We start from the raw sequence: 288,358 nt of genomic DNA, 5'->3' as shown, positions 1-288,358 counted from the left end.
TATTTCATTAACTGATAGTGGAAACAATACTATAGAAATGAAGTTTTTGTTTTTTGTTTTTTTTTAATAAAGAAAATGATATATAGTTTTCATATATTTTGTACATTTGCAGGTAATGTAGTTGAAAATGTCCTAAACTATTAAGGGTAGGACCCCCTAGACCAGGGATGTCGAACTCCAGGTCTCGAGGGCCGGTGTCCTGCAGGTTTTAGATCTCACCCTGGGTCTACACACCTGAATCACATGATTAGTTCATTACCAGGCCTCTGGAGAACTTCAAGACATGTTGAGGAGGTAATTTAGACATTTAAATCAGCTGTGTTGCATCAAGGACACATCTAAAACCTGCAGGACACCGGCCCTCGAGGCCTGGAGTTTGACACCTGTGCCCTAGACACTCTGTCAAATTAATGTTCCCACTCCTATCCAAATTAAACATGAACTTTTGCACCTGTTGACTGTTTGATGTTGTTTTTGTAATTTCTCTGCTTTTTTTTCTATGGATGACATAATTAATAAACTGTTTAAATTATTTTTTTATTTTAAAATTAATTTATAAACCGCTTCGTTACTATTTCATGTCATAGGTTGTGAGATTTTTTTTTCTTTACATAAGAAATAATTAAGGTTCAAGGCAGGCAGGTAGAAATATATGGAGGAACATAAGTGCTAAAATGAAATAAATACTAAATTAGTAATTAAACGTGTCATTAACTAATTACAATTGGAAATTATTATCTAAATATTCCATATTTAAATAAAATTCCATACATTTTTCATGCACAACATTCAAAAAATTATGTATTCATTCCTTTTTTTTTAATCAGACATTTAATTAAATATTTAATCATGTATTTAATGTTGGCACTCGTGGCCCTCCAGTTTCCTGCATGAAGGAATTGAAGTAAAATTTGTGGCAGCTCATGTAGTGAACACCAGGGGGCGGTAAATCCCAGCAGGGGGATTTAAAGCTGCTGAAAACGGTTAGAAGAAGAACAAAGATCGGCTGTGGTGTCCACATGTTCCTGAGCTGTTTCTGTTTATTACACATGACATCTGATGTTAGAGGAATAAAACAAGAAGAGGAACAAAAAGAAGTATAAAGCGACATGAAAGCCTCCTCTTTAGACAGTTAAAGGTAAGATAAGAGCAAGAGGAGACACGCTGAGGTTTCACAGCATCTGACAAGGCTGTGCTGAAAGGCTCCTGTGTGTACAAAAGACAGTAGACTTTCTAAAGTGTTTAGCGCTGTACTACTCGAAATGTGTCTTATTACTAAGTAATTCCTAACAAATCCATTACCGGAATAATTTTAACTGTTCTAAATGTAAATAAAACAGTGTGCAGTAATTTCCAGAGTTTCAGAAACCCAGATTTAATTCAGCTTTGAACCCAGAGAACAGATCTTTAAACTGGAAAAATGTCCATTTTAAATAAAACTATTATCTCGTTTTGTCGCTGCTGGACTTTCTAGAGAGGATTTTCCTCCCATTGTTGCCTGATTCTAGCTGTTCAATCATCCTGGGTCTGCTTGTCATCATTTTGTGTTTCATGATATGCCATGATTTCATGATAAGCATTGTCTTTGTGAGATGTACAAGCTCTTCTCTGAAAAACATGCCTGTGGTTTTTAAATGTGTATATACCTTTTAGCATTGATGGTGCCTTTCCAGATGTGTCAGCTGCTGGAACTAATGCACTTCCACAGTTTCCTTAGTATTTTGGATGCAGTGTCCATGTTTTTCAAAAAGAAATTTCAAATTTTGATTTGTCTGGCCACAGTTTTCCACTTCTCTTCAGTCACTTTTAAGCTCAGAGAGGACGGCAGTGTTTCTGGATCATGTTCACATATGGTTTCTTCTTTGCATGATGGAGCTTTAACCTACATTTGTGTCTGAAACAATGAGCTGTGTTCACAGATAATAATTTGGAAGTGAACTGGAAGTGTTCCTGAGTCCATGCAGCAATTTTTATGGCAGAATCAGGTCTGTTTTTAATGCAGTGCAGCCTCAGGGCCTGAAGATCACAGTGTTGTGCACAGAGCCTTCTCCAGATTCCTTGAATAGTTGAAAAGATATTATGTGCTGCAGATGATGAGATATTCACAGTCCTTTCAATGTCATACTTAAGAACATTATTTTTGAAATTGAGCCACAGTTAGTAGATGCAGTTTTTGCAGACTGATGATCATCTTTAGTTCTGAGAAACTCTGTCTCTTTAACGTGCTCATTTTTATACCCAATCATGTTACTGACCTGAGTTTAGAGCTGTATGTGTGGTTAAGGTTTTGTTTCTGTTGATCAGACACTGTTTGAAGATGCTGAGTGATTCTGAGGTTGCAGAGCTGCTTTCCTTCCTGACTCCCAGCACACGTCCAGATGTCAAAGGTCAGGCCACTGAGTACATCCTGGGACTGTCTGGAAACAGGTGGGAGGATTATTTAAAGTGACTTCTGCCATAAATGTAGTAAATATGTACATATTTCCATCTTTTTACTTTCTTTTTCCCCTGTGTTTGATGTCAGGGATGGCTGCCGCTTTCTCCACTCTAAACCTGATCTAATTGCTGCCCTGTTTGCCCTGACCTCTGACCCTTCCATTGCCATAGTGAAGGACTGCTACCACATCTTTATCAACCTGTCAGCCGATGAGACTCTTCATCAGGTAGTGGACTCGAGCGCAGCCCTTGAAAACTTTGTGTGTTCACTTTATTTCCTTTTCTAAAACAAACATGTAACGGGCGTTTGCTGGTTGTTGTGTGTCCCTCAGGTTTTGGTGAAAGATGTCAAAGTTGTCCCCGTGTTGTTTAAGAACCTTCTGGACCCCGAGTACCTGTTCTCCGATCAGATCTGCACCATCCTGTCAAATCTGACGCGACACGAGAAAACCTGCAAGATTTTATTCAAGGTGCGTCCAGTCAGAGCGCTTCATTTTAGGACTGAATTCATAATCATTCTAGCTTTACCGTCATGTTAATCTCCTCCTCATGGATAATGAGAGACAAACTGTTTCTGTTTCAGGTGCTGCAGGAGGACGTCGGTATGGCACAGCTTGTTCAGATCTTCTGTACTGAAGGTTACAATAAGAACGCTAAACTGCACTACCTGGGTCCTCTGCTGTCCAACCTGACGCAGCTGCCTGAGGCCAGAAACTACTTGATGGACAAGGACAGGTGACTGACTTCACTGCTGGTCAAGAGCTCAGAGACAGAGTTGGGGAGACTCGATCATACACAGCTTTTTCTCTGAATATTAGCCTTTTAGGTCACTGAAATATCACCCTTTGGAAAACAGTTGACTCGGCTGATATCCTCGTCTCCTCTTTCCTCCATCCTCCTGCCTGTGACACACAAATTGCTCTTGCTGCGTCATCTTGTTTGTATTGACATTCGACTGATTCGACTGGGACATATTGTTAAAATTACACTTTTGTTTCTAAACACGTCTGAGGATGCTTCTCATCAGTTTTATAAATTGATGGTCAGGAAAATGTGCTTAAATATCTTTACATTAAAAGAAAGGAGAACACTTTTTACCAGGTCATTGGGCGTTAGTTGTAGTTCTCTGGCCTGCTTGAGAGACTTCTTTTGCCCATGAGCTAAAATGAGATAGGCACCCTGCTTTATAACACTGACATGCTCTGTTTTTGGAGAACAAAGCAGGATAATCTGGTTTAAAAGAATAGGTGTGTATGTGTAGATAAGGACCCAGTTTTATTAAAACTGTAAGTACAATTTTTCCACCTACATGTCCAAAAGTAAAATGAAGTCAAGGAGAGCTTCAAGAACCTCCTGCATTGCCCCACAGGGGACTAAATGTTTACAGAAGAGGCGTTCTGACCCGAGAATAACGCTGACCTGGGACAAGCTTTGCTTTCTGATTTGCACTTGTTATACCGACAACATCTTAGATCTTTGAGAGGAGCTTTCACATGCTGAGGCTTGTTGGAAGTTAAATTACTGGCAAAATGTGGTTCATGACTGGAGGTGCATGTTCACAGTCAATTCTCTTAAAATTACACACTGCCATGCTTTGACCCTGCAGCATGCACTAATGATGTTTGGGTGTGTTTCAGGTGTGTAGTCCAGAGGTTGCTGCCCTTCACTCAGTACCAGTCATCTGTAGTGAGGAGGGGCGGAGTCATAGGCACCCTGCGCAACTGTTGCTTTGACCACGGTGAGACACACATTATTGAAGTTTAGGCTAAAGTCACCGTAGATAAAAAGAGTTAATTGGAGCCTCGGCCACATTTTTTACAGTGGAGGTTCAGATTTCTGGTTTAGGGTTAGAGTTTAACCTCAGTGATGTCGCCTCCACAACACCAGATTTGTTATACCTCAAACCTCTGTTCACTCTGCAGCTCATCACGAGTGGTTGCTAAGCGATGCTGTGGATATCCTGCCTTTCCTCCTGCTGCCGCTGGCCGGTCCAGAGGAGCTGACAGAGGAGGAAAATGAAGGTGTGTGTTTATATCAGTAATATCACTTTATATCAGTAATATTTCATATTTCAGTCTGATCTACCTTGTTTCCTCGTTGGCATCAAACTCCAGTTTTATCCAAAATAAATTAACACTGCATAAGAAAGCCACTCTGTCAAACTTGGTTGCATGTTCCATTTCTGTAAACACACAATTTGCAGATTATTTTGACTCAATTACACAACCTGCTATATGAATAAGAATAATACAATTTTTAATTAAGTTTATTTATATAGTTTTTATTAAAACCAGGGATACGGAAAGGTTTTAAATAATAAATGTAAACTTCCTGGGTAAATTATATAGAAAAAGAACAATTAAAAGAAGATACTGACATGCAGGGCAGTGATCCTCTCCACTTTTAGTTTAAAAAATGAGAAGTAACTGGAACATTCACTACTGAAAAAGAGACGCTACCAAAAACATGACGTGAGATTGATATGTGACAAGATGTTTAATTAATTTAATAGCCAAAATGTGAAAATCACTCACTCATGAAGTTGCCAATGTTGTTTATCTGCTAGTGGCACAGGTTTGATATTTTTGTTGCCGTTATTGTTATAACCTGATTACTGGGTTTGAGCTTCTGCTGCAGCTCAACACTCAACACAGTGCTAACACACTGGTGCAAAATACCACACAGCAGCTTCACAGGTGGTTTCTGGTCTGAAACCAGCTCCACACATGCTGATGAAAAAAATACTCTTTCCTTGCAAAAAGCTAACATCCAGATGGCTCTAAATAAATTGGACTTCACCATGCAGTGCTTAGACTTGACTAAAATGATAAATAAGTGTTGGAAGGATGACCCAGAGACATGAAAGGTAAAAGTTTTACAGTTTACATACTGTGAGTATTCTAGGGTCCCCTTGGGTCCATGGGATGTGAATCTTTTTTTTTGTGTGGGCATCTGCTGTGTGCCATCCTGTGAAGAGACATAACAATGCACCGTGTATCTTGAAGTGGACTTTAATAAATAGCACTACTTATCCTTGGTGTCTGCAACTTTCTGCATTCTCAGCCGTGCATAATCCCTGCATCAGTGAGATTGTCATGATGGTTTAACCCCTCAAGTATGATTAGAGTCTGGGAATATAATGAGCTGAGAGCCACAGACAGCATCATATAATATTGAGAAAGAAGGACTAAGAGACTATTATTTTATTAAATCCATTTACTGCTAGTTGAGACTCTAACAGAACCTAATTTACGGTCCAGGCCTGCCTGTCGACCTGCAGTACCTCCCCGAGGACAAGAAGCGAGAGGAAGACCCAGACATCCGAAAGATGCTCCTGGAAACGCTCTTACTGGTACAAAACCACAAACATTCGGAAACAAACACACGCACACAGATTAGGTAATTATGTTTTTATGTCAAGCTCCTCACTGCTTGTCTCTCTATGTAGCTGACTGCAACTAAAGCCGGCCGGCAGATGCTGAAAGAGAAGAATGTTTATCCAATCATGAGAGAGTTCCACCGCTGGGAGAAGGACGCCCACGTTACAGCGGCCTGTGAGAAACTGGTCCAGGTAGGAAAAATCTAGATGTTTGGTTATTGTCTAAACTGGAAAACTAACACCTGAGGGGCACACTGTGAAGCAAGATTAAAGTGGGCTTAAAGTTGGGGTGTCCTATGTCACAGAGGTGGCTCTCTTTTTACCTAAATAACCACGGTAACTTGTGCTGAACCAAACCCTGTTGGGAGCAGTTTATGATCAGGGTTTTAGTACCTTACTAAATACTGAATGTGTGTGTGTGTGTGTGTGTGTGTGTGTGTGTGTGTGTGTGTGTGTGTGTGTGTGTGTGTGTGTGTGTGTGTGTGTGTGACAGGAATTTGCATTTATTAATGCAGAAAATGTATAAATGTTGTCATTCGTGATTCTAGTCTGCTGCGACTAACACACCAAGAATAGCTGTCCAGTCAACACAACTGATATGCTTTGATCTTTATTAGCCTACGAGACGGTAACCTTTTGTCTCTTTTGTGAGAGTGCTGATTTTACTTATATTATTTATGTTCTTTATAGACTTTTAATCTGCATTTTATCATCATCTGATTGGAGTAGATGACACTCATAGGGATCATTTTGTGTGGAAGGATGAGCTGTGAATTGCCCATTTTTATTTCAACATGCTCGGAGCCTGAAATGGAAAATTTGGCTTAATAAATACAGCTAATAGTCACATTCGTGATACATGTCAACCCTGGCTGTGTTGAACTTTATAGCTCTCAGAATAACTAAAAGTCAGTAAAAATGTAATAGTAAACATTTATTAATTATAGTTTTGGACTTATGAATAAAAACCAAACCTATTCTATTCTTGTTCCTGTGTTGTTTCAAAGCAGGAAGTCAGTGATGTGCTTTTCTTTATTCATGTCATGTAAGTAAAGGGGGGCCTCGAATGTGAAGGTGTAATGCGATTGTATCTTAACTCACCCAGGTGCTGATAGGAGATGAGCCGGAGGAGGGCATGGAGAACCTGATGGAGGTAGAAATCCCTCAGGATGTGGAGGAGAAACTAAAGGAGGCCGATGCCAAAGAGCAGGAAGAGCTGGAGAAAGAGGAGGAGAAGAGGAAACAAGCAGAAGAGGAGGCCGAGAAAAAGAAGAAGAGTGATTCTGAGCAGACAGACAGAGAACAGGAGAGTGGACTGATAAAGTGAAATCTATTTTAGGCTTTTTGTCATTCAGATAGAAGCACTGCTTTAATGTGGCTGACTCAGGTGTAACAGGAAAGAGATGCTGCGCAGTCACGTGGAGTCGGTGCTGAGGACAGTGGAAGAGAAATTACTCTTTTACCGCATCAGTGAAGCTGATCAGCTTATTTTGCTGATTAAACCACAAAGAACATGAGGGGAAAAAGCTTGAATCTGATCTGACGACAGTACAAGAATCTCTTTAAACATCGAGTCATTTTCATGTGTTTCATGTGTATTAAACTTGATTTATTTTCTCTCTGCTTTATAAAAAGTGATGAAAAGATTGAAAAGAGTGCTCCAAGAAAGGAGACGTGTTCAAATAAATGTACGCCATCATAACTTTTACACTAGAGTGGCTGTTGGTTTTATTGCTAACACTTTGTAAAATTTCTCACAACCACACTATGACATCAAAGACGTTCATCAGTATTTATGAGAAAATTACAGGCTTTGTTTGAAATGACCAGACTTTGAAACAAAGTTCAGTAGGTAGGACCTGGACAGTGAATTTGTTTATAAGGATGGAGTTCCTGTGGCCCCATCCAGCCCCAAAGAACCACATGGGCCTGCCTTCCTGTGTGGCCTGCACCAGCAGGCAAGGCCAAAGGGACTTGGGCCATCATTGATTGACCGGTGGTCAGAGGTGGAGGCCCTGGCAGTCCAATCCTGTGCTGCCAAAACTGGCAATTTAAACGCTTTAACAAAATGATTTTATTGCTTTTATTTGCACATAAAGTCACACCGTTAAAGTAAATGACAGTCTGTTGAAATGCGGCTGCTTCACTTCCTGTTGTAATACAAATCCAACAGACATGTTTATAACCTTTTTATTCTGGTTTCCTCTTTATTTATTCATAAGAAAAAGTCTTTATAAAAAGATCTATTCATCCTCACTAGCTTGAGATAAACAGCCATTTCCCCTCAGAGGCTTTTCTTTTTTTTAATGTTAATGAATGACCAGCAGAGGGTGTCAGAACACGTACAGCAGGGGTGTCAAACTCAAATGCACAGTGGGCCAAAATTCAAATCTGGAACAAAGTCGCGGGCTAACATTAATATTTATTGAAAAAAAAATCTTCCTCCAGATTTAAGAATGAATCTTTTCTTATAGACTCGAACACGTTTTGCTGAAAAACTGAATATGGAACAAGCAAAGCTTAATACTAAACAATATATATATTAGCTGTATAATACCAGTAGGCCAGCTCTAATAGTCATTTGGTATGGCTTCGCGGGCCAAATGTAATTAGGCTGCGGGCCAAATTTGGCCCGCGGGCCAGAGTTTGACACCTATGACGTACAGCTTCTGTCATTCCTCCACAGTGACTTGGATCCAAAACCACTAAAATCCCTCCGTGTGCTTCTGCAGAAGTTTATTTTTACCTTGAAAATAAACAGACAGAAATTTAAGCAATGTCCAACTTAAGAAAGAAAAACACTCAAAGTAAGAACCAGCAGAAGATGGATGGATGGGTGTAAAATCACGTCCTAACTCTTGTATTTTGTAGCCTCTATTTATTTATTAGTTTGATATATTCGGTCTCTCGATAGTGTATTGGCTTCTTGTGAAAACATAAAGAGGATATAGCCGCAGTAATTTCAATAGTAACGGGAATTTGGTTGAGACACATCAGATAAAAAACAGGAAGAAAAACAGCATAAACTGTGGGTGAGTGCGTATACTCTGACCTGTTTCTGTTTGGGTTAAAACCCTTTGAAGGGATCAGAGTGGATCTCAGTAACATTTTATGAGCCTGAGAGATAAACCATCCACGATTCATGTCACGCTACGTGTAAAACAGCACAAAACAAGAACAAAGGGGCTGTTCTTAGCTGTAATCAACATCATAGCTCCTTAGTGTTAACACATAGAGCTGGAGTTAAGAGATTCCACCTCACCAACTGTTAAAAACTACAGGAAAATGAAGCCATACGCTGAACCTGAACATGCTTTAATGTGTGGTTTTTCACATATGACCAGGTCATTTAAACTTTAATGGGAACATCTTTGATGGTCTCAAAATGAGTTTTGTTTCAGTTTAGGGCCACAGATTAATGTCAAGATTAGATTAATGTTTGCCAACAGAGATCCTGTGAATGTGTTTAAGTTAGAATGAGCGGAAATTACAAGATGCTCGCGAGGTTAAACAGTATGTGCCTGTGTGTGATCTGACCATGTGTTCCTTCATCAGCGTCTGTGTTAGTTTTTCCACCTTGACAAGCTTGAGGCCAAACAGCACATACATAACTGTTTCACACAGAAAGGAGTCATTTATTAACTCACAGAGAGAAGAAACATTCAGTAACCTCAGGAGGAAGTCACCCATCCTTCCTTTCTTAACCTTATGTTTAAAAAAAAAAAAAAAAAAAAAAAGAGAACAGAAACAAAAATCTGTCACTTCCCCAGCTAAGTCTTCAAAACATGACTGTGTCTCATGCTGCAGTGATTATTTATTCAGGAAAAAGTAAGAAAAGATTTCCAGAGACAACAAAAACAAAGAGAACGGATCCTCAGAGCTTTCCGTTTCACATGCTTCAAAAACACTTCAAACGAAGCCACCGCGTCGGATCAGAGGATAAAACCAACTAAATGCAGAATATTCTGACTGAACGGCAAAATCCAAATCTTTTACAAAGTTTTCCGTTTGTCCCTTAGGATATATGTTATTCCTTCCAGTATGAGGCTTCTTGTCATCTGCTTTAACCAGCGTATCCATTTATTTTGCAATGAAATGCAGCTTGTTGGCATCTAAAAAAAATGAGATTCAATGTTTTTTCACCTTATTAGAATGTGATTCTTATTGTGATAGGACAGCGGAGAGAAGACAGGAATCCTGGGAGAAAAACTGGTGTAAGACAGGCAGTAAATAGACTCGGGGCAGATTCAAACCCAGCTCTCTGCAATATCTTTGAGGCATACGGATCATCTTCTTAACCCAAACTTCTCAAATCTCACAATGACCTCTTCTTATTCTGTTTTCTAATCTTCTTGCACTGACTGACACAGCGAACTATTTAAACTGCCAGGAGTTACACACCGTTTTCAAACGGGTGACTTGATTAACACAAATAGTTTTCTTTGGGGTGTGACACGCTCTGTCCACATGCCTGTAACTTTATCTTCCTGTCCTCAGGGACTACGTCAGTTCCTACCCTGTTGATATCAGATGAACTATTTGTATCCTGAAACCAACACCCAGCCCAGAGGAGTCGTGAGGTAAAGACCAAACCCAGTGAGTCCCTTCCACTCATCTGGATGTTTTGTGTCACATAGACTAGAAATTAAGAACTTATCCTTAAAAACATGATATAGTTGGTGAATGAGTGTAATATAGCCTACTACTGTGAGGAGTTCTGCAGGCTGAGATTAATGACACTGCTGCGTACTGTTTATGGTAGGTTGCTGCTGAATTGGGACAGAGGGTCAGAGTTTCTGCCCCTCTGCTCCTTCATTAAGGGAGAGTAGGTTTGGAAAAACACAAACAAGCTGGGGAGACCCCGACTTTTTTCTAATGGAAAATCCCATCCGTGGTGGTTTTTACTGACATCATGATGATGAATAAAATACACAGGAATAAGGAACGTAACATTCTTTAGTTCTTTCTCTTAATCTGTAACACAGTCATTACTGGATAATCAAACATGCTGTGATTTAAAGTGTCACTAAAGGTCCTCAATTCTAATGTGTTTTTATTAGTAATTATAATGTTTGACTTTTAATAAGTAACATGGGTATGTGTTTACTTTACATGTGTTTGTCTTTTAATCATGCTCACATGTCTCTGAATGTTTGGTGTTGTTGATTAATTTAATTTATGCCATTAACCTGCCAGTGACGACAGATGAAAATTAGCCTGTGCGGCTCAATCTGGCATATTTACATGATGACTTAAAGCGCTCATGTTAATTAATGATGAATATACATTTTCCCTTTTAAATAAGATGGCGAGAATTATCCTAGCAAACCTAAACGTGGATTATAAAGTGTGTTAGAGTCAGATGAGTTAAAAATGTTGAGAAGAAAACATGCAACCTTAAAAACCCTTCAGATTAAATCAGTCATCAAAGGACAAATATATTTTACACTTTATTTGATTGAAATTTCATCATATAAACATAAACACAACACAACTTTAAGAATAGTGAGATTGCTTTCTTTGCATTGAATAGGAAAGCATATAATTTTTATCCCCTTTCGGCATAGTGCCCAATAAAAAATACATAAATGGAAGCTGAAGAATGTTTTATAGTCTTATGCATATATGCACATTTCCATAATTTATTTTCCAACAAACTGTAACTAATAAAACTTATATTTCAGCCGCTTTTCTGTCTGATAATCATCGTTTATCTCTTTCTGAGTGACAATTCCAGTGATCATAAATTCCGTGTGGCCTGCCTTCCACACCCATCATTTCTCATTTCAGTTCTCACCGAATCTGACCATTAAATAACTTTTTAAAGTCGTGTCTGTCCTCCATTAAAACACATCGATTCACAGGTATCTTCACTCACTGCAACCAAACGTTACTCTACAAATTCTGCCATTATGCACGCACCACTGCGCGTTCCTCGGTTTAGCATTATGGCAAGCCATTAGCGCCAAATATCGCCCCTTTTCTAACCCGTTTGGTTAATAAATGGCGTAAAAAACGCTGTTTAATTATTTAAAACGCCAAAAAAACCCCGGTGTTTGTCTCGACAGAACGCCGTTTTTTTCCGCCACTCACATGGCGCCTTGAACGCACCATCCGAGTGGCGGAAAAAAAGGCGTTTTTATTTGTCTTTGAAAGCCGCTTTTTACGTCACTGGCAGAAAACGCCATTCAAAGACACATAAAAACTGCGTTTTTAATGACGTTCTCTGCCAGCTGTAACGGCGTTTAAAACGGCGTTTTATTGAAATTATGCAGGGCACTCCCCATGGTTCCCTCATCCAATTACTTTCAACTCATTTCACCCAATCAAAGAAGAGGAAGTGCAGACCACACTAATGCATCACCGATTCACCTTGCTGCTAAGTGATTGCCTATTCAGTACCAGTGCTTGTCACAGTATTCACTTATAACCCCACTATGCATATTGATGTGTTTAAAGCATGATCAAGCAAACAAACGACAGAATACTTTTTCTGAAACGTTAACTGTGTTACCTGTTATGGCAGCTCTGCTCATTTCTGAGCTTCTTTCTTATTTTCCTCTTTACTTCTCTTAACCTTTAACTTATGTCTTAGCAATCAGATTCTGCCATCATGCATTACCGCTTCGTGCTAGTTATGTTGACTTTTCTCTTCTTTTGTCTCCTCTTTTTTCACCCGTATTTGGACACTCGACACATGGCTCCTTTGTTTACGTTAGGGATCAGCTGTTAGCGCTAGGCCCTGCAGCTGCGCTACCGGCAGACAGACCCTACATCCCCAGTGAGAGGGGGGTGATGTCTCCCGAGAAGGACACCTTACACACCATCTCTCCTTCCTGTAATCACTGTAAATGTGAGATTGCTCCCTGATATGATTGAAGAGCTAATGACGCTAACCCGGTCACAGTGGCAGTACTCCCTCTGTGAGTAGGCTGCCCGGGTTCCAGCTGCAGGCGGACAAGACAAGAGACAGCGGTGAAAGGAAAGGAGGGGGACTGGCAGTGTTTGTTAAAGACAGTTGTGGTACCCCTGGGCACATCGCTGTGAAAGAACAACTCTGCAGCAGAGACATTGAGCTATTAGCCGTTAGCATCCGTGGAGGCAGCCTGTGACTCTCTGTGGTCCGCAGACTCCAAATGCAATCTCAGAGAGCTCTTCTTCTGATATCAGGGGACTTTAATCATGTCTCGCTGGACTCCACACTGCCCACCTTCACCCAGTATGTGACCTGCCCCACCGTGGGCAATAAAACATTGTACTTAATGTATGCCAATGAAAAAGTGGCATACAGTTCATGACCTCTCTCTGCCCAGGGAAGATCTGATTGTAACCTAGTGCGCCTTGTCCCTGTGTGCAGCCCTTAGTGTGCAGGGAGCCACTAATCAGTCATCGCAGTGCAGAGATGGTCCGCGGAGGGCATGTAAATAAATAAATAATAAAAGCAGCTTTTTCTGAAACAAACAGAGACCTTAACTTTTATCAAAATACCGTTTTACTCAGTTTAAAGTAATACCACTGTATAATAGCCTTCAATTTTAATAATGTTAACAGTATCTCGGGAATATTTTTGCCCTTTCAACATGCATTAAAAAAAATAGATATGCAGTTTTGAATCAGACCTGTATGTACGTTTTCTGAAAAGTGATGTAAATAAGTAATCTCAAGAACATGAAATAATTGTTTCCCATGTAAACTGGAGATGTCCTTGTCAATGTCATCAGAGTACTCTGGATGTCTTACACGAATTTGAAACATAAAACCAGAGAGTGGCACATGACAGCGTTGCACATAACATAACTAGTTTACCTGTATGACATGAAGTTATAAAAAAAGAATCCATGTAACTTGGTTATGGCTTCTTTCTGATAACTGTAGATACAAATCGGCTGCAGTGTGCATTATCTTGACAAAAGTATAAGATACTGAACTCGCTGATACGATGTGGTGGAGGAGTACAAATACCTGGACACCCACATATATACATTTGCTGAACTGGAAGATCAAAACAGAGGCTGTACACAAGAAGTGGATGGGCAGGCTGTTTTTGTGAGCAAGCTTGTGTGTGCACCATAAGGTTAATGACAGATGTTCTGTCAGTTCAGGTGAGTGCAGTGCACTTTGATGTGTTCTTCTTGGATCAGGAGAGCAAGCTCTGTGATTGGCTGCGCTTGGGAAGCTGTGGTGGAGAGGAAGTGTGAGTGAACAAACTGCCATGCATCATGGATATTCCTCTCAATCCACCTCACCAGGTACTTCTCTAAAAGTGTGACTAAGGTCTGTTGCCCCAAAGGATACAGGAAGGAAAGGATACTACATTACTCATAAACCAAAACAGGACAGAATAAACAATAAGATAAGCCTTTATTAGTCCCGCACGTGAGAGATTTTTAGGTCATGGCAAAAAGTACAAGTTTAACAGCAGTAAACATTAGGAAAAACACAATAGGCTCAGGTAAATATAATACAATACTATACAACAAGAATAAAATACTCTGTTATAGCAGACCGTGTTATCCACACAGAAGTTAATGTAGCCCGCAACACAGGTCACAACGCTGTCAACGTCCTCCCCCACAATAGAATCAAAAGAATCTTTAAGAGCCTCCCCGCTTTCCTCCGACCATCTGTGTGGGCCAGGTCACATACTGGGTGAAGGTGGGCCGTGTCGAGTCCACTGATGTGTGATTAAAGTCCCCTGATATTAAAAAAGGGCTCTCGGAGATTGCGTTTGCAGTCTGCTGACCAGAGTGGAAAAAGTCACAGGATGCCTCGACACACGCTAACGGCTTGCAGCCCAATGTATCTGCTGCAGAGTTATTCTTTCACAGCGGTGTGCCCAGGGTTACACTATCTGTTGTTCACAAACACTGCCATTGCTTGTTTGATCATGCTTTAAACATATCAAAATGCATAGTGGGTAACAAGCACTGGGACCGAATAGGCAATCACTTAGCTGCAAGGTGAATCTGTGATGAATTAGCGTGGTCTGCACTTCTTCTTTGATTGGGTGAAATGAGTTAAAAGAAATTGGATAAGGGAACAATGCATAATTTCAATAAAACACAGTTTTAAACGCTGTTACAGCTGACACAGAACGCCGTTAAAAACGCCGTTTTTATGCATCTTTGAACAGCGTTTTCTGTCGTGTGACGTAAAAAGCGGCGTTCAGAGACAAATAAAAACGCCTTTTTTTCTGCCACTCGGATGGTGCGTTCTTGCGCCATGTGAGTTCTGTCGGGACAAACGCCGTTTTTTTCGGCGTTTTGAATAATTAAACGGGTTAGAAAAGGGGCGATATTTGGCGCTAATGGCTTGCCATATAGCAGCAGCGTGGATCTCCTTCGGTCCACACTGAGCGCGAGCTCTCGTTGGCCGTCAAACGGCATGATTGTGTGACGACGTGAAAGTGGGCGGCTCCGCCAGCACCAGTCAGCCAATGACAGGCTTCTTTTTCACTGCATGTACTACGTGCCAGACTTGTCGCTAAATGCTCGTTGGTGCTTTTGTTGTTGTTGAGCTCGTCAGCTGGGACGTGACACCCTTTCATCACAGCTGGACATTAGCTGCGCATTGTCACTACGCGCAGGTCTCAGAGTTACCGTATGTTTATTATATACTTTACATGCGGAATGTGATGTTTTAGTATGAACTGTTTCTGTCCTCTTAGCTGCTGCAGCATCTTTATTACGCTGTCCGCAGGCCTAAAGCAAATTAAAGGTGACTGGGTCACGTTTTCTTTGCTATTAATTGAAGAAATTAAGCCAACACATCACGCATACCTAAAACAGCAACCCAGTTGGGATGTCTCTGGTGACCTTTTGTAAATATTAACTGGATTTAACTACTAAAATGTGTGATTTGGGGTTATTTTTTTAGTATGTGTGTTACTTCGTTGTGCATCCTCTTGAGTGCATATGAGCACAACGTGCTTATTTATTACTTAAAATAAAACTAACAGCTCGACATCACTGACTCCTAGCTACACCCCTGTGTTCCACTCTGATATATGGCCATTTAGGACTCTGTGAGACATAAGTATGGTCCTGAATTTGGATTTTGCCTTAAATTAGAATTAATAACCTCATAACTGCAATTTGACCTGTGATTTTGGAGCATTTAGACTTGTTCTGAACTTGTTTGCTTAACTGCACTGTGGACTTGTTGGGCTTGATTGTGGAGACTGTGGACCTGTAGTTCCTGACCAGGGACTCTAAGTCAGACGTGTGACTTGAAAAGCAGATATGAGCATCAACCAGTTTTTTTGAATCTTTTGTCATATTTAATTTTGCTGATGTTATTCTGGACTTTTTTCTTTGGAGAAGAAGTTTAGATTTCCCAGCTAGGATGTTCAGCTTGTATCTCTTTCACTCTTCACTGATCACAGTATTATTATCTTATAATAATTTTAGAAACTCTGCTCTTCAGACAGAAGCTGTGTGTTGTTATAAGATCTTCATGAAGCTCATGAAAATCATTAAAGGTCCAACCAGCAGGGGGTGCTGTGTCCTTTATCTGCTGAAACAAGCCACATCCACATACCAGGGTTCATTTAGAAAATGGATGAAATAACAACACAGCAGCACAGCAACCAGCCAATCAGCACCAATTATTCTCACTACCACAGAAGCTCTCTTCTCTTCCTGTCTACCCAACATTGATCTTACTCTCTCAGTTTAATCTGTGTGTTTGTCTTACTCACGCTGGGAAGATAAAAAGCACATCCCCACAAAATGAATCATTAGTTTTAACTGTGAATATCTGGCTTAAGGTGGTTAGACTCAAAGAAATTAACATTAACAGCCTGAAATGACTGGGACAACTTTGTGTCTGCGTTTTTCTCTGTGAGTTTGAGAGGATTGTCAGCCCTGTGACACATTCACCATAGGCTAAAGAGAAGAAGCTTGAGCTCATGCTTCCAGAATAACAACTCACCCCTCCTCCCTCTAGCTCTCCTTCATCTGAGCTCTTCTGTGTGAGTGTGTTTGTACTTGCACAGCTATCTGTGTGAGGACCAAGCTGAGGTTTTAGGCTACGGGAGCCAGGACATTTTGAAAAGCAAAGACAAACTAGTAAGGGTTTGGCATTTAGTTAGGAGGGTGAGGTTATGTAGCATGAAGACTGGAACGAGGAGGAGCAGGTAGCCCAACTCTCCAACGTAAAATGAACACTTGAAGACATCTCTACACATTTGTTTCATCTTTACACATGCACAAATGTAGCAACAGTTGGTTTTAGGGAAGTAACTGTGCAGTGGTACTATTTAAATCAGTGTACAATGTTTCCCTAGAGCACCTCCTCTGTGGCAACCTCATAATGAGACTTCAAGAAGTTGCAGTAAACTTGTAACTCCCTGTAAAACCGCAATGCTGTTTTGAAATCTCTTGTTTATACACATGTTAAACCCATGAATGCCAGCAGTAAAACCTCTCAGTGCACCAAAATGACATATATACAACATACCTTATGTGTAGAACTCAAAGCCTGGGGGTCAAATCTCACCTTGCTCACATTTAAATTGTATTCTCCAATGTAATTTGGGATTTGGATGATTTTATGTGTATTTAGAAAAACTTCTGGGGTTTCTATGTGAATATCCGTTATCAGCTTTTTTTAAACATTTCAAGTCACTGCAACCCTATTGACTACAGCTCGTCACTTTGATGAGCAACACAGTGAAAAATCACAATTTATAATTGCAATGATAGCAGTTTTACCTGACTTTTTAATATGGATTAATATCTTAACATTCACCAGGTCACTGGAAACTTGTTAGGATTAGTGTTGGATTGATTGTTGTTTGTTGCAGCCATCTGTGAAATAGACACGTTTTCAGAAACTAGGAGATGTGACCTTTCATAGGAAGTCTCATACACAAGTTTTTTCATTTGGGTGCTCCAAACATGGGTGGAGTCTAACCGTCTAAACTCTAACCCTACATGGGCTGCCGGTGATTTGACAATTACAGAGGTTAATGCTTAACAATAACTTTTCCCACCTCTCGGTGATTCTGCATAGACAAGTCATATCAATATGCATAATGTATTATTTCAGTTCATATCAAGTCAGTTTGATTTATATATCACCTCTAAAAAAAGGTGAGTGAAGAAGAAGTGTTATATAAGAAGCCCCCAGCAGCCTAAGCCTATTGCAGCATAACTAAGGGGGGGGGGGGGGTTCCGGGTCACCTGATCCAGCCCTAACTATATGCTTTATAAAAAAGGAAAGTCTTAAGCCTAATCTTAAAAGTAGAGATAGTGTCTGTCCCCCGAATCCAAACTGGAAGCTGGTTCCACAGAAGAGGGGCCTGAAAACTGAAGGCTCTCCCTCCCATTCTACTTTTAAATACTCCAGGAACAACAAGTAAGCCTGCTGTGTGAGAGCGAAGTGCTCTAATAGGGTGATATGGTACTACAAGGCCATTAAGATACGATGGGGCCTGATTATCTAAGACCTTATATGTGAGGATAAGGATTTTAAATTCAATTACAACCATATTAATCAAAACTTTACTACTATGGTAAATGGCCTGTATTTATATAGCGCTTTACTAGTCCCTAAGGACCCCAAAGCGCTTTACACATCCAGTCACCCACCCATTCATACACACTGGTGATGGCAAGCTACATTGCAGCCACAGTCACCCTGGGGCGCACTGACAGAGGCGAGGCTGCCGGACACTGGCGCCACCAGGCCCTCTGACCACCACCAGTAGACAACGGGTGAAGTGTCTTGCCCAAGGACACAACAACCGAGACTGTCCAAGCCGGGGCTCGAACCGGCAACCTTCCGATTACAAGGCGAACTCCCAACTCTTGAGCCACGATCGCCGATACTATTATTCAGACATTTACTTTTGCGCACGATGGTTATGCACATTCAGCAGGCCATGCACCAAAAATTTCCCTTTCTGCTGTCTGAGTTGTTGAAACTTGATTTGGCATTCACGTGAATGATCTTGTTTGGGAATTCCTTTTGTTCCAATTATTCCTGCCACCCAAGGAAAGCACCATTCCTTGAATCAACATCTTCATGACTGTTTCCATGAATATATAACTTTTTTCCCAGTATATACCATTTCACTTTGCAGTTCAAATTTGGAAACTAAAGCTTCTCTTTAAAAACACAAACTCACAACCTCGCTGGTAGTTTGGCATTGCTGTCAGGCAGTGTCTTTTTCTGTGTGCCGATTGGCTCTTGTGTGTGCACTCAGCAGGAAAGTCTCCACCTCCACAGCAGACAGCTGTACTTTTCCACTCCAAACTAAGGTTAACATCCAGCTCCATCCACTCCTCCTTCTTCTCCTCCCTCCTGAGATCCATCTATTCACAACACATACACCCCCTCCTCAACCACCCCCCACACAAACACATACACTGAGCTAATGGAGGTTTCTTCCAGGGCGTTTGGTATGAAAACCAACCGCAATGACTGAGGTTATTTTCTGATTGGTTAAAAGTTTTGGTAGAGGAAAAAAAAGACAGCTCATTTTGTTTTTCTGGCAGAGGTTGTGAAACGTGACAGTGATTTCATCTTCAGCATTAGTATCAGTTTAAACCTCAGAGAAAAAACCTACAAAGATCACATTTTCCATCTGGATTTACCCTTTACCCTGTTTTTTTCAGAAAGTTTCAAAACAGCATTAGAGATCCTTGTTTTCTCTAATAGAGTGGTTTTAAATGTTGGCTATCAATCTTAGATTAGAAGGAGCTGAGAAAGCTGGACAAGAGCTAAACAACACAAAAGAAGTCCCAAAGAATAAACACGTCCTGTTGTATTACTGCAGGTTTTAGACTGTGTGTGAGTAAACCATGGTTGTGATAACATGGTGCCTTTTATAACAAGAGACTGATAATTATTATAAGTTCTGTTTTTTAAATTTGATAGTAGAGAGAGAGAAAAGAAACAAAAGGAAGCGAGAACGTGATGAATGCTTGTTTTTTTTTTTTTTTAGTCTTTCTGTCCATGCAGTCAGAGGTGTCTCCAGGATTTTTTCAATAGGATGACATCAGGGAAACAATGACAAGGTGCTACCCCACATACAGCTTAGAAAGGAAGTGAGAAGACATTATTAACTAAGTGAAGTGCTTAGACCCTTCACTTACTGAAAGTCAGACGTTTTGGCATCAAAAGGTTCTGGATGCACATAAAGTAAGTAGGTAGTCATAATGCAGACAAGCATAAAGTACATTAGTATCATATTAGATCCTAATTATTGATTCATTAGTATCAATTTCATATTACAACTGGAGATGATTTTAATTACTTTTACACTGCTGAGTAGCTTTATTGAAGTAACTAAAGCTTTAAAAATATGACGTAAGGAGTACAAAGTACAATATTTGGATCCAGAACATAGTGGAGAAGCAGGAGAAAGTAGAATAGCATACAAAGACCTAAATAAAGGACACTGAAGACTCTATTTTAACTTCTCTGGTTCTACTCATGGCGTTAAAAGAAAAATGATATTTTGGGGAAATCGTTAAGACTAAGACAGAGGGAAAAAAATACAACCTTGACACAGACAAAATGGTAAGAAAAGTTGCGGCGAAAAATGGTGTCCACTCTATTAATGTAATCAAGAGGACCAAAATGCAGTAAAGCCAGCCCAACGTTCTTTTAGGATAAGCTGTGTTTATTCTCAAGAATTGTTTTATATATTTTACATATGTGTACAAAATGTTGAGGAATGATATTCAGTGGCTTGCTGTTTTCTGGCTGTGACTTCTTACCATTTATGGTATGATACACTATTATAGTTATTATGAATTGTACTTTATACTTTATACACTTCATATATTTAGTATATATGTTTAGATGGGTGATTGTTCATTGTCACATGGACTGAAATATTGTGGTATGTTTACCTCTAAATCCTTATGGTTCAATTAAAAACTGCATCCACGTGACCCGACATGAACTGGCTCCAAACTTATTTTTGCACCAAACTTCACGTCTTAACTTTTACTTTAAAAAATTTCAGAAAACTGGACAATTTGAAGACAAAAGAAGTGTCAGGCCAAAAGAAACCAACGTATGTACAGAGGACGTCAGAGAGAGGTACAACACTGTCTACAGCCCTGTGAAACGCGGTTTGGAGCTGCATTTCAGCCACGGTTGTTGGGGATCATGTTGGAAAGCATGTTTTTGGCAACAGCTTCATTTTCCAGCATAAACTATTCCTGAAAAATACTTAAAGAAATTCCAAAAAAGGCTGTTTTTCCTTTTCCATTTATGTTTGTAGATGTTTCAACAAATCTGTTTCAATAAATGAGGGGTAGCCCAAGACTTTTACCCAGTACTGCACATGTACTACCCATGTAGCTCTCACATTAATACACTCAACAAAAATATAAACGCAACACCTTTGTTACTGCTCCCATTCCCCATGGGATGGACGTAGAGACCTAAAATTCATTCCAGATACACAATATAACCATCCCTCCCAAACAGTGGTCACAAATCAGTCCAAATGTGTGGTAGTGGGCACATCTGCCATATTGAGATAATCCATCCCACCTCACAGGTGTGCCACATCAGGATGCTGATCTGACATCATGAGTAGTGCACAGGTGTACCTCAGACTGCCCACAACAAAAGGCCACCCTGGAATGTGCAGTTTTTTGCGCTAATGGGGGTCTGGGGACCCAGTACCGGTCAGTATCTGGTGTGACCACCATTTGCCTCATGCAGTGCAATACATCGTCGCATGGAGTCTATCAGATTGTCAATTGTGGCCTGTGGAATGTTGGTCCACTCCACTTCAATGGCTGTGCGAGGTTGTTGGATATTCGTGGGAACTGGTACACGCTGTCGTATACGCCGGTCAAGCACATCCCGAACATGCTCAATGGGTGACATGTCCGGTGAGTATGCTGGCCATGCAAGAACTGGGACATTCTCAGCTGCCATCTGCCCTGAACAATGTGAACCATGATTCATCCGTGAAGCGCACACCTCTCCAACGTGCCAGACGCCATCGAATGTGAGCATTTGCCCACACAAGTCTGTTACGGCGATGAGCTGGAGTCAGGTCAAGACCCCGATGAGGACGACGGGCATGCAGTTGAGCGTCCCTGAGATGGTTTCTGACAGTTTGTGCAGAAGTTGTTTGGTTGTGCAAACCAATTGTTCCAGCAGCTGTCTGGGTGGCTGGTCTCAGACGATCTTGGAGGTGAACCTGCTGGATGTGGAGGTCCTGGGCTGGTGTGGTTACACGAGGTCTGCGGTTGTGAGGCCGGTTGGATGTGCTGCCATATTCTCTGAAACGCCTGTGGAGACGGCTTATGGTTGAGAAATGAACATTCAATGCACGGGCGACAGATCTGGTTGACATTTCTGCTGTCAGCATGCCAATTGCACGCTCCCTCATTGCTTGTGGCATCTGTGGCATTTTGCTGTGAGACAAAACTGCACATTCCAGGGTGGCCTTTTGTTGTGGGCAGTCTGAGGTACACCTGTGCACTACTCATGATGTCAGATCAGCATCCTGATGTGGCACACCTGTGAGGTGGGATGGATTATCTCAATATGGCAGATGTGCCCACTACCACACATTTGGACTGATTTGTGACCACTGTTTGGGAGGGATGGTTATATTGTGTATCTGGAATGAATTTTAGGTCTCTACGTCCATCCCATGGGGAATGGGAGCAGTAACAAAGGTGTTGCATTTATATTTTTGTTGAGTGTACAACAGGGTGTAAAAGTAGAATTTATGGCAGAGCTGCTGCACTGTATTGCATTAGTCTGGAGTGCTGTTGTTAAATAACTATTTCATAAGGGACTGTTGTAATTGTCTGTGTAGATTCTCAGTCATCCAGATTGTGTTAGTCTTGACAGCTTGAAAAAAAGCAACTGGACTTCTAAGTATATGGCAGCATTAGGTACATTATAGAGTAGAAATATATCCTGAACTACAACTTTAACCTCTCATTTCCTTTTATTTCTACATTATACAGTAATTGCTTAGTACCAAAAGGCTCTAGATAATACTGAGTGAAAGAGTTTTAACATGTAGTCATTTAGGAAGCCGAAAATGTGGAAACAGCAGATTAATCCCAGTGGTTTTAAGGTGGATACTCTTACATGGTTTTGTATACCTCATCTAGTTCTGCTCTATTCAAATGCTTCATTTGCAGATTTGTTATATGATCATCACTGAGTCACTTGAACAATTGAGCACTATCCCCGACTCTTGTACAAATCTTCTTCATTCACACACAATGACATGATTCAGGACTATAAAAGAGAGAAGGGGATCATTCACAGTGTTAAACTTTATCCAGACACACAGCATGTAGCCTCTGCTATTTCAGGAATACCTGCAGGGCATGTGTGTTTATGTATGTAGGAGTGTCAGTGATCTTTCCAACCGTCGTTCATACTCTAACTCTGTCTGTACTTGTTGTTGGATGACTGCCCTTTCACCACAACAGTTCATGCTTCTCAATATCTGACAAGTGTTGTTGTCTGTTAAGTTCCACTATGAAACTTAAAACTGAGAACATTTTCAAACACGGTGTTCGCTTTTCTCAGCTAAAGAGCTGGTGCAGTTTGGCAGTAAAGCCCTGGCATTAGTGTCAAAGCAAGATAAGGTTTAATGAAAATTTGAGTTGAGAAATGAAGTGCGTCAGCAAGCGTTCTTACAAGTGTCGACAGATCCATGTGTTTGTACGTGTCAGCAGATTAGCATCGGTACAGCTAGCAGTAGAAGTGTTTGCAGCGTAATGATCTACTTTTTGTAATTTGCCACAGCACAACTTTCTGTGGCCTGTGTGTGTGTTTGTGTATGTGTGCGTTGGTGTGTAACTGTTCACATTTGCTTCCTGTTTGGCTATGTAAGCCAACCAGTCAGAGTAAGCATTGCACAACAAGAAGTCATGTTAGGGTAAAAGTTGCTGCTGGCTGATAGCAACAGGAGCTGAAGGTACAATAGAGACATTACATTCAAAGCAGGCTGTGACCTTCCACTGTAACCCTGAGCAAGGCACTGAACAACCTGTGTGCGATAAGATAAGCATGGTGCAAACACACATGCAAGTCGATTTGACTGCGTTTGTGCTCTTGGTTAACACAATCCCCAGTGTCAATTCTGTGCATGTCAGCTGATCTGCAGGTCAAAGGTCAGACTGAGATGGTTAAACTAAAAAAACTTCTAAATACTCGAAAACTTCCACTCTGTACATTTCAGGGAGCTTTTTAGTGACAGATGAGTCCTTCTGGAGCTGCAGAACAAAAATGGATTTCTCAGGGTAAATATGTCTTCATGTTAAATAATCTCGTCTTAAAACAAGTTCCTTTTTTTGTGTTTTGTTTATAGTTTTTAGAATCACGTGCGAACTGGAGCCTTTCCCAGCTGACACAGGGTGAGAGGTTGGATACACACTGGACACCCGCCAGTGTCTGTCTTTCATTAATCCATATTATGAAATCTGCAGCAAAACTCAAAAAGCTTTACGCAAAAGCCTCATTAAAATGGAACGATTCTACATTGGAAAAGTCAAGAAGATAAAATATACCATACAAAACATAACAGACTGAAAAAAATATCAACAAAAAAGGGCTTGGGGAGCCCTTTTTTTCAGGATGCAGAGGCTATTGCATATGTAAGCTTTAAGAACAATAATAAAAAGCCCTTGACCCCTCTCATAGCTCTGTTCTAGTCTGGCTGGGAATGGAAAGTTTGGTACTTTACAGTCTACAGCTTATAATGTTTTGTAATCTCTTGTGTTTCATCTTGAGGATCTGTCTCATAGGTCCTCAGATTGGAAATGTAGCAGCTTTACTATTAAATGCATTTATAATATAGCTTTATGTTGCTTATTCATTGCATATTTCTGAATCATCATCCTTTATGTATTTTTATGCACTCCTTTTCATCTTCAGTCAGAATGAATCCACGTTAGAGGAGGTTGAAAGTGGAGCTAATATAACTATTTGTCTTAAAAGACCCAAAGAAAAATAACTACATACTGAATAAGTTAAACAGGGGCCACAATTAGCCTTAAGTAGTCTTCACTATTCAGTTTAATAACTAATTAAATCCAGTTATGACACAGAAAAGGTAAGCACACAGCTAGGTTATCCCAGCTGGCACCTGATCTGCAGACATCACTGCATTCCCAAGTTCTCCAAACCATTGACGTAGGGAAGGTGACAAGTGACGAGACACCTGACATTTCAGAAGATAAGTATAGGTTCCAGAAAGCTGCATGCGTAAACCAGGAGGTCATTTAATGTAGGAGAAAAGTCTTGTTCACGCAATCTGTGCCTCTATTCTTGAAATGAACACCATAATAACATCCGTAATGTAATACATGTTAATGAGTGATTACTCATTAACATGTATTACATTACAGATGTTAATTTCAAGAATCACATTTTTAAGGATAAGACTCTTAAATGGAAATACTTGGTTGTAGATTCTGTCTCTTCCTGCTTCTCACTGAAAAACTTCAATATAATATCTGCCTACTCTCTATCTCATTTAAAATAAATAGACAAAAAAAACAAGAAGTTGAAGCATTTGGACCTTTCTATTTTTATATGCTGTCTAGTGTATCGTGTTCACCTTTTCTGTAGTTGCTTCTCACTCTCTTTGAAGAGCAGAATATTGCTCTGTACAAATAAGAGTGAAGAATCTGCCTGCTCCTCGCAGTTTGACCTGTTACCATTATTAGTTTATGGCACAGAAAGAGGCTTATACTTTCCTGGCTGTGCTGTGTGGGTGTGACCAGCTCCCTTCACTTCAAATAATCCACTTTAACGGATCTATAAACAGGAACACGCCGATTCTCCCTCCTTCCCGCTTCATTCCTGGTCTGTAAAATTCAAAAGTGGCCTTTATATGGGAAATGTGAAAAGTAAATTTTGGTATGGACTTAAACAGCAATGTGCACACACGCTTTTAAAATCAGGATCTTTAATTTGGTTCCTATACACATCAGATCATTATGAAGACTAACTCTTGATAGAAAGAACCAGTTGAACTGACTCTACCAGCTGAGGTGGGGTCTGGTCAAAAAGGGACCTGATCTACAATTCTCTCAGGTCTGGGAGCAGCCTAACCCTAACCCCGAGGCAGGAGAGAGCAAAAAAGGTGAAGTAAAATTCAATAAATAAAGAATGCTGTGATCCAGGACCCGACACGTTCTGTGATGCCCCTCCCACTTCGATGTCCCCGGGGCCCCGTCTGTGTGTGCTTTCTTACTTTTAGTTGCGTCTCTCTCCAACAAACACAACACCCACCCAAACACACCCACCCAAATCAACATTCACCCTCACAGTGGAAGAAAACATGAATATAGTAATGTTGCTGTTTTCTTTTTCTCTTTTCCTGTGTCATCTACAAATTTCTGAGCATTATTGAAAAAATGTGCTGTCATTTAGTGACTTACTTTTCCTTTTGTATGGGGGTAAAAATAATCTGCAGAACTTAGATGTCCTGTTGCTCTGTGAACATTCAGAAAGTGCAATTGTTTGTTAGACAACATCTCTAAATGTGATTCTATCTACTGACTTCTGTCAACGTGGCAGATTTTATCTTCAACTCTTACATGCTGTCAAACTTTGGTTAGAAATTCATGTGTAATGCAATGAAAACGCATTTGAACTCTTGAAAACAAATGCTGGAGAGATGTGTGTGCATTTAGCACCTTGTTTTATGATGTGTTAATAAATTTGCCTGCAGCTGTATGTCACTGTTGCACTAAGAACTTGATTTTGGGGTATTTATACGGGATTTTATAATGTTTTCTTTAATTTGTGACAAATGTGTCTCATGTCCTGTTTAAATGGTTTGAATGCTTGTGATGCAGATTTCATGAATTTATTTCATTCACCAATCTCTCTTCCTCGCTCACACAGTCTCATGTGAACTCTTACAACAAATCTGACCATTTATTTTACAGGGTCTTATTCGAGCTGTCCTAATGACACAGTGACACACTGCCTCTACAGGCTCTTAGCATTCATAAAAACAATCAGCCCGCTTTATATTATTCAGATATTTATTGGGTTTTTGTTTTATTCTTTACAGCCAAATGCTTTTGTCACAGACAATGTTCATCAGCCAATCACCTCAAACCTAATCCAGTCAGCTCGAAGCCGATTGGCTGTTTGGGTTCACTCCCACCATCCAGCCCATTTCCTTTTGTGTATAACAACAATAACAGAAAGGAAGCACTTTACAGCACCCAGACACACGGTACATAACCACACATTAACCAGTCAACAACAGGAAAAAATAAACCGTCTTAACTCAATTTAAGACAGGAATCCGCAAAAGTTACGTTTTAAACCTGGAAGAATACCAGCGGAGTGAGACAATTTAACCTATTGTGAGTGCGGTTCTCAAAAATACAAAGAGGCAGTGCTTTGCAGGAATGATTGAAAAAAAATTACACTCAGTTTAAAAAAAAAAAAAAAGTTAATTTCTGCTGGAAACCAGTTGAATCATTCCATCCTGCAAGCAAATTCTCCAGATGTTAAGGCTGCCTGTCGTTAAAAAAGAAGAAGAAAGGAGACTTTTCTTTCTGTGAACATAAAGCAGGACAAACCTGAGCAGGTTCAGTCTTGGTGAAAACAAAATGTCCGCCTGAAAGTTTCCCTTCAGGGTGTCAGGATGTCATAGAACTCAACAAAGTCCTTCTGCATGAAATTCTGGCTCTGCATAAGGTCGTCTTCAGAGGGGAAATATTGCATGCTCTCCTCTTGGAGACGCAGACTGCTTTCATGCAGAAGCAAGCTGCCCTCGTGCATGCACAGAGGGTCCTCGTGCAGTACCACAAACGGTCCCGGAGGCGATGTTGAGCCGTATGGGTTGGGACTGTCCAAGAGGGCTCCTCTGGCATTCTCCAGGACGCCCAGGTATGAGTCCATGTCCGTCAGCTCCATGTCGCTGTCGGAGCTGCAGCCGCTATCGCTCCCCACTGAGTCACAGCGCATGTGCAGCATCTCGTACTTCTCATGCATCAAAAACTGGTTGGTGTTCTTGGGGGCCTGCATCCCCCTCACCCTCTTCCCCTTCACGTTGACGGGACGAAGGGACAGCGCCGGCTTCTGGTGGTGTCGGGGATGATGATGGTGGTGGTGATGTTGATGATGGTGATAGTGGTGGTGGTTGCGCCCTTTCGGCCACCCTCCTCTGCTCATCCTCCGCCCCTGCAGGCGCCCCCTGCAGCTCTTGGACCAGCCGTGCTTCTTGCGGCCGTCCCTCTGCAGAGCCTCGTTCCCGTCCTGCAGCAGCTTGGGGTGTTCGCAGATACTCCTGCACATCTTCTCTGAGAGCATTTCCTTGTTTCCTTTCTTGATGTCGCCTCTCAGCTACACCTCCTTCACATCCTCCTCCTCACTCGGTTGCTCACTCAACAACAACAATGCGAGGATCGTTTCTCGATGTGTGGCTCAGATCACAAATGACCCTAGTCTACCTTTTGACTATTTTTTCACTTTTTTTCTTGACCTCTGGCTTCGGCTGGTGCATAGCCTCCTCTGCCTCCCCTTGCAGCAGCAGCTTGTCTGCTCGCTTGGCTCTCTGTAACGCCCTTCTCTGTCTCTCTAATGTCTCTTTTTTTCACCCCTTTCTGAAAGTGAAATCAGCTCCTTGCAGCTCTGATTAGTGAACTGAAGTGAGCGGGGTAATAGTTTTGAGAGTCGTCTCGCTGATTTTAAGGTGTTTTTTCTCTGAGTTAAGTCTGTAGCAACATCAAACTGAGCGCTTACCATCACTGACTGTGGAGCTGCCGTCTTCTCGGTGTTGTTATAAGGAGCTGGAAGATTTCATTTGCGTAGAAGGAGGCGGGGGGAGATGTCATTTCACGCGTCTCCGTTTCCCATTTGAAACATTGTAATATGACATATGTTGTCGGTCATTTATTCTAAACCTCAATGTAAAGTACCTAAATACCGATATGAAGCTACTGTAGCTATGTTAAAAAGATGTGGTGTGACACACAGAAAGCATCCTCCCCGCCGAGTGATGGTTCAGTCCGCCTTAGTTTTGGCAGTTGAAATCTGATGCCCAGCTGCTGCTGTTCCTTCTCCCCCGCCCCCTCCCCATGGAAAGACAGTGGTCACGTACAGCAACAACAATCGGAGCGGACTGGAGTAGTCACCGTAGCAGTCTGACAGCCGTTATTTACGGCCTTGTACATGGACCATGCCCACAACAGTTCAGAGTATCACAGCATTACCGAAAGATCCGTCCGAGGACAGCAGTTTTCTATATAAACCACTGTAATTAATGGTAGCGAATAACTTTGTACGTATTCATTTGTGCTCTAAAATGGCTTCCTCGAAGAGAGCACACCAGTCTCACCACTTCGGTTCAAACCAGAGGTGTCAAACTTGGGGCCGACTGGGCCAACTGGGTTTCATTAATTCCCACAAATTTTCAATAAAGTTCATTTATTATTTAATTCTAGATCTAGGGTAGAACTTGTCTGTCCTTTCTTTTCCTGGGATCTGAAAATGATTGTGGAATAACTGAGGAACAGGCTTGTTTTTCTTAACATGCTCCAAGGTACTCATTATCAGTCTTGTAAATGGGTAACTTATTCAAAATAATTAAGGATAATCTATGCAAGCTAGTTAGACAGCCTGGTTTAGATTGACAGCTTTGAAGAGGTTAAATAACAACTTTTAAGGTGGTCATATACTCCAAGTGTTGCTTTGCTCTGCACTTCTAAAGTAGATAAAGTTATGCCATAAACCCCTGCTTAACTTTAAAGGCTTTGACTAGATTAAAATAAAATGCACTGAGTAGGAGATGCTCTGTATCTCTTTGTACATGTGTATAGTTACAATGAAAAGGCATTCGTCTTCTTTTTCTTCAAATTCTGCACAGACTTTTACTTGCTTTTTTCGATCAACTCACCTTTTTAAAATATTTAGCGTCAACATGAGGTTGAGGTTGAAATCTGTTATTTTATCGTAATATGTCAACAACTACTGCAGGATAGGGTTGAAGAGACATTTTAAAACACTTTTTAAACACAGGATATACTGTTCGAACTGCAAGAACCTTGGTAATAATTTGATATCCAGCGCCATCATCTGGTCCAACATGTTCAAACACAAGCAAAAGTAACGGGTGCAAATACACGTGCAAACGGAGCGTACAACGTGTACTCCCTCTACCAGTGTGTTTCTAGTACAGCAGTTTAGGCCTTTATTTAAATTTAGTGAAATGTCTAGTAAGAATAAAAAATATACATATCCTTATCTGAAGTCTTGCTCAAAAACAAAACAAAACTTCAAAACTGTATGTTTTTTGTTTTTAAATTAGTTTTCCTGGTTATTGTTACTTTTGGTGTCTTTGAGTGTGTGTATGTCCTTCTTCTGTTAATTGTCTTAAACAGATCATGTAACAGTGTAATTGCTAGCACTGCTGAATGAACACTTGTGTATTGTATATATTCCACATCTTGGGAATATTTGTGCAAATAATTAATAACAGATTGTGTTAAAATGCTGTTCCGGAAATGATGGCCTGTCTTCCTAGAAAATGAAGAAGGTAAGCAAGGTAAAGATTACTGTCATTGTGAGCATGCCAACCTGTGAAAGGGCTGCTAAGTGACGTTTTAGATTTGTCATCTAATCAGAAGAAGAAAGGATGGATTTCATCTTTAGTGTTGACTGAAAAAAATAAGGAGCCCTTTAGAGTTGAATTCCTTTTTCATTCATTTTTTCACCACAGGCTCTCCAGTTCAAAATATGTGTATTTAATTCAATTTTAGTCAACAAATCAAACACAATGGAGGACCACATCAAGCCTGCAAATATGCTACAGCACAGTGACCCCTTGTGACCGTTAAATGGAGTGGCTTAAAACCAACTAAGGAAATTAGGCTTATCTTTAATGTAAGCTGTAGCTTTAATGTAACCCATCCAAGAAAATAAATGGAGATGTGTAGCAGAGAGTGTAGCAGACTTTTTTTTTAACAAGATTGTTTAACACACCCCAGAGCCGTAGAAACTACACAGGGATAAAGCTGCTGAGCCATACCATGAATACGTGGGGACGAGCTGTTTAAGCTAGGTTAGGTTAGAGTGACTAGAATGGACAGGATTAGAAATGAGTACCACAGAGGGACAGCTCAGGTTGAGCAGTTTGGAGATAAAGTTAGAGAGACGAGGCTGAGATTATGTGCAGAGGAGGGATAGTGAATATACTGGACAAAGGATGTCGAAGATGGAGCTGCAGGCATGTGGAAAACAGAAAGACTACAGAGGAGATTCATGTGAAGGAGCCCATGCCGACGGCTGGTGTGGCAGAGGAGGGTGATGGGGATAGGGTGTGTCAAATAATTCGCTGTGGGGAAACCTGAAGGGAGCAGCTGAAACACGAATCGGGGTGATCAGTTCACCAAACAAGGCGTGGCTATAGTAATGACACATGCTCATCTCCATATTTTAATATAACATCATTTATTTATTTATTTATTTATTTATTTATTTATTTATTTATTTATTTATTTTCAAGAATCAAGAAAAGAAAAAAGCAAACTTTTTTTTAAAGGTGACTGTAACTAAACAACTTTTAAATAAAGTTTTTTTTGTCAGCCAGTCACCTGCTTCGTTCAGCATCATAACAAACATGGCGGCAGGAGGCGGCTGACTGAAAAGGAACGCTATGCATCTTTAGCAACCGTTTTCCTCAGTAATAGATAATCTGCTCTCGTTGATCACAGCATGGAGCCTGTCCCGTTTACGGAGGAGGTTTCGGAGAGAAAAGTATCTGTTGTCGGCTCAGAGTTGGTGGAAAACTACACTGTAAGCTCTGCTCCGCTCTTTTTAGCTTAATACCAGTTAGCTTAGCTTGTAGCTCTCCCGGCTTCCAGGTCTATCGGAAAAACAGCGAGTAATATTTCTGAGTTCCCCAGACAGTGGGTGTGTTGTACTGGACTTAACATGGAGATGGATTCGGGCTTTATGTCTTTATTCTTCAGAGCATGGTAAAAGCAGCCGAAAGAGCAGCTCACAGGCTAACTGCTAACTGCTGCCTTAATTTTCACACACGGTTTCGGTTGGGTTACAGTGTTTCCTCTTGAATGTGTAAATCTGATAGTCTTTTACGGATTCAGTCATTTTCTGTTCCTTTCTTGTATGACAGTGTGCTGTGTGTTGTAACACTCTGTGCTATTTAATGTGGCTGATAACCCGATTTGCTCCTGTTGCCTCTTGTAAGTTAAATCCTTTCTCAAGACAGCAGGACAGAGAAAAAACATCAGATTTTGAATTGATTATTAATATAGGTCACTCAGCTTTAAAAACAAGTAATGTCACCACACGTTTTCATCTGAATGGAGCTTAATATGGGAGAGTGATTTGTTCACATAATATTTTTTTGCCATGTTTTTCTGAATTGAAGAGATGCTTTTAATCCACAAAGAGCCTGAATGCTTGAATTAAGTGTCAACTGTCCCCCTAGTTCAATACATTTTTATTTATTTTAGGTGTGATACATTTGACGATTTCTGGCATTTTTGTCTAGTGAGTCACCACATAGCCACCCTGACTGCATTTTAAATACAACAGCTGTACGTTGAAGTTCTTCCTTCAGGAAACATTTGGGTTCATCTGATCCTGGAAACAAGCAAACACGTATAAGTGTGCTGTGAATTTTCTGTTATTTGGTAAAATGTTTTAACGATTTCATGAATTTAAACCCACTTAAAATGTAATTGGTCAAGAATATTTTATTATAGTCTTGGTGATTTTCCTTTGGCAGAAATTCCAAACCTCTTTGGTGGAGATTAAAAATTTTTATATGCAGGAATCCTCTGCTGGGTCACAGATTTTAATATATGCTTCTCTGATGTTTCAGGTCTACATCATTGATGTGACGGATGGACAGCACAGGTGGACTGTGAAGCACCGCTATAGTGATTTCTACGACCTCCATGAGAAGGTAATAAAGTGGGCCAGTGAGCAGCCTTATGCCACCATCAACAGTTCAGTTTTTTAGTCTGAATTCTCTAGTAAACTACAGTCACAGGGCTAACACAGAGAGATGGACACATTCACACTTATGAGCAATTTAGAATCACCAGTTAACCTAACCCCTGATGGTGGATTAGATTCCAGGCTCTTCTTGCTGTGAGACAACAATGCTAACTACCTTTAGCACTTGTTGTAGTTTTTTTCTCTCCTTTTAATAGGACAATTTACTGTCTATAAATTGTGTTCATAAAAATATCTCTAACAATTTCCTCAAATTTTTTTATGCCAATTTCTCTCTTGTTTGAATGGCATTCTGATAAGTCTTATCAAATTACAATGATATAAAATGGAGAATAGCTACAACTTTTTATGCTCTCTGCACCTAGGAAACATTTGTTTCTTGGCTGCAGGATTGTTTTATTATGAAAATCAAACCTGGTTTTACTCCTGATGTTTGTTTCCGCTTAAGCTTACGGCAGAGAAAAAGGTTGATAGACGACTGCTTCCTCCTAAGAAGATCTTGGGAAAGAACTCAAAGAGTCTGGTGGAGCGGCGGCAGAAGGAGCTGGAGCTCTACCTGCAGACTCTTCTCCAGCAGTTTCCTCAAGCCACGCCCACACCGCTCACCAACTTCCTACATTTTCATCTCTATGTGAGTACAACCTATAAACAAGTGTGCAGTTCATGATTTAGAATAACCTCAGTTTGGAGTGGAGGTCTGTTAGGTCTTCACTACAGCAAAGAAAACAAGGTCAGAGAGTCATGCTGGTTGATAAGATCTAGATGTTCCCATTCATTTTAAATCTGTTAGACACTTTTGAGATAAAGACTTTGTGCAGACTAGTCAGGTTCTTCAGACAAAACCAGTCAAACACTTTTTTTCTTCCTATTTCAACATACGACTTCGTGTTGAAACAAAACGTTAACTGTTGACACAGCAAGACTGAACTATTGAACTATTTAGTTTTGTCCTGCTGTCTTGATTAATTGACCTTATTTTGTGTTAAATGTTTTGCACTTAAGTTTTCCAGCTTAGAGTTTTTTTCTTAAACAGAGAATCTACAAGCAGTAGCAGTAATATCTCATTTTTATTTTTAACCATAACATATTTACATCAGTTCATCTCTCAAATATGCTCCTGATTTTGAGAATTTCAAATTTATAGAGCCAAAGAATTACAGTATAATACCACAGTAAAACAGTTTTTTATCTCTCTTGAATGTAAAAGCATTCCCTTCGAACAATCAGCACAATTACAGCTATCGGTACGTATAAGCTTCAGTATAACATTATAGAAACAGGTTTCAAAACACTATCCTGAAGTGACATAAGCCCAAACACATGGCACCCACTCCTGAGAAAAAGTCTCTTCATTTAAGATTAACGTCAAAGCAGTTCATCACAGTAAACACAAGACACCATCCATCAGTTATAGGCCTGATTAAACAATCTACAACATCGTATTTAAAAAAGACTCATAATAACAGTATGTGAGGATGTAAATCATGTATAAAATATATATAAAGTTTAAAACATTATTAACAATTTAACCTCAATCGCAATAAATTACAGACAATGTTTCAAATAAAAAATACTGAGCCCTTTTGATGAACTTGAACTGAGTGTATTTTATTGGACTCTCCTAAATAATACAAAGAAATTATTTAGTAGCTTTTATGAAGGAAAGTCATGGTGAAGTGGACTATTCTTCCATTTAAGGGCTGCAAAACGTGCTGATAAAGTCTAAAAAATACATCATGTTTGTACGTGTCACAGTGTTTTGCACAATGAATGCTGTGTTTGTAAGAATTGATCACGTCATGAGTTTGGCTGCAACTTTCATCCCGAGCTCTGAGTCACTGTCAGTTTTACAGCCTTCTTACGGATGAAGACATTACCCTCGGTAATGTTCTAATCCCACAGCGTCATCCCAGCAAACAATACTGAATAACCATCTTTAACTGGTCTTTTCTCAACATCTAGGCTTGGTTGAAAACTAATCCCAAAGTTCACTGTCACCTTGTTAGATTTGATAGCTAGCCTGTTTTATATTAGCCTTATACAGAGTTCAGCAAAACAAAGCCCTTAATTTAGCCAAGAGTGAAAACATCTAAAAAAAACTGATCATGGATTTCTCACTCTGTGGCTCATTTCTCATCATACTGAGCTGACTGATTATACAGGTTAACATCAGGAGGCAGAGAGCTGATGGTTTTGTTAGGTTTGTCACAGTTTCACCCGAGTTCATCATGCAACAAATTTAGATGTAGATAAAATCTCAATGCTACACGAATGGCCCAGTTGCCTATTGAAAGAAACCACTGGGGTCTCTGTAAGTGAGCTGGGCTGAACAGTTGATAAAACTGAATCCATGTATCAAGAATAACTATTATATTCTGTTTCTTTGTATTATATAATTTCTGTGACTTAATTTTCTTTGATAGATCAGTCTTGTATAACACACACAGTGGTTTGAGGCTTTGTGATGACAGAGACAGTGATCACATTATGGCGATAATGGATTAACAAAAAGAGGCCACTGTTTGAGAAGCCTGCACGGCAAAGCACACACAGGAAAACCTCTCATGTGACTTGAAGTGAACAGCATGTGACTGTAGCGGATAACTTTGTTTGGAATGATAGTGGGAATCTGTATCTTCTGTTTAATGTTCGGTTACATCAAAGTGTAATGTGTTTGAAAGGAAGACAGCTGACAGATCCAGGTGTCTGCAGGCAAACTTTTTTAAAACATGGTTGCAGGTTGATTTGTGTTAATGTTATTTGAAGTTTTTAAAAAAACTTTTGTGAAAGCATCAGTAAAGAAATGATGATCAGCCATAGTGATGGGAATCATAAACCGGTTGCATTTGCATGGCTCCAAGCTTTTTTTGTTTATAGATCATTGCTGGTGTATCTTTCTGTCATTTTGCATTGTTTAACAGTGACGTAAAACTCATATCAGTGGAGTTTTTGCATACCTCAGTCACATGCAAGCGTTTCACTTTGTGTTCAGACTCAGAAACTTCAAAGACCTTTTTTTCCCCACATAGAAAATAGATCAGGAATCAATATAGAGTGTGACCTATGATCTGCATCTGTGTCAACATTAGTATCAAGTCAATTTACAGTAGAAGAAACAGAATTAAAGAAATATTAGTAAAATACAAGGATGGTAGGGGAGAAGTTACAATAAAGACGGACTTTTAAGAAACTGAAAAACGTTGAAAGGTGATTAAAAGTGATTCAGTAATTCAGAATCTAAATGTAATATAATAAAAAGCTTGAATGTAAAATGGGCGTAGAAATATTTTCTATTTTCTGTTACTCACAGACGACGTCTAACAGATGTTAGAGAACCTGAGGAGTAGCAGCTCTACTCTGAGCCCTTCCCAAATGACTGGACTCCTCACCCTATGCTAAAAAAGAGCCGAGCCACCCTTCGGAGAAAGCCTGTTTCCACCGCTTGTATCCGTAATCTCATTCTTTCCCCTTAAAAAGAGCTAACAATGAAAGTGTTAACAAAAAGATCGGGCCTAGATTAACAGATTTAAGGTATTTGTCAACAAAAATGCTCCATCTGGTGGCAGATGGTGGCTAACATTTACAGTGCAACAATTTACCAGCACTGTGCATCAGTGACAGTGTTAACAATTAGAATAAACAACTACTATGTCTGGTAACAGACTAATGAAAATAGCGACGATTATATAAAATCTTATCTCAGGTGTTTCTTATTGTGTCATCGTCCAAACACGACCTAATGTTGTTAATTCAGTTAATTTGTAGGTGATGGCTCCATGTTCAAGTAATGACAACTGTTAGTTATTTTAAAGTTAATATAATTTGTTTTGCTCTTCCAGGAAATCAATGGCATCACTGCAGCACTGGCAGAGGAGTTGTTCCATAAAGGTAGGATAGCAGACACAGTGGACCTGCTTTAGAGGTCTTGTTAACATCTGATTTGTAAATAACCGTTTGAAGCTTCCTGCAAAGAAAATAACAAGTGTGTAGACCAAGGGTGTCTTACATGTGACATGTTAGGGTCCAAATAGGCAGACAGTGTATTTGCAGTGTGTGAAAATTGTATTGACCTCATTCATAATTCTATTTTTTTTTATTGAAAATGTTTGAATCATAAATATTGACTCCTGTGTGAGGATGCCACTGCAGGATTCCACTCAGCATTTATCGAAAGTTAAAACGATTTCTAGATTTCAATACGTAGTAAAGAGTAAAGTACAACTGTGTGTAGCTCCATAATACTCTAAAATTGTAATATACATGTAATAACTGTATACTCAAGCAAAATAAGATAATATATAAGATTTTTTTCTAAATGTTTAAAAAGATGGTTCATGTTGTTTATTATACATTTAAGTAATTGTGGAGCTCTTTTTTGTTATTGTTTGTTTTAAAATGAAAAGAATGAAAAGATGAATTTGACACACCTGGTTTGTACAGTGAGCAGTGTCACACTGTCTGTCTGTAGGTGAGCAGCTGCTGCAGGCCGGCGAGGTGTTTTCTCTCCGTCCTCTGCAGCTCTTCTCCGTCTCCCAGCAACTGCGGATGGCCAAACCAACCTGCTGCAATGGCGATGCCAAAACAGACCTGGGACACATCCTCGACTTCACCTGCAGGCTGCGATACCTCAAGGTTATACACCACTTATACACCAGAAATCCCTGTCATGTCGTTTCCCTCTGAGCATCAGAGGTGGTGAAGGCTCTCACTGGTTTTTGCCTTTGTTTCTCAGATTTCTGGTACCAGAGGTCCAGTAGGAACCAGTAATATTCAGGAGGCGAGTCTCCCCTTTGACCTGTCTGTTTTCAAATCCCTGCTGCAAATAGAGGTAACTGTCTCTCTGTCCATGAAATATGTTTTGTCTGTTTTTATGTACCGTATTTACCGCACTATAAGGCGCACGTAAAATCCTTAAATCTTCACAAAAATTGACAGTGCGCCTTATAATCTGGTACGCCTTATGTATGAATTTTGGTTTGTGCTTACTGACCTCGAACCGGTTTTATGTGGCACACTATGCTCAAAAATCTGTCAAAAAAAGATTTTTAGTGCCACTTTTTGGAGCATTACGGTTACCATTGCCAGGAGCCTCGCGGAGTAATACATACTGTGCTTCAACACAACATTACCGTGTTGTGTGTGTATAACGACTCCAAAATGGCACCCGCGAAGAGACACGCTTACGAAGCTGATTTTAAACTTCGAGCAATTAGTTATGCAGAAGAGAATGGAAATAGAGCAGCTGCCAGACAATTCGGCATTAATGAGTCCATGGTGCGCAAGTGGAGGAAGCAAAAAGATGACCTAAAACAAGCAAAGAAGACCAAAAGGAGTTTCCGAGGGAACAAGGCACGATGGCCGCAGTTAGAGGACAAAATTGAACAGTGGGTTATTGAACAGAGAACAGCAGGTAGAAGTGTCTCTACAGTCTCTATTCGACTCAAGGCAACAGCGGTAGCACGTGACATGCAGATCAACGACTTTCGAGGGGGACATTCTTGGTGCTTCCGTTTTATGAAAAGGCATAATCTCTCAATCCGCACAAGAACTACTGTCTCACAGCAACTGCCAAACGATTACAAAGAAAAGTTGGCCATTTTCCGCACGTACTGCCAGAATAAGATCACTGAAAAGAAGATCCGGCCAGAACACATCACTAACATGGACGAGGTCCCCCTCACCTTTGACATCCCCGTGAACCGTACTGTCGAGAAAACAGGGACCAGTACGGTATCTATACACACCACAGGGAACGAGAAGTCATCCTTCACTGTAGGTCTGGGCTGCCAAGCTAATGGCCAGAAACTACCACCCATGGTCATTTTCAAGAGGAAGACTTTGCCAAAAGAAAAGTTTCCGGCCGGCGTCATCGTCAAAGCTAACTCAGAGGGCTGGATGGACGAAGAGAAAATGAGCGAGTGGCTGAGGGAAGTTTATGTCAAGAGACCGGATGGCTTTTTCCACAAATCTCCGTCTCCGCCATTCACAGACACTGTAAGCAACAGATGAATAAAACTTGAATTTTATTCACTAAAATTGAAGCATACACTTCTTGGATAGACTCTATCTCACAACAAGCCATAGGGAATTTTGGGAATTTTGTTAAATTGATTCCAAAGGCACCAGCAGCAGAAACATTATTGTGAGGTCCAGTACGGGGACTCCAGTTAATGAAGACGAGGCTGGCAGAGCCTACGGCTGCCTATGAGTGGAGCTGATGCCTATAAATACCTGTTATTAGAGTCATTTGATGTCGAACTAAATTGTACTTTTTTACTTGGAAGATAAAAACTCATAAAAAGATAACAAACAAAATAATAACTTGTTTATTTGTTTCTTTGTGTCCACTGTGGAAAAAAAGCTCAGCTGTTGATCTGAATAATTTTATTTTAATCTGAATTTCACTTCAGAGTTCAAACAGAAAAAAGAATAGGAGATGCTGACGCAGTATCCCTTATCACTCTTTGAAGTTTATCCAAATGTAAATGATCAGTGGTAAGATAAGTCCTTCAGCTTTTAACAATGTTAAAAGCTGTGTCTGTCTTCAGATCACCGAGTGCAGCTCTCAGCAGATTCTTGGTTTGTCCTCTCTGAGGTCGAGCTTGGTGACGATGAGCATCCATCGCTCCACCGAATCTATGATGGTACATTTTAGATCAAATACAGTACATGAACAGTATTACTGTTGTGTGTTGCACTATACTGATACTGACGTGTTTCATTTATGTGACGCCTCAGTCTGTCCTCGTCCCAGAGGCGAGTGAGTTCTCGCAGTGGGAGCCTGAGGGGGTGGAGTCTGGGTGTCCGGTCACCGCTGTCATCCCCGTGTGGAGAAATCTCACCACGCTGGACATGAGTCACAACTGCATCAGTAGCATCGACAGCTCAGTGGTGAGACACACACCCGCCAAAACCTGCAACATCAGCAGCTTCACCCAGAGTTCAGTCAGTAATTATGTTTAAAAGCAGTTTTTGTTTGTTTTCCTCACAGTGAAATAATGGAAAAATACACCACATAACAGATAAAATGTTACATAATAACATTACCAGATGATACACATTGTAAGTTTTTGTCTGTTTAATTAAACAACATAATAATGTGAGATTTCTGCTGTAAGAAAAAATAGTTTTTTAAAAAACAAACAGAAAATTTCCACCCAGATATCGTAACACACTGATGGACAAAACCTAACACCAAACTACATAATGATGATTTTTTTTTTCACAGCTCTCCTCTGTTATTTTCAGTCACAGAAACAAGCTGTTGCAGTTACAGCTCCTGAGAATCAGCCTATTCATTTACGTCCCCCGTAATGGACATGACGTATTAAATAGAGAACATCTTGAGCTTTCCATTGATATCTGATGTGTTCGGGTGGCCTCTTTTAGCCCCAAAGAGACAGGAAATCACAAAAGGTTCAATGGGAAGATTGTATATTCCTCGGTTTTGCGTGTAAATTATTAAAGGGGACATATCATGCTTATTTCACCATCATATTTTTTCATTATTTAAAACAATCCTTGTTTATTTTGTAATGGGGAAGTTTTTCCCAGTTTTTTAATGCCGTTCCTTTCAAACCAACTTTCTGCTTATTAGCTGTCACTTGCAAACAGAAGGTTTAAGCAGCAGCTCTGTGATGCTTCTGTGCTCACAGCCAGAGCCCCGTATCCCCACACTGAGTTTATTTCTCTTGTAGAAACTGATGCCTAAGGTGGAGTTTCTGGATCTGAGCTACAACCAGCTGTCCTCAGTGGAAAACCTCCAGGTATGTGACAGAATGAAGAATGAGGACAGGTCATGCCTCATATGACCGTCTGCATAATTCTTGAAACATCCAAAAATATTTTTATAGTTGATAAAATGAACAACGTTGTTATTTTCAGGATGATTGGACAATTTCTATAGTCTTAAATGTCACTGCAGCAATGTAGTGGTGTTAAATGTGTGTTATTTTAAAAAAATGTGTAAACAAAAATGACCTCCTTGTGTTCACAGCACCTGTACAATCTGGTCCACGTGGATCTGTCCTATAACAACCTCCGGGTTCTGGAAGCAGCTCACACTCGTCTGGGGAACATTAAAACCTTGAACCTGGCTGGCAACCAGCTGGACCGACTGACCGGTCTCACCAAGCTCTATTCTCTGGTCAGCCTGGACTTAAGCCACAACCAACTGGCACAGGTAAGTACACCAAGGACACCCTGATGGCCATGTGGGAGAATACAAAAACATTTCTCTTTTCATGGTTTGTTGCAAGACGGCATATCTAACATTTCCTCCTCAGTTTTTTTTTTTAACATTGCTGTGTAAAAATTGTATTAAAAAACTAGAGAAAACAAAAAACATGTATATAAAAGATGTAAACGAGTATTGAAATGATTAAACCTGACATTTTATTCTACTTTACATAATATATAGGGCTTCTTCCTTCTCAGTTGGTATCCTTTTCTTGAAGAATTGCCTTAAGAAGTATAAACCTGCTGTACTTCCGAACAATAAGTCTGATCATAGCTTTAAAAAATAAATAAATAAAAAATCTTGATATTTACAAGAGTTCGTTAACACCTTGGTTTGTAAACGCCTCCAAAGATTTTATATGATTCCACTGTTTCACCCTTTTCTTAGCAACATTACTTATAAATTATAAAATACTATTTCATGCTTCAGTGTATAGAAATATTAATGGATAGATTTGCGGATAGATCATTTTACCAGAGCTGGATATGGGTTCAACTAAGAGGATTAAAAGTTCTGGAACTAGATCCAGGAATTAATGTAACGTAGAAATAATAAAAACTGAAAGACGTCCTCTTAATATTAAAAAACCCCCAAAAACATCATAAACGAAGTTCTGTCTGGACCAAAGATTTTGATTCAGGTGGGGTGTGCAGCCTTGGCTGAGGTTTGCAGCGTCATGTTTTCACCGTGTGTTTGTATTTTTCTAGTTGGAGGAAATCAGGAACATCGGCTCTCTGCCCTGTCTGGAGAAACTCAACCTGTCCAGTAACCCCATATGCATCATCCCAGACTACAGAACCAAAGTCCTGGCCCAGTTTGGGGATCGTGCAGCAGAGGTGTGCAACCAAAACCTACCACACAATATTATTCCTCCTATGCTATTACTGTTTCGGCAAACACAACTTTTTTTTTCTCGAGTCCTTTCTGACTGCTCTTACAGTCAGAAAGGACACTTGCATCATCCACTTCACCACAGTGCTTGTCTTTCTGTTCTCCACGTTTGTATCTTTGTGTTAATCCTTTATTTCTTTCTATGTTTTTAGGTTTGCCTGGACTGTAATGCGACGACGGAAAAGGAGCTGGACACTGTGGAAGTGTTGAAAGCCATTCAGAAAGCCAAAGAAGCCAAAGATCGCATGAGCGGCAACGACAAGAAGGTAGACTCTGTCACCCTAAGGCCCACCGAAGGGCTTAGTGTCAGTTTGTGTAGTTAAACTAGCAGCATTCATGTAAGTTTGTGGTGAAACATGATAAAATTTTCACAGTACATATTATTATTGTCTAAAATTATTGAGTCTAAAACAATGAACAAATCTATGTTAGAAAGCTGAAAGCAGTTGCACACTGATCAGCCACAACATTAAAACTACCTGCTTATAATCATGTAGGTCCCTCCCACGCCCCCAAAACAATTCTGAGAAGTAATATCTGTATTTTTATTGATTTTGTGTTTATTAGTATTTTACATAACTGTATAAATCATGGGAAAAAGTAATATCATCACATGGGCATTACTGACATTTCCCTCATCATTACGAGGTTATTGTGACACTTGTTGTTCTGTCTGTATATGGGACCTCTGGGTTTGTCCTGTAGTGTCTGGCAGCAGATCCTTTGGGTCCGATGCATTGAGGGGTTGGGACCTGTGAGTCAGGCTTGCTCTTCCCCTTCCCTTTGACGGGGCGGTCACTTTACCTTAGGGGGTCGTGCCTGGACTGCAACAACATTTGAGTGTATCTCTGATTGTTATGAATGACTCAGAATTTCATTGTAACAAGGTAATTATCTTTACCTGTGGGTTTAATGTATGGCTGATTGGTGTACTTGAACACTGTGAGAGGAACCAAACTGATGTTGTGCACTGATGTCAGTCATATGTGACAGATTCTTGAAGTTATTATTGTAGGGTCTGCCTTACAATACAAAGCGCCTTGAGGCGACTGCTGTTGTGATTTGGTGCTGTATAAATAAAAAAAAATTGAAATTGAAGTCAGACTGTGCCTTTGTTAGTTGAACTGTGTCATCCTATCTTTTAGATAAATTAACCCCGAAACCTGCTGTAGTTGTTTCATAACTTTAACCTGATTGTAGCTCAATCAATAATCATGACGTGTACAAACCCACCAGTTAGATGTAACTAACATAGTTTTTCTGACATCGTATTATTTACTAACGGCTGAAGCCTTGAAAGTTTAGCAGAGGTTTTATTAGGTATTAATGCTAATTATTCAGTGTAAGGCGCTGTGTAGTTTTCTTGGTAAATAAGGAATTGCAGTTGGACACCACCTTCATGCTAACATTTTCTGATTGAACACATATTGCACATCAGCAGCAGAATTATTCAAAATGCATCAAATATAAATAAATCGTTCAGTGTGGAGATAAAAACTAACACACTGCAACATAACTGATTTATGAGCTAAATCTGTGTTTAAGCAGCTTTTGCGTAGTGCATCAGGACATGTATGTATCACAGGAAGGAAGGTAACAAGTTTAACAAATTCAGGTCAGGTAAGGACTTTCTGAATGACTTAGGGTTGCTGTTTGGATATTTAGCCTCCAAAGTAGTCTTTACTCATAACGGCCTGCAAAGCTTCAAAGGTTTCTCACACAGGCTACAAACACTGACCAAACTTTAGCCAAATTACAGCTCGTTTATTATTCATGAAATACATGTAATAATAATAATAATGCATCTCGTCTCATTTAAACAAAGCCATAATAGAGTCCGGAGTATTTTACTAACACTAATTCTAAAACATGCAGTAGGCTTAGCAAAGGGTCATAACTGACTCTGTGTGCATGACTTGATATATGCCCTAAGTCCTCATACATGTATCTTGACACCACTTAAGAAATTTTAAAAATATTAAGCTGATTCCTGTTTAAATGACAATGTTTAAAAGTCATTGACTGGGAACCCAGATATTTTAATATCTCTTCACATTTACAAAGCCTGTCTATAGGAACAAAATAGCAAAAAAAAGAGAGGCACACAGAATATTCACTGTAGTTTGTTAACTGTTGAACCCTTGGAAGCCTAATAGGAATAACCCTTAAAACTCTTTATAGAAGAAAGAGTTAAAGCTACAAAACCTGTCAGTTGTTTAAACTATAGGCACACAGATTTAGCTCATTAACTTCACTGTTATACAGTGGCACCAGACTGCTACAGATAGTTTGGTTTTTATGTTTTTTGTTTATATATCATCAGAGATTGTCTTTAGATCTTTAAAAAAAAAAAAAAAAGGTCATTTGTTGCTCTGCAGCTGAAGGAGCTGCTGGTCGTAGAGTTGTGATGTGATATGTAGATGACTGCTGATCTCTGAAGGCTTCCCCCCTCTCTGTCCTCCCGTCAGATCAGTGAGGAGACCAGGCTTTCTGCTGCTGTACCTCCTCTCCTCTCCTCCTCCTCCCCCTCCCCTCTCCCGGCCTCCTCTCCTCTCCCATCCACCTGCTCTCCCTCTTCTGTCGCTCCTCCCGCTGCTGTCACATCCTCCTCCTCTTCCTCTTCTACCTCTTCGGCCCAGCAGGCTGCCTGCCCCAGCAAAGGTAATCATGTATGTATCAGGCTGTGCCATGCTGAGGGAGGGGATGTTTGTTTTTGTTTCTAATAAAGGACAACAGCCAGATGGTTCAATACTACTTCTAAATCATTTATAAATTGGGCGTTGATCAACAAACTAGTTAAGTTATTGTGAAATGAATACGTTTGAGTAGAGTTTTAGAAATTTCTTTTTACGGCATCCTTGAGTTTCCTACAAAGCAGATATGATGTTGAATCCATGCCTAAAAGCAATTGTTGCATTTTATTACAGTGTGTAAAATCTCACTGCTAGATCACTAGCAGATATCAGATTGCAGTCAACTGAATTCTGATTTAATGCCCCTCCTAATTAAAGTGCATAATCCTAGCTACGGTGGCTGTGATAGGACAAACATGCTTCAGTCAGTAAAGAGTTAAAAAATATAAAATGTAAAATGTACCTCATAATTGCCACGGCCGGTCAACCTTCTGCTGCTACCGTTTGTGTAAAAAATAAATAAATAAATAATTGAATATAAGTACAGTGGTCCCTCGCTATAACACGGTTCACCTTTCGCGGCCTCGCTGTTTCGCAGACTTTTTTGTGTGCAATTTTGCATGTTGTTTTTTTTTTTTGTTTGTTTGTTTTTTTACAGCGCATTGTGTTCTCCGTCCTGATTGGCTGTAGACCATTGTCAATCAATCTCGTGCCGTGTCTCCTGTCAATACAGGATGCGTCCAGCTTGTCAAATTTACACAAATCTTCGATCGCTAGCAGTGTGACTCTGAAGTGCTGTACTGTATGTTTGTAAGTTTTCTCCCCAACAAACACAACAATGTTGACGAAACGTCGTCACCTGCGGGTGCTTTTGGTTTCACTCTATAATACTGGACTTATTTTTCTACGAAGGTTTGAACTTTGAGAGTTTTTAAACAAGAGAGAATAGTGTGAAAATGTTGATGCCTGTCTGAGAAAAGTGTTTAAAGTGTGTAGTGAGGGGTTTTACAGCCTTAAAACATCTATAATAATTGAAAAAAATTAAACTTGGCTACTTTGCGGATTTCACCTATCGCGGGTTATTTTTAGAATGTAACTCCCGTGATAAACGAGGGACCACATACTAAATAAATCAGGAATAATAAAAAGACATGGGTGTGCAAAAATGTTTTCTGGTATTTTATGTTTTTACCCCTGAGTCACTTCAAAACTCAGGCTGCAGTTCACCTGTAGTGAGTGTAGGCTGTCCATCTGCTGTTTACCTCAGCTGACAATATGCCGGGTCTCCGCTACTTTTTACTCTTTAAGCTAAGTCAGATATAAGTGGATGAGTCAGTAAAGCTCATTTCTGTTGAGGATATCCTGAACTTTTCTGTCAGTCATGCGTCTCTAGCCACATACATAAAACGCGGCTAAGTGGAACAGTGATGAAACTGCACACAATGTAAAGCTCATAAACTGCTCTAACAGCTTTCTGTCCTCTGGTTTGGAGACGCTTTCTAAATAAAGACAAGTCTCTCTGAACCAAACTGTAAAGCCTTTCCTCCAGCTCAGACTTGGAAATTAACAGCTCTCATAACACTTAATTTTCACTCTTTTTAATTCTTAAATAAAATCTTGCTATATCTCACAACAAAAACCATTAAAAAAAGCCTGATTCCAGACCTCTGAATTACTGCTGGTATCATCTGTTTCCATGTTACATCAGGAATGGAGGCATCATCTTCATTGAAGGGACAAATAAACAGCTGGTGGACATTATATGCATACATGCATACATATGTGTGTATATGTGTATATCTATCGATATCGATATAGATCAATAGATAGATAATATAGTGGTTATGAAGGAGGTGGAGTTCAATAGAATTTGACCATTATAACATGGGAGTCTATAAGGATTGACTCAGTTATGGAGCCAGCCTCATGTGGCTGTTAGAGAAACTGCAGTTTTTACAGTTTCTGGATTGGCTTCATTTTTCAGCCCCAGAGGTTATAGCTTGATAATACCACTGCTGACATTAATGTTTTGCTGTAGTTCCCGTGACACCTGTTCATTAACCACCTTTTTACAAGATGTGGACACTAATCTTTTAAAACTAAACATTTAAGCATGTTTGCTGATCCTTATTTATGGCTATTATTTTGTGGAACGTAATTCCATTTGTTACTAGAAGTTTATGTACTTAAATTTAAATGATTTATCTTTTAACCAAGATGTGATACCCTCAAACCAAGGGTATCACACCTGCCAATGATTTCACCCCCAGCATCGCTGATGTGTTTGCTGTCCTGTTTCAGATATGACGAACAGAGAAGAAGCCCCAGTTCCCCCCAGTGTTCCCCCTCCTGTGGATCCTACACCTCCCTCTGCAAGCTTTAGCACCAACACACACCTCCCGTCTGCTGACTCTGCACAGGTTAAACACACACAAGCATCGGAAATGGGAGGGGTCTGTTACCATCACACCAATAGGATATTAGTTAGAAGGGGAAGTGTTTGGTTAGATGGGAGGGGTAGTATTGGTTACTTAATTATAAATGATCTTAAATTACATGTATTACTTTAAAATCTTCCTGATATGTTTGAGGGTTGCTGCTAATTTTAAAGAATGCAAACACATCAAAGGAACACAGTAAAATTCTTATGATATTATCACTTTGGACAGGTGAAAGCACAAGACTGCACGTGAGGTGTTCAGGTGGAGGTAGATCTTGTTTAGAGTCAGCTGATCTTTATTGTTGTGTGTCTTTGTGTTTTCAGATGCAACAGCCGGTTGTCAGTTTGTCTGAACACACTCACTCTGGGGCTTCTACAAGCATTACTACTGTTACTACTTCTACTTCTGCTACTGTATGGTCAGTATCAGATAATAGTGCTGTTACCATAACATTTAAAATTAAAATTGGCTTTTAACATCTAATATATACGGAGGTTATTGAGTTTCAGTGACAATAATTCAACAGCAGAAATGTGAGTGAATAAGTCTTTGTAAAAGTCTCACTATTCAACGACAGCAGTCTTGCCAATCTTGGTTTTCTGTTCATATTTGGATGTTCCTGTGTAAATGAGTTGGGATAGAAGCAAAGCTTTACATTAAAAAACAAACCAACAAAAATGTGCATCTATATATTCATTCACCAGTCAGGCCTGATTAAAATAATAAACTGAGAGGGGAAATAAGGCTATCCTCCAGTCTTACTTGTATAGTGCTTGAGATGACATTATTGGCTCAGTCCAGGGTGAGTGTCTCTGGCTCCTCCAATCAGAGCCGTGGACAAAGTGCCACGCTGATTACACATCCAATAAGAAAACGTAAAAAGCACACTTACCTACATTTTTACTATGATGATAATTACTTGAAATATGATTAGAGATATGTGGTTTTAAAGTGCTTTGAGTTCTCAAGGAGAGTAGAACCAGTCCATTCACCATTTAGATAGACCTGCCAACACACTCCTGAAGCCGTTGGGAATTGGGGATTGTAAATATGCTCCCTGAATTCATATTTCAGCAACAGCACAGTATTAAACAGGTTTGTGACCCGTGACTTGTGGGTAAGGGGCGTAACCATCATCCTCTTTTTGGTGATAAGAGTATTTTCAGTGAGCTTGTATTTATCTCACAGTTAACACATAAGCAGGATGAGCTAAACCAAGCTGTGGTAACAGTATTTATGAGCTGACATTTTTATCTTATATTAAACAAAAGCAATAAAAACACATCTGTTTCTCCTCTCTCCCCCCTCCAGTTGTGTCTGCTCCTCTTCCTCATCCAGACCCGTTGAGGCCAGTTGCTCCTCGTGCAGTGCTGCCTGGTGTCCTCTGCTTCCTTCTCACCTGCTTTCCCTTTCCTCCTCCAACAAGGACTTCATCACCCAGCTTACGCAGCATCTCAGCTCCACCCTAAGGCAGCAGAAGTTGAAGAAGGAGGGGGAAGAGAAGGAGCAGGAGAGGGAGGAAGAGAAGAGCTCTGAATCCAGAGAAGTTCAGTCTCATGTAGAGGGCACTGAAGTGGGCAGCCCCAGGTATTTAAACCAGATATATTCTGTTACTGAATTTGAGGATTCCAGAGATTCCCACTGAATCTGCAGAGTCAAGGGGTTTCTGAGATTCTAAAATTTCTTTACTGTGTGTGAAATCCTCTATAATTCATCAGATCAGTGTTATATTCCAGCTGTTTTTAAAAGTTATTAGAGAAATGATCCTTTGGATGCATATTTATAACAACAGACAGATCATTTTAGATAATCAACTTATAAACAAGACCTGAAGATGACTTTTAGCTCATTCTGTGTTTATCACTCCAGTCTAGGGTCCACTGATGGCTACTTTGAGATGAGTCTGGATGATTCTGTGGAGGAGCTGGTCGGCCCCTCCTTCATGTCGCTCCCTGCTCCTACTGCAAAGGAGCCTGGTGGCCATCAGGAGGAGCAGAGTGAGGAGAAACAGGAAGAGGTCCAAGTCCGCCGGGTTCTGTGGTGCTACTGTGTTCAGGTGGAGGAGGAGGAGGTGAAGCAGAAGGTGGCATGCCTGGTGCTTGCGGACCAACTGTTGGGCCTGCTGTGCTCATCACATGATTTCACAAGGGCCAATCAGAACATGGGTAAGCACACAGTCTACATGCAGACTGGAGCAAACTTGGAAGCTGTTTTGCCATTTTTATCTCCATCTGAAGCACAAATTCGATTTAGAAGAAATCTAGTTAACTTCTACAACACTTCTGTTATAAATTAACTGAGACTAACTAGATTTTGATGTCACTGTTGGTTTCCAACCCGATCTGATGAGAAAGATATTAAAAAAAATCTCACAAGGTTTAATTTGCAAATTGTAAACACTGGATGGTTTGGCTTCTTAAATATAAGGATTTTTATTTTTTTATTATATGGCATATCTTTATGTGTTAAACCTTTGAGAGAACACTGCAAATGCATGATGTGTAGTGCTGTAATATTGAGTAAAATATTAAGATGTGTGTTTTGTTTTTCTGTCTGTAGACCAAGATCTGACTCTGCCTTTGGAGGAAGTGCTGTTCAGCCTCCAGGTGGACCTCCTGCTCCCGTACCCTCAGCTGTCACTCTCTTCCCAAGCTGAGCTCCCAGACTCCTGTCTTGCTTTTGGACTGCAAGAAAAACCAGCCCGTTGGTTCTACATCTTCTCTGAGGTTGAGGAGCTTCAGCATATTAGATCTGAGCTCACGGTGCTGCTTCAGGTCAGAGAGCGACACATAAGCCGCCTCAGTTTAATATTCAGATGCAGTCAGTGGTTTTGAATATTTGTATTTGTATTGCATTTTATCCATTTCAGATTCTTTGATTGCATTTTTAAAGATAAAAATAGAGCTGTGAGTTTATTTTATTAACTTACCATAAGTCATATTTAGAAACAGGAACATGCCTTCTTTCTTCCAGGTTGACCCAGAGCTCTCCAACACTTGTCAACTCCTTCCTCGCTCACTCATCAACTCCTGGGAGCTGGAGGAAAGTCAAGGGGCGCAGGGAGGCTATCCCGTCCTCTTCATGCCCTCCTCTTCGTCATCTGCCCTCAACACTAATCTCCTCCTTTCAGACATCTTATCTGAGGAGCCCAGCCTTCCCTCTCTGCTCTTCCTCACCCACCGACAACTGTGGGTGCTGAAGATGGACTTCAGAGAGCTGTCAGAAATAGAGAAGCCCAGTGCTGGCCTTCGTCATCTCTCCTCCTCCTTTTGTAGGCTAGTCCGTGTAGCCCTCGGCTCTGTGGTGCTTCACCCCAGAGAGAGAGATGCTCAGGTGGGGGACAAAGTCAGCAATACATCCTGCTCAGACCCACAACATCCCCAGAGGTAAAGATGGTGCGAGAGGATGGTGTAACTCTAGACTTGAACTCTGACATGTATGTTTATGTTCTAAATCGATAATTTCATTAGTTTATATAAAATTATTAGAACAAAGCAAAGAAATCTGAATATATTTCAGCACCTGAGGAAAAAAAGATGATGTGAAGTTCAGGGACAAGAAAAAGCTGTTATTATTAACCATTATGCCTGTTGGAGCGTTTACATAAATGTATAAATGTATATAACTGGAATGTGTTGTTTTTAGTGTCATAAAACCACAACACAGCAATGATTTATTTAATAGAGTTTCTTTAAGCCAACTCTGACCTTATCTACAAAAAATATCTTTGTATTTGAAATGATGGCTACATTGATGGTTTTTATATTATGATTAATTGTGGTTATGCCGTGTCTAATCAGTAGATTGCTTTACAAATTAATCATATTCAACTTAGTGTGATTCCTCCAGATTTAAAATCATGAATCTCTACTATTTATTTATTCCATAACCTAATTTGAAACTCTTTAAGTTGAATCTTTTGTATAAATACTATAAATAAAAATAAACAGCAATAAACAAAACATTTTTTTCCTTGATTTTCTTTCTTTAAATCTGTGTGAATCTCTTTTTTTCCATTATCGTATTGTGTCCACTAGGAGGAGTCACACTGTGGAGCTGCTGCTGGGTGATCACAGGCTGCTGGTGTGCTTTCCTCTGGTCCAGAACAAGAGCTCCTTTCTGGGGTTGCTGAGCCAACGAAGGTCTGCTCTGGAGGGGCTGAAGGTGGTGGCCCTGCCCCGGCCCTCCAGGCTCTGTTCACAGCAAGGTGAGTTCTCACAAGGTGAAGACCAGACTCTATTTTTTTTCATTTTGTTTGACCTCTTCTGGTTTCTTTTCCAAGTATTACAGCTCTGTTGTTGTGTCCTCAGGTCGTTATAGATCCAGAGACCAGTGCTGTTGTACCAATACCAAGCAGTCACATGGCTCCAGCAGGTATAGCCTTTAAATATTAGCATCAAGCCTAGAGTAATAAAATTGTATTAAAGCGGAAAGTCTGCATTTCAACCACACCTTGATGTGGTTGACAGAGGAAAACCACAAAGAGCTGTGTCATTGTCCAGATATTTATGGACTGAAATGTTTTTCTTTTTGTTTTTTCCTTTTCTTTCACAGCTGGGACTCTTCCCGTCTTCACATGGAGGAGAACCAACCCTCTCCCCACCTCATTCCTGGTCTGTCACCGGGTCTGAAGCTCATGGCTGGACTGGGAGAGCAGCAGCTGCTCACCTACTTCCACAGATATATAGCACAGGTAAGAAACCCTTTTTTGAAGCATGTGCATTACAAGAAATCACTCTGAGTGATCACTTTGCTTGTAAACAGAGCTCAAATCAGAACACAGTAATTTTCTAATAACTCTAATAACTACTGTTTGCAGTGACTGTGTTAGATAAATAAACTTTAGGACAGGTCTTAAATCTTTATTCTATATTCTATGAATCATTTTTAAAATATATATATCACTTATATCAGTCTGAGGCGGAGGAGGTGAGACAGGTGCTGTGGCTGTCTGTGATTCTCTACAAATCTCCTGAGACTGAACTCACCTGCTGTCTGCTACTCTCCACTGATTCAATCTACTTCCTGTTGGAGGATTCGGCCACTACATTGGGTCATCACTCAGGTAAAATTTACTCATGTGACTGGTCCCCGGTCAACGGGACGTTTATCCATCATTGTGTCGAGTCATTCCTGAAATTTCTTTTCTGAATTATTGCGCTTTTTGCAATTGTTTGAGTTATAAAATATGTCTCTGAGTGGTGTCCCTGAGATCATTTTTGTTAAATCTCGATTCCTTTTTTCTTTCTGTCTGTTTCTGTCAGTGTTGGACATATCAGACTCTGGAGATCCAGACACATGTCTGTGCTGCTGTATGTCCATCAGACTCTCTGATCTGCTTGCCGTCAACGTTGGGCTGTTTGATCAGTACTTCAGAGTCGTAGGTGGGTGCTTTTACCCCTGTTCTCTCATGACATTCCAACATTATATTTTTATTCTTGGACTCAACTAGATTAGCTTTGCTTTTTTACTCGTACTGTGAGCTGTGTGCCTGTCCTATTAGATTTATCTCCTCTTACTGAACGCGCAGCACTTTCTCATAAAATAGAAATTTATTTGTGGTGATAAGGCAAGAGGCGTGTGTGCACGTAAAGACAGGAAACTGCAATTTTTTTTAAAGGAAAATAATAAATAATACCATTTATTAAAACAAAAAGAACTGCCTAAAATACATTAACACCCACTTTGTTACAAGCAAACCTGAGTCACACATCCAGCAGCTGCACATCAGCTCCACCATCTGGGAGAGCGTCAGTAGTGCTTGTTCTGTTTTTGTATGTGTAGGGACACATTCCTATAGTCAACCTGCTGCAGAGTGATTAGGGCCAGCTGGTCAGTGGCGCCCAAACTTTGAAAATGATAGTGATGGGTTTTCCACCTATAAATAGGCGATTTATTACCGGTAGATTAAAATTAAATAATTGTGAAAAAAAAAAAAAAGTGTTATGAGTTTCCAGGAATGAACTGCGATTTAACTTGGAAATTCTTGAGTATTTTCTTTTTTTTCAAAGAGTGATGAGGAAATAGTGGGGGGAAAAAGCAGTTTGAAGCCTGAACTTTTACATTTTGGGCCATATTTAATATGCACATCCATCTATGTATGTATATTTGTATGACAGAAAGTAAGGAAAGATGTGATGAGCCCCCTTTAAGAGTGAATTGCTTTTAAATAAATAAATAATGTCTGTATGATTTTCTTAGCTTTCCATCGATTCTCCCTCCTGTAGGTCACTCAGCAGATCATGTGGTGTGCTGTCTGAGCAGGGACAGCTATGGCACGAGCGTTTTCCTGCAGGAGCTGATGTCAGCTCTCAGTCTGCAGCAGCAGCTTCCTCCTCCAGAGCCATCCGATCAGGACTTCTACTCGCAGTTCACCAACACAAGCACGGGTAACTCGGGCAACGGTGCCATCTGTTGTCCTAGTAAGAGTGAATATATAATATTAAAGTATAAAACCCACATCTTCTTAACAGACAGCACTTCCTCTCTGTATGGATCTTGATTTTCTCTGACTTCTTAGACTTTTATATATCATGACACTGTGAAGGTACTTATTCTTGGTTGCTTCATAGATAACATCATAGTTCAATATATTCAGTAAAGATTACTCTTTATTGTACAAAATGAAGAACTCAAGAATGTTGAAAAACATCTATTTAAGTGTTTTTTTTTGTAATGTATTATTTTTGACCAAATATAAAATCTGTACAGACCACCAGTAAGCAATGATCATCGTAACAAATGTAAATATGTCTCCCCCTGCAGGTAAGATGCAGAACTACGAGCTGGTCCACAGCAGCAAGGTGAAGTTCATTTATCCCAGTGAGGAGGAGATGGGAGATTTGACCTTCATTGTAGCAGAGAGGAAGACTCCAGCAAGCGTGGCGTCCTCCTCCCCATGCTCCTTTAACGTCCTGCTGTACCTGCTGGTCTTCCAGGTAAGAACTTCTTCTTAGAGAAACGTTGCACACAGGAGCGGAAGCAGGATCTTCTCAGGCTAACTCAGTGTGCACATAATTGCAGCCACAATGAGCTTGTGAATATAAAAGGATCTATAAAAGAGAAGCAACGTTGGATGTTCATGTCGATAGAAACGTGACTTCCAGTTAATGTTCACACTCCTCTGTATCTGCTAAATGTGTGAATGGGCTACTGTGGTAATAATGACACTGTGAGCATTTTGGATGACAGTAATTTGGCCTCCAGTAACATTGTGATAAACTCTTAAAGCTGTTTGACTGTTGCTGAAAACTGATGTTCTAGATAAAGAATCAAATCCAGTCTTGTTTTTCTGGTTTTATAATTCCTGTTTTCAATTTCTGAGCTTCTTGGTTTTCTCTATTTTGATTATGATTATTTTCCACCAGGTCCAGATCCCCAGCAGTCCACCCAGCCAAGGCTCTGCACTCTCAGGCACCTCCTCTTCTGATTTAGGCTCTGCCCGGTCTCCAGTTCTCCAGCCCAGGACTCTGATCCTAACCAGCACCGATGTGTTCCTGCTGGATGAAGACTATGTCAGCTATCCACTGCCAGACTTCGCTAAAGAACCTCCATCCAGGTGAGAACAAAGAAATAAAACCTTTTCAAACAGCCTGTATACAGGGGTGTTATGATAGAGCAGAATTATGCACGACAACGACCTTAAAGTGGGGAGGAAAGTCCAACAGGTATTAGAAAATTAAAATCAATTCTGTGTTCTGTGTCGCCCCTAAACTTGGTCTGAGTCACAAGTTTGCCGCAAGAAAAAAAATCGTTGTTTGTCCTCGTCTGCAACAGAAAAAGAGGAAGAAGAGGAGACAGAGACCAGCTGAGATTGTACTGTGCAGACAGCTTAGTCTGAAATACTGAAGGAAAACACACAGCTCAAGTCTGTGCTCAATGAAGCCAAAGAGGAGAAGCATCAATTCAGAAACTGTCAAGAGGAACAGGAAACTGTAACATACTGGCTCTTTTTGATTGTTTAGGTTTCAGTCCGACAGTTCCTGCTGATCCCGATCCCACATTTTACTGGCCCTTTGTTGTTTTGGTTCTCTTTATTCTCACATATTCTTTTAAATATGTTTTACAGTCTGCACGCTCCATTTTAAGTTGTAAGTCCACCACCAGCATCACATTCCTGTTGTGTTCTCCACACCGTGGATAGAAGCCTCTTAGTTTCAGTAACCTCACATGTTTACTTTGATGTGAAAATAGACTATTCCCAGGCTCAGTACAGGGAGTGCAGAATTATTAGGCAAATGAGTATTTTGTCCACATCATCCTCTTCATGCATGTTGTCTTACTCCAAGCTGTATAGGCTCGAAAGCCTACTACCAATTAAGCATATTAGGTGATGTGCATCTCTGTAATGAGAAGGGGTGTGGTCTAATGACATCAACACCTTATATCAGGTGTGCATAATTATTAGGCAACTTCCTTTCCTTTGGCAAAATGGGTCAAAAGAAGGACTTGACAGGCTCAGAAAAGTCAAAAATAGTGAGATATCTTGCAGAGGGATGCAGCAGTCTCAAAATTGCAAAGCTTCTGAAGCGTGATCATCGAACAATCAAGCGTTTCATTCAAAATAGTCAACAGGGTCGCAAGAAGCGTGTGGAAAAACCAAGGCGCCAAATAACTGCCCATGAACTGAGAAAAGTCAAGCGTGCAGCTGCCAAGATGCCACTTGCCACCAGTTTGGCCATATTTCAGAGCTGCAACATCACTGGAGTGCCCAAAAGCACAAGGTGTGCAATACTCAGAGACATGGCCAAGGTAAGAAAGGCTGAAAGACGACCACCACTGAACAAGACACACAAGCTGAAACGTCAAGACTGGGCCAAGAAATGTCTCAAGACTGGTTTTTCTAAGGTTTTATGGACTGATGAAATGAGAGTGAGTCTTGATGGGCCAGATGGATGGGCCCGTGGCTGGATTGGTAAAGGGCAGAGAGCTCCAGTCCGACTCAGACGCCAGCAAGGTGGAGGTGGAGTACTGGTTTGGGCTGGTATCATCAAAGATGAGCTTGTGGGGCCTTTTCGAGTTGAGGATGGAGTCAAGCTCAACTCCCAGTCCTACTGCCAGTTTCTGGAAGACACCTTCTTCAAGCAGTGGTACAGGAAGAAGTCTGCATCCTTCAAGAAAAACATGATTTTCATGCAGGACAATGCTCCATCACACGCGTCCAAGTACTCCACAGCGTGGCTGGCAAGAAAGGGTATAAAAGAAGAAAAACTAATGACATGGCCACCTTGTTCACCTGATCTGAACCCCATTGAGAACCTGTGGTCCATCATCAAATGTGAGATTTACAAGGAGGGAAAACAGTACACCTCTCTGAACAGTGTCTGGGAGGCTGTGGTTGCTGCTGCACGCAATGTTGATGGTGAACAGATCAAAACACTGACAGAAGCCATGGATGGCAGGCTTTTGAGTGTCCTTGCAAAGAAAGGTGGCTATATTGGTCGCTGATTTGTTTTTGAATGTCAGAAATGTATATTTGTGAATGTGGAGATGTTATATTGGTTTCACTGGTAAAAATAAATAATTGAAATGGGTATATATTTGTTTTTTGTTAAGTTGCCTAATAATTATGCACAGTAATAGTCACCTGCACACACAGATATCCCCCTAAAATAGCTAAAACTAAAAACAAACTAAAAACTACTTCCAAAAACATTCAGCTTTGATATTAATGAGTTTATGGGGTTCATTGAGAACATGGTTGTTGTTCAATAATAACATTATTCCTCAAAAATACAACTTGCCTAATAATTCTGCACTCCCTGTATACATTGGAAATGCATGTTTAAAGCACTAGTTAATGAGTTGTTTTTTTTCCTTAATAGAAATAAGTATAACTGGATGTTACTGACAGTTGCAATCTCTGCAGGGAGCGGTACCAGCTGCGTGAGGCCCGGAGGATCCGCGACCTGGACCGGGTGCTGCTGGGCTACCAGACGTACCCCCAGGCTCTGACTCTCGTGTTTGACGACCTGCCCGGCCCCGACCTCCTCTGCCACCTCACCATGGACCACTTTGCTGTCAGCTGCAATGAAGCTAATCCCAGAGGAGGTGTGGCCAGCAGGGGTGCAGAGGGCGAGGTGCAGTGGTGCATTTTTGTCCCGGGAGCCGACAGCAGAGAGAGGCTGATCTCGCTCCTCGCTCGACAGTGGGAGGTGCTGTGCAGCCGAGAGCTTCCTGTTGAGCTCACGGGCTGATTGGTTGACAGCGATGACAGACAAATAGGTGACTGCTCAGCTGCTGGTTGGTGGGTGGAGTCATCATGTGATTGGGTTCATTTACACATGGACTCAGGGTTTGATTGGTTTAATCTCAGTGTTGGGCCATGCGGAGGATGAACACAAAATGAAATTTCCTCCCTTTTTTGGTTAATAATTGACAGAAATTAATAATAACTGGGGTGGAGTCGTGGGTAAAAATATTGAGACTCACTGCACTAGATGACGAAAGCATTTCTGTGCTTTTGGGGGGGGGGGGGGGGGGGGGGGTTTCCTCAGCATTTCGGTTCTTTGAAGATGGAGGAACAGGCCACCAATCAAACACAGCTTAGTGAGACTTTATCCTGAGCTTAGACTTCTCACTATCAGTACAATTGCGGCCCAGTCAGATGACGGAGGGTGTCGACTCTGGTCAGAACACAAAAAGGGTACGTCATAATGGGCGAAAACCAGTGCTGTGACTTTGGTCCTTCCACTTCTTTGATGTTGACCAGTAGAAGCGCAGAATGCCACTAAGCTGTTTATAACTAAACATGATAGTGATGTTATCAGAGTTGTTTGGATTATTTTGGAGGACCCACGGCCTGAATCTGCTTTGCTCTCAACAGGTGTTTATACAGAAAGAGAGTAGAAGTAGTGACCAGAGACTGTGAAGCATCAGTGAAATTCAGCGACCTGTAGTGATGGGGTGCCAAATAGAAAAGGGTTATCAAGGCTAATGGAGAGCTATGTGAAGCAGAGCGGGGGGACAGAGTCACGCATAACACTTTGGTTGCTGTTGTCTGTTTACATTCTTTTCCAGGAAGTTTCTATATGGCGCCGCCTTCCTGTTGTTGTGAGAGATTAACATGATTGGTCATAGAGCAAAATGTCGACCGTTATGTCTCTCAGGCAAGAAAATGCAGGATTTTATGACCCTGCAATCGCCTAATCTGAGACGGTGACCACCGTAATTTGAAAAATCTGAGCCCAGCAATCATTCTTCTTACAGATTGGTGGGAATCTGGCTCCTTCCCCCTCAGTAGTGTCTGCACATCACTGGATTACAGTGACAGGAGACAGGAGAAGAGGCCCGTGACCTTGTACGAAGCCAAAATCCTGAGACTTTTTTTCTTTTCTTTTTTTGGCACAACTTCTCCTTCTTGTAAAGTATCTAACCATGCATTGTATATTCTTTTTAAATTTTTTTAATTTTATATATATTTTTTTCTTTTTGGGGGGGTGGGACGGAGGGTTGTAGATGTTGCACACACAGACTGGATTTGCACAGCATTGGGCGCTGCAGAGGGTCCACGGGAGCTCCAATACTCCTAATTCAATATTATGTTCTGGTTCATCTTCTAAGACTCCGTCTTATCCAGACTCGGATCTGAAGGTGGATCACCTCCATTTGCTGGACATGTTTAGCCTAGCTTAGCACAAATACTGGAAGCAGAGGGAAAAGGCTAGCGTAGCTTTATCAAAACAGGAAAGAAAACATTTAAATAACTCCAAAGTTATTTGATTTACTTGCTTTTATTTACTGGCTTAAAAACCAAAAATAGCTTTTGTGTGTGTGTGTTCCTATTCCTTTGTGTGTTCAGCCTGACTGATGATAAGATCGGGGGGGTTTCATTTGAAATAGCACAAACACACAGCTGCTCGGCACAATCTTCTCTCTGAACATTTTATTTCTTGCACATTATAACTGATGAAGCAGTATTACTGAACTGTATAATGAAGCTTTTTAATAATATGATATTAATATAATTGTTGCTTTTGGACAGACGGATGTTTCCCATCCTGAAGCTTATTTTGTAAAAAGACACAAGGGTCCTGATATTATTATCATCATGAACTCTGAAATGTAGTATTATCATCGAGTGTTATTTTTAATATATTTTGCTTTGTGTTTTATGTAATTTGTTTTTCTTACAATACAAATGACACATAGGATGCTCTCCCACCCGTCACCACTGTTGTTTAACATTATTGGGCATTGTAAACGGGAAATACCACTGAATTAAAATGAAACTGAAAGCTTTCCCATGAAATATTAATTCCCATTTTGGCGGTTTGGTTCTTTGAAAAAATCAGCAGGATTTAACCACAGTCTGCAAACTTTTCAGCTGATGCAGCAATCTGACCGAAACCAAAGGAGGTCTGTTCACTCTGCGCTTCTGTGGAAAATGACTGACAAATGTCCGGCTCACCGGCAGCAAAAGAAATAAAAAGAACTGCGAGTGATGTGCTGATTACACTAGAAGTCAGTTACTCATTCTGTTAGCTCAGCAGAAGTAAAACTCATAAAGACTGAAAATTGCATGTTTTCCTTCACACCTCAGTCACCATGAGGACTCCACTGTGCTTTTGTTCTTTACCTTTATATTGTGGTGACAGAAGATAAATAATTTGTTGTTGCAAAGTAGAAATATCCTTTTTTGTATTTGTGATATTCTAGTAGCCGATGAGCAGGTTGTCTGACAAGCCTTAAAACTCAGACTGCAAAATTTGATAAGCTGGCTTTAGTTAAATTAAAAATCTATTTGAGAAGGACAAGTTAGAGTTGATTAGGAGTTCTCTTTCATTTTAAGTTAAATGCCCTTTATCCATCCATCCATTCGCTTATCCTTTTCAGGGTCGCGGGGGGCGCTGGAGCCTATCCCAGCTGTCATAGGGCGAGAGGCAGGGTACACCCTGGACAGGTCGCCAGTCTGTCGCAGGGCTAACACATAGGGACTGACAACCATTCACACTCACATTCACACCTAGTGGCAATTTGGATTATCCAATTAACCTATCCCCACAAGCTGCATGTCTTTGGACGGTGGGAGGAAGCCGGAGTACCCGGAGAGAACCCACGCAAACACGGGGAGAACATGCAAACTCCACACAGAAAGACCCCGGCCTGATGGTGGGATTGAACTCAGGACCTTCTTGCTGTGCGGCAACAGTGCTAACCACCGTGCCACCGTGCTGCCCTAAATGCCCTTTATTTAAAAAAAAAAAAAAGAGCTAAAAAACAATAAAATAATGTCTCCATAAATTGCTTTTTTGTCAGTATTTAAAATGTTAAAAGAAGCATTCCCCAACTCTGTGAATGGTATTCATGGCCGTTGATCAATTGTCAGTGATCAATGGTTGTTAATCAAGGGTCATAACAATTTGCATACCGGTATTAATGATCAAGAAACTGACCTCTCAGCCCACCAGTGGTGCTACTTTCAGTAATTATGCAAATTTATTGGTTGGGAAAACCTGCAGTCGGCTGAGACTGAAGAAGTCACTTGGATGTTTCTCCCACTGAAAACACTGCGTCCAGATAGAACTCTGGTACCAGCCCTGAGCGATCAGTGCAGCGACTCATTGATCTCTACTGAAGCGTCGGTCATGGTGGCCAAATTGTAACCACATGCACACTCGAAACCTCATCACACATCCACAACAATTAAAATCTAAACACAGCAGAACTGAAGTAATAACCACAACATGATTACAGATTAGAAGCTAAATGTTTACAGTCCCGTGAGTCTTTGTGCTTAGTATCAATGTTTGTATTTTTGGCCATGTACTCCTCAATATGTGTGAAAAATCCAAATAGCTTAGTATCAGAAAGTTACATTTGAAAAGCAGAATATATATTGGGTTAAATGCACCAGTTTATGCTCAGTAAGAACATTGCTTGTATTTATAGTGTACAGGAAGTGAATACACCAGGGTGTGTCCAGGATTTTTTACAGTAAGTTTGCACAACAGTTCCGTTAAACTGCTGCTTTAACGGATTGTCACATCCCTTTACGAAATCAGTATGCCATCGCCTGATGGAGCGACTTTTCTTCTGGTTCTAGTGAGAAATGGAAAGATATATTTTTTAGCGTTACTTATGTTCCCAGCTCACTTGTAACCCCTTTACCACCAACCTGGGACCAACCTGGCATCTTGACACTGATGACACCAAAGCTGAACTGAGTTTGCACTAGTGCTGGGCTGGATCAATCTAACTATCGATAACAATGCTGGTATTGGTATCCGATCGATACTATTGCAACAGGATCGCTGCTTTATTTTTATCCTCTAAGTTCAGTATTTAGCTGAGCATAATGACCCTGAATTCTGTTAAATAACATGCACTATGAAAAATGTCTGAACCCTTTGCTCTTAGTCTTACGACTAAAATAAGACAAAAGTTGTAATTAAGCACCAGATTATTTCTTTTTTCTGGCTTAAATTAAAAAAGCAGTGTGGGGGTGGTGCTGCTGCATTTCCTCTACAGCTCAGTGGAAATGCACACCAGAACTCATCTGCATCATCAAGGGAATCCAAACATATTTGGGCCCCGTGGGATTATATATGATTTTCCTCTTGGCTCCAGACCGCTTATGCTCAGATCGAGCCTCCACAGCTCTGAGGCGATACGGATCATTTAGCGAGGGGGGGGACTGCAGCCTTCGGGGCAGAGGAGGTCGCATAATCGGCCTAAAAACGTTTATTTTTTTGATTGATCTGAAGTTCATCCTCTTATGCCAAAAAGAAATTCTAAAATATTCAGAATTTCTATATCAGATAGTGTCCCTGGCTGTGTGACGGAGGCTTTCAAACAGGATTTATACCTTTATGTCTGGATATAACAGAGTGGTTTGGAATTTTACGGAAGCTAAACAAAAAACCCCTCAAAAACGTCTGCACGACTTCTGAGAATTTTCAAATGCAGGTTGTTGGTTGACTTTGATTCATGACCTCAGTATTTCTAATCTCCTGGTACCCGTCAGCAGTAAATCACTGTCACCACGTAGTGAGATTTTGATGACTTGGTGGTTTAGTGGCACGAAAAATACTGCCGACTTTCAACTCATTCAACTTCCTCTATTTCCTGTCTGTTGACGCTGCTCATCATGAAGATTGGCTGATTTCCTTTCTAGGGACACTTTAACAGGCCAAGGCCAGCGATACTGTACCAGGAAGTGCCTGATCAGCAAAGCTTGTTATCTGACCCATGCCTGTGCCTTCCAGCAGGTCAAAAGACCAATAGGAAAGAATTTAGACCCAATATTCTGCTTTCATGTAAAGAAATAAAACTAAAAAGAGCCATCATGACTTAATAAATGATTTTGGGGGAACAAAGGGTTAGTTGGGCAAGCACAGGAGAACTGTGCTATTACCTCTGCTGTTTGGAGCACCCTCTTTTAGTTATAATTTTAACGTTTTACATATCAGGACATAAAGAAATCATTTGTTCCTTTCCAAGTCTTAAAGTTAGATAAAATCAGATAATAACAACAGTGTTTCATCATTTATTTAACAGAAATTACCCAAAATAACCCGAATGAAGAAACAGTGTGTGAAAAACTAAGTAACCCTTAGTTTTGCTTAATAGAATTAAGTAGAAGTAGTTTTAACAGTTTGCTGGTCTGGAGCATTCAGGTGTGTCTTAACCCAACACCAAGGAGGGAAGACATCATTCATTCTTCAGTGAGAAACATTATTCACAAGAAAAAAGACATTCAAGACAGCCACCAGGAATAGATGTCCCAGAAAATTCATCTCAAGGTCAGACTGCGCAACACTCAGAGAAAGCAAAAAGCTCAGGAGCTACATATCAGGCTCTACAGGCCTCAGTTAGCATGCTAAACATTAAAGTTAATGACAGCACAGTTAGAAAGAGACTGGACAAGTGTGGCTTGTTTGGAAGGGTTGGCAGGAGAAAGCCTCTACTCTTTAAAAAACAGAACCATCACTCCCAAGCTTAGGTTTACAAAACTGCATCTGAATAAACCACAAAGACTTCTGGATCAGTGTCCTTTGTACACATGAGACCAAAGCAGAGATGTTTGGACGCCTGTCAGCATGGTGATGGAGGCGTGATGATTTCAGTTTATGAGTGTGGACCCTGAACTCTATTGTATACCAAAGTAGCGTCAAAAGTTAGGTCATCTGTTAGTACAGAGAGTCCTGTGAAAGCTTTCTTTAAAGTTAGCTAACATTAATAGCTGAGCAACTAAAACCATGAACATTAAACATGAAATGTGGCAATTAAGACTTCTTGCTATGCGGCAGATGTACTGCTAACATTACCATTATCTGTTTACAGTTTGATTTGACTGAGTTCACAGTTTAGTTTGGTTTTGCATCCAAAACCAGCTGAGTCAACTCCTTTTTGTACATAATGGCACAGTGCCCCAATTTGACTTTGTGGCCAACATTTAACAGAATAAAGGCTGTTTTATGCTCCCACCAAAGGGAGGGAGCCTGTAACAATGTTGGTCTGTCTGTTAGCAAGCTAGCATCCAGTTTTCAAGATATCATGTTGAAAATTTTCCATGACGGTGGACACCAATAACAGCTCAAGCTGATTTAATTTTGGTGAAATTCAAAGTCAAGTTCACATCAAATCTGAAAATCAGTAAAAACTTTATATTACCCACCATTTTTATGGATCGTCTTCAAACTTCACAACAACATACTAGGCCTTGAGGGACATGAGTACCTTGGTTGGCTAAGCATTTGAACTTGAGCAACTAAGTTCAAATGCTAAAGTTCACCATGAGTACAATGATGCCATAATAGGCTGACGTCATCATACTGTAATAAAAATATCATGAAACGATGCTCTCTGCATCGATGCGTTCTTGTTTAAGAAAACAGGTGAATTTTCTCAGATCAGACAAAGATGATAATAACATGTGTAGAACGTCTCAAATCGTGAGCTCAGAAGCAAAGAATCAAACCTTCTCACATCAGCTGCACATTTTAAACTCGCATGAACTTGTGAACCACTTTTAACCTGGTACATGGAGCGCTGCGAGGTGTTCTGGATATTGCTGAATGCAGTTAAAGGCTTCTTTGACAAACAGCTGGAACAGAGAGGCATCAGGGAACACCAGAGGGATGTGACACTGATAGTAAATCCATTCTCGTTTCCTCTTATCTGTCATGCTTTTCTCATCTGCTTGGCTGTTTTCCGGCTGACTCAAGGCATTTTTCGTCTCAGGCCACTCTCCTTTTCTGTCTGATTCATGTTCGGATCACTGAAGAGTCCGCAGTGAATGGTGCTGTTAGCAGTAACTGTTCCCGATCTTTCTCATGTCTTTCATTGTTTTTTGTGTGCCTGTGTTTTTTTTTTTGCTCGTCTCTCATTTCCAGCTCACAGTGCTGATCGGAGGCATTTACTGAGGTTGAGGTCACTGGGACACAGGGACATCCGAGCCCCCCCCCATAAATTGTGCCAAAGGTTTTGAAACAGTGAAAGTGCATTACTATTGCAGCTAGTGGGGCTATCAATCAAAAGGTGTCACAAGATCAACTTTTTTTTTTTTTTTTACCTATTGTTGGCCCCTCATGAAATGCTTGTGCTCAGCTAATTTAGTTTAAACAATCTGTTTTGTAGCATCCCATTTTAATGTTATTAAGAACCTATTTAAATTTAAAAACATATTAAAAATAAACCAAATCTTGTAAAAGACTGTAAATTGATTCACTCCACTGACTCCCCCTGTTTCCTAACATGGACATTTTCAACCTTAATTCATTTTTTAATTAGTAAACATGAACATGGACCCAAGTCAGTACATATGAGACAGAACAGATGAAAGACTTCATTGTTACAAACACAAAGGTTGGACATTCATGCCCAAAAACATGAATCAGTCGATTAGAGGCTGAATATTTCTTGAACTCCCCAATAAAAGTGTTAATGTGATGCATTAAGACACATAAACAAATTTGGAGTAAATAATATATAAATCTATGCATGCAATGAAAACAGAATAACTCATAAAACCAGAAATCATATAACTATTGAACTCATTCAACTTCATTAGTGCCTAAATTTAAATTTCATTTAATATTTACTGTCCCTAATCATGGAGTTTTGAGTTTCCCGTTAATAAAATCTCTGACATTTAATTGTTAAAAGTTTACATTTTTTACACTAAGATGGAGTTTTCACCCTGCTTTCTTTCGAATGACCAACAGGCTGCAAACAAAGACTGTACGTGAAAAATGCTCATGGCCACCATGACATCACCCACAGTCTCAGCATTTTGTTTTCGTCTTAGCTTTTCAAATCCAGGTTTCAGGAGTGATCCGACCGTGACACTGTGGGTAAATCTTTAAGGCGACTCAGCCTTGCTTCCCTTCTTTATCCTTCTGATTGCTAATGGGAATCGCTGCACTGTACATGCTGCAAGCCGAGAACTCCGTGTCATATACAGTACGACGATGACCAAAATGCTCAGCTTGAAACTTTAATGGTAGACTAATGGGTACTGCCAAAGCGGCTGCGTTCATCTTTTATATACAGTCTATGGTTTTTACCAGGATACCAGATGAAACAGCAAAATAGTGCAACTTGTAAACATGAGGGAAACTTAAAAAGCTTCTGACTCGTGGTTAGATTCTTTTAGCCGTTTGGAACATCTGTCAGAATAAAGTCTGCCGCTGGAAAGTCAGTGAGCAAGGCAGTAAACTGTGGTAAAGCACTCGCTTCCTGCTATTGTTCTGTCTGACCCTTGACCCTGTCTCCAGTGACAGTCACCTTGCTGTGTCTGTTTATCGAGCCTGGCTGGATTAAAACAGGAAAGAAACACCGCTTTTGCATTTGTTCACGGTTGTCATTCGAAGCAGACGGGGAATTGTGTCAGCTCACGAGGAAATCCGTCCAAATCACACCGCTGCACTGGAACGAGCAGGAGGGGAAATCCGCTTGAAGCTCTGGGCTGGGAGAGGAGACGAATTCTCACAATCTCACTGCTGCTCTTCTGAGACACACCTCGTAGGATGAATATCATTAATCACCATCTATTACAAATATTTAGTAGCATTAGTTAGAGGTCATTCAAAACATTCTGCTTTAGAGAATTAAAAACAATATAACTGCATTTTAACACTGCAAGAGCACATATTTTAATGGAGAAAAGTCATTTTTGAGAGATCCCAGTGTGTCAGAGTAAATGAAGCACTGTCATATCCCATCTGAGATCTCAAACTATCAAAATATTTAGCCGATAACTTCAGGAGTACAGTAGTCAGTAGATACATCTGTGACTTTGCGCCCTAGTTCTGTTCTGTCCTTTGTACAACTTCAAATTACAACAGGAACAATTAGTCTACTCAGGGGCTTTTATTTTGAAATACAACTGCACTCTCTTTGCCGTTCCTCTGTCAGACTTCCTGACCGCAATGCAAATTTTGATTGGCCACCAGGGGGCGGTTGCTCTGGCTGCAAAAAGACTTCCGGTTGTATAGAAATCTATGGGAAAACGCCTCTTATCTCCCTCACTCTTTGACATCAGGAAACACGTTTGGGCTTGGTCACTTGGGTTCAGGTCATAGTAAATAAAACATCTCATTAATTTTTTTCTTTCCAGTTTAAGAGTCATAGAAGAGGATCTGCTCCAGGATATGCTTTCTTATTAATAATTTGTCTGTCACAGGTGGTCAGCCAATGAGCAGAGAGTTTACAGAGTCAGATCCACTCCTCGCTTGTCACATCTGATTGGTAAATAGAAAGATGGCAATGGTGAACACGCTCAGACTGAGGCATTATTAAGTGTCTGTGGAAGAGGTATTGATTCATGAAGCTTAAACACACCTGTCTTCACTCCAGTAAATAAACACACACTCACCACACAGAGAGTGCAGAGGAGAGAGAGCACAGGTCAGGTTGACCCAGAGTGTGAGTCACAGGCTGGCATGGCTGAAGATACAGAAAATAAGTAAAAATGCAGTTACTCTGCTGGTTAGTGCTGCATGGTCTGAGATGCAACATCAGGGTTTGTCCTGGGTCAAAACAGGCTTTTAGGGGCGACTACACAAGATGAGCCTGTGTTACCTGGAGTAACACAAGTCAGTGAATTTCCTTTTGCTGTGCTTGTCTGAAATCTGTTTTTTTAAATATAGTTTTATACATATTGCCACTAATATTGTTTTTATTTCATTGTTAATGATATGAATCTTAATTTCAGTTTAGTTTTAGTTATTTTACAGCGTGAATTAGATTTTTTTTAATTTGTGGTTGTTTTTTTTTATATGTTTTTTAGGTTCTATTGATTTTTTTTTTTTAAGGTTCATTGAAAGTTTTAGTTTTTGTGTTTTTAACAGGTGTGTTTGTGGTATTTTTAGGGACAAGATTAAAGAAGTTTTGAGCAGACGTTACTACACTTCCTGTTACATATCCAAGTGAACAAATGAGCCAAAGTTTTATAAGCATTGCCGTGTTGACAAATCTGACCTCACTGACTGAAACTGAATACATTTCCTGCTTATTTTTATTATTTCCTTAGTTATTTGTCTAAGCTGATAGTATCATTTCAGTTACTTTATAGAGTACTTTGTATGTTTATAAACAAGTTATTTTTAACACCTACTTTTAGTTTGTAGTTTCGTTTTAGTTAATGATAATAATAACCTTGGATAAGAGTATATTAGGATTTTACTATTTCAGTTTCAGTAACCGGAGATCAGACCACCAAGGCCTCACTGCAACCTACAACCCCTCCTGTGGGTGGAGGGTCCACAGACCTGGCTCCTAGGTGGGACCCCTGTCAGTGCAAAGTTATCTCTGCCATTAGGGTCTTATGAATCACACTTGGTCTCCCATATGGAAAAGAAATAGTAAAAACTTACAAAAGACTTGCATAAGATGTGGCCTACTTCATATAGTGAATCATGTAAGGCTTATATGAAAGTGGCCACTTTCTCATTACTTTCATATATTGTTTTAGTAAGTATCCAAAACATACAAGTTTCATTATATAATTTTTCAAGGGATCTTATATCTGTTTTCACTCTTGTATGCTTTTCATACAAGTTTCACACAAGACAGATACAAACTTTCTAAGATTTATATATATCTTTTCCACATGGTCTGGCTCGTCACTAAGAGCCATTTTGCCTTGGGAAAGGCAAATCCTCCGTAAAAACATACCCCCAGAGGATCTAGGGCACACAGTGGCAATTCACTTCCTCCAGCTCTTCCTGGGGAGAGGGGGTGACCAGGGAGAGGGATGTCTGGGTATGTCTGTGCAGACAGAAAATGGAAAAATGGAAAACTTCACTGCATACTGTCCAGCTTTTTGATATCTTTAACTAAAGTAAAGTTCTGTTTTGATGTTTATCTCATGGCTGTTTGTGAATCTGTGGTCTGAAGTCATCACAGTTGATTTCCATGGGTGTGTTTGTGTGCGACTATATTGCTCATTCTTTTGTGAATAAAACAAGTGTCTCTGCTGTTACTGGGGGAGTGGTAGGAGGTGATGACCTTCCTACTGGGAGGTTCCTATTCTACCACTTTGTGTGCTTTTTCCTCTTTCTTTCTCTTCCTAGATTAGGGAGGAAAGACGTGACACAAGTAGTTGCTGCAGCCTCTCTGCCTCGCTGCACGCTGAGCTCAGAGTTCATTCGTTTGCTGTTGTTTGTTGGTCATTTCCCACATAACAGCGTCCCAAGTGAGCCTGCTGTTAATTGTTGGTTGGATCAACCCTGTGTATTTTTTTGGATTTTTTTTTCACTAAGTGCTTACATTTTTCCAGCGTTTCCACGTCTTTAAGCAGCAGGTTACTTCAGCTTTCCCAATCATTATCTGAGGAATACTTGGCTATTGTGTTCTAATCGTTTTGTTTTTCCTGCACAGAGGATGTTGCTATCTGTATTTTTTCCTGTAGTTAGTAGTTCAGGTTTTATTTGAAGTTCAGCGCTGACACGGGAGCGAGGAAACGAGTTTAGTTACAACTCTCTGGACATATTCTTATATTATTTTTAACTGATTTTTGTTTTGCTTACTGAGGAGGATTAGTAGGTTTGTTTTTGTATCTGGATGTGAGACTTTGAGCCATGCTGCTGCTGCTGCTGCTGCCACTGCTCTGCTTGCTACCTTCAGTGAAACAACAGGTAACACACCTCCAACTACACCACCACGCTGAGGTCATGTACCACCTACTGTCTTTGAATCATGGATGCAAATGTCAAAAATGTAACTGTATGGTTAACACCTCCCTCCATTACCCCTTTTTAAGATGTTTTTTAAAATTTATTTTAAAAACCTTTAATGAATCAGCACCACTGCACATATCTGAGCTTCTGACTCCATACACTCTCTCAAGGCCACTGAGGTCAGCTGAAAACCAGTGGAGATCGACTTTTTTTTAGCTATTCGCCCCCAAACTGTGGGGTGATCTCCCTCCCCATGTTAGGATGGCCCCTCATTGCCTGTTTTAAAATCACATTTTAAAACTGATTTTTATTCCCTGGCTTTGAATTTAGAATGAGAGTGGTGTGTCCTTACCTTCTTGTTTATTTTTTTATTGATTTGTTGTGGCGTGTTTTGGCGCTTTGTACAGCACTCTTGTTTTTAAAGAGTGCTCTGTGAATAAAATTAGGTTGGATTGAATAAGTCTGAAGAAGCTTGAGCAAAATTTATGATGGAAACAATGAATAATTTTGAATCTGAAAATTGCAGAACACAGAAAAATGAACATTATGGATCACTGTAACAGTGAAATGTTTCCATGATGTAAATACTATGATTACATGCTTACTGCACTATTTGATCACAAATAAAACTCAATACAACTGTTTTGAAATTTAGTATCAGTTAGCATTCAATGCGTAATTGTTTTTTAATGACAATAAAGCAGTATATTAGTGTATTTCTATTACTTTATGCAGGCATGAGTAACTATACTTTCTCTAATTCAGTGTCACCACTGATGAACTTAACCTGCGACTGTCAGAGGTGTTAAAGCTTTGTTGTTGTGATATGAAGGTGAATTAAAAAAACAACCCAAACAGCTTAGCTGTAAACATAAACGACAAACATTAAACAGCTCAGTGTGACAAACTACGCATGGGACTGTGTATACAGTAAAGTCAATCATTTGCTACTGCAAACCTGGAACTTCCACATCATAGACATCTCTGCATGATACAAATGAGTAAAGCTGCAAATGAGACCCAGAGTTTTTTTTAAAACAGAGTTGCATCAGCTTAACAGGGCTAAACAATTTCAGAAACTCAAAATATTTAACCTTGAAGTTACAAAGTGAGGCCATTTGTCAGGTTGTGCTCTCCTACAACTTTTCTCAGATTTTTATAAGCACATGTTTTCTTAATATCACAGCCTTTGATTTTGTGGTAATTTTCCTTTAATAATCTCTACTTTGTAATGTTTTTGCTGAAAGATCTGGAGCAGCGAGTCGGGTTGATTCTTTATTGCGTAAAAGTGATTGCAAACAATAATTAATCACATTAAAAACAGTTTGGTATATCTGTCTGTACATAGAAACGGCTTTCCAACACAAACAAAGCTGTTAAAAAGGTATTATATATTTAGGTCCTAAACCAGCTTAGTAAGAAGTAATAGCGCTTTGGAAAGTTGGAAAGTTCATTATAATTAGATATTCCAAATATTAAAGGCATTGTATTTTCAAGTAGTTCATGAACTCAGACAAGATATCCTGAGTTTAAAGCTGCATGAGGCATAAATCTACAGACAAACAAACAAATAAAAACTGCAATTTGAACACGGAAAACTGCCCTCCAGCTCTCATCACTCTGTTTTAAGCCCTTAACAGCAGACAAGCATCTGCACCTGCTTCAGAAGCCAGGCTCTTTTCTGGCCTCATACAGGACTTAAACCCCATTCTGTTAAGTGTAGGCAGCTGCTTCATCCCTTGCAACGCCATTTTTTACTTCTGGTCTGGTCTGAAAAGCCTGTGATTGGTCAAAGTCTTCCATCACCAAACTAAATGTAAACAAAGAACAAAAAGCAGATACGAGGAAAACTGTGTTTTCTTACTACACACTGCAGAGTGTCTCTGCAGAAAGACCTGAGGAACATGCTGAAGGAGACGTATTTCTCTTGTTCTGGACATCTATGTTTTGTGCAAAATGTATCACTGCCACCGTGAAAAATACGTTTGATGTTAGTGGAACTTCATGCTTCTATTGCCACTGCTTCTTGCCACCACCAGACCACCTGAAAAGTGATAATGTAAATGATCACTGAATTCTATATAACTACCCCTATCTCATGTTGCCCAGCCAACATTATCAAATTTATTACTAAACCTCTAAAACCTCTAAACCTTTAAAATAAACATGTTGGGCAAGTGTAATTTAAACTGAGTCACTAGTTTTGCATTCATGCCAATAATGTTGTTGGATAAAACATCAGAGGGATTTTTACAGTTACTACAGTTCATTATGAGATTGTAAATAATACTGTGGCACTGTGTGCAGTTGTTGAAATATTTCATTTACACTTACACTTTTACATTTTTAAGATCCATTCCCAAGTCTCTCAGTTGTTTGTTTATAGAACGGATCCATTGAGCAATATCTGGCCGGTATTGAAGCAACAAAGGATGCATTGGTCTGACTTTTGGTTCCTCCTATGGGTTAAACACCCAAAAAAATGTCTCTGTGTTAAAGAGCCACATCCTGCAGACTCCATAACATTTAGTCCACTGTCTGTAAGTAAGAAAACTCTGCTGACGTTGCTGTATCATCACCAGGGCTGTTTTAATAACGTTCACAGTGCAGGCCATCAAACAGCAGACTGAATTTGTTGTGTGAAAATGATGAAGTGCTCCAGAACTTAACCAAACAGCAATTATGAGTTGGAGTCATACACAGTTTCAGTAATCGGAGGCAGAATGTACTTTCAAGTTTTTACTTCACTTAGATAAGTTAAAACATCCATTCACCACTACACGGTCTCCGCTTTTATCATGAATGTGCTGCAGAACAGGTCAGCTTCTGATCAGTAGGTTGGTGATTCAATTCCTGGTTGCTACAGTCTACTAAGGCATCCAAAATACTGAGATGCTTGTGCGTTCATTGCGTTGTTGGTCCCTCTGTGTTAGCCCTGTGTCAGATTGGTGACGGTAGCTGGGTTAGGTTCCAGCCCCCCCGCGACCCTGACATGGATAAGCAGAGATGGATGTATCAGTATAGAGAATAATCCCAGCTGTAGAGTTTGAGAGCCTTTGTCTAAATAAGTTTTAAAAAATTGGCAACCTTCTGCAACTTTAAAACATAGTTTTCTAAAAGAACTGCTGTTAATGTGAAAACTCTTATATATGTATGTAAGGGTTTGAGGTTATTGTAATTTGCTGGTATTTATTCCTTATTCTTTTTCTTTGCAGTCGTCATTGTCAGTTATTTCAGTAAAAACAAGATTAAATGATACCAGCACTCTATAATTTAATCAAACACACATCAAATCTTAAAATGCATTTAAAGAATGCAGTTTGGTTTGCACTTCTTTTTTTTTGCTGCTTTTTGTGTAAAAACGGGTTCTGTAATTACTACTGTTGTATTATTACTACTGTGATGATACAACTACTCTTACCATCGATCTTACCAACAGCTGTGGCACACCTGTTATTATCTTTATGCTACCTGTAGTAGTGATTGTTAGTTATAAATATCAGTTGTGGGAATATCAGAAGATGTCTTATCACAAATTGTTGCTCATTAAAAACAGAGATGTATTAGAATGCAATCTGCAGGGGTCTGTCCATATTAACAGTGATGTTGTGAAATGTGGACAGAGAGTGGTATAAGACTGTAAACAGCTCCTCTCCTTCCTCAGACTCCTCCTCCTGGTCGATGTGATATCCTGCAGAGGTTGGAGGTACAAACAGACTGCACTTCCTGTGCTGCTGCCATCACTGCGAGCTGCCCCCGCGGCTTCAGCAGCACTGGCATCACCAACTGCAGGTACAGGTCAAGCTTCATACCCACAGTTAACATGAAGTGAAGACTGGAACAGCTTACCTATAGCAATGCCTTTATGTGTGTTATGTTGTACACCTGTATGTCTTTTGCATATTGTATATTGTTTCATGTGACCCTCCTCTAGGATCACTGTTGTAAATGAACATTTCTGCCAAAATCTGACATGTTTACATCATTTTTATGCCAGTGTACCTTAACATGCACCTTCCCTGTTAAATAAATAATAACAGCAACATAATTCCACCTTTATTAATCATGCAAAGCTTAGATTCAAGGATAACTCATGAATGCTAACTGTGAGATTTGCAGTAGTAATTAGTAGCGCTGGCAGCAGTGGTATGATTAAGGCAGTTTGTTTACCTCGAGTCTCGCTGTGCTGCAGTTATGTGGTGAACATCGGCAGCAGGGAGCTGCAGCTGGAGGGATGTCAGCACATCTGTGTGAAGAACGTCATGCAGCCAAAGTGCTGCCAACAGCACTGGGGACCGCTGTGTCTCTGTAAGACACACACACACACACACACACACACACACACACACACACACACACACACACACACACACACACACACACACACACACACACACACACACACAAAGTACATATGATGAACTATCATTTGTGCCATAATTTTGATCACATTTAAACCCAGACTTCCTGCTTTAGTCTGCAGCAGTGTTTAATGGATCGTACAACTTCTCCACAAAATGGATCAAATGAGCACCACCTACCTCAGTCAGAGACATTATCAGATGTGTAGGTGATCAAGATCTACAAATAATGTGCTGCAAATAAGAAAAAAGATGTTTTGAGTTTGTATGGCTGCTGCCTTGGCGAGGTTTCCTTGTAAAATAGATTTGATCTTTGTGGGACTTCCTGATTCAATAAAAGTAATAATAATAAAATTAAAGAGAGTAATGCAGAAAATTATTACTCTTATGAATTCATAACTTTGCACAAGTCTAAAAAGGAAACATCTAAACATTAAAGGTTATCCTGTGAACTGAACTCTGATACTGGTGAAGAACAGGTAGAAATAACTTTAATAACCAGCTTTAAATGATGCATTTAAACATAAATGATTTCAAAATACTGATTCATTTTCTAATCTGCGTTCTGGTTTATAGAGTCCAACAAAGACTGAGCAGCTGACTGATTGGTCGTTTGACTGATTGTTACTCTCCACCAATCACATAACGCTATGGTCCCAGTGTGTAATTTATCTGTTACAGGTAGAAAAAGATAAAGTCGTGAATGTGTTTTTCTGGAAAATTGAGTTGTATGTAAGCTGTACTGTGTTTGTACGAGAAGAACTAAGTGATAACGTCTGTTGTTTAGGACAATGTTTAACGGTCATCAACATAAAGGCACTTTTAGCTAGTTTTGAGATCTTCTGAGCAAAGCTAGCGTTAGTCCAGCTAATTAATGTGGGTTTGCCGTTTACTGCCCATATTTTACTGTGAAGCTGTTACCAGTGCACCATTAATGACAACGTATGTATCGCATTTCATTGTCTAGTAAGTAAACGTCATATATATTTATACTTGACAAAAATCTTAATCATCATAGAAGACAATGCCACAGATTATTTCGATTGTTATATTTGGCTCCCAAAAAATCAGCATGACTCTGTTGACACTGTTTCATATGCTTATATTTTGGTTTAAAGGATAAACTTATAGTTTTCCTCGTTATCTACCTCCTCATTAATTTAGACTGCTCTTAACACTCCATTCCCGGAAATCTTTATTGATCGTTGGCTCTGTGTGATGTCAGGAAGAGCAGCTATAACTAATATAGTCAAGCCAGGTATGCACAGTGTTGCCAACTCCTCAGTATTGAAAAGTGATATTGGTTGTCCTAAAAGTCGCTAGAAGTCGCTAAATGACGTCATCTCCTAATTTGCATAATGTAATTGTAACCTACGTTGTTGAAGAGAGAAACAACATCGTGGAAGAGACATAAAGTGAGGAAAAAACGTCCTAAATGCATTTAGAGTTTATTTGGAACTACAAATTAAATTTCTTTTAGCAATTATTGGTTTTTTTTAATGTCACAATTCCAACCCTGCTCCTTTACCGGCAAAAGTGACCGGCAAATGTGTCGTCATAAATAAGTCTCCAATAACACCAGAAAAAGTTGCCAGATTTCTCGCTAGTCGCTTTTTAGAAAAAAAAGTCGCTAAGAGGGTCTGAAAACTCGCTAAATATAGTTGGCAACACTGGGTATGCACAGTTCTGTTTGTGAGCACAGAAGCTCCACCCACCTGTCAGTAAAAACATCTGTTTACGAAGAATTAAGTTTAATGGAGGAGGAGCTAAAACAGCTTGTGCATTAAGACCAATAGCTGTGAGTCATGCAAATGTGCTCCTGAGCCCGTAGGTGCACTTTATGGAAGGACTAGGGCTGCACATGCACCCAATTTTGTTAACACCATGGACGGATAACTGATGTTATCCCACCATAACCTGAGAGTGCTCCAAAGAGCTTCTTGTAATGTCAGCCGTGTTTGGCTTTCACAGTCTTTAAGTGCCCCCTTGAATGTTCATTGGGTTTGAGGTCAGGCGACTGTGGGGTGAAGGCCACGGCTGTCAGCAGTCCTTGGATTTCTTTGTCCTGGGAAAGCTTTGAGGTGGTTTTGTGCTCATTATCCTGCTCCAGTAAAAAACAAAAAAACAAAACCCAACAACAAACAAACCCCCAGAAAGTTTCAACCAGAGAGTGGACTGTGTCTCTGAAGGAACATGTCTCTGTTGCTTCTCTTTGGGTCAGTTGATTTGCTGGAGGTCATCTGCATATGTACAAGTAATCACTGTGAGTTAAACACTCAGGCTTCAGATACCTTATGGTCATCTCATGAACATATCAGTCCCACCCACTCACCTGCTGTGTTTATAAGGAAAACCCAATCCTAAGAAGGATTTTTGTAAATGGGGAGGAGCTAAGACATCATGTTTTAGACAGAGAATGAATCCATTAATAAAAAGATAACATATGCTTTATTCACCCCAAGAGTTGGGAAATGATGCTGTCACAGCAGCCATATCATCATATCACTTACATAACTTAACTAACTTACATAAACACATCACCTGTTTGCTTGTTTATTGCAAATAATCAAAGTGCAGAAAGGTAAAAAACTTCAAAAAATACAAAAATAAATAGCCTAATAAATAAACGTAAATTTGGAGCTGGAAACAAGTGGATTTAGGATTACTCGGTGGAAGGGTAGAAGATGAAAATTCATACATTTATTATTTTTTATAGACATAATTAAAACATCCAGCAGAAATAAAAAAGGCCTTTCTCTTCTGCTCTATTAACTATCAGGTTTTTCTAAGCCTACTTCAACTGGTGATCAGATGATCAACAGAGATGAAGCATTTCCATCACGTCACCTGCTTGCTTGTTTAAATGTGGTTATGTCCTGTTGGCATTCCTAATTGAATAATAAGTTTGATTGTAGTAACACTTGGTGTGTAAGTTCACACAAGTAAGTACAACTCATCCACTTCTTGCACCGCCTTAATTCCCTCTTTGCTGAGGATAACAGTGTGTCTTCTGACATTTTCCATCTTTCACAGAGCTACTTAGTTATAAAGTTCTGCTGGAAACTTTTAAATATTCAGATACATTTTCAACTCATGAAAGCAGGACATTAGCTGGTGATGCATGGCTGTGTTATGTTTTTTTTTTAATCTCTGTGTAATTTGTGATTAAACACATTACTTTTCTCGCAGTCTGGCATGCCTGAAACCCACACTGCGCATAGTGCACAGCTTAGTCACAGATTACCTCTAAGATAGACATCATCAGGTTATCTTACACAGTTTGCCAAATGTTTATATGAATTCAAACTGGATAAATGTTCAATGCACAAATTGAATAAACAGCTCTGATTTTTTCTAATCACACATTCTCACTTGTTGTGTGTCTGCAGCCTGCCCCAGCTGGTCTGGGAAGACCTGCAACAATAATGGGGTCTGTCAGGATGGAGACCTGGGCAACGGAACCTGCATCTGTAATGTTGGTATCCCTTCTCTCTTTTTTATGTATTTATAGAGATGCTATTCATTATTAACTTTTATGTGAAAACCTGTCCTGGTTTCTTCTTTCTTTTCTTTTCTTTCCTGGTTTCAAGGAAGAAAAAAGTACTCATTATCTGTGTTTCCATCCCCAAAGTACCAAAAACTATTTCAGACCAAAGAACCATTGTCAGTGAGATAAACACTTGTTTCCACTGTAGTGAAACATCAGGCTACTGTTGTTTTTGCATGCATAACTTTATAAAAAATGTAGCAATCAAGTTACATCTGAGCATTGCATGTTGGCTGGTTCACATGCACTGTGACTGGGTGATTAATCCAGTTGGAATTTAAATTTAATTTCAGTTACAACTGATACTGATTACCTTGACTGACTGAAGTCAAGGTAATATGTATCACTGGAAGCCAAAATTGCATCGAATCACAGGAACAATTTTGCAGCAAAATAATTTCAGGACTACTTTCAAAGGGGGAGAGGAGAGTTCTGTGAATTCTGTGAATTTAAACGGTAAGGCAGGCAGGTAGACAATCCGAATTTAAATCAAAGTCACAGGGAGAATGCAGCTGAGCCGCAGGAAAGACATCACATAGAGAGGTTCCTGGAAAAGGAGACAAGAGGAAGAGGGAGAGAGAGAAGAGGCTGTGCTAGAAGCATGGCATCATGCCAATGATTACTTTTTTGCATTCATTTTGGTATGAAGTTCTTGCTTTTTACTTTTTATGAATCTACTCCTCAGATTGTTTAAACTCGGAGAAGACAAGCATGTAGACTTCAGTTTTAAAACTCAACATCCTAGCAGAATCAAGATGAAGAGCAGAAGAACAAATTCAAAAGACATGAAGAAAAATGAAAGTCTGAAATACATCAAAGTTGCAGTGTATTCGGCCGGTTAAGTCCAGAGAAATTTCATATCAGAGAAAGAGAGACAGAGAGATACATATGAAGAGAGGGAGAGAAAACAACATGACTGATTAATCGGAGAAGTGTTGCCTTCTGATTATTGTACAGTTACTTTCTAATAAAGATCTTCGCACCTTTGTAAAGCATTTTCAGCTATAGAGCAGGCTGTGCTGTTTTGTTTGCACCATTTGTCACAAACACATGCAGCTCAGACGCACTGAAAGCTTAAAGTAAACTCGTTCTCTTAAATAGATTCCCACATGTAACTGTCTGTATAACTAATTTGAACCATCTTTGCAGTTGGTTATCATAGTGGAAATGCAAACAGTAACATGAAGGAACCTTTTAGCTCCATGACAATGGTTTCATCTTAATGTCCATTTACGTTTCTGATTCAGAGACAGTGGCTTTGGATGGTTATTGTTTGGTCAGCAAAAGGAAATTTGACTGTATTTAGGTTTATTCTTACAAATATCGCATTTTTTGTGTTACATTGAGGAAGAAATGCTGGGGAAGTCCAGAGATTTCAAGTAATTGGTTGTTCTTGTTTTTTCTTGGTAATATTTCGAAATTAAAAAAAAAAAAAACTTCTTCCTTCTCAGGATGGTTTCACTGGCTTTGCCTGTCAGGAGTGTAAGAATCCAAATGCTTATGGAGAAAGGTGTGATAAAGGTTGGTACCCTCTTTACTTTCTGAGGCATAGTTTGCCCCAAATCATATTTACATAATTTTCCCCTGTACTGTTATACGTTTTATCTGCCTAGATCGTCTCAGTGTGACCTGTCTGGTGTTATGGTAAATGGCCTGTATTTGTATACCGCTTTACTTAGTCACTATGGACCCCAAAGCGCTTTACACTACATTCAGTCATCCACCCATTCACACACATTCACACACTGGTGATGGCAAGCTACATTGTAGCCACAGCTGCCTTGTCTTGCCCAAGGACACAACGACCGAGATTGTCCGAGCCGGGGCTTGACCGGCAACCGGCTTTTGATTACAAGAAGAACTCTTGAGCCACAATCAATGAGATTGTTGTTTTTTCTTCAATATAATGGAATTAAGTTGCACTCGCCTTGTGTTGGTCAAAATGCATAAAAACATTTAGAAAAACTTATCAGCAACTTTTCATCTGCATCCACCAACTGTGGACTCTGTATACTTCATCACCCATTGGTTCATATCACCCATTGGTTTGTCCTGTTCTAAAGCCTCAAGCTGAACATTTATATGTTTTGATGTAGATGTGGTAGAGAAGGGGTCACTCTGACACTAAAACAAAGGGATGCAGCATCCTCATGGCAGCAGCTTACCAGTCACAGTGTATGTCAAAAGTATCTCCTGCGTTTATCCTCCTTTATTACTGCAGTGAGGAGCATCCGTTAGAAAATGACAGCCATCTTGAGTTCAACAAGACTTGAAAGTAGGAGGTCCTTTCACATGCAAAGCGGCATGTGCTGCACTGACTGCTAGGCTAACTAAAATTAGCATTGCATCTGCTGCTGTCTGCATGCACTACACTTTTTGCAAATACTCATGTCTTTATGTGTACTTGTTACATCAAGTACGAGTAACAATTTTATAACTGGAAAAAGAAAAGGCCAAAAAAACATACTGAAAAGAGAAAAGGAGATGGTTAACAAAGTCAAAGAAAAACACTTCCGCTGTCAGTAGAACTAACTACTCCCTAGTAGCTCAAAAACAACACTAATCTCAGTCAGCACTCAATGCTGGTCACAACACCTGCTTCAGAGGAAAGCGGTGTCATTGTCATGTTGTATCTAACAGGCCCTAGAGAGCATAAAATCATCATTTTTCTTCACCTGGAAGCTAACATTGTGCCTCAACCAAAAGAAACGCATACTGACATCGAAGCCCAGCTGAGGGGGACATATATACATTGTCATCCAATCATGCTGTCTCAAGCATGTTTCTTGTGCATAGTGACACAGCTGGTGGAAGGAATGTGCATCCAACATGAAAGTGCTCATAATGAGTTTTTAATTTTATTAGATAAACAGGTCAGCTCAGTGAAATGTTTCTTCACATTAAAAGGAAATAAAGCAGAAAGTCAAACCTTCAAAGACTACTATGAAACTGTAAGAACATCTGAAATCTGCTTAAAAACTGCCTCTCTGTGTGCAGTGTGTGACTGTAAAAATGGAGTGTGTAATAAAGGTCCTGAAGGTGATGGAGAGTGTTTGTGTCAGCCACCATACACTGGGAAGAACTGTGACCAAGGTAAGATCATACCACAAAGAAATATACTGTATTAAATTAGCAGAAACATCACTCATTATTAATGTATATTACTGGGTTTCATTAGATGATACAGTTCATTTATTTTAGTTTCATCATCTCCATAGAATTAGACAAGCTGCGGAGCATGCTGTAGCTGTCTGCTGATAGATAGATATTTATCCCACAAGGGTAATTTTTTGTTACAGCAGCACAATAAAGAGCAACAATAGCACAGACAACAATAAACAACACATAACACAGATAAAATAAAAGTGCCACTGATGCCTGGTAAGGGCTTTATGAGATGGTGTAGGAATTTATATCTAAACAAAATTGATAAAAAAGAAAGCAAACTAAACATTAAAGTGGTATTTGTTAAAAACAGTAAAAGCAAGACTGGCATCGTGTAAGAGAGAAGTGTAAATTGCATTAATAAATAATTTGTACAGTATAAATCTAAGAAAAAAAAGTTTCATTAGCAGATTGAAAATAACTTCTGTAACTGAAACAGATCTGCCTCAACCCAGACTGGTATTTAATATTTACTGCTAAGAGATAAAACAAAGAGATTGTTGCTGTGTTGTGAGCTCAAAGTAATAAACTGCATTAACTAACCCAACTTTATTTTGATCAAAGAATAAGAAAGATTTTAGAAACACAATAACGGATACATTTTCTGCAATTAAAAATACAAGTAGACTGAAAAGGACTTCTCAAATGTGGTTTGATACTCAGGTAATGATGTTTCCCTGCACTACCTGTTTGTTTTGTGTTAAACTGCTGCCTGCAGTGAGCTGCTGCCATGTTTGTGTTGTTGACAGAGAATCGGAGGTGCAACAATTGCAGCCCGTATTCATACTGTAAAGGAGAGGGAGACGCCGCCGTATGTGAATGTTTGCCTGGATACAGGAAGACGCCACAGAACAAATGCGCAAGTAAAAAATTATAATAATTTATTTTGTGAAAATTTTGAGTTTATGCTGCTGTTGTTACCAGAAGTGAGCGTGTGTATGGCCAAGTGAACATGTTAACTGTTTAAAGCCTTAACCATGAAATTATTGCCAGAAAATTCTCATTTCAACTGGAGTCTTCAATAAACCTTCTGGCAAATTAAAAGAAAAGAAAAAAAATATTAATTTGCATACAAGAGTTTTAATTGGTATATTGTCTTTGCTACGTCCAACCTTTTTATACAAAAAGAGAAAAAAACACACTGGGCTTTGCAAACTGGTGATGTCACACAGCCTATTTTAATCTTACATTGCAATGTACATATACAGTACATTGCTGATAACATGAGTTGTTCAATTAAACTAAAATAAAAATGGACTAAAAATCTCTCCTGTTCCCCTCAAAATCAGCAAATTATTAAATACAATAACTTCAGTGTTTTAAATGGAGCTGTTAAAATTTTCATGGCCCTGTTCCTAGTTGTAGACAATGAGGAGCATTTGAGGATTTTACAAATCCTCAAAGTAGGGCTTGAAGATGAGCCATGTATCAGCATGTAGGTACAAAAAAATTAGAATTTCATGTGTTTTAATTTGTTTTGACCGACCACCCATCTCACATGATAGGATCTTGTAAACTTAACCCAAAATGGACTTTCTGCTGTTTTAACCAAAAATCAGATCAAACATCTGGGTTGCCAGTGCTCGTTTCTGCTACTGCCGCAGTCTTACTGTTGAAACTATGATATTTCACATGACATTGATATTCAAAGTCATTTACAGAAATTAAAACTTCTGAAAATTGAAGTGTGTGCGACTTGAAGTGTGTGCAAAATTGACTGTCAACACGTGGCTATCGCCCATGTTTAAGATGTTAATAGGACTCAAAAAATGCTAAAAAATAGACTTAAGACTTAAAAAGCACAAAATGTTGACTCACACATTCACTCATACAAAATGTAATTTCTCATGGAATAATTACATATACTGAAGGTATTGCACAAAAGCCCCAGCTCATTCTGAGGGGGTCAGGTGGGGGGAGTGCACTGATTGTTTAAATGGAGTGACCCAGATAACATTATGAATTTAATCTGAAGGTTATTTATTCGTTTTCTGCTCAGGTGTTTGTTCACAGAGGGATTGTGACGTTAATGCCCAGTGCTCCTCTCGGGGGTTAAAGGTCAGCTGCGCATGTAAGCCCGGCTACCTGGGCGATGGCAAAATCTGTATACCTCAGAACCCTTGCTTAGATAACAACGGGGGCTGTCCCTTGAACTCCACAGTTTGTGTCTTCAAAGGAGCCAACAAGGTGAGGAGACCTGCCAAGAGTCAGGAAAAAGCTGTTTGCAACAAAATCCTGACATTTTGTTTAACTCCTCTCTCTCTCTCCATCTCTTTCTCTCTCTGGCTCTCAGTCCAGCTGTGCATGTATGTCCGGCATGTCGCCTATAGGTGGCAGCCCTGAGTCTGGCTGTCAGCTCGTCTCCGCCTGCTCGGTGGACACCTGTGACCCCACAGCTCGCTGTCAGACTGAACTGAATGGCGAACCCAGGTCAGACACACAAACTTTTCTCTACCATTATCTACAACTGGGAGGAGGACCAAAAATGTAGAGCCCAGTCTAAAATGTGACCACAGCCAGAAGAATCGGCTCCTTTTGACTTTGTTGTGACTAAAACCAGAACACCAACCAGAAAAAGATCCATTTCACTCCATGATGAAAGTAGAATAACAAAGTTATCCCAACGCATAAGTCCTGTAACACAATTTTAGGCAGAAAAAAAATAACACAGTCTAAATATTTATGTAATACATCTGGGAGATTTGTAGATCGTGCCAGATGTAATGACACCACAGTCGATACAAGCTGGTCTGTTACTGTCAGGATCCTAAAGTGGTGTGGCAGAATTTTGGATTTCGGTCCCCAACCTTTTTTTGCACCACAGACCGGTTTAATGTCAGACAATATTTTCACGGACCAGGCTTTAGGGTGTCAAGGATAAATATAACAAAAGAAAATCATACGACCAAGACAAAAACTGTGCTATTTGGTAAATATGATAATAAACGGAAATTCACTATGTATTTGTGTAACTTAATTAGCAGTGTCCTCCTGAAATGTGCCAATAACATTGAGAGTAACATCCTCCTCTCTGCCCTTTAATGCTCTCTGGTCGCTATGGTAAGCGTAAATATTTCTTTCAAAATAAGACACACAACTACAACATGGGAAAAGACTCAGGGAAACCGAGTTAACAATAAAAACCCTGAAAACCATAAATTTCACACCGAACCTCGACTCTTGCGGCCCGGTAACAAACGACTCACAGACCAGTCCTGGTCTGTGAGTCGTGGTCTTAGACTCTGGTCTAAGCCACGTTAAGCTTAGACCAGAGATTGAAGCCAGTCAAGACATGTTCAAATCCAACTTTTCCAGTTACCATATAACACTAGTACCTCGGCTTCAGATGTCTGCTACTACTGAGTTAAGATCCCGTAACAGTGTTAAATTAATAAACTGTAATCCTCACTGTGAGGATGAGGCATGGACCCATTGTTTTATGTTAGAGTTAAACTTTGCTTTCCTGACTTCTCTGCCTTCATGCCATCTTCTTTCTGGCTGGCTGCCCCTAAGAAACACAAAGTTTAAACTAGAGATGGACCGATCCGATATTACGTATCGGTATCGGTCTGACGTAAATTACTGGATCGGATATCGGAGAGAAATAAAAAATGTAATCCGATCCATTAAATATCAAAAAAGCACCTCACAAAACTTGCGACATGGCGTAACTCGGCCCATAACGAGTAGCACGTTGGAGCAGTGTGCTCACCTGATAGAGCGGCTGTGTGTTTGTGGCCTCGCTACCAAACTGGCATTTCATCTCCGAGGAAGTGATCCCAGAGAGAAGTAAAGCAAGTGTGTAAGTTCATCTTTGAACGTTTGTAAAGCATTCCCACGTTAAGCTTAACAACCGATATATGGAGCGACTGCCTCTTCTCTCTCCCTCCCTCTCCTGCTGGTACTTCAGTTGTGAAATTGCTTAGTGATCAGCTGATCGGCTTTTCTGTCGCGAGTCCGTCTCTCTTCTTTGTTTTTGGCCCACTTTGCGCCAGAAAGAGGAAATTAGCGGGTGAACAACAGCAGCAGGTTTAACCTTGATAAGCTGTTGTTAGAATTTATTTATTTATAGTCTGCAGTTCTGTTGAAGAAAGATGTTGAATCTATTTAATTATTCTTGAAAAATAATTTATTTCTGTGCAATTTTTTTCCAACCTGCATCAAATTAAAGTTGATTACGTCGATTAAGAATCATGAGGTGGGGGGTGGTTCCCTATTTTTTTTTTGCTGGGAATTTGCAACCCTATTAGTTAGGTTGCTTAATATTTCTGCTAAGTACACTTTAAAATACCAGAATAGGAAGAATGGAGTAGGTTTAAGTTTATTAGATTGATCAGTTTTGCTGAACTATGAAATATTTTGGGCGCAGTGTATTTTTTACATACAGGTATAACAGAATAGCTTTTGTGTTGTTGTTTATTTAAACTTGAGTATGAACTTATACAAAATGCAGCAAGATATAAAAAAACAGTTTTATTGATTAAAACACACTATATCGGATTCATATCGGTATCGGCAGATATCCAAATTTATGATATCAGTATCGGTATCGGACATAAAAAAGTGGGATCGTGCCATCTCTAGTTTAAACAACAAGTGCGCTGGGCTTCTGCGCTGAGCCGGAGGTGTGTGCCTGAGATGACCAAATAAATGACCAAAACCCTCTCAGAAAAAAACAACCTGAAACTGAACATTTAGCTGATAAGGATTACTTGTCTACACACTGACCTCTTTATTTGAAATTGTGGTTATGTTTAATATGAATATTTAACATAAAGACAAAAGAAATACAAATTTAGTAGGTCCGTGTTTATATAAAGATAAAGATAAAGCTGTCCGAAACACTGCTTTGAGTCTTGAGTTAAAATCCGTCAAATGGGCAAACACAAAGCATCTCGATCATGTGTGCTGAACTTGATTAGATGTGATTTTAAACTGGAGCGTTACTTTCACTGAGAATGATTCGCTTCCTAAAAGTAACGATGGGAAAACCTGGAAAGATCAGATAGGTCAGGTCACAGTGTCAGTTGCGTCAGTTGGCTAAAGTGGCGCTCTCTTCCTGCCCCCTTCTCTCAGATGTGTTTGTGAAGTGGATCAGATCAGTGATGGTCGGCGTTGTTATGGTAACCTGATGGAGCGCGCCATGGAGCTGGACCGGAGCGGCAGCTGGAGAGGAAACTTTACTGGAGCCATTTCCATGTTTGGTAAAACTAACCAGCAAAAATACGCTCTGAGAAATACCCGCAGTACTTTATTGAACTATGGCGGGGTTTCCTGTTAAAACAAGAGATCATCACCTCAGAGTGTTTCAAGCTAACTGACAGGATATGACTTAAAGTGAGGCGTGGTGGTGATATCAGCTTTTTTTAAAAATAATAAAAACATGAGTCTGTGTCCCGATTATCCTGCAAGGTAATTTATATGAGACATGCTGTTTTTTGTACGTTCTTTGGTGTTGCTATTCTTTTACCGCACCTTTCCTTTGACCTTTGGGGTGTGTGTGTGTGTGTGTGTTTCAGAGGCAGGCTGTCCACGTCTGCTGAATCATAACGGACCCTTCACAGCTTTCATTCCCCTGCTGAAATCACCTCTGCCTGTAGGTCACCTGCTTGTCTGAATTTTATTTTAATGATCTCCTCCAGCACAGGAAGCTCCTGAGGGATGAAGCCATAGATTTGAAAAGCTTAATCCGCAACTTAAACAAATCTCTGGTGCTGCCTTCTTAGATCTGTGCAAAATTAGGAAAAAAAAATAGTTCATGCATTTATTACTTCTAAGAAGAGATTAAATTTCTGCCATGTTAGCATCTCTTCATTGACTCAGTGATAAATGCAGTATAAATCCTTTTCCTCACACACAGTTACAAATTATCAGGCCCTTTCATATATTAAGGACCTCAGTACCATATTATCCCAGTAGAGCACTTTTCTCTGAGACTGCGGGCTTACTTGTTGTTGAGTTTCCAAAAGTAGAATGGGAGGTAGAGCCTTCATCTATCAGGCTCCCCTTCTGAGACTCACTCAGAGGCTGCTCACAGACTCACATGATCTCAAATTACATCTAGCATACCTAATAATTAGAAACTAACTGATCGATAAATACAAAAACCTGGTCTTCTAAACCAAAATATCTCTGCAGGACTTAAATCAGGAGACAGTATGTAAAAACCACCTGATCCTGGGTCAGTACCTCTACAGGGATCTGACTGGTCGAGACTTCAACCTGTACGGAGGATCCAAGCTGAGGACCAAAGAAAACAAGGTAACACTGCTTCTCCAGACTCCAGCTGCTGTTCAAGCTAGATAGTAAAGAAAAAATGAAAGGTGTAAGCCTGGTTCTTGCCTTTGGAAATTATTTTTGGTGGAGACATTTGTCAAAGCCAAGGAAGCAGCCACTGTTATTCACAAGCATAAGGTCAAAATTTCCTGGAGCTTTTAGTTCAGGTCCAGCGTGCTGTTGTCTGGAAACTCAACAGTCACGACAAGACTTTTTCCTAAAAATCAATCATTGCCTCCCACCTTACACAAACCCACACTGTATCAGAAAATTATTTTTGAAGGTTTGACATCACCTGGTGATGTGACCTTTGAAAGTTTACCCAAAATGCACCCAAATTAAGTTTTTCTGTTTTTTTCTGTTGCTCTCATAATCACATAGACATTAAAGTCCTGCAGATTTTCTGTTGAAACTATTTTATATCCATTAATGAGATTTTTTCTTTAAATTGGGACAAGTGGAGTGATGTTGCAGTGCTCAAATTTCTGTCCGTATAATATAACTAAGCAGGAGTACAGACTTTGACACACAATTCCAGTGATTTGAAGTAGGTGTGATTTTCACTTCAACTACAAAGTGAAACTATTAAGAATCTCTTTCATGGGTCAAGACAGGAGCCCAGCATATTCTTTATTTAACTGAAGTTTAATGCAGATTTCACACATAAGAGCCCCCGGCTCTCTTCTCTGGGACACAGCACAACCACCAGACTGCCAATGTCCAGTCTACATTAGTAAGTTAAAGTTGGTTACAAGGATACACCAGAAACAAAAAAGTTCTTTCAGCATGATTTTTATTCTTGCCACAATTAGAAAAAGCAATATGACAAAGAACTGGAACAAAGCAAAGTGCATGCTACAGAAAATCATTTCCCCTTGCATTAGTTTTGTTTGCATCCATGTGGTTAATATTACACAAACATTTAAGTGATGCAACTCTTCACTACCTCTATCAGCGGTTTTCATCACACAGACTCAAGATAGTGTGATAGTATCTACAAAACCATCACACACCATTGTGTTTAAAATCAGCACTTCTAACAGTGTTATCATCATCGTCTTCTGTCACCCGCCGCCTCAACAATTCTCTATCGTAACATGCTGGCATAACTCGCTGGTGATGGAGACTGGTTATTGAATGAAATTAGTTTTATTTACCAACTGAGTGTGTCCATTACACTCAGTTATATACAATTCATATATCTTCAAATCACAACCCACACAGTTTATTAGATTTTTTTCATTATTAAACGTCTTGTTAAACCAAACAAAACAGTCTGTTAAGTAACACATCATTAAATCACAGCAGAAATTATTTGACAGAAATTATGTTAGGTGAGATGTATAAGGATATTATCTTCAGAATTATGTGACACGTTCTTTTTTTCCAATAATTCTCTCATTTTGTGTCTCTTAATTATTCAACGTCTGAGTAATGGTGTTAAATAACTATATAAACAGATTATGTGGTTACAAGAAAAGCAGACTGGTTACCATGACCCGTTTCCATGAGACTGTTGTGAAGACAACATTAATGGTTCCATAAATTAGATGAACATTTATAAGGCAGAAATAAATATTTGCTGTCCAGAGAGCACTACAGAACCAGAAGTTCTGTCTTCTGTGTTCTAGTACTTATGAAGCAGACAAACACACACTCCCACACACCTCAGACAAATTTAAAAGGTTAATCTCATGAGCATGTCTTTGGGCTGGCTGGGCACAAAGAGAAAACCCACACAGGGAAACGAGAACATGACAACTCCACATAGAAAGTTCTCAACCAACCAGCTGGTTCAAACCCAGAAACCTTGCTGTGAAGTGACAGCAAGGTTGTGGATTTAAACACAAACATTTAAAAACATTGTGAATTTAAAAATAAAAGCATTGTGTAACGCTGTAACTCAGGGTTTTCCCTTCACATTTTAAGTTTCTTTCCCAAGGCCAAAGTGAAGTCACGAGCATTGTGAAACATTATTTTGAGGACTGTATTTCATATACTCAAGCATCTTAGACATTCTTGTTCATGAAGTAGCCAGAAAAATACCCCACACGTTTCTGTCACAGGCAGCGGGAGGTGACAGTGTGTAGAGCAGGGGTAGGCAACTCCAGGCCTCGAGTGCCGGTGTCCTGCAGGTTTTAGATCCCACCCTGGGTTAACACACCTGAATCAAATGATTAGTTCATTACCAGGCTTCTGGAGAACTTCAAGACATGCTGAGGAGTCATTTAGCCCTTTAAATCAGCTGTGATGGATCATGGACGCATCTAAAACCTCCAGGACACCGGCACTCGAGGCCTGGAGTTGCCTACCCCTGGTGTAGAGTGAATACTGGACCCAAATGCAGATCAAAAAATGGAGCGTAAAAAGGTAACTCGAATAATAAAAAAGCGAGCATGAGTAACATGTACATGAGTACAAAAAACACAGAAAAGCAGCGGTGTCCAAACCCAGGCCTTAAGGGCTGGTGTCCTACAGGTTTTAGATGTGTCCTTGATCCAAGACAGCTGATTTAAATGGCTAAATGACCTCCTCAACATGCTCTCCAGAGGCCTGGTTATGAACTAATCATTTGATTCAGGTGTGCAGACCCAGGATGACATCTAAAACCTGAGGGACACCGGCCCTCGAGGCCTGGAGTTGGCCAAGCCTGCGGTAAAGTGAACAGGAACGAAAACTAAACTAAAACCTAAACTGGAAGAAACTAAACTACGACAACTGCAACGAAAGACATGAACACGATTCAGGGCAGGAGCATACAAAAAGCGAGGAAAAAACAGGAACGTGAGCATGACCTGAGCTGAATCATGAAATACCTTGGCGTGACATGACATCGTGAAAGTAACACAGACAACCCGACAAAGACTGAATGAAGGCACAGAGGAGGCTAATGAGGGAAGTGGGGAAACAGCTGACACAAAGGAACATAATGACACCACAGGGGAAGTAAAACAAAACACATTGAACATGGAGACAGCTGACTCTTCAAAATAAAACAGGAAACACTGAAAGACGTAAACATGAGACACAGGGTTGAAGACAAAAGGGGAATCTAATGAACAACGAACTATAACAGGGCAACTTAGGCGAAATAGAAATGAGACCATATTTCTACAAAACAACCATAAATCCTGACCTAAATGTTCCATTGTAGACTATCGAGTAGCTTTTGATTTTATGTATATTGAGGTACAAATAAAACCAATAAATATATGAGAGTACTTCATCACCATTGCAGCAGTCTTTTATATTCACCAGCTTGTACACTTGTCTAATATTTGCGCCGTTAATATTAAAGTTGCTCTACGTTCCTAAACAATTAACAAATTTTGTCTCACAGTTTTGTCATATTTCCCAACTTTATGATGATATGCATCACTCTAAGTGTTCTTTTCCACTGTCACAGTGACCTTCACTGGTAAAATCTTCACTGGCTGAGGATTCTCAGTGTAAATGTAAGGAAACAGGGTGTCAGAGAAGCTGTGTGTGAAGGTGTGCATGTGGGCATTAGTGTCGAGATCAGAGAACGACAACTTTCCTCTGTCAAAGTCCAGATGGACTCTGATCCTCCGCACTTCCTTCTTCACTGGTAGATCCTTCTCAGTGTCTGGTGATGAAAATGCTGAGAATTTACCATTAGAGAACAAAATTCTCCACAGTCCTGACTGAAGACGCCCACTGACCTGGGAGTACTCGCTCAACACGCCCAGTTCCCAGTCCTTGTTGTTTCCAACATCAACATCCCACTCATGTGTCCCTGAGTTGAAGCCTTTAGAGCCGAGAACAGAGCAGGAGAACTTGGTTCTCTCCGGGTTTTTGGGAAGTGGTTTCCGCTCTCCTGATTTCACGCTGCTCAGATTATCGAATACAACAAGTTCTGGGTCGGCAGTGTTTGGATCAAGAATCACAGGACTGTAGAAGACCTTCTCTTTCATTTTGTTCCAGACGTTGAAGGTCAGGTTGCCCAGGTGTTTGGCCACATCTATGAGCACTCCTGAAGCCAGCTCTGGATCTTGCAGCAGGGGGTGCTGCTGGGCTTTTTTAACTGCAGCCTTGTAGTTTTGCAGGAATGAGATGTCTTCAGCTTTGAGCTCCCTCTCTGTGGCTCTGATTGTGCTAGAAAGAGCTGCTATTTCTCTGCTCAGACTCTCAACCTTCTCCTTCATTATCTTAGACTTCTGCACCTCATCCTCCTTCAGGTTAGCAATCCTCACCTTCTCTTCATCGTGCAAAAACTGGTGAAGATTCTTAAACTGCTCCTTAATCTCCCTCTCTGTGCTTTGGGCTTGGACTTTGATGTGTTTCACTATTTGATCATAGCTTCCTTTAACATCTTCAAAGACCTGCAGTTTCTCCTTTAAGGGCTTCAGGGATTTCTGGAGCTCCTCTTTAAGATCCTGTGCAGCCTCATCGATGGGTCTGAATCTGTGGTTGCTATGCATTTTCGAGTCTCGACAGATCACACATATTGGCTGCTGGTGGTCCAGACAGAAGATTTTGAATTTCTCAGAGTGCAGACTGCAGAGTGACTCGGACCCTTCTGAAACTCTTCGGCCTCTCTCGCCTCTCTCGCCTCTCTCCGCTAAAAAGGCCTCGCACAGGTTCTTTAATGCCAAATTACGAGGGGGATCACTCTTTGAGGATCTTCTCTTGCAGCACGGACAATCGCATGTTTTCTTCCCCCTCCACCATTTTTGGAGGCAGTCTTTGCAGAAGCTGTGGCTGCATGACAGAACAACAGGGTCTGTGAAGACTTCATGGCAGACAGGACATAAGAAATCCTCTTCTGATCTGAGCGACATTTTGCCTGTGAATGAAGCTGAAAACACAGCAAAAAATAAAAGTGAAGTCAGTCAGTCCGGAAGATTCTCTGACAGTTGCTTTCACTTTCTGTCGCAGCTCTTTCAGATCATAAAGCAGAGCAAACTGCAGCAGTTGACAGGAATTGCAAGTATTCCTATTTTCCAGTTATCCCAGTGTTCACAGTGTTCCCTCACGGAGCTGTCTTCATTAGTTGGAAGTGATATTTTACGGTGTGATTAGAATCCTTACCGTCTGTCTCTGTTTCTCCTTTCAGGAAGACAAAAACAATAAGCTGCATTTCCTGCTTGACTGCATGGCTTCACACAGTGGGCGGAGCTTTCTCAAGACATGTCATGCATGTCTATAACACTAGTTGTATGTTTGCTCAACAGTATTTCATGTATGGTATCAGAACAGATCGTTAACATGGTGAATTAAATGATAACTAGTCAGGAGTCACAAAATAGATTCAGAGACAGTTCTGTCACAGATCACCAGTTCTGCAGCATATAACACGAGCACTTATCTCTGGCAGTCAGATACAGAAGAGCTCAGGGCTCCTGCTTTATCTGCACGTCTGGGCTGTCTGTCCTTGGAAAGTGTGCCAAAGGTTGCAATGCTCTTAAAGGTGCACAAAGTATCCTAAGAGTCAAGTAAAGGTCTCATTCCTTCATTCATTCAATTTATAATGATGCAAGGTTAGAGTCGCTCATTTTTACATCTGTAACTCTGGGAAAAAACACTAAACCTTGAGAATCGATTTCCTCCAATTTACAAAGTGCTTTAACAGTACTCACGCCTGTTTTTTCCCCCATCACAGGCCCCCTAGATCCACAGGTCAAAGCTTTACTGGACTCTTGTTTATGAGTGGGCCGCTATCAGTCTGAAGCAACATACACAATAAATCTGTCAATTTAAAGATTGACAAACTAAGCTACCAGTTTATCTTGTCAATTTTTCTTTATTAAGCATCTTTGTAACTCCAGACAGAAGTGGATAGACGCAGGTGAACAGACTAATTTTCTCAGTGTTTAAGTCTGTTGAGCCAGTGATCTGATAATGGGATCTCATTGGCTTTTAACCTGCAAAGGGTTTCTTTCTGATTACAGCAGTAAAGAGTTGCAGCTGTCAAGTCTAGAACAGTGTTTCTTTCACTCCACCTGTGTTCAGGCTGTACAGCCTCATTTTCACTGCCGTTGCAGTATGAAGCTTTACACACAAAAGACACACCAGATAATTGGGCTAATTCTTACAATAGGTTTCTTTTTTGCACACATTCTCCCAGCTTTGTTTCACAGTGAGCACACATGTATTTTTAGCTGCAAAAACGGTCATGTTGTCCACCACTGTTGTCATGTCCCCCCCCAACAATACTAGTAATTGTGTCATTGTTGCACCAATCTTAAAGGCTTCCTGTAATGTGTACAGGATGTGACTGGTGGAAACAGTTTACCAGAATGTATTTTTAATGCTTTATGCTGGCTACATTTAGCATCCTTTGTGCTACAATGACAGATGAAGCTGTGAAAAAAGTGTTAACTTTTTAAAAATATGGGATGTTGTATGTTTGTTGAGGGATAAATGTGTAGTCCATGTAAACCTGCTTGAACCTTGATTCTTGTTTCATAACATGCACAGGTTCTTTAAAGAAAGTCTTTTTTTTTTGGTTGTCTTACTCTTGTTTTAGAGGTTCATCTTGCTGGACAACCCCAGAAAACTGTACTCTGTCATCCAGCAAGACCTGCCAGCATCCAATGGGATCATTCACATCATAGACCAGCCCATCACACCCACCGACTCCTCCCCTCGTGATGAACAGGTAAGTAAATACACAAATGATGTAAAACTCCCTGAAAACACCAAAAAAAGAAACAGAAAAAAGCTTAAACAACAGCTGAGTGAAAAACATTAAAACACTGCAGTTATTTTTTTCCTTTACAGTACAGCACAATATGAAACTTAATGTCTTCTTCTTCTTGTGTTAAGTTTGCTGATTTGACAGTTGGAGAGATTCTGACTAAGGACGACAAGTACAACCGCTTCCTGTCTTTGGTTGATGTAAGTATTTGTGTGACTATGCACCCTCACGTTTGTCTCCTTCCTTTATTTGACCGCATGCTGAAATTGTTTTACTACAATAAAACAAATAACACTTACAATTTAAACATTTTAAACCACTTAAATGTATCATACAAACTGGATTTGCTGGGAGTTTATTCACAATTGTGCCACATTTAATGCCAAATCGTTTTATTTTATGCCTGTTGTGGGGATAAGTTCTAATTTCTTTGGATTTCCGGGTGGAAATATTAACAGAGTGAGCATGTATACACATGGTCTGCAAGTTTTTGATGTGTTTCTTTGAGCTGTTTATGTATTTAAAGTAAACATCTGCCATACTACCCTAAAGTAAATACTAGTGAGCTGCACTCTCAGAGTGCTTTTGTTTCTTTTTTCACTGTGTGAATTTTTTTCTTTTCCTTCCTCTCTGCCCTTAATTCCCTTTTAAGGGTTTTTAATGACATTCGTTTAACTCTGGACTCTGGCAGCCCTGCTGCACTCTTGTTGTTGGACAGCAGCCTTTGACACGGCTGATACCATGATATCCTGCTATCAAGGCTGAAATCACATGCTGGCCTAAAAGAGTCTGCCCTCCAGTGGTTTTGGTTTATCTTTCTGGAAGGACTTTTTATGACAACATAAATAGCCCCTCTTAATTATAGTGTACCTCAAGGCTCTCTTTTGGGTCCTGCCTTGTTTGCACTGTATATGTTGCCACTGGGGTCTATTTTCTCACGCTACAATCTTTCATTTCACTGTTTTGCTGATGACTTGCAGATCTATCTGCCTTTAAAAGCAGGGTCAGACTGACTTCAGCTATTATTACGCTGTCTTGATGACTCTAAATAGTGGATGTCTTTAAAAAATTTTAATTAAACGAAAACAAAACATACATTGTCATTTTTGGTAACTTCATTAATAATCACACTGAGCCTTCAGACCTGTGGCAGGTCACAGGCTTTGGAATAGTCTTCCTCTTAATATTAGATATGCACAAACATCTCCAAAAGTTGATTCTGTTCACCTGGACGTAGCGTTTTCAGTGGGAGATACGTTTTGTCACTCTTCCAAGTGACTTCTTCAGTCTCAGCTGACTGTAGAAAGACCATCTCTGAATCGAGGAGGGGGCCTAAGGGTACATCTTAAAATGCTGTGATTGCAGCCATTCCACAACTCTCTGTGACTGGTACTCATGGCCATTGATCAGTGGGCTTTGATCAGTGGTTGTTGATCAATGGTCATTAGAATTTGCTTAATTATGATGAAGAAACTGACCTCCCAGCCCATTGTTCCTTCAGTGGGCTGGGAGGTCATTATGCAAATGTACTGTTTATAAGATTGGAGAAACCTGCAGTCAGCTGAGACTGAAGAAGTCACTCGGATGAGTGACGAAACGTTTCTCCCACAAAATGCTACGTCCAGATGAACAGAATCAACTTTTAGAGATTTACTTACCTGGATGAATGAGTCTGCATCAAGATCTGCACAAACACTTGAACATTTTAAATCGCTACTGAAGACACAATTTTATGGTCTGGCATTAAACACACTTTGACCTAAACATTTTGGTTTTAACACCCTTAGTTGTTATTGTTGTTTGAGTTGTTTTTATGATGTATTTCATCTGCTTATTTGTTTTTTCTATATTTTACTGCATCATTGTTTTTGCATTTTATTTATTTTAGTGGCATTTTACATTGTTAAGCACTTTGTGCAGCATGGACTGTTTGGAGATGTGCTTTATAAATAAAGCTGACCTTGACCTTGACTTTGATTGCTTCCACCTGTTGTAAATGGTATTTCTCATTAGTAGTCAGTTTTCTGTTTATATAGTCCTGTGTTTCATTTACTTGGAGAGGGTCCTTTTGCTTTTGTTTTAGATGATCTCTTTATGTTTTTTTTGTTCATTTCAGGTTGTTCTTTTTGTTTACATTAGGTCCTCCACACCACAGTTATGACACTTCTTTTCCTCATTCTTTAAAAAAAACACCAAGGTCACAGAAAGATTAGTAGTGGAAGTCCTTATGACACTGTTTATAAGAGGTTTAATTTCATTTAAACCCAATTTACAGTGCAGCCTAATACCACCAGCTTCATTCTTTTTTAACTTCTACTCCAGCAGCTCTGGCTTAACTCATAGCATCACATTTGATGTAAATGTCAACTTCCCTCAAGCTTTCCTCATTTTGTGGAAGATATTTTTAATTTCATGAGGTGTCAGATATCATTGTGTAAGTGAGTGATAGGTCTTTTATTACAGAGCCATGCTGTAACTACCTGCAGAATCTGGTCTGGCATTCCTGCTGAAGAATGCATGACCTCGCTAAAAAGGATTCTGTGAAGTCCCCAGATTCTATTTTTTTTATTGCACTTTGGCGATTCCTTAATTTAAAGGCGCATTTAAGTAAAAAAAAAAAAAGATCATTTCATCATTTGACATGTTGTCCGTGCGCTCCTTAAATGTGTGGATTAAATTATTTTCAAATTTGTTATGTTTACACAGCTTCCCCACTTTAAGAAACGCAATTTTAAAATAACACATCAATTTTTTTATGTGTAGCATATCTAACACTGGCTATTGAGCAGTGCACTACAATTTATATTATGTAATGTATTCTACACAGACTATAAACTGATGAGAATTCAGATCATTTAGTTAGACATTTTCAGCTTCAGACTTTTGGGCTGTATGATGCACATACATATTCTATAACATAAGCATATTGAACCACTGTAATAAGGTTTTTGTTTCAAATCAGCCCACCTCTTAGTTTGAATCTCCAAGCATCTATTTTTGTATTTCCATAAAATGATGGTAAATGCCTGTAAAAACAACTTGTTTTGTTTGTGTGAAATCAAGGGTTTTCCCCCCAAAACATTTATATAACAATTTAAATGAAACTTCTCTGACTTGAACTCAGGGAGGCATGGCTTTGCAAGTGTTTAATTCTGTATTCTGTCTGGCACTGAGGCTTAAAGGAAATCTGTGCTAAATCCTCATTTGTTAATCAGATATGTGTTTTTCTGCAGAACTGTGGGGCGCCGCCACCGTTGCGGGGGCCAGGACCCCTCACTGTGTTCGTCCCCACCAACCAGGCTGTGGACCGAGCCCGAGATGGCAGCATCCTGTACATGCTGAATGATGTAAGACCTCAGGGAGTCACTTCTTATGACACTTTTCATCTCTTTATGATTAGTGCAGATAACACATGCTGAGTTTTTTTAATTATCAACAAATCAAATAAGAAGACCAAAGACTTTGTGACTCTGTCCCAAACTTAATTCTTACTGATAATATTCATCTTGAAGTAACCCAGATATGTTCAGTTTTGTTATTTTCTAAAGCACATTTGGTTCCTTCCATATTAGAGATTGTGCTTTTAATATTTTTTTTTTCCAGGCCAAATATAAACTTCAGGAACTCCTCAGACACCACGTGTTTTCCCAGGCTGCGGTGAGCTCTTACCCTAACTCCCCAATCCTTCTGTCAGAGTCATTTATTTCACTTTCACTTGTTGCTTTTTCCTTTCTTTTTTCCTTTTACCCATTGGCGAACACAGATGAAAAAAGACTTAGCTCCACACTTTTATTCTTAGCTTTGCATTGCTCACGGTTCAAAATAGTCCTTATTTATCTTGTTCTGGGCCTTGGTGCCACCAAGACACATGCATTTTTTTATTGGCCACCAGGCAGTGACACTTTCAGGTCACATCAGTAAAAACATGAAGCTAATTTTGCAAATTATATTTATTATTAGAGTCAGAAAGGAGGATTATCCAGGATAATCTCACTGATTGACAATGTGTCAGTCAAGCCAGTGTGGTGTAATTGACCAGTATTTCTGGAGCAGTAACACTTAAATGTCTGTTAAATTAGTTGCACACATCGTTAATGACTACGTCCCTCCATTCATACTGTCTGTTTGTAACAAAGACTCATTTCCTTAAATATATGGAAGCATAGGCCCTGTTAGCTCTCCCCCAGCAGATTGTCCGAGCAGCTGAGAAAACAGGCAGCAATTTTTCACACCAGCTTGTTAATCAACCAAAGACTTAGAGTTTTAATTAATTTGAAAGCCTGATTCTCAGCCTTGTACAACCTAACTGGAAAACTCAAAAACCTGTTTTATTTGATATCATCTATCATCCTGGGCCTTATTAGAGTTTCTGTCTGATTTCTGAGAGTGTTTATCTGACTCAGTTCTCAGCTCAGATAAAATAATTATTGGGGGTGATTTTATCATCCATGTAGATACTAAAAATGACAGCCTCAACATGGCATTTAATCTATTATTAGACTCAAATGGGTTCTTCCAAAACCCACCTACCACTTTCTACACACTCTAGACTATCACTGTAGCCAGATAACACACACCAATTAGTTAAACTTTAAATTTCTCAAAGACATAAAGACCTTGATGACTTAAAAATTTCTGCTTCTAAATCAGATAAAAGTGAGGTTATTGTATACAGTGTTACGGCCCTAGCAGGGCCTCCTCCTGAAGGCGCCTGTGTGGACGTGTCCCACTACCTCTTTTGCCTGAGGTGCCACCTTTCCCTTTTGTGCAGCTGACTCTCGTCAGTAATTAAGGAGATTTAAGTCCAGGGAAAGGTGAGCTCTGGGCGAGAGTGCCATTAGTGTGGTTACAGCTGGTGAGCTGAGTGTTTTGCGGTGTTTGCAGCTAGTGAGCTGTGTTTTTGTGGTTTTCAGCTAGTGGGCTGCATGTCCGTGTTTGCAGCTGGTGAGCCGCACTCTTTTTGACTTACTTTGTACTTTATTGACTAACGTTTGAGTTTTGTTTGTTTCTTTAAATGGTGATAGCGGCTTGACCGTCTCTTTTAGTTAGTTTTAATAGAAACTTTAATAAAACTCTTTGATTTAACCATTTTGCCTCTATCTCCTTTTCCTGACCCGGACACTTTTTGTTACCCCCCCCCCCCCATCGCCTGGACCCTTTTAGGGGAACGTAACAACAGTCCAAAAAATTGTAGAAATCCGGTAGCCTATCTAGCCAGATGCTTACTCTGGATGGCATTACCATTATCTGTGAGGTATCTTGGAGTTGTTTTTGACCAAGATATTTTCCTGAATGCAAACAAATATATAGGACTACTTTCTCCCTTTTGTGCAATATCTCCAAAATTAGAAACATCATGTCTCAGAGTGATGCTGAAAAGCTAGCTTATGCCTTTATTGCTTCTAGGCTGGACTACTGTCATTTGTTATTATTGGGATGTCCTAAAAATTCCCAGAAAAACCTTCAGTTGATTCAAAATGCTGCAGCAAGAGTACTGACGGGGATTAGACAGAGAGAGAGCGTATTTCTCCTATATTGGCTTCTCTTCATTGGCTTCCTGTTAAATGTAGAATCAAATTCAAAATCCTGCTCCTCACATACAAGTTCTTGAATAATCAGGCTCCATCTTATCTTAATGACCTCGTAGTATCGTGTCACCCCATTAGACCTCTTCACTCTCAGACTGCGGGCTTGTGATCCCAGGGTATTTAAAAATAGAATAGGAGGCAGCTTTCAGGCCCCTCTTCTGTGGGACCAGCTTCCAGTTTGGATTCGGGTAACAGGTGGAAGAAGTGGCTTGGGTGAGGGAACTCTGAATAAGCGGTAGAAAATGGATGGGTGGATGTTCAATATGAGCGTCAACCACTGCAACAGAATAAGAATGAAAGGAAATAGAAAGGAAATAAAGAAAAGTCAGACATGTAACCTTTTAATTTTATCAGATGAGTTATTCAGATATTTTTTTAATCACATTTCTGCTTCTAAAAGTGTAAACTCCTCACATTTATTGACCCATTCCTCAAGCACCACAAGTTTAGCCACACTACTGATCAGGGCACTAAAAATATAAACGTCATTAGATATTCTTTGTTCACGGTTGAAAAATCACGGTTATGATTTTTTTCTGTCTCTAGCTGACAGTTGATGATCTGAGCACACTCTCTCGGATTCAGACGATGGCAAATCAGATGGTCAAAATCGCTGCATCTGAGGACGTAAGTATAGTTCATTGGTACTTAAAAATGCATGTCACAGTTTAATTTTTACCATATGTAGGACACACATTAGCAGATGACTTAAACACTAGCTGTCCTCTACTTCTCTGTCCTGCAGGGCGGGATCGTATTGGGTGAGAAGAGCATCCGTTTGATGAGCACCAACATCGTGGCATCCAATGGAATCATACATATGATTGACGGGCTGCTGTACCCGCCCTCCATCCTTCCCATCATGCCTCACCGCTGTGATGTTGTTGACAGCAAGATCACTGTGGTGAGAAAAGACACGCACGCACGCACGCACGCACACACACACACACACACACACAGTCTGAATCAGTTTAGTTCTGGGGGCGAGGGGTAATTAAAAAGGGTGTCAGTAGATTCTAAAGATGTTAGCACATGTGTTACAGCAACGCTTTCACTATCCATCAGTTTTTCTATATTGGTTCTTTCTTTCACACAGTGTAACTCCTAACCTTTTGCCTTGAGTCTGGTTGACAGTTTGCAGATGTAAATGAATATCAGAACTGAAATAGTTGGGGTCACTACTGCTGCATGTCATTGTTTTTTAAACTGCGATGAAGGAGAAACAACAATGGTCCTGACTTTGAAGAGCATTTTTGCCTGTTTTTTGGAGATGAAGCCATAATTGAAAAGATTCTCTCAATGACATTTTTGTCTGTTTATAATACTTTACATTAAATTTTTAATGGCAGGTCATCTCCTGTAGAAATGGAAATATCATAGAGCTGGGCGATATGACCTCAAACCAAAATCACAATTAACATTTGACCTTAATTTTGGTTAAAGAATAATCATGATTACACACTTGAATAAAGGAAGGCACACACATATACAATGAGGGAAAAAGTTATTCGATCCTCTGCTGAATTTGTAAGTTTGATCAAGTTCAAAGAAATGAACAGTCTCAGGCTGGAGAGAGACAGTATATCAGCCAAAAGACATACAAAATACATAAAATAAAACCTATAAATAGATTTTTGTGTCACTTACTGGAGTAAGTATTTGATCCCCAAACAAAACATGACTTAGTGCTTGGTGGAGAAACCTTTGCAGTAAGACGTTTATTGTAGTTAATCACCAGGTTTGCACACCTCTCAGGAGAGTTTTTTATTATGTTGATTACAGTTTCTAAATGTGGGCTTTTATTCATTTCCTATTAATTTCCCAGCTCTAATCATAGCCTTTCTTTCAGCAGGTTTGCCGTTTTCAGTAGAGCAGGATTAACTCTTTTAGTGCATGTTTATGTGTTTGAATCAATGGATTAAAAAAAACAACAGGCAACAACAAAAAAATCCAATCATGACACGTATTACCACCTCCCTCAAAAATTAAAGTTTAATTTTTGTGTGTTTTCAGGGTCCTTGTGTTCACTGCAGTTACCTCTCTGCGACCCAGTGTCCAGAAGGCAGCACCGAGCTGGTAAAATGCATTCTGTTCTCTTCTACTTTATATATTGTTATTACTCTACATCAAAGATAACCCTAGCTTTCAGGGGTCTGAAAAGTAAAGCGGATATCTATCTGCCTTAAACCTGCATTCTTCCTAGTCTACTGCAGGGGGTGACTCATGCAGGGGTGACTCCTCTTGTTAAAAGAATGAAGTCTGGTTGTATAAAGTCTAAGGTGGTGGTTCTCAGTCTTTTTGTGGTGTGTCTCACATCCTGTAGTCATTGGTTATTTAATCATCTACAGTGAAAAGTGTCATATTGACACCTCTTGTTCATCATATCTGGCTTGATGTGTCAAAAACAGTGACGCTTTACACTACATTCAGTCATTCACCCATTCACACACACATTCACACACTGGCAATGGCAAGCTACTTTGTAGCCACAGCTGCTCTGGGGCGCACTGACAGAGCGAGGCTGCCAGCGCTAGCGGGCCCTCTGACCACCACCAGTAGGCAAACATGGGGTTAGTATCTTGCCCAAGGATATTTGGCATGTAGCCAGGAGGCAGCCTGGGATCGAACCACTGACCTTCTGAGTAGTGGCTGACCTGCTCTGCCACCTGAGCTACAGCCACTTTAAGTATGACTCAAGTGCTATTAAACAGAGCAAGGGATTTTTAACGCAGCTTTTTCCAAACATCCTAGTTTTATTTTAGATGCTTACATTATTTTACTTCACACAAGGAAAAAATTATTTCACAAAAACTACCAGGTTGAAAGTTATTACCCCCCTCCAATGCTAGTAGTCAGTTTTTGCTCAATAACAGTCTGCAGTTGCTGGTTTCATTCTTCTTTGGTGAATCGCTCAAGCTCCTCTTGATTTGATGGTCTTCTGGCATAGAGCTTCAGTTACCCCCCACAGATTTCAGTGGATTCAAGTCAAGGCTTTAACCCTTTAAAGCCTATCGTTTTGCGTAACTATGTTTAAATCCCTGTAGAACCGGAACCACGTAAGCTAGCGCAATAATCTTTATTTTTGCATATGAAACCGGAGTTGTACTTACATCTTATGCCATCAGCTTGTCCACACATAGCTTTGCAAAAGCTGCATAAAAAGCGCTTGCAGGAACAAAAACATAATATTCCAGAAATATACTTTGCTGATCTGATCAGCTGTTCATAACACTTCCCACACTGAAATCGATGTCAGCGCGAACGATGGCATGTCCGCCATTACCTGCCCGAAACCGAAAGTGACGTCATTTTCGCGGAAAATATAGTTTTTTACTTGTAGCCCTTAGAAGCTGGTGTTTTTATAAGTCATGTTTGACTTTATGCTTTTCTGAATAGTTTCTGTGATGCTTAGAACTCAAATTGCACTGCCGAAAATAGTTTATTTTGATGCACATGCTGTTTTCTTTGCAAATTTGCATCATAAGATTGTTTTTTGTTTTTTCTGCAGTATATAAAAATTGCTGTATCTCAAAAATAAAACTATGAAGACACTCAAAATAAATCCTATTGTTGGAAACTATTTTTTGCAACTTTTTTGTATTTAAAGTTTTGAGTGATAAACCTCTTAAATTTCTCCAAGTAGAAATATATGTATAGAAAACCAAAAATGATTTTCAATTTTTTTGTAGTTTATTGCACTTTTTTTCAATTTATGTTGTTACTATGGACTTAATGCATACATATTATTAAAATTTGGGCTATAACAGTTGTATTGATGTATAGTAACTTGAAATGCTCCCTAAAATGGCACTACAGCATGTAAAAATATAAAGTAAGCTCTAGCGGCCTTGGTTCTATGGTAGGTCTTAAAGGGTTAATGCTTGTCAATAACATTCACTGTGGTCATCTGGAGGTAAGCGACGATCCAGACCCAGTTTTGCTCGTGACTGCTTGAGATTTCACATATCCTTCTTTCTTCATGGTTTCTTCCACCTTGACAAGATTCCCAGTTCAAGACACTCTGAAGTGTCCCCCCAGCATAACACTCCCACCACTGTGTTTCACTGTGGGGATGGTGTTCTTTGTTTTGTACGCCTGTTCCTTCTTTCTCCAAACATAAGCAGCATCTCTGTGGCCAAAGAGTCCTAATTTTATCTCATCTGATCAAAGGACGCACTTTCAGCATGTATGCTTTTTCTCTAGGTTGTCCTTAGCATACTTCAGGCTGGTTTGAAGGTGTCTTTCCTGCAGGAGTGGAGTTTTTCTTAGTCTGCAACTTCACAGTCCATTCCTGTGCAGGGTCCAAGTGATCATCTTTTTTGAGACTACACTTCCTGACTTGACTAAGTCATTAATTTGTGTCTTGGCAGTTGTTTTGAATGTTAGGTTTATATTGTTGGATTGTCATTTATGCTTAGAAATGTATATATGCTTAGAGTTATATAATCAATTGCATATTGATAGGATGTCTGATCCTTAGCAATCTGCTAAGACTCTGTGTGCCTTCCAGAGTGTTCTGGCATACACACACATCCTAAGGTCACGAGAGAGGTCGTACCTTCTCTAACTGATTTATGGTATAGGAGGACACCTACTCTGTATCTGTTTTAGTATAAGAGCCTTTGTTTAGGTGGACTGCTGGACTCCTGGCACCAGCAGGTCTGGGGAGTCTTCAAAGGGTCACATTTTGTGCGCGCACACACACACACACACACACACACACACACACACACACACACACACACACACACACACACACACACACACGTATACCTACACATACACACAGGCAGTACTCTTTGTTCACATGCATGCCTATGTAAGACGTCATATGTTAATGAATCTATACATATTCATGTAACTATGGCATTATTTTTGTGCCACTATTCTGAGTGCACGTAAAAAAACTTTGAGCACACGTAAAAAAAACGTGCAGGTGCAAGTGTTGCATTTTGAGGAGAAATTTATTTTGAGCGAAGAAAAGCTACATTTAAGTGAACAAAATTCATTGCTGCTGTAACAGCAGTCTGCCGAGGAAGGAGCGGCTAGCAGGTCCTGCGGGCATGTGGTGTGGAGGTTAGCCGGATAACTCGAAGCCAGTCAGTTAAATTAAACAGCAGACCTTTATTCCTTGTCAGCAACATAAGACCATACAAGCCAGGTCTCCACGGCTCTACACTGTCCGTACATACATGTGCAGGGATTGGTAGTCGCTGCCGCCAGGCCGTTGCAATGGTGAGGTCTGTCTTGAGAGCAGAACACGAGCAGCATGTAATGGCTGCCACGCTATACTCACACACCCCCTAGGAGACTCCCCCCCTAGTGGTGCTATAAAACAATAAGGGTTGTTACATCGCGTGCAAAAAATGGAGTTTGAAATATCACTCTTTCTGGGTCACAAAATAAACTTTTAAGATATTTTCATGCGAGAATGGTGCTGTGTAAACTTCTAATATCTGCTCGATTCATCAAGACATCACATATTTGCATAAGTGCTCTAACGTTTTCGGAGATGCCTGTTACCCACCAGCTGACCGGGTGGTCACTCGGGTTAAACATAATATATAAGGCTGAACTGACACCACCAGGTATTATAGGAAAAACCATAAAGCCTTTGAACTAAAACAAACGCTGTTGTGACAGTGATGTACACTGTCTTGTTGGTATATATGCATGATTTGTATCACCTTAATGTTTCCCTCTCACCACATAACCAAACCGATATCATGACCAGCAGCTTTTACAGCTGTGGCTCCAGCAAACATCAGCTGATACTAGAAAGTAATATTAAATAAATTATAACAACAGCTTATCAAGCTTGAACATGCTGCTGTTGTTTAGCGCAACATCCGCTGGTTTCCTCTTTCTGGCGCAAAGTGGGCGATAAACAAACAAGGGAGACGATCAACTGATCATTGATCAGTTTCATGATTGAAGTAGAAACGGGAGAGGGAGGGAGAGAGAGAATGAGAGAAGAAGAGGCAGCTGTGCAGCAACGTAAAGACAGAATAACTCCAGCTTTGTGTCTTTTTTTCATTCTAGCTGAAGTACGGGATGAATCGCGTTCCTTTTCCCCTCAATACGGATGTATTGTAATTGGTCCAGCCCAGAGTTGATCATGACCAATTGGCTAATCCACCACCTTTCATTGTTTATACCATTACAAAAACAAACAAACAAACATAAAAGTGAAAAATCATCATTGCCCCACGGGGCAAATACCTGGTACGCCCAATGGCCAGTCCAGCTACGCGGTCAGCTGGTGGGTAACGGGCATCTCCGAAAACGTTAGAGCACTTATGCAAATATGTGATGTCTTGATAAATCAAGCAGATATTTGAAGTTTACACAGCACCATTCTTGCATGAAAATATCTTAAAAATTTATTTTGTAACCCAGAAAGAGTAATATTTCAAACTCCGCCACTCTGTGTTGGGGCTCAAGAGTTGGGAGTTCGTCTTGTAATCGGAAGGTTGCCGGTTCGGAGCTGATTGGAGACCAAAACAGCCAATCAGATTTTTTTGCATCCAAGTCTGTGATTGGCTGGTTTTGTGGCACGGTGAACAGAAAGAGTTGAACGCGCACGGGCAGAAATATTGAGAGCGCAAGCAACACATTGCGAGCGAGCCCAAATGCAAAAACTGAGCGAGAGGGGCTGCTTTTGTGTGTGTATATGGATAATAGCAAACACTAAAATACATTTTTGCTCGCAGCAATGAATTTTGTTCACTCAAATTTAGCTTTTCTTCGCTCAAAATAAATTCCTCCTCAAAATGCAACACTTGCACCTGTCCAATTTTTGCGCGCGCTCAGAATAGTGGCACAAAAATAACGCCATATGTAACCACAATAAAGAGCAGTGCTACGGGGGAGCTAACTGAGAGTGACTGGGGTTTGAGCGGAAGGAACGGCGCTCGTTAGAGTTCTCTCCCTCGTGCACGAGCAACACAAAGAGCTCTGGTGACTTGCGTCTTGCTTTTCCCATTGTAGTAGAATTGTCTTGGCGTTCCAGCAATAGGCCTGTGCTACACAGGCCTATTGTAGCACAGGCCTATTGCCTATTATGTGGCAGTCTTTGAATTTGTTTAAGATTTATTATTGCAGTTCTTGACACTTGGAAAAATCTTTTGCATGATGCTTTCTAGATGAGAATCCTCAGTTTTAACTGGATTTTAAAAGCTTTGAGCACCACAAAGTTATAGCACAGCAGGGGCTTGTAAAAGAGCACTGGAGAAAACTTTGACAAAAACTTTAAAATTTCATATTGGGATTAATAATTTTATCCTCCGCAATAATTACTTTGTCTGGTTGCTTTTCTGCCTTGCAGTTTGCAGAGCTTATTGATTCGCTCTTCTGCTTTTGTGTTCACCTGATTCTGCCTAAAAAAATCAACCTGGTTTCAAGTGTTTGAAGTTCACAGAAACCATCAGTCGTGCCATGATTTGATGTTGAGAAACCCCTCTTTTCTTAGTTCTGATGCCATGCTTTTCACAGGGACACAATTTCGAATGCTCTGGGAATCTTTCCCAGCATCACTTTGGTCATTTTGCCAGCCAGTGCGGGTTTTTTTTATGTGAACTAGTAGCAAAAAATCTATGCTTCTGTCTATTCAGGGTAGTCATCTGAGCGACTGCGAGTACGTCACATCTCCTCTCAGGCCATCGCTCAGCAAAGGCTGCGCCAAATACTGCAACACCACCAAACAGGTGAAAGAGGAACTGGTGCTTTATTTTTAACTTGATGCAGCTGAGTTATTATAGGCAATCATTTTTACATTTGCTTTTGTTTTATGTAATTTGTGATTTTTGTTTTGTCCGATCAGTTTAATTCTGCTTAGTTTCCTGTGTTTTATTAGTTTTTCATTTTAATTATGTGTGATATTTATCAGGATGTTCACAGTTGCTGAGCTGGATTGTCGTCTTTTGTCACTTCCAATTCCCCAGTGGTGGATTAGTCCTTATTGAAACATATATTTAATACATTTGAAAACATTTATTGGTTTTGTTCTGTTGTGTGTGTGTGTGTGTGTGTGTGTGTGTGTGTGTGTGTGTGTTTCACAGGTAGCAAAGTGTTGTAAAGGTTTCTATGGTCCGGACTGTAAGCCCTGCATCGGAGGATTTCAGCATCCATGCTACGACAAAGGAACTGTAAGGAGGAACATTCAGGCAGCCTCGTCCCTCGGCTGATGTGTTTTAATTTTTAATTTTTTGCTTTGATTGCACACAGTGCTCTGATGGTATCCATGGTAATGGCTCATGTAGCTGTCAGGCAGGCTGGACGGGTATTGCCTGCCACATCTGCTCAGATCCAAACAAACATGGTGTGAACTGTGATGAAGGTAACGCCTCCTCTTAGCTGACAGCTTTTCACTATGTTCAATGAAATGTCCATTTCCAATTTGATGTATTTACATACAGAAATTATGTTTTTTAAATTTCGTTTTAGTTTTTTCTTTTAAGTTCAGTTTTGGTTCTGTTGGTTTTCAGAACGACTTTGCTTGTTTCATTTTGAGTTTATTGTTTATTTAATGTTTATTTTTTTCTGTAGTTCTTGTAAGTTTCTATATTGATTCTGGGTTTTTACCCCTCAGCCGTAAAAGGCTTATGGGGCATTATTGTCACCCTGCTGGGCGGGTGGATAGCATGGTCATGCACGTTTGGGAATGTGAGTTATTGTAAATGCTGTAAGTCGAGAACAAGGCAATGTAGGATTTTGAAATTTATACTGTAGGTCTGTCTACTAAAAATCTCAGATGTGTTCAAATTGCAGTGACCTCGAGTTCATGGGACCTTGAGGTCAAATTTTCTGAAAATCTTGTGATTCTCAATGAGGCAATGAAGGATTGTAAAATTTATACCATAGGTGTGTCTAATAGGAGGCTGAGGGATAACACTGGCAGCAGCCATTATTTTTATTTCCTAAAATCAGCATGAATTATGTATTATCCTGAGAATAAAATGGCCTTTGGTATTCTGAATTTTTTTATTGGTATTCAGAAAAGGTACTGCAATATCTTTCTTTTCTGAATACTAAGGGTCATTGAGTTGCAGACATGGCATCCTGTCTCAATAAATAAATTAAGCCTCCTGATGCTTGTTGAGTTGATAAATTTGAAGAAAGTAACAAAAGAACGAAGTATGAGCTCTACACAAGAGTGACTGAGCTCCTCAGCCTGTATATAAGCCCACAGACACCCTATGAAGGAAGCTCATTTCCTCTGCTTCTATCCTCAGTCCTATTCTTTTGGTGAGGTTAGGAATGTAGAACAACCAGTAAACTGGCCTTCATGCTGAGCCCTTTGTTCACCACAGCAGACCAGTACAAGGTCCACATCACTGCACCAATCCTGACATGAATGGCCTTCTTAGAATTTTATTGTCGATCCATCCAACAGTGGTTGAGGCCCTTTACCCAGAACCACATAAATCACACTAATTTATGGACCTGCTAGAAGAAATGAGGCCAAAAATATGATTAATCTTTGGAAATCATATTTACAAATGCTTCATTTTTACCCTTATATCAACATCCAGTGTCCTGTTTTCTGAGGCTTAACTGGATTAATATTATTATAATAACTATTTAGTGTGAAAAACCTCTGTATATGGAAATAAAGTACTGTACAGAGGGTAATGGAGGTGCATTTTGTTTAAAATTTCAAACTAACTGACTGAAAATTATGACATAATGTGTATGTGCTTGTCTTTAGATTGCCGCTGTGTTCACGGAACGTGCGATAACCGACCAGGCAGCGCTGGTGTGTGTCGGAGAGGTTCTTGTTTGGAGGGATTCTCCGGGGACCTGTGTGACAAGACGGCCATGCCGTGCAACGCAGACGGACTGCTGCAGCATTGTCACATCCACGCATACTGTAATCAGACAGGACTGGCTATTACGTAAGAAAATACTAATCATAAAACCATTACTATAACTTGATGCTGAGAGATCGTTTTGTGTTGAGTCACTTTTTAGGTGTTGTAAATTTTTAGACAGCAAAAACTTTCTTGTTCTTGCTGTGGCTCCTGAGGTCTGTTTTTGGACATTTAATTAGCATTCTGGAGCCATCCCCGCTCGCTTACTCCTCAATGTCTGAAACAAACTGCACAAAACTCTCTGTAATCGGATGTATCCTCAGTTCTTCTTTGGACTACGTTTTCGGATTAAGGTACTTGTGATAATCAAGGATTAAAGACTTTGTACAATACCTGCAATTTTTATGTTTCACTACTGGCCTGAAAAGGAGGATGCTCGATCAGATCTGGGGTTTTTTGTGAAGTAGGCCAAGTTTTCATCAGAAATGCTATTCTAGCTTGCTTGGCACTTGCGTTAGCATGACTGATCTTCTCGTGACAGATGGCATACTGTTGGCAGATGAAGCTATCAGACAGATAGACATTTGTGACAGTTTATTCATTGATACAGCTTTGTTGTGTTTGGCCCAGCATGAGAAAATTATCCTTTTTTTTTACCCCAGATCTCTCCATCCATCCATCTATCCACCAGCCCACCCTGTTGAGTCCTTTGTATCCACCTGCTCCCAGGACACCAAGTGTTCTTGTGCCAGCCAACAGACATAAACTCTTCCACATGTCCTGCATGTGGAGGAGTTATGGCTCTACTCTGAGCGCCCCCTGAATAACTTAGGGCCTCATCCTATCTCTAAGTGGAGGCTTATTTTTCTCAAAAATGAATGAATGAAAAAATGAAGTTTGAACAACTGCACACCCTGGGTTTTGTGATGAGGAAACGTATAGCATTTCTTGTTGTTTTTTTATGTATATATAAAAGCTAAGTTTTACTTTGAGTTTTATAATTAAAAAAAACAAACAATCTAATGGGCGTTTAAGAAACTGCCCTGAAATTCATGTGGAAACGTTTAATCAAAAGCCATAATCAAGCCAAAATGTCTCTTCATCCATCATCTTATGATCAAATAACTGCCAAAGGTTTAAATGCTGGCGTGGTTAAAATGTTCTGGTTGTCCTGTACTGTTGTTTAAATAGATTTTTAGTAATTCCTTCAGCGATGTTCTGTGAAGAAATAAACAACAGGGATTTGTCACCTCTGTTATTGCATCACCTGTTGAGTTTGTTTAACTGTGTGTGTGTGTGTGTGTGTGTGTGTGTCTTACATAAGGTGTGTATGTAAGGATGGATATGAGGGTGACGGTCACTCCTGTACTGCCATCAACCCCTGTCTGAAGAGTAACCGAGGAGACTGCGACACCAATGTAAGATTATTTCTTTGTGTGTGTGTGTCTTCAAAGCAGTGATAGGATTTAGGACAGAACCCCCCCGGAGTCTAGACGCTGATGGTGGTGAAGGAAGAAGCCTGAGGCTGTGAAACGGGGCTCTGACTGAGGTGTCTGTGGGGTGGGGATTGGGAGGAGGAGGGTTGAACGAATGAGGGTCTGTAAGGGAGTACGACGGAGATTTGACACAAAAATGGAAGCTGATTGGCTCAAAGAATGTGGGCAAGAAGATAATTGGACTAGAGTAATGATGTCAATATTGAGATTGACAGTGTGGGAAATCTTTAGTGATGTAAAGAACAGAAAAGCAGCCGAACACCCAGGAAAGCAGACAGATGAGTGACTATAGAGCTTTCAAATTGAGTTTCATTTCAATAAAGCACACAAACCGATTTACTAATGTTTGCAACATTTCAACTTACTGCTTGTATATTTAATGAAGAAGAAAGAAAGAAGAAGAAAAAAGCATGTTTTATATTTCTTGATCGATACTGAAATGAACTGACTGAGCCTGTGTTTAAAAAATAGCTATTAACTAACTAACAACAACTATGAAAGCTTTTTGGGGATTATGCTCACATACTGTTTTGTCACATTTTTTTTTTTGTAAATCTGGCTTTATGTGTTGTTGTTCTGCTATATTTATTTAATGTGTGTGATTTTATTTAACTTTTCACCTTCAGTAATCATAAAGATAAGCTCATTCAGTGCAGTGTTCTTGTCTTTGTGACACATCCTCTTTCTCTGCAGGCTGAGTGTGTATATGCGGGTCCAGGTAATGCTTCATGTGTGTGTGCTGAGGGCTGGACGGGTGATGGCAGAGTGTGTGTGGAGATCAACAACTGTCTGCTGGAGAGTCGAGGAAGCTGCAGCACCAACGCGGACTGTAAACACATCGGACCCGGACAGGTCCGTGCTTAAAATTTGTGATAGGATAAACTTTGAACTATGTTCATTGTGAATTTTCAGCTCCATATTTTGATTCTTGTACTCCGGTATAGAAGCCCAGTATAAATCCTGGGCCAAAACTAACCAGAGATCACTTGTATATGGGGGGGATATATGGGGCAGGGATAGCTCAGTAGGTAAAGTGGTCGCCCCATGATCGGAAGGTCGGCGGTTCGAATCCACTTAACGGCTACCCTGAGGTACCCCTGAGCAAGGTACCGTCCCTACACACTGCTCCCCGGGCGCCTGCTTAGTGGGCTGCCCACTGCTTCACTGAGTGAATGGGTCAAATGCAGAGAAAAACAAGTAATTTCCCCATGGGGATCAATAAAGTATCCATTATTATTATTATTATTATTATATATGCTGACCACATTATGTAAAAGTTGCAAATATGAGAATTCACCATTGTATATGCAAAAATAACTGGTTATTAACCAGCTGTCAGGCTGTTCTGTTTCTCATCTGACTGTTTCTCCATCTGCAGAGTGACTGTGTTTGTAAAACTGGATACATGGGCAATGGAAAGGTGTGTGTCCTCATCAACCCCTGCCTAAAAAAGAACGGAGGCTGCCATGAGCTGGTATACACACACACACACACACACACACACACACATGAACACATATGCCAAGTAAGAATGACTAATAATAACCATAGATCACAATTTCCCAACTTTTGGGTTAAATAAAGCATGTTGGTTTCGAATGAGATTGTAGTGTTATGTGATCAGCAGCACAAACACCATGTAGAGTGTAGCTCCAGTTCAGTGAGTCAGGAGGTGAAGCCTAGCAGACACTTACAGCTACAGTTGTCCAAGTCAGCACACCTGTTAGTCAGAACCTCTAACTTTTAAGCCAAATATATAAGATGTATAGTTATTATTAATGGGGAAAATTAGTTATAGAGCCTGGTACCATTGTAACAGGCATTAAATAGTTTTAATGCTGTAAAGTTGGGTATTTTAACATAGGAGTCTGACGGGACTGGCTTTGTTTTGGAGCCAGCCTCAAGCTTCAATTTAAGCCTTGGAGGTTAGCACTCAATAATGATAATTGTAGCTTTTCTCATTGATGTGTTACACTAACTCTGCATTCAGAAAAATGTATCAACAGTGTAAATCCATTAAGTTTAAAGGTAAAGATTCAGTCCCATCAATTAGCATTTGTATATAACTACAGAGGAACTCTACTTGCAGGGCAAATAAGGTGCAATTAGGAAAAATATCTTAATGATGATCATTAAAACAAATTAGTTTGAAAAAATTAGGTAAAATAGCTAAAAGATTGTGAAACTTTTTTTATTAGCATAATGAGATTTGATCAGACATCAAGAAAGTATTTGAAGTCTTTGTCTGTTGGATGAATTTTATTAAATCTTTAGAGCTTGTGATTCTTTTCCCAACATGAAATTTTTTCCTTGTTTGGCATTTTGTATTGGGGATATGATGAGAGCAACCTTAGTGAGACCCATAGTCAGATCAGCCACTTTCACCAGATGAATCAAATAATTACAGTTGATTCGAGGTCCTGATCTGTGTATGCTAACAAAGAAAGCATCCCTCTGTGTGTAGAAAAGCTGTTTATGGTCACACTTTGTAGAAAATAGTTCATACTTCTAGTCATTGAAGAGACCATAGTATTATTGCTTTTCTATTTTTAAAGTTTAAATCTTTATCCCTTGAGAGCATAGTAGGCATAAACCTTGTTTCTCTTTTCTGCCCTGCTCGTAGAACAGAATTACTGGGTCTGCATCACAAGTTAGTGAGGGTGGTCTCTGCCTACGCTAGCAGCTGCTCTTGGAAAACCTGAAAACTATTCTAATGCTTGTCAAACCTCATCTTTATTGATGTCGGAACTTTTCATTATGTTTGGTACAGGCGATGTCATCGACTGTTATCTCAAAGGAAATTCTTGCATGTAAAACAAAAAATTAGTTTGTGAGTACTTTGTGATGCCACAGTATTAATGATTTAGATTAGCATCCTATAATTCTCTCTCTCTGTTTCTGTGTGTGTGTGTGTGTTTTGTTTTTTGTATGTCAGGCAAAGTGTGAGAAGACAGATGGTGGAGGTCACACCTGTACCTGTCCTGACGGCTACGCTGGAGACGGAAACATTTGCTACGGATCATTACTTGACGTAAATACTTAGCTCATTATGATTCATTGTGGTTATATAAGTTGAACTCATTCACTTTCATGGTGAGCCAAATCAGTTTCACTATGTTAAGTGAAAATAAAATGAAAGACAGTCAAAGTGAGGAACGAATATCTTTTTCATAATCTGGATTGAAGGCCGTTTATATTTATTTACTGCAGGTGCTTTAATTTCATTTCAACCATACAACATTTTTCAGGTTACACTCAGTTTTTATGCTTTAGAAAAAAAAAGCATACATGTGGCCAATATGTAGCCGGTCCTTAGGCTGCAAAAGAAAAGGAAAAAAATGTAAATTATTTATTAGTTTATTTATTGCAGAAAAAATAAATTTAACATGAGCACTCAGAGAACACGAGCAAGGATATAATAAAACTGTTTTATGATGTTTCTATTATAACAGGCTGGCATTAACCTGCTTATAAAACAAGCACTGATGTCTGACTTTTGACCTTTGACCTTGAAACCTTACATACTAAAATGTTGTATTTTATGATTTTTACTCATATGATTGTAGCACAATTGGCTGAGATCTTTAGCCTCTATATAAAAAAAATAAGATTTTAAGATGCATTCATGAGTTTTGCAAAGTTTATTGCATCATTGTGACATCATAGGGCATCTAATTGAAAAAACGTGTGTTGGATCGCCCTCTCCATGCTCTTTCATATGATATATGTTTTATATAAGTTTATATAGACTTATATGACTTATATAAGTCATATAAGTCAAATGTCTGGGCATGGGTTTAGTTCTTTTTTTTTAAATTAAGATGCCAGATTGCAGTTATTTTTTTGCATTTCTGAACAGAAAAAAATGTTTTACTGGTTGAATGTTACGCTTGATAAATTTCTGACTCCTTAGAGAAGTCCAGTGTGTATATTTGGCTTCAGTTTGTTATTTGTCTCATAAATATCAATCTAGTTCTTACTTTTTAAAATGTTTTTAGACAAGATTTCTAAAATATTTCTGTTATTGTTTGTATTAATCAGACTTGATTCATTAACTGTAATTCATTACACAGTTATGTTTCTGTGGGTGTGTTTGCAGGAGCTGGAGATGAATGTAAAGATGTACAGTTTCTACCGGCTGACTCAGGTAAGTAAGAGGAAGACAAACTACTCTATAGTTATTGAACTTCGTCAGTTTTCTCGGTTCAAAGTTAAACTACATTAAAGCCTTGATAGCTGGCGAGTTTCCTAATTTAGTGACTGATGTTGAAAATAGGTAGAAATCTGGGATTTTCACCCCTTCTACAGCTGTTCTCCTGCAGCTCCCTCCTTTCTGTTTTGAGCCTCTCAGAAGACTGGTGTAGAGACTGACACATAAGCTAAAGACATTTACTGCTGTGCATTTTGGCCTGTTAAAAGAATATGTGTCAACTTAAACGCACACTGATTTTATAAAATATTCTACATTTCCACCTTCTGTAAAAATATGTTTTTGACAGAAAAGGGAAGCCTTTACAGAAATCGCTGTTTTGTCAACTGTGTGATGGTTTTCTCATCTATTGTTGTACATGGCACTGTAGTGGCAAAAGTGTTGTTAAAAGTTAAAAAATATGAATAAATTTACCAGCCAATGGAGTCAAGGCAGCCAAAACAATTAGACACCTACCCAGAATGAGTGTTACCTTTGACACAGGTGAAGCTTCTGTAGTTCCACCTGCTCATTGTTTTCATAAACTACTCTGCTCCAATGATAACTAAGCTGTATACGGTGTCATGTGATCAGCGTTTCAGTCATGCCTTTGAGGACCTGAATGGGAACTTAACTGTGTTGGTGCCTACTGGAGACGCTCTCAGGAACATGAGTACAGCTGACATCTTATTCTGGAACACCCGACACCACCTGCCTTACTTTCTGCGGTTAGTAAAGTCACACACACATTAAAACTGATCCTTGAGCTCAGACAAAGCATGCCAGTGCATGAAGTTTGTGTGACAGAATCAGTGTTTCTAACACAAAATAAAAATGGAGCCAGCTTAGCACAAAGTCTAACTAAGAAATTTAGTTTACTTTTCTGTTTGTAGACTTTTTAAAATATTGATTTTATATTGAATTTTAATCTTCTTTGTCCTTTTGTTTGGTTGTTATGTTTTATTTTTTTCTGTATTATATAGTAATATGCTTGTCTTTAAACTCTGTTATGTTTTAGTGCAATATAAAAATTAAAGTGATTTTTAAACCAGCTCACAGGAGTCTGCGGGGGTATTATGATAAGTTACAGAGAATCTCTGTGTATGATAAGATAAGATAAGATAACCTTTATTAGTCCCACACGTGGGAAATTTGTTTTGTCACAGCAGGAAGTGGACAGTGCAAAAGTTATGAGGCAAAAATTAGAATACAATAAGAATAAATACAGTACACAACTGTACAGAATAGAATAAAATAAAATACTATATACAGTAGAATAAAATAAAATAAATATACAATAAGATAAAAATAGAATACAAATGCTATATACAACTGAGTAAAAATACAACGATGACAGAAAGGATTATTGCACTTAGTATTATTGCATATGTATGGATGTGTGTGCTTGATCAGTTAAAGTCTTTATTATGGAGTCTGACAGCAGTGGGGAGGAAAGACCTGCGAAATCTCTCCGTCCCACACCGTGGGTGCCGCAGTCTCCCACTGAAGGAGCTGCTCAGTGCTGTCACAGTCTGCTGCATGGGGTGGGAGATGTTGTCCATCAGGGATGACAGCTTAGCCGCCATTCTCCTGTCACTCACCACCTCCACTGGGTCCAGAGGGCATCCTAGAACAGAGCTGGCCCTTCGGATCACCCTGTTCAGTCTCTTCCTGTCCCCAGCAGAGATGCTGCCGCCCCAGCAGACCACGCCATAAAAGATAGCAGAAGCCACAACAGAGTCATAGAAGGTCTTCAGGAGTGGGCCCTCCACTCCAAACGACCTGAGACTCCTCATGGAAATGAGTATTTCCAGAGTTTTCTCCAGGCCATTGTAAATTTGATGAGACAGCTATAGACAGTGACTCATTTATCTAACACCACAATCTAGTTTAAGGTCTGTATGATCGTTTTCTTAATGAATCACAGAGATAGAATGATTTAAAGGGATACAGTATAATTCGCTTGAGATTTGGCAGATATGGGCAGCATGTGGCCAGAGGAAATCTTACTTTGCTTAAAAGGCGTCTCCTCTCCACATTAGCCTGGAGAATAAGAAGCCTGAGCTGTATTCTGCTTGTGCCCACATTTACATATTACCTGAATTGCTGACTATCACGCCTTAGGCATGTGCGATGTGCTTTTACCTTACCTTATCTTTTCACACTGCTTACAGCTGTTTGAGTTTATTAAATACTTGAATCCTCATATGATCCATAGGTGTGTCTCCAAAGACAGAGATCCATTTATGCATAAGACACAGCAGCAGTGACTGATAATTATTTAGTTATACCCAACACATACAGATAATCAGTCAGTAGCCAATAGTATTTCACAACAGGTGAGGCAGGTGAGCTGCCACAGAGAAGCACAGTTTAATGTTAATCTCTTGTTCTACAGATCGGTATGTAAAGTATTTGGGTATTATATCAGTATAGTGTTCATGGATATTTGCTATCTGATCTTTGTATTTAAATGTATAGCATAATATTTATTAATTATATGAACCCCCAGCCCATCGCCCTCTTCCCCATTGTCCAACTGATATTGAAAGGTCAGTTGCCCAGATTAAGTGGTGCTGCATTTCACCTATAGCATTTCACCTATATTCATACCTAACTAAATGCAATCCTCCATAACCCAGCCAAAATTCTGGCTCCCACAGATTGGCTCTATGCCCATGTGGCAAAAATATTACAATCAATCAATTACAGAGATTCCTGATTTTAACTCCTTATCTGCCAAAGGAAGACAATATTGTAGACCTGCACAAGGCTGGAATGGACTACAAGGCCATCAGCAAGAAGCTTGGTGTGAAGACGACAACTGAAAAATTATTCAGATATGATAGAAAATAGAAGAAAAATAGAAATGTGATTAGGAATCACCCTCAGTCTGGAGCTCCATGTAATATTTTGCCTAATGGGGTGAAGATGATCTTTAGGTGGATTAGCCTAAAACTATGTGGGAGGGGCTTGTTAATGATCTGAAGGCAGTAGCAACCACAGACACCAAGAACAGCAATGGTTACTCACTGTGCCATAACTGAGATCTTGCAGCACCCACAAGGTCACCCTGCTCAAAAAGGCACACGTACACGTCAGTCTTAAGTTTGTCAATGAACCTTTAAATGATTCAGAGAAGGTTTGAGACAAAGAGCTGTGGTCAGATTAAACCAAAATCAAATCAACCCGCTGTGTTTGAGGAAGAGAAATACTGAGGGTCACTCAAAGAATACCATCCCCACAGTTAAGCACATAAGTGGTAACATCATGCTTTGGGGCTGTTTTTCTGGTCAGGAGGGAGCTGAAGCTTTGTGTTGGCAAGCAGCATCCAAGAAACAAAAAGGATTTAGAATGTTTCTGTAATGAGGGGTGGGCCAAAGTCCTTGCTGAGATCTGTGCAAACCTGGTGACCAACTACAAGTTACCATTTGGCTTGCCAACAAAGGTTTCTTCGCCAAGTACTAAGTCATATTTTGCTTGGTGATGAATTACTTATTCCATTCAGTGACATGCGAGTTTCATGTACTCTGTGTTTTTTTCTTTTATATTTCTGGATTCTCTCTCTGTCTCAATTAAAATGAAACTACCAGGTCTTCTGTAATTGAGCAAACTTACAAATTCAGCAGGAGTTCAAATAAGCATTTCCCTCACTGATAGTTGTGTCAGTAAAGATGTTGGTGGTGCATCTGAAAGACTGTAAAAATTAAACATTTCTGTACTGTTTAAATTAGGAACTGCTGATCTGATAGATCACATGTCCTTTGCTGACAGGATCCTGGAGCGTGTTGTGTGTTTTAGAAAACTTTTCATTTATTTACTGCTCCCTTTGGTTGCAGGGCCCACGTGTTGAAGGGGATCTACTCTGTGGAAGATCTGGGCAGTATGGTGGGCAAAAGACTGCCAACCCTAAACCTACCCACTCAGTGGGAGATCAGCAACAGCAGTGGGGTAAGAGTGGGTCAGTTGTGTCTCACCACATAACTACACATTCTGGTGGGTTTACTCAGATTTTTTGTGTTCACAAGGTTTGCCTGATGTAGAAACTGCAGGTGTACAAGGGTATTCATGTCACTACATTCATGTTAGATATAACTAGTTTCTATGGAAATGATTTGCATTTTATCCTCTTTAAACTGGCGCTTACAGACAAATGTGGTATACTTTAACAAAATTAGAGAGAAAAATCATTTCAATCATTCAATCAATTCAGTCAATCTTTCAATCAAAATCATTCTGTCATTTTAATTCTTTAATAGGAAAATCTATAAGAATAACTTTTCAGTCAGTACCATTATTGTTTTGGATCCATTTTATTGTACCTTACCTTTTGGGCTGTGTGTGTGTGTGTGTGTGTGTGTGTGTGTGTGCACACGTGTTTCAGGTCATCCAAATTGGAAAAGCATCCATCCTCACCCCCAACCTACCTGCGATCAATGGCTATCTCCACTTCATAGACAAGGTACACGTGAATCTTTACAGTGAAATGAAAAGAAATAAATACAGATTTTTTTCATGCAGAGCAAATAATGATGTGAATAAATAACATTATTAGCATATTAGTTTACTCTCTCCCCATCTACACATACAGAGCACCTTTCTCTCTGTCTGTCTGTTGTCAGACTCTGGCTCCGCCTCTCTCAGACTGCCCACCTGAGCCTCCCACACTTATGGCTTTCCTAAACTCCTCTTCCAACTTCACGCTTTTCAGAGAGTATGTTCTGGTAAGTCTGTCTGATCTCAGCATCATGTGATAAGATGTAATCCTTTTTTATTTTTAATCTTGTTTTATTCTTCTTCTTATTATTATTATTACATTTAATTAACTTCCTGTGTGTTTTCTCTCAGATGTACAACCTGTCTTCAAATCTTACTGAGTCATTTACACTTCTGCTGCCAACAGATGAGGCTATAAGGCAGCATCTTAGCAGGACTAACACCTCCATCCTGGTAGGTCAATAATATAATTCAGTGGACAGCTGCTATTCTGCAAAACCTCCAAACACTTGTCAAGAAAATGGATACTTTAAAGGTTGTTTTATACAACCTTTAAAGTATTTATACATTTCCCATTTTTAAAAATGGGAGCTAAATCTATTAACAAAATGTGAAGGAGCAACCACTCTTAGTTTATGTCCAAAAACATTTATGTAACGATCATTAGGTGTTAGAATATCAGCTGAGTTTAAAACATCTGGGCTGTATATTTGTGTAACACCAGTTGCACAAAAGCCATTAACTGGTACAGCGGGTCAGTATAACTATTATTTAATTTCTTATTTACAAAAAAAGGCAAACCTTCTTGAGAAACTGAGGGAGGGTGAAAAAAAAATATTACAAATTAAATGGCAGCATAAGTGCAAAAATATTTCAATGCATCCACTGGTAAAACAGCACCTCCTGGTGGTGAACATTAACCCAAAATCTGCAGAGGGAAATTACAAAAAGTACCTTTAATATTATTTACGTATGTGAACTATGTGAAAACATTTATTGGCATCACAACATGTGGATTGTGCAACCTAAACGAATAAAGTGGTGAAATTCAGACTGACACACATTACGAACATCCACATCAAATAATAATTGAGCTGTTTCATATAACGCAAAATGAAGTGAGCATTCCCAGCAAACAATGGTACTAAGGTGGTTTGTTTGTACTGACCAAAATAATGAATCACCTTTTTGTGTCAGATATCTCCCTGTCAGGAGAGGAAGGAAATATCTGAAAGAGAATTGATGTCTATAAACCAGGCTATGTATTAATTTGGCACAGGATGTTTTTATGTTGGTCTGCTGTGTTTGAACTACAGTATCTTAAAGATGGGCTACTAAGAGCTTATCTTAGATACTTACATACTGTTTATAACAAAACTCTAATTTGTGTATAAAGTGAAATGTTTGTTGCATTAACAATTTTTTTGTAGTTGACCATCATGTCCACTCCTATTTTCTCTTCCTGCTGGTGAGATGATCCACTGCAACTCTTGTCTTTGGCTATAAATAAATCCTCTGTCTTCCATCTGTCCAGGACTCTGATGTGTTCAAGTACCATGTGATTCTTAATGAGCTGCTCTTCCCTGACCGCTTGCCTGATGGCACACTGAAAAGCACTCTGCTTGGAACTGAGTACCAGGTCCAGTTCCACTTGGACAACAACAACCAGGTAACAATAACTGCACTGACACCAGCCATGAAACTAGTGGTGGGTCATACAGCCTCACAATTATATCATTATATTCAAAGAAAATTTACAATAATGATATTTCTGACAACATAGAAGAAATACTGAGTAAGATCTTCTTAATACCTGCAGCTTCCAGGCAGCAGGATTTATAAGAGCTACTGTCATTTTTAAGAGACTTCTTAATTTGTAGAAACAGCAGCATGACACTGCAGTGGTAGTAACACAATAAACCAACTGTAAGGACAAAAGTAGTCTAGGTCGTGTTTTTCCCAGAAGTTCTCAGTAAAAGTATAAAATGATTTTATACTTTAGTTTAACGACAACTAAGGTAATGTAACCTTGTAATTTGCCAGGAGCTGCACAATAATGTCATGTAATAAAAACTGAAATAATTTTCTGCCTGGGTTGTTGTGTTGAGCTTTTTATCCAGCTCCATATAAAGCCCCATTTTTCTACCATTACCTCACAATTAATGAGTGCTAAAACGTAAACATCCAGAAGGCAAACTAGCAGATTTAAAAAAGGTAAGACGAGACATACAGTGACATAGGAAGAAAAGGCAGCAGGGAATGAGTGGCTCCGTAACCACGGGGAGAAAGACTCTGCTGATGTTGAAATTTGTGAAAATTGGAAAATGGAAATATAATAGAATGGAAAATAGAAAATATTCACCATAAAAATGGACATTCTCGCTAGTGAGGGCATCAGAGGGCATCGCTTGGTTGTAAAACTAAGTCCAATTGCATTGAGTTCTGTGGGAAAATGTACCTGCTGCTTTTTTGATCTGTTCAGTTAGTAAGTGTTTTCCTCATTAGTTTTTGGTCTCAGGTGTTAGTTTTAAGTCAAATTTAGTGCAGCATTATTTTCATTTTCTAAATTACGATCAAATTTAGAATAAAATAGACAGTATGGCGGAGTTTTCCTTCAGAATGTGCTGACCTTTTAATTGACAAGTAAAAAGTCAGTGTAATGATGGATTACACTGACTTTGAACTCCTGCTCAATAGTGATGTGCGATACCACTGATTTCCTTTCCGATCCGATACCAAGTAAAATTCAGGGTGGTATCGGCGATACTGATCCGATACCGATACTCTGTACAAAAACTTGTTTCATTGTATTTCATAATACAATATATAATTGTATTATGTAATTGTAATAATAACATAACCATATTGCTTCATAATGATTAGAGGACATCAGACAACTTGTTTTTATTGTTTAATCATGCAGAATAATCATATAGAAATAAAAAAAAAAAACCTGACGTTGTGAGCTATTTGAGCATGTTGCCTGCCTGCAGCACTAAAGGACTCTGCGAGAGACGTCTGTCTCGCCCTAGCAGCACCTGCCCCTCTCCTCCTCTTCAGTTCGCCTCAACATAAGCTCATCATATTCTGTGATATGATTTACTCCAAGGTGTTTGACGAGGTCAGTGGTGTTGCCACAACACCTCACTGTCTTGCCACATATATCACAAACCGCGTCTTGGCTGTTTGTGGAGGTAAAACAGGTCCACACACGTCCTGTTTGCTCTTAGCCATTGTTGTGAGTGTGCACGCCAGGGGCTGGGACACATTTATACAGCCGTATTTCACATATGACTATGAAAGGCGTAAGAGGAAGTAGTTCCTTCCAAATTAGACGATCCAAATTATATAGTTTCTTTCCACTGCGTTCATTTTAATGGAAAAACTACAAATTTACCCCAGAGCACTAAAATATCGATATTATAATATGAGAATCGATTCTAGAACATAAATTGCTGGTATCGGAAGAATAGATATTTCAGTATCAATCCGCACACCACTACTGCTCAACAACAGTATTTCCTGTAGTGCAGAAGCAGACCAAAGAACCACTGTCAACTGACTCCCTAAGCTAAGATGATCGTTATTTTTGTTTTGTGTAAAAGATTCATTGTAAAAAAAAAGATTGGTGTGTTTCTTCTTCTCTTGAACTCCAGACAGTTGTGAATGACATTCCTCTTGACGGGAGCGTCACAGTAACCCAGAACGGAGTCATCATAACGCTCCCTCAGGTCCTCAAAGTCCGCCGCAACAGATGCAGCAAAATGACCTACCTGCAGGTCGAGGTAAGGATAGAGAGAAGGGATGGGATAGATGGATGTTTGTTTGTCAGAGTTACTCCAGCCTCTCTGTTCTCCTTTCTGTCTCCAGGGAAGATGTACAGACTGTGATGGACCACCCCGATGCATTTTCTATCACAAACCAGTAAGAAAACTGTTATAGTTCGTGGGGTGGACATAATAACTGAAACTCAAGCTTTTCCAAAAGTAATTTTAACAGCTTTAAAAATGACCCCAAAATTAACGCATTCAGACTTTACAAAAGGGACCTGAAAGGGAGCAGGGTTGTAATTGTATGACGCGTGTCGCTGTTCTTAAAGTCATCGGGTTTTTCTGTTTAGTGTTTTTCAGCATTTCAGGCTCTTTTATTCACTTCTGCCTGTTTATGTTGATGATTCCTGATGTTGGTGTAATCTTTATGCTGCAGATCAAAAAACAGTTTCCAGCCAACATGCAACCCAACTGTAGGTACAGGAAGCGGGTCGGATCCAGGAGGAAGTCTGTGCTGGGCTGTGTCATCAAATGTCTCCGGACCACTATGGTCTGCTCAAACTTATTTCCATAAACATTATGGCTCTTTTCATAAGGGTCTGATGAAACCTGATAAATGCATAATAATCAGCTAGAAACACCCGTCATCACTGACACAACATTGTGTACATGTTTTAAATTCAATAATAATAATAATAATAATAATCATCAGCATCATCATCATCATCATCATAATAATAATGATGATGTCATGGATTTGTCTGCCCTGCAGGATCACTCCTGTTGCCCCGGTTACTATGGCCACGAGTGCTTCAAATGCCCCGGAGACGTCGGCAGCTGGTGCTCCAATCACGGGGAGTGTCATGATGGTAACCATGGCAATGGCGAGTGCCAGTGCTACGAGGGTTTCCATGGAACTGCGTGTGAGGACTGTGAGCCGGGGAGATACGGAGTTAACTGCTCCTCCAGTGAGCAACATGCAGACACACACACGCACAAACACAGAGACACACACACACACACACACACACACAGAGTGAAGCATTTCCTGTCTGCCATATTTTATATTTGTCACAAGGGGGCGTTACCCGGTGACGGTGGAAAAACAGCTAAATAAATATTTAGGTGTATTGACTGTAGATGTGGAGAAGAGACAAACGAGACTCGACATGTCAAAATCAATGCTGTTTAACTATGTTTGCTAGATTTTCTACATCATCATTTTAGGGCTGTTTATAAAATCATTCAAGTGCTAACGGCATTCCTAGTCCCCAGCTTCTGATTATAACAAAAACTGAGCTTCTGAGACACAGTCTTACACAGCTAAAAAAAATCTATAATACTAACAGCCCTGTGAACAACAACAAAGGATCCATCCATCTTAGATCTCCCTCACCCACTCCTGTGCAAACCCTGACATGAGCTGTGAGATCGGGGGTCTCCTCCAGGTTGGACCTCCACCAAAGACCTCCGCTAGTAGCCATCAAGGAGGCATCCTAGTTAAATACCTGAACCACCTCGACTGGCTCCTTTCAATGTGAAGGAGTAAACAGCTCTGCCCTGAGCACCTTCATCTTCATGCCAATCTAGACAAATGGCATCAAGGGGAGAGCTCCAAGGAAAAACGCACTGCTGGCCAAAAAGAACATAAAGGATTGTTGCCAAATAAACATCTTGATGATCCCTAGGACTCTTGGGAAAATATTCTGTGGAGTGATGAGACCAAAGTGAAACTTTTTGCAAGGTTTGAGTCCTGTTACATCTGACTACAGTGATTTCTAATTGACATAATCTTGGCCAAGTCATTGTTTATGCAACACTTTGGACTACAATCATGTGACTTAAAAATATAGAAATTGGCAAAAGCTCATTGCTCAAAACTAGCACCACTGATAAACAATAGGCTAGTGAGGCCGGTTTCTTGATCATTAACATGCAAATTGTCATGACCATTGATTATTGATCACTGATCAACAACAGTTGATCAATGGCCATGAGTACCATTCACAGAGAGTTGAGGAATGGCTGCAATCACAGCATTGTAAGATGGTGAAAGATGTACCCTTTGACCCCCTCCTCGATTCAGAGATGGTCTTTCCCTTTTCAAGTAAATGGCCTCTTTGACTCCCCGCTCAAACCAGCGTTCCTCCCTGTCCAAGATGTGTCACTATAAGAGTGTCCACTGGCCTGCAGGTGTAAATAGACTGCGGAGTCCTGGCCGGACGAGGTAGCTCTTCTGTGTTGTGCCATCCGTTCAGCCAGAGGCTGTTTGGTTTCCCTGATGTATATATTATGGCAATCCTCCTGGCACTTAACAGTGTACACTATATTACTCTGTTTGTGTCGGGGGACCCGATCCACGTGGATTTTTGGCGCAGCATATTTTGGGGTTTAAAAGCCGCAAAGATGCGGCGTTTAAAAAAAAAAAAAAAAAAAAAAAAAAAGCATCTCAACTGTTCCGATACTCCAGACACATAAGGGATCACTACAGGTTTTTGCTTTTGCAGCAGTTGTCCTTCTCTCCTGAATGGGTTGGAGCTTTCTTTAAGCGCCTTCCCAGCTTTGATAAATGTCCAGCTGAGATAACCACATTTACTCAGGGCCTTCTTGATGTGATGTTCTTCTGTTTCCAGCCGTGCTGTCTGTGGAGATGGTGTTTGCTCTGTGTTGCATCCCGATGACACCAAGTTTGTGCTCCAATCAATAATGAGACCCAAACCTTAAATACTGATCCATATGCATAGGTATACAGTACACGTTAACTTTAAATGTCTCCTGATAGACTTACTGATGGAAATCTCACAGTCTCATTTTTCATATCTTCCCGAGTGAATTTGATGTGTTGGTCCACCGATTTACTGTGATCCGTGAATTGTGGTACGCCCTTAGATTTGATTTTCAAACCAGGTGTCATCCACAAACCTGAACCAATGACTTGGTGGTGTTCCAGGGTAGGATAGCAAAGCCCTCTTTTCCACTTCTTCCATGTACAAATTAGCCACAATGAGTGAAACTGGGGAACCCATGGCACACCCATGTTTCTGCCTGTAGCACTGACCTTTGTATGTGAAATATGTGGAATGAAGACACAGTTCCAAAAGCAAACACACTTGGTTGGTGCTGAGAGTGGTCCTGTTGCTGAGATTGGGGTCATCCTGTAACCTCTTACGAACAACCTCCACTGCTTCAATGACTGAAACACAAGTGAAAAAAGTTTCTCCCACTGAAAACGTGATGTCCTGATGAACAGAAACAACTTTTTGTGATTTCCTTCGCTGGATGATTGAGCATGCATCAAGACATTCACCAGGCAAAGCTAGTAGGTGACAGGTTTGCCACAACTGAAAATCAAATGGTATTTTTTCTTGAAAAACTCATCCATACTGCAGGAGTAGCTGCAGGGGTTTGATGCTTTGATCAGGCAGCAAGGACAGAGAAAACCAGCTTCAAGTTTGCTAATAAATCTGTTATTAGCAAACCAAAATAATCTCATAAAGCTAACAGACCTGTGACTAACACTTCATTAACTAAATAAAGTCAAGGAGGGAGTTATGAGTTGTACTGTGTGTGTTGCAGAGTGTAATTGTGCCAACGGGAAGTGTGAGGATGGTCTGACAGGAAGTGGCAGGTGTGTGTGTTATAAAGGCTGGAAAGGAGCCTCCTGCTCTCTAGGTAAGACGTCTATACAAAGGAACAATTAAATTTTAACCACACATATTTTCTCTGACCTGTCATCACCTGAAACCTGTGTGTGTGTGTTATGTGTCTCAGAGATCAAAGATGACGCCTGTGGAGGTGTGTGTGACGAAAACGCCAAGTAAGTCAATGTGTCCTCAGTTGCTGTGTTTCATGATGGTAACAGCACAAGCACAAAAAACAACAAATATTATATTTACTGACCATAATATTCTTTTTGAACTCAGTGCTACCCAGTACAGTTAGGCTTAAATTTTAATTCTGCACACCTCATTAATAGTCAGGTTTTGATAACATGGTCCAAAAGGGGGTTAATATCCATTATAGGCATATTTGCAGATGCATATAGCCTTTAACCTGCCAGCTCTGCACTTTAAAGTCTGTGGGATGTCCAATTAAGCTCATGTGAGAGCACCACAGGTAACTGTCCAAACAGAGAATTCCCATCATAGTAACGGGAACGTGGATGAAGCTCTTTCTGCAGGCTCCATGTGAGAAAGCTGTGGGAAATTAGTGATAATATTATTATAATATTATTAGCTGCCTTTTCTCTGCTTGGGCCAGGCAAGTAAATGAATGTTGCTGGTTGATATTGGTGTTTAAGACACCTATATCAAACCAGCAACCATGCTAGGTTGTTGGTTTTAAGAAAATAAGGGTTTGTTCTGAGTTTAACTAATCAGCATTGAACCTTGGCAGTTTTTCAGAGCTACTCACTTTTTACTCTTTACTCTACATCAGCAGTCCCCAACCCCCGGGCCTCGGACCGGTAGCGGTCCGTGAGTCGTTTGGTACCGGGCCGCAAGAGTTGAGGCTCAGGTGTGAAATCAGGGTTTTTATCGGTTTTTAGCATTATTTTGTTATCGTTTTTATCGTTAACTCGGTTTTCCTGGGTCTTTTCACGTGTGTTATGAATAATTCTTCTTTTTTCGGTACCAGTACAACCTCCATTTTATGACTGCAAAGCAATAGCTATGGGCAGAATAAAAGACAGACGTATCTTCCAGGTGTAAAACGTGAATCCAAATTGCAATTGCTGGAAAACAGCATTATTTTTCATGGGCACCAGGGGGTGATACCTGTGGCTGCCAAAAGACTTGCAGTACTGTAGAAATCTATGGGAAAACTGCCCTCTGATCCCTCTTCTGAAAACTCTTTCCAGGCAAGTTTATGGGCTAAGTAGTGGTTTCAGATGATGTTGAATGAAAAATTTCATTGATTTTGTAAAATCATTCTAAGCTTTCACAGAGTCACCTATTTAGTATTTTTAATGATGTTCTAAAACCAAATGAGCTAGTGTGAAGAGTACAAAACCGGAGAAATATGAGCTCACTTACCACTTTAAGGAGTTATGAGTCTGGCAGCAGCATTTTGTTTCTCTTGGAGGTGTGAAAGAGATGATTTGTCTAAGACGATAAAGAGGGCAATGCATTAATGTCGGCATGATGACACAAATGCATGAAAATATTTCCCCAGTTCAGCTGAGTTAGATCGAAGTTTGGAGTTGTTCCTTAAAAGAAAGAAATAGAAATGTGAAATACATTTTTCATGTGAGTCAAAGGATAAAATATTACATCAAGACTACAAACACAGACTCAGCAGATGAGCAAAAACAAACAAGAGTCTGACTGATTCTGGAGGAACGATAGTCATGCATAAGTCTTCTCACTTATCTGTGGTAAGCAGTCACATAAGGTGGACAGTGTATTCAAAGTCAACTGTTGAGGCTGTAAAGACATACACAGCTGAATGTCATCAGCATAGAAATGATAAGAGATGTCAGAAAAATATCAAATGATGCCATCTAACAAAGAAGAATGTAAAAAGAAAAAACATAACGGACCCTGAGTTGAGCTAACAAATGAGTGGAGTGAAAGGGTAAGAATTCTGCAGTTTGCATAATTAGAATCGAAACTAAAAAAATCTAAATTAGTTAGTGAGTGTGTCATTTCAGTCAGATCAACCCCTTGTTGCAATATCTGGTTTCCAAATGCCAAGATCTCATCTCAAAGCTTCAAAACAGGACTTCACAAACCTGTGGGTGACATCAGTGTTTTATACGTTCTGTGGCAATAAAACAACCCCCCCACTTCCCATTATTTGTCAACCATGAAAGAGAGTTTTCCAGGAAAATCCTCATGTTTCTTCCAACTTTGTCTTATTGATTTCAACAATGACATACAAAGTTAGCAACAGCTAAGTCAATCTTGATTTCAGAACAGTGGTATGTCCATTATACCCTCCAACCCCCCAACCCGAATTCTCCCCCTACCAGGTCCACACTAGACAAAACACCGCAGAGAACCAGTCTCTGCCCACACACACACAAAAAAAATAAAAAAAAAATATAAAAAAAACAACATCTCAGGACCCATACACATAACAAGCATAACCCCCAAAAAACAACAACAACCACAACCACCCCCCCCACCCCACAACCAAACAAACAAACAAAAACAAACAAAGCAAAAACAGAGAAAACAAAAGCAGAGAAAGGACCAAACAAAACAAAAGGAAAAACAAATAGATAAGGTATAAATAAGATTCAAAAAAAGACAAAACAAAAAACCCCCCAAAAAAACCCCATTATAATGTAGCTTCACTCAGTTCACTTCAGACTCAGGAAGTAAAGTAATGGTGTCCACCAGCAAGAGAAATGATTTCCAGATTTTGTTAAATTCCCTAATAGAACCTGTTACGATTCGGTGTTGTCAGTGTTTTGTTTTAGGCGTGACTGTAATGTGTTTCCTGCTTTACTTTGAAAGTCTGTCTTATCTCAGTGTTTTCAGTTTACGCTTTCTTGTCTCGTCAGTTCTGATTTGCCCCAGCTGTGTTTCCCTCCTGTTGTCCATTCCCTGATTGCTCCCTCTATGTATTTAAACCCTGTGTTTCAGTGTGTCATGGTCGCGATCTCCCCCGTTGTAAATAGTTTGGTGTTTTGTTATAAATAAATAGTCTGTTGTAAATACTTTCGTTATGGGATATTTTTGTTTTGGGATTTTGGTGGAGAGCCTTCGTGGTTTTACTTTCTTTATCTTTATTTTTCTACGTTGCACCCCGGTTGCCTAGGCCGGGGTGTAACATATGGGGGCTCGTCCGGGATTGCCTTCGCTGGGGGGTCCGGGGACCGCCCCAGCCTTTGTCGTCTGCTGGAGGGTCCGTGGGACCGCTCCAGCCTTCATTCGCCTTCGCTGGAGGGTCCGTGGGACCACTCCAGCCTTCATCCGCCTTCGCTGGAGGGTCCGAGGGACCGCTCCAGCCTTCGTCGTCTGCTGGAGGGTCAGTGGGACCGCTCCAGCCTTCATCAGTTTCATCTGCCTTCGCTTTAGCCGTCCGTCTCCGCTGGAGGGTCCAAGGGACCGCTCCAGCCTTCGTCGTCTGCTGGAGGGTCAGTGGGACCGCTCCAGCCTTCATCAGCCTTCGTCCGTCTTCGCTGGAGGGTCCGTTGGAGGGACCGCTTCAGCCTTCGTCCGCCTTCGCTGGAGGATCCGAGGGACCGCTCCAGCCTTCTGCAGCTGGTGGGCTGCGTGTCCGTGTGTGCAGCTGGTGGGCTGCGTGTCCGTGTGTGCAGCTGGTGGGCTGCGTGTCCGTGTGTGCAGCTGGTGGGCTGCGTGTCCGTGTGTGCAGCTGGCGGGCTGCGTGTCCATGTGTGCAGCTGGTGAGCTGCTCATCCGCCTTCGCTGGAGCGTCCAAGTGACCGCTCCAGCCTTCATCCGCTTCTGCTGGAGGGTCCGAGGGACCGCTCCAGCCTTCGTCGTCTGCTGGAGGGTCAGTGGGACCGCTCCAGCCTTCATCAGCTTCGTCTGCCTTCGCTGAGGGGAGGGTCCGTGGGACCGCCCCAGCCTTTGTCGTCGCTGGAGGGTCCGTGGGACCGCTCCAGCCTTCATCCGCCTTCGCTGGAGGGTCCGTGGGACTGCTCCAGCCTTCGTCGTCTGCTGGAGGGTCAGTGGGACCGCTCCAGCCTTCATCGGCTTCATCTGTCTGGATCAAACTTTTCACTTGGTGTTAAATGTTTGATTTTTGGGTGGGGGGAACTGTTACGATTCGGTGTTGTCAGTGTTTTGTTTTAGGCGTGACTGTAATGTGTTTCCTGCTTTACTTTGAAAGTCTGTCTTATCTCAGTGTTTTCAGTTTACGCTTTCTTGTCTCGTCAGTTCTGATTTGCCCCAGCTGTGTTTCCCTCCTGTTGTCCATTCCCTGATTGCTCCCTCTATGTATTTAAACCCTGTGTTTCAGTGTGTCATGGTCGCGATCTCCCCCGTTGTAAATAGTTTGGTGTTTTGTTATAAATAAATAGTCTGTTGTAAATACTTTCGTTATGGGATATTTTTGTTTTGGGATTTTGGTGGAGAGCCTTCGTGGTTTTACTTTCTTTATCTTTATTTTTCTACGTTGCACCCCGGTTGCCTAGGCCGGGGTGTAACAAACCTTTTAGAGAGAATCTAAGTTTTTCCAACTTTAAGTTAAAGAGTACATCTCTCACCCAATGATCATGAGTTGGGGGGTGGGGAAGCTTCCACTTCAACAGAATAAGCCTCCGGGCCAGTAAAGTGGTAAAGGCTAGGGCCTGTTTGAGGGGACCAGATAAGTTCAAGTCGGGAGGAATGCCAAAAATTGCGGAGAGTGGGTTAGGAAGGACAGTCTGGCCATATGCTTGGCTAAGTGTGTCGAATATATTCCTCCAAAATGCACTCAGTTTCGAACAAGACCAAAACATGTGGACATGGTTGGCAGGCGATAGTCCGCATCTGCTACAGGCATCACTGATGGTTGGATAGATTTTAGATAATTTTGCGTTTGTATAGTGTACTTTATAGACCACCTTGCACTCAATCAAAGTATGACGAGCACAAATTGAGGACGAGTGAATCAATTTCAAAGCACAATCCCACTGCTGTTCTGGCAGGGTTGTCTGAAGCTCTTCCTCCCATCTCAGCTTAATATGAGAAATGGATTTGGGGACCAAAGCATCTAGTATTTTATACAAGGCTGATATCAGTCTGTTTTGATGAGGGTTCGTCTGCAGGATATCCAGATTTGTTTCTGGAGGCCGATTGGGAAAGTGAGGGAACTGCGTTTTTACAAAATTTCTAGCCTGAAGATAACGAAAAAAGTTGGAATTAGGCAGGTTGTATTTAGACGATAGGTCAGCAAAAGATAGAAAGGTGTCCTGACTGTACAAGTCCTTAACAGTCCTAAGTCCGTTATCTTTCCAACTGCTAAAGGCCGCATCAGTGTTTGAAGGTACAAAATTAAAATTTTTTGATAAAGGCGTTAGCAAAGACGGTCCAAGTAGCCCGAAGTATTTTCTGAACTATTGCCAAATAGTTACCGTTTCCTTAGCTATTGGATTATCCCCAACAAAGGTTGGAGAAAAAGGGAGTGGTGAGCTGAGTATTGATGATAATGAGTAACAGCTAGATGCAGTTTCCATTTGTACCCAGGCTGTTGCAAGGGGGTCGTTATGAACCCAATATAAAAGTTTTTGTATGTTAGCTGCCCAATAGTAGTGTCTAAAATTGGGCAGACCAAGACCACCGTCACTTTTAGTGGACTGAAGAATAGACTTGCGACTAGCTTGTTTCCCTCCCCATATGAAATGTGACAGAATCTTTTCTAACTTGTCAAAAAATGCCTTGGTAAGAAGAATCGGGACATGTTGAAAAAGATACAAGAATTTTGGGAGGACACTCATCTTTATCAGGTTAACTCTCCCTGCCACTGACAATGGTAGAGAAGTCCAACAGTCACAATCTTTCCCAACATTTTCTAGTAGGGATAGAAAATTCTCCCTCATCATTTTATGTATAGAAGAGGAAATAAAAACCCCCAAATATCTAAATCCAGTTTCTGTCCACTTAAAAGGCACTATTGAGTGGGGAAGAGCTCTGGCCAGGGAATTGAGGGGTTGCAACTCGCTTTTTTGATAATTGACCTTATATCCTGACAGTGTACCATATTGGTCCAGTATGTCAAAAAGCACCGGGAATGAGTTTAGAGGATCAGAAATGTATAGGAGCAAGTCATCTGCATAAAGGGAGAGTTTGTGAGTCACACCGAACCTTGTAATGCCTTTAAATCTATCCTCTGAACGCAGCCATATTGCAAGAGGCTCGATAGCAATGGCGAATAGGAGGGGTGAGAGAGGGCACCCTTGCCAAGTGCCTGTGTTGTCTTCGTATAGCTTTGAATAATTACACAGCATCCACTTGTGTTTCGCGAGCGTCTGCTTCAAACATTTTTATTGTTTATTGTTTCATTCACAAGTCAGTCTTCTTTTATAGAGGCATTCATGAGCCCTCTCAAATACAGCGCCCCCTACTGGCAAAACCCCATTGGCACATGAACACCCACACATCACCACATCCCCCTTTCTCTGACAACATAGGTCCCACGAATCAACATATACACATATTTGTATTACAACAATATTTTTTTTTCTCTCAACACCATCAGAATATAAGATAAAAACAAATCCAGTCATAGCTTTACAGATTAAGCCTAACTGGGCTCTGACCTCCTCAATACAGGTTCTGAAACAACTGCACTTTTCTCCACATGCTCATGTCCATCCAGTGGTTTTAAACCAGACACTGTCTCTGCATGTGACACATCAACATTTTCATCTTCCTCACCATATTGTTCCTCCTGAAATGTCTCTTTAGTCTTCAGCAAGTTACGACGGTTCCTTCTGAACACATGACCTTCTTCAGTTCTTACGTCATATGATCTCGGACCTGCTTCCTGAAGAACAATGGCTTTCCTGCTCCATGCATTCTGATCTTGGATTCTCACTACATCATCCTTTGCAAGCAATCCAAGTGCTCTTGTTCCCTTGTCGTATTGCAGTTTTTGCTTCCATTTCAGATATTCTTGCTTTTTTATAATTTCTTCACTCTGCTTGCTTTCTGCATAGCAGGGCAAAGTTGTGTGTAGCTTACGATTCATCAGCAATTCTGCAGGGGATAAACCACAGTCAAGAGGAGCAGTCCTGTAGCTCAGCATAGCTAAATAAGGATCTGATCGACTGTCTGTAGCCTTCTTCAGAAGCTGCTTGATGATATGCACTCCTTTTTCAGCCTTGCCATTTGCCTGTGGATGTTGAGGACTTGATGTGACATGTTTAAAGCCGTATTCTCTTGCGAAATTCTGCCATTCTTTGCAATTATAGCAAGGACCATTGTCACTAATGACAGTTTCAGGTATTCCGTGCCTGGAAAAGATAGACTTCACATGTGTGATCACATTATTAGCAGTTGTACTTGTAAGCAGAGCAATCTCAGGAAAGTTAGAGTAATAATCTATCACCAACAGATAGTCTTTCCCATTAAAATGAAATAAATCTGTTCCGACTTTCCTCCAAGGCGCTGTAGGAAGTTCAGGAATCATCATGGGTTCTCTTGCCTGTCTGCTCTGAAACTTGTTACATGTTTCACACTTTCCGACCATGGTCTCAATGTCTTTATTAATGCCAGGCCAGTACACAGTGTCTCTAGCTCTCCTTTTACACTTTTCTATTCCCAGATGTCCCTCATGTATTCTTTGAAGTATCAGCTGTCTCAGACTATGTGGTATCACAATCCTATTGCCTCTCAACAGCAGTCCATCTACCACATTGAGCGCCGATCTAACATGATAATACTTTGAACAAGACCCTTTGGGCCAGTCTCCTTGGATATTTTCCATCACCGTTTGCAGCTCCCTGTCTGCAGCTGTCTCCTCGCATATTTGTTTTATCTTTGCGTCAGACACTGGCAGAGACTCCACTATCATATTAACATGATCGTCTACTTCTTTCTCAGTGGAGCTTGCGTGACACACCTCTGATGCTCGCGACAGTGCATCCGCTAAAGCTAAATGCTTTCCTGGTGTGTATATCAAGTCAAAGCTGTACCTTTGCAGTTTCATCATGAGACGTTGAATCCTCGGCGACATCTCGTTCAGATGTTTCTTAATGATTGACACCAAAGGACGATGATCTGTCTCAACTGTAAAGGTAGGAAGACCATAAACATAACAGTGAAAAATATCAAGTCCATATGCCAGTCCGAGACATTCTTTCTCAATCTGAGCATATCTAGCTTCAGACTTAGTCATGGATCTAGAAGCATAAGCAACTGGTTTCCAACTCCCCTCTTCAGCTTGAAGTAAAACAGCTCCAAGCCCATCCTTTGAGGCATCTGTTGAGATTTTCAGACTCTTAGTTGGATCATAATATGCAAGCACTGGGCGCGTTGTCAGTGTGGTTTTTAAATCATTCCATTCTTGTTCATGCCTCGCTGACCATTTAAATTCTATGGAATCACGAAGTAACTCCCTTAGTGCTGATGTTCTCACTGACAAGTTAGGTATGAATTTTCCTACAAAGTTTATCATTCCCATCACTCTGAGCACACCTCTCTTATCTGTCGGGCGTGGCATTGTTGCGATGGCTTTTACTTTTCTTTCATCTGGCTCAATACCTCCAGCAGAGAATTTGTCTCCCAGAAATGTTATTTCCTTCACACCAAAATGACACTTGTCACGATTTAGCTTTAATCCATTCTCCCTCATCCGCTGCAGCACCTTCACCAGTCTTTCATTATGTTCTTGTAGGGTGGATCCCCATATAACCACATCATCAACATAACAGCGAACACCTTGTAAACCCTCTAACATGTTGTCCATGGCACGATGAAAAATCTCAGATGCTGAGATTATGCCAAATGGCATTCTGAGGAATCTATACCTGCCAAAAGGTGTATTGAAAGTACAGTATTTTGAACTTTTCTCGTCCAGCTTTATTTGCCAAAAACCCTGTGCTGCATCTAGCTTTGAAAAGTATTTGGCGCCTGCCATTTCACTTGCAATCTCTTCACGCTTTGGTATCTGGTAGTGCTCACGTTTTATGGCTTGATTTAAATCGCCAGGGTCCATGCATATTCTCAAATCATTGTTTTTATTCCTTTTATCCACACACACCATTGAGTTTACCCACGCAGTCGGTTCTTCCACTTTTGTAATGACCTGCAACTGTAACATCCTGTTAAGTTCTTTCTTTAAACGGTCCTTCAGTGGAGCGGGGACTCTACGTGGTGCATGGATCACTGGCTTTGCATCCTCTTTCAGCTGGATACTGTATTTGCATGGTAGACATCCCAAACCTTTGAAGATATCCTCATAATGCTGTACAATGGAGTCAACTGCTCCTCGCTGTCCACTTTCTGTTTCTGGACAGCTGATGTGATACACTCTTTCTACTAGGTTCAATCTTTTGGATGTCACGCCACCCAGCAGTGATTCACGACCTTCTGGAACAACATTAAACAATACATCATAATCTCTATGTTTTATTGTCACTTTAAGCCTGCATTGACCACTGCTCTCAATATACTTTCCATTGTAGTCTTTTAGAGGTACTCTTTTCTTTATTATTTTGGGCTTTGGTTTCATGGCATGGATCTCTGTCATGCTGATTAGGTTCGCCTGCGCACCTGTATCAATCCTTAGTGCCACCAAAGCTCCTTGTATTGGGAGTGAAACAATCCACGTGTCTTCATAATCTGAGCATCGCTCACTGTCCTCTGCTTCGTTATGCTCACTTTTTACATCCTCAAGTGACACTATGCCCACAAAGAAAGTCTCGCTTAAGTCAGTCTCTTCAACTACATGCACTGATTTGGGTTTGGGTTTCGACAGACATTGTTTGGCAAAATGATTTTTTCCATCGCATTTCAAACATCTTTTGCCATAAGCTGGACACTGTCTAGGTTCATGTCTGCTACCACATCGCTTACAGGAGTACACTGTATCATCATTGCTGGGCTTCTGCGACATATTCTTCCTCATTTTCTTTTTAACCACAGCTATTCTTGCACTATCAGGTACTGCAGCGACGCTCGTCTCATTAAATGTCTTTGCATGCTGCAGGGCTAACTCACTCGCATGACACAGTCTTTCTGCTTCATCCAGAGTTAACTTGGAATCTCTGAGCAGCCGTTCTCTAGTCCATTTATCATGGATCCCATACACAATTTGATCACGAACCATAGAATCTTTCAGCTCTCCAAAATCACATGACTGTGCCTTCAGCTTCAAATCAGTCACAAAGCAATCAAAAGTCTCTTCTGGTTGCTGCATCCGAGATCGGAAAACATACCTTTCATATACTGTGTTCTTCTGTGGTGAACAGTGTGCATCAAACTTTTCAATCACTCTGTCATACTTATTCCTGTCACCAACTTCCTCAAACTCAAACGTGTTGAAGACTTCAATGGCTTGAGGACCAGCTACCGTGAGCAGCAATGCAATCTTCCTGGCATCGGGTTTAGAGTCCAGTCCCATGGCAGCCATGTACAGCTCAAACTGCTGCTTAAAACACCGCCAGTTGCCGTCCACATTCCCCACCAGTTTCAGTCCTTCCGGAGGCTTCAAACTTTCCATCTCAAACAGAACTTTGAGCTATTTATCGCTTCCGCTCTCCCACTTTTACTCCTGGTACCATGTGTTGTCTTCGTATAGCTTTGAATAATTACACAGCATCCACTTGTGTTTCGCGAGCGTCTGCTTCAAACATTTTTATTGTTTATTGTTTCATTCACAAGTCAGTCTTCTTTTATAGAGGCATTCATGAGCCCTCTCAAATACAGCGCCCCCTACTGGCAAAACCCCACTGGCACATGAACACCCACACATCACCACAGTGCCCCTTTCAAGTGGAAAAGGCAAAGACAAGTTGTTGTTAGTACGAATACAGGTGGATGGCGAGGAATATAGTAGCTTAACCCAGAGAATAAAGTCAGCCCCTAAGCCAAACCTATCCATCACCTCATAGAGGAAGCTCCACTCGACGCGGTCGAAAGCTTTCTCCGCGTCAAGAGATACCACAACCTCTGGAATTGAGTTGCACGATGTATGGATAATATTCAAGAGGCGTCTTGAATTGTCATATGAGTGCCTGCCGGCCATAAATCCCGCCTGGTCAGAGGCGGAAAATCCTCATGTTTCAACCAGGAAATGTTCCCTCATGAACATACTACTGAGTGAATTAGTACATGAACATACTACTCAAGAACATACTACTGAGTCGATCAGATGCTGTTATATTTGTGTGGGTTTTCATTTGCAGCTTTTGAGTTTTAGAGCTTTGATCGGTATTGGTTGAAGTTTGCGTTCCTGTTTGATTTCGTTATTACTCCGTAGTTATTTTAAGCATCAGTTCCTATTCTAGTTCTTAGCTTAGTTATGATTTGAGTCTTTGGTGCTTCGCTGTCTGTTATTAAGTTAGTTAGTCCACTGTTTACAAGTTTTTTCAATTACTTTTATTTTCATCTCCTTCCCCTCCTGTTTCTGATCCGCATTTAGTCCCTAAGGTATATATATTCTGCATAGTCCAGTGTTTAACTTTGACTTTGCCAGATTGTTCACTAATGCTCCCTGTTGTGCTGCTTATGTTTCTCCTGTTTTCCAAGATCTCAGTGTTTAGTTAGATTTCTGCTTTGTGGTTTTGGTTCCCATTTTGCAGACTTTGTTTATTTCTGGACTGTGCATCAGCCAGTAAATGCGTTTTTAATTTTTGTTTAACTTTGTCCTGCATTAGGGTCCCTTCTGCGCCCACATCCTGACAGATGTATCGCAGCGTATTTTGGAAGCAGCTCTCTGTTCTCCGTCACTAAAAATATGCGCCACGTCTGTACAGATGGAACTTTCTGCTGCCAGTGTGATTTTTGTTTTTTGTTTCTTAATCTGGGTGAGATCGCCGACACATACCTGTGTGCATTCCTGACTTTAGGATCAACAGTGAGAATCGAAGGTAGAAGGAATAAGAAAGAGTTTATTGTTTGCAGTCAGGGAGTGGAGGTGGATGGAGGTGGAGGAGGATTACAGCAGGGGAGGGTTGAGGGAAGCTGGTGGGTGGGGAACTAGTGCTGAGTGGAGATGAAGGCAGGGGGTGAGATCATGTCTGGTTTGGCTGGCAGGCGCATGAGATGGGTAGCAGATTAGTTCGACTATCAGAATCAACACAAGAGTCAAATGCACAGAGTTCATGATGGTGAAGAACTTTCATCAAGCACCGGCTGAAATAACAACCTGGTGATGAGTGATGAAGAACCAGGCTTGATATGCTGCAGAGTTGATGAGCAGGTGTGCAGTGTGCTGATCAGCAATCAGGGCTCCGGGGGAGTGAGAGGAGGGCCGGGCTGCCAGACACATGAGGAATGCACCTGAGGCACTCTGTGACCTTGACACAAAAACAGGCAGGCCAAGCTGCAGTCCACAAAAGCTCTGTTATGGAAGCAGTGAAAAGAACTGCTCCTGACCCAAAGCAGCACCTCTTTTTTTTCAAAAATGCTGGAGGTTTTCTCATTGCTGCCAGTGAAGATGAAATTACATTTATTGATGATTTCACTGCTGACTGAAGTAGCTGGATGAAGGCAGAGATTTACCGGAGCTTCCTGTTTGCCAAATGCAGCAGGGGATACAGGAGGGCAAAGGATGGTCTAAATCTGTAATTTGATACAGGCAGTGGTCCCAAACGTTTTTTGCGCCACGGACCGGTTTATGTCCGACAAAATTTTCACAGACCGGCCTTTAAGGTGTTGGAGATAAATACAACAAAATAAAACCAGTACCGTTACCAAAAAGAAGATTTATCCGTAAAGAAAGACCCAGGGAAACAGAGTTTACGATAAAAACGATTTAAAAAAAATAATGATAAAAACTGATAAAAACCCTGAAAACCACAAGTTATACACCTGAGCTTCAACTCTCGCAGCCTGGTACCAAACGACTCACAGACCAGTGGCCTGTGGGTTTGGGACCAGTGGTTTTAAGGCACCATGTAGAAGTCCCTTAAACATGCATTCTTTCTAATGGCCAGGAGGGGGCGACCCCCTGAATGAAGGGGGTCACCCATAGAGACCATAAATCTCTATCGGCGTATCGGGCCCTTGGTTTATCAGTCGAATACATCCGTCATTGGTGATATCTGATTTTAAAATAATAAGATGTCATGCTTCAGAACTGGACAAGATAAAATCAGAAAGGCTCTGCTTGAAGGGCTGCATAAACATACACGGATCAGGCATAAGATAATGACCACCTTGCAGATAATTTTTTAGCATTAAAATACACAGACACTTCATTATTGGATTGCCCTAAATGTTAAAAACGTGTTTAAAAAAATCTGTAGAGATGTGCTTTTATTATATGATGGATGGGTTTTTGTAAGTTTGTTTGATGGGGCTAGTCTGTGAGATTGAGTCTATAGTGTTTTCATCGTGTGTTCATAGTAATGAAAGGACATGCGGTCCGTTGTAACAGTAGCTCACTGAGTGTTTTTAATCCTTTTTTGACAACAGTGGAGCACCACGGCAGTGAGATATGTGTTAGGCTAGAAATTCAATTCTGTGCTGGTAATAGGATCAATGATGCGAAGAAAACTACAGAATATAAACAGTAATGCAGGGCGCTGTTCACAAATATGATTTGTAATGATAGAAATTATTAGTCACAGCTCTCAGCTTCAGTAAAAATGTGAAACACATATTGAGCCGTTTGTTTTTCTGCTGCAGCTGCATAACAGGGCCACAGGGAACAGCTGCCGTCTGCGTGTGCACGGCTGGATATGAAGGAAACGGAACCTACTGCAAAGGCAAACACACACACACACACACAGCGTCATTAAACCTGTCTTTTAGTGTGATTACGCTCTCCTCATCTTTCTCTTTCTGTCTCTCAGAGCTGGATTTGTGCAGCCGGTCTAACGGCGGATGCTCAGAGTTTGCCGTTTGTACCAAAGTGGCAGCGGGAATGAGGACCTGTACCTGTAAACAGGGGTACACTGGAGATGGGGTCATCTGCCTCGGTATGTGGTCCTAAACCCTAACCTGGACCTCTATAAATCCACCAAGACCAAGAGGTTTTGTAGATCAAAGTTCTTAGACATTATTGGAAATGCTGAAGTCGCCTTCAAGTAATGATTTCAGACAGAAGAAGAATCAATAAAGGTCCTAAACTTTTTTCCTCTGTTTTTTGGCCAATGTCAGTACTGGCTAGTAGTGAAGGTTTTATCCGTATATGTTTTTAAAAAGGAAAATCTGTGGGTAGTACAGACACTTACAGTTAAAAATACTCCCAGTAAAACAGAATTGAAAAACACAAGTATATAATGGACAATAGATTTAACTATTTCATGTAATTGCCTTTGCACACATGATGCAATACAAGCATAGGCAAGGTCTAAGTTGTTACAGTTTTCCTATACGATTACACTATTTATTTATTTCAAACAACGATGACAAAATCAACCACCAGAACAAAGAAAATCTCAGTAAATTCATCACATGTCAATCCATGTTCTCAAACACTGACTCCAGGAAAAATACAGCACGGCTAAAAACTGCATCAGTAAACAGCTGTATCACAGTCCTGGGTTCTTGCCAAGTTATTTTTGTGGCTTCTTTCATTCACATTTTCCTGTTATGTTTCCATGACTCTCATTTTCACTTCCTGTTAAGTGTTGTTATTTCCTTTTCCTCGGATGTAGCATTAATGATATTTTGACAGCCTGTGTTTGTCTTGTCAGCTCTCCCTCTTCTGCCGTGCTTTCAAACCTTTGCTGTTTAGTCCGTTTAAATTGAACCCGGGTTCATTTTCACACCTGGTTTTGATCGTTGCTGCAGAGGTAAACACAGTAATGGCAGGTACAGGGGCTCCTCTCTGTAGAGAGTCTCATTATCTGACATGAGACCCTCTATGGTGGTGTCTGCAAACTTCACAAAGGTATTTGAACAGTGAATGACACTACAGTCATGTGAGAGCTGGGCTGAGCACACAGTGGCTGATGTACAGTCCCTTATTCTCATCACCTGAGGCCTACCGGTGAGAAAGTCCTTGATTCAGGAGCACATCGAAGTGGACAACACCATGTTGTGAAGCTTCAGTGGTAGTTTATCCAGGATTACCGTATTAAAGGCAGCTGAAGTCAACGATGCTATTCGTTGACTTCAGCTGCAGGTGACGCCAGGCTGTGTGCTATTGAGACTGTATCCTCTGTGCATTGGTTCCCTGTATAGGTGAACTGATGGCTCTCAATACCAGCAGGGATGATGTCCTTGAAGTGCTGCATAATTACTGAGGTCAGTGCAACAGTGCAGTAATCACATTGCAGGTGGCAGCTGACTTTTTAGACACAGAGGCAATAATGAAAGATTTGGGGCAGACAGCAACCTGATGTGACAGGTTGAAACTGTCTGAAACCCCCCCGGAGAAACTACAGATTGGTCAGCAAATTTCACACTTCACAGTCTGATCTGACACCCTGTCCGGTCTTGCAGCCTTGCTGGTGTTGGTTTTCCTCAGTGTAGAGCTCACCTGAAGAGGCTATTACTGCTCCTCTAGCTCAGAAAGGTAGATCGTCTCTCTGCTGCCAGTTTTCTGTTTCAAAGCGTGCACAAAAATGGTTCAGGGTGTCAGGGCGACACCTTCCATACATGCGGACATAGTACATTGATTACTCATGTTTAGTACACCGTGTTGGGTCTGCACCTCAGCAGGCCCGCTACTTCAGAAAGCAAGAAAGAACAGTGATCGATCGATTTTCACCTGCTATAGCAAGGGGAACAACAGCACTCTGTCCTCGGTCTCAAACGACTCCGACCCCAACCCCCGCTTGCAGCCTTTTTATTCTGTGACACACAGTTTACACAAACACCCATTGTAAAACCCCCTTATGGTCACAAAAGGTTAAAACACTGCGTCTGTGTGTTTATGCATGTGTGAGCGTGTGTGTGTGTGTGTGTGTGTGTGTGTGTGTGGGGGGGGGGGGGGTGACTTCCTGCTGACAAATCAAATCAAAATTTATTTATATAGCACATTTTTAAAGACCAAAGTACACCAAAGTGCTTTCCAGTAAAATCATGATACAGATAAAAATCACAATATAAAATATAAATTACAGATATAAATAAAATATAAAATAATTACATAATCTAAATGCAAAGCCAGATGTAAATTACCCTAATTCGCCTTGAATGCCAGGTTAAACAAATACGTTTTTAAACGTGATTTAAAAGACTGAATGGAATCTGATGCGCGAATATGAAGAGGAAGAGTATTCCATAACCTGGGTGAAGCAACGGCAAAGGCACGGTCTCCTCTGGTCTTCAGCCGAGACCTAGGTTGCACTAAGAGCAGTTGGCCCAATGATCTTAGTGCTCTCTGAGGGCTATACAGACAGAGGAGATCAGCTAGGTAGTCAGGTGCCATATTGTTTAGAATTTTGTAAGTAAACAATAAAATTTTAAAATCAATTCGGTATTTAATAGGAAGCCAGTTTAAATTTGCCAGAACAGGGGTGATAGAATCGTACTTTCTAGTGCCGGTCAAGAGACGTGCTGCGGCATTTTGGACCAGCTGCAAACGCTGAAGAAGAGAAGATTGTAGGCCCAAGTAGAGAGAATTACAATAATCCAGTCTTGAAGCGATGAAGGCATGAATGAGTTTCTCCAGATCTTTGTGTGGTATGTAAGGTTTAGCCTTAGAAATTAGGCGTAGTTGGTGAAAGCTGGTTTTTACCACAGTAGAGACCTGTTTATCTAGTTTGAAGGAACTATCCATGAAAACTCCAAGATTCCTAACAGCATCAGTGAGGTGGTTAGCAACAGGCCCGAATGTGCCAGTCAGTTGTCCCAGAGGCATATTTCTATCAAAAACAATAATTTCTGTCTTCTTTTCATTTAAAGTAAGAAAGTTACGTGATAACCAGTCTTTGACATCGCTCAGACAATCAAACAGAGGATGTAGTGAAGATGAAACATCCCCAGTCAGGTGGAGGTAGATTTGAATATCATCAGCATAGCAGTGAAAAAAGACATTATGTTTTTCAAAAATGGAGCCCAAGGGCAGCATATACAGAGAAAACAACACAGGACCCAATACCGAGCCCTGGGGCACACCACAGCGAAAACGGGCAGAAGAAGAGGAATATTTTCCCATCATGACAGAGAACGACCTCTCAGAGAAATATGATTTAAACCAAGATAGAACATTTCCTTTAAGGCCTACTACTTGTTCCAATCTTGCCAAAAGGATATCATGGTCAACCGTATCAAAGGCTGAAGTCAAATCCAATAGAACTAAGACCGCAGAGTGCCCAGAGTCGGCGATTAGAAGAAGGTCATTGAAGACTCTTAGTAGGGCAGTTTCGGTGCTGTGACGCGGTCTAAATCCAGACTGGAATTTATCACTTATACCGTTTCTCTCTAAGTGGGTCTGTAGTTGTTGAAGCACTATTTTCTCTAAAACTTTTGACATGAAGGGGAGTTTAGAAATCGGCCTGTAATTTGCTAGAGTGTTACGATCAAGGCTACTTTTCTTGATAACAGGTTGCATGACTGCATGTTTAAAGACAGTTGGAACATAGCCAGATGACAGTGATGAGTTCATTAAAAATAAGATACAGGTCCCGATTGTATTCAATGCATCTTTAATGATACGAGAAGGAATAATGTCATGCAGAAAATTTGAGCTTCTCAGGTTATTAATTATTTCCTTTAAAGTCGAGAATGACACAGGTTCAAACTGTTGAAAAACCGTTGAACATTCAGAAACTGGGGCTTGATTTACTACCGGAGAATGTGGGGCCCTTAACACTGAGATTTTATCTATAAAATAATTTAGAAATTTTTCGCAGAGGGCCAGGGAGGCACCCATCGAAACATCAGAGCAGGGATTAACCACTGAGTTAAAGATTTTGAACAGAACTCGAGGATTGTGACTATTAGTCGCAATAATGTTTGACAAAAAAGAAGTTTTTGCCATTTTGGCAGCCTTCTGAAATTTAGACCGGCTCATATGCAGGATGTCAAGGTACACCTGAAGTTGATCTTTTTTCCATCTCCTCTCAGCTCAACGACATTCACGTCTAAGAGCGAGGGTGGATTCATTTAGCCAAAGTTGGCGAGAGGTTTTACGGCGTTTAGTCTTTACTGGAGCCACAGTGTCCAAAATAGAAGAACATGTAGAAATAAAAGAGTTGACTACGCCATCAACCGAGAGAGGTGCATTACTGAGCAAAGGCCGCAGAGAAAAGGGCAACAGCCTCAGAATTAATCAGACGCGATAGGTTCAGTGGACCCTCAGAGTTCAGTTCCATATTGCATAACTGAACATCAAACATAACTGGGAAATGGTCCGAAATCCCAGCATCATTAATGTCCGTGATGCAAATATCCAGTCCATACGACAATACCAAGTCCAGCATATGCCCTTTAGTGTGGGTTGATTTTCTCACCCACTGAGTGATATTAAAAGAGTCAATAAGAGCAAGAAAGTCCTTAGCCAATAGGTCCTCCTCACAGCATATATGAATGTTAAAATCACCACAAATAAGAACACGATCATAATTTAAAAAGATAAATCCTAAAAGATCAGCAAATTCACGGATAAAATCCTTGTTGCGCTTCGGAGGTCGATACACCACTGCACAGAAGATCCGGGGGGAACCGGACAGCTCCAGTAGTTGTACTTCGAAGCTGGAATGCGAGGCAGGAGGCAGAGAATTTATAAGATAACATATAATAACAGAATAATCTCACATTATGTATTTTTTGAGTGGAAGGTTTTATATGATTTTTTTGATCCAGTGGAAAACAGTTCACCTGTATTCCCTGCTATTTTTTGTACCTTGTACCTGACCGATGAAGTGAAAACAAAAAAACTATGTTTTCAAATCATCGGTCCTCATTCAGCATGTATTTTGCATATCTCAGAAAAAAGCAAGGTGATGTAATAAATGTTTGTGTCCATCCTTTGGTTTCTTCGCAGAGATTGACGGCTGTCTGATCAACAATGGAGGCTGCCACAAGAATGCGGAGTGCATCAGAGCAGGACCCAACATTGTAAGACATCACTGTTCTGCATTAAAACATCAGACCCCAGTAACACTGAGCTAACTTTGTACCTGAGGCCCTTAATAAACCTCTCTTAATTATTTCTTTGCCATTTTTATACTTATATAGCTTTTTCTTAACAGACTGACAGTGACAAAATAATAAATACATGGCACAAAACTAATATTTTTTCCATAAATTAGTAAAAAGTTTTAAATTTTATAATTCTGTATTATTTGTCCATTGTTTTTGAATGTTATTTTTAGTGTCCTGAATTCTATCAGTTATATTTTTGTGCTTTTATTGTTAATATTAATCCATTTAATTAATTGAATTAATTAATTTAGTTAATTCATTTGGCATATGAAGTTACTAAAAAGCAGAATAATCTAGATTCATAGTGAAGTTAAAATTAATTGATAAGAAACAACATGAAAGAAGTCATACAAGATCCAACAATCACTTTTTTTTACAAACAAAAAATAACTGAAAAGAATGAACACATGTCAGCCTGTTATAAGAAAACAATAGAGGAAGGACCCCGGGAACCAGCTGCCCAGATGGCCATTGCTTTCTGGCTTCTGCCTTAAACCAATATTGGCAAGGTCAATGAACCGAAACAGAAAACAAGACTGCAGGTAACTCCCAACTCGGCTAATAGTTGATAGAGAAGACTGAAACAAGCAGAAAAACAAGTGGAGTGAATGAGAGAGTGAGACGGAGAGAGCCCATCACCGTGCTCTCCTTTCTCTGGCTTTAAACAAGTGCAGGTGATCCTCCAGCAGCCAATCAGCAGTGGAGATGAGTCAGAGTGCAGGTGAAACAAATGAGGATAAATAATCAAGCGGAAAGAAAGACATTTAACTACAAACACACAATATAGGTATTGAATTAAAAGACTCTAATTAAGGGGTACTAGCACTTATATTCTGTCATGTATATACAGGTGGACGTGCATATTAAACCTGACCAAGTGGCAAATTCCGCTAAACCACAGGTTTTGTTTTAAAGATAAATGCAGCCAGTGTGTTGGTTTTGGACTCTGGCTGTGTTGGTTCTTTTGAGCCAGAAGTGACTTTATTTGGATGTAAGGATTGATTTGATTCAAGTACAACACACAGATACAGATATTTCTAATAAGGGCCAATAACAGACTAATAAAGTACCAGAATTTAACTTAGAGCAAGGCTTAATGCTAGTGTGATGATTTCCTGACAGCAATTGGCCACAGTTCTTGTCAATTAAAGTAGCCACACCCATAAGAGCATTTAGTTTAGCATTTTAAAATGAGTCGCTTTTGGAGGCAGCCTCAAGTGGCCATTACAGGAACTGCATATCCACTTAGGTCCATGTGATGTCGAGGAGATAAGATATCCTTAATATGTTACTTGCAACATACAGAATATCATTTTCTCATTTTTTTGTAGTAAAAACTTTTACATAGTAAAACCTGCAGAAAAAAGTGAACAAAAAGCAGCAGTTTTATTGCTGGGAGAATCTTCTGTAGACATAAACTCACAAAAAACAACCTAAAATCTTGAACATGAAAACTAGGAACCAAACACTGGGAAACTAGAAACATAGAGAGACTTACAATACGACGGTGGTATAATACGACAAAGGGCAAAGGAAAACACAGGGCTTAAATACACAAGGGAGTAACGAGGAAATGGGAAACACAGCTGGGACTAATTAGACATAATGATACAAAGGGAAGCAAAACTAGATATGCTGCACACAGGACCAGGATTATCAAAATAAAACAGGAAGCACAGGACAGGTGCAGGCAATGACTTCCAGTGTTGGGTAAGTTACTTTAAATTAGTAACTTAGTTACATTATTAGTTACTTCTATCAAAAGTAACTCAGTTACTTCAAGTTACTCGTTACTTTCAGAGTAACGAGTTACTAGCGAAAGTAACTTTGGTTTTACTCAAAATTCTCTTGTTAATGTGTTGCTTCCGTAACTGGATACCCAGCAAGAGTACCAGTCTTCTAGCTTGCTTACTTGCCACAAGTGCACTGTGCCACCTACCAATAGAAAGGAAAAAATAATGTGCATATTTCCACAAGAGAAATCCCACGCCTGGACTGTCGTTGACCGCCGCCATGATTCTAGCCTACGTCACAGCGTCATGTGCGCTTTTTACATCCAACACGAAAACTGCAGTTGTGGTGCTTTCGATTGTACTCGGAAACTTGGAAATTCTGCCTACCGAATAGGAAGATGTAGGTAATACCTGTTATGGAAATGTTAAAAATAACCTGCAACACACCCAGTGAGTTTGATTTGAAGTGGGTTTAATAAACGCATTGCAATGTGGAGAGAGCATCCTAGTGAAACACCAGGACCATCTCTGAATTGTGGCCACCTCCCTTACATCTTATACACAGAGACACAGACAAAGAACATTCCTCAAACTCTTACATGTTGGCCCCTCTCACGGGGGGGCTATACTGCCTCCCGCACAGAGAGAATTATGACCTTGTTTTCTGCTTAGCCTTCACCTAAGGATTTACATCCCTGATAAGCAGAAGGAGCCTCACTATCTGTTTAATGTCTCCCATTACAATGGCCTCACTGTGTTAACTTTCCACATGCATGTAAAGTAGTGGCAGGAGTGCTCTTACTATGGTAAAGTGAGAAAGTGATATTACTATAACTAATGTGATATAATTAAATATGCAATTAATAAATGAGAAAAGAAATCTGCCACCACATACCAGACTGCAGATGAGCTGCATACAGGGCTGGACTGGGACAAAAAAATCGACCTGGGCATTTTGACTAGAGCCCGCCATTATAGGAAAAATCATAAAGCCTTTGAATGAAAACAAACGCTATTGTGACAGTGATGTTCACTGTTTTGATGGTATATATGCATCAATCTATCAATTGTTGTAAGATTCAGATAATTAATTTTTTTAAAAGCGAGACATTTTAAATGAGAATAAGAATGAAAAGTATTTCTTTTTGCCCCCCTCTCCCTGTTAATGCCCTACCTGGCCCCCTGGCAACACTTTGCTAGACCCGCCCCTGCACAGTTACCAGCTGCCAGCTACTTAGAAAAGGATTCTGGTGTTATTTGTCTCTCAGAAACAGTTCATAACTTCCCTTCAACTCATTCATGTCACCTAAAAGGTAAACCTGTTTCTCCATCACCTGTTCAGCTCTGATGATTCAGTAAGGACATCTCCTGGTCTCATCTTCATGTTTCCCTCTCACCACATATCCAAACCAATATCATGACCAGCAGCTTTTACAGCTGTGGCTCCAGCAAACATCAGCTGATACTAGAAATTAATAAGTAAATCAATTCTAACAACAGCTGATCAAGCTTAAACGTGCTGCTGTTGTTTAGCGCAACATCCGCTGGTTTCCTCTTTCTGGCGCGATGTGGGCGATAAACAAACAAGAGAGAAAAGCCGATCAGCGGATCAATGATCAGTTTCATGATTGAAGTAGAAACATGTGAGGGAGGGGGAGAGAATGAGAGAAGAAGAGGCAGAAAAACTCCAGCTTTGTGTCTTTTCCATTCTAGCTGAAGAACGGGACAAACTGCATTCCTTTTCACCTCAATATGAAACGCGTGATATTTTCTCTGAATACGAGACGATTCCGTTTTTTAGGGGATGGTTGGCATCATCATAATTAACCTTGTGAAAAAAATAAAGTTTAACATCATCATAGCACCCGCTCAGCCATATACAAACTCAGTCATGCTAGCTAGCACGCAGTACGAAAAAGTCAGCACAACGAAAATAAACTCCACCTAAACTTGGTTTATATCTGACCCAGATAGACTGCAGGTCATAACTTCTTACCTGAAGTTCAGTTCACCTGACACTCGGACCGGCGGCCGCCTCGGGGCTCTCCTCCTGCCTCCCCTCCTGCCTCCCCTCCTGCCTCCCCTTTCTCTCATCCACCTGCTGGCCTCCACCACTTGCTAATGCTACTAAATCTGTGGAAGCTCCGTGATAGCCACCACACGAAGTAACAAATAACGAGCCTATCTAAATCCCAGTAACGGTTAATGCTTTCCTGATTTTGGCATAATAACTAGTTACCGTGCTCGTTACCACAATAATAACGTAGTTACTGTAATGCGTTACTTAATAACGTGTTAGTCCCTACGCTGATGACTTCAGACAAACAAGACTTTACAAGGGGACACAGCTGACAGGGGAGACAGAGGCAACATGGAGACGAGTGACTCGATGTGGAACATGGGGAAGACAAAGTGACAGGAACCTAAATTCTAGGAACTAAGAATGTAACACAAGCACTACACAATGAAGAGAAGCAAAACCATGAATAACCATAATCAAAGAATTCACCAACAAACACAAAACCTTGGGTCACAGACCCAGTACCATGACAGTTTTAGTGACTTACTGTTTCCTCTTTCTGCTTTGGTTTCATCTTCAGACCTCCTGCAACTGTAAGCTGGGCTTCCAAGGATCGGGGAGATACTGTTTGCCTGTGAACCCCTGCAGAAATGTATGTGTGTGCTTTATTCTGCTCTGTAGCAAAATACTGACACTTGTTTTAAATGTTTTAAATGCCTGAAGGTGATATGGGAACAGATACTTATTTTATGTGAGCGGTAGATAATCTTTTCATGTTTTAAGGCAATAAGTCGTTAATTTGGCTGCTGAATACGAAAGTACTCAGCACACCTGGGTGCTGCAGGGGAGCTGCATGGCCTGGTTTCTTCAGTCAGTTAAATACCTGTAGTCATTATACAGCAGTAGGGATTTATATTGCATTTGCAGTCTCTAATTATGAGGGTAGAATATACATAGCTCTGCACTCGGCTCACACAGCTGGGTATCTTCATAAATTATTGAAATCTCCTGAAAGGAGACATTAAGCTCTTCCTCTCAGATTCCAGGTTATTAGAGTGAGACTTGAGTGGTCGTCATCAGGAACCTTAATCGACATAATTTAACAGATTTTTCTAGGAAATTTCCAAATATTATCCAAATATTTCAGATGCCATCTAAATAATTCTGTGGCAACAGAAGCATTATTACAGCAGTCCTGTCCATGTGTCTTAGCAGGGATAATATGTTGACAGACACATTCCTATGCAAGCTATTTAATTATCTCCAAATACCTGTTTAAATTTATGTGTTTTTGCAGAGAAGAGTGAGTAATTAAAAAAAGGTTGATTTTTAATTTTGCTCCTCTGCACTGATTTATCTGTAGAGATTAGTTTGAGGACAGAGTTTCAGTATGTCCTGAAAGACAATGCTAAAAAAAAACCTAAAGCAACACTTTTTAATGGGAGTGTGGCGTTAAACTTCTGGGATATTGATCTGGTTAGTTAAGTGGCACATGAGCTGTTCGGCAAACAGAACTAGCTTGATAAATTTCATTTCCATCAAATGATTTTGAATCCTGTCAACAAATGTTCATCACCTACAGCACGATCCGTTTTACGGAAGGGTTTCCAGGAGAAAGCCTTTTCTCTCTAAAAGGAACATGGCAGCACAGCTTATGTTTGTAAAGCTGCATGTGAACAACCAACCATTAGTCAGATCAGTCGACTGTGAGCTGCTCCATACACCAAAGTATCCTAGAGTCAAATGTAAGGCCATCTGTCCATCAGCTGAATCTTGGCTGAAACTGGGTCATGCAGAAAGACAATGGTCCCAAGCACAGCAGCAAATCTACAACAGAATGACTGACATAACAAAGACTCAAAGTGCTGCAGTGATCCAGTCAAAGTCCTGACCTCCTGATGCTGTGACCTGATGCCATGTTTAATCCTAACAAAACTAGAAATTAAAACCCTTGTTTTGTGGCATTCCTGTTAAAAGACTCATGCTGTGTTTGTGTGCAGAACAACGGTGAATGTAGCAGGAACGCTCGCTGTGAGTACATGGGCATGGGGCAGAGGAACTGCACCTGCCACAGAGGCTATATAGGTGATGGCATTAATTGCCGGGGAAGCACCAACTCTGTAAGTCACATGACCTTCAACTTCCTGCTTTCCTTTGAGCGCCCGCGCCTCCCCACTCCTCTCCCCCTAACATCGCACTGTTTTCTGCTTTACAGGAAGTGTCCAGTCAGAAAGAGAACGCCTTCTTTCGTCAAATGATGATGGTGAGCCTCTGCCAGACACTGAAAATAAAACTTCACCATTTATAAAGTGAAGTTTGACTTTCAAAGAGTGCACACGATTAAATTCAGGCAATTAAGATAGAAAAAGTCCAGATATAATTAGATGCCTTTTATTTTACCTCGAAGAAAGAATTTGCATATATTTTATTGATTTTACAGACTGCCTCCTCTATTAATGAAGTAATGAGTGTCTAAGCTGATTACCTTTGTGGTCAGAAACAAAAACTGTTATGCCTGTGATCTAGAAATTAATCACAGAGCGCCAAGGTGAAGGATGTCTCAGTTTCTAAAAGGAGGCCAGAGAGGAGAGGGGGCTGCAGGAGGAGCTGTAATCCAGACTGCACAGGTGTTTTTACCTTCAGCCTGTGATACAGTTCAGATGTCACATCAAATTGACATCCAAGGCAAGGATGTCTCATTTCGATAAACACCTGATGCCTTGACTCCTCTCTCCTCGTGACTCTTCCTCACTTCCTCCACTTGCATGTGTGGTGGGAGGGCTAAGATGCGAGGAGAGGAATCGAGGAGGAGGAATTTAGGAAATGAGAAAATGGACATTGGGTCAAAAATAGAAATGAAAATAAAACCAGGCACCAAAACTCAGTATCACTGTGAGACCTTAACTTATTATTCATCCTTGATTTTATACACATATTTTATAAATTTGTTGCACTGACACTGTGTGGGAAAATAGCTGGAAAAAAAATTAAAGTAAAAAAACAAACAAACTCCTGGACTTGCTTTGGGATGAATACTTTTGAGCCATCTGATTCTCATCCATCGTCACTGTTTTTGTGCTTCTTAGATGTCAGGCATTTCAGGTCTTTATGGTGATGGACCATACACTGTCTTCGTCCCGGTAGAGGAAAACAACAACATCTCCATTGTGAGTGCAGCAGCTGCTGCTTTTTCGTGTGACATTAACGTCTCCAGTCTCACCTTAAATGTGTGCCACCCTACCCTAGCTGTATCACTTTAGCATGTGGCATTTATTGTTTTTGCTTTACAGGACTGACTTGTGTGTCTGTGTGTATGTGTGTCTAGGTTAATGTTTGGAAGCAGAACGGTCATATTGAGGATCTGGTTCGTTCCCACATCGTTTCCTGTGAGATTCTGACCTCGAATGACTTCAAAACCACTGAGCGTGCTGTCTCAGTATCAGGACACACATTGCACTTCAGCCTGATAGGGGTAATGCACATACACAGATTATTAACTCCTCAGTAGAACAGAAATGTAGCTTCACAGATATGGATTTAAATGTGTAAAACAAACATTAAGAACTATTTAATTTTTCTCAAGTCACACTTGACTTTTTCTCACTCCAACCACTTTATGCCTTATTAATCCCTGGAGCACAGCAGCTGTACTCAGCTTTATAAAGGAGCAGTCACAGCATCATTTGAAAATGTAAAATTATTGAGCAAAATCCATCCATCCGTTTTCTGCCACTTACAGTGGCTTGCAAAAGTTTTTGGCCCCTTTGAACTTTTCCACATTTTGTCACATTACAGCCACAAACATGAATCAATTTTATTGGAATTCCACGTGAAAGACCAACACAAAGTGGTGTACACGTGAGAAGTGGAATGAAAATCATACATGATTCCAAACATTTTTTACAAATAAATAACTGAAAAGTGGGGTGTGCGTAATTATTCAGCCCCCTGAGTCAATACTTTGTAGAACCACCTTTTGCTGCAATTACAGCTGCCAGTCTTTTAGGGTCTCTACCAGCTTTGCACATCTAGAGACTGAAATCCTTGCCCATTCTTCTTTGCAAAACAGCTCCAGCTCAGTCAGATTAGATGGACAGCGTTTGTGAACAGCAGTTTTCAGATCTTGCCACAGATTCTCGATTGGATTTAGATCTGGACTTTGACTGGGCCATTCTAACACATGGATATGTTTTGTTTTAAACCATTCCATTGTTGCCCTGGCTTCATGTTTAGGGTTGTTGTCCTGCTGGAAGGTGAACCTCCGCCCCAGTCTCAAGTCTTTTGCAGACTCCAAGAGGTTTTCTTCCAAGGTTGCCCTGTATTTGGCTCCATCCATCTTCCCATCAACTCTGACCAGCTTCCCTGTCCCTGCTGAAGAGAAGCACCCCCAGAGCATGATGCTGCCACCACCATATTTGACAGTGGGGATGGTGTGTTCAGAGTGATGTGCAGTGTTAGTTTTCCGCCACACATAGCGTTTTGCATTTTGGCCAAAAAGTTCCACTTTGGTCTCATCTGACCAGAGCAGCTTCCTCCACAGGTTTGCTGTGTCCCCCACATGGCTTGTGGCAAACTGCAAACTTCTTATGGTTTTCTGTTAACAATGGCTTTCTTCTTGCCACTCTTCCATAAAGGCCAACTTTGTGCAGTGCATGACTAATAGTTGTCCTATGGACAGATTCCCCCACCTGAGCTGTAGATCTCTGCAGCTCGTCCAGAGTCACCATGCGCCTCTTGGCTGCATTTCTGATCAGCACTCTCCTTGTTCGGCCTGTGAGACACCAACCAGCGTCTGCACAGTCAGAACATTCTTGTCATAGTTTTTAAATCATGCCAGAGATGATGTGAATATGTCTGAGTGAGGATGAATGAAATGCAGCTGTCACTGAAAATGAACTAAATCTCATCTGTGAATCCAGGCAGCAGAAAGTCTGACACCAGTTTTTTGCTGTTTACAAACTTTTAAAAAGTAATAAATAAATAAATATTAGAGAGAAAGCTTTCTAAATGTTAATCCATGATATGTCTCGATATGCCAGACCCTGATTACCGGGAATGCTTTGATATATATTTTTTCTTTACCTGCATTTTTACCAGGGTTTGCCAGGTGAATTAATACATTTATTAAAAGATTTAACATTTGTTAGAAATCCAGCGTTATCATCTATTAAAGAAAATTGGCTGAATATTGTGTCTATTGCTAAATAAAATGTACTCAAGTGAAATTACTCTTTCATCCACTCATATTTTTGTAAACATAAATGAAATAGCCCACACTGGCACACATTCATATTTCCTGGTCCACTGGATGAAATTGAAGGCTCTGCTCCTTATTTACTGGTTGAGCGCCACTTATGATGGCTTTTTTCATGACCCATGCACGAGCTTCACTCAGGGCAAGTTGATTAAAACTGCTATGGGAACAAAAACTCAGATTTTCCTACCACAGAGATCAGTGTTAGTTTGTTTGTAAACCTGGGATTGTTTAAATAGTCAGTTTTTCTTAGAAAGATTCCTCACTGAGTGAAAAGACCTGGAATTATTAGTGTAGTGCCCCTAATAATAGTGTCTGGTCAGATTAAAAGAATACTAAGGAGAGTTGCTTCAGTGCTTCCTTTATTACCTCCTTCATCTTATTGATGTTTTCCATAAAAGTCCAAGAAACGTGATTAGGGAAAAACAAGGGATGGGATTTTTTGACTGGGGCCCTGGTTTCTGGAATAGGCCCGCTGATCCTGGGTTACACCATTCACGGTTAGCATCCTTAAAAAACCCTTAATTTTAAATGTTAAAGTTATAAAATATTGAGGTGAATCTAAAGCTCCCAAGAAATCAGCCCATTTGATTTTACTTTAATGAGTTACCCTTCATTTTTAATGATTTTTCTTGAATTTAACTAGGAAGTACCTTTGGGAAGTCATCAGGAAATAAACAGTCTCTCTCCCCCTGCAGGATTCGATCTTCATCAACAACAGGTCGAGGATCGTGAAGAGCGATTACACCACATTTAATGGAATCATTCACCACATCGACTTGATGCTGACACCTTACGCTCTGGAGGAGAAACCGCCGATTAATCCCAAAATGGTGCGTTGGGTTTGGTTACAGTTATTTAATGAATAATCTTTACTGGAAGCAGATAGTGATATCTCTCTTTCTCTCTTTGTGTTAGATGAACTTAACCACAGCAGCTTCAGTTTATGGCTACAGCAGCTTCTACCAACTCATAGAGGTAAGGGAAACAAAACCCTGCATCTACTGATTTGAGAGGGACTACTTCAATTTCTGCAACCCTCTTTCATTAACTCCCATCTGCTTGTCTACACATGCTCTTCAGAAAAATCCTGCTGGCCATTAGGTCGTAATTTGAGCCAAATCTGAGCATTTTATTAGTTCAGAACATTTCATGTGGTTAGCTCCTTCACTTCAGAAGTCATCAGGGATCAATGTTAAAAAAAATTGAGCCACCTCTGCGTACTTCAGTGGGCTGTAACTAAGAAAATATTAATAGTATGAAAGCATCATTAAGGTAAAGTTGGTTATTCGAGGCTAGTGTGACTCTGGGCAATTTTTCTCGGATTGACCTCATTATTATTAACAGCTCATTCCTCTGCACTCTGAGCCTCTCTCCAAAGCACTAACGAGAAAACACTGCAGCACTAAACACACTAGGATGTTTAGTGCTAGGACACAAGACTCCACACACAACTCTTATTTGGAAAGATGGGCGATGTAATATCCTTAACTGACAGTAAACATAGACTTACCACAGTTTTAAAATACTCTGTTTAAAGTCCTGTATTCAAGGTTTTACTTCAGTAGCACTACAGTAGCTTTGCCAGGCAGATGTAGTTTAAAAGCAGAAGGTTAATTGTCATGCATACACACTGAGAAGTGTGAAGCATGGTGGCATTATCCTGGGATTATTTCTCTGCTGGCCCTGGTTTGGTATATTCACCTGCAGTGACATATCAAAAGTTGTACTTTAATCTTCAAGTGGTTAAAGCTCATATTTTTGATTGTAAAAATATCTCGTACCACAATTTCGTGAAAAGTTGTGTGGGTATCCTTGATTATTGTGTTGGCTTTGGTTCAGGAGGTAGAGTCTACTAATTGAAAGGTTTGTGCTTTGATCCTTGGCTTTTCTTGTCTGAGGTGTCCTTGATCACAATACTGAACCCCAAGTTGCCCCGATGCTTTCAAAGTGCTTAAAATTGTTTAGGCTCAGCTGGAGCAGAAAGGCGAACCTGTATCTATTCCCGTAATGTAAACTGTAATGGAGTCATAAACTCTGTTGTTTTAGGCTTAAATAGCTTGGTTGCTTGAGGGTCAATTATCATTTAACAACAAAAATCCAAAATTAAATTGTAACAAATAGCTCACATGTGGAGGTAGGCTTGGTGCGTTTAGTTTCCAGACAGGGGACATGTGCACTGCTAAACACCCCCCCCCCCCCCCCCCCCCCCCCAAACATTAAGGAAACACTCAATCAGCACAGTTTAAAACAAAGTAATTTAAAACTTCAGGGGATGTCAATCTGTCCAGTTAGGAAGGCTAAACCATTGTGAATCCATTTCATCTGCTTCTGGGGGGCAGGGATAGCTCAGTAGGTAAAGTGGTCGCCCCATGATCGGAAGGTCGGCGGTTCGAATCCACTTAACGGCTACCCTGAGGTACCCCTGAGCAAGGTACCGTCCCTACACACTGCTCCCCGGGCGCCTGCTTAGTGGGCTGCCCACTGCTTCACTGAGTGAATGGGTCAAATGCAGAGAAAAACAAGTAATTTCCCCATGGGGATCAATAAAGTATCCATTATTATTATTATTATTATTATTATTATTCTTACTTTGACGAAATGAAAATGACAACAGGTGCACAAACGCAAAACTGGAGGAAAAAATCAGTCAGGCGGGATAAGGAGAGAGCCTTGGTCTGTGGCCACTACCTGCTAAGCCATTATATACTATATATATATATATATATATATATATATATATATATATATATAATGTTCTTCCTCAACCCCCCCCCATTTTTGCACATGTCGAGGAGCGTGTCAGGTTACATTTCACTGTGTGTTATACTTGTATAACTATGCATTTGACAAATAAAGAACCTTGAACCTTGAATTCTCTTTTTGGAGGTTGTGTTGTTGTTGCTGTGCACCTGTTGTCTGCTTCATTTGCACCAAAGCAGCTCCATGGATTCGCAGTGGTTTATGCCTGCTGACTGCACACTTTGATATCCCTGACGTTTAACTGACTTTGTGTTAAACTGTGATGATCGAGTGTTCCCTTCCTTTTTGAGCCATGTAAGGCCAGTGTCAGCAAGTCCGACCAGGTCCATTTGATTCCACGTGATGTACAGTGGGGGAAATAATTATATGATCTCCTTCTGAATTTGTATGTTTGTTCACTTACAAAGAAATGAACAGCCTCTCATTTTTTATGACAGTAAAATACATATTTGATCCTATACAACCCAGTCAGAACTCTGGCTGCCACAGATGGGCTGTGTAGTTGGTCACCAGGTTCACACACATCTCAGGAGGGATTTTTGCCCACTCTTCTTCACAGAAACTCCATCCGTTTGGTTGCTGGTTGGCAACTTGAAGCTTCAGCCCCCTTCACAGATTTGCCACTCTTTTGTTGCTTTGGCAGTATATTTTAGGTCATTGTCGTGCTGAAAGACTGGTCCATGGTCAATCTTAAGCTTAAGCTTGGTGTTCTTTGGTTGATACTCAGCATTTCTCTTTGTCCAGAGTTGATGGGTGGAGTTGATTCCAAAAAGCTCAATTTTGGTTTAATCTGACATCACTTTCTCTCAAGCCTTCTCTGAGTCATTTAGATGTTCAGGAACAAACTTCATACGGGTCTGTACGTGTGCCTTCTTGAGCATAGGAACTCTGCAGGTGCTGAAAGATTTCAATAAATGATGGCGTGGTGTGTTAGCAGTCATGTTTTTGGTGACTGTGGTACCAACTGCCTTCAGATAATTAAAAAACTCCTTGTACCTGATGTCCTTTGACAGCTCCTTGGTCTTCTCCAGTGGTGGACAGGTTGGCTTGGAAGAAATTGATTCTGTGGACAGTCGTGCTTTCTACAATGAAATTTTATTTATAAAGCGCTAAATCAACAGTTTCTTCAAGGTACTTCATATTGTAAGATAAAGACCCTACGAGAAGAATACAGAGAAAACCCCAGCATCGAAAATATTATTAATAAATGATCAGACAAAAGAGGCTTTTCAGGGAACAAATGTTCAGTTTATATGGCATATGTCAGAACAAGATCCGGAGTGTGATTAAAGTGGTGGGTGGGCTCATTTACATTTTAAGAGAAGCCGATTGAGTCTAATAATAGATTGAATGCTATGTTGATGCTGTCATTTTGAGCATCTACATGGATGTTTTATTCACCCACAATAATCATTTTATCTGAACTGACCGTTAAATCAGATAAAAACAATAGATAACTACAAATAAAACTGTATTTGAGTTTTCCAGTTAGGTTGTACAAGGCTAAGAATCAGGCTTTCAGATATATTAAAACTCTGTCTTGGTCTGGGTCATAAATATAACTCATTGAGATCAGGACTATTTCTAATTCTTTAATTGACTGATTGATTGTAATCTTTGCAGGCACACAGCCTGTGGTAGTAGGGGCTCAAATACCTATTTCACTCAGTGACATCCAAATCAATTTATAGCTCTTATGTAACATGTGGGGGGAGTTTTTCTGTTTTTTATTTATTTTAATTTTTTTGGTGTTTTAGCAACACGAATACAATAATTACAAGTATCCCACATATAATTATGTACCAGCATGTCACAGAAAAAAGCTCTTCAGCTGGGCCTATAAATCATTATTTTCACCATGGTACTAAAACCATTAACAACCCCAAATATATATTTATAAAACAGACTGGGAGAAGTCTGTACAGACCTTAGATTTACAGTAAATTAATCAAGATATAGTAAAACTCCTTCATGGACACACACACTGCTTCACCCTCTCCAGGTACGTGTTTCAATGTTAGCGGCCTTTCCTGCAGACACGGGGAGTTTCCACACCTAATCAGATGGAGAAGCGTCCTTCCACATCCCCCCAGAGTCCCATAAAATCTACAAACCTGCATAACATAATAATAACAAGGTGCTCCCGATCACAATAACTCACGGTTGTTACTGTAGTGCACTGACGGTTATCACCAAAAGTGGCACATCCATGTCAGTCGCTGCAAGTTATCTCAGTGGTGCTGGCAGCTTTTTTAAATCCATGTATCTTTTTATCTTTTTATACAACAACAAAAAAAAAAAAAACGCCAGCAGATTTATCTTAAAATTTTCTAATTGATGAATGTGTTTGAAATGCATTTTTGGTCATGGCCAATAACTGGGGTTAACATTACTACATGTGGGTCACTGCTTCACTTTAGCCGTGATGGATTCTCGATACTTTGCATCATAGCAAGAAAATAGGCAACTTTGAAATTAGCAAATGGAAAAATCAGTTCTTTTTTAGGCTTTTGAAATGAAAATATGCTCCTGGTTTCATAATGTGGCCCTTGAACCCCGGAGGCTGCCATTTGTGACTTCTGCTTTATCTACTGCCAGTTTTGTGCCTCATACAGCTGTTTATGACACATGAATGTTGAATTTAGAAGACATAATGTTGGTTTTGGCTTCTCTTTACTCTTGAAGATGGGAGCTCAGATATATGTGAGACTTTCAGGAACAGGGCTTTACAATAAATGTGTCAGCCAGATGAGAGGCAGCCTTCTGAAACTGCGTATAGGCTGATGTTTTTACACAACGTTAAAATTAACAGCGGGAACTCAAACCACTTAACAATGTTTTGAGTTATCTGTGCTTTGGAACCTGGAAAAGGGATCCAGCAGGGAAAAAATACTCTCACTGTCACAAACAAGGATGCGGTGGACTCAAAAGCAGACTCAATTGCTCGAACTATGTATAATTTATTAGAAGGAACAAAAACGTGAACAGAACTGGGTTTAACAGAAACCATTCGCAGAAACTAAGGGAAATCCGTGGGCGGGGAAACAGGCGTAGAGCACAGGGAGAACTCGAACGGGAACTTTCTGTAAACACAGGAGAAGGGTGTTACTGAGTGACAAACGAGTAAGGGACAGCGGTATGGAGTGCCAGTGGATAGTCTTGGGCTTACTTGGAGACCCTGGTTATTAAGCGGGGGGAAAGGCTGCCATGGGAGCATTCCAGAGAGGATCGAGAGTGGGGAGAGTCCGGTCCAGATTCCAAAGAGGTGGAGAGTATGGACTGAAGGGCAGGCTGAGGAGAAGTTGTGTATGTGGTCCTTGGGTTCCGAGCAGACGGAAAAACAGGATGGAGACGGAACCAGCACTACTGGTGAGTGCGACGGGTGATGAATCTGAAGAATGCAGGAGACAGAAAACACATTAAACCATGATCCAGGTATACAGAGTCTGAGCACAGAGGAGGCCAAGTTTACCACAGATGGTAGCAGGACAAACTGGCGAGGAGTGGCAGGCAGTGCTGGCTTAAAAACCCTCTAGGTGGAGCCCCGGAGATTGAAAACAGGTGATGAGCTGGCCAACTCCACCCCAAAGGACGGATGACAGGAACCTGGACCATGCCCGACCAGACACTCCCACAGCATATGACACTCACATTCACTTTGGAAAAGTGACTGATGTTTCACACCAGAGACTGAAATCATTAACAGGATAGGATGCCCCTAAAAAATAAAATAACTGTCGTTAAAGAGAGTATTATACTTTACACCGTGTATGTAGACCTGAATGCACTGCATTAAGTTCTGTCAGCTAATGGTGAGATATGAGATGAGTTCAATTTAAAAAGTAAATAACAAAAGGTTAATAACAAAGTAATTTTTACCCTTCAGGTTTAAAAGACTGATGGGTCAGGGTACCACGCTGCCTGGCAAGTTTATGAATACGATAACTCAAAAACAAGGGGACGTAGGAGTTTGAAATCTAGGGGTAGCACTGGCAGTATTCCAGTTTATTTTTCTTTTTATAATAAATATTTCATGAATACCAAATCAAAAGTCTAGTTAAGTTATATCATATTAACATTAAAGTTTATTTTATTTATTTATTTATTAACCTTTATTTAACCAGGAAGATCCCATTGAGATTAAAAACCTCTTTTTCAAGGGAGACCTGGCCAAGATAGGCAGCAGCAGATGTCTCACAGTTACAGAAATTACTCAAACACAGGCAGCAACAACACACATGCAACAATAAGTGAAAGAATACAAATAAAATAAAAATAAAATTCAATAAAATTCAAATAAAATAAAAAGTCAGTTAAAATGACAATCAATCTAATTGAAACAGTTGCATGTTATGGACTTGGCCTCAAGGATTCGTAGTTTAGATTTAAAATCACTTAATGAAATGAATTCAGTCATTTTCCATTCCTTCTGCAGTTTGTTCCAGGCCGAGGGTGCTAAATGGACAAAAGCTCTTTTACCAAGTTCAGTTCGGGCAAATGGAACAGAAAGCAACAAGTAACCATGCGGACGAAGAGAATACCGACCAGCATGTTTCATTACAAGCAGGGAACATATATAAGAAGGCAGCAACCCAAGTATCGCCTTATATATAAAACTGTATAAATGAGAGTTCCTCCGACTTACCAAAGCAGGCCATCCTACCTGAGAGTATAACTCACAGTGGTGAGTCTGAAATTTACAGTTAGTGATGAACCTCAGAGAAGCATGATACACAGAATCAACCATTCGAAGACATTGAGCAGAAGCATTCATATATAGAATATCACCATAATCCAGCACAGGCAAGAATGTTGCAGCAACAAGCCGCTTCTTTGTATTAAAAGAGAAACACAACTTATTTTGAAAATAAAATCTCAGTTTTAACTTCAGGTTTTTCACAAGATTCTCTACATGTGGTTTGAAGGTAAGCGAGTCATCAATTAAGATTCCCAGATATTTATAGGTGTGAACCAACTCTATTTTATTACCTTCAAGAGTGGTTACTGATGGGATTGTTTGGGCTCGTCTCCTTGATTTAGAAAACAACATGAGCTTTGTTTTGTCTGCGTTGAGAACAAGTTTAAGCTGATGTAATGAGTGCTGGACAGCAGAAAAGGCTTTCTGCAAGGAGTTAAAGTTTAAAAAATGTGCAGCTATTAAAATTTACATTCTTCTAAATATATTTTTCAGTAAACATTTTAAACAACCACCTACAGTACCTTCAGGGACCACCAGGGGGCCACACTATGGGAAAAATTATATTTATCATGAAAGTACAAAATGGCTTCCTTCTGACCTTGACTGCTGTGTTTTTCACAGTAGGAATTGTATATGTCACAAAAGCTTGCATATAGTTAGTATATAGAAAGTATTTATGTTAACAAGACTGAAATAGGGAAATAGCCACATGCAGAAGTTCAGTTCAGAGACTGCATAGATACCAGTGCTTTTGTTCTTGCTGCAGCAAAGTAAAAAAAAAAGGGGAAGGCATTTTATGTTTATCCTGTGTTTAAGTGTCACAGTGTGAGCTGGTAACGCTCTGCAGTAGGCTCCTGCCCAGTTTAACCCCAGGCTATAAGGAGACAAAAACTAAACAGAATGACTTCACACTCAAAAACAGATCCTGTGCAGATTGTTCTTTGTTGATAGTTGACTATTTTATGACAAAGAGTCTTAAATATTTTTCCTACATCATACTGAATTGTATTCAAATGCTTAACACCTGGATTAACAATCTGATTCTGTAGTTTTTAGCTCATCTAGCCAAAGGACTGAGCTTATGGCATGAAAAGCCATCCATGTGTCCATTTATCCACCACAGTAACACTGTAATCTTTACCTCACAGTGTAAAGAGCCTCGAGGCAGCTGTTGTTATGACTGATGCTATATAAATAAGCCTGAACTGAACTCAACTGAACTGTAGACGACCTTCTGCGACGAGATTATTTGTCAGAATTTTGTGAAACTTCCACACAGAGATTACCTTATCTCATATGTACTTTTTGCACAATGCTCAGTCTTTTGCACAACCTACTGTCATTGTTGCACTTTTCTGTGGCATTGTTGTGTCTGCACTGTCTTGAGTCTGTATCGTTCTGTTCTGTTCTGTCTGGTGTTGCACTGCCTCCAAGACCATAGCACCATGGTCTTGGAGGAACGTTGTCTCGTTTCACTGTATACTGTACCACTGCACATGGCTGGAATAACAATAAAGCCACTTGACTTGAAATTACATGATAGATTGAAACATCACTTTGCCATAAATGTTCTACGATCTTAATGCTTGTGAAAGTGGAGGGAGTGTTCTTCCTATTGATCGACTCCAAGATTAGAACCTCGAAATCGTCCTATCACTGTTAATATTGTCAGCAATGTGCTTAATGCTATGACCTGCTGATGCAATCACATATGTTCATGTTTTTGTGGTCATGGTTAGTTTCTTGACGTTCTTCTTCCTTTGGCTTTGCAATCACCACAGTGATTTGCCAACATCTCATCCTATCCCTACAATCTTCCTCCGTCACACCAACCCTCTGTATGTCCTCCTTCACTCCATGAACCTTCTTTGTGGTCTTCTTGTCTTCCTGCTTGGCAGCTCCTCTTGAACATCTTTGTCCTTGAGATGAGACTCTTTTGCCATAACAGGAAAATACATGGGTAGAGGTACCTTTAGACTCTATCGCAAAAAGGTTGATTCTGTTTATCTGGACGTAGCGTTTTCAGTGGGAGAAACATTTTGTCACTCAACCAAGTGAGATTTACAGCGTCAGCTTACTGCAGGTCTCCTCCACCTTATAAACAGCACATTTCCATAATGACTGACACTAGCACCACTGATGAACAATGGGCTGTGAGGTCAGTTTCATTGTCGTTAATATGCAAATTGTCATGAATATTGATTAGCGGCCACTGCTCAATAACCATGAGTACCATTTTACAGAGAGTTGGAGAATGGTTGCAATCACAGCGTTGTAAGATGGTGAAAGATGTACCCTTAGGCCCTGTCCTCGATTCAGAGATGATCTTTCCCCTTTAAATGGCCTCCTTGACTCCCCGCTCAAACCAGCATTCCTCCCTGTCGAGGATACAAACATCCTCATCATTGTTAACCAGTGGTGCTATAATTCAATGGGCCAAAAAAGACCTAAAAGTGTCTTTTTTGGCCCATTGAAATTTGAGGCAATGTATGAACATGAATATTTCAAAACTTATTAAAGATAAAGGCTGCTGTTTTTATCATCATCATCATCAAGAATGAAGAGCTAAAATTTTATCAAGAACAATGATAGACCATTGAAAATTTCAGGCTTTATCGTTAATAGTTGTTGAGATATTCTTGTTCAAACACTGTTTCCAATTTTAGTGTGTGGAAAAAGGCCTGAAGGTGGGTCGACGAATCATTTTTTAAAAAGCATTTCATATTTCACAGCTATTTTTGTAAATATTCATATTTTGTACCATAACATTTTTAATGAAATCAAAGACTGTCAAACAGAAAACTTTGTTGATTAGAGACAGAATTACTCATGATAGACCTCCGCTGTGCAGCCCAGTATCACTGTACAACAGATTACACAGCAGATATGGCTTTCATAAAGGAAAAGATTAAGTTAAGTTCGATTTGTTCTAACATTTATCATAACATTTGTATCTAGTAAAATTAATTTCAAGTGTTTCTAAAATGTCAAAAAAAAAATCAATGTGCAAGACTCACTGTTAAGTGCTTTTATCACTTTTTGCAGATTGCAGGCCTCCTCCCTACACTCAATATGGCTGTCCACCAACCATTCACCGTGTTTTGGCCCACAGACAAGGCCATGGAGTCCTTGCCACCTGAAAGGCAGCTCTGGCTCATCCACCCTTTACACCGGGACCGGCTGGCTGCCACCTTAAAGGCTCACATCATTCGCAACTCAAAGGTAGGAGGAGAATGACTGGATGAATAACGAAGTGTTCTTTTGGATAGAGCCGATTACGAATGGCAAAAAGAGATGTGTAGGGTTATAATCCAATTCAATATTATTTATACAATGCCAAATCACAACTGCCGCCTCAAGGCGCTTTTATATTGTAAGGTAGACCTAGAGCTGGGCGATATAAGATTTTTTCATATCACGATATGTTTTTTTCATTTCTGGCGATAACGATATCTATCACGATATAAGCCAAATAACTATATTTGTAAGATTTAAATGTGCCGTTGCTCACAAGTAAAATGTGAAATAATCAGCAGCTTGTTTTGATTTAAATATTTATTTCCCATAATAAGTTCAACAGGGTAGATGTACTTAAGGAACATGAGACTTTTTCAGATAAATAAAGGCAAATATTGCAAACTACACAAAAGGCAGCCGCTAAAGCGTTTAAGTTTCAAAATAGAACAAACAAAACAGACTAAATTGTCAATTCCACTTAGAAACAAAATATTAATTCTAAAAATAAATCTTAGTTTGTTTTACAGAAGAACAGACAAAACTGACTAACTTTTGTCAATATCAAATAAACTGAGAACTAAAAGGAAATTCTCAATCTCTCCTTGTTGTATAGCTCAGCTTTTCAAACAGTTTTAACAGTTACTTTAGTCTGACAAAAGCCGAATGACGAATTAGCGCTTCCAGTCAGAGATTGCGCATTCACCGCTTCATTGTATTTCCAGACTTGCTTTCGGCACATTTATAGTGCGCGCTGCTCTGTTTTTTGTCAGACTTGAAATAGCCGAAATACCTTCACACTACAGAACTTCTATGGCTCTTCCGTTCGACAATCTCTCCGGCATTGGAACCATCATCTGTTTTCTCTTCGGTAACCTTCGGTCACGCTTGGTTGATTTTTCTCTAGTCGGCACACTCATTTCCTCCATTACCCGGGCGGCATGGCGGCTGGCTGCTTCCCAAAACAAATACACATGTGCGGCTTGGCACTTGTGCTGTACGTAACAAGTCACGTGACGTGGCGCTGTGGATGTGATTGGTTTGGCTCTGCGCTACTTAATTTGGATCGGCTGTTGTTCTTTTTTTTTTTTTTAAAGAGGACAAGAGAGACGAGGCCTATCGCAATAGTTTAACTTTTCTATCGAGGAAAAGTTATTTTGCAATACATATTGTTATCGTTCTATCGCCCAGCTCTAGGTAGACCCCTACAATAATACAACATAGAAAACCCCAAAAACCATACGACCCCCTTTGTAAGCACTTTGGCGATAGTGGGAAGGAAAACTCCCATTTAACTGGAAGAAACGTCCTCTAGAACCAGGCTCAGGGAGAGGCAGCTCATCTCTGTGCTTGTCCTGCTAGCGTTCGATACTGTTGACCATAATATTCTATTAGAAAGATTAGAGCACGCTGTAGGTATTACAGTTACTGCGCTGCAGTAGTTTGAATTTTATCTGTCTAATAGACTCCAGTTTGTTCATGTAAATGGAGATTCTTCTTCAAAAGCTGAGGGTTCAGTGTTAGGACCAATTCTGTTTACATTATACATGCTTCCCTTAGGCAGTATCATTAGAAGGCATAGCATACATTTTCACTGCTGTGCAGATGACACACAACTTTATCTATCCATGAAGCCAGATAACACACACCATTTAGTTAAACTGCAGAAATGTCTTAAAGACATGAAGAAAATCTCTGTAGATGTGGATGTGAACATGAGCCCTGAATTGGCTAAGCCAAGAAAATGAATGAATTGCATTAATAAAGTAATAACATTCTCTTGATCTGCTTTTAGGGTTTGTATCAAAAGATGTTTAAGCACATATTTAATCAGAATCATTGACAATATTAAAGTTTTTCTAAACCTTTTCCTTTGAAGCATTATGCCTGTGTGTGTGTGTGTGTGTGTGTAGGTGACAAATGTTGGACTGCCGACTAAATTTTCATCCTTCCGCACGATGCATGGATCCACCATCAAGTTCAGCTGTGACCAGAGCCTGGTGGTGAGGAAACACACACACATAAACCAAATGAGTGGCCATTACTTCTTCCACTCCTGGCAGTTAATTGTTGCTATATTAACTAGTGTTGCTACATGGTGAAAGCACTGTTCCCACAGGTTGGTTGATCAAACCTAGGACCTCTCCTGGGATTTGTTTCCTATAACTGACTAAAAATGTGCCTTGGTGGTGTGGCTCAGCATCTAGACATTGTTGGCTACAGGGGGAGCACCTTCTCTGCAACACTCAGTCTTTATGACCTCATGGCATGCAAGCGGGTCTGCTGAGGTTATCCACCTGAGGTGCTCCATGTGCCCCTGCTTGGGTCTTACCCATGACAGTGTGTGTGCTCTGTGGCCTTGGGCCTAGTCTGTGCATCGCCACTGGCTGGATGACCGTACATGCTCTGCCTCTACCCCAAAGCAAGTCCACCCCCAGCGGGTTCCTACAAGTACTGACTAATGAGCGTCAGAGTTCTCATGGAGGAACTCCTGCCTAGAAAACCTTACTCTTTTCAAAACTTTGTCTCTGAATGTGGAAACCTCAAAAACTCTGATATGACTCTTATTGGTGGTTCACTCAATTCATGCATCAATGAAGAATGCAATTGGTTGCAAGAACTAATGTGGGGGTGGCTATAGCTGAGGAGGTAGTGCAGGTCATCTACCATTTGGAAAGTTGGTCGTTTGCTCCCTTTCTGATCCAGTTTGCGTGCCAAGGTATCCTTGGGCAAAATGCATTCATCAGAGTATGAATGTGCGTGAATGTTAGCTAGAAAAGGATTGAATGAATGCATGTGTGAAAGGATGAATAAGATATGTTTTATAAAACACTTTCAATGCTCAGATAAAATAGAAAAGTGCTATATAAGAACATGTTACCATTTTACACAGACAGGAAAGTCAAAGCTTAGCCCACAGATAATTTTAATGTCTGTCATAAGTAGGTACTACAAGGGCCTAGTTACTGTGTGGTTGGCACATGTTATAAACAGACCCGTGAGTGAATTACTTTTATCAACTGATTGATCATGCAGTGATTTTACAGGTCTGTAAACACGAGATGTCTGCAAAAGTATTACCTCACCCATTCAAATAATTGAATTCAAGTGTTCTGCTCACTGTCATCAAATCAAATCAAAATTTATTTCTATAGCACATATTAGAAACAACAAAGTTGACCATAGTGCTTCAGAGTCAGACAGAGTAAAAGCATGAGACAATTAAAACAAAACAACAAGAAAAAACAGGGCAGGAAACAATCGGTGACAACACAAGCCAGATAATAGCCAACTAGTTAGAATCTAAGTAAAAAAAATAGGTTTTAAGACAAGATTTAAAAGACTGGATAGACTCGGAGGTATGAATATGAGCAGGGAGGTTATTCCAGAGTCTAGGCGCTACGGTTGCAAAGGCCCGGTCACCTCTGGACTTCAGTCGAGACCTAGATCATGTTAGGAGCATCTGATTTGAAGATCTTAGTGCTCTATTTGGATTGTACAAATGGAGGAGTTTGGAAAGATAGCTGGACGCTAAATTATTTAGAATTTAAAAGTAAACAAAAGAATTTTAAAATCTATAGGAAATTTAACAGGGAGCTAAAATTGGAGTGATGTGATCATAGATTCTAGTACATGTTAAGAGACGCGCAGCTGCATTTTGAACTAACTGAAGCCGGTAAAGAGAAGAGTGTTGGAGGCCCAAGTAGAGGGAGTCGTAGTAGTCCAGTCTGGATGTGATGAATGCGTGGATACGTTTTTCCTTAAAGGAAGGAACGGCTTTGCTTTAGATATCTGACGCAACTGGTAAAAGCTATTTTTTTTTTACCACAGTGGAGACCTGTTTCTCTGATTTAAAAGAGCTATCCAAGAACACTCCGAGGTTTCTTACAGTGAACGAGAGATGGCTAGCAAGAGGACCACAGGTGTATAAAATCAAGCACATAGGCATGCAGACTGCTTCTACAAAGATTTGTGAATTCAGGAGCTCAGTGAATTCCAGCTTTGTACCTGATGCTGAGGCACATAGTGCACAGAAGCCCCCAACTTTCTGTAGAGTCAGTTGCTACAGACCTCTGAATGTGACCTTCAGTTTAGATCAGAACATTACAGAATGGGTTTCTATAGCCAAGCAGCTGCATTCAAGTCTTACATCAATGAGTGCAATGCAAAGTGTGGATGTAGTAGTGTAAAGTACACCACCACTGGACTCTAGAAGTGACGAATTGCGTATAGCCCCAAGTTCTGGTTGACAATAAAGGGAGTAACTGAATCGCACCTCTCCGTCTGGCGCTCCAATAAAGGAGTCTGGGTTTGGCACTGCACTGTGCCAAGTTTGGTGGATGTGGTTTATGATGTGGGGTTGTTTTTCAGAAGTTGGGCTCAGCCCCTTTGTTCCGGTGAAGGGAACTCGTAATGCTTCAGCATATCTAAACATTTTGAACAATTTCATGCTCCCAACTTTGTGGTAACAATTTGGGGAACGCTCCTTCCTGTTCCAAGATGACTGCACACCAGTCAACATGCAAGAGCCATAAAGACATGGATGGCAAGTTTGGTGTGGAAGAACTTGACTGGCCTCCACAGAGTCCTGACCTTAGCTTGACAGAACACCTTTGGGATGAATTAAACTGGAAACTGCGAGCTAGGATTTCTTGTCCAACATCAGTGTCTGACCTCACTAATCCACTTCTGGAAGAATGGTCAAAAATTCCTATAAACACATGCTCTTAAACCTTGTGGAAAGCATTCCCAGAAGAGTTGAAGCTGTTATAGCTGCACAGGGTGGGTTGAGATCATATTAAACCCGAGCGAATACTTTTGGTTATATAGTGTATTGTGAATATTCACAAAACTCCTGCTGTTTGTTTTTACACCACCAACAAAATGATCATAACATCACTCTGTTGTCTCTACTGAATGGTTTCCATTTTAGTCTACTCTGTTATTGCTTAGTAGTTGTATTTTTTTAAAATGTGTGTCTGTTTTTAGGGTTCAGTAGTAATAAATGAAAATGAGGCCAAGGTAGTGGACCGCTACCTGAACTTCCAGAATGGCGTGGCCTATGGCATCGACCAGCTGCTGGAACCTGCTGGCCTCGGGGCATTCTGTGACACCATCGAGAACAGAACCACTTACGTGAGTAACACTAACAATGCTACCACTTCAACACCAGTACCGCCACTGGGGGAGTCATTTTTACTGTGTGCCCCAACAGCATTAGTAAATGCAGTGATGTAATTTACTAAAGAAATTATGTTGTTTATTTTCATCTGATTTTCAAAATTATAATCAAAAGGTTCTCAAAATAAAAAAAGAAATCTGTTTATTGGGTTCGTTAGTTTTGATTTAGACTGATTAGACAAGGCTAGGGAAAGTGTTTGTTACTGCAGGTAAAAAATTAAGCTAAACATAACAAATGGAAATGCTTATGTAAATGGTGAAACTTAACCCAAATTTAGAATGAATACAATAAATTAAGTATTATTTATATAGTATAGCTCCAAGTTCTGGTTCAGAGTAAGTAAGCAGGTAAGCAAGTCTCAGTTTCAGCTGTGTAGAGAAGACTTTGAACCACGGGTTTGACAGGTTGCAGCAAGAAAGCCATTGCTAAGACATCAGAATAAGACAAAGAGGCTTGTCTGGGCCATGAAACACTGCCATCGGACCACTGAAGACTGAAAAAAAAGTTTTATGGACTGATGAATCATATTTTGAAATCTTCAGTTCATCATACAGGATCTTTGTATGCCGTCAGGTAGGCGAAAGGATGGTTCCACATCGTGTGGCATCAACTGTCAAACATCGACAAGGAAGTGTGGTTGTCTGGGGCTGTTTGTGCTGGAGTCAGGGTCCATGATTTCTTTTTAAACTCAAATTGCTTATTTTACTATGCTTTCATTTCAGTGTGCAATGTGAAATTAAACTGCATAATCTTTAATAAAAAAATGGAATAAAAAATAGTTCTAAATTTTTTGACCAGTAGTGTATGCACAGAAAAGGAACCGAGACATATAGCAGATTAGATAAAAGTTGAAATTATCCTTTAATTAAAACAGATTATCTTTGATCATAGGATTTATTTTAAAATTTAGGAAGCTAAATTGTTTATTAGCTTCTTCTTGTGTAGAGTAGGAATAGATCATACAATTGCCTCTGACCTTTAGCAACCAAGCTAACAACTAAGCTAAGCTTTGTTTCACTAAATTGTTGGGATTGAATAATGTGTAATTCCCAGGATGAGCGCCAGGTGAATAAACACCTGTCATGCGAAGGCTGTGTGCAGGCAGGAGTGGTGGTAAGGGGGACCCAAAGTACAGACTCGGGAGACAAACGTGAACTCAAAAAAAAAACAGCTGTAATGCTGAACTCAAAGTAACAAACTTCAAAATTACAAAGAATGCATGCAGGCAGGCCACAAAGCATGAATGAGGGTAGATCGCAACACGGACAGATGAAAACACAGGGCTTATATACACAGAGGGAGCAATCAGGGAATGAGAGACAGGAGGGAAACACAGCTGGACAAATCAGGGCTGATGAGACAAAGGAAGCAAAACCAGACGCATTAACATGAGACACGGATTTTTAAAGTAAAACAGGAAACACAGACTGAACTTACAGACGCACAAGCAGGCACTGCAACAGAGGGAACAGAGACGTGGGACCAGGGCAGACACAGACACTGACTGGACACAGAATAGAGGGAGTAAGGAAACCAAAACTTCAGAACTAAATAATCACACACCAAGAAGAACTGGGGAAAAATAGAAATGCAAAACAGAAACCAAAACTTTCACAATAAACTAAGATGACAGCACAAATAAAAGGTACAAAACTAAAACCACTGGGTCAGCGACCCAGATATCCTAACAACACCAGAAAACTACAAAGGCTCTCACATTAGCATGTGCCCTGGTGGATTAAGTAGGGCTTTAACCCTGTTATCTCATGACAAATAATCATTATCTCACTTGTCTTAAATATTTCAGGGGCGCTGTGGAAGCTGCATCTTCACCCCGTCCTGTCCCTTCAAACACTATGACACGGTAAGGTCTGCTAAAGCATGTGAGCATTAGCTGCAAAGACTGTGGAGATAAATATCATTTCTGTATTCTTCCAGGGAAAGACGGAGCGCTGTTTGAACTTGCGCTCCAGGTATCGCTACTCATACTTGTATGATGACCTGGATCGTTTCAGCAGATATGGCTGTAGGAGAGTTTGTAGCTTTCCAGGCTGGGTACAGAAGTGCTGCAAAAACCACTTCGGGCGAGACTGTCAAGGTAAGAGGGGAAGGGATGGAGGCACTTATGTGAGGAATTGTGCTTTTGTTTGTACAGAGATGTTCTTGGTTTTTGCAGCTTGTTTAAAGACTGAGTTACAAATTCTGAAAGTCACAGGCTTTAGTTTGGAAGTTGTTGAGTTTGTGTAGTTTTTATTGAAAGCATGTTTTCTCAAAGATATCAGTCACGCTTCTGGTTGACTAGATATTACTGATGCTTACTTAGTTTAATATCCAAGTGAGAAAAATGTGGACTTACGGTCTTTCTAAACTGCTGTGAAAAAGTATTTGTCCCCTTCCTGATTTCACACTGCCATGTTTCAGATCAGGAATCAGATTTTAATATTAGACAAAGATAATAATAAGATACCAATACACGAGCCGAGATAAGAGATGGACACATGACAACTCACATCTACTGGACATGACACAAGACCACATCCATCCTTGGATGAACAATGCCTGATACAGATACGTGTTTAACACAACCAACCATATATGGGAAACACACTGTAACATGTGCACCAATTCTGATCTCTGATCACACTTTCAGAATGGCTTGTGTAAAGTGCACATAAACATCAACATCCTCATCCAGGAAGAAGCGCTCAGTCAAGAGACTGTTGATCGGCGTTGGAGTTTCCCTGGTTTTATTTTGCTTTTTCTTTATTTGTGTTATCCCTTGTTTAAAAGCTGTAATTTCACAGATGATAGCGACATCACTCACAGCATATGCAGATGTACCACAAACCGATGAGGATCATGAAGACTTCTTTTCCCATTTGTTAGATGAAGATGAAGTGCAACTAATGATGTAGTAACTGAAAATGTGAAAGACAAGTAGTTACTTACTGATAACATGTACATTTCATTTCGTGATAAAAAGGAGGGAATGTCAGAAGAAAATTGTACCTAGTGTGATCAGCTACATGAAATGTGCTCAATTTATGGATCACTAAGCAATCCACATGTCTACGTGACTTTTCACATAAACTCTTGTGTGATAAACTTATTTAGCAACTAACAGCTTCCTCTATGTTAAGAACATACAGACTTAGAAAAGGGGAACCTCAGCTCTGAGTTCTTAGAATAACTTTGTTATCTTTGTACACACATGTGACAAGCTTGCATAAATAAAGAACGCAGACAGTGACAGAGCGCGAGTCCATGAGTGCCTCCTGCGAGGACGAGCGCTCTGTGACTGCCTTCGCGAGTAAAGACGACTGCAGGGTTTGTGTTTTCTAACTCAGGTGTCTTAGCTGAAGAACTGTGGGGCGATTCTTAGAGATCCCCTGTCACCAGATTATATTTAACTTGTGTTATCTACACGTGACAAATGTAAAAAGCTAGGAAATCAAGGAGGGGGTAAATACTTTTTCACAGCACTGCAAGCCGTCTTGGTAATGCCTATGGGCAGTTGTTTTGAAGCCCCTGGAGTAAAACCTTTTTTCAGAGGTCACAGGGACATGAAAGCTGGGTAAGGCTGGGTGTGCCACCATGTTTACCTTTGCAGAATTCTCCCACAGACTTCCGTCTCTGTCAGGTCCCACTGAGCAAAGTTAATAAAGACTGGAAGAGAGTTTCTTTTTTTCTTTGTTTCCATGCTATGTTTTGACCCTTTTCTTCTGTCTGTTGCAGTTTGTTCAGGTGGTTTGGAGGCCCCTTGTGGCAAACATGGCGACTGCAACGACGGTAATCTCGGTACTGGAACATGTAGATGCCACACCGGATTCAGAGGGGAATCCTGCGAACTGTGTGTCGCTGGGTTCTATGGCCCTAACTGCACAGGTAAAATGCTTTTTAGTTTTTATCATCGCTCAGTGGAAAAACAAAGAGAGTGCACCTAAGGTCTGCTCTCCAACAGCTCTCCAGAAGTGGCTGTTGGAGAGACCAAACAGCCACTTCATAAATGCATGGCACAACATAGAAGAACCCCTCAATGGGACAAGACTCAGCGGTTCATCTGCATCTAAAGGACAAAGGTCACTCTTTCGAGGATGCCAATGTTCACAGGTGGTTTGAAAGAGGAGTGAAAGAAGCCATCGATGTCACCATCTTTGAACAGAGGCGGTGGCTTACGACACCAACTGTCTGCCATCTATTATCCAATTTTTAAATCCCCTCCCAGACGCCTTAACGCCCACTCACATCCTGGGCCATCTGACCTCAGGAAATCACATGATAGGGTGGGTCTAGGTTTCACAGTGGGTTCATCCGAAACCTTGGCTGACTGTGACCCACACCCGTTTTCACACCTTGGCTCGTGTGATTAGGTAGAGGATCAATAGGGGGTCCATGACCCTTTGGGGCAACACTCCCATAGGGTATAAAATCTGGGATTCTCCACCAGTTGCTCTTAGAACCCAAGAAGCTTCTCGAATGAGAGGTGAAACATCTTCAAGAAACCTAGAAAAGTCCAGACGCTTTTCTTTGCAAGCCCCTCAGACTACGATGACCTGGATGACTGAGAACCCTCACAGACTTTTGATGAGGGAGGTTTTCCTTTAATTTCTTGCTTCCAATGCTGTGTAGTGCTCACTGATGAACAAGAATATCTGGTAATGAGCCAAAGTTAGCGCGATAGGCTGATTTTCATATAAATGCTCAGTTCTTAGAACGCTTTCTAGAAATAAGACGAGTAGATAATCAAAAACAATCACAAGCAACATCCATAAGTGAAGACTGACTCTGGAATGGAGGAATTCTCACTTCACAGCTTCCTCCTCCATCCTCACACCTTTTCCTCACAACTCTCCCACTTGACTGGGATGAGCTGAGGAAGGGAGGAGACATGTGAGTGTAATGAAAAGCAGCACTTGAGGCAGCAGCTCTCTACCACCTGCAGGGGGCAGTGCATAGAAATGCAAAATCTCAATCATAAATTTGGTGCACGATTTTGGTATTAAAAAAAAACAAAATGTAAAAATAAGAGGAGGGTGCGTTTCAGCCCTTTGATGTATTCACCATGGCTGCGTTGTGACCCTTTAATACGCTGTGGCGAAAGAAAGTAGCAAATCTGGCATCAGCAGACAGTCTCACCCCCATCAGCTCTCCAGCAGTCTGTCACCATGGCAACACTCCACACTCACCATCACACAGCTGGGTGTGTTTCCAGCTCGGGACAAACCTGCCAGCTGTCTTCGCTTAGAGCCAAACCACCAGAGCAGATTTTTTTGTTTTTCTTTAAATGTGGATACGAATGCTCATCTTTGCCTGTTTGAGTTTAACAGTCTTTATTAAATCCAACTCAGTGTTTCTCCACAGAGGAACACAGGTGTGTCCTCGCTTTGGAGGAGACAGCAGAGGTGTCAGTTAGAGCTGGAGTCGATTTGAAACTCTTCGTCACAGCAGGAACAAAACACGTCGCCATGGTTGCTCAATTCATCCAGAGCAGATTGAGGTCTGCAAAGAGCACTCTGCAGCTTTAGTTAAAGTGAAGCTGTTGCATAACAGCTCTTATAAAAAACAATGAAACTTTTGATGAAAAAAACAGCATTTATGTAATATTTAATTAACCTATGATTATTAATTCATGTGTGTTACAGCAATTAAAATATTAGTATTATTAACAATAATAATAATAATACTAATAATTATATCTGACAGATGTCTCTCAGCCTGAAAGATGATATATTGTATTAAAGATGGTGACAACATGAAGCTTTCCTGTCTCTGTTCTTGTGGCAGCAGAGCTGAATCAGTCTTTTGGGGAAGATGCTCCGCTGCCTCCTAGTAAGCAGTGCAGAGGGTGGCCAGGATTATCCATTATGGATAACAGCTGGTGCAGTGACCTTCTCTTACCAGCTCTGATGTTTCTCACAGCTGACTGATAGAAAATGTCCATTATGTTTCTGCACATGTTGAAGAACCTGCTCACCCCTTCTTGTATACATCCTTCCAGTTTAGTCTGTTTTTCATGTGGATGCTCGGCTACTTGTACTCCTCCACCACATCGGCATCCTGTCCCAGGATAGACATGGGCCATGTAGCCATCCTTGATGGTAAATGGCCTTTATTTGTATAGCGCTTTACTTAGTCCCTATGGACCCCAAAGTGCTTTACACTACATTCAGTCATCCACCCATTCACACACTGGTGATGGCAAGCTACACTGTAACCACCAAATCTGACAGAGCTATGCCATTCTAACATACTGAAGACTGGCTGTCAGGTAGTCAGTAATCCATGAGATGGTGGACGTGTTCACTGATATTTTCAGGAGCTTCTCGCTCAGAAGCAGCAGCTGAATCATTTCAAATTTACTTGATAAATCATAGAAAGTATCCTCACTGTGCAGCTGTTACTCTCCAGATTGGGAGTAGGTTCTCTGCAGCATGGAGATGATTGAATCATCCACTCCCAGATTTGGTTGGTGTACAAACTGCAGAGGATCAATAGATGTTTCCACCTGTGGTCTCAGGTGAGCCAAAACTGGTGTTTCCAGTACCTTCTTCACATGCGACGTGAGAACAGCTGGTCAATAATTGTTAAGCTCTGATGGTGTCAGCTTCTCTGGTAGAGAGGATGTTATCTATAACGCTGATTTGTTCTCCTCTGTCAGACTCGGGCTGCAAATGTGACTCAGGTTCACAGACAGCTCACCACCATAGATCCTTGGAGCATAAATAAAATCAAAAGCATAATATTAAAATAAGAAATATGACAAAAAATTAGATTTATGCTGTGTGATTTATGAAGTGGACCTTATCTGCTTTTCATTTTTTATATTTTAAAAATAATGTTGCTCATATAAAACATAATCCAGATGTGAGCCCAAAGCTCAGGCTTCAGGCTGCTCTAAATGCTCATTTCACAGTTTTTTTCTACTCTTCAAGTCAAGTCTTGTTTGTCTCTCTCAGCCTGTTCCTGCAGGAACCAGGGAAGGTGCAATGATGGCATTGGAGGATCTGGACAGTGTATCTGCAAGCCGGGCTGGGAGGGCAATCGCTGCCAGAACAAAATAGGTGAGATTTCTTCTTGAATGCACAAAGATATGAGACCCTGATCGGGTTTTAATGGTCAACAAAGCTCATGAAAAGAGCCACTGGTTGGTACTGAGGTTGTAAAAATTCTAAAACATCTACAAATGTATGATTTTTGTTTATTATTTCTTAAATAAAGCTCACAATTTTTTTAAACAGATGGATACCTTGGTAACCATTAAGGCATGGTTAAATTATCCCTAAACCAAGCCCGTGGTCATTTTAAACCTTAACCAAGTTATTATAAAACAATGAATCTGAGGTGCTTTCTTTTATTTTGTCATGTATACTGTTACAGTGGTGAATATTTACTTTAAATAAGGTCGGAGTTGCAAATAATGAGGTGAGTGTCTGTAATACCTACTGTATGAGCAGACTATCTTCATGGCTTTGTACACAGGTCGGGCATAACATTATGACCACTGACAGATAAAATGAATAACACTTATTATCTCTTCATCATGGCACCTGTTAGTGGGTGGACTATATTCGGGATAAAGTGCACATTTTGTCCTCACAGTTGATCTGTTAGAAGCAGGAAAAATGGAGTCGACTGCATCAGAGCAGCTCTTATTGGGTGTTCCTGGTCTGCAGTGGTGAAACAGTTACAGGGTCATGGGCAGCCAAGACTCACTGATGGGAAGTGAAGGCTGACCTGTGTTTTCTGATCCAACAGATGCTACTGTAACCTATCCTGCAGAAAAAGTTTGTTCTGGTTCTGATAGAAAGATATCAGGATAAACAGTTCATCACAGTTTGTTGCACATTGGGCTGCAGACCAGTCAGGATGCCCTTGGTGACCCCAGTCCACCACCAAAAGCACCAACAATGGACATGAGAGCATCAGACCTGGACCACAGAGCAATGAAAGAAGGTGCCTTGGCCTGATGAATCACACACTATGGACTGTGGGACAAAGTTAAGCCTCTGGAGGCAGTGTAATGCTTTGGGCAATGTTCTGCTGGGAATCCTTAGGTCTTGCCCTTCATGTGGATGCTACTTTGTTAGGTCCCACCTACCTAAGCACTGCTGCAGACCATGTAGACCCTTTCATGGAAACAGTAAATGGTTCAGTAGGATAATGTGCGCTGCCTGCCTGAGGAGCAGAGCAACGAGTTTGAGGTGTTGATTGCCTGTAATTTCCCAGATCTCTCTGATAACCATAGCACACTCTCAGGGGTCCAAGTCTTGATGGGTCAGAGCCAATGTTCCCTCTAATTTTTAATGTATCTGAGCGAACACACAAACTCCCTGAGCGATCCCTTGGACCACTGTGAGCGACATCAGACGTGTGTACTGTGGTTACGCCGGCATCCAATCCAGCCAAGTTACATGGTTTATTAAAATAATTAAATTACAGCATTTACATTTATGTTAGACTACTTTTAATCAACTGCTTTAGCCCACTTACAATGAAAATTAAAAAAAAAAAAATCTAGTCATTGACCTGTGTAGTATGTTAACACTATTTGAAGTAAAAATAACTTGAACTCCAATTTTGAGAACACAACTTTCTTTCTTTTTTAATTTTTTTTATAAAGCTCTGATATGTATTATGAGTCTGTGGTCTGGGAGAGAGTCCTGTAACTCTGTCTGCAAACTACAGTATATAATGGCCAATGTTGGGCAATTAATTATATAGTTCTTCAAAAAAGTAACTCAGTTTGGGAAACAACAAAGTTTTTTGCAGCTATTTCTTTTAAATGCAGCCAAGGCATTTTTAAATAAACATTTCAAACTATTTACAGAACAATCAGCTGTTCTGCATCAAATCTGACGACACACAAATTATTTGTGCCACTCCAAAAAACAATTTCTGTCCACTATGAGATAAAGGAGAACAACAGCCTGATACCTGCAGGCCCGACAACAGGAGATGTATCACTCCTGTAACATTCAGCAGTCGACTCATTGTTCTGACACACACAACAAAACTATTGACTACACTACACACTAACTACACATGATTTGCGCTAAATGTCTCAAATCTCTCACGTCTCAAAACACTCCTAAAACTTACCCCCGTTTCTTAACAACTAGATGCCACGTTGCCATATCATTTTTTGATTGGTCGACATGGTACTTTTTTGGACGAATAGGAAAGGGACAGGGGGGTGGGGTTTGTTTTTGCTCACAGGCGGAGAGTGATTTCGAGCCTTTTTTCCTTATAAAACGCCGTTTTTACAGTTTCTTCCCGCAGTAAATATAAACAACGACAGTATTCAGGAAGAAAAACAAACATTGCAGATATTTTTATGATAACTCTGGTTTTACGTGGCCTATCAGCACAATTTAAAAACTGTTATAAAGTCCACACTTTTTCCGTGAATTGTTCCGTCTGTCCTGCTCACATCTCCAGTGGTTGTACACGTTGTCATTAACGTGGCTTCACTCCACATCAGCCACGCTGCTTTGCCAGCTCAAACACCGGTGTCGGCACATAAGGACGCTGTCATAGCCTGTTAACGACGTTGATTGGCTGCGTATATACACATTATTGGCTGAACTATGGGATAAGGTGTTCTAATCCCATATGGGAGCAGCCAGTCACTCACTGACTAACACTGCAAAACAGAATTGTTAAAGTATTAATTTTAATTTCAATTCAGGTTAGTTTTTTTGTGTGCAAAGCAGATTTTCTGTGCGCAGAGACCGTGCCAGCAGTGCGCAATTGCGCACGTGCCGCAGCTTAGAGGGAACATGGGTCAGGGCTGTTTTGGCAGCAAAAGAAAAAGGTCATAAGGTTATGCCTCATCACTGTATGTTGTCATTTAGGGGGGAAATTGTCCCTAATGTCTTATCTCAGAAGCTCCACCCATCTGCTATAACTATTCTCCACCTTAAAGAGACAAGCTTTCCCAGATGAATGTGCCTGACCCCATCTGCCGGTGGATCACTGACTTCCTGACGGACAGGAAGCAGCATGTGAGGCTGGGAAAGAATGTCTCGGACTCCCGGACCATCAGCACCGGCTCCCCTCAGGGCTGTGTTCTTTCTCCTCTGCTCTTCTCCCTGTACACCAACTGCTGCACCTCCACCCACCAGTCTGTCAAGCTAATCAAGTTTGCAGATGACACCACCGTTATTGGACTCATCTCGGACGGGGATGAGTCTGCCTACAGGAGGGAGGTTGAACGTCTGGTGTCCTGGTGCAGCCACAACAACCTGGTGCTGAATGCCCAGAAGACAGTGGAGATTATTGTGGACTTCAGGAAGCACACAGCCCCACTCCCCCCCATCATCCTGACTGACACCCCCATCACCTCTGTGGACTCATTCCGCTTCCTGGGTGCCACCATCACCCAGGACCTGAAGTGGGAGCCCACCATCACCTCCGTCATCAAGAAAGCCCAGCAGAGGATGTACTTCCTGAGGCAGCTGAAGAAATTCAACCTGCCAACACGGACGATGATGCAGTTCTACACTGCAATCATCGAGTCCATCCTCACCTCCTCCATCACCGTGTGGTACGCTGGAGCCACTATCAGGGACAAACAGAGACTGCAGCGTGTTGTGCGCTCTGCTGAGAAGGTGATTGGCTGCAGACTCCCATCTTTGCAGGACCTGTACACCTCCAGGACATTGCGGCGTGCAGCTCGGATCTCAGCTGACCCTTCTCACCCTGGACACAGTCTGTTTGACCTGCTCCCCTCAGGCAGGAGGCTCCGGTCCATTCGCACCAGAACCTCTCGCCATAAGAACAGTTTCTTCCCCTCTGCTGTTGGACACATGAACAATAACCATATGACTGTTCCCGCTACTAACACATGACCCTACGCTGTGTTCACTGCATCATTGGCACTGATCACCATCTGCACTCATGTATATATCTTTCTACGTAGCACTTTTAATTCTTATCCCTACTTTTATTTTTTCATGTCTATTTAAGTGCTATTTATGACACTATGTTTGCACTGAAGCACCGCAGCAATTTCCTAATGTTGTAAACCTGCTCAACATTTGGCAATAAACCCCTTTCTGATTCTGATTCTGATTCTAAAGGGCTTGTTAAACTAAAAAAAACAACTTAGGGCTATCCTCAACATTTTAACCAGTTTTTCTCTGTTCCAGCCAAACAGTGATGAGATACGATGAAAACCACATCTGAGTGACTCATTTTAGTTTCAGTTAGGTTTTTGGCTTTTAACAGTTAAGAAGATAATGAGATACAGCAATGACTTGTTGCTTTTATCTTTGCTACAAAGCTCTTCTGGTCTGTTCTGTCTTGTGTTATAAAACGAGCACAGCCCTTTCATTTACAGCCAAAACTCATTCGCTGTTTAGATCGTCTTGAGCCAGACTTTCATCAGTAAGATTTATAAAGAGGAGCTTAAAGTCATGATGTGAAACGATCATGAACAGCTGCAGCTTCCTTTGTCTCCAGATCCCTCAGCATCTACTACCTGGTCCACTTTTGGCAGTGTGTGCTTGAGATGTAATTTAATTTTTAGCTTCGGCTCTCTTTCAGTAGCTTCTGTACTCGTCTCTGGAGATATGCGAGCCCGTTGCCAACTGCACCTCTTTTTGTCCTTGTCCAAACCTCCACCTCACAACGGAGAGGCTGCAGGTCAGCAGGGACCAGTGGTTCTTCCTGTGACACTACCTTTATGGTCAAAAACACCGCCAACCTCCTCCTGTTTTTTGTTTTCAATGTATTTATCGTTAATTTAGATGCAAAGACAGTTTAATAAATGCATGATGTTTGAGTGCATGGATAATCATGTTAAATAATCTATTTCAGTATTTGATCAACATAATTCCAACCATGTTTTTTTTTTTTACTTAAGACTGCCCATTAAAAAACACAGAAAACCCCTAAAATTTGGGTGCAGTTCGTTTCCAGTGTTGCTACTGCTTTTAGATCACTACATGGAAATCATGGTATGACTACTTGGATGTAATTTGCTGCAATTTCACCAAAGTCCTTGAACGTCACCAACTTTCAAGGAGAGGAATTACCCCAGTGATGAGAGTCGGCTCTCCAGCGACAACCCAGAGTCCAGAGAGGAGTTTTCAGTGGAGGAGTCAAAGTTTCCAAGTCGAAAAGCAGTGCATCAGGCCGGGAGTGTGAACAAGAATATGAGTGTCATTTGTTTTCTTTTTTTTTCTGTAACACCTGAGGCATCTGAAGAACATTCGCTGGAAACTACCTGAAACTTGATGTTGTGCCATCATGCCAGGAGATGATGGCAACACAGTCTTCACTCAGATTAAGACCTACTTTGGATTTGGATCCCTGAGACCTTGTCTTCTTGCTCATAACGAAATTCAAATTTAAGAGACCACAGTGTAGGAAGTCCAAGTGCAAATGGTCTATGCAAACAAAACGAGGATTCTGGATCCATGTTGAATGCTTTTGTTTTCTGAAAGTTTCTAGGTTGGATTCACAAAAACATTCCTTAAATAAACCTGTGAGTTTTATCTTAAAGCCCTGTTTACTCTTGTTAGCTAAGCCCTATTTACCACATAAAGAACTTGAAAAACTTATCCATGCCTTCATCACTCCTCATTGGACTATTGTAACTCTCTTTACCTGGGCCTCCTCTTAATCGGCACTAGAAAGCATGAGCTCATCACCCCATCCTCGCTAACCTACACTGGCTTCCCGTCAAATATCGCATTGATTTCAAAATCCTTCTGCTCACTTTTAAAATTCTAAATAACCTGGCCCCTAGCTACTTAACTGATCGCCTCTATCCGTACAACCCAAAGAGAGCACTAAGATCCTCCAGCCAACTGCTCCTAATGCAACCAAGGTCTCGTTTAAAAACCAGAGGTGACCGTGCATTTGCCATCGCTGCCCCTAGACTCTGGAATAATCTCCCAGTCGAAATCCGTACTTCGGAATCAATTCAATCATTCAAATCCCGTTTAAAAACACACTTGTTTAACTTAGCTTTTGAAACAAATTAGTTTGACCTTCATTCGGCCTGCCTTACACCATGTAAATGCAATTTTAAGTATAATTGTACTATTTGTTCTTTGTTCTGCCCGCACTGCGGTTTTATTGTGAAGCACTTTGATGTACACTAGTCTTTTAAATGTGCTATATAAATTAACTTTGACTTGACTGGATTTGACTTGTTATCTTCTACTGAGATAATTCCCCCGTCTGCCTTTCTAGGCTCAATCCCAGAGGAGTGCCGGCAGTGCCACGCTCAGGCTGACTGTGTGCTAGGTGCTGGTTGTCTGTGTAAACCGGGATTCCAGGGGAATGGCACCTTCTGCACTCCAGAGCCACGTGAGTGTTGTCCATTGTTTAAAAACACACATCATCCTAACGGTGGTCATGCAATAATAGATTTAGAAGAGATTAGAGTGCTTTGTAGTCACAGAAGTAAGAGGAAGCTCTGGTAAGTTTTGATCATCCGGGTCCAGCTGTGGTTCCAATAAGCAACTCGTTGAGATGAAGAAAATTCACCTTGAAGGTGAAAAACCACCTCTGAGATTTGCATGCAACTATAGGCTACAAGGCTGAAATGCAGCGGTCCAGGTTCAACTCTGACCCATGGTGTGTCTTCCCTTGCCCGCTGTCCCCTGACTTTCCTGTCTTCACTGCTTTCTATCCACGGTTAAGAAAAATAATCCGTAAATCTAATATTAATAATGCAAAAATACACTTTAATATGTACAATATGCTTGAACCAGGTTCCCCCCTTTTTTTTTTGTTTCAGTTCTGCTTTTATTCAAATTCAACAAGGTGCTGAAACATTGCTCAGAGATTTTAGTCCATGTTGACATGATGCCATCAGACAGTGTAGTTTCAGACTGCTGTGGGACTTCATGCGTTAGACTGAGCGTTCCCCCTCCATGAAACTTTTTCCACTCCCAACATGTAGATCTACAACTGCTACATGTCATTAGAATCCTTTAAACCATCACTGCAGGCTTATTCCAGGGGCTTGTTCGATTGTCAGGGTTTTCTCCTGAACACTGTAGGGTCTTTACTTCATAAAGTCCCTTTAGGCAACTGTTGATGCCAGTTTCCTAAAGGTACTTGGGGTAAATAAACCTGCATTTCATTGAATTTTTCAGGTCTTAATACCACTTGGTTGTAATTTATGAGTGACTGCAGTGTTTAAATCACAAGGATGATCAGATACTACACCAAAAAGTGTAGCATATGATCACCTAACAACCACTCATCAACAGGGATCGGTCGAGATTGGTGGTTGTGTCACATCCACTGTTGTTTCTGCTACGCTCTGACAATGTTTTACTTTTTCTAATACAACCCGAAACAGCATGACATCATCAGCGTCATACAACATAAACAGCAGCCATTCCACAGTTCCTTTTTTATTTTATTAACTCTGTCTACTTCCACCCTTGATTCTAGTTCCCACAAGTTTTCTTGCACACCAGCTACTCACCTCTGTAAATGTATTCCCCAGTTTCCCTTTATTTCGTATTAGATTGTGTTGAATTCTTCCCAGTCAGCTGTTCTAACTTTCTGTTAGTATTCTTGATATATTGTTTTGTTTCCTTCTAGTCCTAGGTTTCTTCTTTGTGTATCCCCTTGTTCCTCTTGTGTTTTGTTTCTTTAATTAGCTGACCTCAGTCTGGATCAATAATCTTGATTTTTAACTGTTACCCTGCTGCGTCCTGTGCTTGGATCGTCTCTTCTGAGCTGGTACAGTAAACACTTGGTGCATTTAAATGGCTTCAGTGAATTAAGTTTGAAGGCTCCAATGATAGTAATTTATCTCTGATTAAAAGATAACAGAACCAGGAATGTGTTGGTGGAGAAGAGACAAAGTATATTCACCTGTTAGTCTTTGATGGCTGATTTGTAACTTATTAACCCTGGCATTGCAGTACAAGAGGCCAGTTCAGCCCTTAGATTAGAGGAAGATTAGCCTCCCTGGCAGTGAACCAGGGGGTCTAATTAAATCAGTTTAATTAGCTTGCCCAACATTTGAGCATATGCAAGTGATAAGCGTCCATGTGATTCATTACAATACTGGTCAACACTTGATTAACCTTACAATCCAGAGTTTTTCAGCATACAAAAAAGAAAATGGTGGTGTGCCCCGCCCCACCCCAACCAGGTTTTGGCCTCCCTTCTAATCAAAATAACAAAGATTGTAAAAAATCAATTGTTTCAGTAATTTTTTAAAAGCGTAAACATTTTTTTTTTGGCCCTACTGTTGCCATAATCCCTTTTCATTTATAGTTTTTATCCCTTATTATTTTCTTTGACTACAGTAACCTGTCATTCTTTCTGTAAATGTTCTTGTTGTGCACATTAGCAGACTGGCAGAATTAATCAAACTGTTTTTGGAGCATTTTAAGAAAGAGCTCTGTGACAGTTTGTTTTTCTTAAAATATTTTCATCCTTCTAGTTTTTCAGTATCAGATTTGTTTTCTCTCCTCAGTGGCACTCCTGTTCTGATTGATAATTTGGTTGCTGTAGAAAAGCATCAAAACAGTTCACATTTGTTTCAGGCTCCAGATGTTGTACATGTGGCGAGCTGATGCTTACCTTAAACTGAGCCAGCATTTATAATGAATCAGATGACAGTTTTATTAAAAACACTCTGCAGCTCCAGACCTTTGCTCCGAGTACAACGGCGGCTGCCATGTGAATGCGGACTGCAACCAGACGGGACTCGTCGTCAACTGCACCTGCCGCAGTGATTACCAGGGAGATGGCTACTCCTGCAGTCCCATTAACAGGTCGGTGTGGCCTTTCATCTTTGTCTTAAATACGTTTTTTTTCTGGCTTCCTTGTTGCCTTCATTAAATCAACGTGAGGTGTTTACTTTTGGGGACGTGACATCAGGCTGTTTTTCTGTCTGCTCTCCAGATGTACTGAAGAGCCAAATGGTGGCTGCAGCGACTTTGCCTCCTGCAAGTTCACTGGTCCAGTGAGTAAATGTTTTTCATCTTTATCCAGTAAAATCTGCAGCAGTGCAGCAAACGTCAGCAAAGAAGTGAATAAAATTTCATTTTTTTTCTTTTCAAGTTGTTTAGAGTTTAATTAAATTAAATCTGATTATACTAAATATACAGGAAATGCATCATATGCTAGTTCAGACTGAGAGTGGGATATAGAGCAGAAGTAGTAAATATTGAAATTGTCAGATGTCATCTATATGAGAAAAAGCCAAACTATAAAAAATGCATCATTTGTGTGCATTCATTTTGTTGAGTGGAGCTGAATTAAATTGATTAAATTAATTGACTTAAAAAAACAGAAAACTGGGAATTACATTAGGAGATAGAATTTAATTAAGTCTTATTAAGTTTCATATCTCAAGTTGATCATCTTTACCTGGTTATTATAGCTGTTTCAAAGACTCCCAACTGAAATAAATGACAAGCACTTCATTAAATGGGAGGAATTACTATGGCTGCACATTTGGCAGTCGGCATAACCAAGAACAGGATTTCCAGCTATTATACTGGAAAAGCGCAAAGGAGAACTTGCTTAAATCAAAGCACAAATCTTAAAACCCGTTCTCTGTTCGCCGTCTGGGGTAGTGGGCCGGGAGGAGGAAATGGCCCTCTGGTCGGGGTCTGGGCTGGTGGGTTTCCCTACTGCTGCAGGTCCAGGTGGTCCCCCAACTCCGCTGGTGCATTGGTGGTTCTCTGTGTCTGGGGCTGGGTGCTCAAATGCGTAGTGGATCATTCCCGACAGCAGCTTGGCTGAGCCGGGCCCCCTTGGCTTTGTTGGGCTGTTTCTGGGGGTGGGGAGCCCTCAGGTCTATTTGGCCCGGGGCTCAGCTCACACAGGTGTACAAACAGGTACTCACAGACACACATTATGTGTCATGTATCATTAATACTGTGTGCTGCTCAGTAGCATTTAATATTTATTATTTACCGCTATTTATGCATATGTTGGTTGTTGCCGTGGTTTCCATGCTGTGTTGTTTTTTGCTTGTTTTTTTCAGCAGATTTTCAGTGTTTTTTCTCTCTCTCTTCCCTGTTTTTCTCTCCCTCTCCTTTTGCCTACTTTCTCCCCAACTTCTCTTTCTTTCTTTATTTCCGTCTTTTGCATTCTGATTGTAATAACTCATAAATGTTAAAAACCTAATAAAAATCAAAATAAATATGAGTATCAAGTGGACCAGTATAGCAAAAGCCGTAATGGTAGACTTTGGAAAATAAATCTGCTGGGCATTTAGTTTGGCCTTCAGACAACAACCCTGATTGCTACACTTCCAGACAGGACAGGCAATATATATGTGTATATTACAGCACAATTAAGTGCTCTATTGGTGCAACCTAAACTGAAATTAAAGATCTTATTTGTGGGGTTATTCCAATTCAAGCACTGCTGGGTGCTGATGCAGAACTTAATCGATTTGGATAACATTTTTTTAAAAACATGGCTAAGTACACTGCTAAAAAAATTTACTAAAACTTTTTAATCATAGTATAGCATCATATCATTTAAACTTCATAAACTTCTTCTATTGTTCTTCTCAGCTAAGTACCAGAGGGGGTTGTTAATCACTTTCAGCTGCTTTGGTGTTAATGAAATCAACAACAGATTCACTAGAGGGACAACGGTGAGACAATCCTCAGGTTTTATAGGTGTGGGCCACAGGCGTATTTTTCTGTCCATGTCTTTTCGGACATATACGTTTTGCATGTAGCTAGGGTTCGTGTCACTACTACTACCATGAGCAATATTGGCATTTGTCATAGAATACCAGAATTGGCAGCTCCACCAGTGGTGCCCTGTGCTTTTCACGGATGAGAGCAGGTTCACCCTGAGCACATGTGACAGATGTGAAAGGGTCTGGAGAAGCTGTGAAGCTGAGAAGATTGTAATGCTGCCTGTAGCATCTTTCAGCATCAGAATTAGAATACTTTAAAATGGCCTGCATTTGTATAGCGCTTTACTTGGTCCCTAAGGACCCCAAAGCACTTTACATGTTCAGTCATCCACCCATTCACACACACACACACATACACACACTGGTGATGGCAAGCTACATTGAAGCCACAGCTGCCCTGGGGCGCACTGACAGAGGCGAGGCTGCCAGACACTGGTGCCACCGGGCCCTCTGACCACCACCAATGTGGTAAATACTTTATTAATCCCTGAGGAAATTATGCAGTTACACTTGCTTCAAGACAGTAAGAACAGTAACTAACTTAGCTAAATTAAATAATACAATATATTACAACGTTTCAAAATATAACAAAATATAACAAATAGCTCAATTAAATATTGCAGTATATAAGACAAAATTCATATATGTGGCTAAAATTGTTGTTACGGTTTGGAGGAGGACTCAAGCGCAGGACTCCGGGCTCAGATGCAGACAAGAAAGATTTATTTACAATTCACCAGGTGTATATACAAGAAGGTGCGGGGGGGGGGGAGTGCTATGTACAGCTGCGTGAGGGAAAAGGAGCTCAAGGGAAGTCCAGGGGAAAAGCATGCGTTCTTCAGGTCATCCACACACACGATCACTGGCTGCCACTAGGGAATCACACGGGGGGAAAATCCAGGGAGCTCTGTAGACAGGGAGACGGGGTTAAATACAACGCACAAAGGAAACACACTTAACTCGACTTGCAGTAGCTTCACTAACACGTGGTAGACAACGATCCAGCGATGAACAGCAGTCACCTCCTGGCTTAAATGCTGATCATCTTAATGAGACCCAGGTGTCTCATCTCCTGAGGGCATGAACCCACAGTGAGTTCCGCCCCGGCGACAGAGAAGAGGAGAGAGAGAGGAAGAGAGAGAGAAACAGAGCGTGCTGATCAGCGTGCAGCTGATCTGCCTGGCCGTGACAATTGTACTGTAAACTGTTGAACTTTGTCATTTTGTTATTTCTCTCTAGAGGATGTGCAGATATTAAGGATGTGTGTACTGTGCATTAGATAGAGGAGTTGTACCACCACAGGCACAGGAATGATTTCCTGCATTGTGCAGTGGTGCATTTGGGTAATCTCGGTCTCTCACTGAACATCAGTGTTGGGCAAGTTGCTTTGAAAAAGTAATTAGTTATAGTTCAACAACAAAACTATCGACTACACTACACACTAACTAAACAAGACAACACACTAACTACACACTCCAAACACGCTAAACATCACAAATCTCTCATATCTCAAAACTCTCTCTCTCTTTTGCTCTCTCACCGTCAGATGTTAAAAGGCCTCTGAAAATAGAGATGACTCTGGCCCTTCCTGTAAAGTGCAGTGGTATTTTTAATCCAGTCCAGTTTATTGTCAATGTGTTCTCCAAAGTATTTATAGTGCTCCCCAATGTCCACATTGATCCCCTGGATTGAAACAGGGGTCAAAGGTTTCCTGGTCCCCCTAAAGTCAACAATCAATACTTTGGTCTTTATCACACTGAACTGCAGAGGATTCTGCTCACACCATGTGACAAAGGAGTCCACCACAGCGCAGTACTCTGTCTCATCACCCTCACTGATGCATCCAACCACTGCAGAGTCATTAGAAAACTTCTGAAAATGGCAGGTCTCTGTGAAGTGGCTGAAGTCTGTGGTGTAGAGGGTGAAGAGGAAATGACAGCCCCTCATGTTCCCACTGTGTTGCTGATCACCTTATCAGACACATAATTTTGAAAATGCACATATTGTGGTCTTCCTATCACCTAACTAACAATCCTCAACAGTCCTCAACTCAGAGGAGACGCTGGTAACTGAACTGAAGGGGATCCTGGTGTGGCCTGACTATAAGTTGAATGAGGATGGTGGTGAAGAATGAGTCTTTCCAGTGTCTTCATGATGTGGGAAGTCAGCACTACAGGTCTGTAATCCTGGGGGCCACCGGGACGTGGCATCTTTGGTACAGGAACGAGGAATGACGTCTTCCATAGTACTGGGATCCTCTGCAGACTCAGACTCATCATAAACAGTTTATGAAAGACGCCACAAAACTGGGGGGTACAGGTCTTTAGGACACAGAGACTGGACCCCACCTGGTCATGCAGACTTGCGTGAGTGGAGTCTTTATGCCACTCCACATATCTCTTCATGCTATTCTATTGGAGTTTCCACTCTAGCTTTCTCCTATAATTGTCCATAGCCTCTCCCCTTCAATAATGCCTGAACCATTCTCACCTACTCTCTATTGCCCTGAAGGTCCTCTTTTTGTCATTGAGGAGGGCTTTGATGTCCTTAGTCACCCATGGCTTATTTGCATTAGATAAGATAAGAGATAAGATAAGACTACTGATCCCACGGCGAGGAAATTTGTGCTTTACCACAGCTCAGGTACAGATAGCAGTAGAACACAAAGAGCATACCAAAAATATAAAGAAATACAAAATAAATGAATAATAAATAAATAATATTAATAATAATAAAAAATCAATATACAATACAATATATACAACAGTAGCTGAGGTTCTACGTACATGCATATGTTACAGGCCTTCGATGGGGTCTGTTTTTAAACTGTTTTTTAACAGAAAAGCAGAGACAGGAGACATCAGTTGCGTTCGGTCTGCAGGCTCTTCCTCGTCTGATTTATTAACAGAATTTAACAACGTCCTTTTCTTTTCATTTAGATGCACACATTTCTCTTTTAACAACACAAACATTCAATTAGGTCCATAGCTCAAACCCTTTTGGTTACCTTGCACTCTCGCAAGAATAAACCTACAAAATAATCATTGTATATGAGTGTCCTTTACAGTAAATCTGTAACCAATTCTACTGCATTTCAGCATCAAAAACATTTCTTTTTTTTTCTTTTTTTTTCTTTTTTTTTTATTATTTATTATATTTTATTTTCAGATGTTACAGACGGGACAGACATGAGTGAGAGATAGGAAAGGGAGAAAGAAAGAGGAAGGAAAGGAAAAACAGAAGGGGAGAGGGACAGTGAGAAAGGGGGGGAGAAAAAAAAATAAAAATCTCCTGGATCACCTGTTGAGAGAAGAATAGAAAACAAGCAAAAAAAGACAAAAAAAACAAAAAACAAAGCAACATACTAAACACAACACCATCGCATTAATCTAGCTAAGTGTAAACAGCAGTAAATACTAAATATTCAATGTTGTTGTGCAGCACGCAGGACAGATGTGCTTCGAAGTAGCAGCCAAGAAAGGTGTAATTTGGGTCTACGAGCAGTGAACACCCGTGTGCATACCTGTGTGGATCAGCGCGCTTGTATTCCAAAGGTTTCTCCATGTAACGATCTGCTAGGGAGTGTGGGGGGGCCACAGCCCCGTCCTCCAGGGTGTGAAGCAGGTATGGAGGAGATCAAAACTCCAGACATCCAGAGGCCCCCAGAACACAAGAAACCATGGAAGACCAACAGAGGGGCAGCCGCGCCACTGTTCCAGTAAGAGCTGAGGAGAGTCCCAGATGAGGGTTCACTCAGCAGCCGCGGAGCAGAAGCCAGGGGGAGTTGCAGTGACGCGCCCGTGAGCTCCGCCGGCCGCCAGCTGCGCCTGAGTGACCGAGCCCCAGGCCGAGAGGCCGGGGGCACCCCACCCCCGAAGGGGCCCGAGCGAGCCCCAGGCTCCAGGCCCCGATAAGCGGCCGCCAAGGAGTGAGCCGGTGTGTACCTGGACGCCCACCCCCAGACACAAAGAACCACCAACGCACCGACACCTGAGGGAGTCCGCCACCGGCAGGGGAAGTGGTGGTAGGTGGAGATAGGCCTCCAAACCTTGGAGGGCCTGAGGTGTCCCCAGAGAGGTGGCGTCTGATACCCAACCTGACATATAGACACAGACATACAGGCACACACAGACACAAACATCCATTCCCCCCCTCATGCTCTCATATGCACTCACTCCACACTCAACCAACGTGGAGACAGACATAAAGAGACGCTGTACACACGATCACACTCCCCAAGCGTACTCTACAAACCGGGTCTAGGTACCCTTGCTCCTGGAGGGGGGAACTGCACCCAGACCCAGGTGGTGTTACCCTTTTCCCTGCGGTGGGGAGAGGCAGACCACCCCGACTCCGTAGCAGCAGGGAGGCCCCACACTCCAGACCGCAGTCGGACGGCCAACTCCACCTAGCCCTCCCGCTCCAGCAGGCCGCAGAGAATGGGGGTGGGAGAAGACTCCAAACCTCCCTCCACCCGCTCATTGTAGTGTTGATGCATGTGTGTTCTAAGGTGCAATTAAAACCCAGGAGGGCATGGAGCTACCTGCATCAAAAACATTTCTGTGCAGCACCACTAACACTGCAATTAACCCGCTTATATACGGTGGCCCCTAGAGACAAAACACTTGCAAACTCCAAAACACATGCAAACCCCAAAACACTTGCAAATTCCAAAACACAACGGAAAGTGCTCCAGGACGCTAGGGGCAGTGTTGAGCTTCTGTTACCTAGTAACTACACAAGCCAGGAAGTACCAATGACCGGATTTGGGGTCTGCAGCCTTAAAGGCCGCATTTTAAGGCCGATTACGTCACAGCGATACGACCAAAGCTGCTCGAAATACGGCCCTCAAATGCGTCCTTAATTTCCCTGAATTTTAAGGATGGGTCGGCATAGCCTTCATGGCCCAACATATCCCAGACTTCATAGCGCGGCGGTGGTGTGGATAATTTGACCGCAGCACACCTGCACCAGGGTAAACCTCCGCCTACCCAGTCCTGCTTTACAGGTGAAAATAGAGAAAAAGGACCACTGAGTCTTTGACTTTATTTATTTTCTGCTGTGTTTTACTTGCATCTATTTGAAAGACTGAGTGTAAACACAAAAAATATTTTATTTTATGTGCTGGAATGTGCAGAAAATAGGTTTAAATAATAAACAAATCTCTTCCAGTCAGAGAATGTTGCATATAATTAATTTTTTGCTTGATGCATAAAGTTAAAAGATTAAAACTAATAAAACAAGTTAAAAAAAAGAGGTTTTTCCATTTGATTACATTTTGTATGATGGATTATGCAGAAAAAGTAGAATTGGGCTGAAAGTTCTATCGCTTTATCACCTCTTCAGGTTGTAAATCGTGTTTTTAAAAAGTAACTAAGTAATTAATTACTTTTGAAAATAAGTAATCAGTAAAGTAACAGGATTACTTTTTGGGGGAAGTAATCAGTAATTAGTTACTGATTACTTTTTTCAAGTAACTTGACCAACACTGGTCATATATCCACAAACACAACCAGCTGAAAGTCAGTGATGCTGCTCGGTTTGCAGTCCTGAATATCACGGCACAAGCAGGATTCACTGCACTGTTAATGTTAGCTATGTTATATTGCTGCCTCTGTTCGGTGGTGTCGAGCCAAACAGACTTTAACGTGTTTGAACGAGCTGACGGTTCACTCGTTAAGCTGAAAGAAAGATGCTTTAATCACAGGAGTCACACATGTGTCCACTGTACCATCTGGGAACTCTTCTTGTTTCGTAATAACACAAACACTAAATCCTCCTTCTTTTGTGCTGTTTTGTAGCAGTGTATACACCTGAGACCGAGTATGAGTTCACTGTCTCAATGTCTTCTTCCTAGATGTTCACCAGTGTTATAGGAGGTGACTTCTTCCTGAAGTCTATGACCATCTGATGCGTCTTGATAGCGTTGATTTGGAGAGCGTTGGTCTCACCAGCTGACAAAGTCACTGATGACCCCTCTATATTCCTGATTGTTTTCATCTGATACGCATCCAATGATGGCTGTGGTCTGTTGGTTAGGTAGTCGATGGTCCATGCAGTCAGCTGTTTGCCCACTCCGGCTTCCTCCAGCTTCCGTCTCAGTAGTGCAGGCTGGATGGTGTTGAAAGCACTGGAGAAGTCAAAAAACATCATCCTCACAATGCTCCCTGCCTGCTCTAGGTAAGAGAGGGATCAGTGCTACTGACAGCTTTATCCAACCCGATTCCAGACCAGTAAGCTAACTGCAGGGGGTCCAGGCTGGCTCTGTTGTGGGTAGATGTGTGGATGGGGGTGAAGCAGGGTGGTGGTGTGAGGAGAGCTCAGGTAACAATGACATTCCACCAGGAGAGGGGCAGGACAGCATTTGGAGGGGGGTTGATGGAACCTGGGGGGTGGGAGAGGTGATAAGGTCAAGAGCCAAATCTGTTGAAAAACAGATTCAATTCATTGGCCCACCCCCGGTCAGCAGACACTGTGGCTCCTCCATTGTCCTTGAAGTCTCTCTTGGAGAGTACAAAAGGATCCTCGTGTCCTTGTCTCCATGATTGAAAGCCCTCTTCTTCTCGTTCACAGGGCCTTCAGTTGTGGGGTCACCGGTTTATTGTTTGAGAAACACCGTACCTTCTTGCTAGGCACAGTGTTGTCAAAACAGAAGTTGATGTAGTTGGTGATGCAGTGGTTGAGGCCATCAATGTCCTCATCGTGAGGCTTGCAGAGTTCTGCCAGTCTGTGCATTCAAAACAGTCTCTCAGCATCTCACTGGATTCCTCGGATCACACCCTTATCACCTTCTTCGTTGGGAGTTTCCTCTTCACCATGGGAGTGTAAATGGGTTGAAGAATGACCAGGTTGTGGTGTGTGTGGCTAAGCGGGGGGAAGGGTGATGTGCTGTAAGCCTGCTTTGTGTTGGCAAACATGGTTCAGGGTTTTTCTGTCCCTTCTATGGCAGGCAACATACTGCGACAAGTTAGGGAGAGTGGCAGATAGTGAGGCGTGATCGAAGTCTCCAGAGATAATGAGGGATTGCAGATGTGCCATCCCACGGTTGTGGGGTGACTGTGGCTCAGGGGGTTGGGAAGCGTATCTGTAACCGGAAGGTCGCCGGTTCAATCCCCGGCCTCTCTGTCCTGTGTCCTTGGGCAAGACACTTTACCCTACCGCCTACTGGTGTTGGCCAGAGGGGCCGATGGCGCGATATGGCAGCCTCACTTCTGTCAGTCTGTCCCAGGGCAGCTGTGGCTACAACCGTAGCTTGCCTCCACCACCACCAGTGTGTGAATGCGAGAGTGAATGAATAGTGGCATTGTAAAACGCTTTGGGTGCCTTGAAAAGCGCTATATAAATCCAATCCATTATTATTATCATTATTATCTGTAGCTGAGAGACCGTGGAGTGAATGTACTCACAGGTTGCCATAGCGTTGGCCGAGTGCGGAATGTAAACAGTCAGCACAATAACGTGAAAAATCCCTGGCCAGGTGGTATGGCCGAACGCTAACCGCTAACAGGAAATAATTTCCCCTAGGGATCAATAAAGTATTCTGATTCTTTGGTACAGCGCTGTTCCTTCACAGTGATGTGTCCCGGGTTACATCATCTCTCATTGATCTTCATTGCTAGTCCCCCACCTCCCCTCTTACCACTCTCCACTGCGCTCCACTCCGCTCTAACCAGTTGAAAGCCATCCAGAGTTACGACGGGGTCCAGTGTGTGGTCTGTGAGCCATGTCTCAGTGAACAGCAGGAGGCTGCTCTCCTGGTACTCCCACTGCAGTCTGGTTAGCGCCATTAGCGCTTCCATCTTGTTGGGTAAAGATCTTACGTTACCCATGAGAATGGATGGAATGTTCAGTTTGTACAATGGATAGTCTTAGCTGAGACAATGGAGTTGGTGCAGAAGGTTATGTAGTCAGTGATACACTCAGTAAGCCCATTGATGTCCTGACCACGAGGCTCACAGTGTCTCCCAGTCTGTGAATCTCAAAACATGAATCAGGTTATGATCTGACCTACCCAATCGGGGGAGGGAGGAGGAACTGGATAGCCCTTTTTCCATGAATACCTACTCAGATCAATTCGCTACAACTCGACTCTGATCAACTGGTTTTCCATTCAAATCCAGTACTACCTAGCCTGCATGGTTGTTGTCATAGCAGTGTGTCCAAGTGTCCCGTGAAGTAATTAACATGAACGTTACAAAAAAGGTGGGTGTCTGGACAAGAATATACCTGCTGCTCGGACTGTGGCTTTTCACCAGACTTGAGCACCATGGCATTATTTTTGTAGCCATTTCCGTCATTGACATGTTTCAAAAATGGCGGTTTTAATTTTTGTGAACAAGACGCTCTCATGACTCATCGCATGACACTACTGACCAGCCAATTGGTGATATGCAGTCTGACGATGCCACATCGGATTGCTTGGAACCTCGAGAAAGTAGGTACTAAAAAAGTACATCTTACTGTTGGGTTTATCTAGGCACAAACCTCACTGGAACACAAGCCCAAACTGCACGACAAATCAAGACTCTTTTGTCTTTTGTCTTTTTGGCTTGCAAGGGAAGTCAGTCAAGGCCAAGTAATGCTCCCTTCACCTGTCCTTTAGCCAACTTCAACTGATTCCTTCACTACAGCCCTTTTTATTGTCAGCAAGCAATCATTCATGAATATGCAATTACAAATACATGTGACATTCTTAAGCAGGCATATCTGAACAACATCAGTGTCTGTACAGGGAGTGCAGAATTATTAGGCAAATGGGTATTTTGTCCACATCATCCTCTTCATGCATGTTGTCTTACTCCAAGCTGTATAGGCTCGAAAGCCTACTACCAATTAAGCATATTAGGTGATGTTCATCTCTGTAATGAGAAGGGGTGAGGTCTAATGACATCAACACCCTATATCAGGTGTGCATAATTATTAGGCAACGTCCTTTCCTTTGGCAAAATGGGTCAAAAGAAGGACTTGACAGGCTCAGAAAAGTAAAAAATAATGAGATATCATGCAGAGGGATGCAGCAGTCTCAAAATTGCAAAGCTTCTGAAGCGTGATCATCGAACAATCAAGCGTTTCATTCAAAATAGTCAACAGGGTCGCAAGAAGCGTGTGGAAAAACCAAGGCGCAAAATAACTGCCCATGAACTGAGAAAAGTCAAGCGTGCAGCTGCCAAGATGCAACTTGCCACCAGTTTGGCCATATTTCAGAGCTGCAACATCACTGGAGTGCCCAAAAGCACAAGGTGTGCAATACTCAGAGACATGGCCAAGGTAAGAAAGGCTGAAAGACGACCACCACTGAACAAGACACACAAGCTGAAACGTCAAGACTGGGCCAAGAAATATCTCAAGACTGGTTTTTCTAAGGTTTTATGGACTGATGAAATGAGAGTGAGTCTTGATGGGCCAGATGGATGGGCCCGTGGCTGGATTGGTAAAGGGCAGAGAGCTCCAGTCTGACTCAGACGCCAGCAAGGTGGAGGTGGAGTACTGGTTTGGGCTGGTATCATCAAAGATGAGCTTGTGGGGCCTTTTCGGGTTGAGGATGGAGTCAAGCTCAACTCCCAGTCCTACTGCCAGTTTCTGGAAGACACCTTCTTCAAGCAGTGGTACAGGAAGAAGTCTGCATCCTTCAAGAAAAACATGATTTTCATGCAGGACAATGCTCCATCACACGCGTCCAAGTACTCCACAGCGTGGCTGGCAAGAAAGGGTATAAAAGAAGAAAAACTAATGACATGGCCACCTTGTTCACCTGATCTGAACCCCATTGAGAACCTGTGGTCCATCATCAAATGTGAGATTTACAAGGAGGGAAAACAGTACACCTCTCTGAACAGTGTCTGGGAGGCTGTGGTTGCTGCTGCACGCAATGTTGATGGTGAACAGATCAAAACACTGACAGAATCCATGGAGAGCAGGCTTTTGAGTGTCCTTGCAAAGAAAGGTGGCTATATTGGTCGCTGATTTGTTTTTGTTTTGTTTTTGAATGTCAGAAATGTATATTTGTGAATGTGGAGATGTTATATTGGTTTCACTGGTAAAAATAAATAATTGAAATGGGTATATATTTGTTTTTTGTTAAGTTGCCTAATAATTATGCACAGTAATAGTCACCTGCACACACAGATATCCCCCTAAAATAGCTAAAACTAAAAACAAACTAAAAACTACTTCCAAAAACATTCAGCTTTGATATTAATGAGTTTTTTGGGTTCATTGAGAACATGGTTGTTGTTCAATAATAAAATTATTCCTCAAAAATACAACTTGCCTAATAATTCTGCACTCCCTGTATTCTGTGGGTGTGTGTTTACAGCTATACTATACATAGACATACAACCTTTCAATGAACTAAAACTGTGTGTATGAGGCATGCAGAAAAGCAGAACTAAGTGTCTTGCTAAATGATAAGAACAGGAACTTGCAATAGGTCATGTCTCAGACGAACATTTAAAAGTGTGAAGTTTTGCACTTTTAAGAAACACAACAATCAAGTTCCTAAAGCTATAATGGAAATTATAACGCCGAGGCTGCTTCCTCTCATCTCATGGTACACAAGTGCACACAGAATCTTATCAGACCTAATAAGGATATCCTTTTTATCAGCATACAAATGATTATATGTTCCTAAGCACAAATGACAATATAAAAAATATCAATTCCAACACTTACCAGGTACTATGACCTAATGGAAAATCATGAAAACCGTGGTGAACCATACAGAGTCGATCTGAGAAGCTACTAATGAAACGGGCTTATGTGTGCTTGATTATAAACCGTAGGTCTAAAATTCTCTCCCCTCAGGTGGGACAGACCACATACTGTGTGAAAGTTGACAATGTAGCGTCTAAGGTGACATGTTGAAGTCACCCGAGATAGCAATGAAGGCACATGGAGCTGTGGGGTTAGCAGGGGGAGGAACATGGACTGCCAACAAGCTCACATGGATAGATTCCCTGGGCAAATAATATGACCTGAGTTCAACAGCATAAAGTTCAGTGTCTGGGCAATAAATCCACTCTTTGATTGTAGGTAAGCAAGTACACCACCGGTTGTTTAAAAAAAAAGGCAAACCCCCTCCTTTCTGCTTACCTCTGTCTGTCGGCCTGAACGGTGTGGAACCCTTCCACAGATGTGTTCTCATCGGGAATATCCTGGTGCATCCATGATTCAATTAAGTTTAACACCTGAGGTTCCCTTTGACTCCAAGCTATCACTGTTAGCTCATCCATCTTGTTTGCTACCATGACTGGTTTGGTGGTGGGTCAGTAATAGAGAGGCATAGACCTATGAAAGCCAGGCAACAGCACCCTGACTGCCATTAGATATTGAGATGCAATCCTTGGACTCATTGTCAGACCCTACGATGGTGGAGTGATTCCTGGGCTCCTTAGGTACACAACAATGCCTGGCCTCATGTGGCAGGAGTATACAGGCAGTTCATGGAGGATGAAGAAATTGATACCATTAATTGCCCCCCAAGCTCACCTGACCTAAATAGCACAACTAATCCAGTACAACACCTGGGAAAATTTGTTAAATCCATCCCACACCTCACACTCTTCAGGAGCTCAGTGATGCCCTGGTCCAGAGGAGGAGATACCCCAGCACACCATCCATTTCCTCATTAGGAGCATGCCCCAATGTTGTCCAGCTTGGATAAAAACATGAATGCATGAATTCATTTTTCAGTCAAGAGATGCTATCGGATTTTAAAACATGGAACACTGAAATCAAAGTCATTTTAAGTGCATATTCAGCAGCTTCTGGGTGGTACCTGGGACTCTGTCAGATAAAAGTGTTATAAAAATTAATGGTTATGGGATTTGATAAGTGTTTGATTATGTGTCTCTGAATAAAGTACAAATATGATTTAAATAAATTTCCCCAAAAGCAGTTACAGAAATGCATCTCACCTCAAAGCCTCAAATGTTATTATTTTACTGCACATACACAAAATTACACAACTTTATAGCTTTGCTCAAGGTTAAATCCAAAGTGACTGCACAATCCAATCCCATGCTATTTCACATTATGGATACAGTAAATTAAAGAATACACAGTCTTCATCTTTATTATATAATCATGAGTAGAACTATAAGCTCACCAACACATAGTTCGAAACTGTTGCACAAAATCATGTTTGGTTTCCCAGTTGTTCCCAAGCTGCTGACTGGTTTTTTGGAGCTGGGGCGGGACAAGCAGCATCTTTGCCATTACTGTTATTAATGGTTTTTTGAGTTACGTGTCTCCCTCTAAAAATATCCCTGAATATGAACATAACATGACATCCTCCTGTAAGCTGATCACTCTAATCTGGTTCTTCTAGAATGAACGGGAGTGCGAGTGCTTGCCGGGGTATGTAGGTAATGGAGTCCAGTGTTTGGAGAAGATGGTGCCCCCTGTTGACCGCTGCTTGGAAGACAATGGAGGCTGTGACCCTGTGGCGATCTGCAAGGACCTGCATTACCACGGTAAGACATGTGAATGCAGTGAAGCCATGAACTGCAGTGTAGCCACGTGTCACATCTGCTGAGTGGGAGCCATGTTGGCTCCCAGTCCTACTCTATTGCAGTTTCCATGGTAATCAGACTGATTCTAAAGCAGATGACCTTTGTAGCATCTATGTTTCCATGGTGACATTATGGCTAGCATTGTTTATTATAAAGGACTTCCAATTGTTTATTTATTTGTTTTTCTGGGGCTGGTAAACAAATGTCAGCTCTGAGTTGAGCTCATTAGGATTTGGAGCTCGTTAAGGCTTGTTAAACATGGAGCTCATTAAAGGCTCAAAGGCTGTTATTACTTCCAACCTGATCTTCATTAATCAGGGTATACAGATAATTAGGAATTCACCATAAATGATCTGTTCAGAGTTACCCTTTTAATGAAGTTTGTGGGATATAAGCACCTGCCACCCAACCAGAGAAAAGGATTTTCTTCCAAAAATCAAATGTATGCATTTTTTCAGGTCTGTAGTGAAATAAGCTGTAGAGAAATCTGCCCTCATGTCTCTTTCCAGAAATCATGACCTATTTTTTAAACAAAAATCCTCAAACCTTGAAAAATCCATTGTTTCCCCCACTGTCCACATCCATAGATTGCAAATTTAAAAAACAAAAGAAAACATTACAGTCCAGATGAGGGGGATGTTGCTGACTTTGAAATCTTGCTGCTCTGAGTTCAGAATGATAGCCATTGCCATGCTTGTGAAACACAGTTCATACTAAAAATGACGTCAAACCTGCTGGAGTACAATACATTTTAATGTTGGTTCGGCTCGTCACACAGCTCCTAATCAGGCACTCAGAACATGGCGGCATTGTAGTCATTCTCTGTAAGTTGTTACAAGGCTATGTTCATGTCACAGTTCCCACGAACAAAAAAAATCAATCACAAGCACCCGTAACTGCACGAAAGCCAGCAAAAAAGCACTGCAGGTCATGAAACAGCAGAAATCATTGTTGGTACAAGGAGCTGAAGTTGTTAGAGCTGTTGTATCGTTCACTTTGTGAAAAAGACTAAGCATTCCAAAAAGATAATACACACACTGGACACCATTTGTTTAAGCTTGTGAGGTGAGATTTTACTCTGTTTGCACAGTGGCAGTAAAGGTGTTGATGAGCTATTTCTGTCATTTGAACTTCTTGTCACAGGAACATAAACAAGTTTTTTGTAGAAAAAAAAATAGTCCCCGAGGTTATGTAACATTTAATTGATTCGTGCTTTACTCATCAGAACTTAAACACCAAGTAATTACATCATATTAAAAGAAAAGCAGATGTTTCTACTGAATCTGGGGTTGAATGTCTCTTGGATTTGTTCAGCATCGGATCAAATCGTGTTTTTCACTCGTAGAGTTCATATTTGTTGTACAGAATGGTGCAGAAATCTGAGGGAAGTTAACGTGATTGTCGTGCTTCAGAAAACAGAGCCGGAGTCTTCCACCTGCGCTCTCCAAAGGGGAAGTACCAGATGAACTTCAGTCAGGCCGACGCCGAGTGCAAGGCTGAGGGCGCCACATTGGCTACCGTTAAACAGATGGGAGACGCACAGCAGGTAAACCTACCTACTGAAAGGGTTTACATAAAGATATCAACAGGTCGATGCACCTGAGTCAAATATGTGGTATACCTATGAGAAAAAAGGAAAATGAAATAAAAGTTTGTGAACCTGCACCAGCAGGGTTTTTCTACAGATTCTGTCTTCATTATAAAGACACACCCCCTTCACGGTCAGTTAGGCTGACGGGGAAGCATTCAACAGTTTTCAAGAAAAGCAGCAAAGCAGCCAACTCAAACCTTTGTTAGTGAAAGAGTACTTGAAAACAAAAATGTCACGTCCTTTTCGGTGCTCTCAAACTCATTGAGTAGCATGCCACATTTTTCAGGAGCTCTGCAGGTACTACAGTTTTTTAACACTAAATGACACACTAAAAATCACCTGCACGGCCAATAGAAAAGCTTCTTCACTTCAGCTGTATTAGAACCTGAACTGTGAGCAGTGCATGGTAACTGTGAGACGTTATCAGATGGCAAATGTTGTCCATGGCTGTGGTCAGATAATCTGTTTTATTTTAAAAGGCCCCTAACTGAGTGAAGTGACCAGGAAGTATCTGCCATAATGGTAGTTGTTGAATTCTTCAGATATTCAGAAAAGATGGTTCAAACGGGAAGAAGATAATGATGCTGCACAGTTTAAAGTGACACACTAGGAAAAAGAAACTTTGTACCTTTGTGGGACTTTATGCAACTTATGAAGTTGCTGCTTTGTGTGATTTATTTAAATGTTAAGAATAAATAAAGATAAAACTGAATTAAAGGTTCAGTATACTTCAACCTTGCATTAGTTGTGTGTTGATTGTAAGCATTGCTGTGTTTCCAGCCTTTAGGATTATTAATAACTTGGCATCAGTCACAGAAAACATTAACAAACGCTGGAGTTACAATGATCATCTCTCTAGCAGGAAGAGAAAATACGAGCTGACAATTTGACATGTCAGCTAAAGCCAGAGTGACTGTCTGTGGGTTTTGTGGTATTATTAACTGCTGTTCTGAATATTGCTAAGCTGGAGTCTTGGACTTCTGCATTTGGATCTTTACTCCCACATTTCCTGACAGTGACATCGTATCATTTCATTTAATAAGCTGCCTTTGCCTTTTTCTTTCTAATTTCAGCTTTGAAAAGATACTTTTTTTTTTTACCATTTGTGTGAAATAACATGGTCAGGACACATGGGGTGTTAAGATGTGCCTTTTGTAGTTCACCTTCAGGATGTTGTAGTTTTAACGCAGCACACTCATGCCAGCAACAAGTCCAAGTCCTCCTTCACACTTTCACTCGACCTCATGACAGTTTCCATCATGGTAAAGTGGAGGAGGGAACTTTCTGGATTTTTACTCCACAAGCCAAGGTGCCCTTTAACTGATTCCCAGACAGCAGGAGGAACGTTAGATTAATCACAAGCTTAAAAACACACGCAGGATGTGAGTTTTCAGTTTTCTTGTGATATTTAAGATATTACCAGTCACTTCAGGAGATTTTAGTTTAGTTTTAGTTCAAGGCAGAAATGTAAATCAAGCTTTATCTCAAGACTTTTTTCCCTGGCCCTGACAGCTCGGGATGCATCTGTGTGTGGCTGGCTGGCTGGACGGGGGGAAGGCGGGATACCCGACCCGCTACCCCTCGGTCATGTGTGGAGACAACCACGTGGGTCTCGTATTGTACAAAGAACCCATGGACCAGAGCAGCAAGTATGACGCCTACTGCTACAGGCTCAGAGGTGAATCTGTGTGTGTGTGTGTGTGTGTGTGTGTGTGTGTGTGTGTGTGTGTGTGTGTGTGTGTGTGTGTGTGTGTGTGTGTGTGTGTGTGTGTGTGTGTGTGTGTGGACAGAAGCAGGTCCTCCCTGATCTGTACTCCCACTTTAATGTGTTGTTTACTTTGCATTGGACTTTAATGCTGTTGCTCTGTGAGCCATGCTATCTTCAATGATTCATAAAACAGCGAATAATGAGGTAAAAAGCATAAAGCACAACCGCGGAAAACAGTCATTCTGAGTCCTAGGCTGGAGTGTGTTAACCTTGAGTCACAGCATTGGCTCATGTACATGCTTAACTCAAGGTGAACATACTGAGCTGATTGAATGTTCAGCTCACAGTTTGTAAAAAACGATTTTTGTGTGTGCAGATGTCTCATGTGCGTGCCCTCCTGATTACGTTGGAAATGGAGATTTCTGTAACGGCGTCCTGACCAGCGTCCTTGCAACGTACAGCAACATCTCCATCTTTTACAAGGTGAGTGTTTTGGGTTGAGGAGACGAACGCTCTCTCTGGTTTGAAGATTAGGCTTCAAAACGTCTGATAAAGTTGGATCACTGACCCAGACGCTTCTCTTAGTTATAGCTTTAGCTGTCTGTTCAGGCTGTTGGAGTCTCTCTCTATTCCTCTTCTCTCCTCTTTGCTCCATCCGTCCCACAGCTGCTACCCATTAGATGCCTGTCCCTCCCTGAGCCTGCTTCTTCTGGAGGTCTCTACATGTTAAAGAAAAATGAAGGAAAGACATGGCTTATAATTTGCTAACAAAAATTCATACTGAGAGTAATACTGCATTATTGAAGTAATATTGAAAGTATTTATTCAGTACTTAACCATGATGCCCAACTCACAGCATCTGTTAAAAGTTTCTAGTAAACTATTAACCAGCTAGCTAGACTCACAAACCAGAATCATGAATAAAAACACTATTTTCTGTTGACTAATGTCACCTTAGCTGATGTTTATCGCCCAAAAAGGAGCTCCATAGATCAAATTTTTTAGGGTCTTAAAGCTTTTGTTATGATTTCCCTCCTCTTTATGACAAATATAAGCACCTAAAATGTTAATGTAGCCACTGTTAATTGTGCGTTAGCACCTTTTTAACAATCAGGGTCTCAAAATCTATCATTGAAACTGGCTCAGTTTTGTAGTTGTAAGCTGCTGCTGTCTGTATTGGCCCAATACTATTGGGGCTCCACGTGGAAAAGAGCAGCCAGAGTAACTGCAAACATTGATTGTGAGTCTTCACAAAGATGGAAAACGACACAGGAAGATGGCGCCTAAACTAAAATCAGTGGAGGCACGGCAGCAGGAGTAATCAGGAGGTACAGAACGAGCCGAAGTGCCTCTAATCAGAGCCCCAGGAGTGGCCCTGCTAAAATGACTCCACTAACAGCGTGCTACTCGATCAGTCTGCAGCTGAAAAACACACGGGCCGCTGCTTCAGACCTGGCAGCCATCGCTGGAAAGCAGAGTTTCTGTGACAACTCAGTGCCCACTGTCATTCAGTAATGAAGACAGAAAAAAACTTTCAGCACATTTCAAAGAGACCAAAGTGAGTCACCAGTCAACTGTCTCAAGCTGCGTTGCCGGCATGATTAAATCTTTTTCATTTCTATTTTTAAAGGATTTCAGGGTCAATAAAAACTAATCTGAATTCATCATTTAATGATATCTATAGAGCTTTAATAGATCTATAGACATCAAAGGGAACAGCTAATAAGTCAAGGCTCAGTTTAAACACATAAAAAAAAGCCATGTGAGAGGAAATATGTTCAGCTCAGTTATGAAAAATTAAAGTTGGTTGAAAATTGTGTGTTTTGTGTCACAGAAGGAAAAAACTTCAGCTGTGTTTCTCTGATGAGGGAGAGGGACCCAAATCTAACATTTTCATATTTTAAACACTAAGTTTAGAAACTCTAACTTTAACCCTGTAACACTAAGTGTTTTTGGCACCTCAGAAGTGTTATTGCTTTAACATTAACGTTACTATATGTCTTTGTTTAAGATAAACTTTAAAATTGATAAATTGTTTCAATTGTCAGAAAGTTCAATGAACACAGTTTTCCAGTCAAAAGAAAAAAAAATTCTGGCAATTTTTTCATGGTTTAGGTTTTACTGGATTAAATCAAATACATTTAATTGTCAGGTAACATTTTGTCCTTATTTATTTACTTATTTTTTAACCTTTCGTTTTTGCTTTCCCGTCTTTTGAATTTCAACCAGCTACCCCCAGTACAGTTTATACAATATATGCAAGAGCTTAGATGGAAAAAGGGAGGAGTCTCTCCCAGCTCTAACTGCTCCCTCTGAAGGCATGCTTGCCAGTCAAACCTGTTATCAGCAGCTCTTCCCTAATCTGTGTACTTGGTAACTAAACTTGGTCCCAAAGGATCTGTTAATTTTTTAGGCTAGAGTCACTTGTAAGACCCTTTGAGGGATGTTAATAATGTGTAATAATACACAGGTTTTCACCTTTACAAGGTAGACGTTTTTAATGCAGGATATTCATCTGATATTCATCAAATCATCTTGAATGTATAATCTGAAACATCAAAAATGAGCAGAGAAAAAGCCTAAAAATATAAACCCAATTTGTGAGTCCACAGTTGATCCCTCTGCTGTCTCTGCCGAAATTCCCAACTGTGAAATCTTAGATCTGATCTTCTGTTCTGCTAATCTCACAGGAGACAAAGAGAAGAACAACTCCTCTCTCTCCTCCCTCACTTTGATGACCGTATCATACAACTATGACATTTATCACTGTATTTTAACTCATCCCATTTTGCTTTTCTCTTTCTCTCTCTCTCTCTGACCTTGTGCATACATGATTCAAAGCAACACTAAAACCACATTTTCTTATCTTCTGTGTTGGCTTTAACATGATCTATCATGAACTCCATAAAACATGAATATATTTTCCTTCATGTCTCATTCAGTTTATGCTATTTTACTTCAACAGGATTTATCATCAGCTCAATCTCACGACTATCCATTTCATCATTTCATTACTTCTTTTATTAAATCATACATGTTAAAGTCAGACATTCTCTGAATATTTGCTTAGTTATTCTGACAAATCACTAAAGGCTGTTTCTCCTTCGGACAAGATCTGGGCTTTGCAATGTTTACACTCTTCATTGGCACAAAAAAATCACAGCACAGAAGTGCACACACACACATCACAGTAAGAGGTTAGGACTCAGGTATTAGAAACATTTAATTCTAATGATTATATTCTCATTTAACTATTTGTGATTATAATATAAGGAAATCTGTATCATTTTAATGTTCTGAGATGTCTCTTTGTCTATGGACAAAGAGGAAATTACTTCATGCTGAAACTCACCTGGATAAGATCCAGGCACCTTTCAAAATAAAAATAAACACACATTAAATTCTTGTTCATTGTTCATCATAAATTCTTTCACTTAAACTTACCGTTGTGAATATTTTCCTAACGAGTCAAATAAAAACATTTCGTAGTTTTCTAAAGGACTGTGAGATTTTAAGAAAACAGATGTGTCACCTGCTGAAGATAATGAGCTCTGGAAGAAGTCCAGTTAATGAGAAGAGAAGGCAGCTGCTTCCAGCTGAACAACACAGAGGCTCAGTGTCCACTGATCTACCTCAAAAAAAGATGTAGGAGGATTCAGTTCAGGAATGTGGCGCTCCACAAAGCTACAGATCTCCTCCGGTCTTGTAATTACAGAGAAACTGTCAAAAGTTAAAGCTTGGGACATATTTATAAAGTTTTTATATATATATTTATTCTATTTTGCTTAAAGCTGGTTTCTGCTGACAACACAAAACCTGACCATGGCCTTTTCTACTCTTCTGGCTTCCTGTCAGTTTCAAGTCTTGTCATCTCTTCAGCCCCATGCGCCCTTTAACCTTTTCATCAACAAGGAATTCGTCTTTTTCTGTTTAAAACACAAGTGGGAATGTGGCGTCTTCTGGCAGAACATTTATAACACAAAGGATCAAGAGCCTCCAGGGGCTAATGAATGTAACTTCCATGCCCATTTCCATAGCAATGTTGTATTAGATTCGTTTTCAAGTCTCAATAATACCAAGATTCAGTTCAATTCAACTTTATTTATATAGCAGCAGTTCACAACAACAGCTTTATACTGTAAGGTAAAGATCCAGTCATAGGACCTGGCGTCCACATATGTGGACATCACATTTTGGGTTATTTAGACCAAAATACTCAATTTTGCTCTACAAGCACCTGATATCCACTTACAAGGACATTATACTGCTACTGTTCTATCAAAATTTTAAACGAATATCCTCATACGTGGTTCTCATTTTACTTAGAAACAAAATTAGGTAAAAAAAAAAAATCTGGCAATTCTTTGTTTTTACATTCATCAGGTCCCAATCAGCCCAAATATCAAAGAGAAATAAAAAATGCATGTCGTGGAAGAGTTCGGGTCTTAGGAGGTTAAAGAAAAAATACAATAATCACACAAACCCTTTGAAAGCAGTGCTTGGCAATAGTGGGAACGAACGTTTAACAGGAAGAGGCCTCCAGCAGAACCAAGTTCAGGAGGGAGCAGCCAATTAAGGGTCACATGATCCAGTCCTAACTATAAGCTTCATCAGAAAGGAAAGTTTTAAGCCTAATCTTAAAGCAGGCAAGCCTAATAGCTGAAAACTCTGCCTCCTATTCTGCTGTACAGAACCACAGCTAAGCCTTTTGATTCATTTAAAAAAAACAAACTTTTCAGTTGAAACTATAAAACATTAGGTAAATGGAGTTAGCCCCAGAGATTTCTGAATGATTCACCCCAGGAAAACCTACTATTTTTCAGAGTTCACTACACTATTTGTAAACTAGTTAACTCTGAGCATGTCACTTTTATGACGTATAATTTATGCAGTTATCTGCTTATACTTTTTAAGAGTTCATAGAATATGACTGGTTACATTTTACCAATTTTTGTTTTATATGTTTAAAAACAAATATATATGAGGAAAGAGAGACGGTGGTGAGGTGTGCAGTAGGGTGAAATGGGGTCAAGGTGGTGGTGGGATTACATGGGGGATCAGCTCTGAGAGCCGTAATGGACAATATGACAGATGAAGTCAGGCAGGAGTCTCCTGGGACTATAATGGTTGCAGACGACACTGTGATCTGTAGTCAGAGTAGGGAGCAGGTAGAAACCCTGGAGCGGTGGAGGGAGAGGAATCAGTCAGTAGAAGGAAGACAGAATACATGTGTGTGAATTAGTGGGAGACAGGGGTAGCAGTGAAGCTGCAAGGAGTTGAAGGTAGATCAGTTTAAACACAAGGTTGACCATCTAAAACAGTGTATAAGAGAGGCATTGTGGAGACGAGTGTCAGGAGTGATTTGTGACAGAATGGGAAGGCCTGCAAGATGGTAGTGCGATCTGCTGTGATGTATGGTCTGGAGACAAACATACATCACAGCACTGACAAAACGACAAGAGGTCCAGGACCCCCTGTCTGGAGGCAGAGCTGAAGATGCTAAGGTGCTAAGATTTTCATTCAGAGTGATGAGAATGGACAAGATTAGAAACAGTCTTGTCCATTCTCGTGGACAAGATGTGGAGGAGGATGTGGTTGGTGGTGAGGATACTAGAGATAGGGTGAGATGGAGGCAGATGATCCGCCAAAAGAAGGACAACGACCAGGACAGCTCTCTCTGTCCTGGTCGTTGTGTCCTTGGGCAAGACACTTTACCCTACCGCCTACTGGTGATGGCCAGAGGGGCCGATGGCGCGATATGGCAGCCTCGCTTCTGTCAGTCTTGTCATGGCCGAGGCCGCCTCAACAGAGAAAGGACTCAAATGCTGGACGCCGAACAGCACGTAAGTAGTTTTAGAGACAACCTTTATTTTCTCAGTAAGTGTTCATAAACAGGAAACTGGAATGTGCGTTTAACAAGTGCAAAATGCCACAACTAAACCAAAGGGGTTTTAAGCAGCCTGGGCTAAGTAAGCAATCTGGTGTTGGTCAGTGGAAACAGCAGTTCCGGGGATTGGGCTGGAGGCAGAGTCAAACTGGGTCCGGGGTTAGGTTCAGAGTCACTGTAAATAGAGTACAGACGTTCAGGTATGGCTCAGGAGGAATATGGGCAAGCTGTTCGTTCTGAATTTTCCTTAGCACTGCGTACTTGCCGCGGGTGGTCTGTAGTGGCGTGGAGGGGTGGGTGGTCCGGGTGAGTGGTCTGAAATTCCTGGTGTTGAGGCAGGGAGGCAGGCAGGTGAGTCGGGTGAACAGCCCGTGGGACTGTCAGGTGGTCCAGCGTCCGGATTGGAGCTCTTTGGCGGAGATTTGTGTCTGGCAACTTGGTGCGTGGCTGTCAGAGAAACACACAATGAGTCAAGGTAGTTTACAAAGCGTGTGCGAAATCACAGTGGTGGCCTGCACTAACTAGGGTTAGCTGAGAATCTGGCGAAGAGAGGTTGAGTGCGCTGGCCTTATGAGTCCCCGGCTTAATTACCCACAGGTGTGAGCAATCAGCAGAATACTGAGGCCCCTCCCAGGGGTGGAGATACCGACTCGGAGGGAGACACCCTGGCACACACCCGGACGATGACAAGTCTGCCCCAGGGCAGCTGTGGCTACAACTGTAGCTTGCCTCCACTAGTGTGTGAATGTGAGAGAGAATGAATAGTGGAATTGTAGAGCGCTTTGGGTGCCTAGAAAAGCGCTATATAAATGCAATCCATTATTATTATTATCCATTTTCTGCTCTTGCTCTTGACGAAGGCGGTCGCACTTTTCTCCTCTCCTCCTCCTCCTCTCCCTTAGCTTCCCTGCTTAGCCTCTTATGTCCTTGTCTAGTCTCGTGTTTTTTGTATTACTTTTCCCTGGAACACTCTCTCACAGTCTGTTCTCTAAAACCTAAAAGAGGAATTATGGATTGGATCAACTGGTCCCTAAATGCAATTGACACCCCTTTCTCAACAAGAAGTCTGGGCTTGGGTGAGCCTGAGTGCTGAAGATATCTACCTATTCGGAACCATGGTAACAGGGTTCTGGCTGATCGGAGCTGGCTTGGCCCTGACTTATCGAAGAATTAAGAAAGCGGAACCGGCTGTTCAAACCCCCACAAGGCTGCCCGCTGGGATTGAAACGATGGGAGAGGCGTGAGTTTCTCAAAATGGGCTCATTGAGTGCAGCATGGATAAGATCTTGGAAAGGCTACGGCTGCTGTGAATACTCAGAATAAGATCTCTGACTGCAGACTGGATACATCTCGGAAGGGCTCGCTCGGAATAACATCTCTGAGCGGAAATTGGATGACATCTCGGGGAGGCACACTGTCGTGAGTTCTCAGAATCGGCTCCTTGAGCACAAGAAATGACAACATCACAGAACGCAAGTATGGCAAAGCTCGCGGCTCTCCAACGGGAGATTGAGAGACCAGAGTTGGACTGTAGAACTGCTTTGAAATTCATATGAGCTGTTCGCACTAAAGTAAAAACCACCATCACTTATGCGGATACCCCTTTGGCGCCAGCTGCGGTCTCAAGGCTGGAGCTGAACAACAACACCCTGATAACGACTGTGTTTAGATTGTTCCTTCCCATTCCATGCAGGCCACCTGGGTTGGCTGGAAGACTGTTTACTTAGCCTAGCAGGGCGAAGGACACTGTCTCAGCTGAACTCTGGACACGCACACACATACATATACACTGATATGCACACACTCATCCCCCGTCCCTATTCCAAAAGCCTTCGATGCTTATTCCCTTCCGATGCTGACGGTGGATCAAGGAGACCAGCGCACGCAGGCCCGGATGTACTGTCTAATTCGGCTGTCTCTCACCCTTTACCCACCCCTGTTGCTTGTCATGTGTTTCTTTGGTGTATTAAGGTTTTTTTTCATGTGCTATGTGCAGAGGTGTTTTTTTTCTGTTCTCAAACTGATCTCCCTGTTGGAGCTCAGTCTGGGGGGAGTTATTTTTTCCTCCTTATCTTTCCTCATGTGGTGCATTTTCCATTGTTATACCTCTCTGACCTGTCTTCCCCACGTGATGCTTTGTGTAATGTATGTATGGTCGGAGGGTAAGATGGCACCGCCATTGCGTGCAATAGGTCGGCAGCCTTATGAAATTTCCCCTTGTGGGACTAATAAAGGTATATCAAATCAAATCAAATTATAAATTGAAAAAAGTCACTGTCCTTTCTCTTTGCAGATGTTGTTGGAGTACAGCGGCACGTCCTCAGAGGGCAGTCAACTTGTCAAGTTTCTTTCTCACAGGAAGGCTGAAGTCACGCTGTTTGTCCCTCATAACACCGGCTTTGCTCCAAATCAGGTGAAATAAATAACACAACGCTTCAGTAAATGCTTATCATTTCTTAGATTAATTAGGGCTGTCAAATATAAGCAACTTAGCATTTTTTTTTTATGCTAAACCTTTACAGTTAATATATATAACTGTAATAAGTAAGTATTAATCTAGTAAAGTAACATAAATAAAAAAGCTTTCCACAACAAATAAAAATCCAGACAGGGAAACTAGTACGAAAATTAATAAAAATATAAGCGTCCCACAGCTTGAGCCCCATAGACCTCCATCACACAGTGACTACAAACTAGTAAAACACACTAGTGATTCATATTATTCTTTTTTAAGGTAGATTAGGTTTAGATATATTTAGCCTACATTCCTGAATGAAATTTAGAAAATGCCATTTTCTCTTTAACCAATTTAATTTGTGAAACTTTGAGAGTAGTATTTGAAAGCATTTGTTTTATTCACCATGTTTAAAGTTAAAACCATAAGGAAATTAAAAGCATTTGTTGCCATATTCATATTAATATAAATGATTGAGAGAATCAACTTTTAATTGTTTCTTATAAAATGTATTAAATGGCAGTGCGTTGTGACACAGCTGTCAGTGAACTCAGTTTCTGTTTTGTTTGTGTATAGTCTTTGTCTGGAAGAGACCTGGAGTATCACATCTCAGCCAATCGGAGCAGATGGCCATTTAAGGAGCTGAATCATCAGACGGTCATCACATCGAGGCTCGGGTTCAACCTCACTGTTACTCAGGGCAACAATGAGGTCAGAGGACACACACACACACACACACACACACACACACACACACACACACACACACACACACACACACACACAGAGTTCCTCCAGTTTTAGTTGACAAAATATAATTTTGCTGACAAAAATTATTGATAAACTAAATTAACACTGGTTTAATATCAACATGGTGAAAATCCAATACAAAATATGAAAAAATAGCATCACTACTGTTGAAAAGTAATCAGATATAATTACTGAGAGAAAGAGCTGATGAGAGTACCTGTAAGTTACAAAAATGAAATACCTTTGTATTTATTTTGCAGATTGGCTATATTGTACATTTTGTACATATTGTATATTGTACATTTACATCATTGTAGTATTAAGTTTAATACGTTACAGTCTAAGCAGCATTTAGATATATGTATGATCAGTTATGTACTTTTTCAAACAACTTACTGTTACATATCCCTGTTCCTTTTGTTTTGGCACAAGAAAAAAAAAATCACAAACAAGAAAGTCACAAACACAGCTGGAGTGTTTTTGTCTCCTTCTGACAGCTTGAAACCAAACTGCATTTGTGGATCGTATCCAGAGGTTTATGTTCACTCAGGTCAGCCAGCGAGATGGAGGCTGGCTGTGGAAGCGGAAGTGTTCGTGTCATTTTGTGTTGGGAGTGATAATAAGTCTTTGAAAGCTTTGCTTTGCATTTTGAAGTGCGGCCAAGTAAGCACAGCTCCACAAACTCTGGTGGTGTGCCAGACGTGTTGTGGTAGAGAATAATGCTGATTTTATAGCTCCGTAACCACAGCTGCTTTTGGCACTGTGCTTGTTCATTCTTACTCTCACTGGAATGAACAAGCTTGCTACTGCTGCTTATGTGATGGAGGAGATGCTACAAAGTTCACTATGCAATGAGATAAAGTCAACACACTGAGGGAACATGGTGTGTTTTATTTTTGGTGACAAAGGTACTTAAACAACTTACCTTTTTCACAAACTAACATTACAAATTACTTCTTAATTGCAAAATGTGGTGAATTACTTGAACTCGTTGCGTAGTGAGTTTATCTCCTCCAGTACCTAACCAGCTTGTTAATTTCCCTCTGGGTGGAAGCTTAACTAGAAGGTAGCCTGCTAGCATATTGGTGGTTCATCACAGTCTGGAGTAGAGATTATTAGCATATCAGACACTTATATAAAGGCCGTCTTCTCCACCATCACTTTAGCTGTCACTGCCCTGCTCATTGAAGACTGGAGACATTCTACAATGCAGGCCTCGTACTTGGCATGTTAGTTTGTTTAAGCAGTTTGCTTTACATAATTTCCTCAAGGATTAATAAAGTATTCCATATGATATATAAATACCCCCCCCCCCCCCCCCCACACACACACACACACACACACACACACACACACACACTGTCTCAATTATTATACCATGCCATTTTTTGTATGCATCATCTCAAAAGCATTGACATTCTTATAGCTAAGCAAATGAACTTAAAATGTACTGCCATGTTTATTGTGGTTGATTTTCGATCCCTCAGAGCTCTAAACTGGTGAATGAGCGGTTGCTGCTGGAGTGGGACATTCCTGCCATAAACGGGATCATCCACATCATTGAGGCCCCGCTGACAGCACCTCCCCCACCGGTGAGTAAGGATGATTTAATGCAGAACAGCTGACGCCTGCAGCATCAGCTGCTCAGCACGCCTGCACACTTGTGAACGGGCATGTGTCACATGTTCACATGACTTCAGCTTTCCACACAATGCCAAAAAATCTGCTTCGTTAACTATCGTATGGTGAAAATGGAAAGCTCATATTTAAGGTTGCTAACTTGTCTTCTCAAACTAAACCCACACAGGGAACTGTATACAGCGAGAGCTGTGTATGATGGAAAGTAAGGAGTAAGCAAGGATTAATAAGTCATCAGCTTTTGTTTAATTAAACTAAACAAAAATATACATATAAACGTATTTCCTTCACAACATTAAAACTGAATTAACTACTAGATGAAAATCAGGTGCCAAATTAAAAACTTTAATCACAAAGCCTTTTTAAGGAGGCAATTAAAAAATTCCCTTTTGGTTGTCAGGACAAAAGTCTATGCCACTTTGGATTTTTCCTTCGGCTTTTGAAAAGACTTCAAAGGATTCACACGTTGGCTGATGTGATCTTTTATGACTTAATTACAGAGTGTGTGAATGACTTTCAAGTTAGGCCATGTCCACACTAATACGTTTTCGTTTGAAAATGCATCTTTTTCTCTCCATTTTGGCCTTCCGTCCACACTGAGATGGTCTCAGTGTGGACAGCGAAAACTGAGACCTTTTGAAAACAATGACACATTTTAGTCATGTGATGCAGTCAAGTGACCAATTAAACTAAGATAGCGGAGGGCATTATACAGCAGTTGTTTTGTTTGCTCTGAATTTTGACAGCCCTATTAAAGATTAATATCAGTCTGTACATGCTCCACATAGCTTTTCTTCTAATTCTTTAATTCTCACTCGCTTTTGCAACTTTGTACTTTTGTGTTACTCGCAGCAATAACTCCACCTCATTGTTAGTCCATTTAAAAAACTCGGTGGTTTCCTCGACATTTTGCCGCAACGTTTCAAAGAGCTGGAAAGTAAATAAACAGCAGACAGAAATGAGGCAGTTTGAATCGTCTTGCGTCTCATGCATGCGCAGTACTGGAACATAAGCGTTTGCGGCTTTTTCAATGTGGATGAACAACAATGTGAAAACGATAGTGTGGACGCAGAGTGTTTTCAGACGTATACACCTATTTCAAATTTATCAGGGCTGGTGTAGACGTAGCCTCAGTGACTTTCAAGATCACCATGAAATGCACCAGGGCAGGGTCAGAAACCTCCTAAAATGGGGATGATGGATGTAAAAAAATTTTCTCTCAAAGCTTTGAGGAGCCACAGCTCAGGAGCTCGTGAGCAGCATGCCAAGGGTTGCTGTCCTCTGTGCTAGGCGTTAAATACCTGAGACAGTTTTCCTTTCAGAAAATTAAGCACAACTGTTTTAAGTTGGGGTGCTGTGCAGTTGATGGAATAAGTGTGAGTTGGTGGTAGCATCGTTAAAATCTTAGCTTAAACATGCTAAGATTGTTTAGGTCTTAGAACTGAAAATATCATTCATCTAGGCAGCATGGTGGCACAGTGGTTAGCACTGTTGCCGCACAGCAAGAAGGTCCTCAGTTCAATTCCACCATCATGCCGGGGTCTTTCTGTGTGGAGTTTGCATGTTCTCCCCGTGTTTGCGTGGGTTCTCTCCGGGTACTCCGGCTTCCTCCCACCGTCCAAAGACATGCAGCTTGTGGGGATAGGTTAACTGGATAATCCAAATTGCCACTAGGAGTGAATGTGAGTGTGAATGGTTGTCTGTCCCTATGTGTTAGCCCTGCGACAGACTGGCGACCTGTCCAGGGGTTACCCCGCCTTTCGCCCTATGACAGCTGGGATAGGCTCCAGCGCCCCCCGTGACCCTGAAAAGGATAAGCGGAAGCGAATGGATGGATGGAGATTTTGGACGAGATTAAATTACACTTCGTCCCTCTCGTGTGTGTGTGTGGTATGTGTGGAATGAAGTTCGGGTCCTTTCCCAGAGGTCTGAGAGTTTGAGGGTTCAGGTATATTGACTTTTCCTGGGACTGCGCTCTTCATGGAAAGAGACCTCTGATGCTGGGCTGACGCCACTCTTCCAAACTACTAATGCTCCTATTACCACTTGGTACCACTTTACCTTCCACATCTGCTCCAGTTGTTCCTTCAGCCTCTTCTTTATTTTCTTGTGCTCCTTCCCTTAAGTTGCTGTCCACTTCAGTCTTCTGCTCCTCATTAACCATCACTGTGTCTGGTCAGCTGCTTGTCTGCCTGGAACTTGAATTCCTACAGGACCTTATCCATGTTATTGTCAACCATCTTTAGTGGTGGTGCGGAAGTTGAGGACTTGTGTGGTACAGATGTTTCTGTACACTCTACCAGCCAAATCATTGTGCCTCTCACTGTACATGGACTCCTTCAACATCCTTTATTTAGTTTATCCACTGTCACTGTCCTGCACATGTCAAAATTGTCTCGACACTCATATGTAATCTTATTCATCCTAGTTCTTGCAATGAAAATCTTACCATCTTCAGCTCCTCCACCTCCAGCTTGGCCTCCTGTCTTTTTCACTACCATGTTGTAAACCCTCCCTTTTACTATTGCAGCCTGAGGTGGCCATATTAAGGGTTCAGTGCTAGGACGAATTCTATTTATATTATACATGCTTCCCTTGGGCAGTATCATTAGAAGACATAGCACACATTTTCACTGCTATGCAGATGACACCCAGCTCTATCTGTCCATGAAGCCAGGTAACACACACCAATTAGTTAAACTGCAGGAATGTCTTAAAGACATAAAGACCTGGATGGCCGCTAACTTTCTGCTTCTTAATTCAGATCAAACTGAGGTTATTGTACTCGGCCCTGAAAATCTTAGAAATATGGTATCTAAGCAGATTCTTACTCTGGATGGCATTACCTTGGCCTCCAGTAACGCTGTGAGGAACCTTGGAGTCATTTTTGACCAGGATATGTCCTACTGGAGGCTTCTTCCTGTTAAAAGGGAGTTTTTCCTTCCCACTGTCGCCAAAGTGCTTGCTCATAGGGGGTCATATGATTATTGGGTTTTTCTCTGTATCTATTATTGTACGATCTACTGTACAATATAAAGCGCCTTGAGGCGACTTTTGTTGTGATTTGGCGCTATATAAATAAAATTTAATTGAATTAAGGATATCCTACTGTTTAATGTGAGCATTGGTCATGATAACAGTATATATATATGAAATTACAGGGAAGCTCAATAGGCCCAGTTTAACAGCAGAAGTGCTAAATCCTCCTGCTCTCAGAGGGTAAAGAAACATTTTGCTGCACAGAAGAAACAGTTTTTCTCTCTATTGCTTGTTAAAAGTGAGATGAGGCGCTTGCTGTATCGGGAAGAGCTGCAGTTCTAACCATAGCCACCAGGAGGCACCACCACAACCTCCCCCTCTGTTGTGCAGCGCCTCCTGATAGGCTGCCGTTTGTTGTTGCTGGGGGGGTAGTGGCAGAGAGCAGATGGCTGTGTTTAGTTTCTTGGAACAGGTTCCAGGAAATGAAGATTCAATCTGCTGCATTTTCTGTCAGTTAACATCAGAGCTCTGATCAATATTCATGATGTGGGACTCAAATCATGACGACTAGGTCACAATAGAATCATTTGATGGAACCTCTGGCAAAATAACAGCTATTTAATCACCCAAAATCCACAGTGCTCAGTTTAAATCCACTTCTCCACATACTGACTGTGGGCCAAGGTGGTTTCACACTCTCTCATCTCAGATCTTTCGCATGTGCTCAACTTTGACAGTGAAAAAAATGGAACAGATTAATGTCAACCTATTAGGCAAATTTCCAGTTCCATAGTTTGATTCTTGGGCTTTACAAGAGTAACTGTGATTTCAGTTCAAAATAATCCTCATTTATCTTACACTGGGCCTTGGTGCAGCCGATCAGTTTGTCCTCTGTCTGAAGCAAGTTGGTTTAGCTCTTCTCCCTTTATGGTAACATTGTTCTGAATTGCTGGAGGCAAAACAAGGAGACAATAGGGAGACAGAATGCACACGAAAACAAAGGCAGACACAGGAAATATGGCAGAAAGCAAGAACGTAGAAATACAAGGAAGGAACTACAGGAAAAACAAGACACACGGCTGAGAAAGGGGAGTGAATATGTTCTTTTCAAAATCCATATTCCTGCTCTTGGGCTTTAATAGAGTATCTTGGGATGATTTAGAGTTAAAATTTTTATTCATCTTATGGTGAGTCTTAGTGGAGCCCTTCAGTTCACAGTCTGTCTAAAACAAGGTGTTTCAGCTTGTCTCTTCTTCTTGCTCTCTGCTCCCTTTAAGGGTCAACACAGCAGATCACATGCCTCCCTTTGACCTTATCCCTAACATGCTCCTCTGTCATACCAGCTCTCTGCAACATCTCCCCTTATTTTATGGTATTATTATTATTATTATTATTATTATTATTATTATTATTATGTGTATTAAAACCACAATATGGATATTTATTTTTTTTATTTTTTTTATATTGCGATTATTGTCTTAGTCCTCATGTATCATATTCTGGGTGTTGATATGGCGCCCTGGTGCTGCTGAAAGAACCTGTTTTTACTTTAAGTCAACTTTCTTCTGAATGGCTGGTTTGGACAGCAGGTGGGTGGGGCTTCTGTTATCCCCTTCCTTTGACATAATGCAAAGATCAGTATAGATCCATTGAAGCCTGAGCTTTTGGCTCACACAGATCTCATTATTTGAAACTTTTGCCACCTTAAACACTTGAAATGAAGGCAGTTGGACTTCTTTTTGGTTAACCTCTCATATGAGATGTTTCTTCACTTTTAAAACAACTAATGGAGAGTCTCAAGTTTTAAGCCCTTTTGTTTTGCCTCACTATAATCATGTGAGCTGTTAATGGTGACGTGAGTCACTGTGTGAATCTGTTATGAGACATCGACTCATGTGAGTTGTGAACATCCAGTGTTAGGGTCATTATCATTACTCAACAAAAAGTAATGTATTACTCAGTACTCGTTACTTTTCTTAAAATAATACAGTTTGTTAATTACTCCCTGGAGAGAGTAATTCGTTACATTATTTCTTTGTCTAATTTCTAAAATGATCTGAAATGTATTGTCTCATAATCAACACCACAAAGCAAAGTTGAAAATGAGCCCAAAGAGACTTCAAAGCGATCACCACAGTGATTCTACTGTAGAAACATGAACAGTTAGAAAGCAGAGACTGCAACCTGACTGTTCATCAGTTACCTGTTGAAGGCTGGCTGTGCTCGGATCCACATACTCTCGGCTTTAATATCACTCTGCTTTTGGTTAATTTTGCATTAGCATGCTGTCTGTGCAGATGTTTGCAAAAAGGCAAAGCTGCCTTATTTTTGTCCTGGACGCAGTTTGCATTTCACCATCACGCCATGTCTTTTTGTGGAAAAAATTAATACAAGTAGTGTCCATATCTTCACTCCCGAAAAGGCGCTCTACCATTTGTGTCCTGCATGCAATCAAATCAGCTGATTGTAACACGAGTGCACAAAAAGAAAAAAATGTTTTTTGAATGTAGGTGCAGTGTAGGTGACTGATTGCTGGTGTCATAGGCTACCACCTTTGTTCAGTGATGATCTCCAAGGGTAAAATAGAAGACATAGTACCTGTGAATAGTGCTAATATAAACCTGTACAGTCTAAGAATGGCAGCTGAAAAAAGATACCGGCTTAAGTAACAAGAAGCAGGTTCAGTACGTCATCACTTAGCTAACAAGTTGTGGTCCAACCTGTTTCTCCCAACTAATGAGCAGCTGCAGCTTTTGTCAACTCATTATCTGGAATTATGCACAAATTTTAAATGTGATTCAGATATTCCACACTAAGAAATACAGGTGAGCTTGAGTTTTATGCCTGCCATTTTCAGGAGTTCAGGTAGAGAAAGGTTCTATTTTTTTAATTCTACATGATGAGAGCTAGCTGTGCAAAAGAAGGGCTGAGTCAAGTCATACATTAAAAAAAAATTTTTTTTTAAAGGCACAATTTGTGTGTATGTATATGTATATGCATGTACAGGGAGTGCAGAATTATTAGGCAAGTTGTATTTTTGAGGAATAATGTTATTATTGAACAACAACCATGTTCTCAATGAACCCAAAAAACTCATTAATATCAAAGCTGAATGTTTTTGGAAGTAGTTTTTAGTTTGTTTTTAGTTTTAGCTATTTTAGGGGGATATCTGTGTGTGCAGGTGACTATTACTGTGCATAATTATTAGGCAACTTAGCAAAAAACAAATATATACCCATTTCAATTATTTATCTTTACCAGTGAAACCAATATAACATCTCCACATTCACAAATATACATTTCTGACATTCAAAAACAAAACAAAAACAAATCAGCGACCAATATAGCCACCTTTCTTTGCAAGGACACTCAAAAGCCTGCCATCCATGGATTCTGTCAGTGTTTTGATCTGTTCACCATCAACATGATGGAGCATTGTCCTGCATGAAAATCATGTTTTTCTTGAAGGATGCAGACTTCTTCCTGTACCACTGCTTGAAGAAGGTGTCTTCCAGAAACTGGCAGTAGGACTGGGAGTTGAGCTTGACTCCATCCTCAACCCGAAAAGGCCCCACAAGCTCATCTTTGATGATACCAGCCCAAACCAGTACTCCACCTCCACCTTGCTGGCGTCTGAGTCGGACTGGAGCTCTCTGCCCTTTACCAATCCAGCCACGGGCCCATCCATCTGGCCCATCAAGACTCACTCTCATTTCATCAGTCCATAAAACCTTAGAAAAATCAGTCTTGAGATATTTCTTGGCCCAGTCTTGACGTTTCAGCTTGTGTGTCTTGTTCAGTGGTGGTCGTCTTTCAGCCTTTCTTACCTTGGCCATGTCTCTGAGTATTGCACACCTTGTGCTTTTGGGCACTCCAGTGATGTTGCAGCTCTGAAATATGGCCAAACTGGTGGCAAGTGGCATCTTGGCAGCTGCACGCTTGACTTTTCTCAGTTCATGGGCAGTTATTTTGCGCCTTGGTTTTTCCACACGCTTCTTGCGACCCTGTTGACTATTTTGACTGAAACGCTTGATTGTTCGATGATCACGCTTCAGAAGCTTTGCAATTTTGAGACTGCTGTCAAGTCCTTCTTTTGACCCATTTTGCCAAAGGAAAGGAAGTTGCCTAATAATTATGCACACCTGATATAGGGTGTTGATGTCATTAGACCACACCCCTTCTCATTACAGAGATGCACATCACCTAATATGCTTAATTGGTAGTAGGCTTTCGAGCCTATACAGCTTGGAGTAAGACAACATGCATGAAGAGGATGATGTGGACAAAATACTCATTTGCCTAATAATTCTGCACTCCCTGTATATATATGTGTGTATATATGTATATATGACTAGTGGGTACACCCGTTTGTTTATTTTTGATTACTTGTTTATTTCGGTTTATTTGTGTTCTCATGGGTTGTTTTATCTTATGTTCCTTATTAAATAATAAAAAATTAAAAAAATTAAAAAAAGGCACAATTTAATTAATTTGAGGCAGTAAATTATTCAAATGTGTTTTTAAAGGTTTAAAACCATCACTGCCTGCTGGCATAAACACTGCTGCAGCTGCAGATTCCTAAATATCTGCTGAATAGAACACATTTTTATTTTAAGCATATTCCCAAGTGTAAGAGTAGAGACACTGTGGAGCCTCAGGGATTAACCGAAAACAGGCTGTTTTTTATGGTCTCCTCCTCTGAGCATGGTCAGGTTATCGTACATCTACAGAAGTTCGCTGAATTCTCAGAAACACTAGAAACCATCAGGCATTTACTGAAGTCTGAATCACAGCTTTGAGTCAGGCAAAAACAACTAACCACACTCAAGTGCAGCAGATCAGTGTCAAATATCATAAATTGACTTTTATTCTAGAGACTTTTTTCTGCCAGAGCTACAAATCCTGATCACAAGGAGATTCACATTATTAAAATTGTGAAAAACTCAGAATAAACAATCTGCAAGTTAGTCGATATATTTTTCAAAAAAATATGTCTTGAAAAGTATTTAATATATGAAGCTGAAATGTCACAGAATTCATATATGTTAAAATTTTGGACCATAAAATTTTTAAACTGGAGTTGGACAAGTAGAAAATGTTCTGCAAATTAGATTATTTGAGATGGAACGACCCGGTGGAAAGCATTAATTAAGATAGAACTCTACTTTGTACATTATGAATAAGCTGGTATCTTTAGCTGCTGAAGCAGATTATAAAGTAGTGCAACTAGCAATAACGTTTGCAAGCAAGAAGTGAAGCGGGCTAGGATTAACTCATCTGGCAGTCCTTTGTTTTTACTGGTAACAGACTTTGTAAAGTTGGAAGAATAATAACAGATTCAAGCTTTAAGCAGATAAAATGAAATGTCAAAATGAAGCTCCAGCCACATTTTTTATTAAAACAAGCTGTTTTCTGGGGTGGACAAACAGTGTGCAGGGGCCATCTAAAAAGTGCAAAATTCAAAAATGAAGATTCTTCAATTCTACATTTCCCTGGTGTAGTTTAGTTACCTAAATCCCTTGACACATCACTGGTTTCCTGTTAATTATACTATGAACGTTAGTTTTCACCCTTCACACTAAAAAACACTCCCACCCCTCAAGAATAAATAAAGTAAAATAAAACCCAGTTTTGCTAACACCAGGTCGAGATCAGTGCAGCAGAAGCTAATGTTTTATGACGTTTGGAATCAAACTCTGAACACAGGATCCTACTGTTCTTTTATCAGCTTCTCCCTTTGGGGTGCGCCCAAAAAGACTTTACAACTGCTGACACCTGCCAAGCTGGTTTCTGTAACTTGGCGCACAAAGCACGGCCAGTTTGCAGGTGTTCTTTACCATCACTTCAATGATCTATCGCTCCGGAAGCTTAGAGATTATTAGATGAGAGTGATGGAGATGCTGCAACAGTATTGACGCTGTTTTGTTTTTACTTTTGGACACTTATTCTGCATTAGAAGGCTGCAATGAGTCCAGTGTGCTTAAATTATCAGTATAAATGATTATGGCACTTGTCATGTGTGGCAACCAATGCAGTAGCCATAAACAAGGCTTAATGTTGTGTAACCCAGTTGAGCTGGGTTATTTTCTCCCAGTTCAGCCTCTGCATGACATAATATTTCTTTAATGTTGCAGATTATGCAAAAATTGATTGAAGAAAAAGGTAATAAAGGGACTAGATCTGATGATATTTTAAATAATAGGGTTCTTTCAGACTATTATGTGCTAACAGCATTAGGTATTTTTTAAGCAGAGCCCTCACTGTCCTCTACAGAGAGATAAATTAGGGGTTGTCTGAATCCTTAATGTTGTTCGACTAACAGGTATTTAAGTCTTTATATGGTAAGTCTATTAGAATCAAAGTGTTTGGTTATCCCAGTTTGACCTGTAGCAGTTTCTGATGTTTGTTGTGATGTGCAATGCTGCCATAGCAGAAATCAGTGCATGGTGAACGATGGGCTGTCCAGAGTAACAGCGTGAACTCTGATAAATCTTCTCATGTTCACAGTCTTAATAGACTCTCTGGCATTTAGTGGAAATACATCAGACAGATACCACAACATGATGGTTAGATCTGGACAGATTTGCTACTCTCTCTACAGTTATTTTAATACCTGCTGAGTCATCTTAATTTGTCCTTAATAAAGGATAAATGGCTGGACTGTGTGTTCTTGTTTTTTTGCTTGTTTGTTTGTTACTCTTCATTTATTTACACTCTTTCCTCTTTGCCCCTATTCACCTTTTCCCCATCCCAAAAGTTTTCTTGTCTTTATTTAGCTATGTTTTTCCTTCCTTCCTTGTTTTAGTATACGCTTCACATTGTATATCTTTTGTTTTACTTCCTGTCTTTGTCTTCTTACCTCACTGCTTCCCTGATTTTTCTGCACTGTTTATAAATGTGTATTTATAGTCCTGTCTCTCAGTATCTGTCCTTGTTATTCCATCTGTGCTTTCTTAATTTTGTTGAAATTACATATTAAAAACCTTTTTCTTTCTGTAACCATGCCTCCAGTATGCAGACTTTGGGTGCCACTTTTTCCTTAGTCTTCACGTAGGTGACCCCAAATCAGTCCCTGCTCCGGGAGAACCATGGGACCCAACCAGAACATGAGGCTGTCCCAAGTGTGGTTCAATTTCTTACTCTTAAAACCCCCAAATTAGTTTCCAGAATATACAGAATGCTTTATAAAACAGATGAATCAATGTCACTTCCTATTGCAAAATGGGAAGCAGATTTATCAGTTAACTTAGACCAAAACTTCTGGTCTCAGATTTGCTTAAAAACCTTTCATCTAATTAGAAATCCCAGTCTTCAATTAATTCAATACATAATATTACATAGAGTGCACTATACAGGTCATCGGATCTTCAAGATGGACTTTACGTCTACCAACAACTGCTCACACTGTCAAACCAATACACCGGACAATTATATCCACGCGCTTTGGTTCTGTCCACCAGTTCAGAAGTTTTGGCGCGAGATATGTGAAGACTTATCAAAGTGTCTGAAATATAACATTCCAACTTCCCCTTTAGTGTGTTTGTTGGGCAGCTTAGATAATGTCACTACAGAAAAGAATATCGCCCATATGGTTTTCACTGCCCTATGCATAGCCAAGAAAACTGTCCTCATGAACGGGAAAAATAAAAATAATCTTGTCACAGTTCGGCATGGTGCTCTATGTACAAGCAGTGCGTTTATTTACAGTGATGGAACTGATACACAACAATAATACATCCCCGTGTGCTCCCGACTTCCACTCCGTGTCTTCTCCCCGTGTTTGTGCCCATGTGTCTGCTCCCTCGTGCCAGTGCACTCTGTCTGCTGCCCTCTCATCCAGCAATCCTTCCTGGGAAAATAGAGGCAGTAGTTAGTACCCTCAGTTCACTTGGTAAGCTCACACTCACAAACAGACCAGCTGGAGAACTGACGGGAAGTCTCACGAAATGATCCCGCGTTGGTGGGAGCTCCAAGACTCTCTTAAGTAGCTCCCCCGACGAGGCCTGATCAGCAGCAGGTGTGTGGCTTCGGGTGTGGCCAGTCCGCCAGCAGGGCCACACCCACCAGGCCTGAAGGCGCCCGCAGAAACACACACACACACACACATATACAAGCAGGGATAACGAGGGACAGCAATACAAAATATATATTATAATATTAGTCCATAACTGCTCAGGGATCATGGGTCGCTCAGACCCAGGACCCTGACAAATCTTAATTCTAACCAATATAGAAATTATCTATTAGATTAAATTAGTCTTGATACAGCCTCTGCCACCACATCAGATCAATTACTCTGGGCTCCTTTGATCAGCTCCATCACCTAGTGGGGGTGGGGGGTGGGGGGGGTCATAGTTTGGTTTGCTGTCGTGATTGGTGTGGGGGTAGGGACAGGCTTAGGGTGTCGGGGGGTTCCCCAGGAGCATCTTCCTTGGAGGGCTCAACCCGGGGTAGCGGTGATGGCCTATTAAGGGCTCTTTTGGCTCTTAGGTGACGGTTTCCTCATGGCTGCGTGCAGCAGGGCTAGGGAGGGTCTGTGCTGACGGACGTGGGTTACTGACCTGGTAGCCTGGCTGCCCCTGGGTGGGTCCGGGACGGGCGTGAGGTTCTGGGGGCGCTCCGTCTCTGGGCTGGGGCCCTGGCCGGGCCTCGGGGGCTTGGGTCCTGGTTGGTGTGTTGCCGGGGTTGTGGGCGGGTGGGTGTATGGGGGCCCAGTCCTGGCGCAGGGTGCTGCCGGTGCATCGAGCCACCTGGGGGGCTCTTCAACTGGTGGGGGAGGTTGGGGGAGGGGGAGCTCTCCTCTCTTCAGGAACTCACTCTGCAGGAGGGGGAGATACAGGAGAGGTGGAGGAAGATCTCAGCCTGGGCGTCTATTGTAGTCGGGAAGATGAGTGGATGACTGGGTGGGTGCAGTTTTTCTCTGTGGTGGGGTCAGGTGGGCTGTCCCGGGCTCTGTGGGGCCGGGGCTTAGAGTACGCTTGGGGAGTGTGATTGTGTGTACAGTGTCTCTCTATGTCTGTCTCCACGTTGGTTGAGTGTGGAGTAAGTGCATATGAGAGCATGAGGGTGGGAATGGATGTTTGTATCTGTGTGTGCCTGTTTGTCTGTGTCCATATGTCAGGTCGGGTATCAGACGCCACCTCTCTGGGGACATCTCAGGTCCTCTAAGGTATGGAGGCCTATCTCCCCCTACCACCACTTCCCCTGCCAGTGGCGGACTCCCTCAGACATCGGTGCGTTGGTGGTTCTTTGTGTCCGGAGATGGGCGTCCAGGTACACACCGGCTCACTCCTTGGTGGCTGCTTATCGGGGCCTGGAGACTGGGGCTCGCTCGGGCCACTTCGGGGGTGGGGTGCCCTCGGCCTCTCGGCCTGGGGCTCGCTCACTCTGGCACAGCTGGCTGCCAGGGGAGCTCACGGGCACGTCACTGCAACCCCCCCGGCTTCTGCTCCGCGGCTGCTGAGTGACCCCTCATCTGGGACTCTCGTCAGCTCTTTCTGGGATAGTGGCACAGCTGCCCCTCTGTTAGTCTTCCTTGGTCTCTTGTGTTCTCCTCCATACCTGCTTCATGCCCTGGTGGACGGGGCTGTGGCTTCCCACACCCTCTAGAAGATCATTACATGAAGGAACCTTTTAAAAACAAGCGCATTCATGCTCACAGGTGTACACACGGGTGCTCACACACACAAACTACACCCTTTTTGGCTCCTACCTCAAAGCACACTGTGCGCTGTCGATATTACGTGCTGCACAATAATGTTTAATATTTAGTATTTACTGTTATTTTTCCATATATCATTGTGATTAGGGCTGCTCGATTATGGCAAAAATGATAATCACAATTATTTTCACTGAAATTGAGATCACGATTATTTGACGATATTTATTTAACCCTTTAAGACCTACTATAGAACCAAGTCCACCATAGCTTATATTATTTTTTTTACATGTTGTAGTGCCATTTGTGGGAGCATTTCAAGTTGCTATACATCAATACAACTGTTATAGCCCATATTTTAATATATGCATGCATTAAGTCCATAGTAATTACATAAATTGCAAAAAAGTGCAATAAACTACCGTAAATGTCGGGCTATAAGCCGCTACTTTTTGCACAAGCTTTGAACCCTGCGGCTTTTAGTCAGGTGCGGCTTTTCTATGGATTGTCCGTGATTTTTGTCATATCGTAAGACGATTTGTTTTGTGTGTTCCGCTGTTGTACGGCACTACGTTGCCTGGCGGAAGGATCGGGGTTCAAGAGTGGTATGTTTGTCACATGTCCGTCCGCCAGGCAACGTAGTGCCGTACGAAGTAGCGCGAAAAACAAACTTCAAAGTAGCGCTATGCATTCAGCGGGAGGCGTGGATGATGAGCGGCGATAAACTTGCAAGTTATGCCCAACTCCACCGGTGGATTCTGACAGCGTGGAAAAGTGTGAAAACATCCACGATCACCAACGGATTTTGAAGGGCTGGACTGCTGCATGATGGAGAGGAGGACACCGCCACGGCCCTTCTGAGGGTGTTCGACTCTGACACTGACAATGAGGATTTCTTTGGTTTTGAAAGTGACAACGAAGGAGAGAAGAAGAGTGGATGACGAAGCCATCCTGAGCCTGTTCGTTTCCGACACTGGAGGAGAGGACTTTGGTGGTTTTAGTGCGCAGGAAGAAGAGAAAGATGGTGGTGAATGACTGACTTTTCTTCTTGTTAAAGCTGTGTCACTGCACCTGAGCCTAAAAGGTAGTCCGAATCTATTTTTCTGGTGTGCTGTAGGCTACTGTTATGTACTACATGTGCAAATATGTACCCATAACTTGTTTTTCAAAATATTAATAAAAGTGATGTCTCCAAACAGCCATCTCTTTCCTGACAATTCCCTTTGTGCATATTCTCTTACATATGATAAGTCAACATTGAAACACCTGCGGCTTTTGGTCAGGTGCGGCTAATGTATGTACAAAACAGGATTTTCCCCTGATTTTAGCTTGTGCGGCTAATATTTAGGTGCGCTTTGTAGTCCGGGAAATACGGTACAAAAAAAATTGAAAATCGCTTTTGTTTTGTTTACATATATTTCTACTTGGAGAAATTTAAGAGGCTTATCCCTCAAAACTTTAAATACAATAAAGTTGCAAAAAATAGTTTCCCACCACAGGAAATTTATTTTGAGTGTCTTCATAGTTTTATTTTGGAGATACAGCAATTTTTATATACTGCAGGAAAAACAAAAAACAATCCTATGATGCAAATTTGCAAAGAAAACAGCACGTGCATCATTTCACTGTGGGAAGTGTTACGAACAGCTGATAGGAACGGCAAAGCGTGTTTCTGGAATATTATGTTTTTGTTCCTGCAAGCGCTTTTTATGCAATTTTTGCAAAGCTATATGTGGAACGAAACCGTGACCAAGGACAAGCTGATGGCATAAGATGTAAGTACAACTCCTCCGGTTTCATATGCAAAACAAATTATTGCGCTAGCTTACGCGGTTCAGGTTCTACAGGGATTTAAAAATAGTTACGCAAAACGGAGCTTGCTGCTCTGACCGGCTTTAAAGGGTTAACAATGACTTTAAAAAATAATATAAAATAGTGTGCAACACCACTGAAGTTTTTTTTTTTTTAAACTCTCTTTTCAACCAACGGCAGTCACTCTCCAAATAACTTCTGCTTAGCTTTCCGAGCTTCCCTCGGGTCCTCTTAATCAGCGGTCTCCAACCTTTTTTGCGCCACGGACCGGTTTATGCCCGACAATATTTTCACGGACCGGCCTTTAAGGTGTCGCGGATAAATGAGGGAGGGGCTAATAATCGGCTCAGTCATTTTTAATGATCGTTGAAAGCCCAGATCGTAATCGTGATTAAAATTCGATTAATTGAGCAGCCCTAATTGTGATGTTGTTTATTCTATTGCTCTCGTCTTCTTCTGCTTGTTTTCTTTTTTCTTTCTCAACAGGTGATCCAGGGGATTGATATATGTATTTTTTGTCTGCTTATTTTGTTGGTTTTTGTTTTTTGCCCTTTATCCCCGTCCCTCTTCTCCGCTGTTTTTCTTTCCCTCTTTATTTCTCCCCTTTCTTTTCCTCATTCAAGTCTGTCCCGTATCTAGCAAGTGAAAATAAAAAATAAAATAAACAATAAAATGTGAATCAAATAGACCATTACGGCAAGGCTGGGATGGTCCATTTGGTAAAGTAAATCCGTTGGGCATCTTTCTTCGCCTTTAGACAATAATTCTGATGGCAAAAGAGCCAAACGGGACAGGCAAAAAAAACCAAAAAAAAAAACCATGAGGCTTTCCCAGTAGCCTGTATCACCACTTTGTGGTGATGGAGGATGTACTCAGTTTACTTCCCACAATATGGTATCTGTTTTAGCTGTCACATCATGTTCTAGCTCAAGTTAGTAAGCCTTTAGTATAGAAGATGTGTTGAGGAAACTCAATGAGAAAAACCACTGCCTTGGAACATTTCTCAGAGATACTAGGTCTGCATTGGAGCGGAGGGTCGGGTCAACAAAGATAGAGGGGGTTTTGGATAAAGGTGCCTCTCTACCAACAGCTCCATTTGTGGCATTCAGAGGAAGCTAAGGGATATCCCCACTGTTTGACAGGAAGTTTCCCAAGATGGGATGCTTCTTGCTGTATGGTTTGACTTTTCTTATCACCATTATCTCTTCAAGTAGCTCAGAGAAAACAGGCAACAAATGCTTAGCCATCTTCTATTATTACTTCTGTGTTACTTAGATGTAACACATTATTATTTTCAGTGCTTCTGATATTTATTTAGACTCTCTTTTCAATTGATCTTTCTGAATTAAGTTCAAATAATTACTTCTTTCAAATCATCAATCTGTCTATTAGACCCCATTCCTAGAAGACTGCTCAAAGAAGTCCTACCATTAAGTAATGCTTCGATCTTAAATATGATCAATCTATCTCTATTAAAATGTTAGAAACCACAGGCCTTTAAGGTGGCAGTAATTAAATCATTACTTAAAGAGCCATTACTTGGCCCAACAGTCTTGTCTAGTTACAAGACAATCTGAAACTTTCCTATATCTCAAAAATTCTTTAAAAAGTAGTTGCAAAACAGCTAACAGATTATCTGCAGAGGAATTGCTTATTTGAAGAGTTTCAGTCAGGCTTCAGAGCTCATCACAGCACAGAAACAGCTTTACTGAAGGTTACAAATGATCTTCTTATGGCCTCTGATAGTGGACTCATGTCTGTTCTTGTTCTGCATTTTACTAAAAAGATTTGAACCTACCTCAGGTATTAAATGTACTTTGCAGCAGTGGTTACTTCTATTTAATAGACTCCAGTTTATTTAAGTAAATGGGGAGTCTTCTTCACATACTAAGGTTAATTATACAGTCCAACAGACTTCATTGGTATGCAGATGATACCTTCTTTTATCTGCCAGATGACACACAGGAATGTCTTCAAGACATAAAGTCCTCGATAGCCTCTAATTTCCTGCTTCTAAATTCAGATAAAACTGAGGTTAATTTAGTCAGCCCTAAAAATCTTAGAAATATAGTATCTAACCAGATACTGAGTAAATGAGGTGATTCTCCCGGGTTATGTTGCAATAGACCTAGATTGGCTTCCCAGTGTTTCTTCTTCACTATTTACTCTTTGTGTGTTTATACACCACTCTCCATTTGATTATTAGTTGTTATTAATGTCTGGCTCTCTTCTGCAGTATGCCTTTTATTGTGTCTTCCTCCTTCCTCTCGTCACCCCCTCCGTAAGCCTGGTTCTGCTGGAGGTTTCTTTGGTTAAAAAGGAAGTTTTTCCTTTTCATTATTGCCAAGTGCTTGTTCATCGGGGGTTCTCTGAATGTTGAGGTTTTCTCTGTATTATTGTGGGGTCTTTACCTTACAACATAATGCACATTGAGTTAACTGCTGTCGTGATTTGACACTACATAAATAAAACTGAATTTAATCAAAAAATTACAAGCAGGGATTCAAAGAAATCATTATTATATACTCGCAACAAACAAGGTTACAAAAACAAAGAGGTGCACAGCCGGCTGAAACAACACCAAAACGATGCTTGTGCCAGTGGATGTGACATTTTCTTTTGTTGTACATTGCCGTTTGCTAAGGTGAGAAAGCTAGCAAAATGGGCCACAAGAGTTTAGGCGGTTTGTTAACAAGTTACTGAAAATGTTGTTGCCAATTTTCAGATAATTAACTTCTCAGTGGGTTATGTTTTAGTGTTTGCTCATCTCTTATCTCCAGCATGAGTTGCTCAGGAGAAGAGGTTACCAATGTGGAATTGCCAATGAGAATAAGCGGAAGAGACAGATGGTTGGATGGATTGATGGATGGTCCTAAAAGCTTGGGTTTTAATATGATGTCACTTTGCTAACAGGTGTTGCTCTACTGGAGAACACCAGAAAGGACTACACAGATATTTCCAGATAACTAATTTAAGTTGAAACCAGCAATACACAGACACTGAAAAGCTCTAATGTATGGGGACCTATTCAACAACTTCAGTGTGAACCAACATAGTGTTTGTGTAATGAGTCAATGTGCGACCTTCACAATAACTGAAATCCTTGTGCTTTAATCCATCAATTAAATTTTTTATCATCCTCTGGGAAAATGAAGCTGGTCATGATGACCCAGCAGAATCACGTCACCATGGCAACAGTGGAGCAAAGTGTTGTCATAGTGATTAGAGCTAAACAGAAGTGTGTGTGGTGAGGATTAGATGGTTTTATTTTACTGATTCTTGTCTTTTCCTCACGTCCTCTGCAGAGCTACCATGACACTTCCCTAGGCCACGCCCACTCAAGCACAACAGTGACGGCCATCTTGGTGACGTTGATGTTGGTGTGTGCACTGGCTGCACTCGGCTGCCATGTCTTCAAACACAAGACTGATGCCTTCCGCTTCCACTACTTCAGAGTGAGACACACACACACAATGCTCCTTGTTGTCCTGGTTACAGTATTTTTATTTTTTTACATTTTTGCCTCATTAGCTGCATGCGATTCATAGATTATTTCCCCACCAGAATTACTTATAACTAAGTCCCTCTAGAGCTATGTCTTCCCACTTGATTTGGTAACACCTCTGGGCAGTTATTTTGAAGCTCCAGTTTAAATGAATGGGGAGTCAAAATAAATTTAACTGGGTCATAAAAACAATGCATGAATGGAAACTTAAGTTAAATATGCTAAAAAAGCACTTACAAGGTTTTGATGAGCTAATAAAGTTTTTTTCCCTTCAAGACATACTTAAGCTGTGAATTGTTATTAGTTTTATCTTGGATTAATACTGAGTCATCTTTTCTCTGTCACAGAATGAGGATGAGGATGGTGCAACAGGAGGTAGGCCCAAACCCACACTGGTCTCCATCCCCAACCCTCTCTACGTCAGCTCTAGAGCCTTAGCTGAGCCATTTGAGGTAAGTCTTAGGTACTTTATCTTAAACAGAGATCCAACAAATTTCTGTGTTTCTGAGTGTTTCTCAGATAGCTGTGTGCACAGGTTTTGTTCTTAGAGCAGGCGACCCATATGCCAAGAGGCCCAAGTTCCAATCTGCATTCGGTCCATTTCCTGCAGGTCTTCCTCTTGGCCTTTTTTCCAGCTTTCTTGTCTGTTCTCTGCTGTCCTACGAAAATAAAGGCTACAAAAAAGCACCAAAAGAATCTAGAGTGACCCTGCATGACTTGGAGGTCAAAATAATTTATATCTGTCTTACACTGGTTCTTGGTGCAGCCCCTCAGGTCATCCTCGGTTTGACTGTTTTAGCTCTTTCCCCTTTTTTTCAATATGACATCAGAAACCACAGAGAGATACAGAGACAAGACTAAAATTAACAGGACATAAGAGGAGAGTAACTGAGACAAGAAAGTTACAACAGGAGTTCCGGAATAATACATGAAATGTGAACCTAACAACCTAAAGATATTTAACAGAACTTCAAAACTCGGACACAGCAGAGCTCTAAGCCACAGACTCGGAACCATGACAGGACTAGCCCGCTGTATCATTTTTTCACACTGAATTTGGGGTGGCTGTGAATTTAGCCCTCTGTAGGTTGATCATTTTCATTTCCATCAAACAGTGCAGCATCTTTCTGTTCCTATCACATTACCCAGTCCATATATGTAGGTAACCATAGATAAAGATTAGAGATGGCACGATACCACTTTTTTATGTCCGATACCGATATCATAAATTTGGATATCTGCCGATACGATATGAATCCGATATAGTGTTTTTTAAATCAACAAAACTGTTTTTTTTAAATATCTTGCTGCATTTTGTATAAGTTCATACTCAAGTTTAAAACAAGAACTACACTAAAGCTATTCTGTTATACCTGTATGCAAAAAAAAATATTTCATAGTTCAGTAATACTGATCAATCTAATAAACTTAAACCTACACCATCCTCCCTATTCTGGTATTTTAAAGAGTACTTAGCATAAATATTAAGCAACCTAACTAATAGGATTCCAACTCCCAGCAACAACAAAAATAAATAAATAAAAAATAGGGAACCACCCCTCACGCGCCACCTCATGATGCTTAATCGACGTAATCAACCTTAATTTGATGCAGTGTGAAAAAAAATACACAGAAATCAATTATTTTTCAAGAAATATTAAATAGATTCAACATCTTTCTTCAACAAAATTGCAGACTGCACAGATGGTACCTTCCCAAAGGAAAAAGTACTATAGCTTACTAGGGTATATATATTAGACTTAATAGTCACTATATACAGTAATGGACTTCTATTCATTTTGCATCAAATTAAAACTTTGGGTGTAAGATTCGGATAATTATTTATTAAAAGCTAGACATTTTAAATGAGAATAAGAAAGAAAAGTATGTCTTTGTGCCCCCTTCTCCCTGTTAATGCCCTATCGGCCCCCCTGGCTAAACTTTGCTAGATCCGCCCCTGCACAGTTACCAGCGTCAGCTACCGAGTAGAAAGTAATATTAAATACATTCTAACAACAGCTGATCAAGCTTAAACGTGCTGCTGTTGTTCAGCCGCTGGTTTCCTCTTTCTGGTGCAAAGTGGGCCAAAAGCAAACAAGAGACACGGACTCGTGACAGAAAAGCCGATCAGCTGATCATTAAGCAGTTTCATGATCGAAGTAGCAGCAAGAAGAGGCAGTCGCTTGTTAAGCTTAACGCAGGAATGCTTTACAAACATTCAGAGATGGACTTACACACTTGCTTTACTTCTCTCGGGATAACTTTGTCGGAGATGAAATGCCGGGTTGCTAGCGAAGCTCCAAATGCTATCCAGACCACCACAGGTCCCGCATGCCACAGCCGCTCTATCACGTGATGCATACTGCTCCGACGTGCTAACGTTCTGAGGTGAGTTAGGCGAGTTGCAAGTTTTGTGAGGTGCTTTCGTGATATTTAATGGATCGGATTACATTTTTTATTTTTCTCCGATATCCGATCCAGTAATTTAGGTCAGTATCGGACCGATCGGTCCATCTCTAATAAAGATACATGATTTTATTCTTTTCATTGCGATCTGATGTGTTTTCAAAGTGTTCCTTTAGTTTTTCTGAGCACTGTGTTGTGGTGGACTGCGGCTGCCATACGTTTGCAAATGGCTGGACGACATAGTTAAACAATGCTGCGCTCACTATTTGGCACCAAGATACAAATCTTTCATATTTTACAACACCAGTTAGCTGCTTGCAGCTCACTGATCTGGCGCTATTGTGCATTGCAGAAAATGAACGGTTGTCTCACTGAAATATAAAGCCTCATCCAGCAATAACCTGCAAAAAGGCTGCTAATGTTAGCCTCACACAGCAGACTAATCTGGGACTGTGTGCATATGTTTATAAATTTGACTAATGTTTAAAATAATGATTTTAACGGTTTTCATATTTAAGCTTTTTCATTAGTTTATCGTCTAGTTTGACTGTTTAGTTCCTTAAGATTAGTCGACTAGTCTGCATTTTAGAAAATATTGGGACCTTCAGTAGAATGAGGTTTATGAACACACACCGAATCTGAAAGCATGACCGTTTACTCCCCCCCCCCTCCCCCGGATGGGTTTTCCCCATGTTTACACCCTTTCAGTTCACACAGGGAGTTTTCCACCATCCATCATGCCACACATACAGGTACAGCTGACATCCTAAGCAGACTCACAAATCCTCATATTAGACAGCCTTCTTCAACATCTCCCCTGTTTCCTGGGATGTGCAGCCTCTTGCCTGCCTCTTCTCAGAGATAAGAGGCCTGACTCCATGTGTCTGTGTGCACTTGAGGGAAAGGTGGGAGGTTTTAACCAAAATAAGTTTTAGGCCCTACAGCTGCAGCTGGCAGAGGAAGAGGAGGGTGATGGGAGATTTAATGTTGCACTCTATTACTGTAGCCTGTAGTAACACATAAATATACAGTGCCAGCTGAACAAAAGAGGAGCATCATGGAATTATATTTGTGTCAAAAGTGGCGCACGAGAGAAAATGATTTCACAAGAAATTAAATAATTTCATAGGCGCAGGTATTCATGGCCACTCACTCAATTAAATTCCTCACACGTAAATTCAACAACCTGCTCACATACACCCCGGTAACCAAACGCTCAAAGAAGTCAGATTTTAATCCAACATGCAATACCATCTAGAAATAATCTGACTGGCAGCAACTTTATTTTTTAAGCACGACAATGATCCCAAACACACTTAAAATGCAGTAAAAGCATACCTGGATTGAAAAAACACACAATGGAGCACTATCAGTCATGGATTGGACTCTCCAGAGCTCAGAGCTTAACACTATTAAAGCATAATGGGATCATCTTGACACAACAAAAGAACAAAAGGCAGCCAGCATCCACAGACGAACATCGGTGCAGACACACTGCTGTACCTCAGCATTCTGCTGCAGGGCTACCGCACATCTCTCAACCTCACTGCTGCACAGCTTCTAATTTCTAGCACCGCTGAGTAAAATAAACATCAGCTACCTCATCCGCTGTTACTAATTAATGATTAGTCTGTGTGTTACTTCATAGCAATCCAAGACTGTACTGATCTCAATCTTCATGTCCTCTCTGAGTTATTAAAACTGACAGTAAGGGTGAAAAAGATTTTAATATCTAGATTATGATGTGCACTCCTTAGGGAAGCACTGAAGGCACACCCTTCATTATGCCATTACGCCCAAAGAAAAAAGAAGCACTGCTACCTGTTCACGGTAGAAACTCTCCATGGTGTCATGGGAAGGGATAGTGTTTATTGACAGTCCGAATGGCCCAGGGGATGGAGCTGTTTGTGAGTCTGGAGGTGTGGGATTGACTAGGGATGGGTATCGTTTAGGTTTTATCCGATACCAGTACCAAACCGGTACTTTTGAAATGGTGCCGGTGCTTAAAGAATGGAGAACACAAAATTGGTCCAAAAACCTCTCATGTTCAGCTGTTTTTTTGTAAAAAGATAACAATATTGGCCTTTTCTGCAGCTATAGGGGATTTATGGTATCACTCTTGGCTGGAAGCAGTGCTTAAACAATGGACAAAAAACACAAACTTTGTCCAAAAACCTCTCATGTTTAGCTGTTTTTCACTTTTTCTTTGGTCATTTTAGCCTTTTTGGCCAGGGTGAAGGGAGTATCTGCCATCAAACAAGAAGACAGCTGCATGTAACTACGACGGTGTTTGCTAGTTCACCTTACGTGCATTAATTTAATAACGTGGTTAGCCTACTCAACGTACATTACACACGAACAACATTAATCTACTGACACAGAGAAGAACGGCTGCTACTGCCATCATCATCCATCATCGTTTCTGCTACACTGGCAGGGCTAGGGGCCAGGACTCTACTCTTCGGGTTTTTGGGGGATGTTGCTAACTCAGGGTCATATAACAGGCAACCCACGCGCAGTAGATGTGCACGATGTGAGGTCTCGCAGCAAGCTATCAAATACGGCGCATTTCTCGGCTTTTAACAAAATGCTATACGTCGCCAGGTGTTTCATCAGATTCGAGGAGTTACCTCCTGTGAAGTACAGCCAGACTTTTGACCGCTTCACTTTGGGCATTTTTAATCTGTAGCTCTGCTCTAAAAGAACGTACGTACCTGGGCCCGCCTACTATGCTCGCAAAGGTAAAATGATTGGCTGGAATCCAAAGTGCATGACATCTCAGGAAAAAAAAAAGCACCGAAATGTACGCTGCTTTTTGGTCTGGTTACTACCGTTTATGTCAGAGCCGGTACCCATCCCTAGGACTGACCAGAGGTGCCAACCAGAGGGCAGCAGATCAAACAGGTGGTGAGCGGGGTGCAAGGGGTCACCTATGATGGCTCTGGTTTTCCTGAGACAGGAGGATCTGGCGATGGCAGAGGGCAGCCAATGATTTTTTTGGGTGGTGTTAGTTACACACTGCACAGCTGTCCTCTTCTCAGTAGTGGCTCCAGCATACTCAACACCAAGGCAGTAGGAGAGTATGCTCTCCACTGAGGAGCTGTAGAAGGCCACCAGCAGCTTCTGGTCAAGGTTATTCTTTAGGAAAAGGAGGAAGTGCAGCTGCCGTTGATCCTTTTTTACCAGGACATTGGTGTTGTGGGTCCAGGTGAAATTGGAAGAGGTGTGGGTGACCAGAAACCTGAAGTTGGAGACAGATTCCACCCATTGTCCATTTTTAATGAGAGGGGAGTGGACCTGTCTGTGCCTCCTGAAGTCTATTATGAGTTCTTCTGTTTTAAGGACATTCAGCTTCAGGTTGTTTTCTGAGCAACAGTGGGACAAGTTCTCTACTTCCGCCCTGTATGCTGTCTCATCTCCATCAGAGATGAGTCTAACCACGGTGGTGCTGAGAACAAAGCCCTGTGGGGATCCGGTGCTGAGTGACAGTCAGGGGGGAGGTAGGTAGTCTTTGATCCAGGAGCAAGTGACGGGGGGTTCTGAAGGTGGTCCAGTTTGGTGGTGAGGATGTCTGAGATTATGGTGTTGATTGCTGAGCTGTAGTCCACAAAGAGCATCCTCATGTAGTTCTTCCTGTTCTCCAGATGGCTCAGCGCTCTGTGAAGGGTGATGGCATCCTCTGTGGACTGTGTGTGGGGGAGGGGTGGTCTGAAACCGAACAAAGAAGGCTTTGAGGTTAGCCCCTGACAGCAAGTTTGAACCTGCTGTCGGGGGTTGGAGGGTTCTGGCCTTTGTAGTTGGTGAGAGTTCTCCACATCTGGCGGGGGTTGTTATCAGTGAGGAAGCCTCCCCATCCTGTATGCCTCATTTGCCTGTTTGATGCCCCTCCTCAGGTTGGCTCTGGCAGTGTTGTACAGAGAACAGTCCCTCAGCCTGAAGGCAGAGTTATGAGTTCTGATCAGAGCCTGTACTTCACTTATCATCCGAAGTTTTCGGTAAGGAAAACCACGGATGGTTTTGGTTACTGTTACATTCTCTACACAGCACTTAATGTAGAAAAGGACTGACTGAGTGAAGGTCTCCAGATCCTGGTGTTTGATGTTTTACAACTCTGTCAGATCAAAACAGCCCTGTATTCAGAGAAGCTCATCATCTGGCCAGTTTTTAATGTTGATGTGAAAAATAAAAATCAGCTCTCCAGATTCAGTTACTGGCTTGTATTCAGGTTTTGAACACACTCGATGCTACTGGCGGCCGGCTGGCTCTTAGTTGGGTGCAGAGACGAGGAGAGGGACGAGGTGGCTGTCAGCTGGAGGTTAGGAGGCTGCTGTCCATCCAGTAATTTAATCTGCATCCAGTCTTTGTGATGAGCTAGCTTAGGGGGTTGAGGCCTAAGAAGAGCAGTGTGGACTTGCTTGTCTCAGTGATAATAATAGTGTTGATGGAGAGTAATTTTATCTTTATATCTTGCAACATCGAGTCTAGGCACAATCTTCATCCTCGGCTCAGTGGCTGCAGTGATTGCAGGTGGTTGGGCATCATATAATTCAGTTACACTGACATCTTGTACCAGGGTCACCTCATTATATCCGTACTCATTGTGTCTATACTGATCTTCAGCTTCAGTAGTAGCTTTCCTTTATTGATATCGTAGCACAGAGCTACCAAGTGCTTGTTGATCATTGTTGATGTTGGTCTGCTGCTCATTAATATAACCTCTCTTAGTGGGTTGGCTGGCATAATAGAATTCAATTAATTCCATGTTCTGAGTCCTTGCTTTGTTCCTGTAGGCTGCTTGTCAGTATGTCAGTATTTGCAAACTGCTGATGATCTCTCTCTGAGGGTGTTTGCAGTCTGTCCAAGTCAGACTGCAATTGTTTCAGAAAGGTTGCCTCCTATCAGGCGACCTGTGCAATCGTGGGCGTGACTGTGCAACACCCTCAAGCTCTGGGCAACCATGTAGTCATCGCAAGTTGTAGTCAGTCACAGAATGGGAAAGAAAATTCAATACAATCATCAGGCACTACCAATATATTTATTCATTGTTTATTTGTGGATGCAAGGAGGTTGAGGTCCTATTTTTACTCATGACTGAGGCATTAGCTTGCTCTGAATTAGAAGGAAGCTTTGTCAAGCTGAGTGTGTCCAACACTTGAAGTTTTTAGTCGGTTCAGCTGATTTAATGTATATTATTTTAGGATGGTGTTGCGTGAGATGAGCCCTCTTGTTTATTCCCACAGTATATTTATAATCAGTATGTCCTCTCTTCTCCACAGTAGACATGGACCACTGGGATGTTTACAAGACTGATTCAATTGCGTTTTGTTATGTTTGTACAGTGCTAAGATTTTTTTGAGTCTCATATTATCCATAAAACTCTGTAACAGATGCCATGGCGTCTCCAGGCTATTTCACACCTGTCACACGTGCTCAGTGTGAAGCTGCTCTCATCTGTGAAGAGAACAGGGTGCCAGTGGCGGCCCTGCCAGTTCTGGTGTACTCAGGTGAATGCAAATGGTGCAGCAGGATGCTAGTCTGTGAGCACAGATCTCACTAAGGGAGTCAGGCCCTAATGCCATGCTCATGGAGCCTGTTTCGGAGGTGTTGGTCAAAAACATGCACACGAGTAGGGCTGTAGGGCACAAAGGAGCAGATACTGGTCATATTGCAGGTTTGAGGCCCTTCTATGGCCCTTTCGAGCTATCATCATGTAACAGTCTCTCTCCTGGTATCTTCACACTTTTGAGGCTTTACTGGAAAACACAGCAAATGGCACAGCAACCGTTTTGCAATAGCGCATATGGATGTTTTATCCTACAGGAGCTGGAATAGCTGTGAAACCCGAATGGGATGCAGGTATCATCTCATGTTACACGCAGTGCTAAGGACACTAGAAGGCAAAATGAGGGAAATCAGTCAGCAGAGATAAGGAGAGAACAATGGTCTGTGACCACCACCTGCTAAACCGTTCCTTTTGTGGGATTTGGCTTGTTGTTGCCTCTCCGGTGCACCTGCTGTCACTTTCATTTGCACCAAAGCACCTAAAATAGATTCGTAATGGTTTGTGTTTCTAACTGGCCTGATCAATATCCCTCAGGTTTAACTGAGTTTGTGTTATGCTGTGATAAAGGATTGTTCCCTTAATATTTTTGAGTGTGTATTTCTATAGAATATTTATCATTATGTAAATATACATAAGATAAAAATATAGAGAGAGTATATATTTATTGATACTTTAATATTTTTATTCATAATATCAGAACTTTCAGGAGAAAAGGAGAAAGGTCAGACCACCGTTTGCCACTTCTCTGTATTTGGAAGGCATGTCGATTTTAAATAAAAGGGGGGAAAAAAGCTTGTGTTTAAATGGCAGCTCACAAATTAAATTAAATGCCACACAGAACATGTGGACAATATCCCTGGACAATATCAGTATAGTTACTGATACTTGTTTAATTGTTCAGGATAAAAGCAAGCGTGTGTTCATCCTTATAAAAATCCTGATAAAGAACTACTGAGAAACACAGTATTTGTCAGCACACAATTTGGCTCCTTCTTTAAAATGTAAGAACTAAACGATGTAATTGGAGCCTGATGATGTGTAGCTTTCTCCTTTTTCTCCAGATTCTGCCATCTTCCTGCATGATTTCATAAAACACTGAAACACTGCATAACAATCCAACAGCACACATTATTTCTTGCTGCTTGAGAAATAACTCAGAGAATGGGCGATCATGGCTCAAGAGTTGGCCGTTCGTCTTGTAATCAGAAGGTTGCCGTTTCGAGCCCCAGCTTGGACAGTCTTGGTTGTTGTGTGCTTGGGCAAGACACTTCACCTACCGCCTGCTGGTGATGGCCAGAGGGGGCCGATGCTCATGTTACCTGCATCGGGGCCGATGGCGCGATATGGCAGCCTTGCTTCTGTCAGTCTGCCCCAGGGCAGCTGTGGCTACAACTGTAGCTTGCCTCCACCAGTGTGTGAGTGTGAGAGTGAATGAATAGTGGAATTGTAAAGCGCTTTGAGGTCTCAAAAAGCGCTATATAAATTCAATCCGTCATTATTAGAATGTCCATGTGTTCACTAAAAAGTAGATTATCTAAACGTGTTTATGCTGTCGGAGTTCTTGTGAAGGACACTTAGTTCTCTTCACTTTGCAGCTTACACATTCCTTCTCTATCAGAGGAGCTTCAGCTTGTTTTCAGCTGTGTGACCTCCAGAATCACATTAATGCCTGAGACCACAATCAGCCTTCAAGGTCACACTGACATTTAAAAAAAAAGTTTGCTGAGGGTTAGATCAGAAGATTAGAAACAGTGTCATGTCTCAGTTAAATGTTATGGTGTAAGACTATACAGACAGCAACAGAGTAGCTTAGCATTGGTTATAGCCACAGATAATCTCCAACTAAAGAAAAAAATCTCATGTCAGTTAATTAACAGGATCACATTTGGTGTCATCATCATTTGGGCATCCAGTTAGAATATATAACATTTTCTTTTCTTTTAAATAATCGTTTAAAATAAACAGGGGTACGAGGAGAAGTTTAAAAAAGCTCACTGACCAGCCGCTGGCTCTGGATAGTTTCATTGTGAAAGAAAGCACCTGCTACCATCCACCACTGGCTTGTTTTACACAGCAGGTGTAAATATATTAAAGCTTTATCTACTCATTATTCTGCAAATTTCAATTATTAAGTTAAAATATGAAACTACCGAATTATTATGCGTGAAGCAAGGAGCATATGAAATATCTAAATTCAAATTAATAGAAATAAATTTGCTGTTTTAGTTGCCCAGTGAGTCTGATCTGCAATCCCAGGGACCCAATGTGGAAGAAATGTTATGTTAGACTCCACTTTGTTTTTTAGGCACCTCTCATTTCTTTATATTTTGATTTAAATGAGCCAGACCTTTATTAATATGAGCTGAGCAATAGTTCTCCAGGTTTTCTGGAGGCCTTTCAGAGTTCTTCTTTGGACATTGGCTGCTTTTTTACTCATTTTCAGTCCAGTCCTTGTACTTGACCACTTGTTTTTTTGTGTGTTGAACCAATTTACACTGACCTATAAATCATTCAAGCAGTGCAAAAGCGCCTAACTGAAGGGATGAATCAGTATTGTCTATACGTCTATACGTAACAGACAACTTAGCAAAGAACCAATTTTAAATTTTAAATTAGCACTTAATTGGTTGGCCTCCCCAGAGCCCAGACCTCAATGTTATTGAAGCAGTGTGGGATCATCTTGACAGAGAAAGAAACAAAAGGCAGCCAAGAACATCCTTCAAGAAGCCTGGAGAACTAGTCCTGAAGACTAACTAAACAAATTACAAGAAAGCTTGCATAAGATGTTAAATAATAAAGGTGGTCATAGCAAATATTGACTTCAAACTCATTATAGTTGTACAAAATCTGTTTGTGCCTTGTGTACCGTATTTACATTCATGTTTGTACATGTTTGAAGCGTTTCACTCATTTCCTATTTTACCAGCAAAGTTTAAAAACATGGGGGTCGGTCCACACTCTTGCACAGTGCTGTAATTAAAAATACTTGTTAATTAAATGTTTTTACACAATTCCTGTCTGTGCTCTACACCCTCTCCATACACACTTTCACTCCATTTGTGCATTCATGTGGAAGTTCTGCCACATTGAGTGCATAGCAACTGCCATTATATTATGAAGCCCTCCAACAGACTTAACTAAGCACACTCAATCAAGGTGTGGCACCCATTTGTGTCATTACACTTCCAGACTTTGTGTGATTATTTCAGGAGTTTGGGTTTAATGAAATGAAGCATGTTTGAGATTTCTTTCACATTTTTGTTGTAAAGGTTAATTTAAAAAAGGAAAAGAGTGTCCCAAGTGACTCCATATAGATTCATAATTTCCTGAGTGGCAGGGTGAAATTGGGCAGAGTCTTCTGGGCAGCATTTTCTCGTTCTCTCACACATTACACACAGCAGGAGATAATTCACATCAGCCTCACTCTCATTGCTGTAAATAGTGTGTGGGGCTTAAGGGGTGTGGGGCACACAGTCCCACTGTTCTGGGCATTAGCTTTCTCGTATCCACCAAAATCAGGCAAGTTCTAGAAAAGGTAAAGGAGTGGAAGGGGTGGGGTGTTCAGGTGAGGGAGACTATCCTTTGCGGTGGATGTAGACCTTGGTTGCCATGGTGCTCTGGGGTGCTGTGCTTACGGTCCCAGATCTGCCTCCCCCGCCCTGCGATGGGGTGTGGGTTTACCAAGCCAGATGCTTAACACTAGGAAGGCCCAGAGCCCAGCCATTTGGCTTTTCTACCTTTAAAACCCGGAGAGCAGCCAAATGGCTGGTAGGCTTTTAGCTAAGCTTTAGCTTCAGGCAAGTGGAAGCTAAATTGGCTAGTCATTCATATGTAAATTGGGTTGTTACCTGGGAATTCTGGAGGGAGGGGAGTGGGGGTGTGTGGATGAGGGGGTGGGGGAGCTGCTAAAAGCGGTGAGCTTCCTTTTGTTTCATCTTGATGCATTCTCAATCATCCAGGGAAACAAATCTCCAAAAGTCACCAACTTGGAGTGTTTCAGTTTGCCATCTTAGGGAGAAATCAACACACATGGGTGTATGTCCTTTGTTGCTGAGATTTATTGATAAAAACAGTACAAAAAATCAACCATTTGTACACATTTTTACAAATAATTATAAAAAGTGAGTGAGTACATTTCAACATTTTCAGCAATCACTCACAATCCTGGCACTGCCATGGTATCTGTAGTCTGCATTTACCACATGTGTATCTGTTGCAGTGAACACATCGCACAGTGGCATGATTGTTCTTGCAATTGTGTTTGACCTGACACATGGCTCTTTTTCCAGGGCTAGGTGTGGAGGGTTGTGTCAAAGGCAACTGTTCTTTTCTTGCCTTCTTCGCAGCTACATGAGAGTGAGCTAACTCCCTTGCAAGCTCCACCAGGAAGTCCACCCGTCTTTCCTTCGTCCCGGAGCATGCTTGATACAGCACATGTGCATTCAGTGCTGCCATGTCAATCATGTTATAAAACACGGCAACTGGCCAGCGCCGTGTTCCTCTGCGGACAGTGTACTCCCGAACCATCTGGTCCATCACATCCACGCCACACTTTGTTTTGTTGTAAAGGGTGACAGTGTTTGGCTTCCTTTTGGTAGTGTTATCAGTCTGAACCACGCCGTGCATGCTGCTAAGAATATAGACTGTCTTCTTCCGTTTGGCCGCATACGCCGTCAGCGTGGCAGCAGAGGTTGAAAACACCTAAGAAATAAGATAAATTGTTATTTCCATAGCACTTTTACACACAATGAAACACATAAACATAGAACCAGAAAAGACCTGCAACATACCTGAGTGGTGAATTCATTGCGATCTGTCTGTCTAGTGGATTGAGGAATTTCCCTGCGAATCTTGTTGACTGTGCCGAGGATGGTGGTTTTCCGTCTAAGAAGTTTTTGCGCAAGTGAAAGCGATGTGAAAAAATTGTCCGTGGTAACATTTCTGCCCTTGTCTAGGAATGGTTCCATCAGCCTCATTACTACATTTTCAGAAAGTCTCTCCCCAGTGGGACGACTGGGGTCCTTGCCAAGATATGGGAAGACATTGCAAATGTACTTGGATTTTAGGTCGCAAGCCACCCAAAACTTGATCCCAAACTTGTCCGGAAGCTCCGAAGGCGACTCGTGATATTTCTCCTGGCCTTAGCCGTTGGCTCTCCATCTGCAGCGTACGCTTCTATTGGGGTGAAAGGGAGACAGGTCCCCACCTGTTCTTCACGCCACACTGTGCCATCTTTCGCTGTCTCAGTCCCCAAACAAGCTCTCTTTTTAGGTGCAGAAGCAGTCTCCTCATCTGCAGTGTGAACAAATTCAAATTGTGAGCAATGGGAAGGTCCAGTATCTCCTCCTCTGTATCAGAATAATGTCTGAAATATCTTACTTACAAACTACATCCACTTACTTATTTGAAATGAAATAGGAAATAACATGAAATGCAACTAACCGGAAGACTGATCAGACAGCTCTGAGTCCGAATCCGGCTGAACTTGTAGGTCTTCTCCATCCGAGTCACAAGGGTCGACTTCCCTCAGGATCATTTCCAAGGCCTGCTGAGTGGTGAGTCTTCTCTGCATTTTCTTTCCTTGGAGAGGAGGTCCGTACACCACAGAATTCTTCAGGGCAATGAAGGATTAGGCTAAGTGTAGTGAGATTGTATCATATATATAGGGCTTGGCTTCCTGATCAATGCTCCACTACCAAAAGGAAGCCAAGCCCTGCCACCCTTTACAACAAAACAAGGTGTGATCACATTGATGCCACAATGGACGACTGATCAATGCTCCACTACCAAAAGGAAGCCAAGCCCTGCCACCCTTTACAACAAAACAAGGTGTGATCACATTGATGCCACAATGGACGACTGATCAATGCTCCACTACCAAAAGGAAGCCAAGCCCTGCCACCCTTTACAACAAAACAAGGTGTGATCACATTGATGCCACAATGGACGACTGATCAATGCTCCACTACCAAAAGGAAGCCAAGCCCTGCCACCCTTTACAACAAAACAAGGTGTGATCACATTGATGCCACAATGGACGACTGATCAATGCTCCACTACCAAAAGGAAGCCAAGCCCTGCCACCCTTTACAACAAAACAAGGTGTGATCACAGGGCTTGGCTTCCTTTTGGTAGTGGACAATTGATCAGGAAGCCAAGCCAAGGTAAATGCAGACTACAGATACCATGGCAGTGCCAGGATTGTGAGTGATTGCTGAAAATGTTGAAATGTACTCACTCACTTTTTATAATTATTTGTAAAAATGTGTACAAATGGTTGATTTTTTGTACTGTTTTTATCAATAAATCTCAGCAACAAAGGACATACACCCATGTGTGTTGATTTCTCCCTAAGATGGCAAACTGAAACACTCCAAGTTGGTGACTTTTGGAGATTTGTTTCCCTGGATGATTGAGAATGCATCAAGATGAAACAAAAGGAAGCTCACCGCTTTTAGCAGCTCCCCCACCCCCTCATCCACACACCCCCACTCCCCTCCCTCCAGAATTCCCAGGTAACAACCCAATTTACATATGAATGACTAGCCAATTTAGCTTCCACTTGCCTGAAGCTAAAGCTTAGCTAAAAGCCTACCAGCCATTTGGCTGGTGGCGGGTTTTAAAGGTAGAAAGGTAGAAGCCTGGGCCTTCCTAGTGTTAACTGGCTTTCTCATTCCGGTCTTAAGTATCATGACAGCGCACACACACACACACACCCCTCAAACAACATATCACTCACACATATAGAATCTGACACACCCAGCATATCACTCCCAACGTGGGCAAGTCGGGGCAGGTCTTCCTACACCCATTTCCTGCACCCTACCCAGGGTGGGTCTCGACTGTTGGTTCATGGTGGCGGTGGTGGTTCTGGTGGTTGTTGGGCAGTTTCTTGCATCTGGAGCCCTGTTCTCAGTTCATGGCAGCATTGTCGGTGTCTGGTACTACGGGGCTGTTGCCCTTTGGCCTTGAGGGCTCCATCTCTGGCCTCCCTCCTCCTTCTGCTGGGAGGGGCACACAGTTGTCATCGAGACATGTGACCTGGGGTCTTCAGTACTCTAGGGGTCTCCGGGGTGTTTCTCTGTCTGCTTCTGGCTCCTGGGGGCATTATTGTAATTTCTCACTGTCATTGTCAATACACACACATGTAGATTGCTGGTTTGTGTATCCATGTTTTTGTTTTTTCAGGTGTGATTTGGGGTTTTTTTTTGTATGTGTTGTGTGTTTTCCACGTGTGCTCTGTCCTCTTATTCTTATGTTTTCCCCTGTGTTCTCCCTCCTTCTTTACTCCTTTTCTTTCGCCTTGTCACCTTTGGCATTCCCATATTACACATGCACTCATGAATAATAATAGAAATAAGTAAAGAAGTAAAAAGTAGAAAAAGAAAGCCACAAACAAGAGGATCCTATAGAGAGTCTATAGAGCTCATCTTGGAAAAGCAAATGTTTTTGGCACAACAGTCACATTCTGATTATAACTGTAAAAGCTGCCATACAAGACAGGCTTAAAAAAACATAAATGAACAAAGATAATTTTAGAATATTACTTTTAATGTAAATATGTGGTTTGCTGCAGTCAGCTGTCAGATTTATTGCTGTAGGTGAAATGTGTTAATTATTAAAAAGCTTCAAAGCTCAGAAGGGGCAATGATTTATTAAGTTTAATAGTAAAAGGCAGAGGTGGGACCAAGTCATTGTTTTGCAAGTCTCAAGTAAGTCTCAAGTCTTTATCCTCAAGTCTCAAGTCAAGTCTCAAGTAATGTCAGGCAAGTCAGAGTCGAGTCTCAAGTCACTGGTGTAAAAGTCCGAGTCAAGTCACAAGTCTGAAACTTTGAATTTCAAGTCCTTTCGAGTCTTTAAAAAAAAAACAACGAAAAAATAATGTTGCAGTTATGCTAAATGTAAATATTAGACCATGTAATTTTAAATCTGTGTTTTTCTCAACACATGACAAAATAGTGAACTTAGAAAATATACACAAATTGTGAAATTGCACCTCTTTAAAATGCAGCTCAATTAAACTTAGCTCCAAGAATAATTTTCACCGACAGTTCTGAGATACGCTGCATGTTATTCTTGGATGCGGTTGTAGGACCGGCTTTAAAATCGCATGACAAAAATATCATACATATTAAAAAAAACTGTATCACCAACGTAGCCTGGACAACATTTGCTAGTTAGATGAAGTCAGCTATCTCATCTTAGCATATTTATATGCATATTTATAATCCTACGGTTCTTGGAGTGAGCGCATACGATCATGAAGTTTAGTAACTTCAGGTCACTGCAACAAGTCCAGGTACAGTTTACCGACGGATGGGTGCAGGACCTTGAAATGCACCGTGTAGAACGAAAGACCATCGTACGTATCATAAGTTTACCAGTCTCACAAATTGTCGTCATAAATACACATTCATTAACCGTTTATTAATAGGACCTTTGAGCTCAACGGTAATTAATCAGTAGTGGAAATAATTTCTGGTAGCATCACAGAAATGTAGCAGTGACAATAATATTGTATGCTGTAATCGTACTGGGCAATTAGTGATACAAAACAACTGTTTTATCCTGTGAATAAAAGTATATGTTTTTGTCAATGTACCATAATAACAGAGGCGAAACGCAATATTGTGTCAGGACAATTCACTATTTATGCACAATAAACAAAGGAGCATAGCGCGACAATTTCTGTTCAGCGCCAGACTTGCTTGTAACCTATATCACTAATTATGTTATGAAAATGACGTATTAACTACTAAAAAACACTGACCTTCGTGTAAATGCTTGGAGCAGACTAACCTGTGAGCTGGAGTGTTCTGGGACGTTATATTTGGTCTTAGAATGGCTGCAATCCAGGCCATCCGTCGCGTCTTTGTTACTTCGGAAACATGGCTCGAACAATTTCTCTTCAACGACGTAATCCGATAACAACCGATCTCTTTACCCGTCGGCTTCCCGTGGCTGTCATGCGACCGGCTATTGCAGTTAATGATACAACAGCTTCTTGCCATTTTTGTGTTTCTTTTTATTAGAGATGGCACGATACCACTTTTTTATGTCCGATACCGATACCGATATCATGAATTTGGATATCTGCCGATACCGATATGAATCCGATATAGTGTGTTTTTTAATCAATAAAACTGTTTTTTAATATCTTGCTGCATTTTGTATAAGTTCATAGTCAAGTTTAAATAAACAACAGCACTAAAGCTATTCTGTTATACCTGTGTGTAAAAAGTACACTGCGCCCAAAATATTTCATAGTTCAGCAACACTGATCAATCTAATAAACTTAAACCTGCTCCATCCTTCCTATTCTGGTATTTTAAAGAGTACTTAGCAGAAATATTAAGCAACCTAACTAATAGGGTTGCAAACTACCAGCAAAAAAAAATAAAAAATAGGGAACCACCCTCCACCCTCCACTTTGTGATGCTTAATCGATGTAATCAACTTTAATTTGATGCAGTGTGAAAAAAAATGCACAGAAATAAATTATTTTTTCAAGAATAATTAAATAGATTCAACATCTTTCTTCAACAGAATTGCAGACTGCACAGATGGTACTTTCCCAAAGGAAAAAGTACTATAGCTTACTAGGGTATATTAGACTTAACAGTTACTATATACAGTAATGGACTTCTATACATTTTACATCAGATTAAAACTTTGGGTGTAAGATTCAGATAATTATTTATTAAAAGCTAGACATTTTAAATGAGAATAAGAAAGAAAAGTATGTCTTTGTGCCCCCTTTTCCCTGTTCATGCCCTATCGGCCCCCTTGGCTAAACTTTGCTAGATCCGCCCCTGCACAGTTACCAGCCGTCAGCTGCGTAGAAAAAGATCCTGGTGTAGAAAGTAATATTAAATGAATTCTAACAACAGCTTATCAAGCTTAAACGTGCTGCTGTTGTTCAGCCGCTGGTTTCCTCTTTCTGGTGCAAAGTGGGCCAAAAACAAACAAGAGAGACGGAGTCGCGACAGAAAAGCTGATCAGCTGATCATTAAGCAGTTTCATGAAGTAGCAGCAGGAGAGAGAGAGAGAGAGAGAGAGAGGCACTTGCTCCATATATCAGTTGTTAAGCTTAACGTGGGAATGCTTTACAAACATTCAGAGAGGAACTTACACACTTGCTTTACTTCTCTCTGGGATAACTTCCTCGGAGATGAAATGCTGGTTTGGTAGCGAGACTACAAATACACACAGCCGCTGTATCATGTGACCACACTGCTCCGACGTGCTACGGTTATGAGACGAGTTACGCCATGTCGCAAGTTTTGTGAGGTGCTTTTTTGATATTTAATGGATCGGATTACATTTTTTATTTCTCGCCGATATCCGATCCAGTAATTTAGGTCAGTATCGGACCGATACCGATACGTAATATCGGATCGGTCCATCTCTACTTTTTATCGCTGTGTAACTGATTTTAATTGAAAGCCTGCGTGCACTAGTACTGCTTGCCACGAGTTCCCAGAATCCTTTGCGGTTCTACCCGTGAATGACGTCACATTTTCAATCTCTACATAATATGCATGTTAAATTTTATATTTGGGGTAAAATATCAAGTCTTTTCAAGTAAACCGGTTCAAGTCCAATTCAAGTCCCAAGTCATTGGTGTAAAAGTCCAACTCAAGTCACAAGTCTTAGAACATTTTTTCAAGTCAAGTCTAAAGTCATAAAATTAATGACTCGAGTCTGACTCGAGTCCAAGTCATGTGACTCGAGTCCACACCTCTGGTAAAAGGATCTTTTATGGGAAATGACGAAACACCTCAGTGTAAATATGCAACCATGTGAAGTTATTGATTGTTCTGAGTTTTCAGTCCTGACTTGAAACAAAAACATTTCTTCTCAAACTTCATCTGAAACCATACACGGTATTATTTTATCAAATTCAAATTCACAAGTTGGCAAATTAAACTACCCCCCCTCCCCAAAATAAATAAATATAATTTGCCCAGTATCCCCTTTGACATCATCTTCCACAGCATGTCCCAACAGCTTCCAGCATGGTGGTTATATGTAGCAGTCTTGTTCTGACAATTTTCACTGTGCACTCAACGATTTCACCATAAACCTGGTGTGGCGCCTAAATCCAACCAAGCTGTAGTTGGTGCTTTATGTGCGACTAGAGGGGTTTGGTATGATAAAGGTTCCACACAGCCAGACTTTTCTCTCTACTAGCTGGTTCATCAAAACCTAACATTCCAGTTATCATCAATCAATCAATCAATCTTTATTTATAAAGCACTTTTCATACAGAAAAAATGTAGCACAAAGTGCTTTACATAGTTAAAAGCAGCCCACCCCACCCTCCAACTCACTCCCCACACTCTCAATACACATATATCCCCCCACCCCCACCCACACACACATACACACACGCGCACACTTAAAGAGTAAAAATTGGGCTGGGCTCGCATGAGCCAAGTGAGGAAACATTATAACAGAGAGCCGTCTGCACCGGGAGCCGGTCACAGACCGCAGCCTCCGGGCTGGGCACCCAGCCGGAGGGAGGCAAAGGAGCCCCCCAACCAGGCTGAGAGGACCCCAGAGACCCAGCAGCCACGGTCAATAACAGCCCCGGTGCAGAGAGCGCCCTCCGAGGAAACACTGGAGATATGACGCAATACGATGTATACAGGGTAAAATGATAAAATAAATAAGAACAGGATACAATATAAATATAAATATAAATAGAGTAAGAAGATTAAAAAATGAATAAGAATAAAATCAAGAAATATTAGGTAAATCCTAAATTAATAATAGAATAACAGGATAGAATAAATAAGCATAAAAAATAAATAAACGCTAAGTAAAAGCTAAATTAAAAAGGTGGGTCTTGAGCCTGTTCTTAAAAACATGTACGTTCTCTGCGGCCCTGAGCTCCTCCGGCAGGCTGTTCCACAGACGAGGACCATACCACTGAAAAGCTGCCTCTCCGTGAGTATGTGTCCTGACTTTAGGGACAATCAAAAGGCCAGTACCAGAGGACCTCAGGGTCCGCGAGGGTTCGTATGGTAAAAGCAGATCTGAGAGATAAGAAGGCCCAAGACCATTAAGACATTTAAAAACCAATAAAAGAACTTTAAAATCGATCCTGAGACACACGGGGAGCCAGTGCAGCGATTCTAAAACCGGTGTAATGTGGGCCCGCCCTCTGGTCTTCGTCAGCACACGAGCTGCCGAGTTTTGCAAGAGTTGTAAAGTTGAAATATTCTTCTTAGGAAGACCAGAGAGCAGGGCATTACAGTAATCAGTGCGACTGGTAATAAAAGCATGCATCAGCATCTCCGTGTTGGCCCGAGAGAGAATAGGGCGGACTCTGGCTATATTTTTTAGATGATAAAATCCAATTTTGGTTACATGTTTAACATGTGGGATAAAACCAAGCTCAGAGTCAAAAATAACACCCAGGTTTTTCACTTGTAGTGAAGGACATAGTGAAAATGCCTCTAATTTAGACAAGAGTTTCTCTCTCTGAGCCTCAGGACCGACAATTAAAACTTCAGTTTTGTCCTGGTTAAGCTGTAAAAAGTTTTCTGCCATCCAAGATCTTATATCCAAGATACAGTTAAAAAGGGCATCCATTGGTCTGGTGTCATCAGGAGACACGGAGATGTACAGCTGCGTATCATCAGCGTAACTGTGGAAGTTCACTCCATGCCTCCTGATGACACTGCCGAGAGGCAACATATACAAATTAAAAAGTACAGGGCCTAGAACCGACCCTTGAGGCACACCACATGTCATTTTATGGATCTTAGAGGAGCATGTATCCATACTCACCATAAAAGATCTGTCAGAGAGATAGGAAGTGAACCAGTTGTGTTGATGATGACAGTGGTTATCATCTTTCACTGTTAAGCTTCTGTGCCAGGCTCCATGTGTGCGCATATAAAAATGGGTATTTTGTGGATCATGTGACTCATGAATTGATCCTGAGTCAATGTTGACGATATAATGCCAATGAAAAATCTGGAAAGAATAGTAAAATATAACAGTAAAGTACAACACTCTTGCAAATAAGACAAGAGATTAATGCTGCAGAAAAATGTTAATCTTTGAATTTAGCACATATAACAAACATTTCAATTTAAGTTAATTATTTTATTTTGTTCATTGTAAAGCTGTTGTTTGTTTATAAGGTGACAGCTGCACATTAGAGTTCTATAAGTTTAAACTGGACACATTTAAACATTAAAGTTAATAAAGGAGACATGGAAACTGCTTCAATTTCACCGCATCACCATATTAATACATGAAATTACAGATCCATGATAATGGATAATGATAATGCTTCATTTAGTGGTTTTAGTAAAGTGCGACTTAATAAGAGGCACATCTTTGGTGGAGCCAGAATTTATAATATAGTCTTAAAACATTCAGAAAAAAATTAAATCGAAAGGAATCAGCAGGATTTGAACCAGGGTCTCCTTACTGCTAATCTTGCAATGTGTGCAACCACCAGCCATACAACCTTCTAACAGATATCTTTGCACATCTGTGCAGCTGCAGTAACCACAGCCAGAGCATCTGCTCTTCCATGACCCTCCAGCAGATTACAATAAAAAAAATCTGTCCTGTTCACCACAACTTTCTACACTTTGTGGTTTACCTGTTCTAAACATCTTCTCTCTTTCCTGCAGGACACCAATCAGGAGGTGGAGCCAGAAGAACCACCAAATATTCTCGACCTGGGCCATTAAAACCAGCTGACCCAGTATAACTGGAGCTGGCTGTTAACAAACCACAATAACTCAGTGACTTCATCTTGCTTTAGAAATTTCCACACAGTTTAACTGTAATCAATTATGGAATAAAAGTTTACTAAACCCAAATCCTCTCTGGGTAAAAAACCTCAGTCCGTGTTTTTATTGTGTTAAATAATTGTTCAAAAAAGTGTCGTTCCTCTAACAGCCACTAAAGGCTGGCTCCAAAGGTGAGTCAGTCCCTACAGAGTCCCATGTTCAACACAGTTACACCTGGTTTTGGATAGTTTCTCCCTTAGTAAAAAAATCTCAGGTGAATCTTATCCATTTTCATTTGGTAAGGCTTAATGTAAGGGGCATGACTGTTCTGGCTAATAGGTGGTGAAACTATGGAGAACAGTTAATATTTTTGTAGGATAGCCATTAATTCAGGATACTGCGTTTGGCTGCGTTTGGATAGTGACAGCCAGGAGATTTCCAGGAAAAACAGAAGTTGGTAGGTATGACCTATCATTGTGTTTGTGCTGCTGGTGCCTTAAGAAGCATTTTAAATAGATTATCTGATGAATATTGTGGACTTCTGTGTGATACAGTTGATCAAAGTTTGAGATTCTGTGAGTCAATTTCTGATATTGCATTAGTCTATTCCTTACCTCTAACTGAACCTAACCCACACAGTTTATATGGCTGGTGAGTGTTAGCTAGCTTAATACTCTACTTTCTTGTCTAAATACGGTCACTTCTGGCTCAAAATACCAAAAATAACTCTTCAAATTGTGAAGTCCCTCATCTCTCCCTGTAAAGGAACTGAATTCTTACAGATAATATTTCCTGTGAACAGGCAGTCAGTCTCATCAGGAATGTGCCAGACCAACTTTGGTTCTTTTACCTCTGCACATCAGAAAAACTAGTCAGTTAAATATATTGTCGGAAAAGCACACAACCCTACCCAGACCACAAAGGGCATAAAATACAGATATAGCCAATGTGGCATTGTCGAATGATTAGTGAAGTCCCATTATGAAGTCTTAGACTGAGTGATTTCACTGTTGCTAATTGCCAACATTATGCATTATTATTGATAGCCTGTGTCTCTTGTGTCTTCAATTCAATTCGATTTTATTTATATAGCGCCAAATCACAACAAAAGTCGCCTCAAGGCGCTTCATAGATACAGAGAAAAACCCAACAATCATATGACCCCCTATGAGCAAGCACTTTGGCGACAGTGGGAAGGAAAAACTCCATTTTAACAGGAAGAAACCTCCGGCAGAACCAGGCTCTGGGAGGGGCGGCCATCTGCTGCGACCGGTTGGGGTGAGAGAAGGAAGACAGGATAAAAGACATGCTGTGGAAGAGAGACAGAGGTTAATAACAGATATGATTCAATGCAGAGAGGTCTATTAATACATAGTGAGTGTGTTTAGTTTTTCTTCCCCTCTGTCTTGTTAGTTTGATTCTGTTCACTTGTGTCTTATTTTCCTCAGCTGTTCTCTCTAGCTGTGTCCCAAAACGTAGGCTGCATCCTTCAGAGGCCGCATTTGAAGGCCGATTACGTCACAGCCAGGCGACGAAGGCTTTCCCAATTTGTCGACTCCTTTAAATGCGGCCGACAAATGCGTCCTTCATTTCCACGAATTTGAAGGATTGGTCGGGTGTGTCCTTCGTGGCCCACCATATCCCAAAATTAATAACGCGGCCCAGCCAATTCCAATTTCCAACAATGGTGCTAGCTACTAAGTTTTAATATTACCCTTATTAATCTTTCTGGGTCACAAAATAAACTTTTAACCTATTTTCAGGTGAGAAAGTAGCTGTGTAAACTTCAAATATCTGCTTGGTTAATCAAAACACTACATATTTTCAAAAGCGCTCCAACGTTTTCGGAGACGTCTGTTACCCACTCGCTCGATATCTAACCGGGGGTTCAATGGTCACTCGAGCTGGCGAGAGCAGCAGACTCCCGGCTTCATCGTTTTCAGACCCCCGCCGTCTTTCGCTATTCAGGTTAAACACGATATATAAGTCACTCGGATAACTTAAAAATGTTATTGTTTGGCTTTTTTCAGTGTTTTATTTGTTCCGGAGTAAATCGGTTTGGCTGAGATCAAAGTTATTAGATTAGATTAAATAAAACTTTATTAATCCATCAGATGGGTTCCTCCGGGATTTTCACACAGCTGAATAAACGTCAAACAGAAAACTGATTAAACAGAAATGTGAGACGGTCGAGAATTTATGCCAGTGTCCTGTTATATTTTAGATAGCAAGGAGCAGATGGCTGAGTTTGTTAAACTCCACCGAGACAGCGCAAATCTGATGGCTAGACCGTCCCATTTCACAGCCTCGTACTTCCGGCCTTCTCGAAGGATGTGGCCTACGTTTTGCGACTGACTGACTCCCTGATTACCTCATGTGTGTATTTAAGTTCTTGGAGTTTCTTAGTTCTTTGCCTGGTTTTCCTGTTGGGTACTGGTTGTCTTGTGGCTCTCTGCCATAGGTTGGAGTTTTGAACCTCAGTTTTCATCTACATGGGGGTTTGCTGCTGTTTAAATAAAGGTCAGTTTTCTTTTCATCAAGTTTGTTTTAAGTCTGCATCTTGGGTCCATTTCCCTTTTAATAATGACAAAAAAATATGTAGTTGGCTCCTCCTGTGTATTCCTCCTCTCTAATAATGAGAAGAAAGTGGAAAATTTAGTTACCAGAAAGATTTTATTCAAAATGGTTTCTGTCAGTGCAGAGAGCCGGCTGTACAAAGTGGTTGATTCAAAGCCTGAAGTCTCATCTTCTACTGCTCACTTCTACAGTGAGCCACACTTTTGCACTGTTTGACCTGCTCCTTCTTCACCATGAAAACACAGACAGCAGTTTAATTTTGCCTAAAAGTAAACTGTAAAATTTAGTTTAATCTGCTGCTCAAAATAGCCCAAAACAATGCTGTCCTCTTTCAGTTTGATAAAGTCCACGGTGCCAATTTAGATTTACCTCAAAAATAAGGACATCATCCTTTAGTGTCAAACATACTGTACTGCCTCAGGGAGCAGCTGCATTTCCACAAACACCCAAAATGTCCACCATCATTTAAAATAACAACCTGAAGGAGGACATTAAAGTTCCTCAATCTTCCCATCTGCTGCCGTTTTGGTCATGAATCATTGATGGTGGTGCATGTCTGCAGTGAGGCACTAGTGCTGAATCTGCAATAAAACAGCTGCAGTGATGTAACACACAGAATGGAGGAAATAACTGCATGCTCATCTGACAGCAGCAATGACACCGACTGCATGAACCTCACAATACAGCGTCACCAAGGGTTTCAAAACAAAGGGAAAACTGCTAATCTTTAGCATAATGACTGGGATACTCAAATTACTATCCTTTAGCACTGAAAACTAAAAGCAGAAACTGTTAGCCTTTCGCATAAAGACTGGAAATAGATGTAAACTGCTAGCCAAAGCATAAAATCAGGGAAATGGAAACAGCTAGCCTTTAGCACAGAAGACTAGAAGGAGAAATGAAACTGCTAGCCTTTAGCATAATACTCTATCTTCATTTGTAAAATGTTTCTAGGTGCCTAATTTTCAGAGATCTGTGTTCCTGCTGGTCTTACAACTCACCTCTCCAGCTCTTAGCTGACCAGGTAGTTGAAACTCATGATACCTGGCGAGAACAACATAATTTACAAAACACTGCTGGCTTTTGCAGCTCAGTGGAAGTTAACCACGAGATATATTTCACTTTAATGATTTCCAATGGTTAAGGATCAATTTATTTCAGTGTTTTATTTTTTCCTGAGCAAGTAAGTTTAACTAAGTTAAGCTTAATATATGGACAGTTTTATTTAGCTCTCATAGAATAGCTTTCTGTATATTTGGAAATTAATATTTCACTCATCTTTGTTCCCTGATGTAGAAATGTGCTATACTTGTTTTAAAATTAACATTAAAGTATTTTAGTTCAGGTGGAAATTGCAAGCTTTATCACTAGGAGCAGAGATACCTGGACCAACATGTTGATGCTATACATGGAGATCCTCCAGAAATTATCAAAATATGTTTTTAATATTTATTCAACTCTATTATAAACACCAGCTGTCTGTTAAGTTTTGGGAATCTACAGAATAAAAATAAAGTAATTCTGACATCTGACCTGTTTTTTGTTTTGTTTTGTTTAATACGCAGCATAAGCTGTGTGCGCATGTATATGTGCTTTATTCAAAGACAGTTTATGTTTCAGTCATGTAGTGACGATTGGTGCTCAACTTAATGAACTTAATGTTAGACATTATAAAACAGATCATATACATCTCTGATCGTTAGAAATCAGCTAATATTGGCCATGAAGACTAAAGGGAGGTAGGTGTTTTTTAGATCTAAAGACAACTTTTATATTTTTGTATGTCTTGGCGCATGCTCAACCATCCAGGTAAGGATATCACGAAAAGTTGATTCTGTTCATCTGAACATAGCGTTTCAGTGGGAGAAATATTTCGTTATCATCCAAGTGACTTCTTCAGTCTGAGCTCCCCAACCTTATAAACAGTATCTTTGCACAATGTCTGATACTAGCACCACTCATGAACAATGGGCTGAGGGGGTCAGTTTTTTGATCATTAATATTCTAATTGTCATGACTATTGATCAACCATTTGTCAGTAGCCATTGATCAAAAACCATGGCCATGAGTACCATTCACGGAGAGGATTGGCTGCAATGACAGCATTGTAAGATGGTGAAAGATATACCCTTAGGTCCCGTCCTCGATTTAGAATAGAATAGAATAGAATAGAACAGCCCTATATTTTCATTGTACAGTTTTATCTGCTTAGCCAGAGGTTGTTTAGTTTCCCCCAATGTAAAAATCACAGCAATTCTCCTGGCACTTAACAGCGTATGGTATATTACTCTGTTACGGTGGACCAATTTATAAATAATAGATAATAAAGTGGTCCACCCCAAGGATCCAGTCTCCAGGCAATATAAATAAAATTAGTAATATAATGTACGCTGTTGAGTGCCAGGAGGATTGCCGTGATTTATACGTTAGGAAACCAAACAACCTCTGGCTAAGCGGTTGGCACAACACAGAAGAGTTAATTCGTCCAGCCAGGACTCCACAGTCAATTTACACCTACAGGCCAGTGGACACTCTTTCAATGATGAGGATGTACACATCTTGGACAGGGAGGAACGCTGGTTTGAGTGGGGAGTCAAGGAGGCCATTTACGTGAAAAGGGAACAACAATCCCTGAATCAAAGAGGGAGCCTAAGGGTACATCTTTCACTATCTTACAATGCTGCCATTCTGCAGCCATTCTTCAACTCTCTGTGAATGGTACTCATGACCATTGATCAACGGTCTTTGATCAGTAGTTGTTGATCAATGGTTGCTGATCAATCGTCATGGCAATTTGCATATTAATGATCAAGAAACTAACTTCACAATGCAAATATACTGTTTAGAAGGTTGGGGAAGCCTGCAGTCGCTTGGTTGAGTGACGGAATGTTTCTCCCAATGAAAATGTTATGCTCAGATGAACAGAATCAACTTTCTGAGATATTTTTGTTTGTTGTTCTTTAAGAAATCGAGTAATTAGATGTATCATGGGCAATTTCTGTTGTAATTATTAATCAGTGAAATTACAGGGGAATGGCAATAAAAACAAACTACAGCTGAGCTGAGCTGTGATGTCATTTTGTGCACTGTCAATTGTAGAATGATTGCGCTTCATCCTCCCATCCTCAGAAAGTCCAGATTCCCGTGTGAACTTGCTAAGTAAGTCAAGTAAATGTCATGATTAGCTGAGGTTTAAATCTTCATTAAATCCAGTTAACTGAAAACATGAATAAAACAATTAAGTGAGCCAAAGCTTAAGTTTAAGAAATAGCAACAAGATTTTTCTGACAAATGACAGGTCTGTGGGTGGTGGGTTTGTGATTGATTAATCTGTAATCTCAAATATAACCTTTTCTGGGGCCAGTTAAAAATGCAGGAAAAGTTACCATGGTGATAGTTAGGAATTAAACCATCTTTGTAAATCAAAAAATAACAAACAAATTAAACCTCAACATACCTCTCTGAGACCCAAATCATGCTTTGTGGTACAAGTATCTGGCAGCAGAACCAGTGGAGGCATCAACATTACAATCCATTTTAAAGATCCGTGGATCAATCCCAGGAGGAGAAACAAATCCTTGGGTGTTGTGTTAATATGGTGCAAAAAACTTCCAAATCAAATATTGGGTGTTCCTTGCTGCTCCCTGCAGGGACTTCTTGTGAATAAGTGAGTAACCAAAACTAGTACTCTGTCATACTGACATTTTTTTATTGTCTAAACAAGCCAGTCTTATTTTGTTGGCTTTCAATTCATTTCTTTGCTGCCAGAACTGATGTTTCCATCAAAACCGGCCTCATTCAGGCTGCATTTGAAGTTATGTGTCTTTCATTGGATGTCAAATGTGTTCTTTTTCCCCACTTCTGGTTTTCCTCCCGGCTGTCTAAACAGACAAACTGTGTTGTGTTTACACAGCAGGTTTGTGTGTGTGTGTGTGTGTGTGTGTGTGTGTGTGTGTGTGTGTGTGTGTGTGTGTGTGTGTGTGTGTGTGTGTGTGTGTGTGTGTGTGTGTCTCAAAGCAGCCATGTTGTTAATGAGAGGAACTGGTGTGGCTTTTCATCCTCAGCTGTGTTTGAATCTCCTCACAGGAGAAGAAGGTGGTTGTTATTCTGCTGCATCAACTGGCTCGCTCTGAAACATCTCAAAAGCTTCCTCTCTCTGTAGACCTTCACCTTAAATAGCTTCGCTGCTGCAGACATTCAAGACAAAAAAACAAGGCTGACCTCCTCCTGTTGTCAGACAGCAGAAGGAGGCTTGACGCTGCAGAGGGCACTGCATACAGGTTAAACAAAGCAGAGTAATTACACATTCGAGTCGTACTGAGAATTGTGTATCTCTGACGAGGTAACCTTTCCAAAATGGAGAGCGAACAGTTGTGGAGGTGACTGTTCCCGGCTGTTTCTCCGCCTGCTCAGCTCCCTTCCCCCCAGCACACAAAGAGCTGAGCTGCAGTGCTGGCTGCAGAGCAGAACAGCTTGGAAATGGTTTCGCCTGAAAAGAGTCACTGTGGGGGGATAAAGGAGGAGGAGGGGGCTGAGTGAAGACCAGAAACCCTGACCTCTACTGCTGCGGGCAGGCAGGCTGTTTGCCGCCACTGCAGAGCTCATTTAAAACAGGCAATGTCGGCTCACGTCCGACATCCTTTCTGATAAAACATCCTGATCACACCTGATGTTCAGCCGAGGTAACGCTCAGTCAGACCGAGGAGCTCAAAGTAACAGCTGGTTTCTGTTCACGTGGAACAAGGAGCTCGTTTCTAAATTATTACGAGTTGGTGTCTCTCATCCCTGAAGCTTGCAGGCATCAACCATGTGATTATACTCAACTCAGTTCTTTTCTCAAATTGACACAACTCCAGCTTTCATACATCACTTCTTTTATTCACCCCTTCAGAGTCTCCAAAGTCTAGAAGATTGTGAAGCCCTAACCCTTTGTTCCCCCTCGACTAGTAAACCTTTCTCAGTTTCACGAGCTGCTTGGCCGTCACTTCTACCAGTCAGATACTGAACCTCACCCAACTTCTCTGCATTGCTAAAGGACAGTAAATTATGATTATGGTAATCACAATTATTTTGTTCCATATTGAGATGCGATCACATCTACATAAATTCTTAATGAAGCTTCTTTCAGCTGCGCCTGTAAATCCATCAAAAAAAAAGAAAAAAAAGGGATTGTTCACTTGTTAGGCAAATACGTAAACCATTCATGCAACACACATCCCCATCTCCACCTCACTCAAGTCACTCAGAGCTCCATCCAAGTCTTCATCTTTGGCACTTCTTACTTTTACTAGCTGAATTTTTCCTCTCATTTAAAAGACTAATTTAGTAGCCAAGAACATCCCAGGTGAAATAATCCGAACATATGGCTACACTGGAATGTCACAGAACGTAATGATCGAATTTTTAAATCTGGAAAGACTCATAAAGACCTTGGAGCATATAGAGGTGAAAATCAGAGCGCAAACACTTTATGGTGCTGGGTTTGTATCCACTCATGCAAGACTTGTTACATGCGCAGAGCTTCAACTGTGGCATCCACAGGACAAGACTCAGCAGTCCATCTGCATCTTAAGGATAAAGGACACTCTTTCGAGGATGCCAATGTCCACATTTTGGACAGAGAGGGCAGATGGTTTGAAAGAGGAGTGAAAGAAGCCATCTATGTCCACTGTGAGCGACCATCTTTGAACAGAGGCGGTGGTTTACGACACCAACTGTCTGCCATCTATAATCCAGTTTTGAGTTCCCTCCCCAGACACCTTAACGCCCACTCACATCCTGGGCCATCTGACCTCAGGAATTTGCATGATAAGGTGAGGCCAGGTTTCACAATAAGCTCACCCGAAACCCTGGCTGACTGGGACCCACCCCAGTTTCACACCTTGGCTCAGGCGATTAGAGGATCATCCCCCCACAGAGGGTCCTTTTGTCCCTCTGTTGGGGGATACTCCCCCTAGGTTTAAATCTGGGACTCTCCACCATTTGACCTTAGAACTGAAGACGCTTCTTGGATGAGAGGTGAAACGTCTTCAAGCAACTTAAAGAAGTCCAGACGCTTTTCTTTGCAAGCTCCTTTGACAGCTCATAGTATATTTTCCAAAAGCTAAAACAGTGTTGTCATTTACAATTTGCTTCAGATACTTAGGATGTCAAACAAGTACCAAACAAAACAACAGATTCCCCACATAGCAGGCAGGTCTGGCCCGGATCTGGTATCAAGCCAGCACTGCTGGTTGACTTCTGGCATGATAAGATATATGGCATCCAGATATGGGCCAGGCAATGGCAATGTCTATGTGATGGCATGCCATATCTGGCTCGATTGTGGTTTGGTTTATGTGGCCCAGGCCCAAAGAAATCAGGTCTGGGCTGGATCTGGCATCAAGCTGGCACTTCAAATTCAAATTCAAATTTTATTTGTCACGTACACAGTCATACACAGTACGATATGTAGTGAAATGCTTGGACAACTGCTCGTGACCTAAAGAAAACAAAAAAGGAAAAGGCTATGAATAAGATAGGAAATAAATATGAAAAATTAAAAAGGGTAAATTTAACTAGGAAGGAATAAAATATAAATTAAGGTTAAAAATGAAATAACTGTACAACACAAATTAGAATGAAGGGTAATTTAACTGGGAGAATAAGATAAAATATATAAATTAAAGTTGAAAATAAAATAACTGTACAACAAAATACACAATATAGAACTATATAAGAATGTATGAAGAAATATAAATAAATATATACACAATAACAGCAGCGTGATTTAAGTAATGAAGTGAAAACAATGTCCAGAATGTCCAGTGTGTGTAAGAACTGTATGTGTGGGTCAGTACTGTGTGGTGGTGTGATTGAGAGACCGTATCGCCTGCGGGAAGAAGCTCCTCCTCAGTCTCTCTGTGTTGGTCTTCAGGGAGCGGAATCGCTTTCCTGACCTCAACAGAGAGAACAGTCTGTTGTTGGGATGGCTGAGGTCCTTCACGATCTTCCTGGCCTTGGTCCAGCACCGCCTGCTGTAGATTGAGTGCAGGTCAGGGAGCTCGGAGCGGATGGTGCGCTCAGCTGACCGCACAACCCTCTGTAGAGCTCGTCTGTCCTGCATGGTGCTGTTCCCGAACCAGGTTAAGATGTTTCCCGTCAGGATGCTCTCTATGGTGCAGGAGTAAAAGTTCCTGAGCACCTTGGAGGGCAGTTGGAAGTCTCTCAAGCGTCTGAGGTGGTAGAGACGCTGACGGGCCTTTTTCACCACGGTGTTGATGTGACAGGACCATGACAGGTCCTGCGTGATGTGAACTCCGAGGTATTTGAAGCTGTCCACTCTCTCCACTGGGCACTCGTTGATGACAGGGGTCTGGTAGTTCCTCTCCTGCTTAGTGCTGAAGTCCACTATCAGCTCCTTTGTCTTACTGACGTTTAGAAGGAGGTTGTTCCTCTGGCACCAGTTCTCCAGATTCCTAATCTCCTTCAGGTAGGCCGTCTCGTTGTTATCAGAGATCAGGCCCACCACTTCTGACTGACCAGTGTTATAGCAGAGTGTATGTCAACTAGATGTGCGCCATGTCTGGCAATGATGGCACTATTTATGTTCCTGTTTTCTTATTTTAGTTAGAAGACCCAAATGCCATGTTGCAATACTATACTGCTATGGTAGCCAATGTTTCAAATGCAGGTTTGACAGGTTTGTGAATGTACACTTTATCCAAAACCTAGTGACGGTTTACTCATCTTTGCCAGTGGGTGGCTGTAGCTCAGGAGGTAGAGCAGGTCACCCACTGATCAGAAGGTTAGTGGTTCGATCCCTGGCTCCTCCAGTCTGCATGTCAAGAATGCGTATGAATGTAGTTAGGAAGCACTCAATTTAGAGAAATTGTGTGATTATGTATAGTGTACTTTGAGTAATCTGGAAGAATAGAAAAGAGTGAGTCCGTTCACTCTCTGAACAGAGTTTTGTCATGTCACTTTTGCACTATTATGTTCTGGCACATGTTGTTATTACATGGCTTGATTAAGGTACACATTAGGCTAATATATGGGCCAGCACAGAGCCAGCGGTGTGTCTGCAACTGGCCCATGGCTGCCCACAGCTTACACATGGCCCACATACCGCAAAGAATGATGGCCCTTTGGTGGCCCAGATCAGGTTTGCCAGAGGTAATCCACACATGGGCCAGCACTGATCTCGGCCACCAAAGGGCTGTCATTCTTTGCGGTATGTGGGCCATGCGTAAGCAGATTGTGTGGGCCAGATAAGGACCATACTAATTTTGCTATGTGGGTCCAGTTCAGAAGATGCCAGATCACTGACACCACACTGCGTGTGTAACTACAAGACATTCAAGAGATTCCTTAACCAGATAAACCCTGCAAAGGGAACCTGTTAAACTATCTCTACATTTTTTCCTGGGACTTCAGAGCAGGTTTGCATAAATGGGAGTTAAAAGTGATGGTTATCTATCATATACTGGGTCTTGGTATATATGGTCTTCTCATTAGTTTGTTACCTCTTGAAGTTCAGCATCTGGCTGCTGGGCTGGGATCAGCATTTACTCTATTTTATAGACTAGCTTAGTGGTAGCATGCTGTCTGGCTAGCTTAGCTTCTGCATGGACAACTTGCTTGGAAAGAGCTAAAGTTGTGTGTAATTTTCATCCAGCTGATGGACTGGTGAGCTTAATGCCAGTCTGCCTGCAATTTACAAGAAACACGCCTCCTCCTGAAGACCTGATGGGTCATTCTGCTTGATATCAAGGTCACATTTTTGTTTTCCATCCACCTTCTTCCTCTTATTTTTATCTCTGGTACACAAACCCAAACATTTGTGTATACTACACCTGTCATGACCCTGTGCCTTCTCGGCTGACTCTGTATGGCTACAAGTGTTTTTGTTGTGCTGCATCTCTCTCTCTCCCCTGCACTGCGCTCTACCGGGGCGGAGTCATGACGGCTCCAGCCCCTGGCTCGAACACCTGCAAGCAATCATATCACTCACTTCTTAAGGCGGCTGCTGAGAGTGCTTCCTCGCTGGATTATTGTGTAACACTCGTCAGTGTCATCACTTATCTGAGCCTTTTTCTGAGTTTCTGTCGTGCCACTACTTACCTGCCTTTCCTCTCTGTGCCAGGATTCTCGCCAGCCTGAGGACCGCCGTTGGTGAGCTAAAGCCGGAGTCCGAGCTACCTGAGCTTCAGTGGATTTTGTACATAGCCCTCTTCTTCCCGTGCCTGTGCTTCCCGGAGACCCTCTTCCTGTGCCCCCTCACCTGTATATATTCGCACCTGGTGTCTGTGTGTGTAAATAAAACGTGAACTTTAGTGACGGTCTGACTCCGAGTCCCTCCTGAGCCTGACAGAATAATCCAGCCCTCGCTATGGACTCAGCAGACCCAGCCGCAGCAGCGACAGCCCCCATGTCTCTGGAGGAGCTTCTGCACCGACACGAACAAATGCTAGTACGGCTCAGCGGAGACGTGGCGTCTCTAACTCAGGCCTTCGCCCAACGGATTCCACTGGCCGACGATCAGCCTCCTGCGGCTCCTCCCCAGGTAACACACGCTCCTGCCGTCACTGCAGCAGCCACAGCTACTCAGGCTGCTAGCGCGGTAGCTTCAGTAGCCTCCCCGGTTTCGCTGGATAAGCTTTTACCTTCACCTGAGGCTTTTTCTGGGGAGATGGGAAAATGTGCGGGATTTTTGTTGCAGTGTTCCATGCAGTTTCAATTACTGCCTCATGTTTTTGTTTCTGACGGGGTAAAGATCGCTTACGTCACCCAGCTCCTACGTGATCGAGCCCTGGCCTGGGCGCAGGCCCAGCTACAGGCTTGCCCCGGAATGTCTTATGATGACTTCCTGTCTCGCTTCAAGTCGGTGTTTGATAAAGGCTCTAGTACGGAGGCTGCTGGCTATCGTTTGATTAATCTGAAGCAAGGTAGGCGAAGCATGGCTGACTTTTCTGTCGATTTCTGGACTCTAGCTGCACAGACCAAATGGGGACCTGAGGCCCTGAAGACCACTCTGTTAAATAATATCCGCGAAGAGCTCAAGGATGAGATAATGATGCGGGAGCTTCCTGCTTCTCTAAATGCTTTGATGTCCCTGTGTATTCAGGTGGATGATCGCCTGCGGGCGCGCCAGAGCTCACAAAGACAGCAGTTTCGCGAGCCCCTGGCTTTTCGGGAGCCCCAACCCGACGCACGGGAGGCTAGAGCTTTTGGAACCGAGGAGGAGGTACCTATGCAGCTGGGACGTTCTCGACTCACCCCTGCGGAGCGACAACGCCGGTTTTCCGCGGGTGAGTGTTTGTATTGCGGTCGCAAGGGGCATTACATCTCTGCCTGCCCGGCGCTGGCAAAAGGAGGCGCCCGCCAGTAATTGAGAGGGTACTGGTGGGCGACCTGTCCAGCAACAAGCCTCTTCCCCGTCTCTTGCTGCCTGCTAAACTCACCCTCCGGTCGTTGTCCCATTCCCTCTCTGTGTTAATTGACTCTGGTGCAGAACAGAATTTCATTGATGCGTCGCTAGTCTCCAAGCTCAGCATTGGCACACGACCACTGCCTCATCCTCTCCGCGTGTCCGCCCTGTCTGGTCACCGGTTGCCTGACATAACGCACGTCACCCTACCTGTCACACTCACTCTCTCCGGTAACCACGTTGAAAACGTTTGTTTCTGTGTGTTTAAGGCTCCAGTAACCCCGCTTGTACTAGGTTATCCATGGCTTTCACAACACAACCCACACATCGACTGGAGGAAGGAGCAAGTTATGGGGTGGGGTGTGGGCTGCCACATGACCTGCCTTCGGGCCGCCACGCCATCTGCTCCCTCTCCCCCCCCCGGGAAGCCTTCAAAGTCACCAGAGCTGTCTTCGGTTCCTTCCGTCTATCATGACCTTGCAGCAGTTTTTAGTAAGGATGAGGCGGGTTCGCTTCCACCACACCGGCCCTATGACTGTGCCATTGATCTTCTCCCTGGGGCGCCTCTCCCCTCTGGCCGCCTCTACAGCCTCACACAGCCCGAAAGGGAAACCATGGAGAGATACGTCAACGACTCTCTGGCTGCTGGGTTAATTCGCCCGTCATCCTCCCCCGTGGGGGCAGGTTTCTTCTTTGTTGCAAAGAAAGACAAGACGCTCCGGCCATGTATTGATTACCGCGGCCTCAACAAGATCACAGTAAAGAACAAGTACCCTCTTCCCCTCCTTAATTCTGCTTTCGAACTACTCCAGGGGGCCACGGTGTTCAGCAAACTGGACCTGCGAAACGCTTACCACCTGGTGAGGATCCGGGAGGGAGATGAGTGGAAGACCGCTTTCAACACTCATATCGGACACTATGAGTATCTCGTCATGCCCTTTGGCTTAACCAATGCGCCCGCGGTCTTCCAGGCCCTTGTTAACGATGTTCTGAGGGATTTTATTAATCGATGTGCTTTTGTGTACCTTGATGATATTCTCATTTTCTCTAAGTCCCAGGCGGAGCACGAGAGTCACGTGAGGCAGGTCCTGCAGCGCCTCCTGGAGAACCGGTTGTTCGTGAAAGCGGAGAAATGTGAATTTCACGTTGACACGGTGGCCTTCCTTGGCTATATCATCTCTCAGGGGGATCTCAAACCTGACCCCGAGAAGGTCCGGGCCGTGGTGGACTGGCCTCAACCGCCGAACCGCCAGCAACTCCGACGGTTCCTAGGATTCGCCAACTTCCACCGACGCTTCATAAAGGACTACAGTAAGATCGCCTCACCTCTCACTGCGCTTACCTCTCCCAAAGTTCCTTTTCAGTGGGACCTCTCTGCTCAGGAGGCCTTTTCCCTACTAAAGGAGAAGTTCACTACCGCCCCCATCCTCCGTCAGCCCAACCTCAGGCAACCGTTCGTGGTGGAGGTGGATGCTTCGGACTCTGGAGTGGGAGCAGTTCTGTCTCAACGATTTGAAGGTACGCTCCATCCCTGTGCATTCTTTTCTCGTCGTCTCTCACCCGCAGAACAGAACTACGGCATCGGTGATCGGGAGCTGCTAGCGGTCAAACTGGCCCTGGAGGAGTGGAGGCACTGGCTTGAGGGCGCGGAACACCCGTTCATCGTGTGGACCGACCATAAGAACCTTGAGTACATCCGGTCCGCCAAACGCCTAAATTCACGACAAGCCAGGTGGGCCCTCTTCTTCACAAGATTCAATTTCTCCATCACTTACAGACCAGGGTCGCGCAACGTGAAGCCCGATGCACTCTCCCGTCAGTTTTCCAGTACGGAAGGAGACTCCGATCCAGAACCGATTCTTCCAGCTACCTGTGTTATTGGAGCTGTCACATGGGAGATCGAAGCTCTCGTGCGCGAGGCCCAGGATACTGACCCCGACCTGGGGACGGGCCCCCCTGGTCGGTTGTTTGTCCCTGCTGCTGTCCGACCTCAGGTACTCCACTGGGGCCACACTGCCCGGTTCACCTGTCATCCAGGAGCCCGCCGCACCATCACCTTCCTCCAGCGGTTTTTCTGGTGGCCCACCTTGGACAAGGACGCCAGGGAGTACGTTATGGCGTGCGCCACGTGTGCCCGGAACAAACGTCCCAACCGACCACCCGCCGGGCTTCTTCAACCACTCCCCACGCCAGGACGGCCATGGTCTCACATAGCGCTGGACTTCGTTACGGGGCTCCCACCGTCATCCGGTAACACCACCATCCTCACTATTGTTGACCGTTTTTCTAAGTCAGCTCATTTCATCGCCCTCCCCAAGCTCCCTACAGCCCTGGAGACCGCCCAGCTGCTCACCACCCACGTCTTCCGGCTTCATGGCATTCCGATGGACATCGTTTCCGACCGGGGACCCCAATTTACCTCTCGGGTTTGGAAGGAGTTCTGCATGCAGATCGGCGCCGCGGTCAGTCTCTCTTCGGGCTTCCACCCTCAGAGCAATGGACAGGCCGAGCGTACCAACCAAGAGCTCGAAGCGGCACTCCGCTGTGTCGTCTCTCTCAACCAGGCCACTTGGAGCGAGCAGCTCCCCTGGATTGAGTACGCCCACAACTGCCTGACCTCTTAAGCCACTGGACTGTCGCCGTTCGAAGCCTCATTGGGCTACCAACCTCCCCTGTTCCCGGCCGTGGAGGGTGAGCATGCCGTCCCATCAGTACAACATCATTTCCGCAGGTGCCGCCGGGCCTGGCGGTCCACCCGAGCCGCTCTGCTGCGGACGGCGGAGCGCAATAAAGAGATCGCTGACCGCCACCGGATCCCTGCGCCTGCCTATACAGTTGGGCAACAGGTATGGCTCTCCTCACGCTTTGTTCCCCTTCGTGCAGAGTCGAAGAAACTTTCCCCGGCCTTCATCGGTCCGTTCGAGATTGAGGCCCTGGTCAATCCGGTATCCGTCCGTCTGAAGCTGCCTCGCAATATGCGTATCCATAATGTTTTCCATGTCTCCCAGGTCAAGCCCGTGCTCTCCAGCCAGTTGTGCCCTCCTTCCGGGCCCCCTCCGCCCGCCCGGCTCGTGGATGGGCAGGAAGTGTTTAACATCACCCGCGTTATGGACTCTCGGCGGCGGGGGCGGGGCGTCCAGTACCTGGTGGACTGGGAGGGCTACGGGCCAGAGGAACGTTCCTGGGTGCCCCGGTCGGCGATTCTGGCTCCTGGTCTGCTCCGCGAGTTTCACCGGCGGCATCCGGGTAAGCCGGGTGGGTCGCCGAGGGGCTCCCGTTGAGGGGGGGGTACTGTCATGACCCTGTGCCTTCTCGGCTGACTCTGTATGGTGTGGAGCAGGGAAATTATTTTACTGCTATTGTTAAATAATTGTCATCATTACCATTGCATTAATAATATAATCTGGAGTTTATATTGCATTCAGGGGTTGAACAGTGTGTGTCTTTCAGAAAGGCTAAAAGTAACAGGACAGGAAACAGGCTTGGAGAGTTTTGCAGAAGTGGAAGTTATTTTGAGCAGCAGGCTAAGACGAGGCTTTAACAATGTAACAGATAGCTTTAAGAAGGCCTTAAGCAGTTATGACTATTTTATACACAATGCATATCTGTGCTTATTTGAGTTGATGTTCAGGTTCATTAATGGTCTTAAGCTTCATCTAGTGAGAGTGTCTAGATGATCCATGCTGAGGGAAAACTAGAACATAGAAGGAATTGCAGTACATGCTTACACAACAGTTCATTTTAATATCTTTTATATGTTCATATTCTTGTATTAAGCTTTTAGTAGGGGTTCTTGATTAAAACATTTATTTAGTAGAAGACATACACATAGTCTCAGTGAGCCTCTGGTCTGGTGAAAGGTCAGAAGTGCAACAGGTGAATTGAGAAAGAGCATGTGAGGTCGTGACACACACACATGAGTTAAATTTATTTAGAGGAGAGATTAGTCATGTCTGGTTGTAACTGCAAAAGTGTCTCGGTAAAAGAGGAACCGTCCTTGGTGTCTCGGCAAGAAAGAGGAACAATTTACTTTAAGACAAGAACGGAAAGTACCAGCCATGAAAATAGAAGATGATCTTCTGGGTGAAAAGTCATTGTAGTGTTGATCTGATCTATGTATAAAATGTATCTGTGACGCATGAAGGGGCGTCAGTAAATCAAACCCTGATGCTATAAAATATCTGTTTATGCTTTGATTAAGTCGGAGATCACTTGCTGTCGGCGTACAGAGTGTTCTTCCCACACGTGTGTTCATTAAAATCATTGTTTGACCAAGACCTTCTGGACCATGGGTGGTTTGTACTCTCCTTCCTCAATTGTGAACCTCAACAATGGCTACAAGTGTTTTTGTTGTGCTGCATCTCTCTCTCTCCCCTGCACTGCGCTCTACCAGGGCGGAGTCATGACGGCTCCAGCCCCTGGCTCGAACACCTGCAAGCAATCATATCACTCACTTCTTAAGGCGGCTGCTGAGAGTGCTTCCTCGCTGGATTATTGTGTAACACTTGTCAGTGTCATCACTTATCTGAGCCTTTTTCTGAGTTTCTGTCGTGCCACTACTTACCTGCCTTTCCTCTCTGTGCCAGGATTCTCGCCAGCCTGAGGACCGCCGTTGGTGAGCTACCTGAGCTTCAGTGGATTTTGTACATAGCCCTCTTCTTCCCGTGCCTGTGCTTCCCGGAGACCCTCTTCCTGTGCCCCCTCACCTGTATATATTCGCACCTGGTGTCTGTGTGTGTAAATAAAACGTGAACTTTAGTGACGGTCTGACTCCGAGTCCCTCCTGAGCCTGACAACACCTATAGGTAGTGCTGTAAAAAGGCCACATTTTTGCAGTTTTCTTAAAGGTCATGGTTTGATAGTATATTAGTCATACGTAAAGCTTTGCAAACCCATGTTTTCATGCTGTTTATTGTCCCATAAGGGACCATGTCAGGAATATGCAAAAGAATCAGTAATGTTGGTGACTCATTATTGTCAGCTTAGCATCAGCTGCAGAGAACACAAAAACCATAAAAAGCAAAAGAGATTGTTAAATACAATTTTAAACCCTCCATTGCAGTCATTGTCTACGATAACTGATCTCAAACTGCTTTTACCCTTTTTAGTTGCTAGTTTGTGACGTCTGGTACTAAATAAACAGAAGTTCTGGTAAACTCATTAAATAGAATGAAAATTTGAGTTTGGGACAAAAGCATAAACACAGATTTGAGTTTTTCCCAATAACTCAACTGTTACAGCTCATCCACTCTGTTGGTGTAGTTTTTTAATCCTGTAGCTGGGGGAGTCACTGAGAGGAAACTACACCCTGGGTGATGGCGCAGTGTTTTTATTGTTGCACAGCTGCTATGAGATTCAGAGAGATTGCTGCTGACATCATCTATCTGCTGTAGTTGGAGCAGGTGGGGGGTGAGATACCAGAGCTAAAGATGGAAAACACACAGGGTGACATTTCAGAGGGCATTTCAAACACTTTGAGTACAACACAGTTATGTTCACTAATAAGGTAAATACTGATTGTCTCATGATTTCATGATCTTAATTTAGCACTGAATGGGGGGGGGGCTACAGATGGAAAAGGTACCACTGATTTTCTGCACAAGAATGACCTTCCTTCAGAAATGGTCTTCCAAAACCCCATTTGGAGATTGCAAAACATATAAGCGAGTGTAGCTGAGCCTTGATGGCAGAGTGAAAATGTTGGGCTGACATTAGGATATATTTTTGCAAGTTTATCATTTAAATAGTGTAAAGGATGCAGTAATAATAAAGGATTGCATTTTTATAGCACTTTTCGAGACCCTCAAAGCACTTTACAATTCCACTATTCATTCACACACACTGGTGGAGACAAGCTACAGTTGTAGCCACAGCTGCCCTGGGGCAGACTGACAGAAGCGAGGCTGTCATATCGCACCATCGGCCCTTCTGGCTATCAACAGTAGATGAAGTGTCTTGCCCAAGGACACAACAACCGAGACTGTCCGAGCCAGGGCTCGAACCGGCAACCTTCCGATTACAAGATGAACTGCCAACTCTTGAGCCACGATCACCCTCATGCTACGTTAAATTGCATCAGGCACTGTTTGAAACAAAAGGAGGAAGAATGAGTACATTCTACTCAGTGTTGCCAAAACCCTGGGGGGGTTCAGTGTTTAGATACAAGAAGTATTTGTTTTACCCCTTGAGGGCAGATAATACTGAGTCTTAGTTTACAATCTAGATATATTGCCTTTTCTGTAGAGTATAAAGCAACTGTCGTGAGTTCTCAGAATCAGCTCCTTGAGCACAAGAAATGACAACATCACAGAACGCAAGTATGGCGAAGCTCGCGGCTCTGCAACGGGAGATTGAGAGACCAGAGTTGGACTGTAGAACTGCTTTGAAATTCATATGAGCTGTTCGCACTAAAGTAAAAACCACCATCACTTCATGCGGATACCCCTTTGGCGCCAGCTGCGGTCTCAAGGCTGGAGCTGAACAACAACACCCTGATAACGACTGTGTTTAGTCTGTTCCTTCCCATTCCATGCAAGGCCACCTGGGTTGGCTGGAAGACTGTTTACTTAGCCTAGCAGGGCATATACACTGATATGCACACACTCATCCCCCGTCCCTATTCCAAAAGCCTTCGATGCTTATTCCCTTCCGATGCTGACGGTGGATCAAGGAGACCAGCGCACGCAGGCCCGGATGTACTGTCTAATTCGGCTGTCTCTCACCCTTTACCCACCCCTGTTGCTTTTCATGTGTTTCTTTGGTGTATTAAGAGTTTTTTCATGTGCTATGTGCAGAGGTGTTTTTTTTCTGTTCTCAAACTGATCTCCCTGTTGGAGCTCAGTCTGGGGGGAGTTATTTTTTCCTCCTTATCTTTCCTCATGTGGTGCATTTTCCATTGTTATAGCTCTCTGACCTGTCTTCCCCATGTGATGTTTTGTGTAATGTATGTATGGTCGGAGGGTAAGATGGCGCCGCCATTGCGTGCAATAGGTCGGCAGCCTTATGAAATTTCCCCTTGTGGGACTAATAAAGGTATATCAATTCAATTCAAGAATATGGTCAATAGCATAATTGGCTGGCAGATATGGAAACCTGAAATGCTTAAAGAAAAGGGATTTTGGAATATTATGACTTTTCTCTACTGCCTCAAATGAATTGAGTGATCATTTTTGTGCCATTTTGAAAGACTATGTCTGTTTGGGATGGCTGAAAGAGGTTATTGTTTACCAGAGGAGAAAATTAGCACAATTGATTAATGTTGTTGGAATAAAGAAAATATTTTACTGCTACATATGGCTTTCATCATTATCATTGCATTAAAACGTTCATTAAAATCAGAATCAGAATCAGAATCAGAAAGGGTTTTATTGCCAAATGTTGAGCAGGTTTACAACATTAGGAAATTGCTGCGGTGCTTCAGTGCAAACATACTGTCATAAAAATATAAAAATAAGAATAAGAATTAAAAGTGCTAAGTGGATAGATATATACATGATATATACATGAGTGCAGGTGGTGATCAGTGCCAAACATGGAATGATGCAGTGAACACAGCGTAGGGTCATGTGTTAGTGGTGGGAACAGTCATATGGTTATTGTTCATGTGTCCGACAGCAGAGGGGAAGAAACTGTTCTTATGGCGAGAGGTTCTGGTGCGAATGGACCGGAGCCTCCTGCCTGAGGGGAGCAGGTCAAACAGACTGTGTCCAGGGTGAGAAGGGTCAGCTGAGATCCGAGCTGCACGCCGCAGTGTCCTGGAGGTGTACAGGTCCTGCAGAGATGGGAGTCTGCAGCCAATCACCTTCTCAGCAGAGCGCACAACACGCTGCAGTCTCTGTTTGTCCCTGATAGTGGCTCCAGCGTACCACACGGTGATGGAGGAGGTGAGGATGGACTCGATGATTGCAGTGTAGAATTGCATCATCGTCCGTGTTGGCAGGTTGAATTTCTTCAGCTGCCTCAGGAAGTACATCCTCTGCTGGGCTTTCTTAATGACGGAAGTGATGGTGGGCTCCCACTTCAGGTCCTGGGTGATGGTGGTACCCAGGAAGCGGAACAAGTCCACAGAGGTGATGGGGGTGTCAGTCAGGATGATGGGGGGGAGTGGAGCTGTGTGCTTCCTGAAGTCCACAATAATCTCCACTGTCTTCTGGGCATTCAGCACCAGGTTGTTGTGGCTGCACCAGGACACCAGACGTTCAACCTCCCTCCTGTAGGCAGACTCATCCCCGTCCGAGATGAGTCCGATAACGGTGGTGTCATCTGCAAACTTGATTAGCTTGACAGACTGGTGGGTGGAGGTGCAGCAGTTGGTGTACAGGGAGAAGAGCAGAGGAGAAAGAACACAGCCCTGAGGGGAGCCGGTGCTGATGGTCCGGGAGTCCGAGACATTCTTTCCCAGCCTCACATGCTGCTTCCTGTCCGTCAGGAAGTCAGTGATCCACCGGCAGATGGGATCAGGCACATTCATCTGGGAAAGCTTGCCTCGGAGATGGTCTGGAAGGATGGTGTTGAAGGCAGAGCTGAAGTCCACAAACAGGATCCTGGCGTAGGTTCCTGGGGAGTCCAGATGCTGCAGGATGAAGTGTAGGGCCATGTTGATGGCATCGTCTACAGACTTTTTGGCTCTGTATGCAAACTGCAGGGGGTCCAGGAGGGGGGCCGTGAGGGTCTTGAGATGGGAGAGAACTAGGCGCTCAAATGACTTCATGACCACAGATGTCAGAGCCACGGGTCTGTAGTCATTTAGTCCAGTGATCCTAGGTTTCTTGGGGACATGGATTATGGTAGAGGACTTGAAGCAGGCAGGCACATGACATGCCTGCAGTGAGGAGTTGAAAATGCCAGAAAACACTGGGGCCAGCTCGTTTGCACAGTGTCTGAGGGTGGCAGGAGACACGCCGTCTGGGCCGGGAGCTTTCCGAGCATTCAGACTCTTAAACTGCTTCCTCACATCTGCTTCATGAATATGAAGAGTTGTGGTGGGAGGAGGTGGTGTGAAATCCTCTTTTGTGTGGGGTGAGGAGGGGGGTGTTGCAGGTGAAGTGATTGAAGGTGGTGATGGCTCTATGGAGGGGGGAGAGGTGGGGGAATGAGTGTCCAAAGTGTCTCTATTGTTGGGGCCGTTGGAGGTGTGAAGGCTACTGGCGTTAGATTAAAATTTTTATTAAAGGTGCGGCTATAATCATTTTATACACACATTACAGATTGTGCTCATGAAGAGTTGATGCTCAGTCTATTTAAAGGTTGTAAGCTTCGTTTGGCTTTCCCCAGCCTCACATTTTGTTTGATGTCCATCAGGAAGTCAGTGATCCACTGACAGATGGAATCAGGCACATTCATCTGGGAAAGTTTGCCTTGGAGAAGGTCTGGAAAGATGGTGTTGAAGGCAGAGCTGAGGTCCACAAACAGGACCCTGGCGTAAGTTCCCGCAGAGTCCAGATGCTGAAGTGTAGTGAAGTGTAGGGCCACATTGATAGCATCGTCTACAGACTTTTTGGCTCTGTATGCAAACTACAGGGGGTCCAGGAGGGGGGCCATGAGGGTCTTGGGATAGGAGAGAACCAGGTACTCAAAACACTTCATGACCACAGATGTCAGAGCCACAGGTCTGTAGTCATTTAGTCCAGTGATCCTTGGCTTCTTGGGGACAGGACTATGTTGAAGGACTTGAAGCAGGCAGGCACATGAAATGCCTGCAGAAAGGAATTGAAAATGCCAGAAAACACTGGGGCCAGCCAGGCTCAGGCTACGACCACACTAATGCGTTTTAGTTTGAAAACGCATCTTTTTCTCTCCGTTTTGGCCTCCCATCCACACTGAGACGGCGTTTTCGCTCATGGAAAACGCAGCGTTTTCAAAACGCTGTCGAAAAGGCATACATTTGAAAACGGTGCTTTCGCGTCACAGTGTGGACAGCAAAAACTGAGACTTTTTGAAAACTATGACACATTTTAGTCATGTGATGCAGTCAAGTGACCAATTAAACTAAGATAGCGTAGGGCATTATGCAGCAGTTGTTTTGTTTGCTCTCAATTTTGACAGCCTTATTAAAGATAAATATCAGTCTGTACATGTTTCAGATAGCTTCCTTCAAATTCTTCAATTCTCACTCACTTTTGCAACTTTGTACTTTTGTGTTACTCGCAGCAACAACTTCACCTCATTGTTAGTCCATTTAAAAAACTCAGTGCTTTTCCTCGACATTTTGCCGCAAAAGAGCCGGTAAGTTGATAAACAGCAGACAGAAATGAGGCAGGTCGAATCTTCTTGCGTTTCACGCATGTGCAGTACTGAGAAAAACAAAGCCCCAGACAAAGACAATAAAAACCTGGCCTGAAGGAGCCCTTTCTCAACTGCAGGACTGCTTCTCAACAACTGTATGGGATTTATTCTCCAGCCACAACCTCCAGGAGTACACGGACACTGTACTCCCGTACATCAGGAACTGTGTTGACAATGTCACCATCAACAAAAGGGTCAGGGTGTTTCCAAATCAAAAACCCTGGATGAATAGCGAAGTGCAATCCCTCCTAAAAAGCCGCAACACTGCCTTCAAGTCAAATCAAATCAAATCAAATCACTTTTATTGTCACATCACATGTGCAGGTACATTGGTACAGCACATGCGAGTGAAATTCTTGTGTCCGAGCTTCACAAGCAACAGAGTTGTGCAAAATACAATAACATAAACAGGCAAAATATACGAATGGCTAAATCTGAAACTAATAAATATATATGTACAATATATAATAGTATATGCAAAAAAAAAAAAATTCTGGATGTGTATACTAAATGTTTTTCTACGTGTGTGTGTGTGTGTATACACATATTTTACAAATTAAATAGAGTCAATAAATAAAATATATAAAAATATACAGAGTTGAGACATGTGCAAAACAGTGGCATTACTGTACAGTATGGAGTGCATAATGTTGAAGTTCCAGTAGTGGAGGTGAGGTGTCTATGACGTGTTCAGCAGTCTGATGGCCTGATGGAAAAAGCTGTCTCTCAGTCTGCTGGTACGGGACCGGATGCTGCAGAACCTCCTTCCTGATGGAAGTAGTCTGAACAGTTTATGGCTGGGGTGACTGGAGTCCTTGATGATCCTCCCCGCTTTCCTCAGGCACCGCTTCCTGTAGATGTCTTGGAGGGAGGGAAGCTCACCTCCAATTATCCGTTCAGAGCACCGCACTACTCGCTGGAGAGCTTTGCTGTTGTAGGCGGTGCTGTTGCCATACCAGGTGGTGATGCATCCAGTGAGGATGCTCTCAATGGCACAGTGATAGAAGGTCCTGAGGATGCGGGGGCTCATGCCAAATCTTTTCAGTCTCCTGAGAAAGAAGATGCGCTGCTGCGCCTTCTTCACTGTTTTGTTTGTGTGTACTGACCACGTAAGCCAGATGTACACCAAGGAACCGGAAGCTGCTCACTCTCTCCACAGCAGCGCCGTTGATGGTGATGGGGGTGTGTACTTCTCTGCACCTCCGGAAGTCCACTATCAACTCCTTTGTCTTTGCGACGTTGAGGGTGAGATGGTTGTCTTGACACCAGTGGGTCAGGGCGCTGACCTCCTCCCTGTAAGCTGTCTCATCACTGTTGGTGATAAGACCCACCACTGTAGTGTCGACCGCAAACTTCACAATGATGTTGGAGTTGTTAGTGGCCGTGCAGTCGTAGGTGTAGAGTGAGTACAGGAGAGGGCTCAGTACACACCCCTGTGGAGCACCAGTGTTCAGTGTGATGGGGGATGAGGTGATGCTGCCCAGTCTGACCACTTGGCGTCTGTCAGACAGGAAGCTAAGGATCCAGCTGCAGAGGGAGCTACTCAGTCCTAGATCCTGCAGTTTCCTGTCCAGCTTCGAGGGAACGATGGTATTGAATGCTGAGCTGTAATCTACAAACAGCATTCTCACATACGTGTCTCTCTTCTCCAGGTGTGACAGGGCAGTATGTAGTGTCAGGGCTATGGCATCATCAGTGGACCTGTTGTGGCGGTATGCGAACTGTAGAGGGTCCAGTGAGTCGGGTAGTGCAGAGCAGATGAAGTCCCTGACCAGCTTCTCGAAGCATTTGCTCACGATGGGGGTCAGGGCTACAGGTCGCCAGTCGTTCAATGAGGAGATGGTGGAGGATTTGGGTACAGGGACGATGGTGGCCATTTTGAAGCAGGCTGGGACTACAGACAGAGAGAGGGAAAGGTTGAAGATGTGCGTGAACACTCCAGCCAGCTGAGCCGCGCATGACTTGAGGACGCGGCCGGGAATCCCGTCCGGACCTGTAGCTTTGCGTCAGGGGACAGGGCTGCGTATAGGGCGGCCAGGGCAGACCTGAGTAGAGGCATCAGGAAAGCTAAGGCTGCCTATAGGAGGAGGATTGAAGATCACTTTGCTGACAACGACCCCAGAAAAATGTGGCAGGGGATCAATCACATTACCAACTACAGAAGCAATAACCAGGCGACATCTAGGACTGATGCCTCACTGGCTGAGGATCTAAACCGTTTCTTCGCCCGCTTTGAGACGACCAGGCCCCCAGCTGCCACACCACTTCCACCCGCCCCCAGCACTGGCACACTAACACTCAGGGAGCATCAAGTGAGGTGTGTTCTAAGGTCAGTGAATCCCAGGAAGGCGGCAGGTCCTGATGGAATACATGGAAAGGTTCTCAGAGCATGTGCTGACGAACTGACCGGAGTCTTCACTAAAATCTTCAACCTTTCCTTGTCATCAAACACCATCCCGTCCTGCCTCAAAACCTCCACCATCATCCCCATCGCCAAGAAGACAGCTGTGGCCAGCCCAAATGACTACAGGCCTGTTGCACTTACGCCTGTAGTGATGAAGTGCTTTGAGAGACTGGTTTGTCAGCACATCAGGGCCGGTCTGCCTCCCACTCTGGACCCCCACCAATTTGCCTACAGGACAAATCGTTCCACCGAGGACGCTATCACCATAGCGCTCCACACTGCGCTGAGTCACCTGGAGCACCGAGGAAGCTATGTGAGAATGCTCTTTCTGGACTTCAGCTCAGCATTCAATCATATCATCCCAGAGATCCTGGTCCAGAAACTGTCTCACCTGGGACTCTCCACCCCCATCTGCCTCTGGATCAAGGACTTCCTGACAAATAGACCACAGTCTGTCAGACTCGGCCCCCACCTGTCCAGCACCATCACACTCAGCACCGGGTCTCCACAAGGATGTGTTTTGCGTCCCCTCCTGTTTACGCTCTACACATCCGACTGCTCCCCTACCCATCTCTCAAACACCATCATAAAGTTCGCGGATGACACCACAGTGGTTGGACTCATCTCAAGGGGGGATGAGTCGGACTACAGAGATGAGGTCAACAGACTGACTGAGTGGTGTTCAGTTAACAACCTCCAACTGAACACCACGAAAACTAAAGAACTTATCTTGGACTTCAGGAAGGGCAGAGCAGACCCGGCCCCACTTTACATTCACGGGAACTGTGTGGAGAGGGTACACTCCATGAGGTTTCTGGGCGTGCAGATCTCCGATGACCTCTCCTGGACTGCAAATACTACGGCGGTGGTTAAAAAGGCCCAGCAGCGACTCCACTTTCTGAGAGTGCTCAGGAGGAACAACCTGGAGGAGAGGCTGCTGGTGACATTTTACAGAGCCACCATAGAGAGCATCCTAACGTACGGCATAACAACATGGTATGCAGGGTGCTCATCGGCGGACAGGAAAGTACTGCAGAGGATCATCAACACAGCCCAGAAGATCACTGGCTGCTCTCTGCCCAGCCTGGAGGTCACTGCAAACTCTCGGTACCTCAGCAGAGCTGGCAATATCATCAAGGACTACTCTCACCCCAGCAACCAACTGTTTGAACTATTACCGTCAGGCCGACGGTACAGGTCACATAAAACCAGGACAAACAGATTCAGGGATAGCTTCTTTCCCAGAGCTATCACCGTAGTAATTGTCATTATATTATGCTGCTATTCATACTGTCATTATATTAATGCTGCTATCCTGTATATATTGTATATATTGTACATACTATTGTTTGAGTACTTACGATTGTTTTTTTGTACTTTTTATATTTTACATTTATATTTATTATTGAAACTTGCACCAAGGGAGTGGCACTCCAATTTCGTTGTACTCTGTACAATGACAATAAAGGCTATTCTATTCTATACTGGAACATAGGCGTTTTCGGCCGTTTCAATGTGGATGCACAACTCTGTGAAAACGACTGAAAACGCTAGTGTGGACGCAGAGCATCTTCAGACGAAAACGCTGTTTTCAAATCTATCTAGACCAGTGTTGCCAACTTAGCGACTTTGTCGCTATATTTAGCGAGTTTTAAGACCCCCTTAGCGACTTTTTTTCTAAAAAGCGACTAGCGACAAATCTGACGACTTTTTCTGGCGTTATTGGAGACTTATTTATCACGACTTTTTGACGTGAAAGCGGCCGGTTTTACTCTCAACAAGCAGTGGGTGCTGCCGTGGGCACCTCGCCCGTTCCAAAGTGCTCACGGGCAGAGGATAGTCCTCCCCCAGCTGCTATCAGGGCAGAAGATTTTCACACCTATGCGTCTGAACTGCAAATGAATCGCGCATGAGCGAAGCCGCTGCTCCCGCACTGACTGTAACGCAGTCAGTTCTTCTTTTACTGTTATGCTGTTTTGTGGATCACGAGGTTTAAAACTACTTATAAACACACACACACACAAAGTAATTCCACCAGAGTGCCTGTTTCGGGTCACTTTTGCCGGTCCAAGCCCGGATAAAGGAGCAGGGTTGGAATTGTAGTTCTAAATTTAGAGGATCATCATTTAGCCTGGAGAAATAGTTTGCTGCTTTATAAGAAAGCCCTCCGCAAAGCCAGAACATCTTACTATTCGTCACTGATTGAAGAAAATAAGAACAACCCCAGGTTTCTCTTCAGCACTGTAGCCAGGCTGACAAACAGTCAGAGCTCTGTTGAGCCAACCATCCCTTTAACCTTAACTAGTAATGACTTCATGAACTTCTTCACAAATAAAATTTTTATCATTAGAGAAAAAATGACCAATAATCATCCCACAGATGTAATATTATCTACAGCTACTCTTAGTACCATTGATGTTAAGTTAGACTCTTTTTCTCCAATTGATCTTTCTGAGTTAACTTCAATAATTACTTCCTCCAAACCATCAACGTGTCTTTTAGACCCCATTCCTACAAAACTGCTCAAAGAAGTCCTGCCATTAATTAATTCTTCGATCTTAAATATGATCAACCTATCTCTAATAATCGGCTATGTAACACATGCCTTCAAGCTGGCTGTAGTTAAACCTTTACTCAAAAAGCCATTTCTAGACCCAGCAGTCTTACTGTAGCTAATTACAGGCCAATCTCCAACTTTCCTTTCATATCAAAAATCCTTGAAAGAGTAGTTGTCAAACAGCTAACAGATCATCTGCAGAGGAATGGTTTATTTGAAGAGTTTCAGTCAGGTTTCAGAGTTCATCACAGCACAGAAACAGCTTTAGTGAAGGTTACAAATGATCTTCTTATGGCCTCTGACAGTGGACTCATCTCTGTGCTTGTCCTGCTAGACCTTAGTGCAGCATTCGATACTGTTGACCATAATATCCTATTAGAGCGATTAGAACATGCTGTAGGTATTACAGGTACTGCACTGCAGTGGTTTGTATCATATCTATCTAATAGACTCCAGTTTGTGCATGTAAATGGAGAGTCCTCTTCACACACTGAGGTTAATTATGGAGTTCCACAGGGTTCAGTGCTAGGACCAATTCTGTTTACATTATACATGCTTCCCTTAGGCAGCATCATTAGAAGACATAGCATACATTTTCACTGCTATGCAGATGACACCCAGCTCTATCTGTCCATGAAGCCAGATAACACACACCAATTAGTTAAACTGCAGGAACGTCTTAAAGACATAAAGACCTGGATGGCTGCTAACTTTCTGCTTCTTAATTCAAATCAAACTGAGGTTATTGTACTCGGCCCTGAAAATCTTAGAAATATGGTATCTAAGCAGATTCTTACTCTGGATGGCATTACCTTGGCCTCCAGTAACGCTGTGAGGAACCTTGGAGTCATTTTTGACCAGGATATGTCCTTCAACGCACATATTAAACAAATATGTAAGACTGCTTTCTTCCATTTGCGCAACATCTCTAAAATTAGAAATATCCTGTTTCAGAGTGACGCTGAAAAACTAATTCATGCATTTATTACTTCCAGGCTGGACTACTGTAATTCATTATTATCAGGATGTCCAAAAAACTCACTGAAAAACCTTCAAGTAATCCAAAATGCTGCAGCAAGAGTACTGACTGGGACTAGAAAGAGAGAGCATATTTCTCCTGTTTTGGTTTCCCTTCATTGGCGCGATATGGCAGCCTCGCTTCTGTCAGTCTGCCCCAGGGCAGCTGTGGCTACAACCGTAGCTTGCCTCCACCAGTGTGTGAATGTGAGAGTGAATGAATAGTGGCATTGTAAAGCGCTCTGGGTGCCTTGAAAAGCGCTATATAAATCCAATCCATTATTATCATTATTATTATTATTATTATTATTATTGGCTTCCTGTTAAATCCAGAATTGAATTCAAAATCCTGCTCCTCACATACAAGGTCTTAAATAATCAGGCCCCATCTTATCTTAATGACCTTGTAGTACCATATCACCCTATTAGAGCACTTCACTCTTGCTCTGCAGGCCTACTTGTTGTTCCCAGAGTATTTAAAAGTAGAATGGGAGGGAGAGCCTTCAGTTTTCAGGCCCCTCTTCTGTGGAACCAGCTTCCAGTTTGGATTCGGGAGACAGACACAATCTCTACTTTTAAGATTAGGCTTAAAACTTTCCTTTATGCTAAAGCATATAGTTAGGGCTGGACCAGGTGACCCTGAATCCTCCCTTAGTTATGCTGCAATAGACGTAGGCTGCCGGGGGATTCCCATGATGCATTGAGTTTTTCCTTTCCAGTCACCTTTCTCACTCAGTATGAGTTAATAGACCTCTCTGCATTGAATCATATCTGTTATTAACCTCTGTCTCTCTTCCACAGCATGTCTTTTACCCGTTTTCCTTCTCTCACCCTAACCGGTCACAGCAGATGGCCGCCCCTCCCTGAGCCTGGTTGTGCCGGAGGTTTCTTCTTGTTAAAAGGGAGTTTTTCCTTCCCACTGTCACCAAAGTGCTTGCTCATAGGGGGTCATATGATTGTTGGGTTTTTCTCTGTATCTATGAAGCGCCTTGAGGCGACTTTCGTTGTGATTTGGCGCTATATAAATAAAATTGAATTGAATTGAATTAAATAAATTCTAAATGCATTTAGGACGTTTTTTACTCACTTTATGTCTCTTCCACGATGTTATTTCTCTCTCCAACAACGTAGGTTACAATTATATTAGTATGACCAATTATGCAAATTAGACGATGACATCATTTAGCCACTTCTAGCGACTTTTAGGACAGCCAATAGCGATTTTCCTTACTGAGGAGTTGGCAACACTGATCTAGGCTAGTGTGGATGTAGCCTGAGAGTGGCAGGGGGACACACTGTCTGGGTCGGGAGCTTTCCGAGCATTCAGGCTGGTGTGAGATCCTGTGTGTGTGGGATGAGGTGGGGGTTGCTGTAGGTGAAGTCTTTGATGGTGGTGATGGCTCTGTGGTGGGGGAGTGGGGGAGGTGTGGGAATGAGTGTCCAAAGTGTCTCTACTGTTGGGGCTGGGGGAGGTGTGAAGACTGCTTGATGGCTCATCAAAACAGCAATAAAAGTCGTTGAAGGTGTTGTCCAAGACCAAGCCGTGAGTGGAGGGGGGTTTTAGACTTGCAGTTGGTGATCTTCCTAAAACTTTTCCACACAGAGGCCGAGTTGTTCTCTGAGGCTACGTCCACACTAATGCGTTTGTGCGTTTTCGTTTTCTCTCCAGTTTGACCTCCCGTCCACACTGAGACGGCGCTTTCCTCAAGGAAAAATGCAGCCCCGTTCTCTGCGGCCTGCTGGAGCAGGGGGGGGGCCAGGAGGAGAAGTTAGCCGTCCAACTGGGGTCTGGAATGTGGGGCCTCCCTGCTGCTGTGGAGTCGGGGCGGTCTGCTTCTCCCCACCCCAGGGAAAAGGGTAACACCACCTGGGTCTGGGTGCAGTTTCCCCCTCCAGGGGCAAGGGTACCTAGACCCAGGGCTTAGAGTATGCTTGGGGAGTGTGATTGTGTGTACAGTGTCTCTCTATGTCTGTCTCCACGTTGGGTGAGTGTTGAGTAATTGCATATGAAAGCATGAGGGTGGGAATGGATGTTTGTATCTGTGTGTGCCTGTTTGTCTGTGTCCATATGCAGTGTTGGGGAGTAACGGAATACATGTACCGCCGTTACGTATTTAAAATACAAAATATGAGTAACTGTATTCCGTTACAGTTACCGTTTAAAAAGGTGGTATTCAGAATACAGTTACTTTGTTGAAATAAATGGATTACACTGCGGTACTTTCCAGTTTCATTTTGTCGCGGGTCAGGACTGTTTGGGTTTTGTTTGACAGCTACGTTCTGTTGTTCCAGGCGGTTACGGTTGCCATGGTTACAGGGCGACGCTCTCTCTCTCTCTCTGCGACTGTGTGTTTCCTGGGTGAGAGAGCGCCTTTTCGTTGTTGTTGTTGTTGTGCTAAGCTAACAGGCAGAATGCTACAAGCATAGCTCTAAAGAATGTAGCATCATGGGCAGTGTAGTCCGTGTTGCAGGGAGAATGGACTGCCATACACGTTATGGGTCTGTGAGCACGAGGAGGGAGAAAAAGGGGAGTGGAAAAGTACGAGCTGTCATCGAGCAAAAACGGGAGGTGGAAGCATGTAAATATAATAATAACCACTTCAGCCAAGAAGAGTGCCTGACGAGCCCAGTTGTAAGTAAGCTATTAAGACTCGACTGTACACCGTGTTCGTGTTTTCCTCCGAAAACAATAAGTTCCATTGGAGCAGCCTTTCAACGCCTCTCTCTGTCTCTTGCAATAAAAGTTGACCCACACAACAAAGTAAAGCTATTTTTCGGCTACGAGCCGACAGGGACCCCGCCGTATTAGTCAGAGGTCCCTTTACTACAGTTCGGAGTCGCGGACCTTCAGTAATAGTAATAAATCACACAGCAATAGTACATTCACGTTGTTGTAAAAAGCATGATAATATATTAAGTAATCTAAAGTATTCAGAATACGTTACTGTCATTGAGTAACGTAACGGAATACGTTACAGAATACATTTTGGGGCATGTATTCTGTATTCTGTAATGGAATACATTTTAAAAGTAACCTTCCCAACACTGTCCATATGTCAGGTCGGGTATCAGACGCCACCTCTCTGGGGACATCCCAGGTCCTTCAAGGTATGGAGGCCTATCTCCCCCACCACTTCCCCTACCAGTGGCAGACGCCCTCAGACATCGGTGCATTGGTGGTTCTTTGGGTCCGGGGATGGGCGTCCAGGTACACACCAGCTCACTCCCGGTTGTTTTGATTGCTCTCAATTTTGACTGCCCTAAAGAAGATGAATATCAGTTTGTATATCCTCCAGATAGCTTTTCTTCAAATTCTTTAATTCTCACTCGCTTTTGCGCATGCGCAGGACTGGAACGTAAGCGTTTTCATCCGTTTCAGTGTGGACGCACGACTCTGTGAAAATGACCGAAAACGCTAGTGTGGACGCGGAGCGTTTTCAGATGAAAACACTGTTTTCAAATCTATCCGGGCTAGTGTGGACGTAGCCTGAGATCTGCTGCTGAATCTTCTCAGAGTGCTGGTGTTTGGCAATGTCCACTTATTTTCCGAACCTGTACTTGGCCTCTTTGTAGCAGTCCCTGTCTCCGCTACTGAACGGCTTCTGTCTTTTCTAGCCACAGCTGTTTGAGTTTAGGAGTAAACTAGGGTTTGTCATTATCATAACTCACCCTGGTGCTTGATGGCACAATGCTGTCCTCGCACAAGTGAATATACAGTGGGGCAAAAAAGTATTTAGTCAGCCACCGATTGTGCAAGTTCCCCCACCTAAAATGATGACAGAGGTCAGTAATTTGCACCAGAGGTACACTTCAACTGTGAGAGACAGAATGTGAAAAAAAAATCCATGAATCCACATGGTAGGATTTGTAAAGAATTTATTCGTAAATCAGGGTGGAAAACAAGTATTTGGTCAATAACAAAAATACAACTCAATACTTTGTAACATAACCTTTGTTGGCAATAACAGAGGTCAAACGTTTACTATAGGTCTTTACCAGGTTTGCACACACAGTAGCTGGTATTTTGGCCCATTCCTCCATGCAGATCTTCTCGAGAGCAGTGATGTTTTGGGGCTGTCGCCGAGCAACACGGACTTTCAACTCCCGCCACAGATTTTCTATGGGGTTGAGGTCTGGAGACTGGCTAGGCCACTCCAGGACTTTCAAATGCTTCTTACGGAGCCACTCCTTTGTTGCCCGGGCGGTGTGTTTTGGATCATTGTCATGTTGGAAGACCCAGCCTCGTTTCATCTTCAAAGTTCTCACTGATGGAAGGAGGTTTTGGCTCAAAATCTCACGATACATGGCCCCATTCATTCTGTCCTTAACACGGATCAGTCGTCCTGTCCCCTTGGCAGAAAAACTGCCCCATAGCATGATGTTTCCACCCCCATGCTTCACAGTAGGTATGGTGTTCTTGGGATGCAACTCAGTATTCTTCTTCCTCCAAACACGACGAGTTGCGTTTATACCAAAAAGTTCTACTTTGGTTTCATCTGACCACATGACATTCTCCCAATCCTCTGCTGTATCATCCATGTGCTCTCTGGCAAACTTCAGACGGGCCTGGACATGCACTGGCTTCAGCAGCGGAACACGTCTGGCACTGCGGGATTTGATTCCCTGCCGTTGTAGTGTGTTACTGATGGTGACCTTTGTTACTTTGGTCCCAGCTCTCTGCAGGTCATTCACCAGGTCCCCCCGTGTGGTTCTGGGATCTTTGTTCACCGTTCTCATGATCATTTTGACCCCACGGGATGAGATCTTGCGTGGAGCCCCAGATCGAGGGAGATTATCAGTGGTCTTGTATGTCTTCCATTTTCTGATGATTGCTCCCACAGTTGATTTTTTCACACCAAGCTGCTTGCCTATTGTAGATTCACTCTTCCCAGTCTGGTGCAGGTCTACAATACTTTTCCTGGTGTCCTTCGAAAGCTCTTTGGTCTTGGCCATGGCGGAGTTTGGAGTCTGACTGTTTGAGGCTGTGGACAGGTGTCTTTTATACAGATGATGAGTTCAAACAGGTGCCATTCATACAGGTAACGAGTGGGGAACAGAAAAGCTTCTTACAGAAGACGTTACAGGTCTGTGAGAGCCAGAGATTTTCCTTGTTTGAGGTGACCAAATACTTATTTTCCACCCTGATTTACGAATAAATTCTTTACAAATCCTACCATGTGGATTCATGGATTTTTCTTTCACATTCTGTCTCTCACAGT

At 41.5% G+C, this 288,358-nt stretch overlaps 5 protein-coding genes across 8 annotated transcripts; 3 read left to right on the top strand and 2 right to left on the bottom strand.

The window, feature by feature from the left end:
• The first annotated feature begins 980 nt into the window (after positions 1 to 980).
• Positions 981 to 7,523, top strand: hgh1 (HGH1 cochaperone). Its single transcript, XM_085407164.1, has 10 exons — positions 981 to 1,138; positions 2,305 to 2,427; positions 2,525 to 2,663; positions 2,769 to 2,906; positions 3,020 to 3,171; positions 4,074 to 4,174; positions 4,359 to 4,457; positions 5,697 to 5,788; positions 5,885 to 6,007; positions 6,921 to 7,523. The coding sequence occupies exons 2-10, from the start codon at positions 2,318 to 2,320 to the stop codon at positions 7,140 to 7,142; spliced, it is 1,176 nt and encodes a 391-aa protein (XP_085263290.1). The 5' UTR covers positions 981 to 1,138; positions 2,305 to 2,317; the 3' UTR covers positions 7,143 to 7,523.
• A 19,282-nt stretch (positions 7,524 to 26,805) lies between these two features.
• On the bottom strand, positions 26,806 to 28,562 carry LOC146670318 (uncharacterized). Its single transcript, XM_085407163.1, has one exon. The coding sequence runs from the start codon at positions 28,103 to 28,105 to the stop codon at positions 27,425 to 27,427; it is 681 nt and encodes a 226-aa protein (XP_085263289.1). The 5' UTR covers positions 28,106 to 28,562; the 3' UTR covers positions 26,806 to 27,424.
• A 2,820-nt stretch (positions 28,563 to 31,382) lies between these two features.
• Positions 31,383 to 57,827, top strand: nisch (nischarin). Of its 3 annotated transcripts, none has more exons than XM_085407160.1 (28): positions 31,383 to 31,588; positions 32,643 to 32,726; positions 33,228 to 33,410; positions 36,619 to 36,667; positions 37,248 to 37,411; positions 37,512 to 37,607; positions 39,328 to 39,423; positions 39,518 to 39,670; positions 40,477 to 40,545; positions 40,776 to 40,961; positions 41,726 to 41,854; positions 42,062 to 42,175; positions 44,378 to 44,570; positions 46,844 to 46,962; positions 47,307 to 47,401; positions 48,295 to 48,570; positions 48,853 to 49,148; positions 49,543 to 49,757; positions 49,957 to 50,369; positions 51,021 to 51,190; positions 51,294 to 51,357; positions 51,538 to 51,676; positions 51,898 to 52,048; positions 52,248 to 52,367; positions 53,211 to 53,405; positions 53,749 to 53,921; positions 54,351 to 54,541; positions 56,852 to 57,827. In XM_085407160.1, exons 1-28 carry the CDS (start codon positions 31,508 to 31,510, stop codon positions 57,177 to 57,179), a joined length of 4,542 nt encoding a protein of 1,513 aa, XP_085263286.1. In that variant the 5' UTR covers positions 31,383 to 31,507; the 3' UTR covers positions 57,180 to 57,827. The 3 variants fall into 3 exon arrangements, with proteins under 3 accessions (XP_085263286.1, XP_085263287.1, XP_085263288.1); XM_085407161.1 differs by having other exon boundaries at positions 31,384 to 31,588; positions 53,211 to 53,372; XM_085407162.1 differs by lacking the exons at positions 31,383 to 31,588; positions 32,643 to 32,726; positions 33,228 to 33,410; positions 36,619 to 36,667; positions 37,248 to 37,411 and having other exon boundaries at positions 37,531 to 37,607; positions 39,312 to 39,423.
• Positions 57,828 to 68,511: 10,684 nt separating this feature from the next.
• On the top strand, positions 68,512 to 253,995 carry stab1 (stabilin 1). Of its 2 annotated transcripts, XM_085407156.1 has the most exons (70): positions 68,512 to 69,065; positions 72,772 to 72,899; positions 73,300 to 73,415; positions 76,858 to 76,943; positions 78,467 to 78,536; positions 80,013 to 80,108; positions 80,930 to 81,043; positions 82,180 to 82,367; positions 82,474 to 82,610; positions 85,257 to 85,384; positions 85,700 to 85,776; positions 86,319 to 86,441; positions 92,947 to 93,078; positions 93,246 to 93,317; positions 96,351 to 96,464; positions 96,721 to 96,774; positions 99,252 to 99,332; positions 99,451 to 99,609; positions 100,719 to 100,781; positions 106,319 to 106,411; positions 106,766 to 106,852; positions 106,932 to 107,043; positions 108,415 to 108,601; positions 109,842 to 109,935; positions 110,707 to 110,865; positions 111,392 to 111,487; positions 112,949 to 113,044; positions 114,113 to 114,160; positions 114,797 to 114,930; positions 118,042 to 118,153; positions 118,587 to 118,664; positions 118,825 to 118,926; positions 119,051 to 119,152; positions 120,234 to 120,368; positions 122,356 to 122,484; positions 122,570 to 122,623; positions 122,906 to 123,019; positions 123,242 to 123,437; positions 126,046 to 126,141; positions 126,241 to 126,286; positions 139,719 to 139,798; positions 139,886 to 140,011; positions 144,973 to 145,046; positions 149,467 to 149,538; positions 150,887 to 151,006; positions 151,102 to 151,149; positions 151,973 to 152,053; positions 152,212 to 152,358; positions 154,839 to 154,973; positions 155,059 to 155,118; positions 164,648 to 164,824; positions 166,750 to 166,839; positions 169,826 to 169,972; positions 171,826 to 171,882; positions 171,957 to 172,116; positions 173,754 to 173,903; positions 176,975 to 177,079; positions 183,222 to 183,338; positions 185,644 to 185,776; positions 185,907 to 185,967; positions 199,997 to 200,141; positions 201,593 to 201,726; positions 203,284 to 203,449; positions 203,856 to 203,962; positions 211,660 to 211,779; positions 212,398 to 212,532; positions 214,059 to 214,163; positions 231,964 to 232,113; positions 232,511 to 232,615; positions 253,791 to 253,995. In XM_085407156.1, the coding sequence occupies exons 1-70, from the start codon at positions 69,009 to 69,011 to the stop codon at positions 253,848 to 253,850; spliced, it is 7,632 nt and encodes a 2,543-aa protein (XP_085263282.1). In that variant the 5' UTR covers positions 68,512 to 69,008; the 3' UTR covers positions 253,851 to 253,995. The 2 variants fall into 2 exon arrangements, with proteins under 2 accessions (XP_085263282.1, XP_085263283.1); XM_085407157.1 differs by lacking the exon at positions 106,319 to 106,411.
• LOC146670316 (E3 ubiquitin-protein ligase TRIM35-like) lies at positions 87,241 to 91,561 on the bottom strand. Its single transcript, XM_085407158.1, has 2 exons — positions 91,509 to 91,561; positions 87,241 to 91,275 (listed from the first exon to the last, which is right to left on the bottom strand). Exons 1-2 carry the CDS (start codon positions 91,555 to 91,557, stop codon positions 89,837 to 89,839), a joined length of 1,488 nt encoding a protein of 495 aa, XP_085263284.1. The 5' UTR covers positions 91,558 to 91,561; the 3' UTR covers positions 87,241 to 89,836.
• Positions 253,996 to 288,358: the final 34,363 nt, after the last annotated feature.

The sequence above is a fragment of the Rhamphochromis longiceps genome, linkage group LG5, assembly GCF_057381845.1.
Source record: "Rhamphochromis longiceps isolate RC_006_pf linkage group LG5, R_longiceps_female_GT1.1, whole genome shotgun sequence".
NCBI classification, from domain to species: domain Eukaryota; kingdom Metazoa; phylum Chordata; class Actinopteri; order Cichliformes; family Cichlidae; genus Rhamphochromis; species Rhamphochromis longiceps.
The sequence above is the reverse complement of the archived record's forward strand: the minus strand, read 5'-3'. Positions and strand labels throughout refer to the sequence as shown.

What these genes read in the sequence shown, in the direction of transcription:
- hgh1 (XM_085407164.1), top strand. Translation starts at nt 2,318, where the DNA reads ATGCTGAGTGATTCTGAGGTTGCAGAGCTGCTTTCCTTCCTGACTCCC. An exon ending in CTGGGACTGTCTGGAAACAG is followed by an intron (nt 2,428 to 2,524) that starts GTGGGAGGATTA and finishes GTTTGATGTCAG; the next exon opens with GGATGGCTGCCGCTTTCTCC. An exon ending in TACTTGATGGACAAGGACAG is followed by an intron (nt 3,172 to 4,073) that starts GTGACTGACTTC and finishes GGTGTGTTTCAG; the next exon opens with GTGTGTAGTCCAGAGGTTGC.
- LOC146670318 (XM_085407163.1), bottom strand. Translation starts at nt 28,105, where the DNA reads ATGCTCTCAGAGAAGATGTGCAGGAGTATCTGCGAACACCCCAAGCTG.
- nisch (XM_085407160.1), top strand. Translation starts at nt 31,508, where the DNA reads ATGGAGCCTGTCCCGTTTACGGAGGAGGTTTCGGAGAGAAAAGTATCT. An exon ending in GCCACAACCAACTGGCACAG is followed by an intron (nt 40,962 to 41,725) that starts GTAAGTACACCA and finishes GTATTTTTCTAG; the next exon opens with TTGGAGGAAATCAGGAACAT. An exon ending in TCCACAGATATATAGCACAG is followed by an intron (nt 51,677 to 51,897) that starts GTAAGAAACCCT and finishes CACTTATATCAG; the next exon opens with TCTGAGGCGGAGGAGGTGAG.
- stab1 (XM_085407156.1), top strand. Translation starts at nt 69,009, where the DNA reads ATGCTGCTGCTGCTGCTGCTGCCACTGCTCTGCTTGCTACCTTCAGTG. An exon ending in TGCACTTCAGCCTGATAGGG is followed by an intron (nt 152,359 to 154,838) that starts GTAATGCACATA and finishes CTCCCCCTGCAG; the next exon opens with GATTCGATCTTCATCAACAA. An exon ending in CAAGGACCTGCATTACCACG is followed by an intron (nt 200,142 to 201,592) that starts GTAAGACATGTG and finishes GTCGTGCTTCAG; the next exon opens with AAAACAGAGCCGGAGTCTTC.
- LOC146670316 (XM_085407158.1), bottom strand. Translation starts at nt 91,557, where the DNA reads ATGCAGCTTATTGTTTTTGTCTTCCTGAAAGGAGAAACAGAGACAGAC. An exon ending in AGGAGAAACAGAGACAGACG is followed by an intron (nt 91,276 to 91,508) that starts GTAAGGATTCTA and finishes CTGTGTTTTCAG; the next exon opens with CTTCATTCACAGGCAAAATG.